Source organism: Hypanus sabinus, chromosome 13, assembly GCF_030144855.1.
Source record: "Hypanus sabinus isolate sHypSab1 chromosome 13, sHypSab1.hap1, whole genome shotgun sequence".
Classification (NCBI taxonomy): Eukaryota; Metazoa; Chordata; class Chondrichthyes; order Myliobatiformes; family Dasyatidae; genus Hypanus; species Hypanus sabinus.
In genome coordinates, this window is record NC_082718.1 from 91,512,196 (window position 1) to 91,800,553 (window position 288,358).

General features: G+C 40.3%; 5 protein-coding genes and 2 long non-coding RNA genes across 9 annotated transcripts; 5 read left to right on the plus strand and 2 right to left on the minus strand.

The window, feature by feature from the left end:
* The first annotated feature begins 762 nt into the window (after window positions 1-762).
* On the plus strand, window positions 763-9,601 carry LOC132403390 (C-signal-like). Its single transcript, XM_059986802.1, has 6 exons — window positions 763-897; window positions 1,914-1,965; window positions 4,086-4,273; window positions 6,512-6,667; window positions 8,214-8,324; window positions 8,924-9,601. Exons 1-6 carry the CDS (start codon window positions 763-765, stop codon window positions 9,035-9,037), a joined length of 756 nt encoding a protein of 251 aa, XP_059842785.1. The 3' UTR covers window positions 9,038-9,601.
* A 4,575-nt stretch (window positions 9,602-14,176) lies between these two features.
* On the plus strand, window positions 14,177-32,051 carry psmd9 (proteasome 26S subunit, non-ATPase 9). Its single transcript, XM_059988204.1, has 6 exons — window positions 14,177-14,307; window positions 19,318-19,420; window positions 20,252-20,445; window positions 21,924-22,025; window positions 29,155-29,243; window positions 30,744-32,051. Exons 1-6 carry the CDS (start codon window positions 14,197-14,199, stop codon window positions 30,769-30,771), a joined length of 627 nt encoding a protein of 208 aa, XP_059844187.1. The 5' UTR covers window positions 14,177-14,196; the 3' UTR covers window positions 30,772-32,051.
* Window positions 32,052-36,132: 4,081 nt separating this feature from the next.
* On the plus strand, window positions 36,133-106,537 carry cfap251 (cilia and flagella associated protein 251). Of its 2 annotated transcripts, XM_059988202.1 has the most exons (22): window positions 36,141-36,445; window positions 41,898-42,437; window positions 44,836-45,087; window positions 46,398-46,538; window positions 48,191-48,300; window positions 53,948-54,056; window positions 63,005-63,085; window positions 70,945-71,022; window positions 75,125-75,169; window positions 76,090-76,298; window positions 79,874-80,068; window positions 82,764-83,014; window positions 84,006-84,157; window positions 86,553-86,714; window positions 88,615-88,799; window positions 89,426-89,540; window positions 90,956-91,119; window positions 95,352-95,442; window positions 98,708-98,851; window positions 99,490-99,718; window positions 102,270-102,371; window positions 105,863-106,537. In XM_059988202.1, the coding sequence occupies exons 2-22, from the start codon at window positions 41,907-41,909 to the stop codon at window positions 106,003-106,005; spliced, it is 3,489 nt and encodes a 1,162-aa protein (XP_059844185.1). In that variant the 5' UTR covers window positions 36,141-36,445; window positions 41,898-41,906; the 3' UTR covers window positions 106,006-106,537. The 2 variants fall into 2 exon arrangements, 1 of the variants encoding a protein (XP_059844185.1); XR_009515432.1 differs by lacking the exon at window positions 99,490-99,718 and having other exon boundaries at window positions 36,133-36,445; window positions 105,863-106,001.
* LOC132404141 (uncharacterized) lies at window positions 84,195-115,660 on the minus strand. Its single transcript, XR_009515433.1, has 4 exons — window positions 115,500-115,660; window positions 114,404-114,514; window positions 98,736-98,832; window positions 84,195-85,115 (listed from the first exon to the last, which is right to left on the minus strand). It is a non-coding gene; the product is annotated as an uncharacterized LOC132404141 (long non-coding RNA).
* Window positions 115,661-115,785: 125 nt separating this feature from the next.
* On the plus strand, window positions 115,786-151,049 carry bcl7a (BAF chromatin remodeling complex subunit BCL7A). Of its 2 annotated transcripts, none has more exons than XM_059988206.1 (6): window positions 115,786-115,946; window positions 125,059-125,140; window positions 126,117-126,213; window positions 133,532-133,699; window positions 143,287-143,411; window positions 145,965-151,049. In XM_059988206.1, the coding sequence occupies exons 1-6, from the start codon at window positions 115,855-115,857 to the stop codon at window positions 146,037-146,039; spliced, it is 639 nt and encodes a 212-aa protein (XP_059844189.1). In that variant the 5' UTR covers window positions 115,786-115,854; the 3' UTR covers window positions 146,040-151,049. The 2 variants fall into 2 exon arrangements, with proteins under 2 accessions (XP_059844189.1, XP_059844190.1); XM_059988207.1 differs by having other exon boundaries at window positions 115,786-115,935.
* Window positions 150,296-155,550, minus strand: LOC132404144 (uncharacterized). Its single transcript, XR_009515434.1, has 2 exons — window positions 155,394-155,550; window positions 150,296-153,480 (listed from the first exon to the last, which is right to left on the minus strand). It is a non-coding gene; the product is annotated as an uncharacterized LOC132404144 (long non-coding RNA).
* Window positions 153,477-241,480, plus strand: mlxip (MLX interacting protein). Its single transcript, XM_059988205.1, has 17 exons — window positions 153,477-154,679; window positions 182,451-182,557; window positions 184,174-184,259; window positions 184,964-185,050; window positions 185,266-185,307; window positions 188,960-189,182; window positions 190,853-190,942; window positions 196,596-196,705; window positions 201,739-202,384; window positions 215,981-216,087; window positions 224,713-224,932; window positions 228,030-228,151; window positions 230,358-230,474; window positions 235,863-235,990; window positions 237,888-238,011; window positions 239,003-239,132; window positions 239,916-241,480. The coding sequence occupies exons 1-17, from the start codon at window positions 154,375-154,377 to the stop codon at window positions 240,035-240,037; spliced, it is 2,766 nt and encodes a 921-aa protein (XP_059844188.1). The 5' UTR covers window positions 153,477-154,374; the 3' UTR covers window positions 240,038-241,480.
* The last annotated feature ends 46,878 nt before the right edge of the window (window positions 241,481-288,358 follow it).

The window sequence follows — 288,358 nt, forward strand, 5'->3', positions numbered from 1 at the left end:
ACAATCCGAGTTTGTCCCGTCTCTCCGTATAGCTGTTATGTTTGACGACATATTCCGGTGATGGTAAACCTGGTCCTAACATTTCATCCAACTTGCCATTCACAAAGCCACAAAAGATTTACTCGTGTAGTGTTGTTGTAAGAGTTGTTTTCTTTTGTAAATTTATGGCACTTTTTATAATAATGTGCTGCAAATACTTCTTTTTTGTTTAAACTCGTATGTTACCAATGTTTATACAAATCTCAGGCTGCTTTTGTTGTATCAGGGTAGTTTTGCACCTACAGCTATCTTGATTCCTGCAGGTGTGGCTTTTTGAAAGAATCAAGCTATTGGAGTTACCCATGGTGATGTTTGCTGATCAGCCAATTTGATAAATGTACATATATCTGCAAAAATTATCTTTTAGCTGCTCAAGTTAACTTACCAGAGCTAAATTTTGAACTGATTTATTACTCCCTTTTATTTATCAGTGTTTTAACTAACATCATAAAATACCGAAGTACTGTATATATACTAGAAAAAAATTCTAAGAGTTATTGTCAATCATGTTTTGGTGTTTGTACATTTATAAACAATACTCTATTAGCATATCAGAGCTCTGAGATCGAGGGGTGTAGACTTTATGTAGGCATACAAGTGGCCATCACCTGACCCATTCTTTACACTAGTTAATCTTCAAGTCGCGGGCCCGCCCAGAGTTTATATCAGTCGATACCCAGGCATTGTGACGGGAGAGCCGGGGCTGGAGTGACGGCAGCAGGGATGCAGAGAGCGGTGCTGGTGACAGGAGCGAATCGCGGGCTGGGCCTGGAATTGATCCGCCAGCTGAGCCAGGTTGAGCGGCCGCCACGTTACCTGTTCGCCGCCTGCAGAGTCCCAGAGGGAGCCCGGGGGACGGTGAGTGGCTTCAGCCCTGAAAGGGGGCTTATTGCTTGAGGCAATGGTCAAGAGGGCTTTTACCAAACGGTTAATAGCCTCGTGATGGGGTGGGATCTTTCTGCAGAGGCGACCCACTCGGTACGAGGCTGAGTCGAATAATTTCTCCCTTAGCCATGCCTGTGCTTTGTTTCTATTTAAACAAAGTCCAGCTCCCGTTGCAACTCTCAACCCCCAGCCCTGGTAAGAATGGATCACTGGAGCGACAAAGAGCAGGTGGTTAATATTTACAGGGACATCGACAGGTTACACGGATATGTTGTGGTCCGATTGAAAAAGCCGAATAGGCACGGGGCGACGGGCTGAATGGCCTACGCGTGTTTCTGTGTATCAGGTAAAATGACCATTATTTGGCCATTGAGTCCATTTGTTTTCATTTTTTTTAAATCTCGCTCTTCTTTGGATTTTGTGGTCATCGTTTGCTGCACTTTTAGAGCATGAGGTAGGGTAAATCATTAATTTAAAATATTCTTCCACCTTTGAAAAGATTCTCTTTGCTTTTCTGTTGATGTATGTAAAAATAAAGACATATGTCAAAATTGTGCAGCTTTTTTTCTCTGCCACTTGTTGAAATCTCATCAGTAATTTTCCTGTTTTATATTACCTGTGCCCAGAAGGATCCCAGTGTCATAAAGTCACTAGAACATTGTGCATTGTGAATGGGCTGAAGTCAGATGTTTTGTATTCCTGCTTTTGAAACCACAAATAATGTATTTAGTACAATTTTCTTCTATTTGTCCAACATGCACAATTTGGCTGTTCTTTCATAGTACTTATTCTGCTAAAATCATCAAAACATTTGAAAATGTGCTCTAGTAATTTATTGTTAATGCCTCTCGGGACTTTTGCCATATTTTTCTGCAACAAAAATTGTCCAAAGAACCGGCTGTAGAGATTTTCACTGATCAGATGCTGTTGGATAATATTGCCGTTTATTTTTCCGAATGGTATTTAATTAATGTCTCTGTGCTCTGTAGGATCTTAAGAACTTGGCAAAACGTTTCTCAAACATAAAAATAGTTAATATGGGTAAGTGATTATCAATACCATAGTGACTTTTGTTAAGACTGTGAATTTTCCTGCATGCTCTGAGTTGATTTCTGTATCAAAAGTGAAGTTGAGTGTGGTTATCCCCTTTGGTTCAAGAGCCTGATGGTTGAGGGGTAGTAACTGTCTGTCCCTGAACATGGTAGGTCAGCCATGAGGCTCCTGTACCACCTTCCTGATGGCAACAGAGGGAAGAGAGCACGACCTGGGTATTGGGGGTCCCTGATGATAGACGCTGATGAAACACTGTTGCAGAATAGTCATGTAGATGTGCTCAATGAGGGAGGGATTTACTCGTGATGGACTGGGCCGTATCCACTACTTTTTGTAGGCGTTTCTGTTGAAGGGCATTGGTGTTTTCAATGTGATGCAGCCACTCAATATACTCTCCACTACAAATCTATAGAAGTTCGTCAGAGGTTTAGATGTCAAGCTGAATCTTCACAAACTCATAAGGAAGTAGAGGCACTGCTGTGCTTTCTTTATAATTCCGCTTGCGTGCTGAGCCCAGGACAGGTCCTCCAAAATATAACACTGAGGAAGTTAAAGTTGCTGACCCCTTCGACCTCTGATGAAGACTGGCTCATGAATCTCTGTTTCCTCCTGCTGAAGTCAATAATTCACTCCCAGGTTTGGCTGACATTGAGTAAGAGGTTGTTGTTGTGGCACCAGTCAGTCAGATTTTCAATTTCTCTCCTATATGCTGATTCATCAGCACCTTTGACTCAGCCGACAGCTGTGGTTTCACCAGCAAACTTGTATATGGCTTTGGAGCTGTGCTTAGCTACATGCTTCTAAGTGTAGAGCAGAGCAGAGGACTAAACACACGGTCTTGCAGTGCACCTGTGGGATTGTGGGAGGAAACCAAAGCGTCTGGAGGAAACTCATGAGGTTACGGGGACAACACAAAACTTTACAGGCAACAGTGGGAATTGAATCTGGGTTGGGTCGGTGGTACTGTAAATCATTGAGCTAATCATGATGGTGCTGTGCCACCATCTTGTACGTGTACAACCTCTTAAATCTGATTCTACGCTGTTTGATGGATCTGCTTCGCTCATCTTCAGACTTGCCCCCTCTTACTGCAGAGTTACTCCTTTTAGTACAGTATTCGGTATTTCTACCCTGGGGTAAAGAGACTCTGACCATCTATACTATTTATTCCTCTCTTAATTTCATATACTTCTGTCGGGTCTTCCACCCATCAGTCCTGAGCATTCCAGAGAAAACAATCCAAGTTTGTCCCGTCTCTCCGTATAGCTGTTATGTTTGACGACATATTCCGGTGATGGTAAACCTGGTCCTAACATTTCATCCAACTTGCCATTCACAAAGCCACAAAAGATTTACTCGTGTAGTAAGTATAGTTAAGAGTTGTTTTCTTTTGTAAATTTATGGCACTTTTTATAATAATGTGCTGCAAATACTTTTTTTGTTTAAACTCGAATGTTACCAATGTTTAAACAAATCTCAGGCTGCTTTTGTTGTATCAGGGTAGTTTTACACTTACAGCTATCTTGATTCCTGCAGGTGTGGCTTTTTGAAAGATTCAAGCTACTGCAGTTACCCATGGTGATGTTTGCTGATCAGCCAATTTGATAAATGTACATATATCTGCAAAAATTATCTTTTAGCTGCTCAAGTTAACTTACCAGAACTAAATTTTGAACTGATTTATTTCTTCCTTTTATTTATCAGTGTTTTAACTAACATCATAAAATACTGAAGTATATTGTCAATCATGTTTTGGTATTTGTACATTTATAAACGATACTCTATTAGCAAATCAGAGCTCTGAGAATGAGGGGTGTAGCCTTTATGTAGGCGTACAAGTGGCTAAGGTACCTGTGGCTGGAACGATCCAGCAATCCAGAAAATTGATTGAGAAAAAAGGTAGTTTAAGATTTAAAGAATGTGCTTAACGTTTGTACTCAAACTTTAGATACACTGCACTGCGTTTTACAATCTATTTGTTAAATATCATCAGTGTTAGATATAATGTACATCTCTGTGCTGTAATATGACACGAGCAGCTTTTAAGTTAGAAAAAGGCAGTACAAATGAATAAACCAGATTTAATTTCTTTATGTATATTTTTAAAGATCTGGATGACTTTGACAGCATTCAAACGAGTGCTGAAGAGATACAAAAGGTATTGAAAAACGATGGCCTGAATCTGTTAATAAACAATGCTGGGATCAATATTGATGGAGGTCTGTATGACATTACCCCAGAAATAATGATGAAGACTCACACGATCAATGTCATTGGCCCAATGATGGTTACCAAGGTAACTTGCAATTTAGGTTTGGTTTTGAGGTATTTATTGTACCATTGGTTCTGTTCAATTTCTTTGGCTGGTCGGAGAGTACCGAGAAGAGGGTGGGGTCTAAATCCTCCTCGTACTATCTTTCAGAATGGATGCAAGAGATGCTGTGTACAAACACTGTACTTTGTACCCTAGTTTTTGAGATTGCTTTTCTCCCAAGAAATCTTGCTTAAATGCTGCATTGATAGGCCTACAACAGGGGTTCCCAACTTTTTTTTTAATGCAGTGAAGTTTTATCATTAACTAAGGGGTCCATGGACTCCAGGTTGGGACCGCTGGCCTACACTTCATCAATGACTTGTTTGGCCAGTTTGTTAACTGTCTCTCATCAAGTTGTCAACTTGTGAACATGACTAAGTAGATCATTATGAAGGAGCAGAAAACATCATTCATTGGGCAACTGAGAGAAGGAAAATAATAATATTGACTTTAAAATAGGACTTGAAACTATTAAAATCTTTTCAGGTCACCTGAAGCAGTTAATGGATAACTGGAAAAGTAGTCACTAGCCAGTTCATGGACAGCAAGATGTAACAAATGATCACATGATTTATTTCTGGCAGTGTAGAAAGAGAGAAAGTAATGGTTAAATTATTGGTTCTTATATCCACCTAAGAGAACAGACAGTTGAACAGCTCTGTGTTTAAATCCCATCTAAAATTCAGTAAAATTGCAAAGATGTACAGGTTAGGGTTACTAAATTGTGGGCATGCTATGTATGCTGCCCTCAGCACCTTCCTGAAGCAAGCAACACAGTTCACTGTGTGTCTTGATATACATTTGACAAACAAAGCTAATCTTTAGTATCACAGCTAGCGCAACAGTGTTCAGAACCACTGTGGTATGCCTGCTGACGGCTTTTGTGCTCAGTTCTCGGAAGCTGGACTTGAGCCTGCAACCTCCTGACCTGAGTTGAGATTATTACCAGGTAGGCAGCAGCTGATGCAAAGATATCAGCAGATTTTGAAAATTCTGTTTGACAAGTTATAGTCGCTAATGAGAAGAATTTAAGACTGGCGTATTTGGACAACAATTTTTTTCATAAGCACTGCTTCCTCAGAGTTTATTTTATGATAGACTGCTTGAAGCTAAAATATAATTTCAGATCACTTTTATCACCTGGGAATTTGGAGAAAGAAATTAACTCTGAATGAATTAATGTGTTTCATTGCATAACGGTTGCTGATGCTTTGTAATAGTTCAACTAAGCTAAAAACGTTTTGTTGATGATTATCGCTTGTACTCAGTGTGAGAGGCTTCTCAACCTTGTCCAAAAATCAACCAGTATTGATGGATTCCAGTTGCTCTGATGCCATTTCTCCATGACAGCAGTGTCCTGGTGAAAACTTCCACCACGCTTGTCACTGATAGCGCTAAGATTTGCAGGGAAGAATCTAAATGGGAATGCAGAAAATTAATCTTCCGTGACATGTTGCACTTCATGGTTTTGTATGCTTGAAGCATGTTGTCAACCAGCTACACGTAGTTTGCTGCTCTGCATTGATGCTCAGTTGAAAAATTTCAACAACATCCTTGAATACCTTCCATGCAATTTTCTCTGGTCCCACTAGAAGTTCTTTGAGTGCTTGTCATTGATGCTCTGTTTGATTTGTGGACCATCAAAAATGGCCTTTCTTAATCTTGGCATCAGATATTCTGAGAAATTCATCTCAAACATTGAAATCTTTTGAGGAAATTTATAGCCTTTCTAAAGCTTGTCCTGCCTAAACATGCCCAGGGGTACCTGGACAAGCTTACATTGTGGACAGTGTTTTAATTGACTTGAATTATGAGTTCAAATAAAAAATAGAAGTGATTTCAAAATAATGGTTCACGATAAGGAAATTCCATGGAAGTTGCATGATCATCAGCCCAAAATCCATAAGATACACCCAAAAGTATTCAGCAAGCAAAATTTTTGTTGCCCAGTGTAATCTGTTATCTTAGTTGTCATTATCATTTGACATTCCTCTCCATATATTTGTACTTCAAAGATTATTTTAAAAATCTTTAGAAAGGTAATGAAGTGCTCAATAAGCTATAATAGATGTTAGTTGTTTATTTTTCTTGTTTTAATCAATTTTGTTAATTTCAATGACATTGTCTCATTTTCCCAAAAAGAAGAACGTGCCAAATGTTAGTCCTGTTTATAATGCTCGTTTGTGCTGCTTTTCTCAGTACATCTTCCTTATGTTACAGGCTTTTCTGCCGGCTTTAATGAAAGCAGCTCAGCTGAGTGATGAACCTGGCTTCAGCAGTAAGAAAGCAGCGGTTATCAACATGTCCTCTATCTTGGGCTCCATGGAGACTTTCAGCATGGAGTTTTGGAAAGCATGTGCCTACAGGATCAGCAAGGTCCTTGTCCTTAACTGCACGCACAAAGGGGAACAATGATGTAACAAATCCAACTGCATTCGATAACTCGTGTTTGTTGATGTTTCTTTATCCTCCAGGTTCTTTACAGAACTTTTACTTTGCCATTTGGAGGCGGTGGATGTGTGGGCTGGTTGTACTTACCAAAATGAAGCCATAGTTAGCATTAGTTACTTCCTGCCATGACATCAGTGAACCCTATCTCAGATAAAATATTGGGGCGGCGATGATATCGTGGTGGCTAGCACAATGCTTTACGGTACCAGTGACCCAGGTTCAGTTCCCGTCGCTGTTTGCAAGACATTTTGTACGTTCTCACTGTGACCATGTGGCTTCCTTGCATATTCCAAAGACCTACCAGTTGGTAGGTTCATTGGCCATCGTAAAGTGGTTAGGCTAGTGCATAGTAGATACAGAGTAAATCTTTTAACTTCCTCAATTTCATTCTTTAGCTCACCCCTCAGAAGAACACTGCTGTTTTTTTATATCAACATGATCTATTTCTAATTTTCTGCCCCGGCATCCCACAGCATCTTGTGTGAATTTATCATTTGTAGAGATTTTCATAATGTCAGCTGGGTGCCAATCCTTGGAAGTGGTTTCACCCCTAGGTCTAAGCTGCAATGAAAAGTTAGTACTTCTGTCTAGAGCCATTCTGCTAAAGTGCCTTAATGACACAACTGGCTATAGACAAATTGCAACAAGAATGGCACAATGCAGAATGGTCTAGTCATTAATAAAATGTGACTCAATGCATTCAGACTAAAGCTGAACAATGCATGATTAATTGGAACTGTGTGTGGATAGAAAAGACTGCAAAATCACAAATAATGCTGAGATTTCTGAATAAGAACATAAAGTGCACGAAAGATGATGAATGTCTACAAGTGGCCGGAGCTCAAATCCTATGAGCAGATTGGCCATTCTGTTATGACCTTTTTTTATTCCTTTCCACACCTTGTGGCACATAGGCTGGAAACATTTAGAACTTTTGTCTGTTTTTTTGAGGCCGAGTTGCCAACTCGACACCCAACCCAGCATGGATGGAAAGCGTGCAGGGAGCCAGCCGGATTCGAACCCAGGACCACTCGCCTCCAAGTCGGGTGTGGATGCCACAACACCACCAACTGGCTATTCCATTATGGAAAGTGCAATAAAGCTTCAGGATGTGTACACCACAAGTCACCGGGATGATCACAGTAGATAAATTAGAGTGACATTCACAATTTTCAAGAATGCATAACACTATATAAACCCTTGCCTGGAATGTCTTTTAAAACCCACTTTAGAAGTGAAAAGTCAGAATACCTAATGGTTGTGACAGGAGTTTGGGCTGAAACCATTGCGGTTTTTAATCGGAAGGGCAAATGAGAGTCTGAGGAAGAGTTAGTATTCTGGGAAAGAACAGTGAGGAGGTGGGATTGACACTTGTATGAGTTGGCCATCCGATGCCGTAAAGAAAACTTGTGAACTGCAATTTTTGCCAGATAATAATGCAGTCACTTAGCTATATTGGTCTTTTAAACAGGCTGGACTGAATATGGTCACCAAGTGCTTAACTAATGAGCTGACACCCCACAGAATCCTTTGTGCTTCAGTGCACCCCGGCTGGGTCAGAACAGACATGGGTACTGAAAAGGTAAGAAAAAAGACATAGTGAATAGTCTAGAATTGCATCAGCCATCAATATGTCTAAGTTTTTTAAATAAGAGATTTCAATTCTATCTCAGTAGTTAATTTGTTATTAGTCTTGATTAATACCCACCCATTTTATTGTTTGCTTATACTATTTACCTCAATTTCCTCTGTAATCATTGTAATATTTGCCAAGCTTGAGTTTTAATGCAAGTTGTTACATCATAAAATGAACTTTTTGTTTCTGGATTATGCAGCATTTTGTCCTTTTTAACCCCCCCCCCCCCCCACTTCACCATCAGTGTGTTATATTGCCATATTCAAAGTAGTTCATTGCAGTTCATCGCTTTAATTAGGCTTTTGCCTTTGGCAAACATCACGTTTGTTGTTGTATTGTCTCCTGCTGTCCAGGCTGCTTCACTGAGGCCACTGTTACGAGGGGTCTGCAAGTTCATTCCAATGCAGATTTTTCCCCAAGGTCTGGCAACTAGTTTGGATATTGATTCAGAGCTGCCCTTGCCAGACAAAATACCTTCATGTCTGGGGATCTTGGACTTCGTACTTTATTTCTATCTAATCTTTTATTTTGTTTGCTTTCACCAGGCACCACTAACCAAAGAAGAAAGTATACAAGGATTACTTAGGATATTTTCAAATCTGTCAGACAAAGACAATGGATCATTTATAGACTGGAGAGGTGAACGTGTACCTTGGTGAAGACTAACTTGCACGAATTAACATGAAATAGAAGTGGAATTTATTACCACTGATTTTTGAATTCATAAGTTTAATATAGCATATTGGAAGTAATGAACAGTATACTAGATGTACTTAACACTTTAATAAATATAAATTCTTAATAAAGATATCACAATTTAACTGAATTATGTGTATTGAACTTCTTGCACTTCATTTGAATATACACCCAGTGGCCACATTATTAGGTAGCTCCTGGACCTAATAAAGTGGCCACTGAGTATACGATCATGGTCTTCTGCTGCTACAGCCCATCCACTTCAAGGTTTGATGTGTTGTGCCTTCAGAGATGCTCTTCTGCACATCACTTGTATCGTGTCATTATTATTTACTGTTGCCTTCCTGTCAGCTTAAGCCAGTCTGGCCATCTTCCCCTGACCTCTCTGTTCCAGCTCCTACCATCCGGGAAATGGTACCGCTGCATTAAAGTCAGGAACAACAGGTTCTGGGACAGCTTCTTCCACCAGGCCATTAGACTGATTAATTCATGCTGATACAATTGTATTTCTATGCTGTATTGTTATACATACATTTATTACAAATTACTATAAATTGCACATACAGATGGAAATGTAAAGATTTTTACTCGTGTATATGAAGGATATTAGAAATAAAGTCAAATTCATCGACAAGGCGTTTTTGCCCATGGAAATGCCTCTCATTGGATGTTTTTTGTAATTTATTTTTTTATTGAAGTTCATCATCAAACAAACATTTCCATAAGATGTATTTCAGACGTTGTACATATATATCATATAATCATATATATCACAAATCTCCACAAAGTATTTATCTGAGGTATACACATAGAAAAGAGCGGAAAGAAAAAAAAATTAAAAGGAAAGAACTATGTACAAGTAGGGAGTGATCTTTTTTTTACAACAGATTCATTGATTTGTGAGAATAAAATCAGGCCTATGAGGCATTATGTAGTTAAACCATTTTTACCAGTATGAATCAAATTGTTCCAAATTAGATAAAATTCTGTTATGTTTGTTTGGATTTAATAGCCCATTGACATTAAAAGAAATGAATTTTACCTTGTCCTTAGCCATCTGTATTTATCTGTCAATGTACCATTGAAATTAGAATAAAACTTAATAGATCTACTCCCTGAACAAATAAAATGTGCAAATAACATCAAAAATGGCAATGAACGTGTGATTCCATGGTTGAAGTCTCTGGTAGATGACCCTGCATTGAGCTAGAGGAAATGTCTAGCTGTGGGGGGTAACCCCTCCTACTTGTGAGTTGAGGGCCCCCAATGCAGTATTCATAAAAGTCAGTGAAGAAATCCATTACACAGAAAAGATTTCCCTGTGTATTCCTCCTATATATATACATACACACACATACACATATATTTTTATCTATCTATCTATCTATATATATACATAGATACATACATACACACACACACATTACATACACATATATATTCTCATTTTGGTGGGAAAAAGGAGTAAGTGAGTGAATAAAGAATAACAACTAAGTAATATAAAATCCACATTATAATAAGTATTTCTCAAGATAGGTATATCACCGTGTACTTTTGCTTCTGTTTAGCTTCTCAACATTTTTAAAGTTAGCCAAACCTTATGGCTCTTCTGAAGGGGGTGAGGACTGTCTTTGGGAATCTCCCGGTCTCTTCCTGATATATTTCTCTCGGCCTCCTCCCGTCTCCTGCCTTCTGAATTCTCGCACTATTTCCCAAGCGGAGCAGGATAATTCCTCATTCAGGCTTTCCCTCATTTTGGTGACGCTAACGGGCAACCCTCTTGCCTTCATTTCTGTAGTCGCCTCTTCCACCGTCTGGTACAACCACGTCCCGTTGTCATAAATCACTCGAAGTTTAGCAGGGTACGGAGTTTGAAATCTAATCTTGTTTTGCTTTAGTACTCGCTTTACTTCAGAGTATTCTTTACATTTCTGCAGGACTGCGGGGGTGGGGGTTAATCTTGGTTGAGATGTATCAATTTATTGTCGTAAAACACTCTCTTTTTACCCCAGGCCCTTTGTAGAATCTGCGCCTTGGTGCTGTACTGCAGGAATTTAATTATTATTGAGTGTGGCTTTCTATCCAGGGTAGGTTTCAGAACGAACGCACGGTGAGCTCTCTCGACTTCCAGCCCCATAACCGAGGGAAGATCCAGTGCGTCCCGCAATAACTTTTCAATAAATTCCGTCATAGACGAGGCCTCCGCTCCTTCGGGAACGTTGTAGATTCTGATATTTTTCTGCCGTGATCTTCCCTCCAGGTCAAGCAGTTTTCCTTCTTGGTGATGTATTATTTTTATTGTCTTGCTCAGTATCCGTTCCACGTTTTGAACGCGATCTTCCACCTTCTCAATGTGAGTCTCTGCCACCACTATTTTTTGATTAACGCTGGCGAGCTCTGCCTCAATATCACGGAGCTGCTGCTTTATATCTTTCTGGACCTCCATTATTTCTTTCAGGATTTCGAAGCTATTCACCACTTTGCCTGAATTAGGCCCAGCAGCCACCTCGCTCGCACGCAGTCGGGTCGTAGAGACGCTCGCTGCACTCCTCTCGGATGCAGGCTCCGCAGTGTCACTTTTTTAATTTCCATTTCTTCTCCCCATTCTTGCCCCCCTTTTCAGTTCAAGTATTTTTCGAAAAATATTATATTTGATGGGTTATTAGGGCTTAATACGTGTTTTTCTGGAGGAGCTTGTGACTTAAGCTGCCATTCTCGATGATGACATCACCGGACTCTCGCCTCTGCTTCCACATTGGATGTTCTTTGTTTTTCTCAGTATTCTCTGTATAGTTGAGAGACTGTGTGTGAAAATCCCAGGAGGTCTGCGGCTTCTGAGATACTCAAACCACCCCATCTGGCACCAATAATCACTCCACAGTCAAACTCACTTAGAGCACATTTCTTCCGCTTTCTGATGTTTGGTCTGGGAAAAAAACAACTGAACCTCTTGACCATGTCTGCATGCTTTTAAACACTGAGTTGCTGCCACGCGATTGGCTGATCAAATATATACATTAATGAGCAGGTGTACTGGTGTACCTAATAAAGTGGCAGCTGAGTGTAATCTTCAGCGGCATTGGCAATGTAGTGAAATCAGATTTTTTTGGTATCGTTAATTTGTTTATTATTGTCATGTGTGCCCAGATAGAGCAAAAGCTTGTCTTGTATACAGTTCATACGAATGAAATGATCATCGGGAATTGGGGGAGATTGCAAGTTGCAAGCAGAGGTCAATAATAAACTAACATTCAGAGGGCAGTTACGAACTCAGTGAGAAGAACGTGGGTAAAGCAGATGCAATATATAGACGAAAGGTGCAGGAGTAGGCCATTTGGCCCTTCAAGCCAGCACCACCATTCAATGTGATCATGGCTGATCATACACAATCAGTACCCCGTTCCTGCCCTCTCCACATATCATTTGACTCCACTATCTTTAAGAGCTCCATCTAACTCCTTCTTGAAAGCATCCAGAGAATTGGCCTCCACTGCCTTCTGAGGCAGAGCATTCCACAGATCCACAACTCTTTGGGTGAAAAAGTTTTTCCTCAACTCCGTTCTAAATGGCCTACCCCTTATTCTTAAGCTGTGGCCTCTGGTTCTGGACTCCCCCAACATCGGGAACATGTTTCCTGCCTCTAGCGTGTCCAATCCCTTAATAATCTTATACGTTTCAATCAATAACCTGATATGTTTCAGTCATTATATATAGGGACACTTGTCTGGGGGAGTCAGCAAGAGATGAGAACAAATTTGATAGTCAGTCTCTTTAGTAGCATGAATCAATAAACTTAACGTAAAAGGATTTCTCCAGCAGGTAGCCCATTATCCAGTTGGGAAACTGTCCAGAGGCTGCTCTATGCAAGATATCAATCTGTGGGGGAATTCTGCAGGGTTTATAATCCAAATATTCAAGAACTCTCATGCCTGAACGTTATTTAGTGTATAAACTAGCTAGCCTCCTTCCCCCTCCCGCAACCTTTTTATTCTGGCCTCTTTTCAGTCCTGAAGAAGTGTCTTGGCCCGAAACGTCGACTGTTCATTTATTTCTATAGATGCTGCCTGACCCGCTGGGTTCCTCCAGCATTTTGTGTGAGTTACTTGGATTTCCAGCGTCTGCAGTTTTTCTCGTGTTTTGTCTTCCACCAGATTGGTAGTTGCGCCAGGTTCCAGTGTTTGCAGCCTCTTGTGTTTCACTTGATCACACACTCTTGTTGCAATTCCAATGCAGTACCGACGAAGGGTCTCGGCCTGACACGTCAACAGCACTTCTCCCTATAGATGCTGCCTGGCCTGCGGTGTTCCACCAGCATTTTGTGTGTGTTGTTGTTCCGATGCAGTACTGTTGCTTTCTGGGTGAACTGTTTCATTGGCTCTGTTAAAAGGATCTAAAGATTCAAAGGCACTATTTTGAAGAGTAGGTAACTGACTCCTTATGCTCCTGTTTGAGGGAATTTACAGTTTGATTAGCTGTTATGATTCCAGCATTACAATAGTTAATAAATATTTAACTATAGAATGTTCTGGAAAACCCAAGGTTAAAGAGGTATTGTAAGAAACAAAAGTCTTTTGTAAACATTTTATGAATTAATAATACAGTGGTCACATTATATTTTGAAGTTATCTGTTTAGTCAGTTGTTATAATGTAAAAAAATACTCTCCACAGCCTTATTTGGGAACCAGTGGATCTTTTAAACTGGAGATAACAACGTGCAAAAATGCAAGATACAAAAATAATTTGACAACCCTTAAGCTTACGTGAAAATTGACCAGGAAATATGGTTAATGTTGAAATGTTGAGACGCTGTTCCGAGAGTTTTGCTTCAGTTTAAGATGCACGGGTGAGTAGAACATTGAAATTAGGTGAAAAAGGATTTACAATCCTGTGGCGTTGGAATCTTGTCTAGTTGAGTGAAGGCTATCAATAGGAACAGAGCCGGGTTCGATAAAAATGAAGCTAGCGAATAACGTCAAGGTTATTTAACTGGAGCCGGTCAGTGACCCCGTCCTGATCGGGTCTGGCGCTCGCATTTTGAATTACGCGGTTGTGTTTTGAGGCGTTGTAACGAGGAACAGTTTGACAGCTGCTGAGAGCCGTACCCGACCAGCGGCGGGGAAGATGTCGGACGAGCTGATGCAGAGCGTTACAATCGAAGAAGTGCTTCAGCTGGTGAAAAAGAAAGATGCTATCGAGGCGCAGATCAAAGCTTACTATGACATCCTGGAGGGGGTGAGTGATTTAAGGGATGTCTTGGACCGGCCGTTGATGTCGGAGGTTTTAGTCTCCATCGGGCTCTAAATCTGTTGTTAAACACTAACTCTGACTACAATTCCTTGGTTCGTTCAAACATTATAACGTTATTTACTCTCTTTCTGGAGCGTAATCCAGCTCCCCGCAGTGGTTTTGTGAGGGCACTGAATGACTTTGCATCCTGTAGTGAAGGTGACACATTCCACTTTTACTGAGAAGGAAATAAAGGCAATTGTATTTTTCACCTTTAAATTTCTGCCTTTCTCATTTACAGGATACTGTCATCTCAATTCCTGACACAGTAAGTTTGCAGATAATACAAAAATTGCTGGCATTATGGATTGTGTAGACGATTGCCAAAAGATAAGGCAGGTTGTAGATCAGTTGCAGAGATATGAATTCATTTACTATGCTTGTGGTCTTCTGCTGTAGCACATCGACTTCAAGGTTTGACATGTTGTGCATTCTGAGATGGTCATCCGCACACCACTATTGTAAAGTGTGGTTATTTGAGTTACTGTTGCTTACATCAGATTGAACCAGTCTGGCCATTCCCCGACCTCTCTCATTAACAAGGTGTTTTTGCTAACAGGATTGCACCTCACTAGATGTTCTTCTCTCATTATCCTCTGGAAACTTGAGAGACTGTTGCTTGTGAAAATCCCAGGAGATCAAGCAGTTTCTGAGATACCACCCCCCAACATTCATTCCTTGGTCAAATTCTCTTAGATCACATTTCATCCCCATCCTGATGTTTGATCTGAACAAGAACCAAACCCTTTGACCGTGTCTGTATGTTTTCGTACATTTGAGTCACTAACACCCTGATTGGCTGATTAGATATTTGCATTAATGAGCAGGTGTACCTAATAAAGTGGCCACTAAGTGTGGGTGGAGAAATAGCAGACATGTGAGGTGTTGAGCTTTGAGAGATCATATGTAAAGATGCAGTACACTGTTAATGCTAAGACTCCTTAACAGTATTGATGTACAGAAGGATCTTGGGATCCAAGCCCATAGCTCCCAGAAAGCAGCTACACAGGTTGATAGGGTGGTAAAGAAGGCATTTGGTGTGTGCTTGCCTTTATTAGCTGTGGAATTGAGTTCAAGGGTTAGGAAGTCACGTTGAAGCATATTAAACCCTGTTTAGGCCCCATGTGGAGTATTGCATTCAATTCTGGTTGCCCCATTGAAGGAAGGATGTGGAAGCTTTGGGGGGTGCAGGAGAGTTTATTGGGATGCTGTCTGGATAAGAGGGCAAGTATGATGAGGAGTAGTTGGACAAAATTTAGTTGTTTTCTCCAAAGTGGTGGAAGTTGAAGAGAGAGGAAGGGCACAGACATAATGTCTTTATTTGTCAAAATGTCTGAAACTAGAGATCATGCTTTTAAGTTGAGAGGGAGTAAATGCAAAGGAGATGAATGGGTCTTTTTTTTATACAGAATGATGGATATCTGAAATGTGCTGCCCGAGAGAGGTGGAGGGTGGCAAATGTGATAGAGGTGTTTAAGAGGCTTTTTGATTAGTAAATAAATATGCAGAGAATGGAGGGATATGGATGTGCAGGCAGAGGCACTAATTTGGTTGTGTTTTCATGACTAGTTTAAATAGTTCAGCATGCAACATCATGGCATGTCGTATGTTCCATGTTCATTCTTTCGTTACATGCTGCGTCATATGACGCGGGTGATCATGGTCTTTCCATGGCCATGACTGTTCTTGGCAAATTTTTCTACAGAAGTGGTTTGCCATTGGCTTCTTCTGAGCAGTGTCTTTACAAGACAGGTGACCTCAGCCCTTATCAATACTCTTCAGAGATTGTCTGTCTGGCATCAGTGGTCGCATAACCAGGACTTGGGATATGCACCAGCGCTCACACCACTGTCCACCACCTGCTCATTTGGGTTCACTTAACCCTGATTGGGGGCTAAGCAGGTGCTGCACCTTGCCCAAGGGTGACTTGTGGGCTAGTGGAGGGAAGGAGTGCCTCACACCTTCTTTGGTAGAGACGTATCTCCACACTGCCACCCATCAGTGCTGTTCAGAAGCAAATAAGTATAATCTGGCAGTCCAGTTATCAACGGAATTACAGGATTTGCCTAAAGTTTAAAAAAAATGAACAGAGGGAATGTGGGCTTTATTTTTTTCTTGCAAGGAGCTCATCGAATTGGAAAACAGCAATGTAGTGCAACTAATTGAATATCTTGAGAATTTTCAGGAGAATCAGGTTTATTATCATTGGCATATGCCTTGTGAAGTTTATTAACAGCAGCAGTTCAATGCAATACATGATTATAGAAGAAGAAAACAATAAAATCAATCAAGCAATCAATTACAGGATATGTATATTGGAGATTAAAACTCGTGCAAAAACAGAAATAATACATATTGAAAAAGTGAGGTAGTGTTCACAGGTTCAATGTCCATTTAGAAATCGAATGGCAGAGGGGAAGAAACTGTTCCTGAATCGCTGAGTGTGTGCCTTCAGGCTTCTGAACCTCCTTCCTGATCGTAACAATGAGAAAAGGGTATGTCCTGGGTGCTGGGGGTCCTTAATAATGGACGTTGCCTTTCTGAGACATTGCTCCTTGAAGATGTCAAGATGGAGCGGACTAAATTTACGACCCTCTGCTGCTTCTTTCAATCCCATACCAGGCAGTGATGCAGCCTGTCAGAATGTTCTCCACAGTACATTTATAGAAGTTTTTGAGTGTTTTTCTTGACATACCAAATCTCTTCAAACTCCTAATGAAGTACAGTCACTGTCTTGCCTTCCTTATAGCTGCATCAATATGTTGGGACCAGGTTAGGTCTTGAGAGATCTTGACACCCAGGAGCTTGAAGCTGCTCACTCTCTCCACTTCTGATCCCTCTATGAGGATTGGTATGTGTTCCTTCGTCTTACCCTTCCTGAAGTCCCCAATCAGCTCTTTCGTCTTACTGACGTTGAGTGGAAGGTTGTTGCTGCAACACCACTCCACTATTTGGTACATCTTGCTCCTGTATGCCCTGTTGTCTCCATCTGAGATTCTACCAACAATAGTTATATGATCAGCAAATTTGTAGATGGTACTTGAGCTATGCCTAGCCGCACAGTCATGGGTATATAGAGAGTAGAGCAGTGGGCTAAACACTCACCCCTGAGGTGCACCAGTGTTGATTATCACCAATCTGCACAGTTTGTGATCTTCCGGTTAGGAGGTTGATCCAATTGCAGAGGGAGGTACAGAGGCCCAGGTTCTGTAACTTCTCAATCAGGATTGTGGGAATGATAGTGTTAAGTGCTGAGCTATAGTCGATGAACTGCATCCTGACGTGGGTGTTTGTGTTGTCCAGGTGCTCTAAGGCCATGTGAAGAGCCATTGAGATTGCGTCTGCCATTGACCTATTGTGGCAATAGGCAAATTGCAGTGGGTCCAGGTCCTTGCTGAGGCAGGAGTTCAACCTAGTCATGACCAACCTCTCAAAGCATTTCATCACTGCAGATGTGAGTGCTACTGGGTGATAGTCATTAAGGCAGCTCAGGCACTGATATAACTGTTGTCTTTTTGAAGCAGGTGGGAACTTCCGCCTCTTAGCAATGAGAGGTTGAAAACGTCCTTGAATACTCCTGCCAATTGCCAACCAGGTATTCCATTGGGACCACCTGCCTTATGAGGGTTCACCCTCTTTAAAGACAGCCTACCATTGGCCTGCGAGACAGAGATCATGGTCACTGGGTGCAGCAGGGATCTTCACAGCTGTAGTTATATTCTCCCTTTCAAAGCAGCCATCTGGTAGTGAAGCGTGGCTGCCATTCATGCTATTGGGTTTCGCTTTGTAGGAAGTAGTGTCTTGCAGACCCTGCGAGAGTTGTTGTACATCCGATGTTGCCTCCTACCTCGTTCAAAATTGTCTCTTTGCCCTTGAAACAGCCTCCGCAAGTCATACAAGAGGTGCTAGAATCATTTACTTTCATCGATGCTGCACAAATACTGAAAATGTGATTGCCTTTGAAATGAGAATGATTAAAATATTAAATATCAATAGCATCTTCTCGTCGAATTGTTTAGGGTTTTGAGAAATTAAATTCATTATGTCTCATGTATTGAAGCACATTCTCTTTGATGACTGTCAGTAAGCTTTGCAGCCCATTGCTGTTCGATTCATCAATGATTTAGAGGTCATTTTAGTTCAGCCACAGACAGGGAGATTATAGCACATTTTTGTTTGGCATTTACATTGATCTGCTGTATCAATGTGGTCATACAGGGACAAAGAGAATATGTCCAATTTTGTGCCTATAAATTATATGGATTCCTGATCCCTGCACAAGGATTATAGATGTGGGGTTTTGATATATGCTTTGATGGTGCATTTATGTATCTTCTCTTGCTCAAAGTACTTGATTATTCTGAAAAAGGACTTAGTGCTTTCCCAGTGTTTACGACGATAAAACCCTTCTTGGGTTTCCAGACTGGTACAGATTTTGGTTTTAAAACTGATACCTATACCTGGCTGGAAGCCCAAGAAGAGTTTATTCGAATTGATTTGATTAATCTGTCTGGTGCTTTAATATGTTCAATAATGATGAAAAATAATATGTAGACATAGTAAATTGCTTTACCAGTGGTAGCATTGCAGTTAGTGCATTGCTTTACAGCACTAACATGGGGTTCCTCCCACATTCTAAAGACGTGTGGTTAGGGTTATTAAGTTGTGGGTATGCTATGTTGGAAACAGGGCGATGCTTGCAGCTGCCCAGCACACTCCTCATTGATTTGATTTGAAGCAAATGATGCATTTCACTCTGTGTTTTGATGTGCAGGTGACATATAAAGCTGTTCTCTCTAATCTCTCTTTAGATCTTGTTGCACAAGTTAGATTTGCATGATAAAGATTAATACAGATTTATCCTTTATGGATTTTTGTTCCATTTTCATAAGTGATTCTGAAAGATATTCAATGTCTTATTTGCATTCTAACTAATTGTACTTGTTGCTGTTTTAGCAAAGCCATGCTGGAATGGATGAACCACTAGTTGATGTTGAGGGATACCCACGATCAGATATTGATGTTTACCAAGTTCGAACAGCTCGACATAATATCATTTGTAAGCATTGTTGACAGTTTTAAAATGCTTAAGTGTACTAAAGGAAAAGATATTTCTTCTAGCTTCTAATACATTGAACTGTCAATATACTTTTGCTGGTTGTATGAACATTCTGGATGCATAATTATTAGATAAATGAGTTTACTATATAAACAGTTCTTTCGGTTAGTCCTGACGAAGGGTCTTGGTCTGAAACGTCGACAGCGCTTCTCCCTATAGATACTGCCTGGCCTGCTGTGTTCCACCAGCATTTTGTGTGTGTTGTTGTCTGAATATTAATTCTATGGTTAGGCTAATAGATTCTTTTAACATAAATAGGCGTGATTGTAATCAAGACTTTTGTTCTTGGTGGGGCTTGCAGGATGTTCATTTAGTCAAGATCTTCAGTCCTTCCTCACAAGTGAAACACTTCCTCCAAATGGCACCATCCTGGTGAATCTCCTTTGCAGCTTTATGAAATCTATGCTTCATCTTGGATTAAAATTAAATGACTGATCCTCGTCAAAAGATTTCAGTTTGATTGTGGTTGTGGAAAAGCAATTGTTAATGACCATATTTGAAGATGAGGTTTAGAAGGTGGCAAAGGGGGTACATTTAAAAATGTTCACATTATGCCTTTTTTTTTTGTCTATTGAAGATTAGAGAAAATTAGGCTTAGGTTTCCATCTTCTGCAGGAGGCTTTTATTTTGCCTTGTGTTGATGAGAAGCCTGAAAGTTATGTTGAAGATGCCTTCACACCTTTTACAATAGGTTGGGTATGGCAGTTATTGTTCTGAACAGTGCTCCTCTGGTTTTGTAAAAATGTGATGCGGTTTTTTTTCTTTAAAAAGGTCTACAAAATGATCATAAGGCTTTGATGAAACAGATTGAAGAAGGGCTGCATCAGTTGCATGCACGTGACAGGGAACAACGCAGGCTCGATGAGGCAGAGGCTCATCAAGAAAGACTGCAACAGGAAAGTCGAGTATTACCTGCTTTTGCCAAAGTAGACACTGTTAGTCCAGGATCACCAGCCAGTATGTCAGTAAGTATGTAGAAGTAATCAAGCTTATTTTTCGATGTTTGATTAAATCCCTTGTGTTATTTTCTATGCTGCATTTCTCAGTGCAGATAGTTGCTTGCATGGGGGGAGAGAGATACTGTAGTATCTGGCTCTTGCCAGTGCACTGAGAGCCATTATTTCGGAGAAGATTGCACCCAGAATTACCATAAAGTAAATGGCTTGGTCCAGGGTGCACAAGTGTCTGATCTCGACAAATTAGAACTTCCCTGCCAATGACCTTGGTCTACACTGTTTAATGCATGGAAATTATTACTCAAGACTAGCTGTTGGAAAGCAGTATGTCAGGATAATGGCAGTGGAGTGCTTGAGGTTGGATATTAAAGTTACACCTGTATTTCACCAACTTGTATATGGAAGTTGACCCCTTTTCTTTGGATAATTTAGGTAAGGGAGAATATGTGGATGAGAAATAACAGGAGCCAGAGCAAGTTAATTAGGTAGTTCCAGAAGTCAAGTTGGAAGGAGGATGAGGAGCCCTTGTTGAACATCCTCTGGCTATGGGCCATAAAAGGTGAATCATGGAACTTTAGTAATCTAGTGTATAAATAGCACAGGTATGGTATGACGAATGCCTCCTTTCACATTACAAATGTCCTGAAGAAGGGTCTCTGTCTGAAACATCAACTGTTTACTCATTTCCATAGATGCTGCTTGACCTACTGAGTTCTTCCACCATTTTGTGTGCATTGCCTAATTTTATTCTATCTTCCAGTACTAGGTCCATTGTCCTGTTGAGCACAGTTTCTCAAGTATGAACCTAAATCCATTTTAAATGTGAATAAGGTTTTCTGCTGCCACCACTCTTTCAGGCAGTGAGTTCCAGACCCCAGCCTTCTGGTGAAATCTTTTTCCTCATCTTCCCCCACTCCTTATACCAATAATTTTCTAATGAAGTCTCCTCTTTATGTAAAAAGTAAAAAGAAAGGTCCTATTTCGATCCCTCTTATTTAGCTTAATTAGGTCTCACTTAGGTCTCCTATATTCTAACCAATGCAAGGCAATTCCGTTGATCTGAACAGTCATGGAGAGATTAAAATAACCTGGAGAATGGTCATGGAGAATGTTAAATGGAATACTGCATCACAGAGATAGTCGTGGGTTTGTCAGTGTAAATGTGTTTTGAGAGATTTAGATAGTAGTAGTAATAAATATGAGAAAGGGGTGACTAGAGATGGAGAGAAAAAAATCATAGTATGTAATAGTATGGTTTTCCAGCACTTTATATGACTGGAACAGAACATAAGGTTTGGTCTTAAAGCACAAATGTGATTGAGAATGAGATGAGGTCCTTGTAGTCGAGCGCCATTACTTTGTCAATCATTTTTTTAAAAATTGTTTTTGGAAAACTTCTGCACTAGCCATCCAATGGCTATATATTACAAATACATTGGCATTTGTAATGGGAGGCATTTTATTCATACATAATATGTCTCTTCTAGGGTTTGCAGGTTGGTGACGAAATTGTGGAATTCGGTTCTGTAAATACACAGAATTTCCAAAACTTGCAGAATATTGCCAAAGTCGTCCAGCATAGTGAAGGGGTGAGTGGCTGCATCCTTTGATGACAAACACTGATTTGATTGTAATTTTTGAATATATTCTGCAAATATATTTCAAGCGGTCTCTCCTTGTGTGCTTCTTTGAAGGTTATTTGTTTTTCATGTGTTATATTGAGCCTGAATCATTATCTGGATGGGAAGGATGAGAAGGAATCACAAACACCTGACATAGTTCTCTTATATTTTGCCCAAACTTCTCTGCAACTAGCTTACAGAAAGTGTTTTAATTGCATCTTTTAATCTCTAGTCTAATGAAAAACCTTCAGAATCATCTCCTGCCTTTCCTGTTGCATTCTGATAACACTCCCCTCCTATATAGCTAGACAAGATTATAGAGTATAATGTAAAGTGGGAGTTTATTTTTGCATGTAAGATCATGAAGTTATCTGTTACAATACAGTGGTTGAATGTAGGATGGAGGTGTAAAGAGGTTGTATGTCTATGGTATAGGTGAGCCTGTTGAGGTCAGGGAATTGAAAAAATGGTCAGTGTGGTGGAGGGCATCAGAGATATCACGGATGTAAATGGGAAGGGACAGGATCAGAGAAGAAAAGATAGACTAAGGGTAGGAAGAAATAAGTTTGGGGCAATAACATTCTGCCAGGCGTCTTTCTGGACTTTGGGCAGGAGATAGAAGTGCATTTTCTCTGCTGGGACACCATAAGGCTGAAATCTGTGGAGAGACCTGAGGATTCAAATGTTGCTTCCTCAGGCTGAAGACTAGAGTCATCAGTGTATTCTCAGGGCATGAATCAAGATCACTATTCATTTTCTAAACTCCAAGCAGAGTAGGTCAGTCTTACTCAATCTCTTCTCATAGGACAACACAGTCATCCCAAAAATCAATCTAATTAATTGACAGTACATCCCATCTAAGATAAGTATAACTTCCCTAGCTATTCAGTCCACTCTAGCATTTTCTGATTTTAATTCAGATTTCTAGCATTAGTAACATCTGCTTTTCTAATTAATTTATTTTCAGATATGGGAACTTGAATTATAAAATCAGTAAAACATTACATAAATGCAAATATCTATAAGGAGTTTATACTTGCTCCCCGTGCCTGCGTGGGTGCTCCAGTTTCCTCCCACTCTCTAAAGGTGTACCAGTTGGTAGCTTAATTGATCATTGTAAATAGTCCTGTGATTAGGTTAATGTTAAATTGGGGTTTTCTGGCTGGTATGGCTCAAGTGCCAAAAGGGCCTGTTCTGCGCTGTCCCATTAGATAAATAAATGAGTCTAAAAGTTTAAGACTAAAAAAGACAAATTATTTCAGGTTATATTGATAACATTTTTAAAATTGAATTCAATCTATAGGTTAAAAAATGAAACATTCACCTAGTAAATTTTGTCACGTACCTCGTGACTGGGTTAAAGAACCAGCAGAAATAGAAAATACATTGGAGTCTGGTATTACTATGAAATAATAGTGTTTATTAGTAACTAAGCAATACAATACAGTAATATAAATGCAAATATATTGAACAGGTTAGCAATGATATATATATATATGTGTGTATGTGTGTGGAAATAGGAACAAAACTAGGCTCTTTCAAATCTGGGGTAAATGGGTACAGTCTTACGATGTGATGAAGAGAGTTCTGTTCAGTTCGAGGTAGTTAGTTGAGTAACGTTGGAGAGAGAGAGAAAGAGGTGAGAGGTGATGGTGTCGATCTTCCTGTTGTCTTCCGAAGTCCTGTTGTGGTCACCGACTATGACCATAACACGTACGACCATTCTTCAGTGGTGGAATTATCACCCAGGCAAGGATGGACACAGAAATAATTCCCCACCGGTCGCACCTTTTCACATTCTGAGCCACTGATCGATTTTCCCCAATCAATCCTCCAAAACCCCACCTTCATGTGGGTGCAACAGAATTCGTTCAGTGTCCGAACCTGTGTGTCTCGTGGTGTGTCTCTCTGTGTAACAGCGGATCTGGCTTTTATCTCCACATGCTGGACACCAGCTGTCTCATCAACCTGCTCCCCCCTGCTCTCTGTGCAGGAACTTTAACAAGCAGGCGAGTGACATCAGGGAAAAGGTAAACAAGCTGGCAGAGAAACCATAACATCAATCTTTCAAGCATTTTCTGTCTCTCTCACTGCACTGGACGCCTCCCTCTCTCTCTCTCTCTCTTAATAGCAGCACAGTTCATAGGGTCTATTCTGGACCCTGTTTCAAACTAGGTTTTCCCATGACACCCCCTCCCTTTTAAGAAATTTTTATGAAGGAAAAATTTTAAAATAGCTGTATATTACAGAGTTTGAAACAATACATAAGTAATCATCAGATAACAGAGTAAAACGGGTACAATTTTGAACTTAACATCTAGATAAACAATCGGCTATAATGTTGTCAGTACCTTTGACATGTCTAATCTCTAGGTCATATTCCTGCAATATCAGACTCCAATTCAACAACCTTCTGTTCTTATTTTTCATATTTGTCAGAAATACCAACGGATTATGATCTGTGTAAACTATCAGTGGCTTCTGGGCAAGACAAATATAAACTTTGAAATGTTGTAATGCCAGAATAAGTGAGAGTAACTCTTTTTCCACAGTGGAATAATTTTTCTGGTGTACATTAAACTTCTTTGAGAAATAAGCCACTGGATGTTCAATGTCATCCACATCCTTTTACAGCAATACTGTCCCAGCAGCTTCGTCACTAGCGTCTGTTGCTGTAGAGAATGGTTTTGAAAAATAAGGTGCTTTGAGCACAGGATGATAACACAATATAGTTTTCAGTCATTCAAATGCCTCCTGGCAAAGGTCAATCCATAAAAATCTCTCACTCTTCCCCAGGAGTTTTGTAAGGGGGAGAGCGCTATCTGCAAAGTTTTTACAGAACATCCGGTAATACCCCACCATTCCTAAAAACCTTCTCAAAGCTTTCTTGTTAGTCGGAACAGGAACCTCAGCAATAGCCTGTACCTTGGCTTGTACAGGAGCCAGTTGCCCCGACCTACCACATACCCCAGATACGTGACAGTGGCATGGCCGAATTCACTTTTAGCGAGGTTCACTGTTAGATTGGCCTCAGGCAGCTGTTTGAACTTTTTTCACAGCCAAAATATGCTCTTCCCATGCGTCACTCCGGACCACTAAATCATCGATATAAGCCCCTGTGTTTTCTAACTCTCTAATTACTGAGTCAATCATTCTTTGAAATGTCCCTGGAGCATTTTTCATTCTGAAAGGTAAAACATTATATTCATACAGCCCTGAAGGTGTGACAAACACTGAGATTTCTCTAGCCCTTTCAGTCAAAGGAACACACCAATATCCTTTCAGCAAGTCAGTTTTTGTGAGGTATTTAGCTTTTCCCACTTTATCAATACAATCACCTACTCTCGGGATCTGTCTTAGTTACTGCATTAACTTTCCTGTAATCAGTACAGAATCTCATACCCCTATCCGATGTAGGGACAATCACGCACGGTGAAGCCCAGTCTGAAGTGGTTGGCCTAATCATGCCAGCTGCTAGCATGTATTCAATTTCTTTTTCCACCAACTTAACTTTTCTCTAAATTCATTCCATAGGGATCTTGTTTAATGGGCTGGGCTGAATTTACAATGATGTCATGCACCGCAGCCATGCACGGTCTTAGAATGTCAGGGAATAAACCTTTATACTTGTTAATTAAACTCTTCAGTTGTTTTTGCTGCTTTGACTGCAAATGTTGAATCTTCCCACCAAGATTTTTCAAAACATCGGACTTTCTGAGTCTTGTGAAAGCTACAGGGAGTTCATTAAAATGATCTGGTATTTCAGTACCAGACACTACAATCTCCTCCGTTGTCATAACAGTACTCACTGGTGCAGGGTCAGGGTCATGATAACACTTGATCATATTTACGTTCTGATCTGACCATTGCTCTCTGAGTAAGGTCAAAAGTGACACAATATGCTTAGCTCTCAACTCTTTAACTATCCCCTGGAATGTTTTCCAAGTAAAGTTACTACCCTGGACAGATTGGATTTCTTTAGGTAGACCTGCCAGTGCGGAAAATTTGATAAGTGCTTTTACCACAGTCTTGGCCTTGATGTTCCAGAGGGGCACCATTCCATGGAACCTAGACACAGCACACACGATAATTAACAGATACTTGTACCCAGCTGCAGTCTTTGGCAATGGGCCCACTCAATCCACTATGACCCTGGAAAATGGGTCACCAAAAACAGGTATCGGCCTAAATGGTGCTGCTGGGATCTCCTGATTAGGTTTTCCTGCACCCTGACAGGTGTGGCAAGTCCTGCAGAAGTTTACAACATCCTTCCTTAAATTAGGCCAGTAGAATTCCTTCATAATTCTATTTACTGTCTTTCTCACTTCAAATTGCCCACCTAAAGACATACTATGAGCCACGTTTAAAATCTCAGCCCTGTAAACTTTCAGGACCACCTCTTGATGTTCAATAGCCCAATCCTTACTTGCAGGCACAGTAGGTGGCCTCCACTTTCTCAGTAACACCCCATCCTTAAGGTAATACCCTACTGACTCTCTCTGAACCTCCTCTTCCGTGAGAGCTGTCTCCTTTAATGCAGCAATTTCAGAATCTGGACTTTGTTCTGCTATTAATTCATCCCTGGACAAGGACAAACCTATCTCATCCTCCTCCCTCTCCTCAGCCTTACTCCCCAAATCCTGATGTAACATTAAAGGTAGAAAAGTCTCTGACAAATTCCCATAAATTAAATCCCTGTCTTTTCTAACTGCGTCAGTATCTGTGTGTGTCAGTATCTAACAAGCTTGCTTGTTAGCTGTACTGCTGAATAAACTTCACCCTGGATAGGTGCCAATCTATCACTTAAGCTTACCAAACTCAGCACCATCACTAAGCTTACGAAGACCATGTTTACATTCTGAAAGTTTCTGAACAACCCATCGATTCTGTTTTTCTGACTCATACTTCGATTCATCTCCATAGTAACCCAGTCAGGTGGTCTCTCAAAACCAAAACTTAACTTTTCTCCTCACGTCAGTATTGTGAAAAACAGCTCTACGACCTTGCAGCTGCTTACTTCCAGATGCGAAAATAAAATTCAACAGAGTTTCACATATTTTCTTAACAGGCCATTGTCCTGCAAGCAGGGTCAAAGGTTGCAAAACCAGTCCAAACTTCTCAAGTTCTTTATTTAAAAATCCAGTAACAGCACCTTTCTCACTATTGTCCATAAAATTCACATCACCAACTTTTAGGACACTGTCTAACACGAATGACTGAGAATCCTCAATTTCCACTGGCACCAAGGTTAACCCTTCATTCATTGAACCAAGTCCATCTGACACAAAAAAACTGCATTCTTTTTCAACCGAGTCTGACAACTCAAACCTTAGCTGAGTTTCAACAACCTGGAAATCCACAGATGCTTCAAAAACCTGAACACAGGCAAATGGGACAGCTGCCTCTTCTAGGCTTTCAATACCAGTCCCAGTTTCAAATTCTGGGTTCCCCTGATCCTCCCAGCTACTCTCTGGGCAACTCCTATCCGGAGTAAACTCAACCTTCTGGGTTAAAACAACCTTGTCTGCCAACCCAGCAGACTCCCGCAAGGTAGTGACATCCTTTTCATCTCAGAATGCCCTTACATCATTGGGAACACACTTAAATTCTTTAATTATAACCAGCTCTTTCAAGCTATAAAAATCACCAGGGTCCAACACTGGACCTCCAGCTGCCACATCTCCCTCTCAAATTGTCTCTGACTTTCTTCTTCCTCTCTCTGTTTCCTTGCTTCTTCTCTCTGTCTTTCTGCCTCCTCAGCCTCCAGCTGTTTTACTAGTAACTCAAACTCATGCTGTTGCGCTCTTTGCTTCTCCTCAGCCTCGATCCTTAATCTTTCCATCTGAAACTGTGTCTCAAACCTGCTAGGTTTACTTTCAGGAAACAACTCCAACTCCTGTACTTTAAACACTCCCTCAGATACATAAAACTCGGCTATGACCCTCTGCATCTGTGACATCCTCATTGTCGACTTCACCTTCGAATGTTTCAACCTTTTTGCAATATTCAACAGCTCTAAATTTTTGGCGTCCTCTAATGCCTCAGAGGTTGGCTCCTCCAAAAATTTATCAACCTCCATTTCTGCTGTTTTTCCACACAACCAAATCAAATAAGGGAATTTCCTCAATCAATTCAAACAAGCCCCCACACAATTTTGTTCAAATCCCTGACGCAGGCCCCAATTTTGTCACATACCTCATGACTGAGTTAAAGAACCAGCAGAAATAGAAAATACATTGGAGTCTGGTATTACTATGAACTAATAGTGTTTATTAGTAACTAAGCAATATAGTAATATAAATGCAAATATATTGAACAGGTTAGCAATGATATATATATATGTGTGTGTGTGTGTGGAAATAGGAACAAAACTAGACTGTTTCAAACCTAGGGGTAAATGGGTACAGTCTTACGATGTGATGAAGAAAGTTCTGTTCAGTTCGAGGTAGTTAGCTGAGTAACGTTGGAGAGAGAGAGAAAGAGGTGAGAGGTGATGCCGTCGATCTTCCCATTGTCTTCCGAAGTCCTGTTGTGGTCACCGACTATGACCATAACACGTACGACCATTCTTCAGTGGTGGAATTATCACCCAGACAAGGATGGACACACAAATAATTCCCCACCAGTTACACCTTTTCACATTCTGAGCCACTGATCGATTTCCCCCAATCAATCCTCCAAAACCCCACCTTCATGTGGGTGCAACAGAATTCATTCAATGTCCGAACCTGTGTGTCTCGTGGTGTGTCTCTCTGTATAACAGCGGACCTGGCTTTTATCTCCACATGCTGGACACCAGTTGTCCATCAACCTGCTCCGCCCTGCTCTCTGTGCAGGAACTTTAACAAGTGACCTTGGGGAAAAGGTAAACAAGCTGGCAGAGAAACCATAACATCAGTCTTTCGAGCAGTTTCTCATTGCGCTGGTCGCCTCCCTCTCTCTCTATCTTAATAGCAGCACAGTTCATATGATCTATTCTGGACCCCGTTTCAAACTAGGTTTCCCCATGGCAATTTGGAGTCTGATTTGTTCTTGCAATAATGGGTAATTTAAATTCATGTATTTCTTTGGTTTACTATAGTAATTTTTTTTACAGAAACCCATAAGCATTACAGTTACTCGAAACGGACAGAATGTTCATCTCAGCCTCACGCCTCAGCGATGGAGTGGAAGGGGATTGTTGGGGTATGTTTTTTTATTACATTAAGATAACTGATTGAAAATTGATAATGATTAAATGAATAAGTACTTATGTCTTTCATGCATGCAGGTTTTTGGTCTTAATGGCAGGACTGAAAGAGTGATGATTCTCATTGGGATACCTGATTCTTACTGCTTAGGAGCAAAGACACCAATAGTCAGTTCAATGTGTTTTCGTATATTATCAAAAAGTAATGAATACACTAAAATTCTCCAACAATCTTGGTTCTCACATAAAATGATTCCTAATCGCTAATTTGGATTTTTAATTCTTTACTTATGTGTAGTTTACTGAGAAATGACATGAAACCGAATTTAAGAGTATTTCAATTGCCTTTTGTCTTTGTTCCTTTTTAAAATTAATTTTAAAAGAAGCATATTTTATAAGGAACTCTTTGCTGATGATATTTACCATGTGATCACAGATGGGAAAGGATTGAGAGGATTTGTCCCTATCATTCCTTCCACTTTTTTTAGTGATTAATATTGGGGTTAGCAATGGCAAGAATTAATTCTTAAATATGGCTCCTTAAATCTTATGATGTGTGGGTTTCCCAGAGCTGAGAAACTTAGCAATGGAAAAAAATAGCTGAAACATTTAGCTGCACTGTTTAAGGCTCTTGAGACCTAAAAGACAGCTGTGATTCGAATCAAAGATGCATTCTAGAGACTAGAGCACTGCAGTAGCCTGTCAAGAGTATTTTCATTCAAACACTAATACCAGCTGATTGTTTTGTAATCCCAAAGCATTGTTTCAAAGAGGATCTGAGGATTTACTGCCATACTCTAGATCAGAGGTTCCCAACCTTTTTTATGCCTTTGACTCCTATTACCATTAGGAGCCCCTGTACTAGAAATGTATATATTGCTCAACCGACACTTTTAAAAATATTTATTTGTTTCTCTGTTGCTATTTGTAAGGGTTTTCAATGTACAAATCTGTTGCTGAAGTTCATTCATTATAACATGGATCACACTTCAAACCTGTTTCAGTCGCTGTAACATACTTTGGTATGTTCCAGGAATGTGTAAATTTGTATTTCTCTCTTGCAGACCAAGAGGATTGGGAGTATATTCCACAATCTCTCCATGAAGTGCCTGCCTTCCCTTTGCCCTTTACAATCTCTGTCTCTCCCTAGTGGTGGCTTTATTTGCTGCAATCTTTTGCCAACATCTACTGGCCAAAATCAGTGGGTTCCTTCCCCATTTGCTAGGGTCTATCCTCTGGGTTCTTAAGTGTGGCTTTCTGCAAAATTTGTACAGTTGGTCAAAAGCTACATTGGGTTTTTGGCTTTGTGCAATATATTTAAAACTGGCTACTTTATCTTCAGCCCATCAGTACAGCACAGTTGCAATTCTGATAGCAGAGGGTAAATTTTCAAATATTTTAATTTGTATGTAAAAATGTAGGCTAAGACAAGTCTATCACAGAAGTGTATTTAAAATTTGAGCAAAAAAATTCACAATCAATTTCTCCTTTTCCAGATGCAATATTGTTCCTTTGCAGAAGTGAATATCATTGATTCCCATTGAAAACTTATTCAACTGCAAATTGTACGCTGTTATGAAAACAGGAGCAAAGTTGGGTCTTGAAATATTAGAATAGTTACTTCTGTTATGGGTTTTGAAATAAATCCAAATTGAATTTGAATAAGAATTTTTTTTGAAACTGCTATATCTTTAACTTGTATAAGGATTTTTTTCATATATTTTTATTTTTTGGATTTAATTATAAATTCTTTCATCATTTTTGTTATAATTTCATTCTTTAGCTAAACTGGTATTGAGGATGTGATTTATTATAATTAAACACTTGGCATGAAGTGATTGAAAAGTTAAGTTTGACTTCTGCTTGTTATTACTTTTCTTCCACTCCAATATGAAGAAAAGACAATATCTAATTCCAGTCAAGGATGATAGTTAAGCTCACATAATGGGATGTTGAGTTCAAATATTTTAGTAATTTTTGGATGTTGATGATGATCTATTCTTGTTTTGATTAATTAAATTAAAATTTAATGCATGCACTTATTACATGTTGAAAATGAAATTGTAATTTTTAAAAAAAGAAATTGGTAATATTTAGTTTTTGGACTTTGATATGTGTTAAGCATCACAAAAGTTTGATGTGACTATGCTTTGTTATTCTGTTTAAATGTATGGGATCTTTACACTTTAAAGTCCTGAATATTCAAGTGAATATAAGTAGTGTTGAGGAATCAAATGCTAAACAATTTAAAAATAAAAATAAATATTTATGTTAATTTGTTAGCATTAATGTCTACCTTAACTATTTATTTGAAATATGGGGTTCTTTGGTCAGCCAAAAGGTGCTGCTAAATCATTATTTATCCAGTTATATACTGCTCTCTTTCCTTTCAATAAGAATAATATAGTTTTTAGTTTTTGCATATGTTTATAGATCTAATCTTGTTCCCCAAACTCTAGTTAATCTAACACATTGTGGATCATGTAATATCACTGTGCAATTTTCTAGATCTTATGCAGAATAATTTTTCAATTTTTTTGAGAAAGCTTAAGTTTGTTTGAGCATCTAGTGTTTATTCACAAGATGAAACTATTCAGATCAAGGGCAATATAAATAAGGAAAAAATAGACCCAAGCAATTCTGCAGATGCTGGAAATCTTGAGAACCACACATTGAGTGCTGGAGTAACACAGCAAGCCAGGCAATATGTTTGGAGGGGAATAAACAGTCAATGTTTTGGGCAAAGACTCTTCATCAGTACTGAAAAGGAAGGTGGCAGAAACTAGAATGAGAAGATGGGGGAAGGGGAGGGGTACAAGCTGGCAGGATAGATGAGATCAGGTGAGGGGAAAGTGGGTGGTTGTGGGAGGGGGAATGAAGTTAGAAGCTGGGAGGCAGAAGAGGTAAAGGTCTGAAGAAGAAGGAACCTGATAGGAGAGGACAATGAGGAGAACTAAAGGGAGGTGAGGGTAACCAAAATGGGGAATAGGAGAAGAGAGAAATGGGAGGGTGATTACCAGAAGTTAGAGAAATCAATTACCAGAAATTACCAGAAGTTAGAGAAATCAATGTTCATGCCATCAGGATGGAGGTTATCCAGATGGAAACTGAGGTGTTGGCCTCATCATGTCAATAGAGGAGACCATGGCCAGATGCATCAGAATGGGAATGAAAGGGCAAAGTGGAGGTGCTTGATGAAGTGGTCCCCCAATCTGTGTCTGCTCTCATTGCTGTAGAGGAGTGTGTACTGGAGGCACCAGATACAAAAGATGACCCTGACATCCTCACAGATGAAGTGTCACCTCACCTGGAAGGACTGTTTAGGGCCCTGAATTGTGGTGTGAGAAGAGCTGTAGGAGCAGTGTAGCAATCTTATTTACAGGGATAATTTCAGCATTAGATTTTATACAATCCTTGCATTCATTGTAGATAGTAAATTAGAAATAAGCATAGTTAATTTCAAACCTGGATCCCAAACATTCATTTGGACCTACTGTTACCAATTCCTTTATCTGTTTCATTAATCATATGTTTCCTAAAACCTCCCTTCACAACTTTCCTTAAGGTGCTGTTCTCAACCAGAAATTTGATTTACAGTAGTACCAGACAGCACAATCTTTTAAAAAAAATATGCTGTTTGTTTAGTGATGAGATCATGATAAACTAGTTACTAGATTTTAGAATTTAGTTATGATTGCCAGTTCAGAGGTGTGTTTTTTCTTTTGAAAGAGGAAGAGCAAGTTGTTTACAATCCAACACATGCAAATGCTGGTGCGTTTAACTGAAGATTTCAGTTTAATTTAAATGTCTCCATTCAGTATTGATATTGATTAGAACTGTCACATGACTGATAACATAGAAGGAGCCTGTGTGTCAACTCCTGTCTGTGGTAGCAGTTTGAAAAAGTAATCCTGTGTAATCCCACAGCCAAGCCTTTTTCCAGTATGGATGGATGGATGGTGAATGGTGATATTCTTGTTTCTCATCCAGCTGTTTGCCATTTATTTTAAAAATGAATTTCATTTTGCATCTCCTTTCAGAGGGAAATGGTTATTACTTTTTGGTTATTAAAACTGTATTTAATTTTGATTAAATGCATCCTGATGAAGGGCCTTAGCCTAAAATGCTGACTGTTTATTCATTACCATTGTTGCTCTCTGACCTGCTGAGTTCCTCCAACACTTTGTATGTGTTACTTTAGATTTCCAGCATCTGCAGCATCTCTTGTGATTTTAATTTTGATTGTGTTGGATTTCTAAAAATGCAGCACTCCTTAGTTCAACTTTATAATTTCAATCTAGATTAATATTAAATCCCAGGGAGTTACATTTTCTGATTGAAGCAAGGTTATGCCAACTTGTGGTGCAATGACTTATTCAAATATCTTATGGGTTATTATGAAATTTGTTGCTGTGTTAGAAATCCCCAAATTGGAAATGGTACCAGATTTTCATCCGTTTGAATTTGTGTACATTAAGTGTTTGAAGATAATATTCTGAAGTCCCTTGGAGATGCTCAGCTGCAAGATATATAAATTTATCAATTTTGACTGAAATAAGTTAAAACTTAAATGTTAATTTTAACCAGACTTGGTTACCTCTGGTAATGGTTGTTTACAGTGTTTTACTAGCCATCATTTAATCCTAAATTTCCACATTGCCATTGTTAATGCAAAATTTAATCAGAATGAAAGTACTAAAACTTACAAAAAAAGTATAGATGACCTTGTAGTTTGGCAGATGATTTATTGAAGGACATTTGACGTACATACTGTATATCTAATTACTGGATTAATTTATGTACAAATTGGTTATTTGTATATGGTGTCTCGTGGGTAAATCGTTAACTGTTGGTCAGTTACATACTGTTTCAAAGTTGCCCTTTTTTTTCAGAGGCATCCTTTGCACATCATGCAAATATAATCAAATTATTTGCTTTAATTTGCAAACGGACAATCCATTTTCATAAAAGTAGCTAGAAGGTGAAGCCATATAAATATATGTTGTATTTAAACATTAAAAAAAATATATCATCTATCCAGGAACTTGCACTGAAACATTCTTGCATCTGGTATTAAAACAGATAACCCCCTTTTAGCCCCCATTGTTAATAATTGATGGAGTACAGCTGTATAAATTGAGTCCTGTGTGACTTATTTAGTGTTTCCAGGATTTTATCTGCATATTGTTCAGTTCACTGCAGTCCTCATGGCAAAGAATTCCCTGAACCCAACAACAGAAGACTTGAGGAATACACTGCATTTACCAACACTCCCAGACTTACCCCGCCAACCTCAAGTAGGTGGATGCCCACTCAGTGGGTCGGGGAGTGACGCAGTTAAGTCAAGCCAACATTTGATCAGAATCAGGTTTATTATCACTGGCATGTGATGTGAAATTTGTTATTCCAATTAATATTAGCATGACATTAGTTATTGTTAATATACAATCCTTAGGCAAACAGTTCATTGTGGTTTAACCCATTTCATCTGCCTACTACACATTGGCATGAGATTTTAAACACTAGTCCTTATCCATAAAGCCTTTGCAGTGTTTGCATCCAAGTTCAGCGTGTCCCAGATCAGAAGACATCTTTCATTAAGTGCTCCAGCAGTCATTGATCCCTAGATTTTTCTCAATGGCAATAAGTGTATATGGCACAGAGTTCTGTGTTAAACAGTTGCATGGACAGATTTTCCAGATCTTCTTGCAAAGTCATTCTAGAAGAGGTGGACAAAGGTTTTCTTAATTGTCTTAAGGTTTTCTTGTAATATGGCTGTTAAATGAAAGTTGGCCATTTTCAACATTAGGAAAGCAAAGTCTTGGTACTTGCTTAAAAGGTTTGCTGATGACGCGTTCTGTCAAATGAATCGAATGTCCATTTTATGATTGTGTGTGACTGGTGAAGTTTAAAGCGATGATTCACTCCTGCCCCGCTGTCATTATATAGCGGTGGTAGTAGTGAAAAAGCCACGTGGGGTTGAATGTAATGCGCCCTGTTAATGCATGTTATATTACTGCGGTTCAGTGATGACGGAAATTAATTAAGGTAGCAGGAAAGTTGCCCATTTGGGATATTCCACGAAGAAAACCACTTGTTTCCTCACGTCTCCAGTTATGAAGAAGAGTCATTCTCTACGCACGCCGAGTTTTTCCACCACTTTTGTGTATTTATTTTAGATTTCTGCCGTTTGTTTAAAACGAATCAATCACTTTAATTGCTAACTGTTGTTTATCCGGTTTCTTTTACTGTATCTCAAAATCAGATTTAACATCACCGGCATATGTCATGAAATTTGTTAACTTTGCGGCAGCAGTACGAAGCAATATATTACACATATAAAAACTGAGTTACTGTAAAAAAAATATATAATGTATATTAAATAGTTGTTAAAATAAGTAGTACATACCAAGAACAGAAATAAAAAAAAGTAGTGAGATGGCGTTCATGGGTTCAATGTCCATTCAGAAATCTGATAACAGAGGGGAAGAAGCTGTTCCTGAATCACTGAGTGTGTGCCTTCAGGCTCTGTACCTCCTCCCTGATGGGTAACAGTGAGAATAGGGCATGTCCCGGGTGATGAAGGTCCTTATTGATGGACACCGCCTTCCTGAGGCACCGCTCCTTGACGATGTGTTGGGTACTATGAAGGCCAGTACCCATGATGGAGCTAACTTTCCAACTTTCTGTAGCTCCTTACGATCCTGTGCAGTAGTTTCCACCCCCCCCCCCCCATACCAGACGGTGATGCAGCCTGTCAGAATGCTCTCCACAGTACATCTGTAGAGGTTTTTTTTAGTGTTTTAGGTGACAAATTGAATCTCCTCATACTCCTAGTGAAATATAGCCACTGTCTTGCCTTCTTTATAGCTGCATCGTGACGTTGCGACCGGGTTAAGTGCGCAGAGATCCTGACACCAGGGAACTTGAAATGGCTCACCTTGCCGAATTTGTAAGGATATCTGACTTTAACCATCACTGGAACAATGCAGACCAACTGTGTGTTTAGTCCAATCAGCTACATTGATATTATGAAGCTGCTCTTCGACTGGCCTCTGGCAACCAGTTCGTTGTTACCTGTATCCTAGCAACAGCGGCGAGCCTTGAAACTGACTGAGATTAGAAACAGCTTGCTCCTCCGCTGCCAAAATTAAAAAAAAAAGCCTTATTTTTTGGGGGTGAACCACAGAAGTTTTGGGTAAGTAACGTTTATTCTAACGCGGGAAACGGTTGGCAGTATTATTGAAAACAGTTCTTCTGATATCGAGATGTGAAGCAAAAACGTGGCGAGCTGAAGGATGGAGGGGAGACCATCAGAGTACCCAGGGACAGAGCTGGCTGGGGGCTGGAGACTTCCTCCCCCGGCTCTACTCGCTGTGCCACCATGAATACGACCAGGCGGGAAATGATAAGGTGTCCTCGACCTGTTGTGTTTCTCTTTTCACAGATGCAGTCTGGCATGCTTCCCCCCACACCCCCTACCGTTTCTATTTCGGATCCCCAGGGTTCGGCAGATTCTTTTAAAAAAATATTTTTATGTGCTGTATTTATTGCTGTATTTTTATGTGCTGTATTTTCTTTTAAAAAAATATTTTTATGTGCTGTATTTATTGCTGTATTTTTATGTGCTGTATTTATTGCTGTATTTTTATGTGCTGTATTTATTGCAATTCGAACAACTCAGGAAAATCCACGTCACCCAGGATAAAGCTGGCCTCTCGGCTTGCAGCTTAACTCTCACTAACTTAAAGTTCACCCCCTTGAGACTGACGACAGTTTGTTGCGGCTGCATTAAACTACCAAAGGTTGTTTACCACTTCTACCAGCTGAGGGGTATATGGGAACTCCTCCAAAGTTTGCCACCAATCCCATGATATTGGACATCCTTTACTTTTCCTTTGCCACTGGGACAAATTCTCGAAACTGGGTGGCGTTAATCGTTTCTGCGTGTAGACAATTAGTACGGGGGGGGGGGTACTCTCATTACCACAAAACGACCACGTTCTGTACGTGATTTTTAAAATAATCGTCAGCATTGTAATCTCAAAATGATCAAAAAAATTGGTTACCTTTTTCATGGCTATTCCGTTTGAGAAACATTTTTTCTCAACCTATATATAGTAAATTCCCAAATGGATTTTAATTAGGAATTACAAATGCGGAAAATAATCAGCTTTAAATGTGAATGCCCAGTAAAGCTTTGGTCTACATTGTTTAGCGATTTGACGATAGTCTGATGAAGGCCAAGAGATAGCGTACTGTGTATTTCCCTTCTTGGTTAATGGATTCCCTTGAACATGGTACCCTTTACCTTCAGTTTAATCAAGGCTGCTCAATGTTACACTTGGTCAAGAGCAGTAACTCTCCCCTCATCTCCAGAATTCATCTTGGTTCGTGTTCGTTCATGTTCAGTTCTGGTCACCTCACTGCAGGAAGGATGTGGAGATTATAGAAAGGGTGCAGAGGAGATTCACAAGGATGTTTCCTGGATTGGAGAGCACGCTTTCACGTTTGTAGCCCGGCGGCGGCGGTTGGTGCAGTGTGGACAGGACAAGACAATAGGTGGAGCGACGGAGGATGAGAGGTGACCATAAGATGATGAGAGGCATTGATCGTATGGAAAGTCAGAGGCTTTTTCTCAAGGCTGAAATGGTTGCCACAAGAGGGCACAGGTTTAAGGTGCTTGGAAGTAGGTGCAGAGGAGATTCCGGGGTAAGTTTTTTTACTCAGAGTGGTGAGTGCATGGAATGGGCTGCCGGCAACGGTTGTGGAGGCGGGTACGATAGGGTCTTCTAAGAGACTCCTGGATAGGTACATTGAGCTTAGAAAAATAGAGGGCTATGGGTACCCCGAGGTAATTTCTAAAGTAAGTACATGTTCGGCACAGCATTGTGGGCCGAAGAGCCTGTATTGTGCTGTAGGTTTTCTATGTTCTACGGAGGTCTTGCGAAATGCAAACAGTATTAGTGAGCAGATTATTGGCGATTTTGAGTGTTACTTCATAGTACTTTTGATAACACTTTTCATCACTTTGCTGATGATTGACAACCAACAGTTTGAGTCGTAATTTGTTTTTTTAACAGAGTAATTCTCCACATTGTTCGGTAGATGTCAGTGTTGTAACTGTCAGTATTGGAACAAATTGGGAGCGCCTGGTCTGCTTTGTGCCGTTGGTACAACAGCTAGGGTGCCGATGACGCAATAATCTTTGCTGTATTCTGTGTCCTCGGTCACTTCTTGGTATCTCTTGGCATATCTAGTTAGTTGAAGAATGGATTTAGTGGTGGTTTGGATCTCAGGAAGTAATCATTTTGGAATATCTGGTTGGCGCTGGTGAACATGGTTGTAAATGTTTCAGCCTTGTCTTTAGCATTCACGTGCTGGGCTTCACTATTGCTGTAGACCTAGATTTTCAGGGGCCTTCTTCCATCTTCTTCCGCCTGCCACCGATTCTAATTGCTAGATTAATTGGGATCTGATGTCAGAATTACTTCTTACAGTTCCTGCAAATCATTAACACCTCACATTGAATCAGGGACGATCCTTTCGCTTAATTATTCATAGCCTAATAAATAGGAGTTGTGGTAGACCATTCAGCCCCTTGTTCCTGCTGCACCATTCAATAAGATCCATTGTTCATCTTTTATATCTGTGCCACATCTCTGGATCTCCTTAATATCTAAATACCTGTATCTTGATTTCTGTTTTAATTGTGCTGAGTTACTGAGCCCCTATGATCTATTAGGGGCTCTAAAGATTGGCTATCATTTGTATCTAGAAATTTCTTCTCTGTCCTGAATGGCTGACTACTTACCTTGGGATTTCCATCTGAACATAGCAAGCAGGAGAAACATCAGCTCCATATCTACCCTCTCAAACCCTGTAAGTGTTTCCTTAGGTCACCTCCCATTCTTCAAAACCCAAGACAGGATCTGCATTATTTCTCCCCATTTGACAAACCCATCATCCCTGGAATCAATCTTGTAAATTGGGAGAGTGGAGTTCATATACTTTTAACTTAATGGGATACAGTACACATAACTTGTGAACAATATATTATTTAAATCTTAGTTATTGTGTGTTTACTGTCACAACTCGTGCAGTTTTCTAATCAGCCATAGCCATCTCACACATCATGCCATTACTTTCTTCTTCATTAAAATGGTTTGTTAGGAATTAAAATGGTTGGCCTCTGGGAAATTCTGCTTTAGGCGGCTGGAGCGGAGGTGCTTGACAAATCGGTCCCCCAACTTACATGGGAATTACCAGCGTAGAGGAGACTGGTTTGGGAGCACTGTATGCCATGAACAACCCCAACAGATTCACAGGTGAAGTGTTGCCTCACTTTGGTTTTGTTGCTGTTTGGGGCCCTGAATGAAGGTGATGGAGGAGGCACTTTGTCGAGCATCTCTACCCCATCGACCAAAAGCAGAATTTCCCAATGGCCAAACATTTTAATTTCAGTTCTTATTCCTGTCCCAACATTTTGGACCATGGCCTCTTTTTGTGGCACGATAAGGCTACTTTCAGTGTGGAGGAGAACACCTTATATTCCGTCAAGTTATCCTCCAACCTGATGGCATTAACATCAATTTCTCTTTTTTTTTCCCCTTCCATAGAACACTACAGCACAGAAACAGGCCTTTTGGCCCTTCTTGGCTGTGCTGAACCATTTTTCTGCCTAGTCCCACTGACCTGCACCTGGACCATATCCCTCCATACCCCTCTCATCCATGTACCTGTCCAAGTTTTTCTTAAATGTTAAAAGTGAGCCTGCATTCACTTTTGTTGAGTTTTGTTCAGTCTTGTTGAGGACTTTTCCTCCTCCACCTAAAGAGCTTTATTTTTATGTCTGATCCCAAAGAATTTCAATTCCATGCTCACTTGAAATCACACATCTACTCTTCGCTAAAGGAGTCAACAGCCAGCAAACAAGATTTGGTTTCTGATGCACCATCAATAACTCTCGGAGATGGGAGGCGAACAATAGGCTTTTATTAGCAGCAAGAGACCACGACACAACATCCTGGAGACTGAGGGGGGGAAGCAGTGCCTCCAGTCGCCATTATACAGGGGTCTGTGGGAGGAGCCATAGGAGCAGTCAGCAGAGGGGTGTGTCCAGACAGGTATACATAGTTTACCACAGTTTCTATATTCAAATAACATATTATTAGATGTATAGGATTTTCCTAGCAAGTTGAGCTACAACTGTCTCCCTATTTTAGACCAGAAATCCAAGCTAATGCTTTCTGATAGGTATAAATTGATACCATGCCAAGTAGTGCAGCTACCCTTTAAATAATGAGACCATAAGAATTAGGCCATTTGACCCTGCTCCGCCATTTCAATATGGCTGATACATTTTCACTCTCAGCCCCGATCTCGTGGATTCTCACCATATCTCTTCATGCCCTGACTAATCAAAAATCTATCAATCTCTGCCTTAAATATACCCTTCCTCCTTCCCTTTTCTTCTATTCCTCACTCTGGCCTGTTACCTCTTCTCCTCACCTGTCTATCACTACCCCTGGTGCCCCTTCATCTTCCCTTTCTCCTGTGGTCCACTCTCATCTCCTAGCAGATTCCTAGTTCTCCAGCCCTTTTACTTTTCCCAACCACTTGGCTTCATCTATCACTTTCTAGCTAGTCCAGCTTCCTGTCCCCCACCTTTTTATTCTGGTGTTTTCCCCTTCCTTTCCAGTCCTAAAGACCTGTCTTGACCTGAAACATTGATTGTTTATTAATTTCCATAGATGCTGTCTGACCTGCCAAGTTCCTCCAGTGTTTTGTGTGTGCTACTCTGCTAAATATATCTACCACTTCTTGTTTATAACTTCTAATTTTATAATTCCTTCCTTCAAGCATGGTGAGCTTGACTGTTACGTCCTTGTAATATTATTCAATGAGGCCTGGAGATGTAGGGAAGGAATTCAATGTACTGGGAACATAGTGGTCCAAGGATCAAATCAACCAATGAAACACAGGAGGAATTGTACCCACTTAATTTAATTGGTTACTCCATAGTGCTTTAAAAAAACAGTCCTTGTTTCACTCCTAGTTCTGGAAAATCACCAATATACATTTAAATGAAAGTCAAATAAATGCAAATTGTGTGTGTTATCATACGTTTTATTAACTTTCTCCCAATTAATTAAGATTTGTTCATAATTATTTAGCTTAATCATGGAAGTTACAGAGTAAAGCCAATCAGTTGTTTCATTCTTATTCACAGTTAATGTAAGAAATGTGATTCTGTTGGTGTGAAACTCTTCCAAAATGCTGAATGTTCCGCCTTTATAATGTCATAATGAAAACATATTTGCCTCTTATCATTCTCATTTCACACTACCTTTTCATTTTCTTGCATTCCATTATTTCCTAATTGTGTTCAAGCTTTGTAACTTCTAGTTAGTAATCCCTGTTGTCCTCCCTTTGTTTTGAAATGTTCTCAATAGAAATATTTTCCTTCCCCATCCTTGCTTTACCCCATTCTCTTGATAGCTAGACAAGTGGCTTGGCCTTGTAACCATGTATACAAACCATCCGCCATTTTCCCTGTCATTTCTTTCTGCCTTGTATCTCAAGTCAGCTGCAGATGACGAAAGAGATCTGCTATATGGGGAACTATAATTTATGACATTTTCTTTTAGTGATTAAATATGGATGAAAGTGAGCAAGATCCAGCCACAAATGCATCAGAAGAAGTAAACATAATCTCTGAAGAAACCCAAGAACTAATGAAGAATGTTGAAGGACATTTGGACCAGGAAGAACCGATGAAGCCAGAGAGTTTAACTCAACTTTCCTCTGAAACTGCCAATGCTCTGGAGAGTGAAAGTAATTCAACTCCTGAAGGGACAGGGCAGCTCGGTAGTGATGACGTGAATGGAAATGAAAACACTGTAAAAGCAAATGACAGTACTGATCAGCAGAATGAAATGGTCTCTGAAGATGTAGCTGATGAACAACACTCACCTTCTCCAAAACCAGGCACTGAAACATATTCAGCTGAATATCAGGAAAATGCACAAGGCATTGAACTTGGAGAGCAGATAAAGAATGATGATCAATCTGATGTTAACCCAGAAAACCAAGGTCCAGCTCCAACCCCAGTAGCTGATCAACCTCAAGCTTTTCCTGACAATCTTCCAGAGACAGAGGGAGGTACAATTCACGTGAACACAGAGCAGGTAGATGCAGGGATTGTAATCTCATGTTTACTGCAGGGTTGGCTTGTTGGGAGCTCAGAGGAAAGGAAAATGTATGGGTGAGGAGAGAAAATGGTTGAAGAGGATCATGAATGGGCAAGGGAGATCAGCAAAAAAGATAGAAAGGGAATTAAAGATTACAAAGAGGATCACTTGCTGGGTGAAAGAGGATTGAATAAGGGGTAAGAAGATTGACAGAAGATTAAAAAGCTCAAAGGTTCATTTTGTTATCAAAGTACGTTTGCAGAATACATCCCTGAGATTAATCTTCTCCAGATAGCCAGGAAACAAAGAAAAACCATGGAAGTCATTGAAAGAAATCAAACCTCCCCCACCCCTGCACAAAAAAAGAAAAAGAAGCAAAAACTCACAGACCCCAAACCCCCAACCTCCTCCCTTGCACAAAAAACTAACACCTCACCCACATGAAAAATGGCAGCTAGAACATCAAACCCCAAATCCCCAACCACTTTCCTCGCACAAAAAACTAATGTATCACCAACTGGAAAATGGCAACGAGACATCAAACCCCAACCACCACTCCCAACATGCCAATTGGCAACTAGATCAAAAACACAGAAAACTGAAGGAGATCCATATAAACTACAGTCCACACAAATAATCACAGAAATCTCAGAATTCTAATAACATCCTCCATCAGTGTCGAGGAGATGGCTAAAAGTACTTGGGAGAAGAGTATTGCAGGAGGATGGTATCATGAAAGAGCACCATGGTGGATAGTACAGTGGGGAAGGTGATCAGGATGGTATGAGAGGGATCAGAATGAGGTTCATAAAGGAGCCAAGATAACTAGAAAAGGGAATTGCAGAGGAATGAAAGTGAATGGGAGAAAAACATCATGAGGGAATTTTGATGGGGGCATCCTCGAGTGGAGCATTGTGGAAACTCCCTAATGAATGCCAATGTTGGGTGGAGTGCTGGGGGAGTTCAGGCATAGAGAACATAAATCATAACAACTCTTTTAAAATTTGCATTCAAGTGGTGGATAAATATGATGCAGATTGAGATTTTCATCATTGCACAAGTCCTGTTCATACAGTGAGAATGATTTTATTATGTCCTTAGTTGATGCATTATGTTCACTGAGAGTCTTAGAACACTACAGCACAGAAACCAGCCCTTCAGCCCATCTACTCTGTGCCAAACCTTTAATCTGCCTAGTCCCGTTGATAAATTGTTAAATAACCATATAACCATATAACAATCACAGCACGGAAGCAGGCCATCTCGGCCCTCCTAATCCATGCCGAACTCTTAATCTCACCTAGTCCCACCTACCCACACTCAGCCCACAACCCTCCACTCCTTTCCTGTCCATATACCTATCCAATTTTACCTTAAATGACACAACTGAACTGGCCTCTACTACTACTACAGGAAGCTCATTTCACACAGCTATCACTCTCTGAGTAAAGAAATACCCCCTCGTGTTTCCCTTAAACTTCTGCCCCCTAACTCTCAAATCATGTCCTCTCATTTGAATCTCCCCTACTCTCAATGGAAACAGCCTATTCACGTCAACTCTATCTATTCCTCTCAAAATTTTAAATACCTCGATCAAATCCCCCCTCAACCTTCTACGCTCCAATGAATAGAGACCTAACTTGTTCAACCTTTCTCTGTAATTTAAGTGCTGAAACCCAGGTAACATCCTAGTAAATCGTCTCTGCACTCTCTCTAATTTATTGAGATCCTATAATTCGGTGACCAGAACTGTACACAATATTCCAAATTTGGCCTTACCAATGCCTTGTACAATTTTAACATTACATCCCAACTTCTGTACTCAATGCTCTGATTTATAAAGGCCAGCGTTCCAAAAGCCTTCTTCACCACCGTATCTACACGAGACTCCACCTTCAGGGAACTATGCACTGTTATTCCTAGATCTCTCTGTTCCACTGCATTCCTCAATGCCCTATCATTTACCCTGTATGTTCTATTTTGATTATTCCTGCCAAAATGTAGAACCTCACACTTCTCAGCATTGAACTCCATCTGCCAAAGTTCAACCCATTCTTCTAACCAGCATAAATCTCCCTGCAAGCTTTGAAAACCCACCTCATTATCCACAACACCTCCTACCTTAGTATCATCGGCATATTTACTAATCCAATTTACCACCCCATCATCCAGATCATTGCAAACTAGTCAAAAATAATTTCAGATATGATTTTGATGACAATTATTTTTAATATTGTGGTAAATCAAATTGAAGATAATGTGTCCATTATGAACCAATGTTTCTCAATGGTTTATAACACCAGTTACTCTGCAGAAAAAATGGATGGTTGGGACAGATTGAAATTATCTGTACACATTTGGAATTCAGATCAATAATTTTAATTTTATTTTGCAGTTAACAAAGGATGATTTAGGATTGTTTAGTCTTACAACAGAGGGACAAAGGCGGATTGTTCCAGCTTCTCCAAGACCAGCTTCTGATATATTTTGCCAAGATGAAGCAATACACAAGGATATATGCTGCCATGCAGTGGCAGTTGGAGCAGATAGTACTATGGCAATATGTCCACCAGAGTCCTCTTTGGTTGATACTGCAGTTTGTGACTCTGTGTTTGAAGAACACTCCTACATTAAACAAAATTCTTTGGTAAGCACTGCCTTTGAAATTGATCTGATCATTTAAAAAAAAATTATTTCTTCCATCCTTCACTGATTTAATTCTTTTCCCTCTTTTAAACTCTCCCTCCCATGCTATGCCATATCTCCTTCAAGAAAGCAAACAAATCTTAATAATACTTTATTGATGCAGCTTTTTAAGATGTCATTGGGGGATGTAGTATTTGAGGTAATTGTAGATGAATGCCCTCATGACCATAACTGGATAAGATAACAAACTTGTTGAACAAGCAAGTCATGTTAGAAAAGTTGATATTCCAATACACTGCACCAGCCACAACCACCTTCTAACATTTTTACCTTGTTTCTTTAGTGTGATTAATTATTAATTACATCTTAAAAATAATTCAGCCTCATTTTTCTTTTGGTAAATCTGTTCTTGATAAGTACTTCACAGAGAAAAAATCAATTGAAAAATGTTTACATGCAGTTCACGCAAACACAGGCAACATTTATTTACTTGCAGTTAATGTGTGTCCATATTATAGTGACACCGAGAACAATATCTGTTGAATTATCACACCCAACACATTATATTAGATATCATTGTGTGCAAAGGAGATTGGCAGGTTTGCGTTACCAAGGAGCCATCTCACAAAGATCCTTTATATAGGTTCTACCTCTGAGTGACCGCACAGAACATTCTCCTGAAATTGACGTGTGCTACTCCGCAACACTCAGACCTGGATGATTCCATCCACAGGGATGTAGTAGATTTTAATACAGAAGCTTTTCCCGTGGTTGATGGTCTAACATAGTACAACCACAAATCTGGAATGGTTGGGAGCTGTGCAGTGCTGGGTTAGTGATTTTGCAGATTCATAGGTGGTTAGGTTAGGAGTAAATAAATAAACACCTCTAACCCATTTGATGATCACCTCACCCTAGCCTTAAAGTGCCCTGTAAATAGTCCAAGTTGGATAATAAAGAAAAAAAGAAACGACAAGTGGAAAACAAGTGACTTTTATTGAAGTACAGGACAGGCATCTGTATTTACTTACATTAGGCTGCTTATTGCCACTTTCAAAGTGAAGAGTTGGATTGTACAACCGAGCAGAATTACATGTCTGAAAGTGGGGGGAGTCATCAGGATTGTCTTGTGTTATGAACACAAGATGATTGAACCTCCATGACCTGCCACTGGCGATGAAGTTGCTGGCGATGCATTTGGAGTATGAACCTATACACTATACCTTCAAAATTATATTATATTGCAGAATAGTTTAATATCTGGAAGGAATGGCAACTGAAAGACAGAACAAATTTATTTTCTTTTAACAGAATTTAATATGGTCATTTGGAATTAATTCCAATACTCCAGTGCATGCTCTGCATATTGACAACAGGAGGCTAATACTTTATGCTTCTTCACATACTGCAGTTATGAATAACTTTTCGATTACCAGGCAACATCTCTTGCAGGCAAGTAACTTTAGATATAATTTTGTGTCTTTAGTCCATAGAATCATAGGATAACACAGCATGGATATTGACCCTTCAACCCAACTCATCCATGTCAAGCTAGTCCCATTTGCCATACCCTTCTTATCCTTTCCTCTCCATGTACCTGTCCTTGTGTCTTGTAAATGTTATTGTACCTGCCTCAGCCATTTCCTCTGGCAACTTGTTTGATATACAACCCCACCCTCTACAAGAAGAAGTTGCCCCTCAGGTTCCTTTTAAATCTTGCTTCTCTCATCTTAAATCTATGCTCTCTGTTTTTGATTCCTCTTCACTGGGAAAAAGACTGTTTATACCCCTCATGATTTTACAGTCGTCTATTAAGCACCCCCCCCCCCCAACCCCCAGTCTCCTACGTGTCAACGAATAAAGTCCCGGCTGCCCAGTATTTTCTTATAACCAGGCCTTCAAATCCTGGCAACATTCCCACAAATGTTTTTGCACTCTCCAGCTTAATGATGTCTGTCTTAAGGCAGGATAATCAAAATTGTTCATAATACACCAGGTGTGATTTCACCAGGGTTTTGTACAAGTTCAACATAATGTCCCAACTCCCATACTCAGTACCTTGTCTGACGAAGGCTAGCATGCCAGACACTTACCTTACCACCCTATCTACGTGTGATGGCACTTTCGGGGGAACTATGTACTTATCCCTCTGTTCTACAACGCTCCCTGGGGCACTACTAATCCCTGTGAAAGATGTACTTTGGTTTCATCTCTCACTTATTTGAGTCATGTGACATTTACCATTCTTCAAACTACTAACCTAGCTGATCAAGATACCCGTGTTTTATTGATAACCTTATTCATTGTCTATGATACCGTCTATTTTAGCGCCATCTCCATACTTGTTAACCATTTAATAATACAAATGATCATCGACTCAAACTTACCCTGAGAAAGTGTTTCACACAATGACTGAACTTTCTAGGTGTAGCTCCCCATCTCCTGCATTCTCAACCAAATTGTTTATATAAATGATAGACAATAATAGGACCAGCGCCGACCCCTGTGGAACACCACAAGTTACAGACTTCCAGATGAAAAAAATATCCACTGTCACCCTCTGGATTACACTATGATCAGGGTAATTATGGAACAATTTTGCTAGCTCTCACTGGAACCTTTGCGATCCAACCTTAAGTTCTTAAAACAAAAGTTTGTGATATCTCTGCTATTTTTGCTCACATTTTTTCAACAGACAAGATGTAAATTTAATGAAGGAAATGACTTAACTATCTTAAAGTGCTGCTAACAATTTCATTAAGAGCTCTTTCTAAAGGCATTTCATTTGCTTCTCCTCAAGTTGCCCCATATTTTCAATCAACATATTGCAAAAGTCCATACACAATTTACTTAATGTGGATACCCTTTCTATTTAATGTATTTAGATTTTTTTTGTATTCTTGAGTGATCCTACTACCTTCTATTTCAAAATCTTTTAAAATGCATAGTTAAGCAAGGGACTTTCCATTGAATATTCGAGTAACTTCAACTACAGGTTTGCTAATAATAAGTAGTAATGAGTTGGTTAGTAAGTCTAAAATGCTTTGTTCTGTGTATCAGCTCCAGTTTTTGTCTCATTGTACTACTTGTAATTTGTTCCCCAGGGTCATTCTAAACCCATTATGTGCATAGCTGTGTGTGGCAACAGGAGATGGGTAGCGACAGCAGACAAAAGCCCAGAGAGTTTAGTCATTGTATGGGATACTTTCTCAGGGTAAGTTTGAGTATTATTAAATGAACTCTGTCTCCATTCTACTGTACATCTAACTTGCTGCTCTAAATTGTTTTATTTACATATTTCAAATAACTTGGATTTTCATCCTTTCCTATTTTACTTGGCTTCCACATTGTTTCTGTAGAATAGTAGAAGTCCTTGCCAGACTGTTAGATAACTGGGCTGTTAGATAATGTAAGAGAGTCCTTTTGGTAGTGCTATTTTCATCCTATCCACTATGGGGATTCTCACGGTCTTCATTTTGCTGCTATTGCCTGTTTAAAAAGAATGTACTCCATCACCTTGTAGTATGACTCACTGAGGGTTTGGACGCTAAAAGGCTTCTATTTAGGAGAAAGCAAAAAATAATGCTGATCTTGAAAATATATTAAGACCATAAAATATAGGAGCAGAATGAGGCCAATTGGCCCATTGAATCTATTCTGCCATTTCATCATGACTGATCCATTTTCTCTCTTGGTCCCAATCTCCTGCCTTCTCTCCATATCCCTTCATGCTCTGACTAATCACATTTGGAACAATCCTTCTGGTAATAAAAGTTGTACGAATTAGAAATGTGAACTGACTTTATTAGACCAAACAATTTCGAAGTCAAATTGCTATTTTGTAGTCTTAGCAGCATTTACAAAATGTATTGTCCATTAGACGAGAACGTTACATTGTTGTTGATTACTTGCTTGGTTTCTACATTAATTACTTGTTTACCTTTTCCAAAGCTTCAGTGCAGTCTTCAAACTAGGTTAATGTATAGTGTACGTGTGTGTGTGTGCCCTTAACTCCTGGTGGATTCGTTGGGGTGCCATCATGACAAGCTTTTTGCACAGATCTTTTTGGTGTGCTCATCATATGGCGTGTCTTGGGCATCTGAAACCTGGCGGAGTCCATCCCTTTCCAGTTAATGTATAGTAGTTTCATCCAAAGAATATAGGGCAATAATAAAGATAGTCTTTTCCTGAGATCCTCCTATCATAAAAGCCAGGCTTCAGCCAATTCTATTCACTTCACGTTATATTGATGAATTGGTAAATTGATCTATTATTGTCACATGAACCAAGGTAAAGGGGTGGCACGATGGCGTAGTGGTTAGGACAACACTTTTATAGTACCAGCGACCCAGGTTCCATTCCTGTTGCTGCCTGTAAAGGAGCTTGTATGTTGTCCCCATGACTGCATGGGTTTCCTCTGGGTGCTCTAGTTTCCTCCCACAGTCCAAAGACCTACTGGTTGGTAGGTTAATTGGTCATTGTAAATTGTCCCATGTTTAGACTTGGATTAAACAGGAGGATCACTGGATGGCGCAGCTTAAAGGGCTGGAAGGGCCTACTCCACGCTGTATGTCAATAAATAAATAAATAGATAAAGTGAAAAACTTCGTTTTGCATGCCATTCACACATTATGACATCATTTCTTTATAACAAATTATTTCATTATAACAGTGCATTGAGAAAGCAATAACAGGATGCAGGATTAGGTGTTACATTTACATGCAGCCTCCTTGAGGATGTTCTCTGAAGGGGAGGATTGTGCCCAGGACAGAACTTGCTGACTCTGCAACCTGCTGCAGCCCCTTGCAATCCTGTGCATTGGAGGCTTCATGCCAGCTGGTGATGCCACCAAGTCAGAATGCTCTCCATTGCAAATTTACAAGGCTCTTTGGTGACACACCAAATCACCTCACACTCCCAATGAAGTTGAGATGCTGGAGTTTGAGATTGTTTGAGATTGCATCCATGTGATAGATGTTGACACCCAGAAACTTAAAGCTCCTCTCTCTTTCTACTGCTGACTCCTCAATGAGGAAGAGTGTGTGTTCTCCCTTCCCAAAGTCCACAATCAATTCCTGGGTCCTGCTGACAATGAGCCCAAGGTTACTGTTGCGACATCACTCAAACAGCCAATATATCTCACTCCCGTATGCCTCCTCATCGCCATCTGAGTGATGGCATCTGCAAAGTTGTAAATAACATTTAAGCTGTGCCTAGCCATGCAGTCATGAGTGTAGAGAGTAGAGCAGTGGGCTAAGCAAGCATCCTTGAAGTGCACCTGTGTTGGTTGTCAGTGAGGAGGAGATATTATCACTGATCCGTACTGACTGTGTCAAAGTTGGCATTGCAGTCGGGGGGGAGGGGGAGGGAGAGACACACTCAGGCTTAGAAACTTGGTCACTGATGAGGAGATGGTAGTATTAAACTCTGAGCAGCAATTAATAACAACGGCCCTGATTAAGCTCCCATATCTTATGGCCTAAAACATACATTAGACCATTAAGCCCATTGAGACTGCTCTGTCATTCAATCATGGCTGATTTATTTTCCCTCTCGACACCATTCTCCTGCCTTCTCGCTGTAACCTTTGACGCCCTGACTAACCAAAAACCTATCAACTTCCACTTTAAATATACATACTGACTTGGCCTCCACAGCCATCTGTGGCAATGAATTCCACAGATCCAGCAGCCTCTGGTTAAAGACTTTACTTCTCATGCCTAAACCACACAGTTATTTGCCAAACCACATTGTACCTTTTTACCTAACACAGGAGTTCTCTGGGGCAGGGGCATTTCTACAGAAAATAGCGCCTATGGCAAGCACTGAAATTGTGACCCTGTCCAAACATCTAATACCCATCTTTTAGATAACTTTACCATAATATCAGCTCAAAAATACATTGCAATTTGCCTATCACCACAATAGGTCAATGGCAGACGCAATCTCAATGGCTCTCCACATGGCTTTAGTCCACATGGACAACACAAACACCTATGTCAGGATGCTGTTCATCGACTATAGCTCAGCATTAAATACCATCATTCCCACAATCCTAATTGAGAAGTTGCAGAACCTGGGCCTCTGTACCTCCCTCTGCAATTGGATCCTTGACTTCCTAACTGGAAGAACACAATCTATGTGGTTTGGTGATAACATCACCTCCTTGCTGACGATCAACACTGGTGCACCTCAGGGGTGTGTGCTTAGCCCACTGCTCTTCTCTCTCTATACCTATGACTGTGTGGCTAGGCATAGCTCAAATACCATCTATAAATTTGTTGATGATAAAACCATTGTTGGTAGAATCTCAGGTGGTGAGGAGAGGGCGTACAGGAGTGAGATATGCCAACTAGTGGAGTGGTGCTGCAGCAACAACCTGACACTCAATTTCAGTAAGACAAAAAAGCTGATTGTGGACTTCAGGAAGGCTAAGATGAAGGAACACATACCGATCCTCATAGAGGGATCAGAAGTGGAGAGAATGAGCAGTTTCAAGTTCCTAGGTGTCAAGATCTCTGAGGATCTAACCTGGTTCCAACATATCGATGCAGTTATAATGAAGACAAGACAGTGGCTATACTTTATTAGAAGTTTGAAGAGATTTGGTACGTCAACAAATACACTCAAAAAATCTTCTATAGTAGATGTACAGTGGAGAGCATTCTGAGCGGCTACATCACTGTCTGGTATGGGGGGACTACTGCACAGGACCAAAAGAAGCTGCAGAGGGTTGTAAATTTAGTCAGCTCCATCTTGGGTACTAGCCTACAAAGTACCCAGGACATCTTCAAGAAGCGATGTCTCAGAAAAGCAGTGTCCATTATTAAGGACCTCCAGAACCCAGGGCTTGTCCTTTTCTCACTGTTACCATCAAGTAGGAGATACAGAAGCCTGAAGGCACACACTCAGCGATTCAGGAACAGCTTCTTCCCCTCAGTCATCTGATTCCTAAATGGACATTGAACCCTTGGACACTACCTCACTTTTTAAAACATGTAGTATTTCTGTTTGTATACTATTTGTATCATATTTCTGTTTTTTGCATGACTTTTAATCTATTCAATATATGTATACTGTATGCTGAATAAGATTTATTTATTTAATACTATTATTATTATTTTTTCTGTATTATGTATTGCATTGAACTGCTGTTACTAAGTTACGTCACATGCCGGTGATAGTAAACCAGATTCTGATTCTGATTCTGATCTCCCTCCAGTTGTAATGTGCAAATTAAACAGCAGGAAAACTACTTGCTCCTGGACTGTATCATCCTTTGGAGCATTTCACACAACAGGAAGCTAAATGGAATGCCTTTCAAGCAGCAGACATTTTAAAACAAAAACATGCTCCCTGCCCATAGCGTGCAAACTTACAGTGTTCCAGCTTGGAAATCCTGTCTCAACAGTTTTCAACAACATATCACACCCAGTACCAGTACTACCACTCTGGTATTTTTCTTTCTTTCTTTATCCAACTCTGTTTTTGTGGATAGTCTTTTACATTATACCAGTAAAATTCTGATAATCCAACACACCTGTGACTTTGGAGGTAGAAAATCTGCAGGTTTTTTTGGACAGTTGTATGTTATTTTTATTAGTATCCAAACAATATTTTAAATGTTGTACTGTAATAAATTTTGCAGTCAGCCTTTAAAGAGTGCATAGGAATCTGCCCCCTGTAAACTTAAAGGAAGTGTGGGAAGAGGGCTGTTCTGCTGTTGTCTTGGTGCTGCAAAGCAGAGCAGAGTGCCAGTAAGACTGTGAGCGCAGCAGAGCTGTTGTGGTGGGAGTGGTATTGCAGTGGTTCCAGGTCCCTGTTCAAGCAGGAGGTAATTCTAGCTATAAGCAATCTCTCAAAGCACTGTATTACAGCAGGTGTGAGTGCTATTGGATGATAGTCATTGAGGCAGCTAACCATGTTTTTTGGGCGCTGGTATAATTACTGTCCTTTTAAAGCAGGTGGGAAGCTCAGACCACAGCGGCAGTGATAGGGAGAAGATCTCCTTTCACACTACTGCTGGTTGATTGGCACAGGTTTTCAGTTTCCAGCCTGGTACACTGTTGGGGCCTGATACCTTGTGAGAGTTGGCCCTCAAAGGATCATCTGCCATTGGCCTCCAAAAGGATGTCCTTTTACAACCAAGATGCAGAGAAATTACTTTAGTCAGAGGGTGGTAAATCTGTGGAATTTGTTGCCATGAGCGGCTGTGGAGGCCAAGTCATTGGGTGCATTTAAGGCAGAGATAGATAGATTCTTAATTAGCCAGGGCATCAAAGGGTATTGGGAGAAAGCAGGGGAGTGGAGATGATTGGATGAAGTGGATCACTCATGATTGAAGGGCGGAGCAGTCTCGATGGGCTGAATGGCCTACTTCTGCTCCTATATCTTATGGTCTAATGGTCTTATGATTGATGGTGTGCTTAGTTATCTCTGTTATCTTAGCCAATATTTATCCTTCAGGCAACCTCATGAAAACTATAAAATCCTTACTATAGTTCTGTTTGGGTGAGTTTGCTGTACACAGATCGGCAGTCGTACTTCCTACATTATAACAACAACTAAAATTCAGTAGAACTTAATTTGGTTTTTAACATGGTGGGTCTGGGGGGCATGACAAGTGCTTTGTCGGTTCAAATTTCTTTTCTCAGTAAGAGAATCTGAAAAACAGCTTTCGTGTGAGAATTAGGGAAAGTGGATATGACTGGCATCAATATCTATTGCTTCTAAAGTATATATTTTTGCATCTTCAAAAAGATGGACTTTTCCTTTCAAGTAACTTGCGGTAACTCAATTTTCAACGTTAACTGTTCTTTTGTAGTTTATAACCACTAAATATTTACTTCTTGGCTTGCAGTATACCTGTACAAACACTCTTTGACTGTCACCCAGAGGGTGGAATTGAAGCTTTAGCTATGTCTGACGATGCCAAGTACCTTGCAACAGTTGGGACAGGCTCAGTTCAGGTGCATAACTAATAATTATTTTTCAATTTGTTTTATCTCCTTTGAATATTTTTTAAAATATAATAATTTTAACATAATATATAAGGGAATATTTTAACCTGGTAAGTACAGATTTTTTTTGGTGAAGAACTCATCTTTAATTACTTTGTTAATGTTCCCCAATATTGTCATAGTTTTCAAGGCGTCAAGTAAGCTATAAAATTACGCCAAATAATAACTGAAATCATGTACTCCAGTAGAATCTCATACTTTAAGCAGGGAAAACACAATGTCATGAGCCACTGAGAGAAATGATAGTTCAGCTAATGTTTGTTATCTTGCAATCTCTGCCAGAAAGTACAAGCACTGAGTGTTTGGATGAATACTGCTTGCACCTGGATTATTGCTGAGCTTGACTAGTCAGTTAATCCTTGATGATTAGCCACATTTAACAAGATTTGTCTGTATAGATATGTGGTTGCTGATACGTAGACCTGGAGCCCAAAGCTACTCAAAACCTTCAGGAAAACAATGTAGAGTGGACAATTAAAGATTCCAAGTACGTTTATTATCAAAGTACGTACACAGAATACAATTCTGAGATTCATCCTCCCCCAGTTAGCCATGAAACAAAGAAACACAACAGAACCTGTTCAAGAAAACATCAAGCACCCAACGCGTGGAAAAAAAAGAACAAGTAGTGCGAATGGCAAAAAGCGAGTGAACAGTGCATAGAATATCAAACATCAAACCAGGAGTGTTCAGTTTAGTTCAGTTCAGTGCCACGCTGCTAGCCCGCTGCAGGCTGAAGGGCCTTTCTTCGCTGAAACGCCCCCAGTCCACATTGATCAAATCGCTCAAAAGCTGGAAAAAAAAGAGTAACCAGGTTCCAGAAACACATGCAGTAAGAACCTCAAAGCCCCCAAAACAAGTCCACAGCCTCTCCGATCAATCGTTGCAATGTGAATCCCAAGATTCCTGCACTTTCCTCCACTAGAAGCTAGCGAGAGGGAGAGTAAGACTGGTCAAATGCAGGCAGACGGTGCCAAACCCTCGCCGGTCCCCAGCTCTTGTCCTTATCGACTTCACCCTTTCTTGACTCCTCAGTCAGAGAGAAGCCATGGAATTGATCAAGCAATTCCTGGCTTCCAGACCTCACCGAACTCTCCCGGAGATAGCAAAGAGCAAGATTGCTCTATTGGCCCTAAAACATATCATCAAAATGCAAATCACAGGTTCTAATCGCTTAGTTGTAGAATCATATTTGAAAGAAGTAGTTGTTTTGTGAACTGTCTGCAGGGCATCACCATTGGTCATGTTTTTTGCTGGTGCAATCTTGTTCTGAATTAAAAGACAAAGAATAGAATAAGTGGGCTCTTATTCTGCCTCATCTCTGTTCAACATTAGAGAGATAGATAGATACTTTTTTGATCCCAAAGGAAATGACAGTGTCACAGTAGCCTTACAATTGCACAGATATACAAATGTTAGAAGAGAAGTACGAAAGAATAAAAAATAAAGTTACTTCAAAGTATAACAGGGCAAGGGGGGTCATCACTTCCCCAACTATAGGTTGACACATTATAGATCCTAATGGCTGAGGGTAGGAATGACCTCATATAGCGCTCTTTGGAACAGCGCAGTTGCCTTAGTCTATTACTAAAAGTGCTCCTCTGTTCAGCCAGGGCGGCATGCAGAGGGTGAGAAACATTGTCCAGAATTGCCAGGATTTACTGTAGAGTCCTTTGTTCTACCCCAGCCTCCAATGTGACCAGTTCGACTCCTATGACAGAGCCAGCCTTTCTAATCAGTTTATTAAGCCTGTTGGCATCACCCGTACTGATGCCATTGCCCCAGCACACCACTGCAAAGAAGTTTGTACTGGCGACAACAGACTGGTAGAACATGTAAGGAAAGGCCTGCATACTCCAAAGAACCTCAGTCTCCCTCCTCAGCAAGTAGAAACATCTCTGGCCCTTCTTGTACACAGCCTCTGTGTTGGTGCTCCACTCAAGTCTGTCACCCAGGTACACCCCCAGGTGCTTGTATTAGCCAGAAGATAGGTACTCTCACAGCATTTTTGATACTTAGGCAAATTTTTAAATAGCATCTGGATGAGCACCTATGCGCTATTGACCACGTGCTGGTAATCGTGATTTGTATAGATTGATACTTTAGCATGGACATGCAGCGCCGAAAAGCCTTTGATGTGCTGTGTGATTCTATGACTATATTCAGTATCTCCCAGGAATTGCTTGGTCTACAGGTGACTACAGTATGTAGGAGGGTTTCAGTGGCAGATAAACCAAGATGAGGATGGAAATGGTTGATGCTACACATGTGAAAAGAAGGAGAGTTTGTGCTGAGGTTTTGAGGATGAGGTAATTTGTCAGGGTTCATGTCAGTCTCAGTTTGATGCAGAGTCAGGTTAGAAGGATGAAATTGCAGATGAGGATCTGCAGTTTGTAGCAATTGATTTAATCTTTCCCATATTAAGCTGCAGGAAACTGCAACTGATCCAAGACTAAATCCTGGCAAACTCACAAATGATATAGGTAGTGGCAGAGGTGAATATAATATTGGGAGGCAGTGGTGGTTTTCATGGTTCTGTGTGGCTCCATGACTTTGTGCAATGTTGCCAAAGGGCAGCTTGTGTATAATTAAGGGGACAGGAAAGAAAAGTCATTTTGAGTTGAAAAGCTAAAGTCAAAAGGATGAGTAAAGAACTCATTGCTGGGGATGCACTCACAATGATTTTATTTAATGAGTAGAATCGAACGCAAATTATCCACCAAACTGGATAACATGGTTAAGCATATATTGAGTTAAGAGAAGGTGAGAAAGTATAAAGCACTCTTTGTAGAACCTTATGCACTGTTAGCATTATGCACCATAGACACAATCGCAACCAGGGGCGTATCTATGGAAAATAGCACCTATGGCAAGCACTGAGATTGTGCCCCTGTCCAAACACCTGACATACATCTTTTAGATAACTTTACCATAATATCAGCTCAAAAATACAAGTCAAGCTTGTTAATCTTTTAATTAACAAATTATGGCACTACATGAAAATTATAACTGCACCTTCCTTGCTTTCACTGATGCAAATTGGTCTATGACGTGATCAAAGTCAGTTTTTTCAGTTTCTTCTTTTTCTACACTTAGCAGAGCAAGATCACAGAGTCTGCCTTGACCCATGGACGCTCTCAAATACAAAAGTATTAGTTTTAACTCGCTGAATGATCTCTCACAGCTGGCAATAGAAACTGCGATGGTTAGCATTATCTGAATAACAATGCGAAGATTAGGGAAGACGCTCTCATCTCTATACTGAACACTAAATTCAAGAAGCTCTTCAGGTCTTGATATTTTCATGTTGACCTGCCTTGATATCAACGTTCTGCAATCCAAAATTTCTTCATACAGCTGCTGTCCATCAACATCAGAGCTGTACAATTCGCCCAAATTTTTGCGCTTCTTCTTTAGGTCGTTACTGTCAGCGCCGTAACACAGTCCCTTAACATTGAGAAGGAACCCAAACTTAGCGTCAGTGTTGTACAAACGAGCGAACCTTTTGTCTTGTTCTCTGTGAAGATGGTCGAGTGTTCCCTTCATGACTCTTTCCATTTCCTCCTTAGCTGTTAACCCAGCGTCTCTTGAGTTCTCATCAGCCATTCGTTTCTTTCGTCTCTGACATCTTTCAACTTCAATAATCCATTCTTGACAGGGACTGACTCCTTCTTCGAGTGACTCTCTGACCAACACTTCTCTTTCATCATAAAAATGATCTCAGAGGGCTTTCAAATCCAGGGCAGCATCGTGGAAGTTCATCCTAGGATCCTGCAGCCTCTTTTGAATATGGTCAATGTGAATGAGTATTTTGTTCCAAAATTGTAGCAAAATCAGAAAATCGTAACTCAACATGTGGTTGTACAGCTGCCTTGCGTCACCTCTTGTTTCACTGGTCTCGTTTTCATTGTCTATCATGTCCTGGAGAACATGAAGTATCTCCTCAAGTTACTTGTTGACGGGCTTCACTGCTTCTGTCTTTGCACTCCACCTGGTTTCGGACTCCGACTTAACAACCACAGGCATGGCATTTTTGAGTTTTTCCCAGCGCTGTGTTGAACGAGAGAAAAACACATAGAGAGCTTCGATAGATCCAAAAAATGTGACCATCATTGTATCCTGCTTGGCTGCATGTACACCCACCAAGTTGAGTGAGTGATTGTCACAATTCACAAACACTGCCAGGTTGTTTTTTTCACTTATTCTTTGATGAACATCATTTCTGTGTCCAGCCATCATAGCAGCATTGTCTTAGCAGTGTGACTGACAATCTTGTAGCTCCATTTCGTCCTTCTCTAGCTGTTTCAAGATGTCTTCAACCAAGCTCTCAGCATCCTTCTAGATTATCTGGATAAAACCAAGGAAGGACTCTCTAACATGGACTGTTTTCCTCTCAAAATCGACTTCCACATACCTCACTACTTCTGACATCTGCTCACGGTGTGCCTGATCAGGAGTCGAGTCGAACATGAAATCATTTTTACTTGGCTTTATGAAAGCTCCTCAGTAAACTCTGGCAAATAGTGGATGCCTTCACCTGGATGAATTCGTTCTGGACACCCGGTGAAAGATAAGATGTGGATCCAGGATGACTTTCCAAATGAGTGAGGTGTTCTTTTATGACAGGGTCAAAAATAGCCAGTAGTTTCAGTAAGCCAAGGAAATTTCCCACATTGGAGTCATCGTCTAGCTCAGGGGTCAGCAACCTTTACCACTGAAAGAGCCACTTGGACCCGTTTCCCACAGAAAAGAAAACACTGGGAGCCGCAAAACCCGTTTGACATTTAAAATGAAATAACACTGCATACAACGTTTTTTTTGCCTTTATGCTATGTATAAACAAACTATAATGTGTTGCATTTATGAAATTGATGAACTCCTGCAGAGAAAACGAAATTACATTTCTGCATGCAACAAAAACATTTTGAACTCTGAAAAAAAGACGTTGGGTTGAAGGTTACTTTTAAGTAAAATACTCAACGTCTATTTGAGTCCTTCTTGTATTTATGAAAAACGCCAAACTTAAATTTGCCGCCAGCAGCAAACCAAAAATAACATCAGCCAGCTGTCAGCCTGAAAAATAAAAGGACTATTTCACTGAACAATGAAAAAATATGAATATACATAACATAATAGGCAATTAAAATATTTATCATACTTGGTTAATGGGATTTCTGCTCCTGGACCTCAGCGCACAGCGTCTGCACATCAGGGCTGTATGACGTCACCTTCATCTTTACACAGGATCGCAAGCTGTCATCTGTGAAGTGTGCGCGATGTTTGTTTTTAATAAAGTTCATGTTGGAGAACACCTGCTCACATACATATGTGGATCGAAAGATCGACAGGACTCCAAGCGCATACTTTTTCATGTTTACATAAATGTCGGGCATAGCATTCCATGTTTCGAACACAAGTTTGTCCGGTTTTGGAAGGTTTTCAATATCACTCCATTTGTGATTCTGAGCAAGAACGGCCTTCTGACGGGCAACATCTTCAAGGTCTGCTGTCAAGCGTCTAAACTTGGATACCCATATGTCTTTGTCGGCTATGTCGGCCAGTTCCATCTCAAGATCAGGTTGACTCACACCTGCCAATGCAGTCGTATTCAGTAGGGAAGGATCGATGCTTAAGGGAGTGACCGGGAAGGATAATGTGTTTTTTTCCTCTCTGAACTCACAGAAGCGTTTCCCAAACGATGTTTGCATTGCGATGATTGCAGAATGTAAATACTCCGAAATTATCATGTCGTGACCTTGTTTGAACTCTCTCAAATTGGGGAAGTGAGACAAAGTGCCTTTCTGTAAATCTCTGGCAAGCACTGTCAACTTGCGCTCGAATGCCAAAACATCCTCCAACATGTGCAGGGCTGTGCGTCCTTTCCCCTGAAGAGCTGTGTTCAGCGTGTTCAGGTGCGCTGTCATGTCTACCATGAAGTGTAGCTTTTCCAGCCACTCTGGCTGTTCCAGCTCAGGAAAGGTGAGCCCTTTGCTGCCTAGGAAAGTTTTCACTTCTTCCAGACACGCGACAAAGCGTTTCAGCACCTCCCCTTTGGACAGCCACCGGACTTTGTTGTGCAGCAGGAGATCAGAATATGCGCTTTCCATCTCGTCCAGTAACAAACGGAATTGACGGTGATTTAAACTTTTTGCCATTATTTTATTGACAATCTGAATGACAACATCCATTACTTCTGTGCATTCCGGAGGAAATGTTTGAGCGCACAGTGCCTCTTGGTGCAAGATGCAGTGAAAAGTCAGCAGCTTTTTGTCCAGCGACTTCTGCAGTAAAGCCACAAATCCCTTGTGCGTTCCCATCATATTCGGAGCCCCATCAGTAGCTACTGACACCAGATGGGTGGTCTTTATTCCTTTGGCTCTTAAACAATTCAAGACAGCCTCACAGATGTCCTCCCCCCGTGTTTGGTCTTTTAGAGGTATCAACTCAATCAGTTCTTCCTGTGGCCCGGCAGAGTTTACATACCGGCAGAACAACGCTATTTGTTCAATATCACCTTTGTCTTTAGACTCGTCACAGGCAATCGAGTAGGCCACAGCTGAATTGATGTCTTTAATTTGCTGTCTTGTGATGTCTTCTGCCATTTTTATGGTTCTGTCTTTGACAGTCTTTGCAGAGAGGGGCATATCCCTGATTTTCTGCACAATTTCACTCTTGTTTTTAAAGTCCGTGAATAGATGTTCTGAAATCTTAATGAAAGATTCTTTTATATATTCACCATCTGTAAACTGCTTCCCGTGCCTGACGATTTCCTGAGCGGCATTATAACTGGCGTATGTCGTTGATTTTCCAGACGTCATCCATTTCTGGAAATGATTTTTGCTCAGATCAACCTTCCGCATCAGTTCCGAAACGGCTTTTTTTCTCTCATCTCCATCCGGATATTTTTGAGCAAAGGCTGCGTGTTTACTCTGGAAATGCCTTGCGACATTTGACTTTTTGTTGTTTGCTAGTTTCTCATTGCATATTAAGCATACCGGTAAACCAGTCTCGTCAACAGTGAAAGCAAATGAATCTGTCCACGTATCATTAAACGTTCTGTTTTCTTCAGTCACTTTTCTTTTTTTAGAATTCTCCATAGTTGGCTTACCTTGGATCGAAAAATTAAAGAAATCGCGCACTGGCGGGTGTCAGGTATTGGCAGTGGTGACGTATATTAATAGCGATAAAAACACGTTGTAGCGGTGTGCTCACGCAGTCAGTAAACTGCAGTCGAATAACTTTATTCGAACTAAACAGCCTTGCTTTTAAGCCTCCCTCAACCCAGCCCCCATGGACGCAGATGCTGCAAAAGACGCGTACTCACAAACCCCCGTAGGCTATCTCCCTTAGCCGGAATGCTGGCTAATTGTGAGCCGTTTCGGATGTGCCAGGAAATGTGTCGCCACACTTAGATTGTACAAGATCACCATAATCTTCAAATTTAGAATTACATTTCAAAAGCTAACAAACTAACATAAAATACATTTTAATTAAATACTGACCAATTATTTCCCAAAGCCACAGGGAGCCGCAGCACAGAGGTGAAAGAGCCACAAATGGCTCGGGAGCCGCAGGTTGCCGACCCCCGGTCTAGCTGAAGTGACTCCCTGTGTCCATGCAAAGCCAGGGTTCTGAGTCGCAAGGAATTTTATGCAGTGAAGGATTCTTGTCAAGATATCACGCCACTTCTGCTTTTCCTTCTCAATCTGTGACTGAAATACCGCGTCAATAACTCCTCTGTTTCCAGCTAAATTTCTTTCCATTTCTTTCCACTGTGTGAAGCATTCCCGATGATTCTTGGCATTTTCAAGAACACTAATCCTTTCAGGTGCTTTCCACTGGTTGAATCCACTTTCCTGCTCCAATGAGGATTGATGGTCTGACTGGGATTAGAGAAGACAACAGATACAAAATGCAGACTTTTTAGAAGGGGAATAGACCAGCCATGAGCAAGTCACTTCCTCACCATGACCATTTCCCAATTTCCTCGAACCAAGTTTTGTTTATTGGGCGGTTATTTGTTGGTAGGAAAAGCCCCTCACTGTTCTGGAAATACTTCGAATCCAGCTTTATTATTTCTGTTCTCAATGCATCAGGCAGAATTGCTTTTCCAGTATCCTTGTTGCACTTCAGAAGTCCAATGTCATGCTGTTCAATCACTTCTGGTATGACAGTTTGAGGCTCTTTGACACCATCCAGTTCACTAGGTTCAGTGTCGTCAGGTTCAATCTCGTCAGGTAAAATATCGTCAATATACTCAATATCACTACCACCACCATCGTCTTCTCCTCCTGTGACATCCACATTCTCTGTGGCAGCCTCACTCTTAATCTCATCATACTTGGATTTATCTGACTTGACTTCCTCCTTGGCTTGTGACACATTTGTACTTGATCCACCTTCACATTCTAACAAACTTGTAGCAGGTGCAGGCAACTCCATGGAACGTGTGGAACTACTTGATCTGGGCTTTTCAAAGAAGGGCATGAAGAACTTATTCGACTTCTTGGCTTCCTCCACCTCCAACTTTCATCTCTTCTGTCCTTCAGCCCTACTTTCCTTCATGAAGAAATGTTTCATACATCTGAAGAAAATACTTTTTTCACTATCCGAGGATGGCTTGTCTGACTTTAATAGAAACTTCAAGTGGCGCCCAGGGCACGTGCCATACCTGCCATACCTTAGATACGCCACTGATTGCAAGTAATCATTTGCACACACAGTAGATTTATAATTTGTGACTTTGGTTTGCGATGTTTTAATGCTTGGAGAGGGGTCTGAACAGGGAAATAGAAATTATAAATTCAGAGCTGTGAAATTCGTTAGAAATATTTGCATCTTCTTCAGTGCTTCTTTCATTGTGATTAAAGCCATGTGACTTATGCTTTTCTTTTAAGCGAGTATCTATATGGGATTGGAGTTCAGAAAGTAAAGAACCACTTTGTTCTGTGGACCTGAGTCCTGCCTTTGGCCCTCAGGTATGCTTTACGTTATACATTACAATGTTTTTGCATCAGTTCATACAGTCACAGAGTTCTTCAGCATAAAAACAGGTCATGATGACCACGATGTCCATAATAGTGTTCTACACCAATCCTTTTTCTCCCCATAAGATCCATATCCTTTAACACCTTGCCTAACCTCTTAAATCTGATTCACCACCTTCTCTTGTAAAAAGTTCCAGACAAAGGCCATCCTTTGTGTAACAACAAAGTTCCATAAAATCCCCTTTAAAACTCCTTCCTCTGACATTAAACCTACACCAGAAACCTTCTACCATTAGAAAAATTATTTGAATATCCACCTTATCTAAGCCTCTAATAATTTTGCAAACCGCTGTCAGGTTATTCTCTCCCCCCCACCCCCCAACCTTAGCCTTCTGCACTCCAAGCAAAATAAGCTCACCCTATCCAACCAATCATCATAACTAAAGTCCACCAGTCCAGACAACATCCCGGTTAATCTCTTATGCACTGTCTCAAGCTCAATCTTATCCATCCTATGGTGTGTCAAACCTGAACTGCACATAATACTCCTAGTATGACCTAACTAGTGTTTTGTAAAATTGCAACATAATATCTCAACTTTTAAACTTTGTGCCCAAACTATGAAGGCAAGAATGCCTTATGCCGCCTTCAACACCCTGTCTTCTTATGTTGCTGATTTCAGGAAACAATCAACTCGAAGGTCAAGGTCCCTTATAAGTTAGAGTCATAGAACACTTCAGCACAAAAGCAGGCCACTCGGCCCATCTAGCCAGTGCTGAACCACTAATCTGCCTAATCCCTTCATCCTGCACCCAGATCATAGTTCTCCATCCCCCTCTCATCCAAATTTCTCTTAAAGGCTGAAATCAAACCCACATCTGTCACTTCCATTGGCAGCTCATTCAATACTCTCATGACCCTCGTAGTGAAGAATGTTTTAATTAAACATTTCACCTTTCAACCTTAACCCATGACCTTTGGTTGTAGTCTCACCCAACCTCAGTGGGAAAAAAATGGGCTTTCATTTACCCTATCTATACCCCTCATAATTTTGTATACCTCTGACAAATCTCAAGTCAAGTCAAGTCAACTTTTATTGTCATTTCAACCATAACTGCTGGTACAGTACATAGTAAAAATGAGGCAACGCTTTTCAGAACCGTGTTGTTACATGACACAGTACAAAAAACTAGTCTGAACTACGTAATTAAAAAAAACAGAGAGAAAGCTACACTAGACTACAGACCTACACTGGACTGCACAAAATGCACAAAAACAGTGCAGGCATTACAATAAATAATAAACAGGACAATAGGGCAATGTGTCAGTCCAGGCTTCGGGTATTGAGGAGTCTGATAGCTTGGGGGAAGAAACTGTTACATAGTCTGGTCGTGAGAGCCCAAATGCTTCAGAGCCTTTTCCCAGACGGCAGGAGGGAGAAGAGATTGTATGAGGGGTGCATGGGGTCCTTCATGATGCTGTTTCCTTTGCGGATGCAGTGTGTAGTGTAAATGTCCGTGATGGCGGGAAGAGAGACCCCGATGATCTTCTCAGCTGACCTCACTATCCGCAGCAGGGTCCTTCAATCCGAGGTGGTGCAATTTCCAAACCAGGCAGTGATGCAGCTGCTCAGGATGCTCTCAATACAACCCCCGTAGAATGTGATGAGGGTGGGGGGGGGGGTGGGAGATGGACTTTCCTCAGTCTTCCCTCAATCTTCTATATTCTAGGGAATAAAGTCCTAAACTATTCAACCTTTCCCTATAACTCAGGTCCTCAAGTCCCATCAATAACTTTGTAATTTTTCTCTGTACCATTTCAATCTTATTTACATCCTTCCTGTAGGTGCACAATACTCCAAATTAGGCCTCACCAATGTCTTATACAATTTCAATATAACATCCCAACTCCTGTACCCAGTACATTTATTTATGAAAGCCAATGTGCCAAAAGCTTTCTTTATGACTTTATATAGCTGTGATGCTACTTTCAAGGAATTATGGATCTGTATTCCCAGATCCCTCTGTCCTACTGCACTCCTCAGTGCCCTGAGGCCCCATGTGCCACCTAGGCACTAAGGTGTCAAATGACGACAATGATTCCCAGATCCCTCTGTTCTACTTCACTCCTCAGTGCCCTACCACTCATTGTCTTAGACCTCCCCTAGAACTGAAGTGCAACACCTCACACTTGTCTGCATTAAATTCCATCTGCCGGTTTTCAGCTCATTTTTCCAGCTGGTCCAGATTTCACTGCAATCCCTGAGAGTCCTTTTTGCTGTCCACTACACTCCCAAACTTGGTGTCATCCACAAATTTGCTGATCCAGTTTCCCACATTATCATGCAGATTGTTGATTATAGATGCCATACAACAAATGACCCAGCACCAATCTCTGCATCACACCACTAGTCATGGGCCTCCAGTCAGAGAGGCAACTATCTACTACCACTCTCTGGCTTCTTCTGCAAAGCCAATATCTAAAATAATTTACCACCTCATCTTGAATGCCCAGCAACTGGACCTTCTTGACTAACCGCCCATGGTGTATCTTGTGAAAAGCTTTGCTAAAGTCCATGTAGACAACATCTTCTGCCTTGCCTTCTTCAACTTTTCTGGTAACTCTCTTGAGAAACTCTGTCAGATTGGTTGGACATGACTTACCATGCATAAAACGATGTTAACTATCCTTAACATCCAAATAATTATATATCTGGTTCTTTAGAATACCTTCCAGTAATTCTCCCATTACTGATGTCAGACTCACCAGCTTATAATTTCCTGGTTTACTCTTAGAGCATGTCCAAGTGGTGAAGGCGTTGGTCTAGTGATCTGAAGGTCACTATTTCGAGCCTCAGCTAAGGTAACATGTTGTGTCCTTGAGCAAGGCGCTTAACCACACATTGCTCTGCAATGGCACTGGTGCCAAGCTCTATCAGTCCTTGCCCTTCCCTTGGACAGCATTGGCGGTGTGGAGAGGGGAGACTTGCAGCATGGGCAACTGCTGGTCTCCCATACAACCCTGCCCAGGCCTGCGCCCTGGAAACTTTCCAAGGCGCAAATCCATAGTCTTGTGAGACTAACGGGTGCCTATTATTATTCTTAGAACCCTTCTTAAACAGCAGAACAACATTAGCTATCCTCCTACACTCCAGCACCTCACCTGTGGCTAAGGATGTTTTAAGTACCACTGTTTGGGTCCCTGCAGTTTCTGCACTAATCTCCCACTGTGTCGGAGGGAACACCTTGTCAGGCCCTGGGGATTTATCCACCGTAATTTGCCTCAAGATGGCAAACACCTCCTGCTCTTGTAATCTGTATTGGGTCTATGACCTCACAGCTGCATTTCCTCACATCTATTGGCCCTGTGTCCATTACACATGCAAAAAATCCACTTAAGATGTCCCCCACCCTTTTCAGCTCCACATGTACATTACCACTCTGATCTTCCAGAGGACCAATTTTGTCCATTGATAATCTTTTTGTTCTTAATATATCTGTAAAGGTCCTTAGAATTCTCTTTCATCTTGTCTGTTAGAGCAATCTCATGTCTTCCTTTAACCCTCCTGATTTTCTTAAATGTACTCTTGCATTTCTTATACTCCTCAAGCATTCTTGCCTGCTATGTGCCTTCTTCCTTTTTCTTAACCAGGGCCTCAATAGTTCTCAACAATTAAGGTTCCCTAAACCTGTTATCCTTGCCTTTTATCCCGATGGGGATATATAAACTCTGTACTCTCAAAATTTCTCTTTTGAAGGCTCCCACTTACCAAGTAGATCTTTGCCAGAGAACAATCCACACTTACCAGATTCTTTCTGATACCATCAAAATTGGCCTTACTTCAATTTAGAATCTCAACCCGAGGACCAGACCTATCCATTTCCGTAATTGCCTTGGAACTTTTGGCATTATGATCACTAGATGCAAAATGTTCCCCAACGCAAAGCTTTGTCATCTGCCCTGTCTAATTCCCTAATAGGATGTCATGTTTTGTAACTCCAAAACATAAAACTAATGAAAGCAAAAAGACAGGAACCTAGGAAAACTTCTCTTAATTTCATTTTTACTTTAAGCAAGGCACGCACGTATCACATGATGGCATAATGAGGTATGCTATTTACACATGGTCCTTTTACATACAACCACAAAGCATTATGTAAACAACAGAGTGCTCAATAAAATAAAATAAATGTAATATTACTCAAATATTACTGAAATATTAAATACACAACAAGGGGGTCTAGTATTGTACTCTATCTTGTTGGGACTTCTATGTATTGATTAAGGAAACTTTCCTGAACATATTTGACAAATTCTTACCCATTCAGCCCTCTTATGGTATGGGAGTCCCACCCAGTCAATATATAGAAAGTTAAAATCACCTATTATCGCAACCTTATGTTTCTTGCAACTGTCTGCAATCTCTCCACAAATTTGCTACTCTAAATGCTGTTGGGTGGTCTATAATATAATCTCCTTAACAGGGTCGTAACTTTCTTATTCTTCAGGTCTACCTACAAAGCTTCACTAGATGAGCTCTACCATGACATTTACCCTGATTTGAAATGCCAACCCTCCCCCTTTAATCCCTCCCACATCTAAAACAACAGGACACTGAGCTGCCAGGCCTGCCCCTCCTGCAACCAAGTCTCACTAATGACCACAATGTCATAATTTCACATGTTGATCCATGCCCTCAGCTTGTCCACCTTTCCTACAATACTCCTTGCATTAAAATATATGAAGAACAGAATGTTAGTCCCACCTTTTGATTTCTGACCTTCTATGTAGGCTTAACATCTTTCTCCACAACCATGCCACTCTCTGTTCTGGTGCTGTGGTTCCCATACCCCATAACTCTAGTTTAACATCCCCCCCCCCGCCCATGTAGCACTAGCAAACCTTCCCACTGTGATATTAGTCCCCCTCCAGTTCAGGTGCAGATCATCCCTTATGTACAGGTCCCATCTTCTCTGGAAGAGAGCCCAATGATCCAATAATCTGAAGCCCTCCTTCCTGCACCAACTCCTTAGCCATGTGTTAAACTGTATGATCTTCTTATTTCTGGCCTCACAGGTAGCAATCCTGAGATCACAAACCTGGAGGTCCTGTCCTTTAACTTAATACCTAATTCTTACAACTCGCTTTTGAAACCAACATGGACCATGGATTCTGGCTGCTCACTCCCCCACTTAAGAATGCTGTGGACTCAATCCAAATGTCCCTAACCCTGGCACCTGGGGGGCAACAAGCCATCCAGGAATCTTGTTCTCATCCACAGGATCTCCTTGCTGTTCCCCTAACCAACAAATACTCTATCACCACAGTTTGCCTCTTCTGTCCTCTTCCCTTCTGAGCCACAGTGCCAGACTCAGTGCCAGAGATCAGCTCACTGTGGCTTCCCCCTGGAAGGATGTTCCCCTCCCCCCACCACCCCAGCAGTATCCAGAATGGAATACTTATTATTGAGGGGAACACCACTGGCTGCCTATTCCTTTTCCTATTCCCTTTCCTGACAGTCACCCAGGTACCTACCTCCTGCAACTTGGGGGTGACTACCTCCCTGTAGCTCCTATCTATCACCTGTTTGTTCTCCTGTATGAGCTGAAGGTCATTGAGCTGCAGGCTCCATTTCCTTAACACAATCCCTAAGGAGCTGCAGCCCAGTGCATTTCGTGCAGATGTAGTTATCAGGGAGACTGGAGGTCTCCCAAAGTTCCCACAACTTGCACAAGGAACATACTGTACCACTCTGGACCCATTCTCAGTGCACTAGTTATGTATTAACAAAATAAAACTTACTGGAAACCTCCTTAGCTCCTGTGTCTATGCTTGTCCAAGCCTATTAAGCCAAAGCCAGATCACTCTAAAACTGGCCCACTCCAACAATGGCTGCTTCAACAATGGTCGAACAACACATACAAAATGCTGGTGGAACACAGCTGGCCAGGCAGCATCGATAGGGAGAAGCGCTGTTGATGTTTCGGGCCGAGACCCTTCGTCAGGACTAACTGAAAGGAAAGATAGTAAGAGATTTGAAAGTAGTGGGGGTAGGGGGAAATGTGAAATGATAGGAGAAGACCGGAGGGGGTGGGATGAAGCTGAGAGCTGGAAAGGTGATTGGTGAAAGTGATACAGAGCTGGAGAAGGGAAAGGATCATGGGACGGGAGGCCTCAGGAGAAAGAAAGGGGGAGGGGGGAAGCACCAGAGGGAAACAGAGTTGGAGAAGGGAAAGGATCATGGGACGGGACCCCCTTTCTTTTTTGTGTGTGTTGTTGTTTGAATTTCCAGCATCAGCAGATTTCCTCGTGTTCGCTCCAACAATGGTCGCTCCACTTACACTTCCTTTTTTCTATTGGTTCAAACAATGACTAACTCTGGACAGGACTTGCAGTTTCAAATGTCTCCTGCCCTGCTATTCATCAATAGGCCTTTGTCACTTGCCCTATCATTTACTGGAAGAGTCCTACCTCTACTTGACTTCCCAAAGTGCATCACTTTTTGGTGGTTGGGATTAAATCCCAACTGCTCAACTTTCCATCTGACCTGAGTCTTGCTGCAGTGTTTGACAACCTTCTCTCCATCTGCAACATCACCAATGACCATGTCATCCACAAGCTAATAATATAAACCAGATCACTGTCTGTACAATACAGAATGCATGATGTTCTCAAGCCACAATTTTTGGCCAGTTTCTACCAGCCCACTACTACCATTACATAAGAAATCAGATATCTTCCAAAAAGTTTTACTTTTAGGTGTGATATCTATTCTAAATGATTAGAAATATTTACATTTCTATTGTATCTTTCATGGCTTCAGGACAACCTAAAGCACTTGACATCCAATTAAGTACTGAGAAAGTTTTGTTATTTTGGTCATGTAATATATAACAGCCAAATTGTGCAAAAGCTCTCTCATAAACATTTATAGTAAATAATACGTATTTTGTTTTTGTGGTATTTTTTGAAGGAAATTGTTGTCATAGGACTCTAGGGAAAACCTTTTTTCCATTGATGATTATCACATATATCTTTGTCCTATATTTACATTTCTGTATCTTAGCTATACTTTTGATTATTCTAAGGTTTATTTCCCTTGAATTAAAAATCATTCCAATGCTACGTTTAAAATATACTTCATTTATCATGAGTAAGAGGCCAGTTGGTCATAGGTTATTTATATTTTTTATTCCTATGTTAATTTTCTTTATGTTGTCTATTTTCACATCTAAAATCACTGAAAGGGATTGTTTTTGAAACTGCAAAATCTTGCTTGATCGTGCAACCATGTTTATCTTTTGTAATTGTTCCTTGGAAAGCAATTATATAACAGCACAATCTAAACATGCCTCTAAGAGGACCACACCTTGTTGTGGGGTTCAGAGGCTTGTGTGCCTCAGTGACCCTGAGTCAGGCCTCGTGCTTTGGCTCTTGGTAGGGTCACCCATGCCGAGCAGGTCAAAGGGTAGAGGCCAGACTAAGAGCGGCCCACCGGCCCTCCTCGTTCGGAGGTTCAGCTCGGGGCTGACAACCCTGACTGGCCAATAAAAAATTGTTACAGAAACAGCAATGATGATTCCTTCTATGTGGCCAAGGGCAGACAGAAGTGGAGGACCTTAACTGCTGCCCTACACATCAGCACCGTAATGGGCAATTATGTAACAATAATCTAAACATGACAAAAACTAATTTACATTTGAAGTTGTTCAGTTATAGGGAACGAATCCACATTGGAATTGGATTTAGGGTTTTAAATTCATTTTAGTTTAAATCACATGGACTTGACTTGTACAAAACTAAAAATTAGCACAATGGCATTTTTAAAGTTACTGTTTTGTTCTTTCTAGACGTTTATAATATTTAATCCTGAAGATAGTACTGAGTTGCTCAGCAATAATAAAACTGAAGTTGTATTCTATCGTTGGGTGAGTATTATAGAATATTAGTGGTGCATGATCTGTCTAGTTTCTTCAAGTATTTTTATTTTGTTTGATGTACAGCAGGCCACACTCAGGTTGGAGGAGTCTGGGTAGCCTCTAGCCCAGGGGTGGGCAAACTTTTTGACTTGAGGGCCACAAAGAGTTCTAAAATTTGACAGGGGGGCCGGACCAGGAGCAGATGGATGGAGTGTTTTGGTAATACACCTCATAAGAGAAAATAAAATATCATGGGATATGTAGAAAACATGTGCTTTAATTTCAATTGAAAATGAACAAATGCATTACAATAAAATATCTGTCTTTGAAGTCCCATGGTATTTAGCTATTTATTGAAATGACTTTTAAAACACTGAAAATTAAATGAATAAAATACAGCTTTTTTTAATAGTAACAGTTTTTATTTTAAAGCACTGAAAATTCTGTTATCCTTCAAGATATTATCATCATCACTCTCCTCCTGACCGTCTTTATTTCAAAAATGGTAGGAGATGCAGGTCTACTTGTCCTGCTCCTTCTTATTCAATTGTCCCCTGTGCCAAAACTCAACAACGACCCGCACAATGACAGAACAGTGAGAGCGCGCCAGTATGCGGAGCTCTGTGCTCGCAAATCCCCGCAGGCTATCTCCCTCAGCCGGAACGCTGGCTAATTGTGAGCCGGTTCGGATGTGCCAGGAAATGGGTCGCCACAAGGTCACAAAGTAAAGCGCAAATGTGGAGTAATACACTGCAGCTCAACAAAGGTCAATGTATATAAAGTGCGTCATCTATTGGGAAAACGCCAGAATTGCGGGGAAAAAACGTTAACAAGGTTTATTAATATAACTTCATCAAGTTCTGCGGGCCGGATTAAAAAGCTTAACAGGCCGCATATGGCCCGCGGGCCGTAGTTTGCCCATGCCTGCTCTAGCCTGACAGCATGATCATTAACTTCTTGAACTTCTGGTATTTGCAACCCCCCCCCCTCACCATTCTCCATTCCCGTTTCCCTCTCTCACCTTATCTCCTTACTGCCCAACACCTCCCTCTGGTGCTCCTCCCCCTTCCCTTTCTAATATGGTCTTCTACCCTCTCCTATCAGATTCCCCATTCTCCAGCCCTTTATCTCTTTCACCAATCAAATTCCCAGCTCTTTGCTTCACCTCCACCCACTCCCCTCACCTACTACCTGGTACTTCTACCTCCCCTCTCTCCACCTCCCTACTCTGACTCCTCATCTTGATGAAAGATCTTGGCCAGAATCGTCGACTGTTCACTCTTTTCCATAGATGCTGCCTGGCCTGTTGAGTGTGTGTTTCATGGTTAATCTGCCGGCTACTTTATACGGTAAAACACAGTATAATAATTTAAATTATTCTAAAGTTTATTTCTTTATTAAAAGTTTTACCTTAGACATCTCTCTATTTGTATTTGTAGGTTGACTTTATTTTATATATTCAAATTCATAGAATCCTACCAATGTACAACAGAGAAATTGACCTTTATGGTCCATTTCATTCATGCTGACCGAGATGCTTATCTATGCTAATCCCATTTGCTGGCATTGGGCCCTTGTCTCTCTTCTCCTTTCCTGTCTAGGTACAAGTCCTCTCCAGTTTACAGTTGTTAGACATATATACATCCCATACATGTGAACATTTGGGAGACTAGTGGTATGCTTTTGGAGCTGCAGCAGGGCTGTGGGCATAGTCTGCTGTGTGGGAACTCAGTGTTGCAGCCTCGATTCTGGCTTGTGGACTGTTCACAGGAATGGAAGCCCCGCTGTAACTTGGGAAAGATCTACCAGTCCAAATGCCTCTCAAGCACTGTGACGGTATCTGCTTGCTCTGCTTCCTTTGGCAGCTTGTTCCACATTTTCACCACTCTCTGTTGAAAAACAGACCCCTCAGTTCTATTTTAAAATTGATCTCTTCTCACATTAATCCTGAGCCTCCTAGCTTTAGGCTCCCCTGTCCTGAGAGAAAACTTGTGATGGTTTATCTCTGCCCCTCTTAATTTTGTAAACCTCAGTAAGATTTCCAGTCCAGTGAGAATAAACCCAGTCTTTTCAATCTCTGCTTACAATTGCAGCCCCAGGGAACATCCTGGGGAATCTCTTTCTGCATTCTATCTATTGCTACCACTCCATTCCTTTATTAATACCACAAATGATCTTATTTGTAATTGCTTACACGTAATCAGATGCATGGTGCAAATGTGCCTTTAATATCGCTGCATTTTTGAGATCAAGCTTTTCCCATGGGCCAAAGCTCTAAATTGGAAGATCCAGATTACTCTAGCCACTCAATTTTTCTTGAGGCCAAAAGAGACATCTGTAACCTTTTATAAATTCTATCTCCAGTTCGCATACTAACGTCCTGGGCGGTGCGGTAGCATGGTTAGCATGCTTTACGATTGTAAACTGTACTGGGTTCAATTCCCGGTAAGCAGTTTGCATCTTCTCCCCATGACCATGTGGCTTTCAGACAGACAGACAAACATACTTTATTGATCCCGAGGGAAATTGGGTTTCGTTACAGTCACACCAACCAAGAATAGTGTATAAATATAGCAATATAAAACCATAAATAATTAAATAATAATAAGTTAATCATGCCAAGTGGAAATAAGTCCAGGACCAGCCTATTGGCTCAGGGTGTCTGACACTCCGAGGGAGGAGTTGTAAAGTTTGATGGCCACAGGCAGGAATGACTTCCTATGACGCTCAGTGTTGCATCTCGGTGGAATGAGTCTCTGGCTGAATGTACTCATTGTGGTGAAGGGCTGGAAGGGCCTATTCTACACTGTATACAAAAAATCCTGATGTTTATTACTGTTGAAAGTAAGAGATAAATGGAACATAACTTAGTCTCCATTTAAAGGCATCCATTCTGTCCATAGCATATGCTCTATGTTAATGTTTAAAATAGTGTTAATGTGCCTAACCAGTACATTATGGAGTGGATGGGAGTCATTGTCCAAAATGGCATGCAACTTGGACAGCATCCTCTTTTCAGACACCACCGTCAGAGTCCAGTTCCACCCCCACAACATCACTGGCCTTACGAATGAGTTTGATGATTCTGTTGGTGTCTGCTATCCTCAGCCTGCTGCCCCAGCACACAACAGCAAACGTGATAGCACTGGCCACTACAGACTTGTAGAACATCCTCAGCATCGTCCGGCAGATGTTAAAGGACCTCAGTCTCCTCAGGAAATAGAGATGGCTCTGACCCTTCTTGTAGACAGCCTCAGTGTTCTTTGACCAGTCCAGTTTATTGTCAATTCGTATCCCCGGGTATTTGTAATCCTCCACCATGTCTACACTGACCCCTTGGATGGAACCAGGGGTCACCGGTGCCGTAGCTCTCCTCAGGTCCACCACCAGCTCCTTAGTTTTTTTCACATTAAGTTGCAGATGATTCTGCTCACACCATGTGACAAAGTTTCCCACTGTAGCCCTGTGCTCAGCCTCATCTCCCTCGCTGATGCATCCAACTATGGCAGAGTGATCAGAAAACTTCTGAAGATGGCAAGACTCTGTGCAGTAGTTGAAGTCCGAGTTTCCTCCGGGTGCTCTGGTTTCCTCCCACAGTCCAAAGACCTACTGGTTGGTAGGTTAATTGGTCATTGGAAATTGTCCTGTGATTAGGCTAGGGTTAAATTGGGGGATTGTTGGGTGGGGTGGTAAAGGGCTGGAAGGGCCTATTCTACACTGTATACAAAAAAACCTGGTTTATTACTGTTGAAAGTAAGAGATAAATGGAACATAACTTAGTCTCCATTTAAAGGCATCCATTCTGTCCATAGCATATGCTCTATGTTAATGTTTAAAATAGTATCTGTATTTTGTACAAACAACCCCCCTCTTGGGAAGATAAAAACTGTAAGGAGAAAGATATACTCGTAGCCCTGATTGAAAGACTCTCTTACTAAACTCTATAATAAACAGCAATCAAAGACTGATCATTGGCACCAAGAGAATTGCATAAGGAAACCGATTTAGTTGTCACATTTTTTGCTGGTTATTTATACATATTTGAAAGTGTAACTTGCATTTTTAAAATATCAACATTTTATTAATCTATGTCTGCGTTGAATGACTTTAGAAAAAGAACCAGCTGGAATTTGCATCCCCAGTTCTTACAGATGAAGTAAGTATTGATAATATTTAAAATATCAATATTTTATTAATCTATGTCTGCATTGAATGACTTTAGAAAAAGAACCAGCTGGAATTTGCATCCCCAGTTCTTACAGATGAAGTAAGTATTGATAATATTTTGGAACAAACTGTACATAAGCAAGATATGTCAAAAATGAACCCAGGCTAGAATTACTAAAAAGAATACTCCCTGTACTTTCAGTATTTTTAGTTTCTGTTCTCTTTCAAAAATGTTCTGAATTTTAAAATGAACATACTTCAAATGAAACAAGAGTTTAAGAGATTTTGGTTGGTGCAGGAATGTGATAATGAGCTAAAATATCTATCATTTTATTGGATGGCAGAGTAGGCACGAGAGGCTGAAGGTCTCCTTAAGCTTCTATTTCCAATGTTCTATTCTAACTGCTCAGAACTGAGCAAAATCTTTCAATGATGTGTCAGTTAACTCACTTACGGCCCACATTGTAAGTTGGTGCAGAGGTGCTGAATGTCAGTAAATGACCGTGATTTGGTGGGAACAGGGATAGGTTTGCATCTTGCTTTGATCGGTTTCTGATCTGAGAAAATTAGAAGACAAAGAGTCTGACCTTTCCTTGAAATGGAAATGAGAGTCAAAAGAGACAGCCAACAAGTGGTCTCTAATGCGCCCTGAGAAGCTGCTGAAGCTGCTTTGTGCAAGGCATTCAGCCAAAAGATAAGGGTTTTGTGTATATAAAACAAACATAATGTAAGCTACATGAATTACTATTAATCAGTGATACTGACATTTTGCACAGTAATGTACCAATGACTTGCTGAGAATAAATGATGCCTGTTCAGTTCCCACGATTAGAGGAAGGATAGCATTTTCCTGTTTGTATTCATTTGTTAACTTTCCAAACTTTACCACTGTGACCTTTTTATTCACAGACATTTGACAAGGTTGTGGGACTCTACAGTCAGTCAGTTTTCCATCTTGTCCCTTCACAAGTACTCACTGCTACTTCAGCAGGGAATTTAGTTATCTGGGCCACTGTGGGTGCAACTCAATTTGATACTGTGAAATCATACAAAAAGAGACCTTTTAAACTGATGAATCTACAGAACGATAGTATTACAGTGGTCACTGTAACTGACAGGTAAGGAAGAAAGGGGTGAATTTCTTAGAGAATGCAGAAGTGCACTTAACTTTTATTGTGTTACGTACCCCGTAACTGGGTCACTTACCAGCAAAGATAGAGAGGTCTGTTGAAGTCTGATGGTACTATTTTTAACAGTATTTATTGATAAAAATACACAAAAATAATATCAATGCAAACATACAGATAATATACGTCGTCAATTCTAAATCTAAAAGCGCAGATATAATAATAATCAATAAGAAATAGCTCTATCGTTGTCTAGGGGATAATGTATTGTTCGATGGAAGTATAAAAGTCACTTTAGTCCATTCAAGCTGCAGCTTCTGGTTGCAGAGAGAGACAGAGGTTTAGAACTTGCCCGTTTTCCATTTTATGATGTCAATCCTTCGAAATGGCGTCGGTGGTGATCTCTTCCTTAGCTAAGCCGCCTTCTGTGGTAGGGCCTCAATCCTGGGGCAACGGGAAAGGACACACGTGGGCCCTCCACCAGCTGTCGCTATTAAACGCTGTCACGGGACTTCTAGCGTTTCTACTGGTGTGTGTCCAGGGGCCGTTCCCCAGACCCTCTTTTATTCCCACTCAGATGTCAATCAGGGTGGAATGATGCCATCCCCCAACCAGCCCACGTTGCCTGAGGGCTTCCACGAAGCACAGTACTCAATACACAATTCCGTCTCCAAGAGACAATAGCCTTTTCCGTGGCTTTGTATCGCTGAGGGCCAGGACATTCCAAACGTCTCTCTCTCATTTCCTGGGTCTACTGACCTGAATTAGTAACGATCTTGCGATTCTCAAAAAGGAGGGGGCCACTCTGCACCCCTCGGCCCCTCAGAGTTGGGTACAGGCGTAACATTTGTAATCACACAAAATTGCATTCATAAATAGTAAAATAGTTTGTTTGCTTACTGTTCTCACACGCAAATTTTGAGAAAACACATATTTTGGGGCTGAACAATCCAAATATTTTTATAGTGTTATTAGTGGTGGAGAGCAGCCAATACTTCCCTTTTTTTACTATTTTGGATTGTAATAATGAACTTTATTCCTTGTAGGAGCCCTAATGTATTATGGAATCTCTGATCCGAATTTTTAAAAATCAACAATATGTTTAGAATTTTGCTTCAGTAAACCAGAGAATGATGTACCTGTATATTTTTTTCAGGGTTTATGTCAAAGACAAAATATAATTATTGTATATGTATTCCTGGAATGTCAATTTTTCTGGACACGTTTGAAAATAAAGTGAACTGCAGTAACGATGATTCCACATTCTGTTATGAGACTGTTCGGAAATTCCAATGGATCAAAGTTCAAAGTAAAAATTATTTTCAGAGTACATACCTGACACTAAATACAACCCTGAGATTCCTTTTCTGCGGGCATACTTAGCAAGTCTATAGAAAGTGTAAACAGACTGTGTGAATGCAGATTATAAATTAAAATAAATAATGAGCATGAAATAACAAGATAACAGAGTCCTTAAATGAGTGTAGTTATTTCCTTTTGTTCAAGAGCCTGATGGTTTAGGGTTAGTAACTGTTCTTGAAGCTGGTGGTGCGAGTTCTGAGGCACTTGTACATTCTACCTAATGACAGCAGTGAGAAAAGAGCACGGCCTGGGTGGTGAGGATCTTTGATGATGGATGCTGCTTTTCTACAGCAACGTTTCATGTAGATGTGCTGAATGGTTGGCCCCATGATCTACTGAGCCGAATCCACTACCTTTTGTAGCATTTTCTGCTCAAAGGCATTGGTATTCTCATACTTAGCCTCACAGGTGTAAAGCGAATAGTGCAGGGGGCTATGTGCACATACCTGCGGTTCTCCTGTGCTGATGGAGATTGTGGAAGAGATGTTCTTGCCAATCTAAACTTTTACCAATTCTACCAATTACTGATCCATTGGGATTCCCAAACAATCTCATAACAGATTGTGGAATTATTGTTACTGCAATCCACTTTATTTTCAAACATGCCTAAAAAATTGTACCAGAGCTGAAGTTCACAAGCCCCCTAAAATATACTGGAACTCTATATCCCGCGATCTCTTTAACACATTGGAATCCCATTTTCCTTCTCCACCCCCCCACCCCGCCCTTGGCCTTCATCAGAGCTCTGTTTGAAACTTGATCAGTTTTATTCCCTTCCCTCCCTTTAAACTTTCTTCACTGGAATAACAAAAAGAAAAAAATTAAAAGTGTGTTAGGTTATTAATTTCGAATATCATCTATATGTCTGGGTAAGTGTTTACAGCTGCACATTAAAGACTATAATTATGTCAATTTACAAGATTATTGCAAAATATTTTCTAAGAAAATATGATTAAGATTCAGACTAATGAATAACAGAGACATTCTCCAGATGAGAAACTGAGATGTCATCATGAAGCATAACTCAATGTGCTAGAAACATAAAACCATTCACTGGTATCTGACACTGTTTTGTCGTGTACAATGTCTGAAACTCTGAACTTCCCATGTTGTTCTAGATTAGTTCTTTACTGGCAAAGTTTACATCAGCTGTTCAAAAGTACCACAAGTAGTAGCATACATTTCATCATACTTACCACTGTGACAATTATTGGATAACTTAACCAGTTTCCAAATTTCATGTTATTTTTAGATTTCTGGTTTACCAAAGGAAGTTGCAAAATTATCCTAAGTATCATAACATTTTTGTCGATGTAGTTCTATAAGAGGAATTTGAAGAACAATTCAGCTCTGCCAATTACACCTTAGAGGAATTGACACCAAATTTATTCATTGCTGGTAACCTGTGCACAAGGTTTCAGGGAATTAAAAATGACAGGGTAAAATGGGCCAATGTTCTTGACCTAGGATTATGTCAGAAATTTTAATTTCAGCATATTTTTATGACATCAAAGTACTGCGAACACCAGTTTCCTGTGGTATGAGGAATTTCAGGACAAGTAAGGCAGTTAACCTTGTTTTTAACCTCTGACTCAGGCTCTGTCACTGCTGCAAGTGAAATATATGAGAATAAATTTTGCCCAATGAGAGAGCAATTCATGAACATTAATTCTAGCCACCATCTTCAATTGAATTAGAGGACTCTTCTTTTGGAAGGAGGCTGTGGAAGGAATGATATCTCTCCCTCCCTTGTTAGTGAGAGAGTTAGTGAGGGTGCCTGAGGGATGTCAAACTGTTGGGAGGATGATGGGCTCTCTTTGGGCCTTTGCTGTTGCTTGCATGGTGGTTGGTGGGTGGGTGGGGGGAGAGCTGATGCTGTTTGCTGCCATTTATGCGTGAGAGGGTGGCAGGAGAGCTTTGGGGTTTTTCTTCTGTTATGAGGATGTCTGTGGAGAGTAAGAGTTTCAGATTGTATATTGAATACATTCTCTGATATTAAATGGAACTGCTGTGCATACAGATTGAATGCACAATGACTTAGCGGCTCTTTTGCCTGAAGGTTGAAATGACATGGTGCAATTGTTCATGGTTTTACATTTGTTATTGGGTTGTTTTTAACTATTACTTAAGGCAAATCTAAGCTAGTGATGATACTATATAAATTGTTTATGGACAGTAATTGTATCTTTTAATGCTTATTACAGGTACATAGTGACCTGTGATGTCAAAGGTTGCATCAGATTTTATGATGAACATCTTTGCTTACTTAATTGGTATAGCAACTTTAACCTGGGACCCATCCATTCAATTTCCTTCTCCAGTCAACCAGCTCCCAAAATCAGTGAGAAAACATCTTACCCATCAGAGTCTACCATCAATGCTCAACAATTTGTTGTCAGGTTGGTAATGGTAATATTTTATTTAGTTGCTATCTGCTTTAACAATATGACTTAGAATTCCCTGTGTAATAATTACTTAATTATAGGATCCATTGCAAATTTCTAATGCATGGTAATATTTTGCATAAAACATATTAGTTTGTTTGGATGGCAGGGTGGAGATAAATCTCCACTGTAGGAGGCGCCTCTTCCCTCTGCTAGCATGCAGGTCGCCCTTGGGCAAGGTGTAGCACCTGCTTAGCCCCCCCCACTCCACCCCCGATCAGAATCACATGAAGCCATGAGAGCTGGTGGTAGATGGTTGTATGAGCAGCTGCTGCATATCTCAAATCCTGGTTATGTGACCACAGATGCCAGGCAGACAATCTCTGAAGGGTATTGATAACGACTGTGGTCACCCATCTGGTCAAGACACTGCCCAGAAGAAGGTAATGGCAAACCACTTCAGTAGAAAAACTTGCCAAGAGCAATCGTGGTCGTGGAAAGTCCATGACTGCCCACGTCATATGACTAGGCACATAACGAATGAACAAATAGTTACTAGGTTAATAAAGGTGAAGTCCAGCCTATAATGTAAATTGGTTTATTCTCAATCATCACATGTACTGAGCTACGGTGAAAAACACTATCCATACAGATCACCTCATTACAATAGTGTATTGAATTAGTACAAGGAAAAGCAATAACAGAATAAAGTGTTACACTTATGGAGTAAATGCAGTACAAGCCATTAATAAGATGCAAGCCCAAAATGAGTTGGATTATGAAGTCAATGGTCCATCTTGTTGTACAAAAAGAAATCATTCAATAGATATCAATTGGATCGAAGCTGGCCTTGAGTCTGGTGGTATGTGCTTTCAGGGTTTTGTACATTCTGCCTGATGAGGAGATGAGAACATATCTAGGAGAGGAGTGTTTGATACGTTGGCTGAGGTGGCAAGAAGTGCAGACAGAGTCCAAAGAAGGGAGGCTAGTTTATGTGATGTGCTGAGCTGTGTTCATAACTCTCTGCTGTTTCTTGCAGCCTCAGGAAGAGCAGTTGCTGTACCAAGCTGTGATGCATGTTACAGAGATACAAGGATTTTTTTTTATTTTTTAAGGTTTCAGGACTGTTTTTTTTTCCCTTTTTCTGCCTCTTTGTCCTCTGCCTTCTATCCTGTCCTGAAGGTGATGCTTTCCTTTTTCACATGGTCCATCTGTAGTTTCTTGGCACTAGTGTCCACCAAAATCATACCCTAGTGACTATTCTTATTCTCATCTAAAACAAGAGGTTCCCTTGCCATCACTGGCAAACGCGTGGTGGCATCTAATAAAGAGTTTGTAAAATTATAAGATACGTTGCTTGAACTAGCTGATGAAAGATGTGGAATGTGTCATGAACTCTCCAACCTTCAAACTAAACCCTTTGTGGTCATTAGCAAAATTACTTGTAAAAAAAAAAATCACGGCTTTTCAGTGGCCTCTCAATAATACAAGATGAATTGGAAAGTCAACTAAAGTAATGCAGATGGGTAAGCCAATTGAAAATGGAATATTTACAAGGCTTCTTATTGATACAGTGTGGAAATAAAGTAAAAGCAACAGTTTTAAACGTATCTTCTCAATCCTTTGCTTGTTCCCTTGGCTTCAGCTATGCATCAAAGTTAGTATTTAGGACTCCAGGAGGCAGAGTTTCTTTGACTGATCTATACCCTGTTGTATCTGTAGACAACCTTCCTCGCCATCTGCAATTATACCAATTTTATGCCATCTGCAGACTTGCTAATCATCTCTCTGCATGCACATCCAAGTCATTAATAAGCTGCACTGAGGCCTGTGATACACTAGCTGTCACAGACTACCAATCAGATCTACCACATTCTGTCATTATTTTCTAGGTACTGTATATTTTCATACAGGCAATGCAATTTTATAACAAAAGAAAAATTGCTATGAATAAATGAATAATCACAAGAACTATTATTGAAAACTAATACATTCACTTTGAAATTTAAAAATCCAACCATTCCAAGATAAGAGAAGATACTTTTTTTACTTGTAATTATCTAGCTTCTCCAAACATTTTGCATTTTGCCAGAGCCGAACATACTACAGGGTTCCTTGACTTACAAAAGGGTTGTGTTAAAACTGTTTCCCAAAGCAAAAATGTGTAAATCAAAACTTCCAGGCAAAAGACATGATTGGAATTTTGGTGCAGTTTATTTTTATGCACAGGGAGACACACTATTTATCTTGGTGAAAAATAGTTTTTCTAACTTGAGGGCATACACCCTAAATATAATTATGGTGCAATTTTGTAAATTGAATGTTTGTAAATTGAGCAATCCCTTTATTATAGTAATAGCATAAAAGACTGGTTTAGAAGGTTCATTATCTCTTCCTTGCACTCAGTGCCCCTATTTATAAAGCCCGGGAACATGACTGCTTTTTTAAAAAAAATCCATTTTTCAATCCATCTTATCCCTTTCAACTTCTGGGTTTTGCATGGACAGCTTCTATTGCTATTTCCTAGAGTTCCAAATTTATCATGTAAACTGAGAGATGATCATTGCTGCAAGAGGTTTAAAGAAGTTTCCAAACTTTTGATCTCCACAAGTTTACTGTTTACATGTTTGCCGTTTGCATTTAAACAGCAGAATTTCATCTGATTGCGAAAGTATTAAAGTATGTTTTTATGTCTCTTTATTCTGTGAAGAAACTTTGTCATAGCTACAATTGATGGTACAGTGGCTCATGTAACTGGAGATGGGTGCAAGCTTGACATGTTACTGCAGGAGCACTGTGCAGCAGTAAAAGCCATAGCATGTCATCCCTCTCAGCCTCTCATCTGTATAGGAAGCTATTGTGGACTTCTGAAGGTCTGGGACTATGAGAAGAAGAAACCTATTTGCAGCAGGCTGTTTGGAACTGGGAACCATATTCAGTGCGCAACATATAATAAGACGGGTATGAACATTCATTTTAAAATATAGATATTTTAATTTTTATGATTTCAAACTTCCACAGTTAGCATCAAACTCTTTGATGTCACCTAGAGGCATAAAAGCAATGCAGTTGCATAGTTTAAATTGGCATCACGGTTGGCACAGACGTTGTGGACTGAAGGAATTGTTCCTTAGTGCTTTACTAGTCCACATTCTGAACACTTAAATGAGAAGGTTTTCTCTAAAGCAGGGTCTCCCGATCTTTATTATACCATTGGATCCCTAGGACCCCAGGCTGGGAACTCCTGCTCTACAGAGAGCTTTAGGATCAGTGTTCTGTCAGAGAACCTGCTCTCTCTCAGAGCATTCTGCTGCCATTCAGGATGATGCTAACAGAAGCTTGGCCCTTAGAACTTGCACCAGATAATCCTGGGCCTGAGATGACTGTGAGCGGCAATAGTGAGTGTTAGACTGATTCTGGTAAGGTCCAGCTTCTGTCAGTTGTACCTTGTCAAATAGTTTTACACTTTACAGAGTTGGACAGAGTAGATGTGGAAAGGCTGTTTCCCTTGGTGGGTGAGTCCAGGTCAAGAGGTCACAGTCTTAGAATTAGAGGGTACCCATTTAAAACAGAGATGAGGAGAAATTTTTTTAGCCAGAGGGTCATGAATTTATGGAATTCGTTGCCACATACAGCTGTGGAGGCTCAGTCATTGAGGGTTTTTAAGGAGGAGATTGACAGGTATCTAATTAGGGTATCAAGGGATATGGGAAAAAAGCCGGAAATTGGAACTAGACAGGAGAATAGTTTAGCTCATGGTGGAGTGGTGGAGCGGACTCGATGGGCCAAATGGCCTGCTTCTGCTTCTTTGTCTTGTGATCTTGTGATCTTTACCCTATTTCCTTTCCACACCCTTAAAAATAAATGAATCTTTAAATGAGAATGAAAATCAGTTTTTTATTTTCATTCCAGACTTTTTTCATTTGCTAAATATTCTTCCTTGTTTCCAAAGGTTCACTACTAGGAGTTGGACTTACTGATGGATGCCTTTACATTCTCGATGCACTTACTCTGATTGATGAGCTTTCAGAACCTTTCCACTATGCCAAAGATGCTATTTCTGACATCGCCTTCTCGCACAACTCAAATTACCTAGCAACAATTGTGAGTTGGAAAATCCATTGAAGTAGTGGATGCTACCTCTAAATTTTATTAATCATGTTAGATATAAGATAGGCTTTCTACAATTAAATAAATATTTTAGACTATTTAGTTTTATTTTTCTCTTTCAAATAGCTTGATAAAGAAACAGGTAATATTTCTGAGCTCGCTCCCCAGGAAGTGATTTATTCCAATATCTTTTGTGCCGCTGATATAAAGAAGGGTGTGATTGGTATTGAAGTCCACGACCATCTCAAAGGCTCAAAGGTCCAGTTTAGTGTCAGAGAAATGTATATAGTGTACATCCTGAAATGCTTTTTCTTTGCAACCATCCACAAAAACAGAGAAGTGCCCCAAAGAATGAACGACAGATGTTAAAACCCCGAAGTCCCCCCCAGCTCCCCTCCCTCCTGTGCTTAAGTGGCACCAAGCAACACTCCTCCCTTACCCCACTGGTAAAAAAAACAATGGTACTGCTGCCAAATGCTCAGGTGTGAGCAAAGTAACAGCAAAGAGACAGACTTGCAGTTACCCCAAAGACTTTGCGTTTCACCCGATATACAACATACCACAGGCTCTCTCTCTCTCTCCCTTCCTTATAAGGAGAAGGAGGTGTCTCTGTTTTCCCGGTGAGTGGGAGACATAACAAATAACTCGCTGGTTTACAATGTTAAAAGTCCATTTACTTCACTTTTTTCAAGCTCTGTGCCAGAAGAGCTCAAAGATCTCGGGTCTTTGGGCACACAACAAGCAGATATCGTGACACACGGGTCTCCTGCCGTGACACTGAGCCTCCATCCACCCGTCTCCAGAGCCCTGAGATCCTAGGCTTCCAAACCCAAGCCAGACTCTCGGGCCGAGCCCTTGGTGTGCTGAACAACAACGGTCGGTTATGAAACCCTGAGAGCGGGTCCCATTCCTTCAAAGTGTGTAGCTCCAGGTCAGGGTCTTCAAAATAACCCTGAAAGGGAAAAATAAAGAAATTGAAGATGGCAATAGAGCTGTTTCTGAAGATACAAGCAAAGGAGTTGTGGTTTAGTGCCATCATTACTCCACTCCACCTCTTTTGTCTTGGTGGCATTGAGGAAATGTGTTGTTTTGTGGCAGCACTACAGTGTAATACATAAAAATTATATAAATTACAATAAGAAATATATATAAAATTAAATTAAAAGTAGTGGAAAAAGAGAGCAAAAATGTTGAAGTAGTGCCCATGGTTAGTTCATTGTATGATGCCGGAGGGGAGGAAGCAGTTTGTAAAGCTCGGAGTATGTGCCTTCAGTCTCTTGTTCCTTTTCTGTGATGGTAGTAGTAAGAAGAGAGCATGTTCTGGGTGCTGGGTGTCCTTAATGATGGAGCCACCTTTCTGAGGCATTGTCTTTTGAAGATGTCCTCATTGCTCAGGAGGTGGGTGCCCGTGATGGAGGTGGCTGAGCTTGCAATCCTCTGCAGCTTTACTGATCTTGTGCACGGGCCCCTCCATACCAGAGAGTGATGCAACCACTTAGAATGCTCTGCACAGTACATCTACAGAAATTTGTTAGCGTTTTTGGTGACGTATCAAATCTTCTCAAACTCCTAATGAAATATAACTGCTGATGTGCTCTCTTCAGTTATGATAGATCTTCAGAGATGAGGACAACCAGGAACTTGAAACTGCTCACTTTTTCTACTGTTCCTCCCTCAATGGGACTGGTGTGTGTTCCCTCGGCCTATCCTCCTAAAGTCCACAATCAGTACCTGGGCCTCAACTGACTTTGAGTGCAAGGCTGCTGTTGCAACGCCACTTAACCAGCCAACTTATCTCACTCCTGTACGTCTTCTCATCACCATCTGAGATTCTGCCACAATAGTTGTGTGATCAGCAAATATTTAGATAATGTGTAGAGAGAGTAAAGCAGCAGGCTAAGAATTCATTGTTGAGAAGTAATGTTGATTGTCAGTGACGAGGAGATGCCGTTTCTAATGGGGAAGTCAAGGATGCATTTGCACAATCTGGCATTATAAAGGCAAATTGCGTCACCTTTCTTGTAACTAAAATATTGGAGAAGAGCAAATCTACTATTTGAAGATTTTCAGTGAGACACCACAAGTTGTGCTTAACAGGGGAACAGCAAATTTGAAGTTGTTGCATAGACTAGTTGATGAAAGTAAGATAACTAGTTGGGAGAAGTTATAGTTTAACATGGTTAACCTTTTAAGTAAAGGGCATTGTTGAGATGACTATTGGCAGCTTTACCTGATAACAGTATTAATGTTTAATTTCCAATCTCCGATACTGCTATATTCAAAGATTTCAAGATAAATTGACTAATAATTTATTTTGTCCAATGACCAATTAATTCCCGATAAATAAAAAATCTTGGATAACTCAACAGCTCTTGTGTTTTTGTTGCAGGATAGTAAAACCACAGTGACAGTGTTTCATTTCGTCAAGAATTCATGGATGTATCTAGGAAGGCAAAATGCACACTTTAAACCAATCAAATCTCTCATGTTTGGGATATATTTGGATAGTAACCAATCCAGACTATTATCTCTTGGAGAGGACAGAGTACTGGTAGGTGAATAGTTAATGCTTGAACTTGGATAGAATCTTTTATGAGTTTAAATAAAAGCACACACTTTTAGATATAATCCAGAATGTTAAAGGAAATGCTAATGAGTGCAATAAAACTGTAAATATCACTTGGCTGGGAATAATTGTCTCTTGATGGCTAGCAAGTTAGAAACCAAGTAAGAAATATACAGTCCTGCTGCAAGGGTCATAAATCTGGTAGTCTGGATCCCTATTTAATGAAATTAGCTTGTTTAGGCTATTTAAGCAAAATATAAAAATAAGCAGAGAAAAGATCTTTGTAAATGTTTCATCTTTTTAAAAATGTTGTTGATGGTGATATATGTCCACTATCAATTCAGTTAGTATAGTGGTCGCCAACCTGTCGATTGCGATCGACTGGTCGATCTTTGAGACTTTGCCAGTAGATCCCAAAAAAAAGAAAAATAAATGCACAAATACTGTTGAGAGATTGTTTCAGGGTTGCGGGGTTTTAGTTCCGTTCTTTCTGCCCAGTGCGTATGCGTGTAGCTCCTTTGCACTACACAGTATAATTCAGTGGTCCCCAACCACTGGGCCGCGAGGAAATGATAGGAGTCAGCTGCACCTTTCCTCAGTCCCTGTCACGGCCGCTGTTGAACTTGAATGTACGCGAGATCATTGGTCGCCAAAATGCAGTGACACCCTTACGCCAGGGATCACTGGTTGGCCTCAGGTAGCTGGCTGGCAGGAAGTGCAGTTGCTACTGGCCTGGAGTGCGGACAGATGGGCACCGCCTCTAAACCTGTTCACCACACCGAATGTTTGTGGGGAACCTGGTGCTAAAATATTCGCAGATGACCTAATTCGGGCTCAGCATTTCGTAAGTAGCAGAGCAGCTAACGTGCTGCAATCTACTGAAACAAACTTCTTTTGGCCGCTAGATCCTATCGGGGGGGGGGGGGGTGGGCGCATGTCCTGTTGCATTCCTCACTCGGTTGGTTGGTCTGTCGCTCACTCCGGACCGCGGCCCCGGCACGGGGACCTCTGGCCCTGACCTTGTCCTCTCATCCCGCCCATGACCAGCCGCACCTGGCCAAGGCGGCTGGCGGAAGGCTGCAGTTCGTGCCCGGAGGCTGTCTAATGAGGCAATGAAGCCCTCAAAACTGCTTCGGTACCTTGAATCCAAGCACCCCACACTGAAAGACAAACCCGTTGAGTTTTGGAAATGGAAAAAAATGTGAGCAAGCGGGACAGAAGCTAAGTGCTGAGAGCCGCGAAAACTAAATTGCGGAATAGACTGGACATAAGGAACCCGCTTCGAGTATCGCTGTATTCCCGTTGTGTTTAACACCCCCCCCCCCAACCCCCGTTGGCCGGTCCGCAAGAATATTGTCAATATTAAACCGGTCCGCATTGCGAAAAAGAGTGGGTACCCCTGGTGTTTATACATTATTTCTACTTCCGGGTTGTAAGGTTTTCCTTCTGGCCGTTTCTGCCCTGGTGCGCATGCGTGTAACTAATCGATCTGGGGTCGATCTCACCTTTCACTAAGGCCGAGGGAGGGGATCTTGGGCTTAAAAAGGTTGGTGACCAGTAATTTAGTAGATAATGCACATCTGGATTCTTCTCAGAATTAATGTAATCCTGAGCACTGCCCAAAGATTTCATAATTAATAGCATGGATCTAACAATTTCTTATGCAACTATTCAGTTTCCAAAACTTTTAATTATCCTTAGTCATGTTTTCTACTCTGTTCTTGATAGTTCACTTTGTACTTGTTGTTACCATTCTATGTCATTCATTTTTTGTTTTATGTTTACTGTTAGTTTTGTTTCTGCCATAATTTTTAAGATAAAAACACAGTGATACAAATAGTAGCTGTAGACCTCATACAATAAATTCTGTATTTTGACTCCTCAGGTAGAGTATGATCTGGCTAATAGTACTGAGGATGATCTGCGGATCTTGTGTAGTGACAGAATAGAACAGAGTGCTATACCTACATGCATGGCCTGGTATCCGCCCATTGATAAAGAGAGCTTCATTATCACCGCCAACAACCAATATAAACTAAAACTCTACAATTCCACTACCAAAATGTGCAGGTTTGTTAAACCCATTTATTCAGATGTGGCAGAATGAATCCTTTACTTAAACATGGATCCTTCCAAGGTTACTGTCCTAACAACTGGATTTTGCTGATGGTTCACTTCCAAATAACCAACAAAAGAAAGATAACGTTTTGATTCAAAAGCTTTTGGAATTCTCAACTGCAGCAGTCGTTCAAGGCTGAGGTCATTTTTTTGAATTGAGAAACAAGGAATGTAAGAGTTGGGTGGAAAATGGATTTGAGGCACTGGAAAGCTGATTATTATTTTGAATGACAAAGGAAACTCAAGGAGCATTTAGCTTACTGCTACTACTTCCTCTGTTCTTAATGTTATTTTATTTTACACTTTTTGTTTTGACATGTTAATTTCACCTAAAAAGAATCAATGCCCATTCATATATAATTTCAATTAGGCTTCATTTCCTTTGTTCTTGCACTTTACGAAGAAGCCAAATTTTATCTTCCTTTGTGAGTTATCTGTTAATCAATATAAATTCCCACTTATTTGCTATGAGGTTAAATAAAACCGGATGACATTTTTTTACACTTAAACACACAATACACATTGGCATCTTGCAGTTCATTTATCGTAATACGTTTAAGTTGTTTCTTTCTCCACAGGAAGACAGTACTGAGTCCAATCTATGGATCTCCTTTGAGGAAGATGGAAATCCTCCCTTTCTCAAGCAGCAGCGAACCCAACGTTGGTTACTTAGCCTACATCACAGATGACAAGGTATACATTTACCCACTATAATAACTGCCTCCTGTGATGCAATTCTCAGTTTTCACTTCAAGAGATAATATTTATAATATTATTTTTAGGTAACCGCAAGGTTTTGAAAATAATTCTTCATGAACATTATAGTTCAATGCCTAATTACGTTCATTTGAAGTGCAGTCGTTAGATCACATTCCAGATTTTTTTTGTTGTTAATTGTGCTGAGTGAACTTCAGTGCAGCAAAACTATTAATCACTAGACAGGGGAGCTGCTAACAACAATAACAGAAGCCTCTCTGACCTTTGACCACTTCTCCTTACCTGCCTATCACTTCCCCGGTGCCTCTCCTCCTTCTCTTTATCCCATGTTCCGCTCTCCTATTGGATTCCTACTTCTTCAGTCCTTTAACTTTTCCACCTATCACCTGCCAGCTTCTTACTTCATCTGCCCCCACCCCCCACCCACCTGCCACCGACCTGGCTTCACCTATCATCTCCTCCCCCACCCCCAGCTTTTTATTGTGACATCTTCCTGCTCCCGTTTGAGTCCTGATGAAGGGCCATGGAGCAAGATGTCGACTGTTTTTTCACTTACAGAGATACTGCCTGGCCTGCTGAGTTCCTCCAGTATTTTGTGTGTGTTGCAACAACAATTCCCCTCCTTGTTATCATACTAGGTGACTTCTCCCAAGCAAATCTGCTTTAAAAACTTGTAGGGAAATAAACCTACTAATGAAAAGCTGTTGTAAGCAAAATAATTGAAATTATTTATAATTTAGCTTATGTATTTAATTAAAATATTAATGAATCCATTCCTTTAGACTTGGATGTATTGGCATTGTTTGACAATGACAGGTATGGCTAATTTAATAATTTTACTATTAAAAAAAGCTACCAGATATTTCTATTTAGCTTTTCTAGTGAAAATCACTTGATAAAAGACTGAAGCATCATCCATTTACTCTAGTCTCAGTGTTTTCAGAGCTTTGATTTTGATTCATAAGTGATATTGTCAAAGCCAGGATTTATTGCCGCCTTTAAGATGATAGCAATCACTGGAGAACACCATGGGAAACTTGGGGAATAAATGTTTTCATTTGGAGAACGATTGAGGGGTTTATTTTGAGAACCTAAGCTCTTGGAGGAGATGACATACCAGTGTATTGATCTGCTGATTGGTAATATAAAGATATACATTCCAAAGCCATAAGGGTTAGGGTTGGTAAGTTGTAGGCATGCTATATTGGGCACTGGAAGTATGGCAACCTGTGGGCTGCCCAGTGTAATCTCCATGAATATATTTGACGGAAATGATGCATCTCAGTGTATATACTGATGTACAGTATATATGACAAATAAGCTAATATTTTATCTTTTAAAAATATACATATGAGATCTGAAGTTGTATTTTCTTGCCTTGTGTTATCTAGGTGGGTTTACAAACCCTACCACTGGACGGAAATCCCCACAAATCCTGTGCTCTCATTTGTCACGGAAATATGGTGTCCAATGTTGCTTGCTCCTATGATGGTTGTTATATTTTCACAGCAGGAGGAGATGATTGTACTGTACATATGTGGAAAGTTGACCTGGCGTAAGTACATTAGTACACTGGTCCTAAGGAAAATTGTTCTTGACTATAGCGTCGCAGTTTCATCGCGGTTTGTGCGATGCCATTTCAGCTCGGGGAGTTCCAGAGTTCAGAGTTTCAATTCTGGTGCTATCTGTAAGGATTTTGTTCATCTTTCCCATGAATCCCACCTGCATTTTCTCCAGGTGCTCCAGTTTCCTCCCACAGTCCAAAGACCTACTGTTAGACTATAAGACATAATAAGAATTCAGCCATTTCAACCAAGTCTGCTCTACCATTCCATCATGGCTTACTTATTATCTCTCTCGATCCTGTTCTCCTGCCTTCTCCCCATAACCTTTGACATCCTGTCTCATCAAGAACCTATCAACCTCCGCTTTTAATATACTCAGAAACTTGGCCTCCACAGCCATCTGTGGCAATGAATTCCACAGATTAACTATCCTCTAGCCACAGAAATTCCTTCTTATCTCTGTTCTAAGCGGACATCCCTCTATTCTGAGACTGTACCCTCTGGTCCTTGATTCACTTACTGTAGGAAACATCCTCTCAATCTAGGCTTTTCAATATTCTATAGGTTTCAATGCAATTTTCCCTCATTCTTCTAAACTCCAATGAGTACAGGCCCAGAGCCATCAAACGCTCCTCATATGATGACATTTCCATTCCCAGAATCATTCTTGTGAATCTCCTCTAATGCCAGCAAATCTTTTCTTGGGTAAGGGGACCAAAACAGCTCGCAATAAATCAAAGTGCAGTATGACCAATGCCTTATAAAGGCTCAGCATGACATCCTTGCTCTTATATATAATCCTCTCAAAATGAATGCTAACAGTGCATATGCCTTCCTTACCACCAACTCAACCTGCAAGTTAACCTTTAGGGAATTCTGCACATGGGCTCCCAAGTGCCTTTGCATCTCTGATTTCTGAAATTTTGCTCCATTTAGAAAACAGTCTACATGTTTATTCCTGGTACCGAAGTGCATGACCATTCACTTCCATGCACTATCTGTCCATCTGTCACTTCTTTGCCCATTCTCCTGATCTGTCTACATCCTTCTGCAGTCTCTCTGCTTCCTTAACTCCACCAGCCCCTCCACCTATCTTCGTATCTTCTCCAAGTTTGGCCACAAAGCTATTAATTCCATCATACAAGACCTTGACATATAATGTGAAAAGCAGTGGTCTCAACATCAATACCTGCGGAACACCACTTGTCACCAGCAACCAACCAGAAGAGACCCCTTTATTCCCTCCTGCCAGTCAGCCAATCTTCTATCCATGCTAGTATCTTTCCTGTAATACCATGGACTCTTATCTTCTTAAGCAGCTTCATGTATGGCACCTTATCAAAGGCCTTCTGCAAATCTCGGTAAATAATATCCGCAGACTCTCTTCTGTCTATCCTGCCTGTTATTTCCTCAAAGAATTCCAACAGGTTTGTCAAACAAGATTTCCCCTTAAGGAAACCATGCTAACTTTGGTCTATTTTATCATGTGTCTCTTAGTACCCCAAAACCTTATCCTTAATAATATACACCAACATCTTTTCAACCACTGAAGTCAGGTTAACAGGCCTATAATTTCCTTTCTTCTGCCCCCCTCCCTTCTTAAAGAATGGAGTGACATTTGCAATTTTCCAATCCTCCTGAACCATTCCTGAATCTAGTGATTCTTGAAAGATCACTACTAATGGATCCACAATCTCTTCAGCTACATATTTCAGAACCCTAGAGTGTGGTCTATCTGGTCCAGGTGACATATCCACCTTTAGACCTTTCAGCTTCTCAAGAGCCTTCTCATTAGTAATAGTGACTACACTCACTTCTACCCTCTGACACTGTTTCACACAGTTAGTGTCTTCTACAGCGAAGAATGATGCAAGATGCTTATTAAGTTCATCTGCCATTTATTTGTCCCCCATTGATATTCTCCAACCTCATTTTCCAGTGGACTGATATCCACCCTCGCCTCTCTTTTACACTTTATATCTGAAAAGACTTTTGGCATCCTCTTTAACTTTGTTGGCTAGTTTTCCTTCCTATTTCATCTTTTCACTCCTTGTGACTTTTTTTAGTTGCCTTATGTTGGTTTTTAAAAGCTTCCCAATCCTCTAACTTCCCACCAATTTTTGCTATATTGTATGCCCTTTCTTTAGCTTTTATACTGGCTTTGACTTCCCTTGTCAGCCATGGCTGCCTCATTGTCCCTTTAGATTACTTCTTCATCTTTGGGATGTATCTATTCTATGCCCTCTAAATAGCCTCCAGAAACTCCAGGCAATGTTGTTCTGCTGTCATCCCTGATAGTATCCACTTCCAATCAATTTTAGCCAATTCCTCTCTCATGCTTCTGGAATTCCCTTTACTCCACTGTAATACTGATACATCTGACTTTATCTTCTCCTTCTCCAATTGCAGGGTGAATTTTATCATATTATGATCATGGTTTCTTTACCTTAAACTCTCTAATTTGCTTGCATCATATACTGTCTTCAGTTACGTGATGAGGTAACCGTAGACTTTGGCCAGGAACAGGTGTTGTCAGGTGGTGCCCAACCTTCATAATGTTTCGACCCTTAACCACAACACTCTCCAGTTGGTGGGGAAGCAGTGGTGGCCAAGTCACTGCCCACCTGTTCCTGACTTCCAGCTCAACTCCTCTCACCTGCTCCAAATCCAGCAGGAGACTCTTTCTGCTCCCTCCCCCAATCTGGTTCAGCACCCTGTCCAGAATTCTCCTTCTCCTTGTTGGGCTCAACCACAAGCAGATCTAAAAGGTGATCTCATAGATATAGATATGGATAGATATACTTGCAAATGGAGAATCCTTTTTTGAGATCAAGAAGTTGTGTTGGTTACTGTGGTTCTCTCAGCCCTTGTTTCTGACCCAGTCTGACAGCTGTGCCCTGCAGGGTTTGGCCAGCTGCATTAGTTATGGTCTCTTAGAACCATCCTTAGAAATAGATCTTGAAGTTTCCCAACCAAGAGCATAAACTGTACTCCTTTATTGATCTCTTGAAAAAATAATCTGTACAGACCATGAGGTGGTAATGAACAGGTTCCCTTGCTTGTCTCTACGCTAAAGTCTTGAGGTTTGGCAAGGTTAGGCTCAATGCCAAGGATTCCCAGGGACACATTCTGACCATGTAGTGTTGTGGCAATATCATTCATGTCCAGGGATGGAAGAATTTGGATGTTGGCTACAGTGTGAGCTGACAATGTATGTCAAACCATTTGACTGCGTTGTGGGACAGCTCCTTGTACTTGTGAGGAGATGTTTATCTATGAGTGTACCTTCATGGAAGTCATAGGAAATTTCTGGCGTAGGGTGCCATTTGGCCTGTTTTGCATGTGCTAGTTGAAAATGAGCTACTTGTCTAATACCACCTTTAAACACTAGGTTCATAGCCCTAAACAACATAGCTCCGCAGATACTCCACAGGAACTACTTTTTCAAATGTAATATGGGTTTCTGCCTCAACCCTTTCAGGTTGTGAGTTTGAACTGTGAATTTTTATTTGCCTTCTCTCTTTTAATCTTTCTACCAATTACTTTCTGTCTGTACTCCTGGTATTTGGCTCCCCTACTGAGACGAATAATGCTTCCTCTTTATTCCATCTTGGTCACTCATAGTTTTATTCTCAATTAATTTTCCCCTCCACCTCCCTTGTTCCATCAAATTTCCCAGGTTATTCAATCTTTCCACATTGTTGCTTTATTTTGCATTTTGGCACAAATCCTTGTTATTCTCCTCTGCATCCTCTTCATTGCAATCACATTTTCCCCGAGTTATGCTCAGTGTTCATTGTGTGGCCTAACTAGCATTGTACTGTACAGTATTCTTTGTCTGGGCTGATAAGGGAAAGAATCCCTTAAGCTTATTGTCCCTATTTAGGATCTGTGGCTGTACAGTTTAAGGTCTTTTTATTCCTTTATTTCACTCATAGTTTCCACTCCTGTTTGCTAGTCAATATCCCATGTTAGATTGTATGTGAACAGTGGTCTAGGTCCAACAGTACCATCCGCCCCGACCTCCTTTTGCTCAACTCTCTCCGTGACAGATGTGATACATGTCTCAATAATTCATGAGAAATTTACTTTCCCTTTAAGGAAATAAAAGATCTTAGAAATATTTTAAGTCAGCAGTTACCTTTATTATAACTACATGCCTTCTGTCTAATCAGAAGAATAAAGGTAGAATCAACTAAGAATACCTCCTGTTTACTTAAAGGGCTCATGAAGCAGTTACTGCACTTGGAGGTGAGGATTTGATACCATTTTATAGCTTATTGGAAGGCGGAAGAGATGGAGAATTGTTCAGGGTAATTACTTTTTTGGATTTTCCTTGTTTTTTTTTGTCAGTTGAATTTTTAAATAACAATGAAAGTGACAGGAAGAATTATATAATCTACCCATCACTTTTATTGTTACATCAAATAAGAATTATGCAGTTTGTTGTAATAACTCAATGCTGTATTCTGAAAAGTAATTTGCATTATTCATCTTCTGCATAAATGTTCATGTTTAAATGTATGCACACAAAGATGCTGGAAATCCAGAGTTACACACACAAAACTTACCAGTAAAAAATTCAACTCATGAGTCCTGCTGAAGCAGTGACTCTTTATTCCTTTCCATAGATGCTGCCTGACCTGCATTTCCAATTTTGTGCATTTTGTGTGTGCTACTCCGTAACTGTGGAAATTATTGTTTTATCCTTTTTTAATTATATCGTTCTAAAAACCTAGTCCTTCTTTAACAAGATCTGTCAATGTAGTTCTGTACTGCTGTGTTTTTTAGATATATAATTCATTAAATGTGTTTGGAACTTAATGGCTATTTCCAAAGATCTGTCTTCATAACTGCTGATCATTTCTGCCTCTTTCATCGCATGCTTACAAGTGAACATGAAAACTGGTCACTTCACTAATACCATCCATTTGGAATTAATCCAGTGGCTTATTGCTTACAGAACATTGCACTGATTGAAATAGAAATGATACCAAGTTAGAAACCGTGTCAAAGTTAGTGTATTTCACCACTCATTGCCCCTCTGTAGAACCCCTTTCCAGACCAAAAAAAAGAACATTTTAACTGGGTTCAGGGAAGTACATCTTGTATTCAAACACTTATTGCAGTATCCCTAAGTCATGTGAAAATGCAGTTGGGAATATTTTTGTGAATTCAGCTTCACTAGTTTCTGTATTGATTGTATTTTTCATTTATTAGGAATTTTTTAAGAATAGCCATAGAACAGTGGAGCATAAAGCTGTGTACTCACTTCTGTAAGATTTTTTTTCTACCTCGACCTATGTCGTACCAATTTTCTTGAGAGGCCAGGGAGATGAACTGGTCACTTAGCCCAGGGAAGGCAGAGAGTGGTTGTAGATGCCGGTCTCTCCGACTGGGAACCTATGGCTAGTGGAATGCCTCAAGGATTGGTGTTGTTCATTTTTATCATCTATATCAGGGGTTCCCGAACTGGGGTCCACAGACCCCCTCAGTTAGTGGTGGGGATCCATGGCACAAAAAAAAGGTTGGGAACCCCTGAATATGAATTATTTAGATAATAATATGGTAAACTAGATCAGCAAGCTTGCAGACGACACCAAGATTGGGGATGTAGCGGACAGTAAGAAAGTCTATCAGAGCTTGTAACATGAGCTGGGCCAACTGGGAAAGTGGACTGAACAGTGGTGAATAAAATTTAATGAAGATAAGTGTGAAGTGCTGCACTTTGGCTGGATAACCAGGGTAAGACTTACATAGTGAATGGCAGGGCACTGACGTGTGGCTATGTGGTAAAACAGGAGGGATCTGTGAATGCAGAATCATAATTCCTTGAAAGTGGCATTACATGTAGAGAACATTGTAAAGAGATATCTTGGCACATTGGCCTTCATATATCACGGCAGTGAGGACAGGAACTGTTGAAGTTGCATAAGACGTTGCTGAGTCCGAATTTGAGACTACTGTGCACAGCTCTGGTTATCTAATCAAGTCAAGTCACTTTTATTGTCATTTCGACCATAACTGCTGGTACAGTGCATAGTAAAAATGAGACAACGTTTTTTCAGGATCATGGTGTTACATGACACAGTACAAAAACTAGACTGAACTACGCAAAAAACAACGCAGCAAAAAAAACTACACTAGACTACAGACCTACCCAGGACTGCATAAAGTGCATGAAACAGTGCAAGCATTACAATAAATAATAAACAGGACAGTAGGGCAGTAAGGTGTCAGTCCAGGCTCTGGGTATTGAGGAGTCTGATAGCTTGGGGGAAGAAACTGTTACATAGTCTGATTGTGAGAGCTCGAATGCTTATCTACCTACAGGGAAGGTTATCTACCTACAGGGAAGATATCAATGAGCTTGAAAGTGTGCAGAGAAAATTTACAAGGACATTGCTGGGACTTAAGGGCCGGAGTTTAAGAGATCGGTTGGAAAGCTACTCGCTGAAACGCAGGAGAATGAGGAGAGATCTTATAGTGTTATGCAAAGTTATGAGGGGTGTACATGGAGTGAATGCATGCAGGCTTTTTCCCCTCAGGTTGGGTGAGACAAGAACTTGAGATCTCGCAACTAGATAGTGGCAGAAGAGCAGACTGGATACAGTGCTTAGGGAATAGGGTTACTGATAGCAACGAATGATGATCGTTTTGCTCTACCTGATACAGAAAATTCTTGCTCATCCTCCACTCGATATCTAGCAGTGTAAACACTTGAGAGGTCTTGGAGGTAGAGATGAGCTTCAGCTGCATAGATATGCAAAACTAATGCTGGGTTTTTGAATGATATTGCCGCTGATACCCTGTGCTCTTACACTGTAGATCGGCCTACTGTAATATTGCACTTGCAGAATATGTTGGTTTTAGAACTGTAAATGCAGAAAATGATTATAGAAACCTTTGATCTAAGTAGCAGAATCGCTAAATATAAAAGAAAATACTTTTAAAGCCCAGTTTAAATGTTGGCACAGGAACAAATTTCTGCACCCAGCTCCGCAGCGCTGTAGGTTCAATGAACAATGACCACCTCCCAGTTGAGAATCTGAAGACTGTAACATCTACAGCATGCATCGTAACAATAATAAGGGATGTAAGCAGGTTTGGAACATTGAGAACGGGAAAGAAAACGTCCGAACAACAACACACACAAAATGCTGGTGGAACACAGCAGGTCAGGCAGCATCTATAAATGTCAACAGCGCTTCTCCCTATAGATGCTGCCTGGCCTGCTGGTTTCCACCAGCATTTTGTGTGTGTTGTTGTTTGAATCTCCAGCACCTGCAGATTTCCTCGTGTTGCTCTAAGAAAATGTCTGGTTGGGATGTTGGAAATACAGTTTCTGATGCCAATTGGTTTTGCACTTTTGTCTTCATCATAATGATCGTTTTTGCTAGTTTATCAAAATACACAAGCCACGTAAAATTTTATTCAGCAGTGTGTGATAAAATGCAATTCTACAGTCTTTCAGGTCAACAGGTATAAAACAACTGTCTACATTTAGAGGATTTGGTGTTAATAATATTTCCTTTAATTCTGATCAATTAATATTTTGTGTTTTAATGTTCTATAAAGGAAATGGAGAACTATTTTTATTACTCACAATTGCGTTATCAGCATCTCTCCACAATGGAGACCAGGGTGGTCTCAACTCATATTCCACTGCAGGAAGTTCCATTTGTGATGAGGGCACTGGGATTCTATCCAACGGAGAAAGAGGTACATTATATATGGTCACATGCATAAATATTGCATACAGTTCTAACATGTTCATGTTAAGCTCCTTGACACTGAAGGTTAAATCAAAGACTAGGCTGTCTTTTGTGGCAGCATGTGAATAGGATTAAAGCTGTGAAACTCTTGTGCAAAGAAGTGACGAAAAACAAAATCTGGGTTGGTTCCGCCCTGACGAAGGTTCTCGGCCCAAAACATTGACTGTTTATTCTTTTCCTATGGATGCACCTTGGCCTGCTGAGCTCCCCCAGCATTTGGTATGTGTTGCTTTGGTTCAACAAAGACCACTGATGTTTATGCCAGGGAAAAATAGAGAGTTAGAATGAAGTTAGAAGGGATTCAGCAGGAATGCATGTGATGCTTATAGCTTGTGAATAGAAGTTGAGAGTAAAAGAAAAGGTAGACCAGTTTATGGAAAAAGCAGAGCAGAACTAAGAGAGACAAGAACAGCTGATAAAAGACCTCAACACTCCCAAAGCTGGCATTGTTAAAAATGACCCCTTACTTGGGATATTTCATTCATGAAGGATCCTGACTCCCAGTTATGTTTGGACCAGATCCTGTATCTTTTCAGCAGAGAAACTCCAGCACGTTAATAATAACTTTTATTTTTTTATGTGCAGATAGAGGACATGCTGAATGAGGTGAAGTTCAGTAAATACGTGGATACAGGAAAATATGTTACAGATATTGATTTAGGTGAATTTATTAAACTATATCTAAACCATCGACCAGCTTTTGGTATATCAGCTTCTGAGCTACAGCATACATTGGATGTTCTTGGTTATAAAAATGAGAATGGAGAAAAATCAATTGCCTTAGGAGAATTACTACAGCTTTTGCAAACTAGAGGTGAGCCAAGCCAGAAATACATATTAAAATGTTCTTGAAATTCAAATTAAAATATGTAAATATGGACGTGTACAGAAATAAATCTGTAGAGTACAAGGTAGCATGTAAATCCATATGGTAATGTCATTACTCTCACTTCCCTTCTTACTTGCTTCCAACCTCTTCGAGGCTTAAAGAAAGATTCATTTAGTTGCTTGATAGGAGCCTATAGCTCATCTGAGTAGCCATTTGTTCACATGCATATTTTAAAGGTATGTGTTGGGGGGATATTCACAGAATATACAACTATGCAAAACTTTATAGAGCTGGCTGTTGGTGTACTAGCATCCACACCAGACTTGTGGGTGAGTGGTCCCAGGTTTGAATCCAGCCGGCTCCTTGCACGCTTTCCATCCGTGCTGGGTGGAGCATCGAGCTGGCAACTTAGCTTCATAAAAAAACAGACAGAAATGCTAAAGAAACGGCAAGGTTGCCACCCAATGCGCCACACAGCAAGGAAAGGAACAACGACAACTTCATAGTGGAGTATAATCATGTCCTTACAAAACATCCACCCAATTTTATGGGTAGGAAATTTGCATTGATGCAGATATCAAGCACTGCATCAAACCCAGCTTTAAATTGAGTAATCCTGAAAGTGTGAGGGAATCCATATAGATTCCAAATGTTTTCTCACCAGTAAATTAACAATGATTTGTGTGGATGATTAATGCTAATCCAATAGGTCATGCCGTTTATGAGCATAATGTTTCTTACTGAGGATACAGCAAATTACTTCTTTCTCCATAATGATGGACGGGAAAGAGTTTGCTGGCTTTGTGCAGAACTGACGGAAATGAGAATGGGTGTCTTCACATAAAAAGAGCAAAAATAACTTGCAAAAAAAAGACTAAAATTTTGGCAAAACATAATTATTGTTAGTCTTTGTTTAGGTGTGTAATGTAAGCAATTGTCTCTTACGTTACGAGTTTTATAGATTCAGCTCATTTGTAAATGCTTGACACTAAGAAAATGAGTAGAAATGATCTAATTCTTTAAAAGTCAACAATAATTATAATAGTCAAGGACCCCGCAAATGAATGGAATCCTAATTCCTCAAATTAACAGTTTAATTTGTTCAAAGAGCAGAGGTGGAAATTTTCTTGCTTTGACTTGCTCTGCTTCTGGCAAAAAAATAATATATCCAACCCGAGAATAAAATTTGATTGGATAAAGGAAGGAACTTATTTCTGGCACCAGAGTATGTGGGCAAGATACTAGTCAAATACTTTGCATTGGTTTTCACCAAGGAGAAGTGTGTGGAGTATAGTGAGGTCAGTGTGGGCTCTGCTAATAATCTGGGACTCATCGAGATCAACAAGAAGCTGGTGTTTGTTAGGTTTCTTGAAGAACATTTTGGTTTATAAATCTTCAGGCCGACTCTGAGTTATTCCAGATGAAACAGAGCAGATTGTTGGGCCTTGACAAGATCTTTCCAGTCACAGCCAGCATCCCAGAGGACTGGAGAGGAACCAGTGTTGTTCCTTTCTTTCCAGGAAATTATAGGCTAGTGAGCCTCACATCAATCAGATGACGCAGTTGGAAAGGGTTCAAAATTTGTTTTGCTATAGAAGACAGAGGGAACGGTGGACAGGTATAGTCCTGGCTGGAGGTTCGTGACAAGTGGTGTTCCACTGGGTCTGCTGTTTATGATATAAATAAACGACTTGGACAGGAATATAGATGGGCTGATTAGTAAGTTTGCAAGTGACACAGAAATTGTAGACAGTGAAGAAGGCTGTCAAAGATTATTTTGCAGATGTGGGTGGAGAAACGGCAGATGGAGTTTAATCATGAGGCATTGCACTTTGAGAGGTCAAACATGAGGGGAAAGTTTACATATAAACGGCCGGACCCTTAGGAACATTGATGTATGGAGCTGTCTTGAGATCCAGCTCCATAGGTCCCTGAAAGTAGAAAGGCAGGTAGGTAGGGTAGTAGAGGAGGCCAATGGTCTTCAAGGCATTGAGCAGAAGAGTCAGGGAGCCATAATGTAGTTGTCTAAAGTATGCAGTTCCTGTTGCCCCAGTATAGGAAGGAGAACAGGTTCACCCCACATACTGTCTGGATTGGAGTATTAACTATGAGGAGAGTTTGGATTAACTTGGATTGTTTTCTCTGGAGTTTCAGAGTCCAAGGGAAGACTTAAGTAAAGTTTATAAGTTTATGAGAGGCATAAATAGGGTAGACAGTCAGAATCTTTTTCTCAGGCCAGAAATGTCAAATACTAGGAGATTGCTTTAAGATAAAAGGGGTAATGTTTGAAGGGGATGGTTTTTTTTACACAGGGTGTGTGGGTTTCTTGAAATTTCTGCCAGGGATGAAGATGGAAGAAGACACATTCAAGGCACTCCAACTGGAGTGGAGAGATCTGGATCATGCGCCAGCAGATGGCTTAGTTTAGTATGGCATTAAGATCAGCACAGGCATGGTGGGCTGAAGGGCCTGATTCTGTCTTGTACTGTTTTAGGTTCTATAGTGAGTCTGGGTGTTTTTTTCCCTTGCTTTCTAGGTGAATGCATGTCTGAGTATGAAATTGCAGAAACTCTCTCCATACTATTAGGTTTGAATCCAGAGGGAGGAAGTTCTGAATTCGAAGACTTTGATGCCAGAGGTACCAATTGTTTACATTTTTTTACATTTCTTTTCCCTAAATTCCCCAAATTGAAGTTCAAAGTTCAAAGGTTCATATGCAAGTTTACTGTCAAAGTACATATATGACTCCAAACACCACCCTGAGGTTCATTTTCTTGCTGACATTCACAGTAAATACAAAAAATCACAATGGAATCAATGAAGAACCACACATGACGGCGATGACAAGCAACCAGTGTGCAAAAGTCAACAGGCTGTGCAAATACAAAAAGCAGGAAACAAAAGCAATAATAAATAGATAAGCAATAAATATCAAGTTGTAGAGTCTTTAAAAGTGAGTTCATTAATCAGTTCAGTGCAGGGGTGAGTGAGATTATTCCCTCTGGTTCAAGATCCTGATGGCTGAGAGATAATAATTGTTCCTGAACCTGGTGATACAGGACATGGGGCTCCTGTACCTCTTTCCTGATAGCAGCAATGAGAAGAGAGCATGACCTGGATGGTGGGGGTCTGTGGGGGTCTTTGATGATCTGATTTTGAGCCACAACACTTTTTGTAAATGTGCTTAACTTTTGTCATTTTCCTTGTAAATTAGAAGCTGCTGCAAAACAACCGATTTACCAATTTTGTATATTCTAAGACAATAATGATAAATCCATTTCTGATTCTAGTTGAGAGAAGTCAGTTCCAATGTGCTGTGGATTTTTAATTCAATAAAATTTTAAATAGTAATGCACTGAATGTTATCAGACAAGGAACTTAAAACGGAAAATAAATTGTTTGAAGAACTCAGTGAATGAGGGAGCCTCCATTTCAGGTTGAGACCCTGCATCAGGTCTGATTGAAAACGTCAGCCATCCCCTTTCTTCATAGACACTACTTGACCACTGAGATTCTGCTGCAGTTAATTTTTGTTTCATATTCCACAATCTGCAGGCTTTTGTATCTCTCAAGAACTTAAGATGTTTCAATTCCTAATCCAGATACCATGAATCCTGATTCTATGACCTTTCAAAGACTCTTTACAATTCATGTTCTTAATAGTATTTTTTTTTGCACAGTTTGTCTTCTTTTGCATGGTTGTTTGTCAACCTTCGTCTGTTTATGTGCAGCTTTTTGTAAAATTATTTTAATTAACTTTAATTAGTTTTTACAATGCAACAAAACAAAAAAACAAATAAAAGAGGTTTATACAGTGCAAAACAAACATATCAAAGTACAATTCATAACAATTAAGCAAAGCACCCATAGTAGAATCATGCAAAGTTAGTTACCACCCCACCCTCCCACTACCCAATTCCAAGCCAACCTTACGATATATAAAAGAGTTAATCAGAACTATATCACCACAGGGCTGTATTTATAAAAAGAAGGTATATATATATATAGCCTACTACCTAAACTATAATATGTTTACACATAAAAAAACCATAAATCTTAACCATAAGAAGCTGGAAGTAAGGGATTTAAATGCAAACGAAACAAAGGGAGGGATGCACCCTTAATCTAAACGGGAATTATGAAAATATTCAAGAAAAGGTCCCCACATCTTTTAGAACTTTATATCTGAATTAAGAAGTGAATAATGAATCTTTTCAAGGTCTAAGCAGGACGTAATATCTCTGAGCCATTGAGCATGAGTGGGTGGGGCAGCATCTCTCCACCTAAGAAGTACTGCACGTCTGTCCAAAAGAGAGGCGAAAGACAATGTACGATGCTTATTTGAAGTTAAATGCATGTTGGCTTCTCCTGAAGCATCTTGTACCGAAAAGAGCAATCAAGGGGTTGCTTTTAGTAAAATTCTATTGTATTTCTTTTCCCCCTGTAAATGCCCACACAAAAATGAATGTCAAACTAGTACACTGCCTTGAAAACATATTCAGACCCCACCTCTTTGTTCACATAAATGAGTATTACAACCAGGGATTTTGATCAATTTAACCGAGAATTTGTATTTGTGAATCACATGCTCCTTTTCTCACAGCAGAGTCCCCCAAAAAATTAAAAACACAAAAAGCATTAAAAACTAAAAAAATTCAAAAACTGAAATGTCAGTGGTTCAAAAGTATTCATCGCCCTTTGCTCAGCAGCTATTACAGTCAGTAGTTTTTTTTAGATAAGTCTCTATTTGCTTTGCAGAATGTGATGGAGCCTCTTTGTCCATTCCTCGTAAAGTTATTCAAGCTATGCCAGATTAGTTGGGCAGTAGTGGCGGACAGCTGTCTTGCCAGAGGTGTTCGATCAGGTTAAGGTCAGGAGTCGGACATCAATTTTCTTCATTTGAAGCCACCCTCTGGTTGCTCCGGCAGTGTTCTTTGGGTCATCGCCCTGTTGAAAGATAAACTTCCTCCTCAGTTTAAGTTTTCAGATAGAGGCAAGCAGGTTTTTATCTAGGATCTCTCTGTATTTAGCAGCATTCATCTTCCCATCAGTCCTGATCAGACTTCCAGTGCCTGTTGCTGGAAAGAATCCCCATAGCATGATGGCGCCTCCACCATACTTGACAGTAGGGATGGTGTTACCTGGCTGACTTGCAATGTTAGCTTTGTGCCACATGTACCATTAATGTTGAGGCCAAAAAGTTCCACTTTAGTCTCATCTGACCACAAGACCTTCTTCCGTATCCTTACAGTATCTTCTGTGATGCTTTGCAAAGTCTTTACGGGCAAGGATATGCTTTTTTTAGACAGGGCTTCTTCTTTGCCACTCTTACCTAAATATTCTTTCTGTGCAAGGCCTTAGAGATTGTGGAGCCATGAACTTCATCTCCAGTTGCAGCCAATGGCTTCTGCAGCTCCCTCAGAGTGACTGTTGGCGTCACAGCATCCTCTGTTACAAGTGTTATTCTTCTCCAATGACTAAGGTTAGAGGAGTGGCCTGACCTAGGCAGTGCGGCTGTAGTTTCATAAGTTTTCCACTTTATCATGATGAACTACATTGAGTTCCAAGGTATGTTCAGTGCCTTTGAGGTGGACTTGTACCCTTCCCCAGATTTGACCTTCTCTATTATCATTTCCTGACTTGTCTTGAATGTTCTTTTGTCTTCATTTTGGTTTGGTCAGTTGAAAATCTACCATACAGTTGGACCTTGTAGAGAGAGGAGCTATTTACAGTATTCTTATGAATTCATTGAAAATTGGTGATCCTCTATTTTTCTACATCAACAAATTGAGAGGGTGAGTTGGTAGGGTAATATATTGCTGCTGAGGAAAGTTAGTTCAGTAATTACAAAGGGAATGAATATACTTTCAGCCTTACAATTTTGGTTCTTAAATTTTAGTAAATCTTTGACAGGTTTTTGAATTTTTCTTTTGATTTGACGTGATGCATAATGTTTGTAGATTAGTTCAAAATCCCACTTCAATATAATTTAAATTTAGAAAATGAGACAGTAGAATGTGAAAGTAGTTGTGGGGGCTGAATATCTTTCAAGGCTCTGTAAATAGATTTTTAAGGAGCTTTATCGAATTAGTTAAATTCATTTTTCTTCTATTTGTTTGGATTTGACAGATACATCAAAATTACTTGAACAGCAACTTCCCCAAGAGATCACAAGTGAGCTTTTTATATATGATATGCTAGGGTTTCCCCACAATTCATCTCCATCCCCTTGTGATGACATGATAACCACACCAGAGCCTCCATTAATGTAAATACAGAATGAAATATGGAAAGAAAAATACAGTTAACATTTTCCTCTGTCAGAAGCATTCCCAATATTTTGTTTTTACTTCAGATTTTTAACATCTGCAGTTTTCTAATGTTCCCCAAGTGATATTTATTGTCTTTATGTTTAAAATAATTTTGTATTTCTTCTTTCATTTTAACTTTCAAGTATTTTAAAAAATGTTAATTAACTCCAGAGCTTGTTTGGGTATTTGTTAATCTACTGCTTCAGTCTATGCAAATATATCAGATAGTTTTATAGACATATATACTTCTTGGGCCTTGTAATTTTTTTGCATGTCAAGATTTTAGAAGTGAGATTATCTAAAAACTCTGAATATGAAGTGGTGAAGAAGACCCAAATGAATGACTGTCAAAGTACATAGGTTACCAATCTCATTGGTGTCTCCTTAAATAAATAATATAATACTTTGTAACTGCCTTATTTCTGAAAAATGTTGTTTTTCTTGTTTTATATAAAGGCGGTTTGGCTTGAGAAAAAGAGAATAAATCTTTGAATACTTATCTTATGAAAACTTGCATTCTAATTAATTATTTGTTCACTTAAAACTTGGAAATTGCACAAAACTATTTTCAACACTGTTATAATTATAAATGCTTGAGGCTGAATTCCATCATCCACTACATCAGCTGAAAACTAGGGTCATGATTTAGAATGATCATTCATGTGAAAGGTTAACTGCTTCTCTCTCCACAGGTACTGCCCGACTTCCTGAGCACCTCCATCATTTCATGCTTTTACTTTACCTTTCTAGTATCGAAGACGTTCTGCTTTTATACTTCAGTGGAGCCAATGCTCTTTCATTATAACTTGTCTTGAAACAGCAGTCAGCAGGACATAAGTACGTAGAACACATTACACCTGACTTCTATGCACAAACAGCATCTGAAAGCCAGTTCAGACACGACTTCAAGCAGTAGCATCCATTAACGTTGGAAATAGTGCCCAGACGCTTCCAAGTTATAGTCACTTTAATGTGACAAATGTTTTCCTATCGATGTGTGAGATCTCCATTTCCAAATGTAATGGTATAATTTGGGTCCTTTGGCTGTCGCTCATTACTTTTGCTTTTCATTCACAGTGCCTTATATCTTTGTTTGGGCTTTAAAGGGCCATCAATGATAAAGAGACGTCCAACAAGTCTCCTCAATATGCAATTCAGCTTCCCTATACAATCACTCACCTAGCACTGGTCCTCACTCACCTGAGCATTTTCATTTGATTGTGTACTGTCTGTATGGTATTTACACACTCTCCTTGTGACCATGTGGGTTTCTTCCAGGCACTCTGCTCTCCTCCCACAATCCAAAGGCATGTGAATTAATTGTCTGATGTAAATTGCTTCCAGTTTGCTGGGGGTGGGGGGCAGAGTTAACGGGGAGAGTAAAATGGGATTGGAATTAGTGTAAATTGCTGTAAGGTGGCTGGCAATGACCCGATGCCCCAAAGCATCCTTTCCCATTACTCTATAACTATACAGAATCGGAATCTCTAATTTAAGGGGCATATGGGCACATTGCAGACAGCTTCCTTATAGCCAGTCCTGTGCCATTAATCCCTGCCTCAGAGTCAGCTGTGCAGAGTCAGGAATAACATGACATGGAATGAAATTACCTTCCACAAGTGCAATTAATGCCAGAACAGTAGCGTGTGTACACACTTAGAGTCCTACGGACAAGGTCACAATCTTCGGGGAGAAGGGAAGGAGGTAGGTGTCATACAAATGAAGAATAGCCTGGAGCTACATTCACAAGGCATGTAATATAGTATCAAGCTCTCTGACTGAGGCATAGTAGACGCCTTTGACGTGATGATTCAGTAGATTCAAGATCATTTAATATAATTTCTAGTCCATAATGGAGACAAATAATTATTACTCTGGATCCAGTGTAATACACAAAACACAATAAGATAAAGAACACAATTATAAAAAAACAATAAATATATAAGATAACTTATTTACATTGATTATATGTATCTAAAGTGACACCTCTACAGGAGTACCTCTACCTGGTTCCTTAAGATTGTTATAGCTGGAGGTGGTAATAGGGACAAGCTCCCACTACCTATTAAATGCTCGCAATGGTGTGCATCTCAAATGGCCTCTGACAGCCAAATCCCACTCCTGGCCTTCACATATGGCTTAGCTGCTAAGCCCAGTGGAATCATTTCTACTAACAGAAGGAGCAAAAGAGGACTACTGGTGTCCATAGGCGTAGAGCAGAATTAGGCCATTAAGCCCATCGAGTCTGCTCCACCATTTCATCATGGCTGATCCCGGATCCCACTCAATCATATACACCTGACTTATCCTTTGAGGCCCTGACCAATCAAGAAACTATCAAATTCTTCTTTAAATATACTCATGGAATTGGTCTCCACTGCAATCTGAGGCAGAGCATTCCACAGATTCACTTCTCTCTGACTAAAAAAATTCCTCCTTACCTCTGTTCTAAAAGGTTGCCCTCAATTTTGAGGCTGTGCCCTCTAGTTCTGGATACCCCGACCATCCTTTTCATATCCAGCTTATCTAGTTCTTTCAACATTCGGTAGGTTTCAATGAGAATCCCCTGCATTCTTCTAAATTCCAGTGAGTACAGGACCAAAGCTACCAAACGCTCCTCATATGTTAACCCGTTCATTCCCAGAATCATCCTTGTGAACCTCCTCTGGACTCTCTCCAATGACAACACATCTTTTCTGAGATATGGGGCCCAAAAATGTTGACAGTACTCCAAGTGCAGCCTGACTAGTGTCTATTATCTCCGTGCTTTTATATTGGGGCAGATGGGACTCATCAGCCATGGTTGGCAGCTCATCTAGGAGAAGGAAAACTCTGATCTCAAACCTCTGCTGCCTTGCAGCTATACTCACTCATAGGGAAGGATTCATGAGTAAACCCCGAGGAAAAGTCTGGAGCTGGAGTCCCTCAAGCAGTGTTATGTTGAATTCATCACTGACTGGCAACTCCTGCAATACCACTGGTACCAACTGTATCGGTCTTTGTTGTTCCTTTGGATTCATCAGCTGCATGGCCAATGGCTTGCCCTCCATATCATACTACCTTGCCTTGCATATTACCCAGGCAGCTAGGATGCAACATCCATGATCGCCCCCGACAAATGGAAGAGCCTCAAGGTACAGGAGTGTCCATACATAAGGTGAGTCCGACAGGAAGTGGTAAAGTAGTAGTGGTGGGTTAGTGGATGGAGGTGTTGATCAGCCTCACTGCTTGGGGAAAGTACCTGTTCTTGTGTCTGGTGGTCCTGCCATGGATGCTACATAGCCTCCTCCTTGACAGGAGTGGGACAAACAGTCGACGAGCAGATTGGCAGGATCCTTCATCATATTGCTGTCTTTTTTTCTCCGGCACCTTTCTGCATATACAGTGACTTGAAAAAGTATTCAACCCCCACGGCTATTTTCACATTTTACTCTCTCATTTTCTAAATTTAAAATACATTGAAGCAGGATTTTTTGAGCTAATCTACAGACTATTGTGCATCACTGTCAAATCAAAAGAAGAATTCTGAGACCTGTTAACAATTTACTAAAAATTAAAAAACAAATTTGTGAGGCCGATAAAGTATTCATCCCCTTTGTAATTACTATGCTAACTTTCCTCATGTGAGTTACAGTTTATTACCTTATCAACTCACTCAATTTGTTGATATAGAAAACTGGATGATCATCTATTTTCAACTAATTCAATAGAATAAATACCACTTCTCTCTGTAAGGACCAACAGTATGGTAGATCTTTAACAGAACAAACCAAATGAGGTCAAAAGAGCATTCGGGAGAAGTCAGGGAAATGATAATAGAGAAGCACAAATCTGGGGAAGGGTAGAAAATCCTCTCAAAGGCATTGGACTTACCTCGGAAGTCAGTGCAGCCTGTTGTGAAAAAGTGGAAAAAATATGAAACCACAGCCACACTGCCAAGGTCAGACCATCCCTCTAAATTTTGTCACCTGAGAAGAGTGGCACTTGCTAAGAGAGGCTACGGAGATGCCAACAGAAGTCAGTGGCTGCAATTGGGGATGAAATTCGTGGCTCCACAACCTCTAATGCCTTGCACAAAAAGCAGTATTGATTGAAAAGTGGCAAGGAGGAACTGAACCCCTGGCTTTGCAAAGCATCACTTAGAAGGTACTGCAAAGATGCGGAAGAAGGTCTTGTGGTCGGATGAGACTAAAGTGGAACATTTTGGCCTCATTAAGAATTAAAAATACACGTGGACTAAGATGTTAACTGTCCTGTGCTATCTCCAGTGGGATCATCAGTTGATCTGCCACCTGTCTTCAGGAGTTTCGGCCCGCTTATGATCAAGACTCCCTCGAGGTGGTGGGCCAGCAGTACTAAAGCGCCACCTCCCACTGGTGAGCTTAACAACTTGGCATCTGCCTCTTTCAGAGTTATTGGTCGCTTCCATCCAACAGATAGTCTACTCTTCAGGTATCTATGCAGCTACTGAAGGGTTTGCAAAAGATGGATATACTGTCCGACTATCTGCCCCTCTGAATGTACTTAATCCACACCCATGATGATCCTGTCTCTGCTGCCTCAGCTACAGCCCTGCTGGTTGACTTGACCTCTTTTCTGGTGAAGCCAAGGTCACGCAGCCCCTTATGGAAAGTGAACATAATAAAGCCACGGCACCCTACTTCGAATGGATAGCATGAGACCTTTCACCTCTGTCTCTGCACTCTGATCTTAATTCTGCATACTTGGTTAATTTGTGCTTATGGGCTTCATCGATGTGGTCTTCCCAGGGGACCGTGAGTTCACTAATAACCACTTCTGTACTGGTGTCAGACCTGACGATTATATCTGGACACAATGTGATGAAAACTATTTGCTCCGGGAAACTGCCTTTCCGATCCAGGTCGGCCTTGACACACCAACCATTGGCTGAAGGAAGTTTGCTTGATCGTGGGCCTGCGCTGTACACCCTTGACTTAGAGCCTTTTTTCACAAATGATATGCGATGTTCTGTGCAGCATGGGGCATGAGATAAGTTGTGCTGCAGTACCCTCTGCTCAACCGCTTCCGTTACAACTTTGAGAACATTGTTGTATCTCCAAGTGTACATGCCGCTGGAAAGATTGACTCTGCACGCACTCAAAATATGCTGAAGTGTTCCCTTCTCACCACAAGCAGCACACCTGTCTGTCTTATCTTCATACCAGCTGCTGAGGGTGGCAGGTGTTGGGAGCAGGTCGTACGCTGCTCTGCATAGAATAGAAATGCGGAGCGGTTCCATCTGCCACAGAACATTCCAAGATAGATGTCGTTGTTCAACACTTTCCCACCAGGTCCAAGCCCCTTGTTTGGTCAGGCCAGCTGCTTTAGCTAACTTCTTCTCCACTTCTCCCTCTCATATTTCTTGTGTTAGAAGCTCACGATGCTCCTTACCTGTAGAAGGTGACCACCACTTGTGGGTTGTTCATCCAAGTCCTGGGCGGCCTCGCTGGGTAGCCCCAACCGTCTCCTTGTGCTTCAATCTAGACTCTGCCTCATGAACTGCTACACAGGCTGACCACTTTCTGCCTGATCTCAAATCCAGCTGGGTTTTATTGATGACAGTGTCTTTTGATCTTTTGTATCCATCTTTTGCAAACCCTTCAGTAGCTGCATAGATACCTGAAGAGTAGACTATCTGATGGATGGAAGCGACCAACAACTCTGATAGAGGCAGATGCCAAGTTGTTAAGCTCACCAGTGGGAGGTGGTGCTTTAGCACTGCTGGCCCACCACCTCGAGGGGGTCTTGATCATAAGCGGGCCGAAACTCCTGAAGGCAGGTGGCAGATCAACTGATGATCCCACTAAGCGGTAAGTTTGCAGTAAATCTAAAACTGCATATCAGCAGGTTACACCATCCCTACTATGAAGCATGGGGGAGGTAGCAACATACTATGGGGATGTTCTTCAGCAGCAAGTTTGATGGGAAGATAAAAACTACTAAATACAGAGAGATCCTGGATAAAAACCCAGCTAGCCTCTGCCAGAAAGCTTAAACATCAGCTGGACAACTGCCCAGAACACACCTCTAGAGCAACTATGGTGTGGCTTGAAATGAAGAAAATTGATGTATTTTAGTGGCTCAGTCAGAGCTCTGGCCTTAAGCTGATTGAACATCTCTGGCAAAATGTCAAGATTGTTGTCCACTGTTGCTCTCAAACTAACCTGGCACAGTATGAGCACTTTAACAAGGAAGAATGGGCAAATCTTGCCCCATCATGCTGTGCGAAGCTAATAGAGACTTATCCAAAAAGACTACAGGTTGTAATAGCTGTGTGAGGTGGTTCAATTAAGTACTGAGCAAAGGGGAATGAATACCTTTGAACTGCTGGCATTTCAGTTTTTGAATTTGTAGTTTATTATGCTTTAAAATTTGCACAGTGGTGTACTCAGACTGAGGAGTAGGGGTTTGGTCACCCAGAATAGTGTTGAATGCTGAAATGAAGTCCAGAAACAGCACTCTAATCCCCTGTCTGTGTTTTCTAGCTGTGTCAGGGCCAGGTGCATGGCAGATGCTGTGACATCTGTCGTTGAGCGGTTCTGTTGGTAAGCATAATGGTGAGTGTCTAGTGTGGCAGGACTGAAGTTTTGATGTGTGCCATTACCAACCGTTCAAAGTACCTCATGACGATTGGCATCAGTGCCATCAGACGAAAGATCTTTAGTTCAGAAGGTGTATGGTTCTTTGGTACCGGGATGATGGTGACTGATTTGAAGCATGCGGAGACGGCAACCTGGATGAGTGAAGTGTTGATGATGCCCGTGGTTAGTGTGCAACACCCTGAGTACTTGGGGAAGTGAAAGTGCCAAGATGCTTTCAGTTACTTCCGCGCAATCAGAGATTAGTCTACCGTACACAGCAGGATGCAATTAAATTCCTTAGTCAGGAAGCTCAGACTGTAAGCATGTATATGGCAACAATAAATATAACAAAAAGTACTGTAATGAGCACAGTGGCTAAAGGTTATAGTGCAGTCTGAGGTAGTGCAGAAACAAGTGCCAAAGTGGCAGGAATGGAATTAACGATGGAGATGGAATTAAGAACCTGAGAATGTGACGGCACCATTGGGAAGAGGATGTGAAAGAGGTAGAGATACAAGAGAGGACAGCTGTTGGAAACTAGAAGAATAAACAACCTGCTGGAAGAACTCGGCAGGTCAAGCAACATCTGTGGGAGGAAAAGAGCTTTCATTGTTTCAGGGCCCAAGTGATTTCTCAGCTTATTTCTTACTCACCAAGGGAGTCTCTCTCTCTCTCTCTCTCAAACCCTCTCTCCCTCCCCCTCTCTTTCTCCCCTCCCTCTCTCCCCCTCCCTGTGCCCCCTCCCCTCCCCCTCCCTCTGCCCCCTCCCCTCCTCTTCCCCTCCCCTTCTCTTCCCCTCCCCATTCTCTCTCCTCTCCCCATCCCCCCTCCCTCCCCCTCTCCCTCTCCTCTCCTCCCCCCCTCTCTCTCTCCCTCCCACCCTCCTGCTCACTTCTTGCATTCGAGTGATCTCTCTCTCCCTCTACTGTTGGAGGATGGTGCAGGAGCAAGGTTTAATTTGACACCGTTTGTAGATTTGAACTCAAATTCATGTTTCTGGTGTGTTCAAGTTAAAACACAAAATCAAAAGGCATATTTCATTTGAGCTCAGTGCTTGTTATCGGCAGGCTGCCCTGATTGAGATATTGCCCAAAAGCTGTGACCAGGTGTTTTATATTCTGTGTGTTTCGCTTGTTTTTTTTTTGTCACCGTTTGGGTGTTTTTTTGCATTGGGGGGTTGATATTTTTCTTTGAACGGGTTGGTTCAATGGTGCTTTGTTTCATGTCTATACAGTATCCAGGGAAGACATTTTTCAAGGTTGTGTGCTTCATACGTATTTAGATAATAAATATACTTTGAATCTACAAATCTTTGGAGGAGGTGCCACATATGGAGGTTGCCTCTCGTGTGGTAAGTCATTTTTAATGATTAGGATATGTTGTGAGTGAGGTATAAAAGTTACTGGCAATTATTTTTGAGTCAGGTAATGTTGAAATGTACTTTAAATATTGAAATTCTTATTTACTATCTACACCATATATTGAAATTTTCATTTTGGTTATTGGAATCATTGATGTGAGTTCTTGTGCTCCATCTGGTAACTGTTACATGTTGCAATACAGCTATATGCTGCAGATTTTTATATTGAACAAGATGTATATGTTAATGTTGGATGAGCAAAATAATTTGTAATAATTGCCTGTCACACCATTAGGTTACCATTTTGTAGTAGTGTAATTCTTTATGTACATTATAGACAAAGGCTTTAATGTTGTCATTGTTAGGGAAGTATAAGCATTAGCTTTGTTTCACTTACCACAGATATTGCAAGATCTGCTCAGTAGTTCCAGCATTTTCTTAACATTTCAGGTCGTAAAGAAGTGAAGGAAGACAGGAGACTTGCCAGAAATGAATAATTCGGGACTCACTGTAATACAAAGGAATATTAAAAAAAACTTGAAGTTGGAAATCTGAAATAAAAACAGAAAATGCTGATAAAATGCAGATCAAATAATGCCTATGGAGTAAATGTTTTGGCTGAAGCAACTGGAAACATGGCTTGATGGAAGAGGAGAAGATGGACAGGAAATGGCTAGGATAAAGTAAACTCCAAAAGGGTGAAGCTACAGCGGTCATGTGATAAAATGTTGATGAGGCCATCTGCCAACATATTGATCAGAGAAGTCAAAAGAGCGGAAACAACAAACATAAATGCTGTGAAATACAGATCAGGGAAAGGTGCAGCAGATGAGGCAATATTACACGAAAGACCAGAATAACCCACATCAGAACCAGCCCTTCCGGTAATAAATAAGAGAAAGTGAGATACCCAAAATTCTCGAATTTGCTGTTGAATCTGAAAGTCTGCAATGTGCCCAGCCAGAACACATCACTACAGCCTCACCCTTCTGCAGATATTCTCTTTGCCACTGTAAACTAACTTGCTTGCTTGCTTTTCCAGTTCAAAAGAAAGGTCTTCGACCTGAGGAAGAGAAACCGTTTCTCTTTTCACAGATGCTGCCTAAACTACTGTGTGATTTTAGCACTTTCTGTTTTATCTCATTGTCATGCAGTGATGATCTGGTCAATGAAGTGCGGGTAGCTAGTATATTGTCTCATGGGATGCAGAGACAAGGTGCGGGCTATGTCAAATAAATAACAAAGGCTTCCTTATATTGTCTGTTTGCCGCTTGATGCTCGTCGATTTTCTGGTTGTGCAGGAAGAACTAGTTATCCTCTGAAAATTAAATGCCCTCCAATTGACCCTGCAAGCTCTAAAAGCGTTTGTGCTGATTGTGAGAGCTCAAGGCTGTTAATTAGTTTCTATTAACATATTTTAAAATCTTAACTTTATTCGGATTTATATTTAATTAATTTCTCAACGCACGTTACTCCTTAGCAAATTCAATTACTTCGATTGATCTGCGCTTAGCATACGTGAGCCACGCCGTGGATTAATTGTTTAAATCTGCAGGCGTAGGAAACATCTTTTTAAGGATGACGAGTCCGCGCTCAGAACAGTGTGCAACTATCAACCGCACAAAGTAAAAGTTTCAAAATAAAGTTTCTTCTCCCCCCCCCCCCCCCACCTCCCTGAGCAAGACGGGGCTTCGGAAACCCGATATCGCGATAGGTGCTGCCTTTGTTCACGCGGGTCTCCTTCCTCGAGCGCTGACAAAGAGGGCAGTGCGCAGGCGCGTTGCGCTCTGGAGCGGGGAGAGGTTCGTTCGCTCGCTGCTTTGTGCCGGCGCCTCTTTGCAATTCAGCATGTCTGGCAGGTCGGTGCGGGCCGAGACGAGGAGTAGGGCGAAGGATGACATCAAACGGGTCATGGCAGCTATCGAAAAAGTACGGAAATGGTAAGGGGGAAACAACAAAAAAAATGGATTTAAAAGGCTGGCGTGTCCCTTGATGTCTCCGTGTCGGCGGAGAAGGATGGGGGGGGGGGGGGAGGGAGATGTGAGAATGGCCGGGGTTGGGAGCGCAGTCCGGTTTTAAAGGGGCAATCTTCCAGCCCGCGTCCCGGCTTCGCGGCTCTCGGCGCGCCCGCAACCGGACGGCGGCTCTGCCGAGTTGGAATTAATGGGCGAAAAGGACTTTAAAGCGCCCACGGCTGTGGCGAGCGGCTGAACCCAGAATCCATTTCGCTGCAGTCACATGAAGCCGCTCTCGCTGCTTTGTGTGTGTGTGCGAGTCGGTGCCGGCTGCGGGCGGACAGCCGCCTTTGTATGGCTGGCCGGCCCCGAGTCGCCGCTTTAATCGACCGACGGCGCTCTAGAGTCCTCTTATTGCTCTATTATTATTATTGTTGCTGTCAGGGTTTTCAAATTTAGCGCTTTGGAGCGCACTTCAGTGGCGGGCGAGGGCAGGAAAGTAGGAGGAAGTGTGGGGGATGGCGATTGCAGCCAGATTGCAATCTTCCGAATGCAAAACCAAATATATTTTGCAATTTTAGGAATGACTAGAAAATCATATACTTATTTAATATCTTGGGTTCCATGATCTGAAGATTACAAATAATTGTATTAACTGGGAAATATATTTTAATGGATTGAAAAATCACGAATAAAAATGTTTTTTCTTGTATAACTTTGTCCTGTGTATTCTTTTCTTTTAACTTTGAGCAAAATTAGACATGACACAGACGTGATAAATTTAATATTTAAAACCCCTTACGGACTCTGAATGCAGATAATTCGTTGTAGTATTTCAGTAACTTGTAAATAATAAACATAAATTCACGTGTTCCACTCACATTGCTAGTCTTAGTGTCCTGAAGTGACCTCTTACACAGATTTAATCCACTTCATTGTTCAGTTTGTCCGTCTCCCTTAATTTTGATAGGCATTTAATACTTTTTTTTACTTAGTTAATTCCAGAAATGTTTGACAGTTTTAAGAGACAGATGCTTGTGCAATAAAGATTTCATTTGTTTATTCCTTTCAAAAAGCTAAAATATATATTAAGTATTATAAGTATTTCTGATACAGCTACTGTGGAATTGCAGCAGCCAATTTGCCTTTAACAGACTCCACACCGACGGCAACATTATAGTACATTTTAAAGATAATTAGTTTCATAAATATTAGGCCGAATTCTTGGGATAACTTCCATCTTTAAAATAGTTCTATGGAAACTGTCTACCCAGGGCTAGATTTCCTTCCCTGTTATGATTGAGACATCTAAAGTGTAGCAACTGAGCTAAGGTTGACACAGCATAGAGTTCTATCTTAAATATTCCCATAATCTAATTTGATATGACATTTTAAAAAGCCTTAAATTATCTTTCAAAATACCCCTCGATTTTATTCAAGGTATTGTTTAATAATTGTTTAAAAGTAAACTCCGTGTTGTCGGTGTATTCGTGTAAGAAATACGTAATGCAGAGTATGATACTACCCAGCATATTTCCATCATGCTTTTTTTTAGTACAGTATTGGATACTGAATGGCCTTTGCCAATGGTTAGTAGTTGATCTTTTTATCCTTTCCCTGGGTGGACCAAGCAGCTAATCCCTGTCTGAGATTAGACAGTACACAGACTAAATGTGATGTTTCAGGTCTGTGGTTCAGTGGCATTTTTGGTCAATGGATTGATCCATTGTAGTATTTTCCTATTTAACTTGAAAAACTGTGCAACTTGAAATAGATTTTTAATACCAACTAGGATTGCAGCTAACTTCAGTGCAAAATTGCAGTGAAAAGAACAATGTGCCTTCAGCCGGTAACATTTTTGTTTAGTGTCAAAAGCAAACACCATGTTGATTAAACTCTTTAGGAGGTGCAATGGTGTGTGGGTCCATCTCTCGATTTGTTTGTAGTGTTCATTTTCTTGAAGTTAGTGATTTATGAGTCTATAGCATTTGAGTTCCAAAAAGCTCATGTTAGATACCTTTTTGTAAGGGAGTTTCTTGATTCTTTGATTCCAGTGAAGGCTAATATTGTAATTTAGTCTTTCAGTGCAGTATGTTTCCGTTTAAGATTTTTTACTTTTACAAATGTTATTAACTTAGTGATTATGTTCTGCTGACAATTTTCTGTCAGAGGCAATGCAGTGTCATCTTGGTTTTGCATTTCCTTTACAGCTAAAGAGCACCTATGTTGCAAACAATTATTGTAATTTGGTTGTACTTGAGTTGGAATACAATGCAAATTAATTTGCATGCTTTTTGTAAATCAATAAACCTGCAGTTTCTGGGTTAACATATTCTTTCCTTTCACTTCACTTCATTGCTGCACCTTCACCTATGATGGTAGTGGAGATAAATCTACAGAATTTTCAGAAGTCAAAAGATTTTTCACATTTAAAAAAAATCATGCAAACAAGCTTGGCTTTTTAAACGTTCCTGCATTAATTTAACTACTATTAACATAATATGAATTCTATATTAGTCCTAAAGTGAGCTCCATTAAGTCATTATATGGACTGAATGCTTTTAGGAACATTATGCCTTGTTCTCAAGTTTATTCAACCCCCTTTCTGACTGACTTCAGTAAGCTGACCACCCAAAATTAATGTCATCATAAAAGTTTAATTTCTGTTGTTTCATGCCACTGCAGTGTGGTTTTCATTGTTTTTCTTTCTTTCATTCCTGGGACCTCAAACCTAGAAACTGCTTATGATTATTCTTATAAATATTTTTGGATTTTAGAACCTAGTGATGTCCTTTTTCCTTTACGTTGTATGGTTTAAAGTCCACTTTGGCCCTTCTATACTATGCTAGCTTATCAGCAGTATACAATTTAAAATGGCTTGAGTATCAGCTGTAGTCTTGAGCAAATAGAATTATTTACAATTTTGAAGTAATATCTTATATACAAGAAATGTGAATAGTGGTATCCCATATAAACTCTTGTATCAGCTCTGCTATTAAGTAAGATCACAGCTAATCTAATCTTGGCCTCGACTCCACTTTTCTGCCAATTATCCATAACCTTTTTCTTCCTCAGTAGCCCAAAAATACGTCTCTGAGCCTTGAATCTAGTCAGTGATTTAGCCTCCATAGCTTTATGTGCTAGAGAATTCTAAATAATTGCAACCCTTCTGAGAGAATATATTCCTCCTTGGTCTTGAATGACTGATTCTACTTACTCTGAAACTATGCCCCTTGGCGCTATGATTAACTCACAAAGGAAAATATGATGGAGGAATGTTAATATTCTTAGATAAACATTAGGCAGACTAGGCTCTGTTCTGTTTTCCTCCCTGGAACATCTGCAACCTAACCAGACAGTTCCTCTCATCTTAGTATTGTATTTGACACTGAGATATGGCTGCATTTCTACACAGTTACTAAGACTATCTCTTGTTATTTCCCTGTCTTCCTCCATTTGTATGTGGTGAAACCTTCATGTCTTTTTGGCTTCTACTTTTAGATGATTTCAAGGTATATCTAGGCTATGTTCCTTCTGCCATCTGAGATCTGTCATTCAGAACTGTTGCATGTGTGTATGTGCAAAGCCTTTTAAGGGAAACTGGCATGAGCTTGTCTTTGAGTTCCTCCATAAGTTTACCACCTCCTCATTGTTTCAATCAGTCTATGCACCTTTTAATTTTCAGTCTGAGCTCGCTTTTCCATTTAATTGCTTTTCATTTGGCTGTTGTTAGTTCCTTCTAGAGTATCAAAGTGCACTTAGGGTACACTTCCTAGTCTATTGCATCAAATTTGTGAAATAAGTGATGAATTCCTTGAAGCTCTTAACTTTTCAAGTTTACTAATCTTGCCTAACATGGTTTCATTTTCTGTAGTCACACTGCATTTGTGATTGATTATAGTGAAAGTTTAAGAACAGTATTAAATTCATTTCAGTTACTATTTCTAAACTATTTCTCTTGAGCTCAAACTGGCATTTTTTAAGGATTGGGGAAAAAACATCTAAATGTTGAACTGATGATCCTTAATTACAAGGCTAACTGGATACATAATTTGATTTTTTTTCAGCTAAGAAGTGGTTAATGTTCTTTGATGTGTTGTGACCTTTTGTCCAAGCAGAGATGCATTAAGAATTGTTTGGTTGTTGCTGGCTGGCATTTTGGTGCCAGAAGGCAGCAGTACTGAATCTGAAATCAGGGTAAGTTGCCAGATATGAGTAGCACAGAGTAGGAAAATGGCAAAATTAAGCAAGTAGATGTAACATTTTCAAAATGTAAGTTTGTGTATTCTGGATGGTATTTGCATTCTCTTTGGCCCAAAAAGTACCAATGTTTCCCAGATTTCCCTGCGTTGTTGTCATTATATACACCTTCATAGGCTACATCAAGATGCTGGTTCAGACAGCATCTCTGGAGGGAAATGGACAGTCGACATTTTGGCTTGAAACTATTTGTGGCTTCCCTGTTTGAAAAGTGCTTAGCTTAATTGATGTGAGGTCACTTGGAGTGAATTTGGGCTTTTTACAAATTAGTAAAAAGCAAATGGACAGGGATCTGCATCTCCCAAGGCTTTGTTAAATTGGTGCCAATTAATAGTAGAAGGGACTATAAGCTTTAATAATAATTTAAGCAACGCACACAAAATACTGGAGTAACTCAACAGGCCAGGCAGCCTCTATGGAAAAATGTAAACGATCAATGTTTCCAGCCGAGACCCTTCATCAGGACTGTTCTAGTGAAGGGTCTCGGCTTGAAATATCAACTGTTAACTCTTCTCCATTAGATGCTACCTGGCCTGCTGAGTTCTCCAGCATAGTATATGTATTGCTTTAATTTACAGCACCTGCAGATTTTCTCTTGTTAATAATTTAATGCCTAACACTTGGCAGTAAGCTGCCTGTTGCATGCACGGGTTCAAATCTGTTTTTGAAGTATTGCTATATGTAGTATAGCATAATAGTATCCTTAAAGTTGTACTTGGAATGAATGTGCTGGTTATTAGGAACATTTGGCAATAGTCCTTTTTGTGTTCGAGGGTCTGTCATGGTGCTGATACATTTAATGCCTTAAAGGCAAAATTATTTGTACATTTAAATCGTATTCAGTGGTTGAGTTTGAATTAATTAATTTTATGTTACCATTGGATTTTGTCTGGTGTATTTATCTGGGTTTTGCTTTTAAATGACATGCATAAACATATTGTTGCAAAAGCTTTAATTTCTGCAGCTTTATTTAGGACTGACACAGATTTTCAAGGCAAAGGGACAAAGTACATTGACTAAAGTAATATGGGACAAGGGAACAGACATAAAGCGCCCATGTACTATGGGATGTTTGAAAATGAAATTGCCATGACAAGTGATAATAAAGCTAAATGTGTGTGACAGATTTTTAGTCAGAATTTGAGGACAATGGAAGGTTATTCAAGGTTTTGAATATATTAAGAAAATTCTGGAATGGCAAATTTATCTGTATGGAAAGGTTGAGCAGAGTGCTTTGTTCTTGCATAGAAGAATGAGAGTAATCTTATTGATGCACAATTTTTTTTAGTGGCTTGATTAGATTAACAGAAGGATAAGTCCTGATGAAGGGTCTCAGCGCAAAACGTCGACTGTCTATTTCCTTCCTTAGATGCTGCCTGACCTGCTGAGTTCCTCCAGCATTTTATGTTGTTCAAGATTCCCAGCATCTGCAGAATCTCTTGTCTGATTCCTTTGGTTGATGTCTAAACCAGGATTGTCCTAAAAAAAATATAGGGGACAGATTTGAGAAGACCCCCAAAGGTTAGTGGATCTTTGGAACTCTATCCAAGGGGGCTGAGAGGCTTGGTCATTGATCTTATTGAATAATCGTGCAGGCGAAACGGTCTGAATGCTCTATTTTTTTTGTGTTATTATATGGAGTTGAGAAAAATGTACTGGTCTTTAAGTAAAACAATGATCCAAAGATAAAAATAAATGATATGTAGTTAGATGTTAAAAATAAAATGCGGAGAATATTTAGCAGATTAGGTGTCCTGTATCATTAAAGAGCAACTGTTAATGTTTACAGTTATTGTCTCTTCCTCAGAACTGAGAAAATGCCATAATTCTCTCACAAGGAGAGATCATGAGAACTAAAAGAATGGAAACACTGTCCACAAGATGTCATTGCTCTTTGCACAGTCTGAGATGCAAGTTAATCATAACTAGTATGCCTTGAATTTAAAGAAAAATGAAGGATGACAGTTGGAGAAAGAAAATGCTGGAACTGAGATGCAAGGCATAGCTGTTGCAGAAGATCTTCTGCCAAAGAGAATGCTTGTAATATTTGGTGGATCGGCTGACATCTTTGTAGAGTCAAACTTAGCATTTATAGGTGAATCACCTTGAATTAGAACCGGCCATTGTTGCCAAGCAGTTCTGTTCGCTTTTTGTCCTCATTGCTAGTTGAGCAGTATTTCCAATTGCAGCTGCTATAGTAAAAAGAAAGTAGCAAGATAGTCACTTCTAAATTGACTTCTAAATGTAAAAGTTTTTATTTTAGAAGAGATTTAAACCAGTTTTACCTTGGACAGTCTGGAATGCTTTGAAACTGTTCAGACATTTGAAATTATAGTCACTGTTTTTTCTTTCTATCTTTTTCAATCTTTTTATTAAATTTCATATATATATAAGAAAAAACATAGCATGATAATGAATAGATTATAAATTCAATAGACTTGAAATTACATTAGTAATAGGATAATAGTATCCTATTAAACATCAATCAACAAAAGGTACATTAATCAATCAAGTCTATATAAATATATATGAAAAAAAACAAAAATAATCATCAAAAGAGAAAAAAAATTGAAAATATATATTGAAAAAAAATACTAAACTAAACTAACATGGGCAATAACAACAGTTTATAAGTATGTGATAGTGTCAAGAAAAAAACTCCGGAACTTCATACCGGAACAAGAATAAGTAGAGAAAGGATCTGAAGAAGGCCAAATTAATTCATATGAAAATGTCGAATGAACGGTCCCCAGGTTTCTTCAAATTTAATTGATGAGTCAAAAATAGTGCTTCTAATTTTTTCCAAACTCAGATAAGAAATAGTTTGAGAAAACCACTGAGATGTGGTAGGAGGATTTACTTCTTTCCAGTTTTGTAATATAGACCTTCTGGCAATTAATGTTACAAAAGCAATCATTCGTCTGATTGAAGGGGAAAACTGATTACCATCTTCATTTGGCATACCGAAAATTGCAGTAATAAAATGAGGTTGTAAATCGATATTCCATACTGAGGAAATTACATCAAAAATGTCCTTCCAATAGTTATGTAAAGTGGGACAAGACCAAAACATGTGGGTCAATGAAGCCACTTCTAAGTGACATCTGTCACATTGAGGATTGATATGAGAGTAGAATCGAGCAAGCTTATCTTTAGGCATATAAGCTCTATGTACAATTTTAAATTGTATTAAAGCATGTTGAGCACATATAGAAGAGGAATTAACCATTTGCAAAATTTTTTCCCATTTATCTGTTGATATATTATATCGAAGTTCTTTTTCCCATTCTTGTTTAATTCTATCTGATATTTCTGGTTGTATCTTCATAATCATGTTATAAATAAAAGCTACTAATCCCTTCTGGCAGGGATTAAAGGTGAAAATCAAATCTGAAAAATCCAATGGAGTTGAATTGGGAAAAGATGGAAGAATTTTGTGTAAGAAATTTCTAATTTGTAAGTATCTAAAAAAATTAGATTTAGGTAATTTAAATTTGTTAGAAAGTTGATCAAAAGACATCAAAGTACCTTCAAAAAAAAGATCACGAAAACATTTTATACCTTTCCTTTTCCATATGCTAAAAGCTTGATCTGTCAATGAAGGTTTGAAAAAAAAATTAAATAAAATAGGGCTGTCAAGAACAAAGTTTTTCAGATTAAAAAATTTACGAAATTGAAACCAAATTCGTAGTGTATGTTTGACAACAGGATTAGATATCTGTTTATTAAATTTAACTAAATCAACAGGAAGAAAAGAACCAAGAACGGAGAATATAGAATATCCCTTTACCTCACTACATTCCAAATTTACCCACTGTGGACACAATGGTGAGTCCAAATCTAGTTTCCAATATGTTAGGTTACGAATATTATTTGCCCAATAATAAAATCTAAAGTTAGGTAAAGCTAGACCACCATCTTTTTTAGATTTTTGTAATTGCCTTTTGCTTAACCTGGGGTTTTTATTTTGCACACAAATGAGGAAATTTTTGAATCAATGTTGTCAAAAAAAGATTTAGGAATAAAAATTGGTAAGGCTTGAAATAAATATAAAAATTTCGGTAAAATCATCATTTTAATAGCATTAATCCGACCAACTAATGATAAAAATGAGGGAGACCATCTTGTAGTAAGTTGTTGAATTTGATGAAGCATAGGTAAAAAATTCAGTCCAAATAAATCTTTATATTTCTTGGTGATTTTTATACCTAAATAGATAAAGTTATCAGTAACAACTTTAAATGGCATCCTGTCATTCAATAAGGTTTGCGCGTTTAAGGGGAATAATTCACTCTTATCTAAGTTTAATTTATAACCAGAAAAACTACCAAATTGAGCCAACAAGGATAAAATAGCGGGAATAGACCTATTAGGATCAGAAATATATAACAGCAAGTCATCAGCATAAAGTGATAATTTGTATAACTTCTCATTACGGATGATACCAAAAATATTAGGAGAAGTCACTGTTTTTTAATAGGTAACTTTCAAACCAGACGATGACTGTTCATCAAATGTCAATGAGATGGCCAACGTGTCATTTGGATTGGTTTTATCTGTTTTTAATGGGTTGGATAAGGACCACATTGCTGATGTGCCTTAATTTGAAGTCTAATATAAAATTTTCTGGATTCTTTCATTGTTTTTGATTCTGTTAATCTTCCTTGAAGTTTAAAGCATCTGTTGCATTAGGACTTCTGTATATATTATCAAAACTATTTTCATTTTTAAAGGCAACTTAGATTGAATAGCTGCAGCTCTTATAATTCTGTAAAATCAGTACGAAAATGGAAATGTTTCCTATTTGTATTTTCAATCTGTTACTTTCCTGAAACAGGGAGAAGAAGTGGGTGACTGTTGGGGACACATCGCTACGGATCTACAAATGGGTACCCGTAACAGAACCCAAAGTTGACGATGTAAGTTGACATCTAAGACAAAGGCATTGGAGAATAGAGAAGCATTTAATTTAAAATAGTTGTTAATAAATTGAATTGCCATGACAGCTTTTTATGTCTATTCACAATGGTGCTGCTTTGTGTAACAGTAGTTGAAAATGTAATTCTGATATAAGAATGTTCATATATATGATGAGGAAGAATCTAGAAAATTTGGGAAAATGCATTTTGTCATTAAGATTTATGGAACTCCTGGGTAACAATGTTAGCATGTTATAATAATTTTCAGTATTCCCACCCATGTGCTAAAACAAAATTAAGAATTTTGTGAATGGGGGAAGGTTAAGTTTTGTAATGAAATCTGAAATGTTCAGAACATATTTTGAGCAAAATGTATGAATCTTATACAAGACTGACATTAGACATGTGTTTGTTCCTGCCAAATCCCACTTAGAAATTTGGATACTTGTACTGTGGGGTTCTTGAGGAAAGAATAATCTGTGAGATGTTCAGAAAAGAAGCGAGGGTATATTCAAAATTATTGTCTATAGTTTAATGAATTTGATGTATCGATTAACTAGTTGGTAAAGTCTCATGAGTGGAAGTTGACAGGAAGGAAAGCCATCAAAGTGAAATTGGGATGGAGAGTTTGAGAGTCCAGCCATCGAATGTGTATGTGATAAAGATGATAAATTGTAAATTGTAGCTCAGGTTGCAAATGAATATGGGAGATTTGCAGCTTGTCACCTTTAGATTGAAAAACAGCATTGCATTAAATAATAATGGTTGAGTAATGGGAACACTTCCTGGCTAATGAATGTTCTTATCTTCACCTTTTTCAGCACTAAGCGCCATTCATATTTGTGTTTCATAATGTTGATACAAAATCGCTCAAAATTAGAGGAGATTTGTCAGTAGCCAGTGCATTATAATCAAAGTTTAATTTAGAAATGGTATAAAATGAGATACAAAATTCAAAATATTTACTTTGGTCCAGAAAAACAAAAATAAAAAGAAGGGGAAAGATGACAAATGTGGGTCTGAAGTGACGACTCCAGAAAATAGCTCCTCACCAGGCATGATGGATATTCAAGGTATGTATATTTATTATTTTGGTAAACTTAAAATGCTAAAGATGATGACTTGAGAAACAGAAGTATCCATTTGTCCTTTGTATTATTCTGCCATCCAATAAACTTTTGGCTAATCTTTCTTTAGAGCATTTCTGCAGCAGCACCATCTCCCTTGATTCTTTTAATATTCTTTAATTACTTTTTGTACATGAATGATAACTTGCAGTGATTAGTATGAATGGACACCTGGAACTCTCAGAACATCAACATCGTTCATATTTTCATCATTTTGTAATGTCTTGCATTTCCATTTTTATGAATGCCACATTTTCCATATTGTTTCCATCTCCCATGTGCTTTACTATTTACCTGGCCAATGTGCATCAGCCTGAAACTTTTTGCATCCTTGCAGCCCGTTGAGTTGTTATTGCTCAGAGGCACCCCATAGAAATCATTAATATAAACTGTAAACTGCATTGATTCTACAATGTCTCCTAAACTGAAAACTTAATGTTAACTCCTGCTTGAAGAGTCTCAGCCTGAAATGTCGACTGTTTTCTTTTCCATAGATGCTGCTTGGCCTGCTGAGTTCCTTCATTTTTTGTGTGATGCTTGGATTTCCAGCATCTGCAGACTTTCTCTTGTTTGTTTACCCCTAATTTGTTTGTTGGCTGGCCTGAATCTGCATCAGTGTATTATCCAAATTTTAGTGACCTAATAATTCTTTATAACTTACTGAAGGACTTCTGAAAATTCAAAAACATCCATTGGTTTTCTTTTAATCCATTTTGCTGGTTGTCATGTCAAAACAGCAGTATTGTCAAATATGATTTCTCTCTTCCCCCCCACCCCCATTCATGTTGACTCTGCCAAACATACTTATTTTCTAAATATCCTGATATCATTTCTTTAACAATATATTTCAAGTTTTCTGTCTTCTAATCTTGCTTGTTTCCTCTGCCCCCTCATATAATGGGGAAATATTTATTGCCTTGTTATCTGAGAGAGCTGATCTGAAATTTAATGGAATTTTGAATGATGATATGGGCAGCTGCTGCCTCAAAAAAGTGGAATTCAGCTCATCAGATCCAAGGATATATTGACTTTCATTAAAACACCGCATGCATTTCTTTAAACTATTGTTAATTTCTCTGAAGGCCTTATTCTGGATTGTAGTCCTTCCTTCTAATATTCAGCAGGTATTTTTTATGAAGGAAGACAATTTTTTTATCTTCCTGCCATTTGCTTTGTTTTGACTTAAATCTCTGGTTTCATAAAGAAAAAAATATCACTTCCAAACTCTAGGTATCATGCTCCTCAAGGTCGTTTAACCTTTTTTTATTGCTCAAAGTAAGTCGCTGATACAGACATAGAAAATCGCTGGAAACGTAGTGCTGTCCCTTGTTGATTCTTTAACAAACTGTAATAAAATGTCTCTTGTACTCAATTTGTCCTCTTTATTATTACTCACAACTTAGTTTGCCCAGTCTACTTAAAGATCCCTCATATATATTGTTTTGTACTTGTGACTCTAAGCCCTACATTACTGTTTGGAACCTAAATATTTCCCAGGTTTTTCTGCCCATTGCTGTTTCACTTCATTGGATTATCCATTTTTTATTATTAGGCTTCGCCTCATCATTTTGATTTTACTAACTTCTCTTGAATTATTCTGGGATATCCAACTATTTTATTGTAGCCACATCTTTGTTTCCATATCCATGCACTTCTGTTTCTGTTTATGCCATTTAATTCCTCTTTTTATCAATATTATATGCTTTTAGATAATGAGCCTCATTTAGTTGCCTCTTTTTTTGCTACTCTGGTTGTGATTAGAGGTAAACTCTTGTGTTTGTATTCTGTCTCTTCCTACATAATACAGATACAATTACCCATTTCCCCACTTTACACTACAATCCTTTAACTTTTTTCTATATTTCCTCTCATAAGAGCCTGGTTCCTTCCCCACCAGTTAACTAGATCCCTAGTTATTTGACTCATTAAGGCACTAGTTCTGGGTACATTCAAGTTAAGTCCAATTTGGAGGAAAAGTCCCACTTTATCCAGTTGTCTTAGAACACTATGATTTATATAGTTTTCCTACTGATTTTCATCATGGTATGTTTTATTTAGCTAGCATAGCCATTTTATTAAAGTGTGCCATCAAACTGGTGATCTCATAGAATTTTTATTATTTCTGAAAATGATCAGATTCTTGATGTTTCAGGGAAATTATTTGAAACAGCAAGGAGCTATTTCTGAACATTTGCCTGTAATTTAAATGCTTAACAAATTATTCTGATTTTTGCACTGAAGAAAATTGACCCTTCTGCCAATCTAATGCTTTCTCCTATTAGGATAATATTGCTAATCATAAAGAAAAGTCTTCTGCAACCATCCAGTAAATCTTGACCTATAGGAATTATCTGTGAGAGTACTTATTAAATGTATGAAGCAGACATCATAGAATGGGTAATAGCACAGGAAACTCCCATTCTGTTTATCATGTCTCTGTATAAGAAAGTACTTGTAGAAAATAAAAGTCCATGGTGTTAAGGAGTAATATATTGGGGGTAGATAGAAAATTCCCTGGTTAACAGAAAACTGGTGTTTTTCAGTTTGTAAATGAATTGGATAAAGGATTGAAAGGCATACTTGCTGAATATATGAAGTGGACATAATGATGTAAGAGATTTCGATTGAGTGGGCAAAGATCTGGCAAATGAAGTATAATGTAGGAAGTAGTGAAATTGTGCATTTTGGCAGAAGTAATAGAAGCATTTATGGAGACATCTGCCTCTCCTAGTGCATGATTTGCAGGTGCAGAGGCTGAAATGCAGTTGCAGAAAGTAATTAGGAAAGCTAATGATATAATTTATTTCGAGGGAAATGGAATGTGGAAACAGGACGGTTATTCTTAGAAAAAACATGGGAGTAATTGCATGTGTCATAGTGAGTACATTATTGATCTTAAGCTATTCAGAGATTTACAGAAGTAATAATGCTGGAACGTTGATGTTAAGAAAGATGTGTTGGAAATTTTGAAATGCATTAAGATAGAAAAGGTCCTGGGACCAAACAGAATATATCTTGGGTTACTATGGGAAGTGAGGAAAGAGATTGCTCTTCCTTTGGCTAAAATGTTTGTGTCCTCACTGGCCACAGGAATAGTACCTGGAGGATGGCAAATGGCATTGCTTTGTTCAAGAAAGGTAATAGGGATAACCCTGGGAATTTATAGACCAATGAGTCTTATATCACTGGTGGGCAAACTGTTGGTGAGGATTCTTGGAGACAGGATTTAGGAGCATTTGAAGAAGCGTAGTCTGATTAGAGATAGTCAAGCATGGCTTTGTGAGGGACAGGTCATGCCTCCCTTGAGTTAACTAAGGAAGTGGCAGAACAAATTGAAGCCACAGCAGTGGATGGGGTGTATATGATTTTTAGTAAAGCATTTGACAAGGTTCTCCATCAACATCAGACTACTTGGCTGCTTTAGGTTGCCATGGTAGCCTAGTGGTTAGTGCAACATTATTACATCTCGGGGTGTTCTGGAGTATGTACTGTGGTTGAGGGATAATAACTGTTCCTGGTGGTGCAAGTCCTGAGGCTTCTGTATCTCCTTCCTGATGGCAGCAGTGAGAAGAGAGCTTGACCTGGGTGGTGGGGGTCCCTGATAATGGATGCTGCTTTCCTGTGACAACGCTCCATGTAGAAGTGCTCAAAGGTAGGGGTGGGGGGCGCGGGGAGAGAGCCATATCCACTACATTTTGTAGGATTTTCCATTCAAGGGGATTGGTGTATCCATACCAGGCTGTGATGCAGCCAGTCAATATACTCCACCACATGTCTATAGAAGTTTGTCAGAGTTTTAAATGTCATGCTGAATCTCCGCAAACTCATAAGGAAAGTGTAGTTCAGTGTAATTTTTGTACTCGTTCATGTAGCACCATGGTCCTGAAAAACATTGTCTCATTTTTACTGTGTACTGTACCAGCAGTTATGGTCGAAATGATTTAACTTGAAAGGGAGGCACTGTTGTGCTTTTTTTCGGAATTGCACTTGTGTGCTGGACCCAGGATAGGTCCTCTGAAATGATAACACTGCAGAATTTAAAGTTGCTGACCCGCTCCACCTTTAATCCCCTGATGAAGACTGGCTCATGGACCTCTGGTTTCTTCCTCATGAAGTCAGTAATCATCTCCTTGATTTTATTGACATTGAGGAGAAGGTTGTTGTGGCACCACTCAGCCACATTTTCAATCTCCCTCATATGTGCTGATTCATCACCATCTGTAAGAAGTTGTAATTTCTCCCCATGCACTATGTGGGTTTCCTCCAGTTGCTCTGGTTTCCACCCACAGTACAAAGATGTACTTATTAGTAGGTTAATTCACCATTGTAAATTGTCCTATATGATTAGGATAGTGTTAAATGTATGGGTTCAACAAGGTGCAGCTTATTAGGCCGGAAGGGCCTGTTCTATTCTGTATTTCTAAATAAATTAAAATTAACACTCATCCTTTCCAGTGCCACTACCCATATTAGATTTTTCACAGTTCAAAGTAAATTTATCACCATATGTAGCCCCAAGATTCATTTTCTTGCGGACAGCCATTGCGCGAAAGACAACAAATTGTGCAGATACAGAGAAAAAGATGTAATAAGAATGAGCAATAATATCGAGAGCATAAGATGAAGAGTCCTTGAAAGTGGATCCATAGAATGTGGGAACAGTTCAGTGATGGGCGAGTGAAGTTATCCCCTCTGATTCAAGAGCTTGATGGTAGAGGGGTAATAACTGTTGCTGAACCTGCTGGTGAGTTCTGAGCTTCCTGTACCAACTTCCTGATGGTAGCAGTGAGAAAGCATTCCATCCACCAACTCGTCTACCTCTAATTTAACAGGTAGTTACCTGCATTCTCCTCCTAGTTGAGCACTTACTGATGCCAAATAGTCTTGAGTATTCTAACTTAGTTCTTGTATTCATGAGTATGTTTAACCAGGAGTTTGCATTCTGTAAATATACTGGTCTGATTTGAAGTTTCTGGTCAAAGAAAAATCAAAGAAAAAAACAGCGGATGCTGGAAATCCAAAAGAAAACATTAGGATGTTGACTGATCTGAAACAGTAACTGTTTCTCTTTCCACAGAGGCTGCCTGACCAAATGAGTGTTTCCAGTATTTTTTTTATAGTCTGCTAGTTTAGCAGAAAAAATAACTGCTGTTATCATATCCCTTAAAAGAGATTGCTGTAGGAAATTATTAAACAAGATCCATATTGGATGTTACAAATTTAGATTATGTATCACACGTCTCTCATCTTTCTTTCAATTTAATTAATTTGAGTGTTGTATTTTTGTGGGGTTATCCTCTCTGCCAAAATTTCTCTCAACTTTGACTTTTAACATTAAATAAAATACATTGTTTGAATTCCCATTGAGGTGATCAAATAGGTGTTTTGTTATCTCACTGTTGTATTTAGCTTGGATCTGCAGGTTGTTTAACCAATAACTACACTATTCCTGCCTGTAGGAAGGAACACTGCTGCATAGAATTCTGCTCAGTAGTACATGAAAAATTTGTATTTGACTGCTCATGATATCCAACAAGGCATTGCTGACTTCTGCAGATTTTCCAGCTGTGGGCTTATTTTAGTTTTACTGTGTACCAGATGTGCTTTATTATAATGCCTTGTTTTACTCTTAGCCATACCCAATTGCAAAGACTTTCGTAGTATGGAGACGAAGGTGCTTATCTGTGCTAATGTTAAGTTAATCATGGAAATACGTGGATAGGTGTGGGGAAAGGTCAATTTTAAGAGTGTATCAATATCTAGTAACCTGAAAATACCAGATTATAGAGCATTAATATATGGAAAATAAATTGTTTTTCTGCAGTAACTATTTGCATCTTTACAAAGCCTTCCATGAATTATCTATGTCTATGTTTTATAAATAAATTTGTAATGTGAAGCACTGTCACTTGTACTTCATGCAGACAAAGAAACTATGTATGAGCATACCAAGTACTCATCTCAATGTGCATGTATATTTTGTAATCAAAACTTACACATTTGTTCCAGTGCATGACCTTTGATTACACATCTGAAAAATGTGAAGCTGTTGTCCTTTGATAAATGATCAGAATTTCATATTATTTGAATGTGCCTGTTCAGACCGTTGGTGTTTCAGCAAAGTGATAAAGACTTAATCTTTTACAAACACCATATTAGCCCAGCCTTTCTTTCCCTGCATTCTTTTTTAGACTCTATTAAATAGTTTTGGAGCATGCGATTTGCAATAAGTGGATTCTGTTTATTCAGGCCATCAGTTAATGGGGGTTTACTGCTTATATTGGCCAACTCTTAGAACAAAATCTAATTGAGAAAATTGGCAGGATTCCCTTTTTTTATTTGGGACATTATGCAGCTTAATTGGGACAGGGGACTGTGGCTGAATAATTTCTAACTAGTGGCTGATGTGTGTATTTGTGTGGCAGTCAGATTCTGCACCATGCTTGTAGTGAAGTTTTTAAATGGTTTTAGTTGCATGTGCTTGTGTTCAAAAAGCTATAAATTTTGTCATGATATTTGGTGAGGAATTGCAGTAAGACAATTTAGAACAGTCTTGCTCACTGTGGTTTCAAGCATTCAGATTTGGAGATGCCAGAAATGGCCAGGGGTGACAATGAAACAATTTCCCTACTTCAAGTTAGAAACTATGAAGAATCTGAAGGTATTGGCAATTATCTTCAAAGTTACAATGAAAGTGAAGGTTAGGAGGATATAACCTTCATTAGCACCAAAAGGCAGTATATTATATATATTCTAAGTATCTTCTGATTTTGTTCTTTTACAGCCAATCAAAAGTGTACACTGAATTCTGCTGTGAATAATTTTACAAACTAATACTTAGTTTTATAGTAGTTATTGGTGTTCTAATTTGTTCTGTATTTAAATCATTATTTGTTACTCAATTAAACAGCAGTATGTGGTTTTTTATTATACCTTTTTAACTATTTCCATGAAACTTTGGCTAATTGGGCGCAAATGTACTGGTCCCAATTAACCAGAATCCACTGTATATAGATCCACAAGCTAGCAAAATAAATGTAACAATAGTTGTAGCACTAAAAGATAATTGAATTTATTTTTGGTATTCATCAACAAACTTCTGTATAAATCTAAGTAATTTTTCTGAATCTAGAAACAAATGTAAACTTTTAAACCCACAACTGCACTTTGCCTGCAACTGATTTCCTTCTCTTCTCCCTCTTTCAATTTTCAGTAATTTGCCAGTTATGTAAAATAGTTGATTTGATTTTTTTTTAATAATTAGATGAGAACAGTAATCAGAGTTCCATAGCAGATGCCTCTCCAATGAAGCAAGAGAATAGCAGCAACCCAAGTCCTGCACCAGAGCAGATCTTAGTAACTCAAGCAGATGGCTCTGACACCCGGACGGAGGAAATTCATCCCCCAGTCAAAGAACAACCCAGCTCTGATGGTAAGCCTGCAGTAAGATTGGTGGATGGGTCTAGACCTCCAGTAACAATCACATACATTTGAAATATTTCATCTACGGTGGAATAAGTGCTCATAATTGTTGACTGAACCCAATGATGCCTGGGTGGAAAATCAAAATATGTTAATAATATAAACTTCTGTGTATGACATCTTGCTCAGTCTTGTTTATAAGGTAATGGATTGCATTGTTTTTTATAAATTTATCTTAGAGTGGAAGGTTTACAAAATTACATTCTACTAAAAAGTTATAGATTTGGGAAGTGATGATAAATTTAAGTTGGGTTGGGATTTTTGGGGGAAAAAAAAGTAAATGGTCTAATGTAAATGTAGTTAAATAACTGTTGATAAGATGAATTTGCAACAGAGTTTTACAATGCAGCTTGTCAAGACTGGAGGCTAGTAAAGAGTTACACATTTTGGGTCCTTGTAAAATATTTACTTCAGAACCACTTAGTTGCATGATTCTAGTATTGTTCTATTTAAGCAATATGGAGGAGCATTTGGTAAATCATCCATCCAAAATATTTAACTAGATCATTGTTACTACATTGTTGTTTGACATCTATAACATGTATAGCACCCTTCAACCTTGGTATGGATTTTATATATGAATTAGACAACAGTAATCAGGCATTTTTATACTGATTTATCCTTCAAATTTTTTCCCTTTTGAAATGACTGACAATTGCTGTTTACTTGCATGTGAATTGGCAACTCCTTAGTTCTCCACTCTCTTTGTGTTGTGAAGTGGCTACGTTGTGGAAATGTGGGTAATGATTAAGCTCTGGACATTGCCACCAGGCTCACCTGTTAGTCATATACATTTTCACCCACTGGATTCACAAGCAGGAACACTCATTTGCATTCTGGTTTTCTAACATGCTGAATCTAATTGCAGCAATGTTGCTGCTCAGTGAAAATGTTAATTTAAAACTAATGGGCATTGAACCTGGAATTTTGGCTTATTGGAACATTAAAAGTTTTTGAGAATATTCTTTTGACTTAAATTGAGTACCAAAACTAGATGTGGGACAATTACTTCCCAAGAGAAATTACCAGTTAGTGAATTTGGGAACTGCTTGGGAAACTCATATCCAGTAATGTGTACTTGGACAATTAATTATTTACACAGCAGGTGTTGGGACACATGCTTGTGTGTCTATTGTTTTGCTGATATGTGGTGTTCCACTGGAAGATAAACAGTTGTAAAACAAGTTTATTAAACTGTAGTCTGGATGGTCAAATTGAAACAGTGTTTAACTAGAAGCAAGTAATAATGCATATGTAAAAGTTAAGATCAAAGGAGTGAGTAAAGAAAACCTTTCCTCTGTTTACCTTTAGAAGTCTTTGTTATTACTGCTGCTGGAGATCTTTTTATGTCCCTTTTGTACAGTTCATTTCCTGTCTTGTCAGTGGAGTGATCTCTAGAAGGCGATCAGGATGGATTTTGAATTGATAATACACAAAAGGAACCCAGGTGACCTGTTCTCTGGGGAGGTCAGCAGTCTACTCTCTAATTGGCAGTAATGAAGTTTGCAAAGTGACCTCTCTGGGAAAAGTCCAAACCTCAATCTCACTTTCACGTGGCCTTGCAGGTGATCATTCTTCTTTTCAACTATTCAGCCTTGCATTAAACTATTATGCTGCTCTCCTGACTTTTATTTCTTTTAACCCCATTACTGAGGCTCAAACTAAAACTAACCTGCCTCTAGTATTAATTGCCACATAATTTGGTGTATAATTTGGTCCCTCTTAGTACTGTACCTCTAATAGGCAGAGTGCAAGGGAATAAAAAGGGTATTTATTCTGCTGGTTAGACTTGTAATGCTATCACAACCTTATGAGTGACATAAAATGTACTTGAATTGACTTAACTCAGCAGTTTCTAACTAGTCTGTGTAGACGTTTTGTAATTTCCACGGTTACTCTGTTAACTTTGCTTTTTCAGAGTTTGTACAGTGGGATGAAAAGATATTGTCTTCCAAATTAATTTCTTTTATTTGAAACACTCAGATGACTATTTAATGCAAATCGGTGGAAATGTTTAGACCCAGAACTGCCATTTACTGCTGTAGGGTGTTACTTCAAAAAAAAGTAAAGTCCTGTCTGCTCATGGGTCATGTCTAGCTTGCCTTCGTAGGCTCTTGGTTATAGTTTTTGCCCTGAGGTAGATCACTTGAGTGGAGGTTGGGGAGGGGGTGGGAAGCAGAATTTGCACACCTTTCAGTGGATGGCATTCTCATTTTATTTAAATTTTGATTTGAATTCTTTAAGCCATGACCAACAGAAATTTGTGTATTAATTTAAACTAGATAGGTGAACATAACTTTCTCCTGTAATTGTTTTAATTTGAAATCTCCTTTTCTATGCCTTCCTGCCTCCAAGCTGTCCTTCATCTGGGAGGACGGGACCGTCTGGGTAGCAGACTTCTTCAGAGGCACCATGGAAGCTCCTCCATGTCTACCAATAAGAGGTGTGCTTTGTGGGATGGGATAGGTTTCTGTGTATGTATGTGTACATGTATGTGTACTTGTGTGTTTCTTTACCACAAAGGCTATCTAACTGCAAAGCTGAGAATCGGAAAAACTCAACTTTAGCAGTATTGGTATGTTATTTTAAACTAATTTCCTTTGTTTAACCCACATGAAAGTGGCAAGACACCTTTTGGGATTAGCTTTGAAAGTCTTATTTTTAAAAATAGCCCTTAATTTCTGGGATTATGGAAGGAATCACTCTAATTTTAATTTTGGTACCTTTCCAAAAGTTCAGCAGTATGGTTTTTGTTTGGTATGGCTCTAGCTACTTCAATATTTTACCATGCTGTCAATTAAAAATGAAGGCAGCAATTGGAGTTTTTTGATTTGCCATACTTGAGAATGTTGATTAGAGTTGAATGATTTACTTTTCATCAATCTTCTCTCCTTTCTGCCTCTTAAGGAAGCATTCCTGTGCTGTTGTACAGTCAGTAATTCAAATGTTCATTACTCAAATGTGAACTTAGTCTGTGTGAGCAAATAATAGAGTAGTGTTATAGGTTTGCCTTTCCTTAGACATGGAAGCCATGACGAGCTTTCCTCACACTTGGGGTTGCTATTGAAAAATGTACAGTTGCAAGAAAAAGTTGTGAACATGTTGCCATAACCTGGTTTTCTACACTGATTCCTCAAAATGTGCTCTGATCTTCATCTGAGTCACAATAAGACAAACACAATCCGCCTAAACTAATAACGCAACCAATTGTACTTTTCATGACTTTATTGAACACATTTTTAATCATTCACAGTCCAGGCTGGAAAAAGTATGTGATCCCTTGTATTTAATTGGTAATATTTCCTTTAGCAGCATAACCTTCACCAAAAGCATCAGGCTTGCACAATGGCGAGGAGGAATTTTAGACCATTCCTCCATATAAAACTGCTTCAGTTCATTGATATTTCTGGGATACCTTGCATGAACAGCCCTCTTCAGATCATGTCACAGCATCGCAATTGGGATTAAGGTCTGGACTCTGACTTGGCCATTCCAAAACACATTTTCTTCTTTTTAAACTATTCCATTGTTCATTTACTCTTGTGTTTTGGATCTTTGTCTTGTTGCATTATCCAACTGTTACACTTCAGGTGACACTGCTGCTCTGACATTCTCCTGTAAAACGCCTTGATACAATTTTGAATTGATTGTCGATTATAAGCTGTCCGGGCCCTGAGGCAGCAAGACAGCCCCAAACCATGATGTACCTTCCACCATGCTTCACAGTTGGGATGACATTTTGGTGTTGGTGTGCAGTGCCCTTTTCCTTCCAAACATAGCAATGTGCATTTCTGCCAAAAAGTTCAACTTTTGTCTCATCTGTCCACAGGACATTGTCCCAGAAGCAATGTGGAACATCCAGGTGGTCTTTTGCAAATATACAATGTGTCACAATGATTTTTTTTGGAGAGCAGCAGTTTCCTTCACGGTGTACTTGTGTTGGCACGTGGCCAAGTGGTGAAGGCATTTGTCTAGTGATCTGAAGGTGGCTAGTTCAAGCCTTGGCTGAGGCTGCATGTGTGTCCTTGAGCAAGGCACTTAACCACACATTGCTCTGCGATGACACCAGTGCCAACATTGGACAATATCAGTTGCGTGGAGAGGGGAGACTTGCAGTTTGGGCAACTGCCAGTCTTCCATTTAAAAAAAAACCTTGCCCAGGCTTGTGCCCTGGAAACTTTCCAAGACACAACTCCATGGTCTATCGAGACTAATGGAGGCCTACCTACTTCCATGAACACCATTCTTATTTGGTGTTTTTGTTAGAGTGGACACATGAACAGAGATTTTCAGCAAGTTCTGGAGATTTTTGATCTTTTTCCTGTTACCCTTGTGTTCCTTTTCACCTTCAGTATTGCACATTATTCACTTGGTGTGATCTTTGCAGTACGCCCACTCCTAGGGAGAACAACAACAGTACTGAATTTCCTCAGTTTGTAGACAATTTCTCTTACTGTGGACTGTTGAATGCTCAGGTCTTTAGAAATGCATTTGTGGCCTTTTTCAGCTTCATGCATCTCTACAATTCTTTTAAGGTCCCTTTAAAGTAGTTTTGATCGATGCATGAGGCACGTAAACAGATCTTTCTTGAGAAGGGCAGGTTCTGTCACTAACCTGACTGTGTCTGCATTTTCTATTAGGTAGGGCACGTCTACAACCCATATCTCCAATCTCATCTCATTGATTGGAATACCTGACTCCGAATGGCTTTTGTAGAATGCATGACCCCAGAGGTTCACATACATATTTGAGCCCAGACTGATTGTTTAAATTGTGTACTCGGTATTGATAAGTAATACAATTGTTTGTGCGTTATTAGTTCAGGCAGATTGTGTTTCTTTATTATTGTGAGTTAGATTAAAATCAGACCACATTTTATGAGTAATTAATGCTGAAAACCTGCAAAGGGTTCACAAACCTTTTTTGGCAACTGCAATTCTGGAGCAGTAAATGCGAGTGAAGCAGGGATTAAATTGGTTTATTCTGACCTCCATAATTCATTAACTTTTAGGGAGAGTTCAACTGGTTTCTTTAATAGCTGTTTAAAAGCACAGTATAAACCCTGCCCTGAAGAGCTTAAAATCAAATTTTCCTAAAATCGTTTGAAACCTACATGCCAACAATTCCTATTTTGTGCTTCAATAATGTTGTTCATTTTGTTTTGCAATTAGTTTAGAGTTGGTAATTGCATTCTTTACAGGATGTCAAAAACAATTAAGTTTAATTTTTCATAAAAAGGTAATATTTTCCACTTTGTTTTGTAATCTGCACTCGATATTGTACAAGTTAATTTCTTACTCTTGGCAGATTTGTTATATTAATCCATCCTGTTTTGTGGATTGGAAAGTGTAGAAAGATCTCTTTAAAAACTGTTCCCGGAAGCCAAATTCCACTGCAAAACTTTAATAAAAATGAAATTTTCATTACATTGGCAAATGTAGGAATTAGTTTGTGTTGCTGTTTAAGGGTGAATCTTCAAATATATTAAAGTGATCTGTTACGATCTTGTCCATTCAATATCCTTTTGGTGCTATTTTCGTAAAGCTATACATCAAATGAGTCTTGCAACAGGCACTTGTTAGTATTGCAGTAGGATTTTCTAAATTCTAATTGGTTCCAGTCTTTTGTAGCAATATTGATTTCATTTTCAGAGTTTTATAATACTGAAATTACAATAATATATCCAATTTGCTAATTCTTTTATATGCAGTAGTTGGATATTTTTGATGGATGAATTTCATATTTATGATTTTAGCATGTTTTGAACATCAGTTGTACTATATAAACTATCCATAGTTATAATTTAAAGAATCTTTTTCTTCACTGAAGCATTTGTTCTTGAATGGTTAATTTTTGATGTATTTTGAATAGTGTCTTGGTCAGTGTTTGGATTAATTAATAAGCTAATTGGAAATAGTTTCATTCTGTAACATGATCTTTTGATCTTTATCAGTTTAAGGTGGTAGTATTGCATTTAGTTTTGTAATCACATTCTGGATTTCCTTAAGGTTGCCTTTATATGCAAGATAACTTTGATATTAGTTATTGTACAACAAAAGATGATAACTCGTGCATTGGTTTTGTTGGTGCTATACCAGTGGTTTCAATCTTGTAATAAATTGACGTATGAGAAACAATTGGTTCAGTAAAATGTCTAATACTCCATTTTCAGTGCAGCCTCATTTTAAATTCACCAAAATGTGCAATACTCTACAAGATGGGCCCAACTGATTTAATTCTAATGTTTAAAATATATTTTAATTAAAGCTTGATTCTTCTATAACTTAAGAATTTATGAACCTGTGGTTTAGTCAGATTGATAAAAATATTTTGTGTCTCTAAAAGTTTGGTTTCAGCTAATATTGGTAAGCATTTTTTTAAAGTTACTGACTAGTCTCAACTTGCATTGTCCCAGAATTTCCTGGAGTTAAGTCTGTAATTTAAAAATGTTAAATGAAATTATAAATGTAGTCAAACACTAATTTTCTATTTTCATTGCTTAACCAGCCAGTCAAAACAATTCTGTAAGGCAAAACGTTAAATACTTGTGCACTTCATTTTGCAGATTTCAGATTTGGAAAGGATGGAAAAGATGAAAGGAAAATGATGTAATTATAGGAAATGTAATTCTGTACCTAATTGGTATAAGTACCTTGTTTACTTTTTATATAAAGGTGTATATATACTGGGTTCCAGTTAGAACATCGGTGCCACTTGATTGGGATAGAATTCAGTCAGCCATGTGCACTTGTGTGGCCATTAGAGTAAACAGTTGCGTCAGTTGTGTGTGTGCTTGTGTTAATGTTGTCTATTTGGGCTGGTGGATGCTGAATCAAAATGCAGTGATTTTTGATAATTTTATTATACTTATTTTGACTTTAAAATATTTTTGATAACCCTTACCAAGATGGCATGAAAAGATTTGATACTAGCCTAAAAAAGTTACCCTACTGTACCAAATAAAAAGCCATCTGCCTAATACCACTTATCGTCAGCTGGCAGAGATAACTGGAGAGCTGAAATCTACAATTGCACGCTTGACACATCAAGATAAACTGTGAGAAGGATGGGCATTACATGAGAGACAACAGGGAACATCCCAAAAATGAAAATGTGAAGGTAAGGATCCAGATGTGGAAGAAGCCCTCAATCAATAGTTTTCCGTTGTAATTGGACGAGATGTGCGTGTCAGTGAACCAGTGTTTAAAAACAAGTCAGAGGAGCTGGCTAAGAAATTTGGTCATGACTGGTTGATTTTCTCAATGGCAATGTAGGCACCACATTAAATTCAAGAAACTACACTGTAAGAAAGGTAGTGCTGATGCTGTAAGTGCAGAAACATGGAAATCTACAGAACTTCCCAACTTGATTCAAAACTTTTGTGTAGAAGGTGTATACAATGCCAGTGAAACGGGCTTTTTATTATGGTGCAATGCTGGATGGTTCCCTTTGTCACTATCAGGTTCAAAGAAAGCAGAGGATATGGCATAATTGTGTTGTGCAATATGTCAGGATCTGATTAAAAAGAAATCAAACATCGATGCTTTAAGGAGCTAAGAATGGTTAGTTTTACCAAAAGCACATATCAAAGTTGTATAATTTATATATTTTTAGATAATAAACACACATGGAGTACGATGCTAATAAGAATGTATGGATGATTTCTGAAAATTTTAAGAAATAATGAGGGGATATGGAGCTACAGTGGAAATCGAGCAAAGTTCTTCCGTTTGTTTTCAATTGTGCAACATGCCCTATTGTAGAATGTTTGAGAAACATCCGCTGCAATTTCTGCCTGTCAGTACAATACAACATCCTTGGTGCAGCCAATGGATATGGGTATCGTAAAAAAAAAATTAAAAGACCTTTTACAGGAAGTTGGTCAACCACATTCTCGAAGCAATTGAAGAAAATCTGTTGACGTCTCCTCCAACAGCTAAGCAAGTGAGTTCAAGGGTTAACCTTTTACAGTTTGTCATTGATAGTTGGCATGAAATAAGCAACAAGACAGTTCAGAACTGCGGTTTCAAGCATTCAGGCTTGAAGTTACCAGAAACGGCCAGGAGTGAAAATGAAGCTATTTCACTACATCAACAAGTTAGGAACTACTAAGAATTTGAAGGTGTTGACTATCATCTTGAATGTTAAAATGAAAATGAAGATTTGGAAAATGTAATTGTTTAAAATTATATGAATGCAATCCATTATCCGCACTGTGCCTGTACTGATTTTGTTCATTTTCAGTCAACCAAAGGAACACAGCAGTGTACTCCAGCTGAATTCCTCCTTTAAACTAATACAGCTTTATAGTATTGTAGTAATATTGGTAGTGTTCTAATTTGTTTGGTATTTCATTTAAGTACATAGTTACTCAAACAGTAGTTTGTCTTTTTTAATACCCTTTTAACCTATTTCCATGAAATTTCAGCTAATTGATGTATCTCATTTAACTGGAATCCACTATTTCATTTTCACTCATATTCCCAACCTTCCCCCAAGGATAATGTTGCATTCCTTTATTAAAGTTAAGTGTGGACTGCATTGAAAATATTGTTGGATTCCATTACTGCATTTATAAATGCTGACCTTTTCAAAATTTTTCGAAGTAGTTTCAGATTTATCGTGTTGTCAAATTTGACAGAGCTCTTGTTCTGGATTGCTTACAATTATCTCAACTTTGAATACTATCATGCTGAATTGGATAAAGAGTCAAGATAACAAAAGGAAGAATAGAAAATATATTAAATTTAATTGTTTTTTGGAAGAGATCAAGAATGCACTAAATTTTCAAAAGTTCAGTACATAAAATCATGAACTTTGTATTTTACCCTTGCAAAAAAATCAGCAGCAATAATTTTCCATGCTGTAGGTTTAGCTTACTAAGAGATTTCACTAGAATGTGAAGATGTTAATCGTTATTTAAACTCTGTCTCTACTTTTAGGTCATCTTTATTTCATTTAACAGCAGAGAAGACAAGCAAACATGCTGGGTACCTATTTATCTGCACTTTGTAAATCCTTCCTAGGATGTGCGTGTGTGACTTATTCCACTGGTTAAGAGCATCTGAAATCATGAATGTAATCATGTTACTGCCAAACTATGGCATGCAATGACTGGAAGGGTTATTGAGGAGGGTAACACGTTCTCTCTAGTCTTTGGTTCTATTTGCAGATTGATAGCATTATAACTTATTTCAAGAAATTTATTTTTGAAACTTTCCAAATTGTATCTAACTCCAAACTGTATCCATTGAGACCAATTTATGCATTTGCTGGTAACATTTTGAAGTACCAAATTTCCAGAAAAGATGTATAACTAGTTTTTTTTTTGTAGAGGGAATGATTCAGCTGTGTTCTCTTGTGCCAGGTTTCTAGCAAGCTTGAGAGTTTTATTAAATTGTTGGTTATTTACCACTTTTTACAGAATTAAGTATTTCATTAAGAAATCTGTTTCTCCGTACATACTAGTAATAGTGTTATCTAGGTAAAAAGAAAATGGATCAAATAATTTCATTATTCTTTTTTTTAATATTGTAGACACATCACCACCAGCAGAGCCAAATTCCCAAACTCCTCCAGAATCATCCCTAACTGAAGTAGAGAAATCAGATGAGCAACCATCAGGAGTGAAAGAGAGCATGGAGACAACCAAAGATACTCAGGTGCATATTATAATATAATAAATGCACAAAATCTAAATAATTAATCATTAGTATTCCACAGTGAAGAGCTAAAATATCTTAATATACTAATTTCAGTCAGATTTTTTTTGACTACTCAACAGACTTTTTAAGTGCACTTGAATTTGCGATCCTTATTGAGAAAAATAACTAATAAAAATCATTTGAGTGGTTAATGGATTTGCAAATGTTTTCTCTCTCAATTGGGCTCCAAGGGCCAACTAATCATATGAAATGTTGAAAAATGGCCATTGAAGACTTGATGCACCATCAATAATTCTCGGAGACGTGAGGCGAGATATAGGCTTTTATTGGCTGGAAGAAAGAACAAGCAGCAAGTGACCACCACACTACATCCTGGAGACTGAGGCCGGGGCTGTGTCTCCAATCGCCTTTATACCGGGGTCCGTGGGAGGAGCCACGGTCTGTAGGAGGAGCCACAGGAGCAGTCAGCAGGGGGGGCGTGTCCAGGCAGGTATATGTAGTTCACCACAAGACTGTTCTGGTTCAGTTACTTATGATGGTAAAGTAGGCCAAATTGAGTACAACAGAGGATTTAGAGGATTCATGGAGAATATGGACCATACAAATGTGTAGGAAAGGATAGGACAGATTAAATCTAATTGGGAAATTAATGTTGGAGTGCTTCTATTTTAAATAACAATTGGCATGTGCAGCAAAGATTCATTAGACTGAGATTAGATTAAGTATACTGGGAGGGTGTTTGTGTTTCAGGTTCATTGTCACTTGCACAGGGTATAAATACCATGAAAATTGGCTTTTTATAGCTGAATAAATAGTACATTATAAACATGATCAATGTAAATGAATATAAATTATACAAACTGTCAACAAAATTGACATAACAATACTTAAACAAACTTAGAAAAAGAAATGTAGTCTTGAGTTAGTTCTGTTCAAGAGCATGGTGGCAGTGGGGAAGATGCCTTTGTTGAATCTTAACGTGTGGATCTTTCAGCCTTTTCATCTCCCACCTGAAGACTGCACGTAGAAGAGGGCATGGCCCAGATGGTGGGTGTCACTGATGATGGATTCTACCTCCCTGAGATATTGTCTCTTGTAAATGCCCTTTATAGTGGGGAGACCTGTACCATGATGGAACTGACTGACTCCGCTACTCTGTGTAAGCTTTTGCGTTTCTGTGCATTGGAGTTCCGACAACAGGCCTTGGTGCAACCAGAGTTCTGTTAATTGGGCACAGTATTACAGCACAGAAACAGCCCCCCCCCCCCCCACCCCAGCCCAACTTGACTCTGCTGACTGGCTCAATGAGTTAGCCTCATCTACCCCCATTTTGCCCATAACTGTGTACTTATCTAGACAGCTTTTAAATGTTGCTTATGTTTCCACCTTAACTACCACTTCTGGCAACTCATTCAAAATTCACAACACCCTTTGTGTGAGGAAGCTGTTTCTGATGTTCCTTATAAACCTGTCGCCTCTGATCTTAAACCTTCTTCCTCCTGTGAAGAGGACTATGTGCTTTACCCACCCTGTGCTCCTCATGATGTTGTATACCACTATCAGGTCATCTCTCAATTTCCTATGTTCCAGGGAATGAAGTACATGCATCTTCTTGTAACTTAGGTCCCCAAGTCCAAGCAGCTTTGTGGATGGTGCCAGAGCTATGCTTAGCTACATAGTTGTAGAGAGACTCGAACAAGCAGTGCAGCTCTGAAGTGCTCTGTGTTGGTGAGGGGAGGAAATTTTCCAATGATGACCTCTAGTTTCAGAGAGAAGTCGAGGCCCAGGCCTTTGAGCTAGACAGTGTTTTGGGGAATGATGGTGTTGAATGCCAACCTATAGTCAGTGATGTATGTGTTCCATTTGTCCAGGTGGTTCAGAGCAGAGTTGAGAGCTAATGAGTTGATGTAGATGCTATGTATTATTCTGTGCTTTAGAGATGGAGAAGCAGTCTACCAAAACTACAAAATTATCGGATTTGACAGGCTAGATACAGGAATGGTTTCCCCTTTCTGGACAGTCTAGGATCAACTGCCACAGATTCAAAATAAGGACAGACTGAAAGAGGTTAGAAATTTCTTCATTCCAAGGGAGGTGAGCTTTTAGAGTTCTCTATCCTTGAGAGCTGTGGAAGCTGAGAGATGTAGGAATTTAGTATGGAGAATTATTGATTTCTAGGCATTAAGAGAATAAAGGAATAGTGTTCAAAATGGTACTTTAGTATAAGTCAGCTGTGATGATTTGTGTTTAAAATGTTGGAAGACCGAATTTTTCATGTTGCTTATATGGCACTTGTGATGATGAAAGCTTAAGAATCGTTTATTTTGAATTCAAAGCAGAATATTTACAATGTACCTGGTGCTGTGTGCTAATGATTTTGTGCAATCAATTTTTATGCCTCACTTGAAGTAAAGTTAGTCCTTTCTGTGTTGATTTTGTGATCTTGATTGAACTTGGTGCAACTTTTTAATTAAAATTCCACTGTGAGTCTTGGTAACAAAAACCGAGGTCAAATTATAATTTAATTTTTGCTTGTAATTTTCCTTACAGGAATCTGAAGATGGGGAGCCTCTTTCAAAAAAGATCAGAACAGAGACCTCTCAGCAGAGTGCTGAGGAGAGTTAGGCTGTTCAGAAAACTGTGGGGTTATCTTCCACATAAAGGTACATCAATGGGCCTCATTTCAGACCAACCTTCTAGAAACTTTCACATATTACTAAACATGGAGGAACCACTGACCACGAAGGAATGTTGAGTCGTAATCCAAGTAAAAATTTGAGAGAAGACTGGACAGATATGAAGCTGACTAATTTTTCTTGTGAAATAACATTCTAGTGATTTATATATTTAAATTACTTTTGCTGTTAAAGTTGGGTGGGGTGGGTGGAAGAAGTGGACTCAGGAGGGTTGACGCACTGGTAGTTTATAAAACTTGTCAAGATCACATGTTTTTGCTGCTGTATTTTCATTCTTATTTATGTTGTGAAATATTTAATGATGGTACAGGTCAGAATTAGTGTACGTATGAAATCCATTATTCATGCCGTTTAATTCCATTTTGTGCCTCAAGAAGTAACCACTATCTTGTAGAAAATGCCCTATGTTTGCATAATGCCTTGAAAGTAGTAAGATTCTATTTGTGATCATGTTAATCAATATAACACAGTCTAAATTGTTTGGTCCATCTCACTTTTAGCTTTGTAATTTAAATGTAGTGCAGGTATCTATCTAAAAATGAGAACTATTTCCTTGAATACATCCATATATAACAGTTGTATTTATTTATCAAGGGATGAACATAAGACTTTCTAGGTGAGCAGTTTAAAGGTATTTTAAAGTAAAAATATCGACAGTAGTAAGTATTTGAATTGATAGGTAAATCAAAAATTTGAACATTATGAGATTTTCAAATAGTGACTTTTATGGAAAATCCACAATTATGGGCAAGTGGTTTGAGCCATGTATCTGATGGCAACTTTGTCCATGATTTGGAATACCTAATGAAAACCTGTACTGTTGTGCACATTCCTTTTGATATTCTGCAGCAAATTTTTGTTCTATAGTGTACATGCAGACCTATCAATTGGATGACCTTTATTGATAATGCATACTGTGAAGAGGCCAGTCAAAGTGAAAGAAAATACTGAACCTTGAATCTTATCTTTCAAGAAATTGACTTATCCAGTTTGTCATTTATCATGTGCTAGCTAATGATAGCTAAATTCCCACTTTAGATACTGTAACTTTATTTCAGCTTCAGTACAGAAGATGCATTGGAAATTATAAACTTTGTCAATGGTAGATGTTCTAAATTTCAGGAAAAAAAAACAAATTTTGCAAGTGGGCATTTTCTTAAATGACATCACCCTGTACAGTGAAGTACATGTGAAATTCCATGGATTAAATCCTTGTAACCTCAATGTAAAGCTAACATTGCAAAATATGGACTTGTGTGAACTATGGAATCCATAAAGCATGATGTCCATAATTAATTTTTAAACATTATTTCATTATAAAATATTGCCACCAGGTGCACTTAATTCTAGTCCTGAAATATTGGTATTCATCCATACCTCAATCATTCCTCTTTAAATGGTAACATATATTTTAAAATGATTACAGTTCCCTGTAAAAAGAATTGTGTATAAGTTTTGGACTAAATAACTAATGAAAATAGTAAAGATGTTACAGCTTTATTTTATTGGAGTCTCTTGATCACTTTGTTTCATTTGAGACCCATTGTTTCAAACACTAACAATTTTTTTAGTGTTGCTCCTCAGATGTTTTGTTCATGATAGACTGGTTGAAGCTGTACACAACTATAATTTCAGACTACTTATAAGATGTAGGAATTTGGAGAAACAAAAAAAATATTTTTTGTTGAATATAATATGTTTAATTGCATAATAATGCTGATGCTTCACAGTAGCTTAACTAAGTTAAAAATGTCAACAATTTTCATCTGTACTCGGTGTCTGAGGCTCCTCAGTTAGGTGTCCAAAAATCAGCCAGCATTGATGGATTCCAGTTGCCCTCATACCATTTCTCCATGACTGCAATGTTCTGGTGAAATTTTTCACCAAGCTTGTCACTGATAGTGCAAAGATTTGCAGGGAAGAAGTCAAAATGGGAATGCAGGAAGTGAATCTTCAGTGACATGTTGTATTTCATGGTTTTGTATGCTTGAAGCATGTTGTCAACCAGCTGCACAGAGTTTGGTGCTCTGTAGTTGCCAAGAAACTGTTCAACGTAATCCTTGAATGCCTTCCATGTGATTTTTTTTTTCTCCAGTCCCACTATAAGTTCTTTGAATTGCCTGTCATTGATGACCTGTTTAATTTGTAGACCAACAAAAATGCCTGCCTTAATGTTGGCTGACTTGAATTATGAATTGAAATACCAAATATAGGTATTTTTAAAATGGTGTGATAGGAAAATTTCATGGTGATTTTCATGATCAGCAGCCCAAAATCCATAATACACCCAGAAGTATTCAGGAAACAAAATCTTTGTTATCCAGTGTCATGGAACTTGCAATTAAATTTGGAATCCAGGCTGTATTCAAGGAAGTAAATTTAGAGTATTTTCCTGCACGGATCACAGTTGCACTATGCATATGTTACAAGTGCTTATGTTTATAAAATAAGAATGCATACAATTCTGGAAATTGTTTTGCTCAAGATTATCACACTTTATTACTGTTATGCCTAATATTCTCTATCTTAGGTGAAGAACTATATGATCACCATGTATAAGAATTTAAGCTCCAATGATTCACCATTGCCATGTATAAATAATCAGATTTCAATAATTCATATCATTTTATTTCTCCAAAATGTTTTAAATTTTATAATTTGTCACCATTTTGCCCAACATTAAATTGATACTAAATCAGATTTTTTTTTATAGTGTTCAGTTATACTTGAACTGCAGTGGTTTCCCACATGATATTTAGCTTGTTTTATTTGGACTTTAGTTTCAATATATAATTTGGGAGATTACTTGTAAATCACACAGTATAGAATTTGGGTACTAACGAGTACATAATTTAATATGCACGCCAGTACCAAAGGCTTTTGGCTCATCCTTCAAGGAAATTATCCTTTAAATTTAAAGCTCTCGAGAAATTTAAGTCATGCTGGAACAAAAATGCTGCTCTTCACACACAGTTAAAATCTATTATGTTCCTAGATTCTTAACCCGTTGGGATGGGAGGTTAATTTTGATGAGGACTGATCTGCCTCATTTACTTTTTGAGTACGAATTATTTTTCTCAATTATTTGGCCCTCACCAAATCATAATAAGTAAATTTGATCTTCAATTGATAATACAATTGGATTCTATTTTTTTGTGTGGGAATTGTTTTTAAATTCATTGCTTGGCTATTTTGGTGTTGCAAGAAATGTAGAAAGGGAATCAACATTGTATGTGGTGATAATATTTGTTATGGAGTAGAACATTCTGTAATGTACTATCTTTGGAGTGATCATTAACTTTCTGCTTTCATTGTCAAAATCAAAAATAATACTGTCAAAATGCATCCAGTGGATTTTTTTTGGAGATCAGCAGTTTTTATAAGAGTCCCAACTGATTTGCAATTCAATTTTCATGAACAGTTGGGTACATTTCACTTTGAAAGGATTTTTTTGTGATGGAAACTTGTCTGTAATTGAAGTGCCTCCTAAAGCAAATGAAACTTGTTTGCATGAATAAGTCAAACAGTGGCTAAGTAGAAAGGGGTAAGGTTTTTAAAAAGTTTCATTCAATTGAACCGCAAATAAATTAACAAGTGACTGGCAGTTCCTTAAAATTGAGTACCACGTGCTTCTTAACTATATGAAAATTCCTGTATGGGGATCGCAAGGATTTTTTTGAGCCATTAGTTTGTTACCTGGTTCAGCATGTTTTTCCCCAACGGTTTCAGCTACCTGTTCCATAAGGGAAGGTCTGTTCATTAAGAAAATCCATGCATAAGTCTCAAAAGTAATTCTATATTGATACAAAACTAATATACCTTTTTAACTAGTCCATTGAATTGGGGTTCAGTTCCAGTTTTTCTGGGAACCTTGTTATAAACTAATAGGGACTGACAAAACTCAAGCTAGGTTCAACAGTGTTAATATTTTACTTGCATTTTGATTTGGTTACATAGACCAAAATATTCTAACAGTGGATTTACTAAATATGTGGTGTATGACACCCCAAATGGAAAAACCAAGTGATTTTTCTGTAGATATTTGTCAGTTTCATGTTGCCGCAGTGAAAGCTAGTTGTATACCTCGTGTCATGAAGGGGCTTAACAGTATAATTTTTAAAACAATTAGCAACACTAATGAATTTTGTAGATGTGGTATGAGTTTTTTTTATATAAAATTGGGTGTAATCTTGCCTTTCCATAATTAAATTTGGCTTTTGCTAATAGAATTTCTGTACAATGTAATTTTGGTACTGTCTGTTTTTCCATTTGAAACTTGTAAACTTGTATGTTCAAGAAAGCTTCTGGCAAAAGGTATATGAAATGATATCCATTCTGTTGTGAAGGCACTATCATAGCTATAGAAAGAAAATCTTGTAATTTTAAAAGCTGGATGGTGCCAGTTTTCCTTTTATACTGAGTAAATAATGGAGCTTCTGTTACACCTTTAAAACTTTTCCTCCATGTAAGGAAGGCTTTTCCTATTACAATTTTGATCTATTAATTCTTTAAACAGATATATTGTTGGACTGCGACATTGCTATGACCAGAATGAGAGCTTAACTTTATAAACTAGAAAAACATCGACTTTTGAATTTGTGTCCTTGCAATCTTTTAAGAAATTGAAGCACCACATTCCAAATTCTTTTTTGTAGAAGTGCTGGCGCTTATTTATTAATAAATTGACAGCAGCTTGTACTGCTGCACTATTAACTGCAGAAAACTATGCGATCCTGTCCAGATATCAACGTAAATTTATCTAATTGTCCATATTTTAACCTATTATATTTAGAGATCACAGCTATCATGAAAAACTTAAGTTTCCAATTGAAATGCAATGTGTTGTACAGCAGTGTTTTCTTTTTTATTTATTCCCTTAAGTATGGTTTGTACCATGTACAATGACTGTTTTCATGAATAAAAAGTTGTATAATATGGAGGCTGTGTTTTACTTAATCTCAGTGTTTTTATTTCTTGTACGTTGATTAAAAGGTTGTAAATGTAGAAGGGCTTTTTATAAAACAATTGTCTCACTCAGTGTATTGGATTACTAGTTACTTAGCTTTAATGTGTCACCGAACAACTTGGTAATGACAAATAAAAAATATAGCAAAATTCATTATAAACCACCGTTTTCCTCTAACCTTGCACTATCTTGAGTGTGCTTTTTAGACTTGTATAAAAGATGTATTTCAGATGCCTCTGTCTCTTCCCATTTTTCCTAACACCAACCCTCCTGAGCCATTGTGGGGGGAATTACATATGCAATAACTTGCCACAAGTGAAAAATGAATAAATGAAAAATCCAACTGGTACAGATTAATAAGCACTTGTGCTGGGGAAATGTGGAGTAGTTAAAAGTGAATTGGTTTATAAACTCCGAACCACTACATTTTTGAGTTAAAACTTTTGAGGCCAATGTACCCATGCCGATTCTCTAGAAAAGCAATTCGTTTTGCCAATGAACCGCAGTTGAGGTGCCAGAGGACTAGTGGATAGCTAACGTTCTGCTGTTTAAGAAAGCCTTTTAATAAATTGGGGAAATTATAGGCCAATGTGCCTGAGCTCAGTTGTGGGTGAGTTATTGGAAGGCATTTTAAAGGACTGGTGATTTAAGAATTTGGTTAGACATGGACTGATTAGGGATAGTCAGTATGGCTCTGTTAATGGTAGTTCATGTCTAATCTTAGTTGCTTTTGAAGAGGTTACCCGGAAAGCTGATGAAGGAAAGGCAGTGGCTGTTGTCTGCATTGACTTTAACAATATCCTGTATGGGAGGTTCAATTGCTTGGCATTCAGGATGTTAAATTGGATTTGATATGGGCTTGGAGAAGCTAGAGTGGTTGTAAATGCTTACCCCTCTGACTGCAGGCCTGTTATTAGAGGTGTGCTTCAGGGATTAGTGCAGGGCCTGTTGTTTGTCATCTACCAACAATCTGGATCAGATGACATCAAGATTGGATGCATAGTAGACAGCGAGGAAGACAAAGCTTTCAGTAATATCTGGACCAGCTGGGAAAATAGGCTGTTAAACAGCAGAGATGGAATTTGATGCATACAAGTATGAGGATTTGCATTTTGGGAGGACAAACTGGCATAACATTTACCCAGTTGACAGTAGGATACTGAGCAGCCTAGTAGAAACAGGTTTTATTCCTTGAAAGTAACATCACAGGTAAATAGGGGTCATAAGAGTTTTTGGCACACTGGCCTTCAAAAATTGAAGTACTGAGTACATGAATTAAGATGTTATGCTTAAGATGCTGATGAAGCTTAATTTGGAGCATTGTATGCATTCTGGTCACCTACCTACAGGAAAGAATAATAAGATTGAAAGAGTACAGAGAAGATTTACAATGATGTTGCCAGGACATGAGAACCTCAGTTATAGGAAAGGATGTTCATTGGAGCAAAGGAGAATGAAGGGAGATTTGATAGAGGTATACAAAATTGAGGGGTGTTGATCTTGTATATGCAAGCAGGCTATTTCCACTGAGGTTGAGTGAGACTAAAACTAATGATTAATGGTTAAGGGAAAGGTGAAACACGAGGGTGAGTGTTTTCACTCAGCTGCCAGCAGATGTGGAGTTGATTTCAACATTTAAGAGGTTTGAATAAGTACAGAGGAGTGAGGGGTATGGAGGGCTATGGTCCAGATGCAGGTCAATGGGACTAAGCAGAATGATAGTGTGACATGGACTAAATGAGTTGAAGGGCCTGTTTCTATGCTGTAGAAATGCTATGACTACTTGCAGTTTTTCCAAGAGGTTGTAGGTGGTCAAGACCAAATAGAAGGGAAAATGAGTAAAAAAATAATAAAACTGAAGGAACTCGAGGATTCAAGACTTCTTTGCTTCAACTGACCGACTTGCTCCAAAATTGATCATTTCTGTAGTCTTGCTTTTGTTTGATAATGCCTTTTAGTGGATATTTTCCATTGAGATTTGGTTTGTGATGGGCTTCAGTTTCTAAAGTATGTGTTTATCCTCAAATGTATTGATATTAAGTATTTAACATTTTTTGGTTATTTCTCAATATGAACTGGGCATTAACAGGGCTCTACTTAGGCCTCTGGAACTTTGCATTAAATTCTAGGCGGGCATCTTTTGTGAAAAATGCTGACTTTTTTTTAAAAAAAAGGACCCCTGAGTGGAATGATGACAAGGACAAAAAATACATATTATTTCAGTTTAACATCTGATAACTTTATCAAACTAAGCTAGTATTCTTGTGATTGTAGAAAATAGATTTTTTTTGACTGTACAAGTGACTAATCTGAATAATTGCTTGTCATTTGTCACATGCCGTTAAGGCCGAGGAGTCTGCATTCCCTCCTCTCCCCAATCTCTTTACCGATTACTGAATTAGATCTGAAATAATGAGGAAAGTAACAGACAATGAGTTGGACCCCTGCTATAAGCGACGAACGATAACTAGAATGCACCTATTAACCCGAAATAGTATCTAAATATGAACTACCATTTGACTAATGGGGTGAGTGATTTCGTACCAATCACGCCAAGCAATTTTGCCATCATGTACAATTAAGTGAATTATGAAATACTCTCCATGTACTTGGAGGAATACAACTTTTTTAAAAAAGTGATCCCTCTTTTTTCTTCCTCCCATCCCTCCCCTCTCGCGGTCTTTCTCCGCTACGCGAAATCATTCCGCATAATGTCTTACTTTCTCCTCACTATTGTTTCAGAGTGTTTGGGATAAACTCGGCATTATAATCATTCTTAATGAATGTGCTATCCATTTATCATTAAGAACGGTACCCGGCATCACCATCTGCACTTCTTATCAAAGTGCCACTCCTACCCGCTGTTCGTTGGTTCTAAAACGTGGAACAACCGAGCCAGCATTGCAGGAGGGTGTAATCCTTGCTAGTATTAAATAATTGTTTTTTAAAAAAAGTCCCCAAATGATGCATGGCTTTACAGCTTCAATGTTTAAAAAATTGGATTGATATTTTGGTCTCTGGCCAACAATATTTCCCAGATAATACATCATTACGGCAATCTCCGCTGTTTATGCACTCTTCTCGAGTGGGCGTTGTCAGCCAGCTAGCCAATTCCGAGCGGCCGTTTGCCAGTTGCCAGGCACCTTTAAGAGATCCTGGATTCTGATTGGCTCGGGGTCGTCCTGCCATGATGTCATCGCGAGCTGCCGAATGAAGGGAACGGGGAATGTGGTTGCAGAGAGAAACTCGCCACTTATTCGCCTCACTTTACAGCAGCGGGCTCCATTAGACCGCCGGGATGGCCAAGGACGAGTTCCTCCTGCGCTCCGCCAGGGCGCCGGTGATCATAAAGCAGGAGCCGGACGACGACTCGGACGCCGACGAGCCGAACCTGAAGAAGTCGGACGAGCTTCAGATCATCCACAGTGGGCACTTCATGGTGTCGTCCCCGCACCGAGAGCACCCTCCCAAGAAAGGGTACGATTTCGACACCGTCAATAAGCAGACATGTCAGACCTACTGCTTCGGACCGTACAGCACGTCGCATCTGTCCATCGACGCCTCGCTCACCAAGTTGTTCGAGTGCATGACTCTGGCGTACAGGTGAGGATCGGCAGGCCCGTGAGTCCGGAGCCTTTGTGTGTGCGCGCTGCTTTCGGATCGGTGGGAGGGGGGAAGGGACCGCCTGAAACTCGATGCCCGCCTTTGTTTTCCTTTCATCGCCCACGGAACGGCCGTCACCAACTATTTTTAGACGCCTTAAAGCAATCGGTTCCTATCCTCGGGCCTGATAAGGCCAGGTTGAAAACAGACCCGCAGGGCAATTTCTTTGTGCCTTTCTCCGAGCGAATCGCGTGTTTCGACTTGACTTTACGTGGGGAAGCCCTCTTTCTAAAAAGTGCAAGGAAGGATCATGCTTTAAACGGAGCTAACAGGCCGGTTTTTCTCTTGGTGGTGGCGGGCCACTTTTAAAGTAATCGGGCGTTAGGGTCTCGTCGGTAGATTCACCTTTCCAGCGTTTGAGAAGACGTTCATAGGAAGTGCAAATCCTACACTGGTAATGTTTTGTCACTTAGAATCGCAACGTTACGAATCTGCCACTGCAGCAGATTTTAAAATCGAGGCAGGTTACATTCGGCCCGTTCCTCCAATACTGACCCTTTAAAAGGGTGAATCACAATGCTTGTCTGCTGCCTTTTTTTTTACTTAAGCGTAACCAGTTACCCGTTGGAATCTAATTAAACAATTTATTTTATAATAAGTTTGATTAACCCAGGAAATTCTGCTGATGCTGGAAATCTCGAGCAACACACTCACAATTGATGAAGGAAACGAGTCTTAAATGTCGACTGTTTATCCCTCTCCATGGATGCTGTTTGTCTTGCTGAGTTCCTCCAGCACTTCTGATGATCATAAATCCTGGGTAGCCGGTTTCTTGAAAAAACAAAAGGCAGCCAATCTGACATTAAAAACAGAAAACACTGGAAACAAGTAAAGTTTATGCAGAGGACTTTTGTAGAGAAAGAACAGTAATTGCACTTTTAGGTCGACGACCTTTCGTCAGAGCTGCTAATATGTACAAAAAAAACCTGGCATGTTTTAAATTGTAGATTTAATTGTAGGGTTCAGGGTGAGGAAAAGGATAGATTGGAGACCAAGAGAAAATAGATGGCACATTAGTGACAGCTGAAAGAGGGTGAAAATAAAATAAATATAAGTCATCACATAATATTTACAGCACATGGGAGGGACCATTTGGCCTACAATGTCTTTCTGACAGTGAAAACATGACTAATTGGTCTTACATTTCTTACACTCTAGTTCTATTTGTGATGAGAATTTCTGCCTCCAGCATGTTTTAGCATTTTGTTTATTTTTACGACCTGTGTCATGGTTTTACAAACTGTGAAAAATGGTTTTCCTTACTTTAATCCTTACCAACAGGCTATTTTAAATCTGTATATCCCCGGTCATTGCGAGGAGTAGGTCTTTCCTATTCACTAAACAAATGAGTGCATAAAGAAAGCAATTAGAGCTTATACTATTTGTTTACTTTAATCTTAAATTTTCCAATTCTGTGAACATGGAATTTTAGAAAAAAGGCTGGCTACAATCCAGACTCTTAGGAGTTCGTGTTGGAGAGGAAGTCACTAAACAAACTTTTATCCATTATAGACAATCAGACACATCTTCTCAATGGCCTACTGAATAAACAGCAGAACACCCTTTTGAACAGGGTCATTCAGCTCTACTGTCACAAGGATTGTTACAGAAAATCTTTCCTACCAAATTCAATAAGTATATACAACAGATTATCTCTGTACGACAAGAACGCACATCATAGTACAATAGTCTCTGTTTTATTATTTCATACACTTATTATTGCACATGGGGAAGTTATTGTGTATTTTATTCTGAACTTTATTAATATGTTTTATTTATTATTGCTAAGTGTGTTTTTAAGTGCAGTAACTGAATAATTTCCCACTGGGGATCAATTAAGTGCTTATTATTAATAATAAAGGCATAGACTATTTTCTAAATGTGGAGCAAATTCAAAAAATTAGAGGTGCAAAGGATCTTGGGAGTCCTAGTGCAGAATTCTCGAAAGTTGAATCTATGGTAAGGAAGGCACATGCAATGCTAGCAATAGAAAAGCAAAGATGCATAGCTGAGACTTAATAAGCCATTGCTCAGACCGCAGCTGAAGTATTGTGAGCAGTTTTGGGCCTGTATGTAATAAGGTATTGGAGTGGGTCCAGAGGACGTTTCTGAGAATGATCTTGGGAATGATGGGGTTAACAGATGAGGAATGTCTGATGACTCTGGGCCTGTATTTGCTGGAGTTTAAAAGATTGAGGGGGGAATCTTATTGAAACCTATTGAATGTTGAAAGACCTAGATAGAATGGACGTGGAGAGGATGTTTCCAATAGGGAGAGAGCCTAGGACCAGGGGCACACTCTCAGGACAGCATGTCCCTTTAGAAAAGGGATGAAGGGGAACTTCGTTAGTCAGGGGGTGGTGATTCTGTGGATTTTGTTGCCAAGGACATCTGTGGAGGCAAGCCACTGCGTATATTTAAAGTGGAGGTTGATAGGTTCTTGCTCCTATGCCTTATAGCTTGCGCCTCCCTCCTCCTCCTTGTCCTGTTGTTTCAAGTAGCTCCAGGTAGATTTAGATTAACTTTTAAATATAAAAGTTATGTAAAAATTTAAATATAGTTATATATTTAAATATAAAAGTATTATTATTTAACTTGAGTGAATCAGCTGTGGGCATAGTAGATCTCAAATTGTTTTACAGCTAATGACGTAGCATTAAACTGTTATAATATTTAGAGAAATAAATTTTCTATTTCAGACTGGATGGCCAGAGTTATGTCAGTCACTTTCCCTTTTTTGGTTTGCGAATCATTGGCATCACTCGTATAACTTTTCCGCGAACTGCATTCTAGAGTTTGAATGTCTGCCTTTATGTGCTTTATCTCTGTACTTTTAAAAGTTTGAGCTGGAATGTTTGGCCTCTGTTTTGCAGCACTATATTCTGTTCAGTTGAAGCTGAGAGTGAGTTACGTACTTGGCTTAGGAAAGAAGATTCAGTTTCCTGTTACTGCCAGGATGAGTTGGTTAAATTACACTTAGTGGGGGAGAAATCTCTTGTCGGCATTCTAATACCTACAGAATAGGTAGATTAGTGTGTGACTCCTAGGGTATTTACTAAGAGTAGTCCATAAGATTTGTCCTCCAGTTATTCCTTAAGGAAAAAAAAACAGAAGTGCAGAGACTGGAAATTTTTAAGTTATATTTGGGTGTAAATAGTTATGAAACTTCTGTATTGTTATAAAACTGTAAATTGTGGTGGGCAGCGTACACTACCTATGCTCAGGGAAAGGCAAGTTGCCGACCAGAATTACTTCAGGTAATGATTGGCCTGAAAATTATTTTATTTTAATCATATACGGTTAGACATTACTTATAGTCATGCAAATCAAGAACAAAGATTAATAATGCAATTTTTTGGATTGAACAGTCCAAAAGTTTGTTCAACTTTTTACCGAACATGATCAAATCCACAATGGATTCCTTATTTAAAATGATGGTAATTTTGGTTTAAAATGTATTTACTGTATAACTTAAATTTGTATCACCTGAATCTGGAGATTCATTAATAGTCTAGGCCTTTGAATCTTTGGTGTTTTGATTCAAGTTTCTTAGTTGATTTTAATGTGTTCACTTCACAAATTAGATTTGATGTTTTGATAATGAAATGTACTTGTTTACATTGTAAAAGTACAAAATTACTATTGTTATTACAATATTCTAGCTTTCCTTAGATTAGGGTCTAATATAGGGGTTCTCAACATTTTTAATGCAATGGACCAATACCATTAAGCAAGGGTTCTATGGACTCCAGTTTGGGAATCCCTGGTCTAATGCCATGTATTACCCTCTACTCTTGTTGAACTCTTCAGCCATTAGTCTCATGGAAAATGTGCAACTGACAGGACACTTGGAACACAATGCTACCAAAGCCTAATCATTAGTAACAGTTTACTTATTGCCCATCCCACAGAAGAACTTGCTGTTGTCTACCTGTGCCTGCTGCCTGCTGCAACTGTTATTTTGTCACTGTTCCTGCTCAGGATACAGGCCTGTATCACTCTGTAAAGCCCCCACTTTGACCTAACTGACCTTTGGGTTTCTGACAATAAGACGATCACTGACTGCTTGAACAAATAAAAGTTTACAGTACAAAACTCATACAGGGTTTGTGGTGTCAGTTGTGGCAAAGCTGTATAAGATATGTAAGAGAAGCAGTTTATCCTTTGCTCAAAGAAGCAGCTCGGAATACTGGGAAATATAACAGAAGAGCAAGGAAGCAAAATATGGGAATGTTTGAGTTTGGAGAGAATGCAACCATCTAAGTTGTAAAACGAGGTTACTGACATTACTTCTACCAACTAGGACATCTTTAGGGAGTGGTGTCTCAGAAAGGCAGTGTCCATTATTAAAGACCTCCAGCACCCAGGGCACGCCCTTTTCTCACTGTTACCATCAGGTAGGAGGTACAGAAGCCTGAAGGCACACACTCAGCGATTCAGGAACAGCTTCTTCCCTTCTGCCATCCGATTCCTAAGTGGACTTTGAAGCTTTGGACACTAACTCACTTCTTTTAATATACAGTATTTCTGTTTTAGCACATTTTTAAATAATCTATTCAATGTATGTCATTGATCTACTTGTAATGATGTTTTATTTCATTTATATTTTTCTCTCTCTGCTAGATTATGTATTGCATTGAACTGCTGCTGCTAAGTTAACAAATTTCAGTTCACGTGCCTGATTCTGGTTCTGATAGAGGAAAGCATTTGGTTACCTGGCCTCGCAGTCATATGGATATTTCTGCGGTGCCTCAGGAAGAGATAGCTAGTGGTCTGGTAGCTTAGGACTCTGTTTTGTGCTGCATGGCTGCAGGATGAGTTTGGTATCAGTGGTGAATTGATCATTTTCAGAGCCCTTTTTAAAAAAAAGCTGAACATTTCAATAATAGGGTGATGAAAAAATTTATTCAGAATTAATATGTTTTCTCATGGGATGTGAGGCGATTAAAACAACTTCCTGTTACATAACACAGCTCAACAAATCATTACAATGTTGGAGTAAGATTAATTGAAGGAACAGAATTAGGCCACTTGGCCCATCGAGTCTGTCTGCCATTCCATCATGGCTGATTTATCATCCCTCTCGATCCCATTCTCCTGTTTTATTTCCGTAACCTTTATTGTCCTGCTTAATCAAGAACTTGGCAACCTCTGCCTTAAGTACACACAGTGCCTTGGCCTGCAGAGCTGCCTATGCCTTTTCCCTGGTCAGCTCATCCACAAGCTGCTCTAAAAAGCCATTCCGTAGGTCTTCCCTCTTGGGATCCAGCACCAGCCAGATTTTCCCAGTCTACCTGCATATTGAAATCCCCTTGATTATCGCAACATTGCTCTTTTTCCGTGCCTTTTCTTTCTCCAGTTATAATTTGTAGCCCACATCCTGGCTACTGTTCTGAGAGCTGTATATAACTCTCACCAGGGTCTTTATACTCTTTTAGTTTCTTATCTCTACCCACAAGGATGCTACATCTTCTGATCCTATGCCACTCCTTTCTAAAGATCTGATTTTATTGTTTTACCAACAGTTGCCCCCCCCTGTCTGCCTACCTGCCTGAGTCCTTTCAATACAATGCGTATCCCTAGACACTAACTCCCAACAGTGATCTTCTTTTAGCCACAACTTGGAGATGCCCACAACATATCTGCCAATCTCGAGCTGCGCTATTGCCACAATTAGAGTATAACAGTATAAATTGATATCTGATAATATAAGTTGTATATTGTGGCGACCCACTTTCTGCGCAGGGGAACCGGCTCACAAATAGCCAGCACGCGGGAGGAGACTTTGATAATGCACCTCTGATGTCATTTCCGCCCGGAGAGGGCGGGCGCTAGGGATTTAAATGCCAGTGCTGCGAAGTTTGAATAAAATAATCTTGAAACGACTTAGCGACTGCATGTCGTTATTTCAGCGCTGTGTGTTGCACATTGCTACATTGGTGACCCTGACGGTCTAAATGGGATTTGGACCAAAGATGACTGACTCTTCATCTGTTCACGCAGTTTCGCTAAAACTGCCGACTTTCTGGACGTTGCGACCACGCGTGTGGTTTAGCCAAGCAGAAGCCCAGTTCCAGATTCGGCAGATATCCTCTGATATCAGGAGGTGGCCGCCCAGGTTGCGGATTTCATACATTCGCCCCCAGAAGAAGGCAAATTTGAAGCATTCAAAGCGCTGCTCATTGGGACCTTTGGCCTTTCACGGCATGAGCGAGGTTCCCGCCTGCTTCACCTGGATGGTTTGGGAGACAGACTGCCGCCAGCATTGATGAACGAGATGCTGTCCCTGGCTGGCAGACACAAGCCCTGCCTCATGTTTGAGCAAGCGTTCCTAGAGCAACTGCCCGAGGACATACATCTGTTGCTGGCCGACACAGATTTCAGCGATCCCCGGAAGGTGGCGGCCCGGGCAGACGTGCTGTGGAAAGCCAAGAGGGAGAGCGTGGCGTCCGTCCGTCAGATTACCAGACCAGGCCCGGCAGGGGGGCACACACAACACAGAGGCAGGAGTGAGGAACAGTACCACCAGTGGTGGGGCACAAAAGCCTGCTGTTGTCTCCCACCCTGCAAGGGCCAGGGCCAGCTGCTGCTAATGACTATGGCGGCTGGCAACCAGGACAGCCTCTTGTACGTCTGGGACAAACAGTCGGGACGCCGCTTCTTGGTCGACACCGGAGCGGAGATCAGCGTCTTGCCCCTGACGGGGTACAACACCCGCAATAGGAAGCCAGGACCCACCCTGAGGGCCGCAAACGGCAGCATGATTCAGACCTATGGCACCCACACAGTGTAGCTGCAGTTCGGTGCCAGCCGGTTCACGTGGGACTTCACACTGGCCGCCACGGCCCAACCACTCCCGGGGGCGGACTTCTTGCAAGCTCACAGCCTGCTGGTCAACTTGCAAGGGAAAAGACTGGTACATGCCGAGACTTTTCAGACATTCTCCCTGGATGAAGCCAAGTTGCCGGCCTCACACCTGGACTCCAACATGCTGTTGGACAACGAATTCACCAGAATCCTGGCGGGCTTTCCATCGATTCTGGCACCGCAGTTCACGGCAGCCATGCCAAGACACGGGGTACAGCACCGCATTCCGACCCAGGAACCACCCCTCCATGCCCGCACACGAAGGCTCCCCCTGGAAAAGCTCCGCCTGGCGAAGGAGGAGTTCAAGAGGATGGAGGAATTGGGGATCGTACGGAGGTCTGACAGCCCATGGGCCTCCCCCCCCCGCACGTGGTGCCCAAAGCAGCCGGGGATTGGAGACCATGCGGCGACTACCGCAGACCGAACGAGGCTACAACTCCAGACCACTACCCCGTGCTGCACAAACCTGCACGGGGCAAGAATCTTTTTCAAAGTAGACCTCGTCCGGCGATACCATCAAATCCTGGTGCACCCTGAAGACATCCCCAAAACAGCACTCATCACTCCGTTCGGCCTGTTCAAGTTCCTGCGAATGCCGTTCGGCCTGAAGAATGCCGCACAGATGTTCCAGCGACTAATGGACGCGGTGGGACGCGACCTGGACTTTGCGTTCATCTATTTGGACGACATCCTTATAGCCAGCAGTTGTTGTCAGGAGCATCTGTCCCACCTCCACCAGCTCTACTCCCACCTGAGTGATTTTGGCCTCACGATCAACCCGGCCAAATGCCAGTTCGGTCTCAATACCATCAACTTCCTGGGCCACAGGATTACCAAAGACAGGGCAACACCTCTGCCCACCAAGGTAGACGCGATCCGCCACTTTGCCTGGCCCAAAGGTCAAAGGCCTGCAGGAGTTCGTTGGTATGGTGAACTTCTACCACCGTTTCCTCCCCTCAGCAGCCTGTATCATGCGCCCTTTGTACACCCTGATGTCGGGTAACGGCAAGGGCATTACTTGGCATTACTTGGGACGAGGAGGCCGCGGCCGCTTTCGTTAAAGCCAAGGAAGCCTTGGCAGATGCTGCGATGCTGGTGCACCCCAGAACGGACGTTCCGACCGCCCTCACGGTGGACGCATCTAACACAGCAGTCGGTGGGGTGCTGGAGCAGCTCATCGAGGGGCGCTGGCAACCCCTGGTGTTCTTCAGCAAGCACCTACGACCACCCGAACTCAAGTACAGTGCTTTTGACTGGGAGCTGTTGGCACTGTATCTGGCAATCCGGCATTTCAGGTACTTCTTGGAAGACAGGCCGTTCACCGCGTTCACGGACCACAAACCGTTGACCTTCGCGTTCACAAAGGTGTCCAATCCCTGGTCGGCTCACCAGCAGTGACATCTGTCCTACATCTCCGAGTACACGACGGACATCCAGCATGTCTCGGGAAAGGACAACGTCGTTGCAGACGCACTCTCCAGACCAGCTGTCCAGGCCCTGTCCCTAGGGGTGGACTATGCAGCACTGGCAGAGGCGCAGCAGGCAGACGACGAGCTGCCCAGCTACAGGACCGCAGTCTCGGGTTTGCAGCTGCAGGACTTTCTCGTAGGCCCAGGTGAGAGAACCCTCCTGTGCGACGTGGCTACCGGCCAACCTCGCCCCATCGTCCCAGCAGCCTGGAGGTGGCGAGTTTGGCACACCCATCTATCAGGACAACCATCCGGCTGGTCTCCAGCAAGTTCGCGTGGCACGGACTTCACAAGCAGTTCAGTGAATGGGCCAGAACGTATATGCAGTGCCAAACAGCCAAGGTGCAGTGGCACACTAAAGCCCCGCCGCAGCAGTTCGAACCCACCCACCGGAGGTTCAGCCACATTCATGTGGATATCATGGGCCCCTTACCAGTGTCCCGAGGAGCACGGTACCTCCTAAACTAGTCTTGAAACGACTTACCGACTGTGTGTCGTTATTTCAGCGCTGTGTGTAGCACATCGCTCCAATATCTTAATAGCTAAATCAGTTAAGAGGAGGGTTTAACTATGATCTGTTACATATTTGTAAAATCTAGGTTTAAGTGTGTCAGTAAATTAAAATGCATCTAAAGAAGGAAATGATATGATATGCCACCAGTTTACAGAAAAGTTACCAATAGAGACATTTGTCATAGGAACAACTGATCTTTGTGCTTCCTTGTCCTGCTTCTCTATTTATTGGTTATGCAGGACAGCCTTGATTGTTCTTGGTTTTATCAATGAGTCAGTATTTATAACCGTTGTAAACTGTGTCCTTTGAGAATGAGATTGAACCAAGATTAGATTGAGTTATTCATGTCATGCATAAAAAAGATAAAACTATAAAGGTTGCATGCACGGTGTCTTTTACAATGTGTATTGTCAATATAAAAAGAAGCTGGACCTGGAGTTCAATGTACACATCTGGTTTCAAATATACAGGTGTGTAAACTGCCTGAAACTCTGCTGATGTTTAGGGCAGCATTGAAGGTCCTCCATCTCAAGCGGTGCTCAGGGCTTCATTCATCATGCAGCTTCCTCTCGGTTTTCATTACTGTCAATCATGCAAGTCCTGGCTATATTCTCAGGAATACCATTGTACTCAGATGTAGAAGGATTCTTCATTGCTGTTTCCATAATAGTTTTGTTTCACCAGTCCGTGTTGTTACCCCTGAGCTGAGCCCCCGAGCCTAGGGGACAAGCGGACAACTCTTAACCTGGCCTCTACCCTTTGACCTGATTGGCATGGGTGACCCTACCTAGAGCCAAAGCATAAAGCCCTGACTCCAGCCAACATAGCTCTCCAGGTCATTGAGACACACAAGCCTTCAGACCACAGCAAGGTTGTGGTCTCCTCGGAGGTTCAAGCATTCAGGATGGTGGATTAATTTTCAGCAACAATTGGAGTATTTTTGCAAAATGAGATAATTAGAATAAATGGAAAGCCCAAAATGAGGTCCTGCTTTAGTTAAAGAGGTTTTGTGTTCACAAATAAAATGGAGTTAATTTGGTGAATGGTTGCATTCTGCATTCTGTCTCTTATTCTTTTACTGCCGAATACTTCAAAGTTCAAACTAAATTGACTATGAAAGTACACATGTCTCCATATACAACCTTAAGGTTAATTTTCTTGCAGGAAATCGCAGTAAATAGAAACACGATGGAAGCAATGAAAGGCTGCACCCAACAGGGTGGACAACAACCATTGTGCAAAAAAAAATCAAAAATTGTGCAAATACAAAAAGAAAAAAAAACAACAAAAAATCAGTCAATAAATATCGAGAATAGTCCCTGAAAGTGAGTCCATAGGTTGTAGGAACAGATCAATTAAGGGGCAAGTAAAATTGAATGAAGTTATCCCTTCTGGTTTGAGAGCCTGATGGTTGAGGGGTAATAGCTGTTCCTGAATTTTGTGGTGTGGGTCCTGAGTCTCCTGTACCTTCTTCCTGATGACAGTAGAGAGAGGAGAGCATGGCCTGGATGGTGTGGCTCCTTGATGGTGTTTCCATATTAGGCTGTGATGCAACCAGTCACATTTATAGAAGATTGTCAAAGTTTTAGATGACATCCTGAATCTTTGCAAGAAAGTTGTGCTTTTTTTTTCATAATGGCACTTATGTGCTAGACCCAGGACAGGTCCTCTGAAATGATAACTGAGGAATTTAAAGTTGCTAACCTTCTGCCCCTCTGATCCCCTGGTGAGGACTGACTCATGGACTTCCTGTTTTCTGCTCCTGAAGTCAATAATCATCTCCCTGGTCCTGCTGACATTGAGTGGGAGGTTGATGTTGTGGTGCCACTCGGCCACATTTTCAGTCTCCCTCCTACATGCTGATTTGTCATCACATTTGATTCACTTGTAGAGTATAATTCCATGAGTGTAGATTGCACTAACCTGTTGGTTGGGATTAGTTAAGTGGGGCATTGCGGAATATGGTGGATCCTGTCTTTTGTTTTAACTTAAAAATGCAGATTACTGTCTAGCTATCAGCAACAGAAACATGATCTGAAATTTCTTATTCCGGGATGCTTATGACTTATTTTGGAACCCCATTCGTCACCTTAACTTAGGAAGTTTGGATTATTAAACTGAAGGCTGTCTGGAATCTTTACTGTTGTGTAGTGTAGCTTTGATCAGCTGAGGAGTTACTTTAAGAATCGCGCCTCTAATTTCTTAAGTCAGGCAATATATTTATCTGACGTTGATGGCTTCATTTCCATTTCTTTGGTGTCTACCCTTATTTTAAGTGTAATTTTGGTGCTTTCAGCTCGGTTCTTTATAAATGAGTTTATCTGGATTTTGCGTGCCTGCATTTTGTCTTGGGTTGGGTTGTTTTTTTAATTCAGATGTTTGCCTGAAGGAATTCTTAAGTGTTGGGAGTAGTTTTTGTAACCACAATATTGATTGCTATTTGATTGGCAATGCTTTCTTTTTGTGTCATGTTCCATGGTATGTTTTTGCCAGAAGTGTTCCTTTGACAGGTTATGAGTTTTGCATTTTGGTTTGGGTGGGGGGAAAGTTTCAGGACATTTTATAAAAGAAAAACTTTCAGTTTTCACTGTTCAGATGTTTTTTTATGAATTCTTAGAAAACAAATTAATGTCTTGCTTGGTTAAGTAAATTGGAGAACTGGAGTAAAGAGAAAAAAGTAAAGATCTGCTCTGACACTGAAGGAGTCAGTGAACTTGCTTGCAGGCTAAGGGACTGAAAGGATAGTTCAACAGAAAGGGAAAGTTCAATGAAAAATGCTTAAATAAATTTAAAATTAATTTTTTTAGGGCTAATAGAAGTGGCAATCTAATGTCATTGATCCAGACTTAATAGGAGAAAATATGCAGATGCTTGAAATCCAAAGAGAGAGAGACAGACAGAGACAGACACGCAAACACACACAATGCTGGAGGAACTCAGAAGGCCAGGCAGCACAGCATCTATAGAAAACAGCAAACAGTTGATGTTTTGGGCTGAGACCTTTCATCAGGACTGGAAAAAAAAGATGGGATGTCAGGCCAAGAAGGTGGGGGGGGGGTGGCGGTGGGGAGCAGGGGAGCAAGAGGTACAAGGTAAAACTGGGAAAGGGGTTGGGGTGAAGTAGAGAGCTGGGAAGTTGTTTGGAGAAAGAGAGACAGGGCTGGAGGAGGGGGAATCTGATAGGAGAGGATAGAAGGCCATGGAAGAAAGGGAAGGGGGAGGAGCACCAGAGGGAGGTGATGGGCAGGTAAGGAGATAACGTGAGAGAGGGAAATGGGAATGGTGAAGGGGGGGGGGGGTCCAATTACTGGAAGTTCGAGAAACAAACATTACCTTATTTTTATCATTCCTTTCCACCCCCACTCAGAGTTTGACCTCAAGCAAAGCCCAGGGAGAATATTTTCACCTGGGGCCTTAGATATTACTCGTTTTACACAGTGAGCCAACAACCGAAATAAACACAGCATTCACGTACACCCTCAAGCACTAGAATTTCTAATCATTTTTTTAAAGAAACTCTCTAATTCCTACAACAAAGTTGCCATCAGAGTGAATTACATCGATTGGAAACGGTACTTTATGTAGATAGGCTAGTTACAATTCTCCCAGTAGAAATTTAGAACTTGTTCCATTACCAGCTAGTGATGTCAATAGATTGTAAATGTATTGCTACATGTTTGTTTCTTGGCAACATTTAAGAATATTTGCACAGACTCTTATCATCAGCATTTAAAATAGCTTTATGACTAAATCCATTTTGAAGTAGAATCCATTTTATAGAGGCAAACTTGACAACGAGTTTACATTAGTGAAGCTTCCTGAACAACATTGAGATAAATGTACAATTTTTGTTTTGTTGACTAAATGTTACTTAGGGCTGGTTAACTCCATTATTTGTCCATTAACTTCAAGGGATTTTCCATGGCTGTTTATGCTCTTATGTAGCATCTTTCGCAACCTCTGGGTGCCCCGAAGTGTTTTTATAGTAGTCCAAGTTGTTGTGAAATATAATCGTGGTTGAAATGTTGGCATTTATTTCTGATGAAGAGGCGGAGCTGAATCAGTGTTCCCTGGCTAGAATATTCACTCTGTTTATCGAGATTATTCTTTATTAGGGAGTGTTTTGGCTTAGAGTACATCCAAGTGTTAGAGAAGATTTCTAGTGCAGATGATTTAGAATTTATTCGGAATTTTATTGTGATGTTTTACAAAAAAGATTGATTTGCATGTGCCAGATTTGTACCTTGATATTAGTGGAATATATTGAGGACAAACAGTTATGAAAAAGCAAAAGAGTTTTGAATATAAACCATGTTTGCCTGTAGTGTAACAGCTGTTTGTGTTAGCTATTTTGGAATGAAAGATGGTGTTCTCTGTCGGCCCGTGTCAGGTAGTGCATGGTTAGCTACTGAAATTTGTCACGTTTAAATATCAACTGGCCTTCTTTAGATCATGTTCATTTGCTATGGGTGATTGTTATGAAAGAAAAAAGTACATTGCTGTGCTGACATTTTGGTTTAGAACATATGAAGATTGTGGCTAAGGACCAAATGTTGATTAGAGTTGGAATGTTATTGGCGAGGTTGGTACAACATTGAGGCTGCATGAGCACACAGTAAAAAATACTTAAAAAGTGAAGTTTTTAATGCCATGCCAAAAGCCAGCATTAGAAATGATAGATGAGCCTGACTTTGTAGCATTAAAGATGTTGGTGATAAGAGTGCTAGACAATGAGATTTTATACTTCAGTGTGCATTCACTAAAATCAGGCCTATTAATCATTATCTAAATAAATTGCCGCACTATTGACAGCCAGCTGACCTGCTAACAGTCTTCAAACAAACCTTGCCATTTTAAAAATGTATCATAACACCTACTTATTTAATCAAATCTTTGGGATCTCCAAATGTGTCTTTGTGTTAAATTTTATTCGACACTCCTGTGAAGTGTCTTTGGGAAGTTTAGCAGTAAAATCAATAGGTGCTGTCGTTGTGGTAGTGAAATGCCATTGTTGTGCATTTGTACTTGATGCTTTTTGGCTCTCCTTTTAAAATCCTTTTGTTTATTATTTCCATTCACTGGCCTGCTCCCTTCTATTTCCCTTTCTTTATATATTTTATCTTAATCTTCATCGTCGCCTCCATTTTAACTTCCTTTTTTGGGCCCTTAGCTCCCAGTAGAGCATAGGCCATTGACCTCCCATCTCCATCATCCTCTGAAGTTGATGGTATGGTTGGAGTTCTTCAGTGTTTCTGTAATCCACTGTACAGGGGATTGACCAGAGTCCTCTTGGCTGGCCTTGCTTGCCAGCACCTCCCACGACAGGGGCATAGGGTCGAACTTCGAGAGGCTTTTGTTTTTTGAATGTGGTGGCTGGATTTTCATGTAGAGTGGCTGCTGCATTTCTTGTTTGCCTGTGAACTTCTCCAGATACAGGAGTTGATTTTTCTGCCTTAAGTAGTGGCCAGGCTCTGAATGGTGACGTGTTCTTGGGTAATGTGCTCAGGCCAGAGCAATCTTGGCCCTTGAAACTGCACTGCAGACCTGTAGAGAGCAAATCTCTGTTCCCAGCTCTGATGAATGTCAAAAAACTGTATTTCTTCAAATGTCTCATTAAAACATTTTAAATTAGCCAATTTATACCCCAAAACACTAAAAATAAACATGAACTCAAGCACAGTTAAATGACAGAAAATGTAACTAACTTTGTTCTTCTTTCTCTTCCAAAGCAAACACACAGTTTCCACTTGAATACAGAGCCTTGTAAATCCTGTGTGAAGCTCCCCAGGGATCCTTGGACAAATTCTCCTATGCTGGTCTTGGGAAATGTCATTAAACTTGTGTTCCTATTGGCTCGTTAGTTCATGATTTTAACTTCTGCACAAGAGTCCTTGAAACTTGCAAGCATACGTGTAGCAAAATGATATGATCTTGGAAGTATTCTTTTGCTAAACTTTCTTCCCTGCAGTTTATGATTTATACAGAAGTTAGAATTCTACAGCACAGTACAGGCCCTTGGGTGCATGATGTTCTGACTTTTTAACCTACACCAAGCCTAATCCTTCCCTCCTGCATAGCCGTCCATTTTCCATCCATGTACCTATCTAAAAGTCTCTTGAATGTCTAATGTATCTGCCTGCACCATCACCCTGGCAGTGTTTCTATGTACTTGCTACTCTGAGTATAAAATAAAAACTCCCTCTACCTCTGACATCTCCTATACTTTCCTCCAATCTCCTTAAAATTATACCCTCTTAGCCATTTCCTCTCTGTGTAAAAGGCACTCTATTTATGCCACACTGTCTATAAATCTCTACCAAGTCACCTCTGAGCCTCTTCACTCCAAAGAGAAAAACCATAGCTAGATCAACCTTTCCTCATAAAGTATGCTCTCTAAGCCAGGCAACATCGTGGTAAATGTCTTCGGCACTCCTTTTAAGGCTTCCACATCCTTCCTATATTGAGGTGACCAGAACTGAACACAATACTTTAAACTGCAGTCTAACCAGAGTTTTATAGAGCTGCAGTATTACCTCAGGGCTCTTGAGCTCAATCCCCTGACTAATGACGACCAATACACCATATTCCTTCTCAGCTGCCCTGTCAGCTAGCACGGCACCTTTGAAATTTATGGATGTGGACTCCCAAGTTCCCTCTGTTCCTCCATACTGCTAAGAGACCTGCCATTAACCCTGCAGTCTGCCTTTAGGTTTGACCTACCAGAGTGAATCACTTCTCACTTCTTCATATAGAACTCCATCTGCCACTTCTGATCACAGCTCTACATCCCAACAATGTCCGATTGTAACCTATGACAATCTTCTACACTATCTACAACTCTGCTAACTTTCCTGTCGTCTACAAAACATGCTAACCCACCCTTCCATTTCCTCATAAAGTTGTTTATGAAAATGACAGAGCAGGGATTCCAAAACAAATCCCTGCTGAGCATACTAGTCACTGACCTCCAGGCAGAATACATTCCATCTACTACCATCCTCTTCATTGGCCAAGCCAATTACAAATCCATGTAGCCAAGATACCAAGCCTCCTGATTTTCTGAATGAGCCTACCTTGGGGAACCTTGAATCCATATACTGTATGTAGCTATAAAATCCATGTACACTACACCACTCTTATCTTCATAAGTTTGTTTTGTCACTTCCTCGAAAAAGTCCATCAGGCCCATGAGGCACGACCTCCCCCTTACAAAGCTAGGCTGACTATCCATAATCAGACTATATTTTTCCAATTGTTCGTAAATCCCATTTCTAACCTCTTCCAATAGTTTGCCCACCACTGAGCTAAGACTTACTGGTCTATAATTTCCAGAATTAACCTTATTAATTTTCTTGAACAAAGGAATAACATTTGCCATCCTCCAATCTTCTGGTACACCTGCTGTGGCCAGTGAGGACACAAAGGTCATTACCAATGGCATAGCAGTCTTTTTCCACAATTCCCGTAGTAACCTATGGTACATTCCGCCCAACACTTTTTCATAAGTACCTGTACATTATGTTACTTAATCTCGATATGTTCCAGAATATTAGCGTGTGTGTGTGTGTGTGTATCACACGTCTCATGTTTGTCAGATTTCTTATCACTTGTAAATCCTGAAGCGATATATTCAGTAAGGACCTTCCCTTCTTCCTCTGACTCCAGGCATGTTTTCTGATGGGTCCTACCTTCACTCTAGTCATGCTTGCCAAGGCCGTCTCACGTCCCCTTCTAGCTCTCCTAAGTCCCTTCTTTAGCTCCTTCCTGGTTACCTTATAACTCTCGAGCTGTGTCTGACCTTAGCTACCTAAATTTTAAGTATGCTTTCTTCTTCCTCTTGATCAGATGTTCCACTTCTCTTGTCAACTATTGTTCCTTCACCCTGCCGTCATTTTTCTGCCTGAATGGGACAAACCTATTCAGAAACCCCTGCCTGTGCTCCCTAAACAACCTCCATATTTCTGTTTTAGAAATTTGTTCCCAATCTCAGGGTTGTATTTTGTGATGTATATATGTACTTATTATCAAAGTGCAAACTTTGCTTGGAACTTTTTGAACTTTGAACTCTATGAGCTTCTAAATTATTGCATGTGTGCACTTCCCTTTTTAGCCTAACAGTCCTTTACCCTGGATTGCTTAAGACAGCGCTTTCGACCATCTCTGGCCATAACTCATTCCGTTTTCAGTTCTCCATTTGTCACAGAGCTTCTGAAGCTGATGATTGCTCACTTCCTGTCTTGCTCTCCTTACCGAGTGGTTGAATTGCGATCAGTGCATGTGTGTCTTGTTCTTGAAAGGTATCTGGGCCATTGCTAGAAGAACAAATGTTTTGCTGCAGAGATTGCTTTTAAATGCTGAATGTTCAAAGCCATTTTATAGTTGATTTATATGAACTAACTTCATTAAACTGTATGTAATTTTATATTGAGGGAGTATGAATAGGATTTGGATTGATTTAATTTGAAAAACAAAGTTTCAGTCTGTCTTGCAGATATGATGAGAATACAATTTTGTAGTGTAGCCATATGATTTGAGACTCTAGTGTAACAAAGAGGCATTTCTCTGTAATGCTTTTTTTGTCTCCACGTTACATCATTGGAGGACTTTTCATCCCTGGTTTTATGCGGACTTCACATAAAGTGATAAGCAGAACTGTCTCTGTCATGCACTGTATGCTCTCAAATTGCATGACTGGGACTCAAAATTATAATTTCATCATATGTACTTTATTTCTTTCCATTTAAAAGCAATCCATCCCAGAAGGTTTCCTGTGAGCCATTACTTAAGGTGAAAACTCTGATGAAAGGTGTGTGGCAAGTACTTTAAAATGGTATGTTGTACCCAATGAGGGCAGATATTTGTGTTTTTCAAAAGCAGTAGTGTAAACGTAGAAAATAGGTGCAGGAGTAGGTCATTCAGCCCTTTGAGCCTGTACTGCCATTCAGTATGATCATGGCTGATCATCCAACTCAGAACCCTGTACCTGCTTTCTCTCCATACCCCCTGATCCCTTTAGCCACAAGGACCAAATCTAACTCCCTCTTAAATATAGCCAATGAACTGGCCTCAACTGTTTCCTGTGGCAGAGAACTGCACAGATTCACCACTCTCTGTGTGAAGAAGTTTCTCCTCATCTCGGTCCTAAAAGGCTTCCCCTTTATCCTTAAACTGTGACCCCTTGTTCTGGACTTCCCCAACATCGGGAACAATCTTCCTGCATCTAGCCTGTCCAATCCCTTTAGAATTTTAGAATTTAACTCTTTGTTTTACAAGTAGTTCAAGTCAACAGTTAACTTTTTTTTTCCTGAAAAAATAAATATGCTGTTGGTAAAGAACTGTTTTATTGGGAACTACATTTTGTTTAACAAACAGTGCTTAAAATGAATATTTTGTTTCTTCAGTCTATATTTTAGTTAGTTTCCTAGATACTGCTGCAAAAGAGTGTATTTCTCTAAAGATTTCAAAAATGTCAAAATCACCTTCCTGAATGTTTTATAAAGCCTTATCTGATACGTGCATTGTGGGTGCAAATGAAAATTATTAACCTCTAATTTTGAGCCTTGCCAGATTTGAATTTACTTTAAATACTTCAATGAGCTAATGTGTTGACAACATGCAGAACCATTGTTTGAGTGAATATAAATTTATTTTATTAAACACACGAACTGATAGTTGCTATTAAAAAGATCTCTTCTGAAATTGGCCTTTGCTGTGCTATTAGACTTGGAATTAATTAATTAATTGACTAAATAACTAAACTTTTATTCAATGTTTTATATGCACTGCATGTATTGTGCAAGGAGGAGTGAATGAATTGTCCAAAAAGACAGTTATGATGTGGGTACAATAGGTCCAGTATTCATTACAATTATTTATTAATGTTTACTTTTCCTGTTCCTTTCCACTAATCTTTTCAGTGTGGCTATTCTGTCAGCACTTAGTGCTCTTATTCATGCCCTAGATATTAACATATTTTCCTCATTTGGTCAGCTGCAGTGTTATGTAGCAGAAGTCAAGGCCAAGTACAGTTTATCTTCCTGTAAGATGGGGGGACGCAGCGGTATCTTGGGGGCCAACCAGAGGTGTTTTTTTCCCCTTTGTCAAATGTGTTTCTTTGTTAAACCATACTGCAGCTTTAAGGCCAGGGCCAACAGGCTCCAGGACAGCTTCCACCAGGCCATCAGACTGATTAATTCACGCTGACACAATTGTATTTCTAAGCTATACTGACTATTGTATTGTACATACTATTTATTACAAATTGCTATAAATATTCAGATGGAGACGTAACATAAAGATTTTTACGGCTTACGTATGCGAAGTATGTAAGAAATAAAGTCAGTTTAATTCAATTTTTTATGATTGCAAGACTGTTCTGGACTCCAAGAACTTTGGTTACAGTAGGTCTATTGCATCAGCAAGCTGATCATTGATCGGAAGAGCCGGACTGGGTTCAGAGGAAATGGGTGCAAACCGTGTTGCTGCCTGCTATTCAAAGGCATCAGAGCTGGTGTACAGAGACAGCCTGCAGTGCAGCCATGGGTGATCGTCTTGGACATTTCTCTTGCAATTGCAAGACCCTGTTGGACGTTGATAAGGTCTGTGTCCCTTGTTTGGTGGTGGTGTGGGAGCTGCGTGGCCTCGGTGGTACTGAGATCTTGGCCACAGGCTTGCCCACTGCTGCATCCCAGGTGAGGAGACGTCAGAGGTGGTGTAGCATGGCATCCGTGCTCGGTTAGGGGCTGACCACTGCCTCCCAGTGTTCGATAGGGTGAATAACAGACAGGATTGCGATGAACTGTATCCATTTTGCAGGACATGTCACTCACGTTCTTGGACTATATTGATTTTTTTTTCATGACTTTTTGCTTGTTATTTTCATGTGCTGTGTATGTTTTGCACTTTAGCACCAGCGGAACGCTGTTTGTTTGGTTGTATCCACGTATGGTTGATTTGATTTTGGTCAATATCATGTTTATTGTCACATGCACAATGTCACGTATGCACAAGTGCAGTGGAAAACATAGGCAAGTGGCTTCATATAAGCAACATTCACATGAAGAACGTAAGCTAATGAAATAATTTTTACAAAACACAATTACAACAAAAAATCCATTTGATTGCAGCTGAACTGCAGTGTTAGTTCATCCAAATGGTTGAATTCTTGAACCAGGTGGTGTTGGGACTTTAGGTTCTGTACCTCCTGCCTGGTGGGAGCTATTGAAAGATAGGGCAGCCCGGGTAGCGGGGATGTTTGGTGATGCATATAATGGATGTTGCCTTTTTGAGGCAGCGCCTTCTGTACATACTACCAGTGATGTGGAGGGATGTGCCTATGGTGTATTGAGCAGAGACCACTAGTCTCTGCAACATTTGAATTGCCATACTAGACCATGATGCAACCAGTCAGTTAATGTACGTCTGTAGAAATTTTTGTTAGAGTGTTCAGTGACATGCCAAACCTCCTTAAACTCCTAAGAAAGCAAAGACGCTGGCATCTATGTGCTGGGCCCAAAACAGATCATCTGATACGTTAACACCTGGGGATTAAGCTGCTGCCAGAACCCCAACGTAGGCTGTTTGTTACACGTTTGCACTTCTTCCCCTTCCTGAAGTCAACAGTTTACTGGCGCTGAGTGAGAGATTCTTTTTGTGGCGCCACTAAGCCAGGTGACCTGTCTTGAGTAAGTTAACTCATCTCCAGCTGTGATTCATCAGCTGTGATTCATCCAACAACAGTAGTGTTGTCAGCAATTTTGAAGATGGCATTGGAGCTGCACATAGCTATACAGCCACATAGTATAAAGGAGATATGCCAGGAGATATGGGTGTCCTTTAACCCCTATTTTAAAGGTGCATCTTTTGTTTTCAACTTTATAAGTATCTTCCTTGGCACAGTTGAAATCTTTCATGCACTTGAATCAGAAAGCAATGGGTTTAAGTACCATTCCAGAGATATGATCATGGGAGCTAGGCCAGCACTTGAGCAATACTAGGGAGTAGTTCTGCTTGGAATTGAATTGAATTGACCTTTATTACTTACATCCTTCATATACATGAGTAAAAATCTTTATGTTACATCTCCGTCTAAGTGTGCAATGTGCAATTTATAGTAATTTATAATAAATATGTGCAACAGGACAGTCAGTATAACATAGAAATATAGTTGTGTCAGCATGAATTAATTAGTCTGATGGCCTGGTGGAAGGAGTTAGCCAGTGGTCCTGGCTTTTATACTGCGGTACTGTTTTCCTGGATGGTAGCAGCTGGAACAGTTTGTGGTTAGGGTGACTCAGGCCCCCAATGATCCTTCAGGCCCTTTTTACACACCTGTCTTTGTAAATGTCCTGAATAGTGGGTAGTTCACATCTGCAGATGCGCTGGGCTGTCCGCACCACTCTCTGCAGAGTCCTGCAATTGAAGGAAGTACAGTTCCCATACCAGGCAGTGATGCAGCCAGTCACATCCTCTCATTTGTGCCCCTGTAGAAAGTTCTTAGGATTTTGGGGCCCATACCAAACTTCTTCAACCATCTGAGGTGAAAGAGGCAGTGTACAGATGTGTGAGGTCCTTGGTGATATTTAAGCTGTTCACCCTCTCAACCCCAGATCCATTGATGTCAATAGGGGTTAGCCTGTCTACTTTCCTCCTGTAGTTCTCAACCAGCTCCTTTATATTTGTAATATAGAGGGAGAGGTTGTTTTCTTGAGTATTTGTTACTTGGGCTGTACTTGTTGCCATTTTGAAGAATGAGAAGGGATCTCACTGAACCTGTAGAATATTGCAAGGCCTAGATAGCATGAATGTGGAGTGTGAAGAGGCTGTTTCCTATAGTGGGGAGATCTACGACCAGAGAGCACAATCTTAGAATAGAGGGACATCCACTTAGAACAGAGATGGGGAAGAATTGCTTTAGCAGAGGGTAGTGAGTCTATGGAATTTATTGCCACAAGTGACCTTCGAAGCCAAGTCATTGTGTATATTTAAAGCAGAGGTTGATAGGTTCTTGATTAATCAGAGCATCAAAGGTTATGGAGAGAGGCTAAGAGAAAGATTGGGAGGGATAATAAATCAGCCATGATGGAATGGTGGAACAGTCTTGATGGGCTGAAAGGCCCAATCCTGCTAGTATGTCTTGTGGTATTATGGCCTTTTTTAAATCACTGATTTTTATTGCAACACCAACAAATTACATTCAATACAATCAGCTGCTGATTACATTTTGACTGTTTAACCCAGCCACCCCCCAACCGTCATCCCCACCCCGCTCCCCTCCACCAGCCAACTGAATAGCAGTGCATACACAGACAAAGCATTCCTATTTTAACAGAAGATCTTTTAAGCTAGATATCAGATTTGTCCACATTAAGATTGTGGTTGTTGTGGATCATTTACTCTTGCTGATGATAGTTCCAGGTAAGAAATGTCCAAAAAGCTCCGAAGCCCATGAGTACTTGAAATATCATGAGGAGGTTTCCAACACTGGACTACAATCTTCTTAGCTGCAGTCAGGCCTGCCAGCCAGACTGTGCGTGTTTTTTCCATAAGGGGAAGGTGGGAGTCATCATTTAGAAGATGTACAATGGGGTCCCGTTAGTTCTGTAAGAGTACTGATAACCTTCCCCCACAAACCAAAAACCCCTGGACATTCCTGTACAACATGTATAAAAGAGCCAACAGTTCCGTGGGGGCAAAATGAGCAATATGGGTCAGGAGCCAGTCCCATTTGATGTCTAATTCTCGGTGTTAGATATGCTCTATGACAAAATTTCAAGTGTATATACTGAAAATTTGGGTTTTTCGAAGCACCGGCAGTATTATCCCAAATCGCATCCCAGTCTAAGACTTGTCCCAATTCAGGTATGTCCCTATCCCAGGCTTTCATTCCTGATGTGGGCATATATTTCTGGGAGTTTCATTTATCATAGATATATGACACTATCTGAATTATGGCCTTTTTAATTGTTGATGTAAATTGAGCCTCAGTAAATCTTCAGCAATTATATTTATCAACTCTGTTAAAATAAAACAGCAGCTGGAAAATGTTTCATTTTCTTTTGTTAATGATCTTTGGCCTTGTAGCTATCATACCAGCTGGAGTTGAAGCATCTGGTGTGTTTATGAAAAACATGGCTACAGCATTGGTTTTCTTAGTCTTTTTTAAACTTGATTTTGCATACCAGTTGGAGGCAGTGTAATTTACCAAAGTGAATACCGTTTCAAGTTGGTATATTTAAAAACGGCTCCTCATTGTTGTGTCAGCAGTGACTCTGTTAGTAACAAGCTCCTCTGAGTCTCAAGATTGTGGGTTTGAGTCACAGTTTTGACACTTGAGTGCAAATATCTACCCTGAATATATAGAATTAAGTAATTAAAAATATCCCTTGCAAATTAAAATCTATAAGGATGAGGCAGTAAAACAAGTCTCAGGGAATTTGAATAGTATTCCAGAACTAAACAGAACCAGAGGACAAATGAACTTAAATAGGACCTTACCTGGCACTGTTTGAATATGTTGCAAATTATATCTGAGTGATGACAGTGTTTATGGGAGTATCTAAATGTTCAGAACATTGCATTCCGTTGTAAACTATTACTATCTTAGCCCTTTTTCCTGATTTAATTTTGTCCTTTTTCTTTTTGGGTTAGTAGGCCCTTTATGTGGCAAACTACTCAATCAAAAAGAACAGTCTGCCACATAAACATAAACTGTCTATAAATTGAGCCTAACTGTGAGGTTTAGAATTTCCTGTTTCTTCCCACAGGGAAATCAAAATAACTGATACTGGTAGAAATATTGTCGAACTTTTAGTTTGTACTGAAACTCTGTATATTTTGAGCTGAAGAAATGACCAAGCAATATTAAAAGCCATTAACGAGCCATTTGTTAATAAGAATAAATTTCATTGCTCCTAGCTATGTTTTGTATTCATTAAAACTGTTTCCTTTCAAATGAGATTTCTTATGCCTCTTTTAATGTGTTTTGAGGGCACGCACTTGGAGATAAGTTGCAGTGTTTATGGCTGAATTCTATCCTCTGAAATGTACAGGGAAGAATTCCAGTCTCACTTTCTAATTTAAACCTTTTAATCTTACTGATCTTGAAGGGCTGATGGTAAAATATAAAGTGACCCTGGACAATTGACAGAACCAGAAAAATGGCTGTGTTCCTAGTAGAATCAACTGTGTAATGCAGCTTGTGAAGTTGAAAATAAACTCACATTAATCCAGCTGCTGAAATGTCAGAAGGAGCTGAGGAATTAAGTTATCTTTTTTAATTCTAGAAATGTGAAAGATTTGATTTTTGCTTACTGTTTTTACCAGTCCTATTCATCGAGAACTTCAAATTTACTATGTCATACAGTGTAGAAGTAGGCTCTTCAGCCCATCATGCCCATGCTAACAAGTACCCAGTCTGGTCTGAAGACAATTACTTATTTTCCTTTCTATTGGATTCCATTATCATAATTGCATCATGAATATAATTTGCTATGGATTTTTGTAAACAACTATGCAGATTCTTCTGTGCAAAAGTAGCTGGCCTGCAAACAGTCGCAAAAGCTACCCATGAATGTCTGGAGTGTAATTTGATGTTACACTTGGAAAATCCTTTTCAATTGTGCAAAAATTAGGGATCAAAAGAGATACATTTGTAAGCAATGCCACTTTTAGTTTGGCACTTTATATAATCTTTAAGTGTTGAAGCAGAAATAAATTCCAAGTTCAAATTACGCTTTAGTTTATAAAATATCCCATTCAGATCGATGTTAATTGACTTTCTAAGCTTCAGTTGTGAGGATATTTACAAAGTCAGCTCAATAAATTCTTATCTAGAAGCACAATCGTTGCTTTAACCTGCCTCAACATTTAATTTTGTAAGTTGTTGGGGATGAGGCAAAAATTTATGCTTGATATCAGCAGTTTCTAGAGTACATCTACTTAATAGTTAATGTTATTATATCTGGTCTGTTTAACACGAAAGCCCTTGTATGTATGAGTCAGACTTTTAGGAAAAAAAAGTATCATCGGTTCAGTTCTTCCACACTGCTTTTAAGTTATTTCCCACATCAGTCAACCAGAGTAATTCTGCTTATCTACCGTTTTCACTGAAAGACTTGTATTCACTTTGAAAAGAACTTGCACTCTCCTATGCAATGACTCAAGATGGGAACTCCAAATCCTGCATGTGTGAACAACTTTCCCACTTTACCTTTAATAACCTTGGTCATCACTCTGATGACCTGGAGTAGTACTTCCAGTTGATGGTAATCTGTTTGCTCTCTCCAGTATTACTGATGTCCCCACTATTGTCGCACAGCTTTCTAGCAGATAAATAGTAAGCATTAACCAGGGAAGTAATATGTGTAATGAATAAAAAATGTACTTGTAGACTTGATATCTTACCACTTTACATACAGTTAACATATGCATGCAGGCATTGTGATTGACTAGCCCTTAATCATCTTCTTCCGTCTTCATTGTCCAATGTCGATGGTATGGGTGGAGTTCATCAATATTTCTATAATCTGTTGTATCCACTGTACAGGGGATTGGCTCACGAGAGCCCTGTTGGCTGGCCTTGCCTGTTTGTTCACAATGGGGATGTAGGGTTGGACTTTGAGAGGCTAACCCTTTAGTTTGTATTGATTAAAAAAGCAGTTATCCATTTCTAGAGTCCCAGACAGCAACACGTGGCTAGTGTCTGACGAACTGGATGGAGCATTGTGGCTGATTTACGCAATACTTAAGTTGCATTTACAACTCCTAGAATGGCATTGTTCTGGTTCAACTATCTTAAGTGGTGTTAATTACTCTGTTATATTTATTGCCTGATCACTTGAGTCACTTTAATGTTCTGATAGATATTGTCCTGCATGTTCAATTATACAAATAGCAGCTGCTTCTATATGTTGTTTGTTATGGTTCCCTTTCTGTTTTGTTACTGTTATCTGTTATTTGCTGGTATCTAATTTACTCTCTCTCAAGTAATTTCTCTATAATTCCTTAATTTAATCCAATCAGTAGTGGATTTTTATCTGCTAGTAATCTGATCACTTCATCACTAAGCCTCCAAGTCAAGCTATCCCTGAGCCTCCATTACGTTGTGAGGGATGATCTGGTACTGAAAGGTACGGAATACCAATAATATTTACAGATCTGCCCTCTGTCAAATTATGCAGAATTTCCCTGTGTCAATCCGCTCAGGAGACTTGATCTCCTGCCCCCTTTCTAAACCGAATATCTTTTTGGATGTACTGTTTTGCTCTGCTGCTTTTTACATCAGCAATAGTCGTTCTGTGCATCTTGACTGCATCCTCTGGCTGACTGAGTGAAAATGACAGATCACTAAATCTATGAAAGTTGGATTCTGGGTCTCAGGAGGATATGTGCTTTGTATTGAATTGACTGCTGTCAGCATTGTTTGATTATGATTGACGTTATTCTCAAATATAAAATTATATTCAGGACAATACACGAAAAAGGGTCCACACACCACGATGATTGCTGAGAGTTTTTTTGTGTTGAAGTCGTTTTCCAATAAAGCTGCAGCAGGTGAAAGCTGTTTGCATATTAAAGCAATTCTGGAGTCAAAATCAGGTTTAATATTACTGACGTACATTGTGAAATTTGTTGTTTTGTGGCAGCAGTAACGAGCATGATTAGAAATTACATTGTAAAAAAAACAGACAAATAATGAAATAATGGACGTTCTGAAATCTGATGGCAGAGGGGAAGAAGCTATTCCTAAAACGCAGAATGTGGGTCTTCATGCATACCTTCCCCTGACCATTAGAATTTAAAGAAGAATAGGGCAGACTTACAGAGTCCTTGGGCTGGGTTCATTAAGCATGTGAAATAGAGGGCTGTTCAGATGAAATTGCAGATTCCATACTACTTCCAAATTTACCGCATACTTGCCCATACAATTTGAAAACTGGGGACAATTGTAATGGGGAGAAAAATAGGGAAGAATTATAATCATTGCTCATAATGTTTATGTAAAGGTGTTTGGATATGCAGAGGTGGTGTTGTCAGTTGAGGTATACACCCATTCTAGATTCCTGGAAACACATGTCTGCACCCCATATCACTGAAGAGAACTATACAGGTTGTAACACCTGAAATTGTATTTGATTGCCTGCTTTTTTTTTGCGCTTAAAAAGTATAAAAACTTGATGCACTTTGATTTCAGTGAGATTCTTCGGCGTATCACAATAGCGTAGTGGTTAGCACAACACTTTACAGTCCCAGTGGCCTGGGTTCAATTCCCACTGCTGCCAGTAAAGGAGTTTTCTACCTTCTCTCCGTGACTGTTGGTCTTTGCTATTTGTGATTGGGCTAGGGTTGGTGCAGGAATTGCTGGGCTATGCGACTCAAAGGGCTAGAGGGGCCTAATCCATGCTCTGTTTCAGTAAAATAAAATAAAATTCTTCTTGCAGGTTGTCCCAGATTCCAGAAACTCTCTTCAGTTTCTATGTGTGCTGAGTTTACATCTACATCTCCAGACTATGTTTAGCTCACACCCTGATTTCCTAAATTAAAAATAGTGTTTGATCTTGATTCATTATTATATAATGGTAGAAGTAAAGAGTGAGCATTGCTTTGCATCATCTTGACTTCAGTCAGGCTCTCCTCCTTTTCTTGCTTGCTTTCTTTGCTTAGCCAGGGAGTTTATTTTTAGATAGGCTCCTTTGATTTCTGATGCTTGGTGAAATCTGAAGTATCTACTCATTAGTGCTTCTGTTGGTATTTATTTAACTGATGTTGTACAGAAAAATGTTTTTGTTACTGGATTCCTAAATCTTAGAACTACTTAATGTATGGAAGCAGTAAAAGTATAATCAATACTTTTTTTTCCAGTGGAAAATTAGTTTCACCTAAATGGAAAAATTTTAAAGGACTGAAACTTTTATGGAGAGACAAGATTCGACTGAACAATGCAATTTGGAGAGCATGGTATATGCAATGTAAGTAAAGTTTTTTTCTTTATTAGAAATATAGTTATTGATAGGCTACACTTGCATGTTGGTTAATCTCCTCATCTGATGATGTAGCTTTGTAAAGGTCTTCCTATTTTACTTGTTGAATAAAATCTCCTGGCAGTTCAGATTATGACTAGAAATTGAAGGTTAAAATTATCTTTATTACCTACCAAATTGATAGCTATTAAATATTATTCTTTTGCAAATGATAGTTATTAAATATTCTTTTGAAAATAACAACACACACAAAATGCTGGTAGAACACAGCACTAGGCAGCATCTATAGGGAGAAGCGCTATAGTCGACATTTTGGGCCGAGGCCCTTCGTCATCCCTGTAGATGCTGCCTAGCCTGCTGTGTTCTACCAGCATTTTGTGTGTGTTGTTGTTTGAATTTCCAGCATCTGCAGATTTCCTCATGTTTGTTCTTTTGAAAATGTTAGTTATTAAATATTATTCTTTTGAAAATGTTAGTTGTAACTAAAGATAGATTAATTTAACATTCCAAGAACTGGAATATTCTAAACCTTGTAGGCTTAATTTTTTAAAAAGTTATTGAAATGGTTTGTACTCCCCTAATATGTCTGCTGTTTTGGTGATCCTTAACTACAAATCAAAAATGTAGCTAGCAGTTATTAATAAGTATAGTATTTTTGTAAAATAATCAGTAGTACATATGGTATCCCAAGCATTTCATGTCAGTTAATGACAAAGTTTGTTGTCACTCATTGCTTATAAGCTCTCAAGGACAATACAGGTCATTAACTTTTCGATATCTAATCTCCTGCTCCAGTTCCCAGCACAGTTGGATGAATTATAAATGTGTTTAGTCAAGAAGACAGGAGATTATTTCCTCCCGTGCTTCTGCAAATGACGTGTGGAATGGCTGAAACTGACTGTTACTCATTTTCCTCATACAACATTACATCTCCCTCTAACTGTCGTGGCTTATATTAAATGTTCCTGAATTGGACTCTTGCCTTATCATCCACCAGAGCACTTTGTTTTGAATCCTGACATTCCATAGCCTCTTGCTCCTTAACCAAACCAACCATATTCCTGTGACTTAAAGTGAAAGAATATTTCAAAACTCCATGAGGTCACAATATTACTGATTTTAAAACCAGTATTCACAGATTCTTGGAGAATATGGAAAATTGTATAGTGATGCAAATAGAAAATCACCAGTATAGTAAATACTTCAGCTACAAATACTAGCTTTGCCGCTTGAAGTTCCAATAGATTGCCAATAGTCTAATGTCCTGATGTTCCATATTTGTAGTATAATTTATGTAATATATTTGTCTCTATTTGCATGGTTTATTTTCTCAGTTTTACCTTTCCTATTGAAAGAATTGATTTTTTTACACTATTTGTGACCTAATTGTCATTGATGCTGTGACAATGTAAATAGCAGTATGTCTGCTGTGGCGTTATAGTGTTCTTGCTGAAACCCATATGCCCGTTTCCAGCTGAAATTATTCAAGAGAACATTGGCCACTTTCTCTTTCTGTTGACTTTGACTGTGGTGGGTGTGAGAAAGGCTTCTTCTTTTGTGTGCTGGCAGTACTGTAAAATGTTCATCATCTTATTTTCTCTTAGATGTAGAAAAGCGAGAAAACCCAGTCTGTCATTTTGTTACCCCATTAGATGGCACTCTTGAGTTTGAAGAACCGCGAAAACCTGAAGTAAGTGATTGTATAACTCCCATATAACTTGGCTGAGACAAATTATTTTTAGTTTTATAGGAAGGGGTTTTGTTACTGCTTGTTTGCGCTGCTGGCGTTTTGGGCAGCAATGAAGGTCCTCCATCTCTGGCGGTGTTCAGGGTTTCCTTCATCGTGTCAGTACCTTCCTCTTGGTTATTACTACTGTCAGTCATGCAAGTCCCGGGTGGAGACTCAGGAATACCGTTGCACTCAGATGTAGAAGGATTCTTAATAATTGTTTCTGTGAGCTGAACCCTTGAATTTGGAGGCCCGGTGACCACTCTTAGTCTGGCTCCTCCCTTTGACCTGTTTGGCATGGGTGACCCTACCAAGAGTCAAAGCATAAAGCCCTGACTCCAGCCAACATAGCCCTCCAGGTCATTGAGGCACACAGCCTCTTAAACCCAACGACAAGGTTGTGGTCCTCCTAGAGGCTAGGAAGAGTCAGATACTCGGTATTCTGATATCCAGTTTGTTTTATTTTGTGCTTCCTTGTACACTCCTTCATAACTGTTTTCACATTATGTACTTCACCTTGGATTCCACTCACCCCTGTGATTAAGGGGAGCTATTTTATGTTGCCAAGTTTTCATTTTCTGATAACATCATCATACTGGTTTTGATTAAATGTTAATAGATACTCTACGAGGTTTTGTGATTTGAAATGAACTTTCTTTTCTTAGGCAGCTACTGAAGGAAAATTTTGGAAAAGGAGAATTGAGATAGTAATAAGGGAATATCACAAATGGCGCACGTACTTCAAGAAAAGGGTATGCAATTTCAATTCTAATTTTCACATGTTGTATATTTCTGCCTTTCTTAAGTTACCCTGTGCCCTGAAAGTGTGTTGAATTCTTAGGAAACATTTAAAATAGCAGAACTGCTGTTACCTGCTCAGAATGATGAGGTTTTCAGCTTTCTGCAGTCCATGTTTTGCTGTGCCATTTACTTCTTTAACGTGTCTTGCATTGTTCCCCTCTCCTAGTTGCAAAAGCACAAAGATGAGGACCTTTCAAGTCTGATTAAAGTAAGTTTTTAAAGGAAAAACGAACATAGTCATCAAGTTCAACCCTTAAAATATTTCACCTGATTATATTTACAGTGTCAACACTGATTGGGTAGGTGGTGGACATTTCTCAAATGGGGCGATTGTAACAAATGATTATGTCTTTTTGAGGCTGCCTGTAGGATAAACATGCATTATGTATCTTAATATTTAGTGCTATAATATGCCACTGGATCTTGAAATCAGAATAGTTAAACCATGGAAGGAGGACATTTAGCACGTAGTCTATATGAGATCTTTGACCGCTCAGCTGGACCTCTCCCCCTTCTTTGTAACCCTGCCTGTTCTTACTTCCTACCAAATGCTCCCTAATGAGTTGATGCATTTGAATCCACATCCAAGATTTTCCTGGCTGTGCTTGCTTTTAGTCAGTGCTCCCCAACCCAACGGGCCGCAAAGCATGTGCTACTGGGCCACGAGGAAACGATATGATTTGGCGGTATGAGTCAGCTGCACCATTCCTCATTCCCTGTCATGCCCACTGTTGAACTTGAACGCACGTGAGGTCATCAGTCGCCTAAACGCAGTGATACCCTAGCACCAGGGATCACTGGTTGGCCTCAGGTAACCGGCCACTATGTGTGGCTGGCGAGAAGTGCCGTTGCTACTGGCCTGGAGCGCGGACAGGTGGGCGCCTTCTCTAAGTGTGTTCAGCACACTGAATGTTCGTGGGGAACCTGGTGCTAAAATATTCGCAGAGGACCTAATTCGGGCTCAGGGTTTCGTAAGTAGCAGAGCAGCTACCTCGCTGCGATCTACTGAAAGTCATCCCTCGAGCCAAACTTTTGTCGGCCGATAGATCCTACCTACCTACCTACGGGGGGGGGGGGGGGGCGGGGACGCACCCTGTCGCACTCCTCGCTTGGTTGGTCGCTCCCTCCAGACTGCGACCGCCGCAGCCCCGGCACGGGGACCTACGGCCCTTCCTTTGTCCTCTCGCCCCACCCATGACAGGCAGGCGGAGACTGGAGTTTGGGCTCAGAGGCTGTCTAATGAGGCAATGAAGCCCTTACAACTGCTTTGGCACCATGAGTCCAAGCACCCTGCACTTAAAGACAAACCTGTTGAGTTTTTTGAGTGGAAAAAATGTGAGCAAGTGGGACAGAAGCGAGACACACGAAAACTAAATTGTGGAATAGACTGGACATAAGGAACCCCTTCAAGTATCGCTGTCTCCCATCACCCCTCGATGGGACTGTCTTGTTGCAGGGAAACAAGGCCAGGGCTCCTACTGATTCAGCGATATTGGTGTGTTGCAATGATTTTATATGCTCATATGAGGAAAATATGCACTGTGTGTTTAATACCCAAATGTTACTTAAAATATTATGATGCTATTGACTTATAAGTGACTTATCACTATATTCATGGGAGGAAAATATGCGCTGTATGTTTAATATTAAATTTGTTAGATAAACCCTTTTAGAAATGAATTTGAGTGTATTAGCCACTTGTAAGTGACTTATAGTTGACTTATCACCTATATTCCAGTCGTGATTAACACCCCCCCCCCCCCCAACTCCGTCAGCCAGAATATTGTCAATATTAAACTGGTCCAAGATGCAAAAAAGGTTGGTGACCCCTGCTTTTAGTCACTTCTGCCAATCTGTGGTCGCTGTGCCAATATGGAAGATTTCCCTCTATCTGTATCCTTCATGATCAAGGCCAATGACCTTTCATGAAAATAATCATATTTCTCATTTTGCCTTTCCAAAGCTTGCTCTCCCAAAATGCCTCTGGGTTTGCTGTTAAAGAGTTAAACGATGAAAGGTTTGTTGCCATTTTTAACAACACTGCCATCTGCTGGATTTTAAATTGATTTTTAATTTAAAGAAACTGTAGCGGTGTGCTACATGCAGCGCTAAAATAATGACACGGAGTTGGTAAACTGCAATTAAAGATGATTTTATTCGAACTTCACAGCCTTGCTTTAAAGCCTCCCTCATCCCGCCCTCCCCGGGCACGGATGCTGTAAGGGACACGTACACACAAACCCCCGCAGGCTTTTTCCCTTTGTTGCGGACCTGGCCTTTGTGCCGGCGCGCTGGCTATTTGTGAGCCGGTTCGAGTGCACTAGGAAGTGGGTCACCACAAAATCCCATTTAGTTACTACTTTGGTTTCTTACAGAACATCATTGATGAATTCTACTACAGGTTTCCCCCGCAATCTGAAGGTAGAGCGTTCCTATGAAACAGTTTGTAATCCAAAATGTCGTAAAGCGAAGAAGTAATTACCATTAATTTATATGGGAAAAATTTTTGAGTGTTCCCAGACCCAAAAAAACCTACCAAATCAAAGCAAATAACACATAAAACCTAAAATAACACTAACGTATAGTAAAAGCAGGAATGATATGATAAATTTACACCCTATATAAAGTAGAAATATTGTAGGTACCGTGTAGTTTCACTTATCAAACTCGGGAAGGCAACGAGCCAAAATCGATTTGGAGGAAAAAAATCGGCACATACACACACGTGCACACATACACGCATATGCACGTACATGCATGTGCAAACAACTGCCCGCACAAGGCTTCACAGTCGTTATAGTCTTTCTTGGAGTAAACACATGTATAAAGCGGGTGTCTTTTTCTCGTAAAAGCTAAAATCCTCTTTGGTTAGCTTTTGTAACAGCGAGTTGTCGTAAAGCAAACATTCAAAAAGCGGGGGCCACCTGTAAATGTAACTGTGAGGATTTTAATGGCACTTTAATCAGAGAAACCATTGGCTCATGCCTATTTTGCAGTGTTAATCCACCCATTGTGTCTCATTGACATGGTGTTTCTTAAGTAGTGGTGGGAATCAGCCTACCATCTTTTCTAAGACTGAACTAATTTATTTTGTGTTGCTTCACTGAATAGCAATGGCACATTGTTGGCCCAGGAAACTCCTGATTTGGATATATTTTAACAGTTATCTGGAATACATTCTGACATCTCATTTCTTTACCTGGAATCCTCCTTTCCCCTCCTCTCAGCGCTATGCTGCCATTATTATCGGATTCCTAGGAAACTGCTTCCAGTCTAATTTAAATGAAGTCCTACCCTAAATGAACATCTTAATCTTTCAACAGTACTGATATTCCATTGATCAACATACCTGCTTTCCACTCCACTGTGTCTGCTTCATATTTAATTTTATAATCTGTCTGTGTGTGACTTTTGTCATCTTTTTAACATTATTACTTGTTGTTTTTAATTGAAACTTTAACTCTAATTCCTTTACTGTAACCTCATTATGGTTCTCTCTATAGTTCTGGTTCCTACATGAAACCACAAAAATCTCCCTATATGTAAAGAGAAGCATGTGTGTACGTGCCGATTTTTTTTTTCCTCTCCAAATCGATTTTGGCTCACTGCCTTCCCGAGTTTGATAAGTGAAACTACACCGTACCTACAATATCTCTGCTTTATATAGGGTGTAAATTTGTCATATCATTCCTGCTTTTACTATATCTAAGGAGAAGGCAAACACTGAATCACATTTAATAGGGTAGTATTTATCCCATTGCCTATAGATTACCCTACAATTTTTAAAAATCAAACCTGTTTGCTTATATTTCAGTAATGTTAATAAATCATGTTTTCCTATCCCATTTACTGATGTGCAGCTTTCTGGATTTGATGATGGATGCCCAGAAACCTGCTGTATTTCATTTCAAGACGATGACTTGGCATTATGGCGTGCAAAAAGAAAAGGAAGCGACACACCAGTCCCCATGGAGGAGGACAAGCTCTTGGACATGGACATGTTAATGTCTGAATTCTCTGACACACTTTTTTCAACATTGTCTTCGCATCACGCAGTGGCGTGGCCCAACCCAAGAGAGATTGGTTAGTGGCATTCCCTGAAACGTCTAGTTTTAAACTTTTCCTGAAGAATTTATTAAAATTGACGCATCTACTTAACCACCATTGATGTCAAGGCACTTGGATTATTGTGTGTATTTCTGAGCATCCAGTTCAGGAAGCCTGTCATCAAGCTGAAAAGTTTCACTAGGCTGTGACTGGATTGGAGGGTTGAGTGATAAGCAGATGGACTTTTTCCTTGGATGTAGGAGACGGATCATGAGGGGCATAGAGGAGTTAGATAGTCACAGTAAATTTCCCGAGGTAAGGGTGTCTAAGGCTACGTGCACTCTACGCCGGATAAATCCATAACCAAAGCTTTTTCTCTTCGTTTTTACCCTCCGTCCAAACTAAAACAGTGTTTTCGTCCCCCAAAATGCAGAATTTCAGAAATGTTCTCCAGAGTGTGTAATTTTGAAAACGCCGGGTTGGCCAGAGCAGTGTGAACGGAGTAACCAGGGAACTCTAAAAACGCTGTCATGACATGTTGGAGCAGATAGTGACGGCAGTGTGTTATTTTATTGTTTTCTCGAACACAGTCTAACAATTTCAGAACAGACAGCAATGAGACTGAATCCAGAAGAGTTAGAAATGTACTCATCAAATACTTTGACCCATAACTTACTGAATAAATAAGTATCACACGAGGAAATCTGCAGATGCTGGAAATTCAAGCAACACACACAAAATGCTGATGGAACACAGCAGGCCAGGCAGCATCTATAGGGAGAAGCACTGTTGACGTTTCGGGCCGAGACCCTTCGTCAGGACTTCGTGAGATGTCATCTCATAAGATGTTACAACTTTGAATTTTGAAGGAATCTTACATTATCTGAAATAAATAAATTATCATTCTTGGGATCTTCTCTACAAGATTATAAAAATGTTAAAATGCTGGGAAAGCAAGCTTTTCATGTTAAGGTATTCAGCTGGAAAATGATGAAACCCAAAGTTGAGTGCAGAAATTGAACAGTACTTGCACATTAGTCAACTCGCGACAGTCTACTAAACATTTCTCATGAGGAACCAGTGCTGAGAAACTTGCCAACGCATGAAGTCCAAATCATCATGTGTTATAAAATGCACCTTAGGTAAAGAAAAGCTTGAGGAAGGGAATCTGGTTGGCCAGAGCCAAGAATTATATGGTTACAAGTCTCTACTTTAAGTGTGGAGCAGGAAAGGGGTTGGTTGCTGGGAGCACTGGTGAGGTGGGTTGAAGTGGATGATGATTGGTGGGTGGGATTGGCAAAGGAAAAAGAAAGAACAAGGTAGGTTAAGGATGCTTACCTGATTTGGGAACTAGCACTTAACTAGAAACTGATCAGTCAAGTCCCAGTGTTAAGCAATGATGAAGCGAGTGTGCTAGGCACTGTGGTGATCTTCAAACGGTGTGAGCCATTTGGTCATCAGTGAAGATTATAGATCTGAGCCTTGATATTATTGGATGCCTCACTTTTTGAGTGTCCAAGTTCTTCATATGGTACATGTCAACCATATAGAAAATTTGGGGGGGGGGGGGAAGTATCAGAGACTTTACAATCCATGCAGTCATACTTGAGAGAAATTGTCACTCAAAAATGTGCTAAAACGAAGTTCAAATTCTGGGGACTATGATTGAACTGTTGTATTTTGAAACACTCCCTTTGCTTCAACAGCACACGCAGGAAATGCAGATATGATTCAACCTGGATTGATCCCTCTTCAGCCCAATTTAGATTTTATGGACACGTTTGAACCTTTCCAAGGTAAGATTACTACAAGTACTTTAATATTTTTTTAAATGGCAACTTATGTGCAATATTAAGAAAGTGAGAATTTGTTACACAAAAATAACTTGTTTGTTCAAATTGATCATGATTAAAACATCACAGGAATGCAGTTTCTTGTTATTTTTTATGTTTTGATTCTCATATTCACACTCTTGCATAATAATTTCCATATAAATAGCATCTATAATGTAGTAACTTTTTTTCAAGGTACTAATTAGGAATGTTATCAAACAGTTAAATAACTTGCTGGACTTTTAGATACAGTTGCAAGAAAATGTTTGTGAACACTTTGCAATTACTGGGTTTTCTGTATTAATAATATGTGGTCTGATGTTCACCTAAGTCACAATAATAGTCAAACTCAATCTATCTAAGCTAATAAGACACAAACAATTGTACTTCTCATCAATACTGAATACACCATTTAAAGAATTACAGTCTAAGTTAAAAAAGTATGTGAACCTCTGGGGTAATACCTTCTACAAAAGCTATTTGGAATCGGGTGTTCCAATCAATGAGATGAGATTGGAAGTGTGGGTTGGAGAGGTACTCTGCCCTATATATAAAAAAAAGACACACAAAGTCAGGTTACTGACAGAGCCTGCTCTTCTTAAGAAAGATCTGTTTATGTGTACCATGCCACAACTTTCAGGGGACCCTAGAAGAATAACTGTAGAGCTGCATGAAGCTGGAAAGGCTGCAAAAGCATTTCTAAAGAACTGAGTGTTCATCAGTCCATAGTAAGAGAAATTGTCTACAAATGGAGGAAGTTCAGTGCTGTCGCTATTCTCCTTAGGAGTGGGCGTCCCGCAAAGATCACATGAAGAGCAGAACGTGCAGGGCTGAAGGAGGTGAAAAAGAACCCAAGGGTAACAGCAAAAGACTTGCTGAAGTCTCTGTTCATGTGCCCACTATATTTAAAAAAAAGCACTGAACAAGAGTTATGTTTGTGAAAGAACACCCTGGAGGAAACCAATGCTCTCCCAAAAAAAACATTGCTTTACATCTCAACTTTGCAAAAGGCCACCTGGATGTTCCACAACACTTCTGGGACAATGTTCTGTGGACAGATGAGACAAAAGTTGAACCTTTTGGCAGAAATGCAAATTGCTATGTTCGGAGGGAAAAGGGCACTGCACACCGACACCAAAACTTCATCCCAATTGTGAAGCATGGCGGAAGGAGCATCATGGTTTGGGGCTGCTTTGCTGCCTCGGGGCTTGAACAACTTGCAATCATTCAGAGAACAGTGAATTCAAAATTGTATCAGGACATTTTACAGGGGAATGTCAGGGTAGAGGTTCATCACCTGAAACTTAATAGAAGTTGGATGATGCTACAAGACAGTAATCTGAAACACAAGAGTAAATCAATAACAGAAGGCTTTAAAAAGAAGAAAATGTGTTTTGGAGTGGCCAAGTCAGAGTCCAGACCTTAATACAATTAAGATGCTATGACACGACTTGAAGAGGGCTGTTCATGCAAGGTATCCCAGAAATATTGATGAACCAAAACGGTTTTGTGTAGAGGAATGGTCTGAAATTGTCCTCACCATTGTGCAAGTCTGACCAGCAGCTACAGGAAACGTTTGGTAGAGGATATTGCTGCAAAAGGAGGTCCTACCAGTTGTTAAAAACAAGGGTTCACATGCTTTTTCCATCTTGGACTGTGCATGATTAAAAATTGTGTTCAATAAAGAAATGAAAAGTACAATTGTTGTTACTAGTTTAGGCAGATAATGTTTATTATTGTGACTTAGATGAAGATCGGACCACATTTTATGAGTAATTAATGCTGAAAGCCAGGTAATTGAAAAGGGTACACCAATTTTTTCTTGCAACTGTATATTAATTTTGTGCAAAACTGTGCATTGATATCCTTACTTGTCTTTCTGTTCCAGAATTTAAAGGTGCGACCATACAGTTGTACCAAGCCAGTGTTTCTTCCATTTTTTTAGATTTGTGTTAGCTTTCAATACAGTATTTCATGTGAAAATGTGGCTCTGTAAGATGCCCTTTTCTCTTTCCTTTTTTTCTTCCCTTCTCAATGCAGATATTTGCCTAGAAATTAGTTTGCATAACAATGTTTAAAAACAGTGCCACGTAGTTTAAAAAATGGACTTAATTAAATGGAGCATTAATGTACTTATTTCTAGGCACTTAAGGCCCGGCACAAAATACAATCCCAGTCTCTCTGGAGATATTTTCATCATTGCTAGAAACATATTTTAGATAAAAAGTTTTCCAAAAGACGTCAACAATAGTGTAGTTCCAGAAATCATGATTTTCAAGTTCTTCAGGAGAAACTAGTTGTTATTTATTCCTTAACAAGTACTGATTCCATACACAAACTAATCTTTGTGTGAAAGACTTGCCCCTTAGATCCCATTTATGCCTCCTCCCTCTCACAAATCTGTGAATCTAGCTTTAGACACCCCTACCACGGGAAGTACATACCCTATCTGTGCTTCTTATAATTTTATATACCACTCCATTATCACTTTGCTCTAGGAAAAGCAGATCTAGCCAATCCAATCTCTCCTGATAACCCGTGTCTCCAGTACAGGCAACATTCTGTTGCATCTTATCCCTGTAAGTGGAATTGCTGCATCTGCCCATACACCTCCTCGCTCACCTCCATTCAAGGTCTCAAACAGTCCTTCCAAGTGTGGCAATGCTTTACCTGCGATTCTTTTTTGTGGCCTCCTCTGTATTGGTGAGACCCAAAGTAGATTGGGGGACCACTGTCAATCCACAAAAAGTATGATTCCTGGTGGCCAATCATTTTAATTCCAATCCCCATTCCCATTTTGACATGTCGGTCCTTGGCCTGCTCTACTGCCACAATGAGGCCACTCTCAGATTGGAGGAGCAACACTTCATATTCCATCTGGGTAGCCTCCAACCTGATGCCATGAATATCCATTTCTCTTAACTTGTAATTTTTCCTTTCCGCTTCCCTCTTCCATTCTCCACTCTAGTTCCCTTCTAACTTCTCTTCTCCTCACCTGCCTATCACCCCCTCCTTCACTTCCTCCCTTCATTCACTCTCCTTTCCCATGAGATTCCTCTTATTTCTCCACTTGTCATCTCCCAGCTTCTCACTTCATTCTGCCTCCCCCACCCACCTGGCTTCACCTATCACCTTCTAGCTTGTAGCCTTTCCTTTCCCCCCCCCATGTTCTTATTCTGCCTCCTTCCCCCTTCTTTTCCAATCCCGATGAAATGTCGACTGTTTTCATTTCCATAGGTGCTGCTTGACCTGCTGAGTTCCTCCAGCATTTTGCATGTGTTATTATGTTAAATTTTCCTACACCCTCTTTAGCTTAACCATGACCAAAGGTGCACACAGTACTCCAAATGCAGCCTAACCCATGCCAAGAGTACAACATGATTTGGATCAACTGAGAAAGTGACAAGCAGACAAGTGCAAAGTGACACATTTTGATGCATCAGGACAGGACATATGCAGTGAGTGGCAACACTCTAGGGAATGTTGTTGAACAATGCTCAGTATAACTGCAACGTGACTTGCTCAAGTTGTAGCTGATACATTGGTCTATCTGTGTTTCCGTTGTCAGGGGACAAAGTACTTACCCTAGTGTCTCTCCGTTCAGTTCCACTTGCCACCCTCCCAATTGATCTATATCCCAGTTCAACCGTACATACATGAATGCAGCCAAATGAAACTCCTTGACCAAGATGCAAAATAGTCATACACAGCACAAGGCACATAATACATATAAGATAGCAGTAAGATACAGTCACAAAAAATATATCTTGTATCTTTGACAACTTTCTTTTCTGTCCACTCATTTTTCACATCATCTGCAATCTTACTAATCATGTCACCTTCATTCTCATTCAAATCATCATTAAACTGCGATCATAGAAAAAACAGACCTAGCCAATCTAATCCCTCCTGATAACTCAAGCCTTCCAATCCAGACCATATCACCATGAGTATTTTCTGCACCCTCTCCAATGTGAAAAATCACCCTCCACTGCCTCTTTCTGTCTTCTAGAACCCAACCTGTGTTGTAGCAAATTTGCTAACTCACCCTGGATTCCATTTGTTCTAACCTTCCAGGCCAGCCTTGCATGCGCATGTCACCCTGCCTTAGTTCAGTCATCTTAGCTACCTGTTCAAAAAACATCTCGATCAAATTCATGAGATGCATTTAGTGGTAGGAAAACTATTGGAAGGGATTCTGAAAACAGGATTTATTTGCATTAGGAAAGGCAAGGACTGATTAAGAACAGTATAGATGTGTGCATGGGAAATTGCATCTCACAAATGTGATTGAGATATTTTTTGAACAGGCAGCTAAGATGCCTATAGCTGACATGTGCCTTCTTATTTCCTGTCTGGACTTTTAATTTTGCTTGTCAGCCAAGGTTTGCTTGCCTTGCCCCTCACTCTAACAGGAATATGCTGGCCACAAACTCTTCCTGTCTCACTTTTGAAAGCCTTCAACTGCAGAGATTCCTTTACTTGTCAACAGTCTCTTCCAATCAACTGCGAGTTCCTGTCTGATACCCTTGAAATGAGCCTTTCGATACCTAGAGGTTTTGACTGGAGGACCAATCCTATCCTTTTATATAACTATATTGAATCTTAAAATTCTGATCACTGGCCCCAAAACGCTCCCTCATAGATACATCAATCACTTGCCCAGCCTCATTCCGCAAGAGGAGATTGAGTGTAGCACCTTTTCTATTAAGGTCATCTACATACTGCTTCAAAGACTTTGCTGCACGCTTTCGACACATTCTGCCCTATTAAATCCCTTAGCACGAAGGCAGTCCCAGCCAATATTAGGAAGGTTAAGATCACCTATTACTATTGCTGACAGTTGGAGGATTCTAAAGTGTAATCCCTTACAAGTGATCACCCCCTTTAAGTTGTACCCATAGGACTTTACTGGATGTTCCCCCCGTGATATCCTTTCCAACTACTCCCACTATAGTCTCCATTACAATCAACTTCTTAAAAGTGGATCACTGCAACCAGTCAGATTTACTACTTACTACTGTACAGGAGGTCCACTAAGCTTCAGAATGAACAAGAACATGACTTAATCTACTTTTGCTTCAGCTCAGGGAAACTGGCAGAGCAGGCACATGTTTACCACCATTGCAGCCTTCCCTGAATGCAGGCATTGGTAGACTGAATTAATATAGCATTACTCCTGATAATACAGCCCTGGAGAGTCTATTTGGGATATCTTTCTTGCAAAACTACTTACATTGAGCTCATGTGCACTGATGTTGCATATACATAATTAGGGGCTGACACCTGTGCAATGCTGTAGTAAAAACAGCACATTGTTACACTTAAAATACATTTTTAAATGTGCAGTAGAATATTTTTGCTCTTTGTGGGTGCAAGATATTGAAATCTTAGAGTCAGAAAAATCTAATGAGAAAGTTTCTAGGCCATTGCCTCCAGTTTATGCATAACATTTCAGAGTTGCAGTTTTTTACCTGGCCTGGTTGAAACATTTTACAACTATTATGTATAGACACATAGCTCCTAAATTGTATGGAAAAAGTTTCAAAGCTAGTCTTTTCAAGTTTCTGTCATTGTAGGAAATGATCAATATTAAAAATGTACTGTTTAATTTTAGATTTGTTTCCAACAACCCGATTTCCGTCTTTGGCTGGCAGCCTCTTCTCATCTCCTGTTCCTCCAGCCCCTTCTGTTGCTCCCCTAGGTGGCAGTAGCTCACCATCACAGGTATGATTTTAGTTTAGTCCCTGCAGAAGCTTTATATAAAATTTATTTTGCTTTTTCATGGTCCTCTTTTGCATACACCTTCAGATGACCAGAACAGCTACAATAGCAATAGTAATATAACAGTGTGTAAATCAGTAGTGCGATTAAGCTGCATTTCATTATGTTTTATGCTATTCAAATGCAAAATGGGATTGTATTATAGATGATAAATTTCCAACTTGTAATGTTGCCCAGACTGATGAAAGTTGCAGCTTGGTGTACTACCTCTTCATACTCAAGTGGGTCAACGGTTTTCACAACCAGGCTGCATTCGTTAACTAAAATATGCAAAGTTTACATCCTCTTGTGACTGATGAAATTACAATAAGACAATGTCACAGGATGTCCATTGCACCGTAATCGTTTGGAATAGCTGAGGGTATGGCAGGAAATACTAAAACTTATCATGTAGGTATCATACAGGTAAATCTTACCATTCTGGATGAAATTTGCTAGCAAAGTAGTACATAGTTTGGGTTGAGCAGATATAACATTGAGGCTTCTCTGGGTGCTTGTTTATAGCAGTACCAATAGCTTGCAGTGTTGGCATATTAGGTAACATGTTCAAGAGTCTCATCAGTTACAGGTGAGCTGTAATATATGTTGCATTAGGACCGCACTCTCTTTTATTCATAAAGCTGCAATTCATTACCAAATGAGCAATCTCTTAATCAACATTTTTGTATCAAAGCAAACTTTCTGAGAATTCTGTTTGCTTTTGGGTGTTAGGTTTAGAAGGTACATTACAAAGTTACAGAAAGGCAGCAGCAAGATGTCAAGAGAAATGACATTGTGAAGTTGAGAATCATATTAACAATTTTAAGGAAATTTATGGATGTCTCTGGGTCATTAACCTCTAGACTAGTCATTAACTTTTTGGGGAAGGTTTTGCTGCTTTATGCCATTATTAGCGTGCATCCCAGTCCATCACAGGTAAAGCCCTCCCAACCATTGAGCACATCTACAAGGGGCTCTGTCACAGGAAAGCAGAATCCATCATCAAGGAGCCTCGCCCTCCAGGCCATGCTCTCTTCTCGCTGCTGCCATCAGCAAGGAGGTGCAGGAGCCTCAAGACCCACACCACCAGGTTCAGGAACCTTTAGTGCCACTTGATCATCAGGCTGCTGCTGAGCCAGAGTGGGTAACTTTACTCACCCCAACACTAAACTGATTCAACAACCTGTGGACTCACTTCAAGGACTCATGTTCTCAATATTTATTACTTATCTATTATTAATTTTTTGTATTTGCATAATTTGTCTTTTGCATGTTGGTTGTTTGTCTTTGTGTGCAGTTTCATTGATTCTATTGTGTTTTTTTGTATTTAATATGAATGCCTGCAATAAAATTAATCTCAGGATTGTATAGTACAATGTAAAATTATTCAGCCCCCAGCCCTTTGTTCACATAAAAGAGTATTGCAACCAGGGATTATGATCAATTTAACTGACAATTTTTATTTGTGAATCACATGCTCCTTTTTATTTAGAGTAGAGCCCCCAAAACAAGGAAAATTGTAAAGCATAGAAAACTAAAAATTCAAAAACTGTAATGTCAGTCGTTCCAAAGTATTCATCTCCCCCCGCCCCCCACCCTCAAGCTCAGTACTTATTTGAATCTCCTCTTTCAGCTATTACATCCAGTTGTCTTCCTGCTGAAGGGTCTTGGGCCGAAACGTCAATGGTATTCTTTCCATAGATGCTGCCTGGCCTGCTGAGTTCCTCCAGCATTTTGTGTGTTTTGCTTGGATTTCCAGCATTTGCAGAATTTCTCTTGTTTTTTGGCAACCAGTAGGCTTTCTGGATAAGCCTCTATTACCTTTACACCCAATGGCGCAAGATTTGCCTATTCCTCCTTACAAAATTGCTCAAGCTGTGCCAGGTTAGTTGGGGAGCAGTGGTAGACAGCAGTCTTGATGTTTTGCCAGAGATGTTCCATTGGATTAAGGTTAGGACTTTGGGCCACTGACGGACGTCAATTTTGAAGCCTATCCACGTTTTGCTCCGGCAGTGTGTTTTTGATCATTGTCCTGCTGAAAGACAAACTTCCTCCCTGGTTTAAGCTTTCTGACAGAGGCTAGCAGGTTTTTGCCCAGGATCTCCCTATGTTTAAGCAGCATTAATCTTCTCCCCCCCCCCCCCCAATCAATCTTGTCCAGATTTCTAGTACTTGCTGTTGAATAGCATCTCCATAGCGTCATGCTACCTCCACCATACTTTATGGTAGGGATGGGAATATCTGGCTGGTGCACAATATTAGATTTACACCACACATATCGCTTAATATAAAAAAGCATATCCTTGACCATAAATACTTTGCAAATGGTCACTCATAAGATAATGTAAAGATGTGGAAGAAGTTCTTGTGGTCAAATGAGACTTAAAATCGGACTTTTTGGCCTCAACACTAAGTGGAAGTTTGTTTATCATGTTGTACAAAGTTGATAGAGACTTATCCAAAATGATTACTGGCTGTAATATCTGTGAGAAGTGAGTCAACTTAGTACAGAGCAAAGGGGGTGAATACTTTAGAACTGTTGACATTTCAGTTTTAACACTTTTAGTTTTTTATGCTTTACAATTTCCCCTAATTTTCAGTCTCTACTGTGGAAAAAGGAGCATGTGGTTCACAAATAAAAATTCTCAGTTAAATTGATCAAAATCCCCGGTTGTAACGCTCATTCATGTGAACAGAGTTCGGGGTTGAATACTTCTTCAGGGCACGATATGGTGTCTTGTATGTACTTTGATAATAAATTTACTTTGAACTTTGAATTATTTTAACATCAAATTGACAGCAGTCCAACATCTAAAATTCCTCTGGTGGTTTGATAGTTTGCAGTTGGCTTAGTTAGCCAGACTTGCAGGGAATACTGGACAATTGTACCTAAGAGGTTTAACAAGGATACATCGTATAGTCCTCTGTTGTGAGGCCAGCCACATTATCAGGATAAAGGTGGTCCTTATGATTGCCATGTGACAGCCAACCCTCATTACTAGCAAGAGAATGTCAACTTCGTACATGATAATACAGCACTTCCCTCCAATATCACTCATACTGCACAAAGGAGTAAGGCCTTCTCTGGGATGTCCCTAACTGGGTAAGATTGTAGTATGCCCTCTCCTGGTTGGACAGGGAATGACTGACAAATGCAGACTTATCTGCGTTCTGGAGTTAGCCCTGCCCTTTAGCATTCTATGAGGTCAGGATACACAGATAAAGGAAAGTACTGTGCATCAGCAAGAGAAACTTAGTACCAGTAAAGTATTATCTTGTATTCCAGCTTCTATTTCACTCTGTAATAACCTGTTACAAAGGGTCATGTTCAGTGATTGATCAACTCCACAATCACCTCCATGACAGTGAAGGGCCAGGACCTACTTAGCAGAGTAATGCTGGGGGCGGGAGTGGAATTAAGAAATGAGATCTTCAAAAGGTGATTTCTCAAAAATACATCATCATCATTAAGGACCTTCATCACCCAGGACATGCCCTCTTCTCAATACTACCGTCAGGGAAGTGCCACAGAAGCCTGCGGACACTTAATCAATGTTTTAGGAACAGTTTCTTCCCCTCTGCCACCAGATTTCTGAACAAATTGCATTACTTATGATAATAACCCTGGTTCTGAGAATGAGATGTAAAACCGTCATCACTATAGTAGAATATAATCCTCAAGAGAGACGCCAAAAGCAAACTTCAAAATCAAAGCTGGTAGGAGAGCATGGGGGATTGGGGAGTGAGTGTTAACACAGATGTCCTCCTCCCCCAACATTCGCAGAGTCATTTGAATGACCAGCACACTGGAAGCAGAGAAGGGTGGCTGTGTAATGTATTGTACGCAGGTTGGTTAAATCATAAAAATAGTTGAGGTGAGGAAATGTTAGAGTTCATTGTGAAAGCCCAAGGATCGTCGATAGAGAGTCCAGTAAACATCATGAGACAGCCCAGAGTTGATCAAGCAGCCACTGTTGCCTAGTTATTAACTGAATTGGGTATGTTATTTAATCAAATTAAATACTGTGATTGATGTGTAACAAGCCATTTTGGGCTGAAATAAGTACATGAAAATGTATGAATTAATTTTTCCATTGGAGACATTGCCTGGATGTACAGTGGCTTTCTCCATAATGATATAAAATAATAAACCTTTGATGATCAGAACCAAGCTGGGTGTCAAGTGATTCTCTGATACATTAATTTCACCTTCTATAGCTATAACCTGAATTGGTGTCATATGTGCATTTTGGCAATGTAAAGCTTCTAATCAGATTTGAGCATTACCTGCTTCTTTACATTCAAGTGTAAGGGCATTCACAATGGAGCTGGAAAGCTAATATTAAATCAGCAAAGTTTTGAACTCGATTGTTGCATTTTAGTACTTAGTGTAGTTGTAATATTCTCTTTCAATTCAAAATGATGTTGCGTTTGCATGAAATATTTAAATAATATTGAAAGGTGGATTTAGAAGAGACCCTGTCATTCAGAATGAAATATGCAGTTTAAAATTAACCATTGAATATATAGTTATATATGTAATTTATTGATCTCAAAAAGGCATTATAATACCAGAGAACATTTCAACCAACCATAGGAGATGGGCTGAGCTGAAAGTGGAACCTTAGGTTATTGAATTCTATTTTCACCACTGCCGGCTACTTGTAAGCTTTTCAGGCAAACTTCTCTGCTTAAACTATTGATCTGCTTTTATAGCTGTACTTAACCCTGTACGTAATGAATTGTATTTGAAATGGAAAAGCTCTTAATTTGTGTTTTTGAGTAGAGGAACTGAACCAAGTGATGTCTTCATTCAAAGTACTACTCTAAACAGTCTTCTCAATTTGTTGGATTGTTATACTCATACTTCTAGGACCTCAGTTCTTTATTTAATTTGGAGACAGACAGTTGGATTGTGTTATTGGAGAAATTGTGCTCAATTGAACAAAACTATGTATCCAAACTATTTGTAACCTATTGTTAATTGCTTTTTTAAGGATATCATCCTGTCGACTAGCAATCTATCTGATACAATCTCATCCGTTAATATTGAGGAAGACTTAATTCCATCTCCGGTTCCTTCAGTGATGAACCATATTGATACCCGCAATGACAGTAGTAGTTCAAAATTTGCAGCTTTTGTTGACAGTGAAGAGTTTCAACCTCCAACGGTAATTAGCAACCAGGAGACGTTTTTACCACTTTTTTCATCCGATGTGCCGTCATCTCAGACTCCCCAAATGCAACAGCAAAAAACGTCCAAGTTTGAAGTGCCTCCCAGCATGTCTCTGAATGCCCAGACATTCTTAAGTCCAGGGAATCAGAAGTTTACAATATCTGCTTCGCCACCACCAGCCATTACTCATACTGCCTCTTCTACGTTTACGCAAATACCTGCTGCTACGACGTTCACCCAAAACCAGAATCTTCATCTTGCCACTAAGCAGCAAGGAGTGCCTTGTAATGTTGCTATGCAGCCACCAAAAACTCATACAACTTTTGCTGTACCAAAAGCTGGCCCTCCTGCTGGGCTTGGGAGTAGGACTAAACAGCTGCAGAAATTTGTGCCTGCAAAGTCAGAACTGGTTCCAATAGCGCCTGCTGCTTCACCAAATGCCTTCCTAACACAGTTGTTGGCACCAGGTAAGGTCATTTTGATCTCGCATTTGATGTTTTCTGTGTAACTGTACAGTTTGTTCTTTACGCGGAATAGAGTTTATATTGGATTGAATATTGAATATTGGATTTTATTAGATCTTGTGCCCAAATGAAGTTTAGTTTATTTTTATTTTAGTAGTCGAAGAACTAAACAGATTTTATGTTACTTGGTGTAACATAATTGATTGTGTGATGCCAGGCAGACAATCTCTGAAGAATATTGATAATGGCTGGGGTCACCTATCTTGTAAAGGGACACTGCAATGGCACACCACTTCTGTAGAAGAATTTGCCAAGAACAATCATGGTCATGGAAAGACCACAGTCACCCACGTCATACGACATGGCACATAATGAATGACAAGATGTTAAGAGAAATTAAACTCTTACATTGTTCCTTAAATGAAAGAACACAGTCTTAGTAATTTGGTTAATATGCTATTTGAAATTTAGCTCAGAGTCTTTAATGATGCTGAAATTCTTTACTTCTGGCCAAAGGATCAAGTTTATTTCTAAGAGTCAGGTTTTTAAAATTGCTACCAATAACCAAAATTTCAGGGTTTTTATTTCCTTATTTATTTGAAAGAAATTTGAACTCATCCATTCTTTAATGCTAGTAAGACACCAGACCAGAGGGTTTAGCGCCTCAGGGTCCTCTGACATAATAGACAAATAAGGTTGTATGTTGTCTGCATAGCTGTGGTTATTCACCTTGTCTTTTGAAATAATCTGACCTAATGGGAACACGTAGAACAGGGGTCCCCAACCTGGGGTCCATGGACCCCTCGTTTAATGGTAGGGATAAAAAAGGTTGGGAGCCCCTGACATAGAGTGAGAACAACAACAGGCCAAGAATGGGTGCAGCATAGAAGGAAACTCTTTAACTTATCATTATCTCTTCCATTTCCTTGAAAGGATTATTCCCATGCTCTGTTCCTAGTGCAATTTTTGCTTTTTCATGTGCATATTCCATTCCTTTTTGAAAGTTAGTTACTAATTTTTTTTTTGCAAATCATTGAGACCACACAGTCTAGCTCGTATTGTGTGGTACTGACACTCCCTTTGATTTTTGACTTGTGACTTTAAATCTCTATCCTAAGTTACCAACGAACATAACTGCCTTTGTGTAAGCTGCCAAATCTTCAAAAAATGGTGAACATCTTTACATTTCCCATCAAGCTTCCCTTGGTTAAAGTGGACATCAACAATAAGAGCAGGAGTAGGCCACCTGGCTTTTCAAACTTGCTGTGCCATTCAATATGCTGATGGCTGATCTATGCTGGCCTAAATCTTCTGTGCTAGTTCTCTATAATCATTAATTCCTAGATCTTTCAAATATTTATCTTATCTGCATCTTAAATATTATTCCAGTGATTTGGCAAAAGGTTCCAGAGTTTCACTACCTTTGGAGAAAGCAGATTCCTTAGCACCTCAGATGTAAGCAAACAGTCCTTTGCATGACTCTACCACTCTTAAATCTCTACTGTAATGGCCCCTCCACCATCTGGCTCTTGAACCAAAGGGGATAACTTCACTCAATTTCACTTGCCTCATCTTTGAAATATTCCCACAGCCTATGGGCTCACTTTCAAGGACTCTTCATGTTCTTGATATTTATTGCTTATTTACTTATTATTATTTCCTGTTTTTGTATTTGCAATTTGTTGTCTTTTGCACACCCACGTTGGTGTAGTCTTTCATTGAGTCTATCATGGTTATTCCATTATGGATCTATTGAGTATGCCCGGAAGAAAATGAAGAAAATGAATCACTTTGCTAGCATTCTAGTGAAACTCCTGTGCTTCTTTTATAAGCTCTTGAGATCTATTCTAGTATGGTATTCAGATTTGGCTGAGATATAACCATTGGTCCATAAAAATTGAGCAGAACTTGATTGTTTGAATAATATTCTCGATTTTTGTGAACCTGTTGAACCAGTAATAATTCATTGTTAGATTTGCTCTCCAAATTTGAAAGTTTTGCAGCATTGAATAGTTTTAGCGAATTTTAATCAGTTGCTACCTGTGCTTAAATATTATGATTTAAGACAATAAATTGGCATTTTTCTGTTGATTATTAAGTATAATTTATTAAGTGATTGCAAGGTATTAAAGTTGATACGAACAGTGTGGCTCAACTTAATTTATTCATATATTCTGTCCCTAACATCCATTTAACCACAGTATCCACAATTGTATAAAGCATTCTGGTCTTGGTCTGTGGTACTACATTTGGGAGTGTGTACTGTCAATGGAGAAATATCTCCTCACCGCAGTCTTAAATTTGAAACGATCATGTTTGAAATTGTTGTCCCTTGTCCTGCAGGTTGCAGTTAATTTCAAATTATTTTCTTTTAAATTTAATCTTTCCACACAGTTTATAGCTTTATGAGTGCTTCTGCAATACCTTCTTTGGACTAAATATTCTCCAACCTTATCTAAATTAGGCCATTGGTCTTGGACATCAACAATACTGTCTCCAACAATGACTATTACGATAACCACGCTTTGGGTTGCCTGACCTGAACTAAACGCTGCTTGATGTTGTGTACCGCAGACTTAGATTCTTTGTTCACGTTTTTTGGCTAAGATTGGGATTTTTGAACCACATCCATGACAATAAAAACACTTTCTTGGGATATCTGTCACCTGTACTTCTCTACAATTTTTTTCTTACTGCTTTAATATTAATTTTTTTCAACTGTTATTCCACCCACTTTATTATTTTAACCAGTTTATTTTTATTTGTGGTAGAGCCGCACCGCCCAGCAAACCCCCAATTTAACCCCCCCCCCCCAATCATGGGAGAATTTACAATGACCAATAAACTTGCTAACTGGTATGACTCTGGACTGTGGGAGTAAACCAGAGCACCCACAGGAAACCCATGTGGTCATGGGGAAATCGTGCAAACTGGTTACGGTGGTGGGAATTAGACCTGGGTTGTTGCTACTGTAAAGCATTGTGCTAACCACGATGCTACAGTGACACCCAAATCATGACACATTTTCTGACTGACTGTCCTGATTGCAGTGCCCTTGCTATTCTCTATGTATGTGAGAACTTTACATTGTATTTCCAGAACGAGTCATCATGAAAATAACACAATGATGATGCCAGTCATTGACATTCATTATTTCTCTCCCTTCAGCCCCCTTCATTCCTCCTCTAAGGACATTTACAAGTGATCTCATAGCTGTCAGTTATCTGTAGGTTATCTAGGCACAAGACAGTTTATAATTTATAATAGTAATTTTAAAATATTGGTTTTGGTTCCCCCTTCATTTCTATTAAAAAAATGGTCCCAGAAGCATTTGATGTCTCATTATATAGAATATGTTGTAGTTACAGACTTGATGGGCTGAATGGACAAATTCTATTCCTGTCTCTCATGGTTTTATATGAATTGCATATGCTCTTGGAGTAAAGTTTTGGTCACCCTGTTTTAGGAGAGACATTGCCAATATGGAGAGAGTTCTGAAGAGATTATGAAGATAGTACCTTGACAATAGGACCTGAGTTGTAGGGAGAGGTTCTTTATTTATTCTGTCTCCCTAACCCCTCTCTCCCTCCCTCTCTCCCCCTATTACTTTGATGTTTGCTCAATTTTGTGCTTGTAAATGGAGATAATTACACTCACTTGCCCCATCATTGAAATGTTCCTATAACCAGTGATCTCACTTTAAGGACTCTTTATTTCATTATCACATATTCTTGGAATTTATTTCTATTTATTTATATTTGCAGTTTGTTGTCTTCTGCACTCTCGTTGATCTTTCATAAATCCTGTTATAGTTACTATCCTATAGATTTGCTGAGTATGCCCACAAGAAGACAAATTTCAGGGTTGTATCTGGTGCCATGTATGTACTTTGATAAGAAATTTTCTTTGAACTTTGGCAACACTGGATCTTTAATCAGGAGAATGAAAGGTGACCTCAGATATATGGATAAGGCAGGCAGTCATAATCTTTTCCCCAGGGCTGGGAGTCCAAAGCTAGAAGGCACAGACACAAGGTAAGAGGGGAGAGATTTAAATGAGACCTGAGAGGTGCCAGAGGAGGTGGTCGAGGTGGGTACAGTTGTAACATTTAAAAGGCACATTGGTAGGTTTATGGAAGATAAGGACTTGGAGGGTTATGGGCCAATTGAGAGTAGCTTGTGCGAACATATAACAAGCTGTGGTTCAGTTTGGCTGAAGGCCCTGTCTCAGTGCTGTATTACTCAATGAGCATACCACATGGCTGTTCATTTTCAGGTCAATGCTAGATAAATGACTTTGATTACTCTAGAATAGAAAGTCAGCCTATGCTCAATGGCCACTTTACCAGGTACCTCCTATACCTAGTAAAGTGGCCACTAAGTGTATGTTCATGGTCTTCTGCTGCTGTAGCCCATTTGCTTCAAGGTCTGAGGTGTTGTGTGTTCGGAGATGCCCATCTATGCATCACTGTTATAACAAATGGTTATTTCAGTTACTGTTGTCTTTCTGTCAGCTTGAACCAGCCTGGCCATTCTCCTCTAACCACTCAAATTAACAAGGTGTTTTCACCCACAGAACTGCTGCTCACTGGATGTTTTGTGTTTTCACTCCATTTTCTGTATGAAAATCCCAGGAGATCAGTAATTTCTGAGATACTCAAACCACCCTGTCTGGCACCAACAGTCATTGCACTGTCAGATTCATTTCAGACACATTCCTTCTCCATTCTGATGTTTGGTCTGAACAGCAACTAAAACTCCTGACCATGTCTGCTTGTTTTTATGCATTGAGCTGCTGCCATATGATTGGCTGATTAGATATTTGCATTACTGAGCAGGCATACCTAATAGAATGGCCACTGAGTGTATATTTTAGCCAAGAGTTTAACTGACCAATTGATTTTTGGTATACGTTTATTTGGTGTTGACCCTTGAACACAGTTTTTTAAAGATGTCAAAATTTTCACCAGGAAACTTGCTCAGCTGTTTTATATGAGACATTAATTTTCTCAAGACTGGTAATTTGCCTTCTGCTTCTGTACAGTTGCTGGAGCTTGGAAATATAGGTTAGGAAATGCAGTTAGGACAGATTGGAAGGGAGAGCTGGATGGCAATATCTTTAAATTAATTTGAAACAAACTATTGATTTGCATCAAATGGACCAAATCTAAAGCTAAAATAGATATGTGTGTACAGTTGCAAGAAAAAGTTTGTGAACCCTTTGCAACTAATTACAAATGGTTTATCCCAGTACATATGAATAAGGGAAGCCTTGCCCCCTTTACACTTAATGCAACAGGGACCAATATCAGGATAGAACCGTGATAATTTAGTTTTAGACATATGAGCCCTTTGTACAACCTTGAACTGTAAAAGGCAATGCGAGCACATAGAGAAGTTGAATTAACTGACTTGAGAATTGAATCCCAAACCTCGTCAGACAAAGAAAAATTTAAATCATGCTCCCAGGCAGTTTTAATTTTGTCAAAGGGGGCTCGCCTCAACATCGCTAACATATCTCGAATAGTAGAAATTAAACCTTTACCCAATGGATTCATACGAAAAAACAAATCCACAACATTTTTTAATTGGGTGCCTCAGCAAAGTTTGGTATTAAAGGGTTGATAAAATGTCTACTTTGGAGATATCTAAAGAAATGAGTGTTAGATAGGCTAAACTTTACAGTTGTTCAAAAGTTGCTTATCTATGAAAAGATCTTTAAAGCACCTAATGCCCTTTCTGTGCTGGTCTAGAAATGTTAAATCCTGCATAAAAGGCTGAAAAAGATGAATATGTAGAATAGGACTAGAGAGAGAGAAACCGTTTCTGAACTGAGCCCGTATTCTCAGTGTGTCTGATAACTGGGTTAACAATTGATTTAGGCAGATGGCAAGGAAGTTCAGATCCCAGAAGTGTGGAGATGGAGAGATTCTTGTTACAGTTCAACTCCATTGCCCCCCATATTGGGCAGTCCGACTGATTATAAAAGTAAGACCAAAAGATAAGACAACGTATGTTGGCTGCCCAGTAGTATAAACGAAAGTTGGGCAAGGCCATACCACCTACCCTTTTAGGTTTAGACATGCTCAATGGCTCAGAGTCATCATGTCCTGCTTAGACCTTGAAAAGATTCATTATTCACTTCTTAATTCGGACATAAAATTCCAAAAGGTTTTATTTATAAATACAGCTCTGTGGTGATGAAAGTTCTGATTAGCTTTTTTATATATCGTAAGGTTGGCTTGGAGTTGGGTAGTGGGAGGGTGGGCTGGTAACTAACTTTATACGATTTTACTATGGGTGCTTTTTCTTGCTATGAACTGTACATTTGACATGTTTGTTTTGCACTGTATAAACCTCTTTACTGTTTTGTTGCATTGTAGATGCATTAAATTTTAAAAAATTTGAAATTACTAATGGTTTGTATTACAATGGTTTTCTGCATTAATAACTCGTAAAGTGTGGTCTGGTCCCAATAATAGACCAGCATAATCTGCATAAAGTATAGGCAAACAATTGTACTTTTCTTGTCTATATTGAGCACATTGTTTAGTCATTCATTTTCCAGGCTGGAAAAAGTATGTGTACCCTTGTAGTTAAGGACTAGTAGAACCTTTAATCAAATGTTTCCTACAACTGCTGATCAGACTTGCATAACAGCGAGAAACAATCTTAGACCATTTCTCCATACAAAACTGTTTCAGTTCATCAATATTTCTAGGATACCTTGCATGAACAGCCCTCTTAAGGTCATATAACAGCATCTCAATTGGATTAAGGTCTGGACCTAGCAGTGTCTCCTCTGTGGTGTACTTCCACGAACACCAGGCTTGTTCAGTGTTTTTCTTACAGTGGACATATGTACAGAGACTTCTGCAAAGTTCAAGAGATTTCTGCAGCTCTTTTGCTGTTACCCTTGGGTTCTGTTTCACCTGCTTCAGCACTGCACGTTGTGCTCTTGGTGTGACCTTCGCAGGATGCCTACTCCTAGGGAGAGTAGCAGCAGTACTGAATTTCCTCCATTTGTAGACAATTCCTCTTACTCTGGACTGCTGAACACTCAGGTCTTTAGAAACACTTTTGTAGCTGTTTCCAGTGTTACATACCCCGTAACTGGGTCACTTACCAGCAAAGATAGAGAGGTCCGTTGAAGTCTGATGGTACTATTTTAACAGTATTTATTGATAAAAATACACAAAATAATATCAATGCAAACATACAGATAATATACGTCGTCAATACTAAATCTAAAAGCGCGGGTATAATAATAATCAATAAGAAATAGCTCTATCGTTGTCTAGGGGATAATGTATTGTCCGATGGAAATATAAAAGTCACTGTTAGTTCGTTCAAGCTGCAGCGTTTTGGTTTGAGAGAAAGACGGGTTAAAACTTGCCCAGTCCTTTTATGATGTCAATCCTTCGAGAGTCGTTGGGAGTTGGATTCCCCATTGTTAGCTAAAAGCCGTTCTTCCATGGTAAAGGGCACCGGTTCCGGGGCAAATGGAACCGAACGCACGTGGCCTCCCCACCGGCTTCCACTATTACGGGATCGCTAGCGTTTCTTCTGGTGTGTCTGAGGGGCTGTTCCCACAGACCCTCTTTTATCCTGACTCACAGGGTCTTAGATGTCAATCAGGTTGGGATGATGCAATCCCTCCCTCAACCAGCCCACTTTGCCTGAGGGCTTCCACTTAGCACAGTATTGTAATACACAAGTCCGTCTCCAAGAGACAATGGCCGTTTCCCGTAGCTTTTATATCGCCGGGGGGTGGGGGGGGGGGGGTCAAGACATTCCGCACGTGTCTCTCTCATTTCCTGGGTCTCCTGACCCAAATCAATAGAGATCCTGCGATTCTCAAAAGGGAGGGGGCTGCAGGCATAACACCCCCTTTCTTCAACGCGTTTTCACCAGCGGTGAAAACGAAGTAGTACAGAGTCTTACAGGATTGTAGAATCTAACCCAAAACAAAAGCTTTCCCTTTCACTACAGAGTAATACAGTTATACATTCAATTCAGCATCTAAACAGTTAACGATTACAGTGTCACTTCCTTTAATATCTTAACATCTTGTACCTTACTAAAGTCTTGTAGCATCAGACTTCAATTTAATAACCACCTATTTTTATTTCTTTCCTTCAGCAAACAAAAACTAAGGAGTTGTGATCTGAGCTTACGTGTATACTATAAAAGTTCATGCAAATACTAATCTTTCTGTTGCTTTCAAACTTAACAGGCAGGCTTCCATGGGGTTCTCTTTATTATTCACATGCTTTGTCAAAATCCCGTAAAACCGGCCTTTGCTATTTAAAAATGGCGTCCCCATTAACCCTTGCCTCTTTTCCGGTTAATCCCCACGTGGGGAGCTTGGTTACCCTGGCGAAATAGGCTTTCGCCTGCTTCTTTCATAGGATTTATTTTATCAACACTGTGTCCCAGACTTAGACCATCTTCTGAATTTCCACCCAATTCTTTAATTTTACACAAGTTGCTAGCTTTCCCTTCAGGCTATTAGTTTTCAGTTCGAACTCTTTGTTCAAGCAGCATTTCAAATTCTGCCTTTTCACACCACACTCGGGAATAACAATAGCATGGGGGGCCCCCGTCATCTTACAACTCAACCTGTAGATGATCCGCCGGCTTTAAATTTCCTTCATTCAATTTGGGAACTACATATTTCCCGTTTCCTTCAATAATAATATTCATCTCCCCACTTTTGATCTCTGTATTAACTTTTAACACACTTTCGAGCACAAACACCTGGGAACTCTCACTTCCCACTATTACCAAGGTTAACCCTTCCTTCACTGAACCAAGTCTATCTGACCCACAAGGACGGCCGTCCCTTTCAACTGAATCAAATACCTCAGACTTTTTCTGAGCTCCGTTACTAGGTTCAGTACCACGTTCATCCACATCTTGGACACACTCAAACGGGACATTTGCCTCTTTCAGGCTTTCAATACCCGTGCCCGGTCCAAATTCTAAATTCCCCTGATCCTCCCAGCTACTCTCTGGGCAACTCCCTTCCGGAGTAAACTCAACCCAGCAGACTTTTTTGAGGTAAAGGCACCCTTTTCATCTAGGGCTGCCCTCATCTCATTATCAGGAACACCTTTAGAATTTTCAACTTCTTCAAACAGTTCTGCCAAACCAGAGAGATCATCCATGTCCAACCCTGGACCTTTTAACAGCTCTTACCTGTTTCTCATCTTTATCTTCTGCCTCTAGAACTTTTCTCCTCGCTAAGGGTAGGTCTACCTCCGCTCCCTTACCCTTTTTCACTTTACTACTCTTCGTTTTACCACCCTCTAAACCCTCTTGGTACAGGGTCGGTGAAAGCGTCTTGACCAAATCGAAACTGGCTGGATTTAAACTGCTCCCTTTCTCAGCTGCCTTTCTCGACATGCTGCGAGTGATCGCGCATGCGGGAGAGATCTTGGAACCTAAGGGCGGGGCCACAACACTCACTGGCCGGCTTGTCAGCGTCATGGCTGACCAAACCTTCCCACTGGCTAAATCGTTACCAAGAAGGACGTCCGTGTCAGTTCTCGGGAATTCTGATCGCACCTCTATTTCAACTGGTCCAGAGACTAGCTCATAATTCATAATGACCCTATGTAAGGGCACCATTTCTGTCCCTTTGCTTATTCCTTTCACAGCTACCATTCCCGTCTTGCGACCAAAATCTAGTACCTTACTGCTGATCAACGATAGCTCAGCACCCCGTATCTCTCCAGATCCGTACTGGAACTGGTGTGTCTCCCTCCCTCACAGACACGGTTCCGTTTGACATACAAGTCTCAGACCCTTCTCGTACTCTGTCTACCCGGGGCTCTCTTGTCGATTTACTGATTACCACGGCTCATCTGATAGGGACTGCTGCTTTCCCTTTTCCTGTCTCTTTCCTCGGAGCAAAGCACCTAGATGCAATATGCCCCCCCTTTCCACAATTAAAACAGGTCAAGCCCGGAAATCTCTGGCCGTCTGGCCTTACCCCTTCAACCTTACCACTAGCTCCCAGCGGGACCTCTGCCTCAGCCGGCGGGCTTTCTCAATCATTCCCACGGTCTCTCTGGGAACTTTTATTCGAGGAAAACCTTGTCTTGTGGGTTAGGGCATATTCATCTGCGAACCTAGCAAATTCTGAGATGGACTTATTCGGCTTCTCATTCAAATACATCCGGATATCCTCCGAAACACAACCTTTAAATTCCTCAATCAGAATTAAATCCGAGACACCAATAATCCTCCTCCACTATCTCTGCTGTGCACCAACGGTCCAAGAGCACACCCTTCTCATAGGCAAACTCGGTATATGTCTGATTCCACCCTTTCTTTAAAGTTCTGAACTTTTGTCTATATGCTCCAGGTACTAGCTCATAACACCGGAGAATGGCCATCTTTACTTTGTCATAACTCTCCTCCTCTTCCTCCTCCATGGACAACGCCGTATATGCCTGCTGTGCCTTCCCTTTTAACACACTTTGTAACAGCGCCACCCACTGATCTCTGGGCCACTTCTGATTCACTGCCACCTTTTCAAAAAGCAAGAAATAACTATCAACATCCGTCTCCTCAAACGGAGGTACTAACCTCAACTCTTGACTAACATTAAACCGCTCCTCTCGGTCTGACCCTTGATCTCTTCGCCCTTGCCTTAACTTCTCCATCTCCAAGTCATGTTTCCTTTGTTTCTCTGCCTCCCCATACTCTCTCTCCTTCTTGGCTCTCTCTCTCTCTTTCTCTTTCTCAGCTGCTTCCAGGTGTTTTAACTGAATTTCGTGCTCTCTTTGTTTCTCAGCTCTTTCCTGCTCCCGTTTCACCTCTAACTCCTTTAGCTGGAGCGCATGCTCCCTCTCTCTCTTGGCTCTTTAATGCTCCCGTTTCACCTCTAACTCCTTTAGCTGGAGCGCATGCTCTCTCTCTGGGCTCTTTCATTCTCCTTCTCAGCTGCTTCCAGCTGCATTACTTTAATTGCACGTTCCAACCTCAATTTCTCCAACTCTAACTGAGCCGTCCCACTAGCTGGTACCTTTTCAGGAATATTTTCCAATACCTCATCGGTAAACACATTCTTCCCAATATAATACTGAGTTATTGCCCTTTGCACCTCCTGCTTTTTCATTGACAACCTCACCTCTGCGAGGTTTAACCCCTTCGCCAAATTTATCAAGTCTGATTTGTTGGCCGCCCCTAGCGCCTCCAGAGTCGGGTTTTCTATAAATTCACCCACGTCCATCTTTGCTGGTTTCCCGTCTGGCTACCCGCATAACCAGATCCAAGTTTTGGACCTACAAGCCTGATTCATTGGCCCTCCAATTTGGTATCAAATCCCAAGACGAGAATCCCAAGTTGTTACGTATCCCATAACTGGGTCACTTACCAGCAAAGATAGAGAGGTCCAATGAAGTCTGATGGTACTATTTTAACAGTATTTATTGATAAAAATACACAAAATAATGTCAATGCAAACATACAGATAATATACATCGTCAATACTAAATCTAAAAACACGGGTATAATAATAATCAATAAGAAATAGCTCTATCGTTGTCTAGGGGATAATGTATTGTCCGATGGAAATATAAAAGTCACTGTTAGTTCGTTCAAGCTGTAGCGTTTTGGTTTGAGAGAAAAACGGGTTAAAACTTGCCCAGTCCTTTTATGAAGTCAATCCTCCGAGAGTCGTTGGGAGTTGGATTCCCCATTGTTAGCTAAAAGCCGTTCTTCCGTGGTAAAGGGCACTGGTTCCGGGGCAAATGGAACCGAACGCACGTGGCCTCCCCACCAGCTTCCACTATTACGGGATCGCTAGCGTTTCTTCTGGTGTGTCTGAGGGGCTGTTCCCACAGACCCTCTTTTATCCTGACTCACAGGGTCTCAGATGTCAATCAGGTTGGGGTGATGCAATCCCTCCCTCAACCAGCCCACTTTGCCTGAGGGCTTCCACATAGCACAGTATTGTAATACACAAGTCCGTCTCCAAGAGACAATGGCCGTTTCCCGTAGCTTTTATATCGCCGGGGGGGTGGGGGGGTCAAGACATTCCACACGTCTCTCTTTCATTTCCTGGGTCTCCTGACCCAAATCAATAGCGACTCTGCAATTCTCAAAAGGGAGGGGGCTGCAGGCGTAACACCAGCTTCATACATCTCTACAATTCTTCTAAGTTCCTCTGAGAGATGTTTTGATCGAGGCATGCTGCACATAAACAGATCTTTCTTAAGAAGAGCAGACTCTGTCAGTAACCTGGCTTTGTGTGCCTTTTTTTATAGGGCAGGTCACCTCTGCAACCCACACCTGCAATCTCATCTCATTGATTGGAACACCCGACTCCAAATAGCTTTTGTAGGAGACATTATCCCAGAGGTTCCCATACTTTTTAGAACCTAGACTGTGATTATTTAAATGGTGTACTCAGAATTGATGAGAAGACCTACTGTAGTTTCTGTGTGTTAGTAGTTTAGGCAGATTGTGTGACTGAAATGAAGATTAGACTACATTTTATGAGTAATTAATGCAGAAAACCAGGTAACTGCAAAGGGTTCTCAAACTTTTTCTTGCAACGGCAAGTGAATAAGAAAGTATGTCTTTTACTATTCCTCAGAAACGTAAATCTTTTACTTTGAGAATGACTTGTTCTTGTGCAAGCTCACTCTGCATAATGTCTTTATATTCTTGCAACCTATCAATAAGATTATTTTGATTTGCCAACATTTTGAAACTGTTCATCAACTTTCCATAAAGTACTAAGTTGGTATTAATCTGAAAAGCTCTTAGAAGTCAATGATGAAATGCACGGGAAATCAGTTTGACATCTGATCATGTTGACCGCATCCACCTCTGCTGCACTATTGCCAGCTGCCAAAGCTCCTTTAATGGCTGTCTCAAAATAATGATCTTTATTGATTAGAAGGACATTGGAAGCAGGCAGGAAGATATGTTATCATATGTACCATGTACCGCCTGAATTAGAATTTGGTGTCTTTCCTCTCAGTTCTAAGTCAAGCCTTGTTAGTTCAGAAACTACAGGTTTCATCTAAATTCTACGTAACAGTTACAATGGTTTATTTTCCAATGTTTTTTCTTAAAGGTTTATTGGTAGTAGTCACTTCAGTAGTTATAGATCTGAAGGAACATTTTGCAGTAACTGGATATGGAAATATTATTTCTATTTTATAAAAGTTCAGTGAAATCCAGAAAAAGCAACAATCAAAAACATTTCTGAGAAAATAGTTCTCTTTCTGAGTATTCATAACAAAACATTGAACTATATTGTGTGTGTATATGCATGTGTGTGTGTGTGTGTGTGTGTGTATATATAATATATGTAACATTTCATGTACAATTTTCGGTCCCAACTACATTTTGATCTTTTACATTTTCTTTCATGTTTATTAAATGACTTAGGCCTATAGCAGTGTTTTAGCATTTGACAGAAAAGCAAAGAGGAGAAACTTGTTTGAAAAGACTTGCCTGAATTTACAAGCAATCGTGTTAATTTTCAGAAAGTAGTAGGGCCGAAAGTGTTGAACAGATTATTTTCCCACATTGTATAAATTAGGTTTAATGCTATATATTTTTTTTTCTTTTGCAGGCTCCAGTGCAGTTCTTGTAACCCCAACTCATATAAAAGCTGAAGGTGTACTGACGTGTAGAGTTACCCAACCCAGTGTTGTTATCACACCAGCTGCCATTGCCACCGTAAGTTGCCTATGGGATTTTATTTCTTCTGAATTGGATGGCTTAAAACAAGTTTAAGATGGTCCTATTTTAATTCTATAAATAATATTAAAAAACTAATCGAAAATAATTTACTTAGATAAATAATGGAACAAATTGCTCAGCAGAGAGAATTAATTTTGTCAACTCAGTCTGATGTACAGTAAAGCTCCCTCAGCAGTCAAAGCAGTCAATCTCAGATCTGTGCAACTATGTCAAGTCACACGTCTGTGTTTTTGTTAGATCTTTCCTTGAGATTATTATCTGTGGTGCAATGGGTGAATTAATTTTTCAAAATATTTTGACCTTGCCTCTGGTTTCTTTGCTGATTAATCTTAAACCTGTATGCTGATGGTTGTTTAGTTTTACAGTTGGAAATAAGTTGTTATTTTGGCACATTCAGAGAAAGAGACTGCAATGGTAGTGGACAGTGTATCTGTTCCTTGCCTCTATTTATCCCATTGTAGCCATTCAATGGAGTACTTTCACTTGATCCCCACAACTCTCTTCTGCCAGACAGTCTACTTCTCTTGTCTCTCACCAAAGTCCTACTTTTCTTGTGCATTTCACTCAATCTCTTCTAAGCATTTGGTGATGTCTTCCCATCTTTTTTAAATGTAGAATTGAATGCAAAACACCTGGGTGCTAAGCAACACTTTGTGATTTTTGACAACACTTTAAGAACATGCTGTTGCTTATAAAATGTTTGCTCCTTTTTAACACACGAACATACACATCTCTTTAGCCTTGGAACTGGATTTTGGCTATTGTTGGTGAGCTAAGTACGTCCTGCTTTTTGCCCTAACAACAATTCAGGGATAAATAATTTACATTTCTTGCTTTAAAAGATTGCTATGTTGAACATTTCATTTAGGACAATGAAATGCAACCTCCTCCATAACCGGTCCTTTATCTCTCAGTTAAAATGCACTCCCACACTCAGAACGTGGAGTCAGTAAACACAAAATCAGTTTTCCAGTAGCTGCTCTTAAAATCACCTATAGACTCACTTCCTTCTCTTTAAAATTTGAATTTAACACCACTGTTAGGGCCTATTGCAACAGGAAATGGATGGTCTGATTTCCCATTTGGCAGGTTTTCACTGGAGATGAAAGCAAATAGTTCAAAACATGGGTAATATATTTTCATGTGCAGTTTGAATTGAAATAATAGATGCAAATGGTATTTTGTAGCCTAGCTTGTAGGGATCTGTTCCTAACTTTCCTTGAAAGTTGTGCTGGTTGGTTTATATTGCTGTTTAATCCTCAAGAGCCATTTAGCCTATTATGTAATGATTAAAGATTCAGATGATGGAATTGATGGCTTTGTGGCCAAGTGTGTGGATGATATGAAGATACGTGGAGGGGCAGGTAGTTTTGAGGCCACAGAAGGACTCGACAGATTTGGAGAACGGACAAAGAAGTGGAAGATGGAATATATAATGTATGGTTGTATGATAAAAGAAATAAAAGCAAACACTATTTTCTAAAAGGAGAGAATATTCAAAAATCTTGCAGAGTAGGCTTGATGGCCCAAATAGCCTGTTTCTGCTTCTATCTCTTACGGCCTTACATGCTTCTTAGGGAAAATGAAAAATTAAATATTCACAATTCATCCAGGAATTGGCAACCTACAGGTTCTCTCCCTCCTTCGCAAGGGGGAGAGAGGTATTGTAGCGGTGTGCTACACGCAGTGCTAAAATTACGACACGGAGTCGGTAACTGCAGTCGAAGGAAAAAACTTTATTCGAAATCTTCAGCCTCACTTTTAAGCCTCCCTCAACCTGCCCCCATGGCGCAGAGGCTCCAAAGCTCTGTGCTCGCAAACCCCCGTAGGCTATCTAATTGTGAGTCGGTTCGGATGTGCCAGGAAATGGGTCGCCACATAACCCCCCTCCCCCCCCAGAACCGGCGATACACCCCCCAATGTCCACAGTCTGGGCCAGAACCTGCTTGGGAGGTCGGCCTCTGCGCCGAGGTGCCGGAAACTCGGCCGGTTGCGCCAGGTCCACATGGGCCGGTTTGAGGCGGTCCACCGTGAAAACCTCCTCTTTCCCCCCAACGTCCAGCACGAACGTGGACCCGTTGTTCCGGAGCACCATAAACGGCCCCTCGTATGGCCGCTGCAGCGGTGGCCGATGCCCGCCCCTTCGTACAAACACAAACTTACAGTTCTGTAGGTCTTTGGGTACGTAGGTCGGGTGCCGCCCGTGCTGTGAAGTGGGTATGGGGGCCAGGTTACCGAGCTTCTCACGTAGTCTGCCCAGGACTGCTGCGGGATCTTCCTCTTGCCCTCTTGGGGCTGGTAGGAACTCCCCGGGGACGACCAGGGGCGCGCCGTATACCAACTCGGCCGACGAGGCATGCAGGTTGTCCTTGGGCGCTGTGCGGATGCCGAGTAGGACCCAGGGAAGCTCGTCCGCCCAGTTGGCTCCTCGCAGGCGGGCCATGAGGGCCGACTTCAGGTGACGGTGGAAACGCTCCACTAGCCCGTTCGACTGTGGGTGGTAGGCAGTGGTGTGGTGCAGCTGAGTCCCCAAAAGGCTGGCCATAGCTGACCACAGGCTGGAGGTGAACTGGGCGCCTCTGTCGGAGGTAATGTGGGCTGGTACATCAAAGCGAGATATCCAGGTGGCGATCAGGGCTCGGGCGCAAGATTCGGAGGTGGTGTCGGTGAGCGGGACCGCCTCTGGCCATCTTGTGAACTGGTCCACGATAGTCAGGAGGTGCCGCGCTCCGCGCGACACTGGCAGGGGGCCCACGATATCCACATGAATGTGGTCAAAACGCCGGTGGGCAGGATGGAACTGCTGCGGTGGGGCTTTGGTGTGCCGCTGCACCTTGGCCGTCTGGCAGTACAAGCACGTTTTGGCCCATTCACTGACCTGTTTGCGGAGTCCGTGCCAAACGAACCTGCTGGAAACCATCCGGACAGTTGTCCGGATGGAGGGATGCGCCAAGTTATGAATGGAGTCGAAAACGCGGCGCTGCCAGGCTGTCGTGATGACGGGGCAGGGCTGGCCGGTGGCGACGTCACAGAGTAGGGTCCTCTCACCCGGGCCTACGGGGAGGTCCTGGAGCTGCAAACCGGAGACTGCGGTTCTGTAACTCGGAATCTCCTCATCTGCCTGCTGCGCCTCTGCCAGTGCCTCAAAGTCTACCCCTTGGGAAAGGGCATGAACGGTAGGGCGAGAGAGCGCATCCGCCACGACATTGTCCTTACCCGAGACGTGCCGGACATCCGGCGGGACGACCAGGGGTTGGACGCTTTCGTAAACGCAAAGGTAAGCGGTTTGTGGTCCGTGAACGCGGTGAAGGGCCGACCTTCTAGGAAGTACCTGAAATGCTGGATTGCCAGGTAGAGCGCCAACAATTCCCGGTCGAAAGCACTGTATTTCAGCTCGGGTGGTCGTAGGTGTTTGCTGAAAAACGCCAGGGGTTGCCAGCGACCTGCGATGAGTTGCTCCAGCACCCCACCGACTGCCGTGTTTGATGCGTCCACTGTGAGGGCGGTAGGGGCGACCATTCTGGGATGTACTAGCATTGCGGCGTCCGCCAAAGCTTCCTTCGTTTGAACGAAAGCGGCGGCGGACTCCTCGTCCCAGGTAATGTCCTTGCTCGGACCCGACATCAGGGCGAACAGGGGGCGCATGATCCGGGCAGCTGAAGGGAGGAAGCGGCGGTAGAAATTGACCATACCTACGAATTCCTGAAGGCCTTTGATCGTGGTGATCTGGCGAACGTGGAATTGGGCTTCGGCTTGCTGGAACCATAGGTTCGGGCGCTGTGTCCAGAAACCCGGCAGTTTCAACGAAACCGCATGAACAGAGGCGGCGTCGGTCATTTCTGGTCCAAAAATCATTTGGACCGTCGGGGTCACCAATTGTAGCGGTGTGCTACACGCAGCGCTAAAATTACGACACGGAGTCGGTAACCGCAGTCGAAGGAAAAAACTTTATTCGAAAACTTCAGCCTCACTTTTAAGCCTCCCTCAACCTGCCCCCCCATGGCGCAGAGGCTCCAAAGCTCTGTGCTCGCAAACCCCCGTAGGCTATCTAATTGTGAGTCGGTTCGGATGTGCCAGGAAATGGGTCGCCACAGTATCACCATTTTCACAGCGAGCAGGAGACATAACAACACGCTAGTTTACAATGCTAAAAAATCTGTTTCATTGCTTTTTACAAGCTCTGCCTGAAGATTGCAAAGATGCAAGCAAAGGAGTTACCACTTAGCACCATCTTAACTCCAGTTATCTTGAATGGTCTTTTATCTTCATTTTGGTTTGGTCTGTTCAAAATCTGCCATACTGTTGGAACTTGCAGAGAGAGGGGGATTTATTCTTATTGAAAACAGGTGATCCTCCAATTTTCTACAACAAATTGGGTGAGCTGGTAAGGTAATATATTGCACCTGAGGAAAGTTAGCAATGTAATTAGAAAGAGGATGAATAGTGTTTCAGCCTTACAATTTTGGTTTATAATTTTTCTTTCTTTTTCAATATTTTTATTAATATCAACATATTAAGATAACAAAAATTGATACATAATTTGGGATTACAAAATTAAAAGTTAACATAGAAAGATATATAAACAATAGGTACAAAAAATTAAGTCTCCCAAAATCATGCATGATACATATATAATGTGTACAAGACAAGAAAACCAGGTATAACAATATGAAAAAAAAAATTATACCCCAAACAAAACTAAAAAGAAACTACTCTAACAAGCTCACCACTAACTTAAAAAAAAGAGAAAGAAAAGAAACATGGGATGTTTATAATATCTGAGAGAAGAAAAAAAATCATAAGTGTCATCAACTCCGATCCTCTCTACATGTATATAATCAGAAGCAGAAAGAAATAGGTTTGGAAAAAGGTCAAATTACATCATATGAAAATATTGAATAAATGGCCTCCAAGTCTTTTCAAATTTAATAAAAGGATCATATATGACACTTCTAATTTTTTCCAAATTTAAACATAACATAGTTTGAGAAAGCAAATGAAATGTGGTAGGGGGATTAATCTCATTCCAATTCAACAAAATAGATCTTCTAGCCATTAATGTAAGAAATGTAATCATCCGACAAGCTGAAGAAGATAAATGAATGGACTCTATAATCGGTAAACCAAAAGTTGCGGTGATAGGGTGGGGTTGTAACTCAATACTCAATACCGTAGAAATAATATCAAAGATATCTTACCAATATTTTTTCAAAGATGGACATGACCAAAACATATAAGTTAGTGAGGCTAACTCAGAATGACATCTGTCACATATAGGATTTATATGGGCATAAAAACGAGCTTATTTATCCTTGGACATATGAGCCCTGTGCACAACTTTAAACAGTATCAGCGAATGTTTGGAACATATAGAGGATGAATTAGCTAATTGAAGAATTGTTTCCCATTTCTCAATAGGAATAATAAACTTAAGTTCTCTTTCCCAATCATTCTTAATTTTATAAGAAACCTCTGAACATATTTTCATAATTATATTGTAAACATTTGCTATTGCACCTTTCTGAAAAGGATTTAATTCTAAAATTTTCTCCAAAATACCCATAGAATCCAGATTTGGAAGGGTAGGAAGTAGTGTTTAGGAAGTTCCTAATCTGCAAATATCTTTTTTAAAAAAAAAGGGATCTAGGCAAATTATGTTTATTAGATAATTGTTCAAAAGACATGAAACAATTATCCAAAAATATATCGGAAGATCATCGTATACCTTTAGATTTCCAAGCTAAATGGGCTTGGTCCATAATAGAGGGATGAAAAAAGAAATTAGATATAATAGGAATTGAAAACAAATTGATTTAACCCAAAGAATTTCCGAAAATGAAACCATATGCGTAGAGTGTATTTAACTATCGGATTGTCAATTTGTTTATGCAATTTAGAAAGAGCAAAGGGAAGAGAAGTCCCTAAAATAGAACCCAGTGAAAACCCTTGTGCAGGCAACACGAGTGAATCTGCAGATGCTGGAAATAAATAAAAACACAAAATGCTGGCAGAACTCAGCATCTTGTACCCTTGTACAGATTTGGTTTCCAAATTTACCCAATGAGGACTAAGCGCTAAATCCAAATACCATAACCAACATTTCAAATATCAGATATTAATTGCCCAATAATAAAATCTCAAATTCAGCAATGCCAATCCACCTTCCTTTTTAGTCTTATGTAAATATCTTTTACCTAACCTAGGATTTTTATTCTGCCATATACATGAAGACATTTTTGAATCAACATTATCAAAAAAGGATATGGTTTGTAATTTTTAGGAAATTGTTGACAGGTTTTGAAATCTTGTTATTTCACATGATGTTTTGTGGATGGCTCGAAAAAGCCCTACTTTGATATCATTTAAATATAGAAAATAAGACAATAAAATATGAAAATAGTTGTGGGGACCGAATAGTTTTTCAATGCTCTGCAGCTGCAAAGCACTAGTCCTAGAGGCACCTCACTAGTTGTCATACTCTAGAACTGCTGGTTGTAGTTCCCTCTTTTCTCACTGTCTCAATTTTAAATGGTAGGGTTACATTTGCCACTCTCCAAATTACAGGAGCTGTCCCATAGTCTTTAGAATTTCGGAAGATGACAACCAAAGAATAAGCTACTTTCTCTATTACTGGCTTTCAATCCCGTTAATTTCTTCACTGTGATTTTATTTAAACTCCTATTAATCTCTTTTAATTTCTCCTTTTCAATACAGTTTCGATTCCCTAAAATACTGGGAAATTAGTGGTGCCATCTTCCATGAAAGTTCTTACTAGGAAATATTTAAAATCTGTATTGAGAGTTACTGGTGTCTATATATATTTTTTTTAAAAGCTTGTGGTACTCCCCAAGGTATTTTAAAAAAATGTAATAGTTTTTTCCATTCTGCTCCAATCTGTACCAGAGAAAGGTAATTTTTCTGTTTCCTCAAATATGGTTAATTTGAAAAGAACCTGGTTTTATCACAATTTAACCACATAGGTGAAATTATTGCAGCTGCGGATGTATGTCAATCAAATGCTTTTGTGAAACATGTGGTTTCACATCTTTGAAAAGGGAAGATTTAGAATAATTTGGAGGGTAGATTTCCCAAAACATGATGAGGAGGTTAAAACTGTCATGTGTTCCCTGAAATCCAAATCTAAAATACCCTAAAGACTGACCCTTTGGTAATGTTTAGTAGGTGGGGGAATTTGCAACTTTCAGTTTCTACTGAAACCAAAAATAGACTTGAGAGAAAAAAAACTGCAGGTGCAGATTTAACACTTAGCTTAGAGGAAACATTTAGTCTTTTAGATATATTCCTAGCATTTGAGGACATTGACCCCCCTCGAGAATTGTCGCAAAAGACATAGAGGTTACAGTACCACATCTGTAGTAAGTTGGATAGCAGAAGAGTTTAAAGCAGGGGTTCCAAGACTTTTTTAATGCCATGGACCAATATCATTAGGCAAAGAGTTTGTGGACTGCAGGTTGGAACCCCTGGTTTAAAGGCTAAATAGTCCAGTAATGTTTCTTAGTGCTCTGATGCTTAATCTTGTCTTCTCAGCTGGGGTTCCATTCTGCACATGTCTCTGAACGAAAAATCTCATTCAAATTATCCAAAATAAATTATAATAAAAGTGAGATAACTATCCTGCTAGCATGAGTTGCTAGCTTGCATACCACAATGCTCTGATGGACATTACCTATTCGTAGAATAATAGCACTAAATTTCAATATATTGTGTTTATTTTAATGTGTATTTGAATGCCAGTCCCTATTGCCTCTATTTTTATTTACATCCCACATGCCATCTTGAATATTTTACTCTTTTTATGTAATCTTAATCAATTGAATTATACTGTTCAATTTATTACAGTCCTTCTCTTTAAGCAAAGAACAGACATTGCAGCTAAAGAAAATCTCAATAAACAAATGGCCCTGGTAAGTTTTAAGTGAGTGCAAGTTATAGAGCCAAGTAAGTTTTGATGGAGCACAAAGACCAGATAAGTTTAAAGAGAGCATGGGAACTAGAGCCCTGATCAGTGGACGCCCACAAATCAGGAGCCAAGTGTGTAGGAGTACAAGAAGTCAGCATTTGATAAACTAGATGCCAAATGGTCAGAATTTTCATGTAGGAAGATAACAGATTGGCCGGTGGTGTAGTGGCATCAGCTCCAGACTTTGAGGTGAGTAGTCCTGGGTTTGACTCTGACTGGCTCCTTGCACACTTTCCACCTATGCTGGATGGAACATCGAGCTAGCAACTCAGCCTCGTAAAAACCAGGCAACTGCTGAAAGAAACAGCAAGGTTACTGCACAAGGCATGGAGAGAATTAACATAGATAGCAGATTACTGAAGTTTTACGTACATCTATTTTGTGCATCAAAAATGTAGTATTAATGGAAAATAATCATTGATTCCAGGTGCATTATTAATAAGGTAGTGTTGCATAGTTATATGAATATTTATAAACAACCAATACAACAGGATTTTAATTGTTACGATGTCAGAAATCTGTAGAAAATATTGCTTTAACTTGGTCTATTTCAACATCTATTTTTAAGGCAATATTATTGAGTTTTATATATCAGCATCTTTTAATGCCTTGTCTTATAGGCCTCGGGTGTAACGGATTTCCATCACAGTATTTTAGTTGGCCCTGCACAACAGCCAGGAATGATGAACACATCCCGACAGACTCCACAGCATGGGAAGTCAGCCATGCCTCATCTGTTTGCTGCAAGTGTGGTCCCGAGTACAGTTCGATTGCAGCCCAAAACAGAACAAATTACAGCTCCGTCCTCCAACAGGCAGGCACCTTCCCCCACACCTACAAGTAAGCAATTACCTGATTTTGGTTTTGAATGTTGCATTTTTGCAGTGATGTAGTTTAAAGGGAAAGTAAGGGAAGCAGAGGGAATTTAAGAAATTCAATATTTGTCAATGCATTGAACATAGTTACACGTTTATTTGTGTACAGTTTTACATTTTCTGCAAAGTACATATATGTCACCATATACAACCCTGAGATTTATTTCTAATGGGCATACTCAACAAATCTACAACAGAATTAATGAAAGACCATCCAACTAGGCCATTCAGCCAGAGTGCAGAAGACAACAAACTCAGCAAATTCCAAAAGAAAAACAATAATATAAATAAAAAAGCAATAAGTATCAAGAACATGACATGAAGAGTTCTTGAAAGTGAGTCCAAAGTGGGAACGTATCAATAATGTTACAAGTGAAGTTCAGTGAAGTTATTCCCTTTGTACAAGAGTTCAGAAGTAGTAACTGTTCCTGATTCTCCTAATTCTCTGCACACATTTCTTTACATTCCTATATTCACATGCTTTCTTTACTAAAACATGATCATGAACACCCTTATGATGCATTGACCACATTAATTATCCAGAGTAATCATCCCCTCAAAGGTGATCAATAAGCTTCAAGACCTTAACCTCCTTGTGCAATTGGGTCCTTGATTTCCTCACTCGCAGACCCCAGTCAGTTTGAATTGGCAGCAATATCTCCTCCACAATTTCCTTTCAGCACAGATGTTCCACGAGGCTGTGTGCTTAGCTCCCTACACCTTTCACTAAGCCCAGCTCCGGTGCCATATTTAAGTTTGCTGATGACACTGCTGTTGTTGGCTGAACCAAAGGTGGTAGCAAGTCAGCATATAGGAGGGAAATTGAAAATCTGGCTGCGTGTGCCTCAACAACCTCTCACTCAATGTAATCAAGACCAAAGAGCCGATTATTGATTCCAAGAAGAGGAAACCACAGGTCCATGAACCAGTTCTCTTTGGGGATCAGAGGTGGAGAGGGTCAGCAACTTCAACTTCCTTGGTGTTATCATTTCAGAGAATCTGTCCTGGGCCCTGCAAATAAGTGCAATTACGAAGAAAGCACAGCAATATTTCTGCTTCCATGGAGTTTTGCAAAGATTTGGCATGACAGTTAAAATTTTGACTAACTTCTATAGATGTGTGGTAGTGGAGAGTGTATTGACTGGTTGCATCACAGCATGGTATGGAAACACCAATGCCCGTAAATGGAAAATTCTGCAAAAAGTAGTGGATGTGGCCTAATCCATCACATGTTAAGCCCCCCTCCCCCATTATATGGAGTACTATTGCAGGAAAGCTGCATCTGTCACCACTGAAACTATGTACTCTTCTAACTGCTGCCATCAGGAAGAAGGTACAGGAGCCTTAGGACCCATAGCACTAGGTGCCTCATTTCCACAGATGCTGCCCAACCTGCTGAGTTCCTCCAGCTTGTACGTGTTGCACCAGGTTCAGGAACAGTTATTACCCCTCAACCATCAGGCTCTTGAACCAGTGTGGATAACTTCACTCACTTCACTTATCTTCACTTGCCCTATCACTGAACTGGTCCTCCAATCCAGGGACTAACTTTCTAGGATTCTTCATCTCATGTTCTCGATGTTTATGATTATTATTAGTATTACTTTGTTTTTCTTTTGCATTTACACAGTTTGTCCTCTTTTTACACACTGTTTGCCTATCTTGCGTGTGGTCTTTCATTGATTTTGTTGTGTTTCCTGCATTTTCTTGTTCATTATATTTGGCCATTCTGATTGGACTGAATCATGTTGCCACTGCCTAGAGTTCTGAGCTCAGTGCAGACAGCTATTTAAAAGTATTAAAATTTAGTCTATCTTTTAATAGTAATTTGCAAACACAAAATAGTTAATTAAAAATTTAAGTTTATACCATGCTTTGCTTCCTTAAGTCTATGTCCTACAAAGCCCATTAAAATGAATACTTAAGAAAAATCAATGCCAGTTCCGACTTGCTACAGAATGTGAGTGGTTGCTGCCCAGCACAATGCTGCTGAATCCAGTGAGACTGGAGCCCATTGCTGTAGATTCTCATTGAATCAGGCAATGAAGTTTGCAGACCAGTTTGACCCTCCAAATCTATCACTTAGGCTTGGATGCCCAGTTTCACTGATATGCTGCATATGTCTGGAGATGGTCTCAGTTTGAAAAGCTTCACCATAGTGGGTCCATTTTTGAATCAACAGACACAGCATAATTTAGATATTATGGTGCAGCTTCAGTAAGTTACCATTACCCTGAATTATCTATCCCCAGCTTTGGCATCAATTAAATCTGTGTGTCAGGTATCTATTATGTTAATGTACAGGCAGTTCCCGGGTTACGAATGAGTTCTGTTCCTGAGTCCGTCTTTAAGTTGGATTTGTACGTAAGTTGGAACAGGTAAATCTGGTATTATTTAGCGTCAGTCAAACGTTTGTCTTAATATATACGGAAAGCCGTACATTTAAAACACCTTAAAAATATGTATTTCAATAATTAAACCACTGCATTGCTTAGTAATAATTGTAGCTTTCATCCGGGCAGGGTCTTTCACATGCTCCATTATTCTCACTTTATTCTTTAAAATTGTTTCGATCGTCCACCGACTGTAGCCTTGTGCTTTTTCCAGTGACCGATGGCGTTTCAACTCTTTCCAATCGCTTTATTATTTCCACTTTATTTTCAATGGTGATCATTTTCCGTCAACAGAACAGAAACACTGCAGATTCAGCTGCAGTGATCTCCCCCGGGTCTTAAAGTCCACTGCACTGAGACACGTTAAATGGGACAAGTGGGGGTGGTGCTGACTGGAAAGGGGGGGGTGTCAGGGTGAATCTTGCTAAGAAAAATTTAAGCCAAATACAAAGTTACACACTCAACACAGTGTCAAAGGCAACGACTTAAAATGGCAGACGGTGTTCTCCTTTCTCAGTTTGTAAGTACAAGTTGTTTGTAAGTTGGACATTTGTAACTCGGGGACTGTCTCTATTAATAAAAATTGTACTGTTGTTAGATGTTACCATTATTTTTGTTGTGACAGTGTATTAGAACAATATTCACATTCAAATTTAATTTTTTAATCAGATCGGGAGCGCCAGAATTCAGGTCAAGGGTCACCAGCATCATCAGAGAGAATTCCCAGCCCACAGTCTCCCATAAACAATTCTGCAATATCTAAACCAGAGCAGCCAGTTGTAGTGTTTAAGGTAAAAAAAAAATTCCAAATATTTTTTGAGTAGTTTTTTTTTAATTTCAAGTCTGTGCTTTAAGTCTTCCTTCCTCAATTTACATGTACTCGGCCTGATTTTGGGACACTGGCTCGAGGTCAGTCTGAAAGCCTCCAGATGCTGCTGTGTCTAGTTTACTGGATGTGAATCAGAAACTGTTAATTTGTCCATGTCTACGTTCAGGCTTCCTGTCTTCTTGCCACTGCAGGACTATTTTAGGAACATTTGTGTTCAGCAAGTAATCAGCAGGCAGTAATTAAAACTAACTATGAAGTTTAAGCTGGTTTATAAGAATGTCTTTATATTGGTGCACTATAAAGAAAATAAGGTAATTTTCTGATCTTTATTTGGATTTTCTTGCTCCTTTCCGCTCAGACCAGAGACATTGGGAATTAGAGAATAATGTATCTAAAATGAATGTGCTTTTGGCTTCTACTTTGTAGATTCCAATGGGTGGTTGCAGCAGAAAAGTATGTAAATCAGGAAGCATTCCTAAATGAAAGTAGCTAACACACAAAATACTGAAGGTATTGCTTGGTGCATGTCACTGACCCTAAATATCTTAACTGTATCTTGAAAGGAACTGAATCCTGAAATGAAGGAATTCTTTAGTATTTAATTTGCCACAGACTTGAACCCAAGAACGAAGTTCTTCTTCATCATTATCAGGCAGACTGCCATGAATTAGTTACTATCTTAGCTGGTTAACTGGACTGACGGCCCAATCTTTTGATAACCTAACGGTGCCTTGTTATGTAGCATCACTCCTGTGTTACTTGTTATGTTTCTGGAAAGTATTCAACTCCATGGCAAAGCAGTCATTAAGTGTGCTACTCCTTCTGCATTCCTGTAGTCTTCGAGAAGCTTTTCAATAATTTTCCAACTAATTACATTCTGTTTATCTCTTTCTTGAAATACTGATCTAGTTGGCATTCCACTAGTGATCTTTGTCTAATTGCTTTGGTGTTTGGGTGGAGAGTTGCATTGAGAAACTCACTGGCTTGGTTTTAATATAAGTGCAAAAACTAAACAATTAACACCATAATTTGTGAGAGACTTAAATATCTGGAGTAAAATGAACCAATGAGGAAAAATATAGGTCATGGCCAAGATCCCCTTATTGTTTCCTTGTATATCCTGCTTTTTGGAAAACTTTAGATGCCCATGATAAGTTTGCACTTTACATCAGCTTTACCAGATGATTGAATGTCAGGAAGTGGATATACTGTACTGTGCAAAAGGGCTATATATAGCGAGGGTTCTAAGACTTCTGCAAAGTACTACAGTAATTTTATGTATTGCACTGTACGGCTGCCGCAAACAAAACCCCCAAATTTTGTGACGTGAGTGATCATAAACCTGATTCTGATATGGGTCTCTGTTGTGGACTGAGAATGGGAAGGGGCAGGGAGAGGGGAATCATGTTTGGGGAAAGGGGAAGGGGAGGTTAGGGAGTGGGAAGTACCAAGAAGACAATCTAATGATCAATAATAAGGGTTTCGGCCCGAAACGTCAATGGTTTATTCTTTTCCCGTAGATGCTGCCTGACCTACTGAGTTTTGTGTGTTTTGCTTGGATTTCCAGCGCCTGTAGATTTTCTTGTGTTCGTAATCAATAAACCAGTTGTTTGGAATCAAATAACTTTGCCTGGTGTCTCAGTGCACTGCTCTGCAACCTGTCCAAAAAACCCCTGCCCCCCCAAGGGAGCCCCACCCTTTCCTTTCTGAAAATCCTTCACTCTCTCCAGATTTACAAACTCGCTGACCTCTCCACGTTGACCATTAGCTGAGGGGTGTGTGGACCCCAGGTTGGGAACCCCTGCTCTATACCTCGACTGCCCTGCCTGCCATCATAATTTTATGATCTCTGTAAGGTCACCCCTTAGCTTCCTACTTTGTAGTGAAAATAAATAACTTTATAACTACAGTTCTCCATCCCAGGCAACGTCCTAGAATCTCTTCTGCACTCTTTCCCGTCATTTCCACATCCTCCTCATATATGCTGATCAGATATGTACATATACACATTTTGGGTTTGGGAGGTGCTGTAAAGAACCCTTGTCAAATTGCAAGTATGCTTTGAAGAAATCTAGTTTTTCCCTTTGTTTTCACCTATATTGTTTTAGTCTCATGAGCATTAGTTAATATAGTTGTAATAAAATAATATTGCTTTATTTTTACATTAGAGTCGAAGAATGACCCATATTTCTGCAGAACAGAAAAGACGATTTAACATCAAAATGGGTTTTGATACTCTTCATAACCTTGTGACCACTTTAAAATGTCAGTCCAACATAAAGCCGGTAAGCTGGTTGACTATTTCATCTCTTTCTTCAACTGTTTATCAGGGGATAGACAAAAGCAAACAGCCAGCAGTGCTCAGCAAATCAGAGAACTTCTGAGAGTTGTTAAACTGTTAGTATTCAGGTCACTGATCTCTTCTGGCTCAGTGGATGAGAAATATTAAAAGGCAGTTTGCGTCTATTAAAAACTTTATTACTGATTATGTCTGGATCTATTTTTATGGCACAGGAGCAGCAAAATGTAGCAGGTTGATCCCCTTTTGGGGTAACGGCAGTTTGTATTGAATTGAGTTGAATTTCGATTTATTGTCATTTAGAAACCACAACTGCAATGCAGTTTAAAAAATGAAACAACGTTCCTCCAGAAAGATATCACAAAAGCACACGACAAAACAGACTACAGCAGAAAATCCAAATAACGTTTGGCAATCCCCAAATCCAGAGTCTGGAGAGGCTGCTGCGTATTAATATCGCGCTACCATCTTAGCGCGTTCCCCAGAAAGGAGCTCCAAAACCTCCAGATGAAACAAGACACACCAAGTCAGGAGACCAACTCTACCACCCAACAAAGCCAAAACTAAAGCTACAAGACCTACACAAAACCACATAGTTACAACAGTGCAAACAATACCATAATTGTTAAAAAAAAAACAGACCATGGGCACAGTAAAAATAGTCCAAAGATGTTAAAAGACTATAAGTTTGAAAGAAACCACCACACAGTTTCCACAAGTGCTCAGGGTCCTGATAGACTCATCATCCCACGTAGGCAGCAGAAGGGAATACCCGTGCTATGGACTTCCATGGCACCGCCCAACTCAGCCTCGCAGGCACAGCACACAATGAAAGCGCCCTGACTGCAGCGGACTCCGAGTCTGTCCAATCTCCGAGCCTCAGGCACAGCCTCTCTGAGCACCATCCTCTGCCGAGCGCACTACGACGCCCCCGTCACCGGCCACTGGCAACGCCACCCCGAGGACTGGGGGCCTGTTCTTCCCAGCAGAGACCCAGACCTCAAAACAGCAACAGCAACGAAGAAGGCCTTCCTGGAGATTTCCAGATGTTCCTCTGTGCTCCCACGTCTTGTTTTTCATCAGATTAGGATTGTGCATGGCTCCTCGTTTGACAAATAACAGATATCATCTCTGGAGAGGCCGCTGCAAACTGCACCGTGCCACCATCTCTGTACCTTGCAGGCTGGAATGAGAAACAAATGGCTCAACAATTGAATCCACATGTAGGAATCACAAGCACTGAACACTGCTTTCTGTCTTTGTTAATAATTCCAATTCTTTTGCTAGGAATCCAAAATGGGGGACTCAAACTAAACAGTATGGTGAAGACACAGATCCTACTTACTGCTTTACTCTCCCTGGTCTCGTCGAATTGGTTAACATCTCTTTTCTTTTAGTTTACCTGGGTTTATTAAAGGTGGAGGTTCTTTACGTTTCTTTTAACAAATGCATTTTGAGAAACTGCTTGGATTTATAGGTCTTTTGTAAATCAGGAAGCGTCCTTTCTAAGCATATAGTTTGAGAGTTGGATTTAGATCTGAGCAATTGTAAGAACTATACTGGCCAAATTTGGCTCAGAGACAACACATACCCAGTTATGAAAATGTAACTGGATAATTATTAAGAAATGTATGATTGAGGTAAAATCTGTGATGAATAATCAAAATGGCAGATTTTGTGCAGCTCAGATTTTGTTAATTGGGTCTATGATTTCAAACAACGTGAATCACAGAATGCATTATGTTTTTAATCTTTTTTTTCTATATGCACGATGGTCCTATGCAAGAAAGTAGAATGCACATAGATAACATCAATTACAACTATTGGTTGTCTGGCAGAATTGAATTATAGCAATGTAACACTCACAGCAGACTACACTTGCATTATTTATAGGGATTATCAGTTACCTGGAGGTAAGATCTGGATTTAATATCACTTTCGTTTGATAATTGTAATGGAGCCTCCAGCACGTCACAATTAGGGAGAGAGAGTTGAAGGCAAGAAGCACTTACCAGAGGAATTGACAGAAATTTCCAATTTAGAGTGTCTGACCAACTTCCACTCAACTCCCACCACCATATCCCATCTCTGGTTAACATTGCCTGCAAAGGTCTTCTCCAGTTAAGAGCCTCTGGGGGTGAAGTGAATTGAATTGACTTTATTACTTACATCCTTCACAGACAGGAGGAGTAAAAATCTTTACATTACGTCTCTGTCTAAATGTGTAATGTGCAATTTATAGTAATTTATAATAAATAGCATGTACAACAGGACAGTCAATATAGCATAGAAATTCAGTTGTATCAGTGTGAATTAGTCAGTCTGATGGCCTGGTGGAAGGAGCTGTCCCCGGTGCCTTTTGGTCCTGGCTTTAATGTTGTAATGCCATTTCCAGATGGTAGCAGCTGGAACAGTTTGTGGTTGGGGTGACTTAGGTCCCCAGTGATCCTTTGGGACTTTTCTGTATCTGTCTCTGTAAATGTCCTGAATAGTGGGTAGTTCACATCTACAGATGCGCTGGGCTGTCCGCACCACTCTCTGCAGAGTCCTGTGATTGAGGGAAGTACAGTTCCCATACCAGGCATTGTCAGCAAAATATGGGCTTCTCGTGTGTTGTTTTACAATTCTTTATGAATCTGGATCCCTTTATGAACAGCCGTAAGTATGAATGGTGGACTGTCATTCACGGTCAACTAGAAGGAAATCTCACATGGCAAACTTTGTGGAGCTGACTCCCTAAGTTGGACTTGGACTCGGGAAGTGCTTTCCCCTTTATCCTGTATTTTTTTCTGCTTTTCTATTTGTTCCTCATCCTGGAGAGCACATTGCTACGGGGTAACAAGGAACTTACTGCAGAGTGCCATGGTAATTTACCTGCAGTACTCCTGCATAGCTGCCTGCATGCTACCTAATATGGCCAGCGTGGTGGTATGGATTAGCAAGGGGCATTGCCTTGTGTTAGGTGGAAAGACAGGCCCTCTCAGTCCAGGTTGATCGCTGCTTCATTGAAGAATCCTGCTCCAATAGTGTACTTGGATATTTATTTGGAAGTTATCATCAGGCCCTGCTACTCCTAAAAAATTCCAACTGATTAAGTGGAAGTCTCTCTATTTCCCGCCAGTGCTATTGCCTATTATCGTTTGCTTTTGTGCCATCATACAACTCCCCACCAACCCCCACGATACCTTCTTAAATGTCTTGGGAGTCAGCATTGTTCAGGAGTTACATTCTCGTTTGGAAATGTACTGTGCCATTTTCCCTTTGTCTATTCACTGTTTTAGATCGGCTTGCAATTTTCGTTTTTGGTGATCATGATCTGTGCATGACAAGTGGGATATAAAGGGGCTTCAGTACCACCTTCTGTTCCAAATATTGTTATCAAGTTTTGACTTTACAACTGAGCCAGCTCCTTTAAACTCTGAAGAAAAATTACTAACCTAAATTTTTATACTGGCATTGTTCATGTGCTACCACTCCTCTACCACTGATAATCTCGATATGCCCCTTCCATAGAATGCACAAAAGTCAGGACCAAACCAAATCTGCATGGCTAGTAGTGATTAGCATAACGCTATTTAGCACCAGTAACGCCTGCCACTATCTGTAAGGAGTTTGCATATTATGACAGAGTGGGTTTTCCCCAGGTGCTCCAGTCCCCTCCCACATCCGAAAGACTTACCAGTTGGTAGGTTAATTGGTCACATGGGTGTGATTGGGCAGCACAGGCTCGATGGGCAGAAGGGCTTGTTACCATGCTGTGTCGCTAAATACATAGAAATAAACAGCTAATATCACTTTGAGTATTAAGATGATGCACTTGTTGACTAATCGCCTCTGCAGTCCTGTTGTCTTGACTTGGTATTTCAATTCAATACTGTCATGCAGAGAGAGAGAAAACACCTGATTTATGTCACTTGCCTGTGACGAGGATCAACTGCCTTCGATTCCACTAGAGGATCTATTGTAGTCATACTGGTGTACCTTCAAACCCCTGTTGTAACCATCTTTAGCGACTGACAGATTGGGGTGTTCCCTATCAGATACAGGGGTGTCCCCTGTCAGTGATTAGTCAGTGTTACTTCAGCACAGAAACTTGTGCTTCTGTCCAATTCATTCATGCTGGCCAAAGTGTCTTCCTGAGCTAGTCCCATTCACTGATATCTCTTTAAAACTTTACTATCCACTAACTTGCCCAAATATCTTTTAAGAGTTGTAATTGTAACCGCTTCCATTACCTTCTCTGGCAGTTTGTCCCATAGTACTCACCAGCTTCCATGTGGAAAAACTTGGCTCCTCAGGTCTCCTCTAACCTTAAACCAATGTCCTCTACTTACAGACTCCCCTACCATGGGATGAAAACAGTGACCATTATCTTATCTGTGCCCCTCATGGCGCCATGACCTCTCTGAAGATGATCCTCAACTTCCTTTGCTCCAGGGAAAACAGTCTTAGCCTAGCCAGTCTCTCCTTGTGATTCAGGCCCTCCACTCCCTGCAACATCCTCGTGAATATTTTCTGGATCCTTCTCGAGTGTAATCGCTTCCTTCCTACAGTGTGGGAGTTTGATGGATTGCTGCAGACACTGGTCAGATCTGCAAATATTAATTCTGATCTGGGTCCCACATTCCTGTCTTTAGGGATGAGTGCCAGGCTCTGTGTAAAGAGCTAGGTAATAGTTACTTGGCAACACCTACTGAACTTTGGCAAGTCAGACAAATTGCCAGGTGTGTCAATGTTCATTCTCACTAGCCTGAAGTGGATTATTGAAGCCTGGGGCAGTACTGGCTTGTGACTTCACCTTCAACAAAATTGGCACACTAGCTACAATTACAGCTTTCCACACTTGCCTGGCTGCACTTACAGCTGGTTTGTCTACCATTGTCAGCAACACATAGGGATCTCAGAAGGTGTATGATAGAGCAATGTACAATAATGCAAAGTCTTCCTTCCTTGAATCTGCCAGTATGCTTCTTGTTCAGCCCAAGTTGTTTGTCATTTTTCTGGCTTAGTTGGATTTCGTACTTTCTTTAATAATCAGTGTTGGTTAGATTCAGCTGGTAGATGTTTTGCACTTGGGAGCGAACGGTGTGCTCGCAAGTGGTGTGTACACAAAAGGCATACTCTGTATTTGGATGGGCGTGCCTTTCTTAGCATTTGATTGTGAAGAGTTTCCAGCTCTAGTGATTCAAATAAAGGTAGCAAAGATATATTTTTTAATGCAAGCTTTTCTTATTTCCTGCATTCTGCTAAACTGGATAGGAGAACACAGAAAGTAAAAAGAATGGGTTTAAAAAGAGGAAACTCAGAAATTTCCCAGAATTTATATTAATTCATCTTGTATTTTCACTGAAAACATTTGTATTCTTTCTTGTAGATTAGCAATGCGGTCACACTGCAGAAGACAGTGGAATACATTGCAAAGCTGCAGCAGGAGAGGGCGCAGTTGCAAGATGAAGCAAAACGTCTCAGGGAGGAGATTGAAGAGCTTAATATTGCAATCAGGTAGGTAAACGGTGGTGGTTGTTCATTAAAAAAAATCTATTGGTCTAGTACAGCACTCGAGCATGGTTTTAATGACTACTTTCTTGATTACTACTCCATGGAATATAATTACAATATGACATATTGTAGTAGATATCTCACTAACTACTTGCTTTCAAACATCAGGTCAAATGGAGTTTAAACAGAATAAAGTATTCCTGTAATGCCCCCAACCCTATCTATTATTTTAGTCTGGTTCTTTTTCTCTCTCTTTTTTTTCCCCCCTCACTACAATCTCCCCCCAGCCCTACCTTTCTTTCTCTTTTATTTCCCATAATTCTCCACCTTCCCCCAGCCCATTTCCCTCCAGCCTATCATTTCTTAGCTCTCTACTTTATCCCTCCCACCACTTCTTATTCCCCCCCCCCCCGACCATCCCATGTTACTTCACTCCTGATGAAGGGTTTTGGCCTGAAACGTTGTCACTACCTCCCTGCATAGATGCTGTCTGGCCTGCTGAGTTCTGCCAGCATTTTGTGTTTTTATTTATTTCTAGCATCTGCAGTTTCTCTCGTATTCCTGTAATTCCTTTTGTTTGGATTTATTGCTCTGCTCATTTTAATACATCTGTCTAGCTCTGCTGTCATCAGCCAAAACTATTCACTTTTTCATGTCAACTTGAGAACCAAAAAATATTTGCGTCCAACTCTACTTCCAACTCCATTTTATTGAAAACCACCCTTCCCTGTTTATTACAAGGGCAAGGCTTTCATTTATCACCACCCAGTTGACCACACTGGAGCTGTCCCCAGCCCACAGGTCCAAACTTCCATTCCATTTTCATTCCTAGTCCTGAATCCTCTGTTTGGTTAGGACTAATCCTGACCTAGTTCCCACAAAACTGTTCAAGGCCTACTTCCTTTACTACCCCGTGTTGGCTGATACTGTAGCCAAATCTGTCCATTATTATTGTCTCTCCTTGAAATCTTCTGTTATCTCCCTTTCTCTTAAAACAAATCCATTCTATAAATTGCCACTTCAGCTTCAATGTTCCTTTCCTCTCCAAAGACTTTGTGCATGAGCTTCCCTTTGTGTTATAACTTTTCTGATTCTTTTCTAATTGTGTTTTCGTAAGGTTTAGGGTAAAGTGTACAAGATCTGAGGAATTTTTTTCATGCAGAGGATGGTTGGGGTAAGGAATGCACTATGTGATTGGATGTCAATACTTAAGTGCAGACGAGCACTTGAATCGCCAAAGCATAGAAGGCTGTGGGCGAAGGTCTGCTATTTAGGAAGAGTTATAGATAGGTATTCGAGGTCATGTGGACACGTGAGCTGAAAGGCCTGTTTCTGGTGGTAAATGCAAAACAGCAGCTCTGTCTAGCAAACTCCTACTCATTCTCTCTTTATGTGAAGAAACTTAATTGTAAGTGGTGGTAAACTTTAACTCTTGTCCAGAGGTTTGGAAGAAACAGTTACACCTGTTGCATTTAGCTTGCATAATCTAACTTCACTGATACTTTGTGTGTTGATGCCTGTCTGTTCTCTGTCCTGTCATCTTATAACATGTTGGGTTCTTTGGTATTTCTCCAAAGTAAAAATCAAGTTCAGCTGAGGTATTCAGATATACTCCATAGAGCTGATATAATGATAAGGGGGTGGAAACCACATTGAATGATTCATGTATTGAGATTAAGGCTTCCTCTTCATCTCTATCTATGGCTTGGCTGATACTATTCAACTGTACAGATTAAAGATGCATCGTAGGCCTTTCCTGGTTTATGTTGCTTATTTATTTGCTTCATAAACATTCCAAAGAGGGTACCCAGCAGTTTTGACAGTATATGTGTTACAATAGAAATTGGTTAAGGTCGTAATCTTAACCCAATAATTGATAGTAATCTGTAATGTTTTTCAGTATCTGTCAACAGCAGCTTCCTGCTACTGGTGTTCCAGTAACACAGCAACGGTCTGATCACATGCGGGAAATGTTCGATGAGTATGTCAAATCAAGAACACATCAGAACTGGAAGTTCTGGATTGTATCCTTTTTAATGCTGCCAGTTAACAGATTTTTTGTTTCATGGGGTTTCATGGGGTAGAGTTTCCAGTGAGCTGTCAATCAAGCCTTAGGCTGCAGTGTCACCTGTTGGCAGCCACCCGGGGGAGGTGGCGGAGTTGGGCACTCCACCAGAGTGCTGGAGATGGTGTGGTGCAGCCTCCACGCAGGAGTCACTGCTGCCCCCCAGTGTTCATTTGACAGAAGACAAGCTATATTGTGCTTAACAGCAGACTGCTACAACAGTCGTGGACATGGGGGCTTGTAGTATATTTTTGTTTTGTATGACTGTACTTTACTACTATCTCATACAGTGTATGTGCTTGCTGTCTTATATGTGCTTGTACTGTGTGTGACTGTTGATGCTGTTATTTGTACTTTGGCCCCAGAGTGACGCTGTTTTGTTTAGCTGCATTTATGTATGGTTGAATGATAGCTAAACTTGAACTTGATCCAAAATTAGGCAAATCATGATAAAAGAATGAAAATTTTTGAGCATAAGTTTCATCCAAGACAAATGAATTACTATAACTTTTTACAATGGTTTTGCTGGACTTGGAACCAGACATGTAAATAACTTTGCGTCTTTGTCTTTCTGCGTTTCTAGCCGTTAAACAGCTCTTCAAAAGAAGCATTCCTTTTGGGTTCACAACCCTACAGGACACCTTAAAAGTGTTTGAACATTGAAGGGTGTACCTTTCCTCCTTCCAGCTTTCAGCCTCGTGTACATGACTCCCAGTTATAGACAACCTGATGTCATTTCTGATGTGCTCGTTGGCCCACTACCTTATCTTACTCTGTCTCCGCCACCCTGATGTCAGCAGTCAGCTAAGTGCTACAGATTTGCTTGTAGTACTGTATATGGCTGATTGCAAGAACGTTCCAGCTAGTGCAGTTGTATTATAGAAGTAAAGAATTCATTGAATGAAGTTATGAGTTTTTTATTGTTTAGTGACCCTTAACTCACAATTCAGTTCAGCATAATTATTAAGCCTTTGTTTGACTCTTTCAATACCATGGTTACAAGTACAAGTGTAGATGATTTATGCAAGTCGACGCTTTCCTGGGTGGATCAGCATTGCTCTCTACCGGTTCTTCGACCAAGTAAGTCAGCTGCCAGAGTTGAAGAGCTGATTTAAGCTGTGCCGTGATTTTTTTCCTGGTCTGAGAATGGAAGAACTGATTTATAAAGAGTAAGAGCAGCACTAGTATGGCAGACAGCAACGATCTCCGATTAGAGAGCATGAGCCATTTGCCCTTGATGTTCAACAGCATTATTCTTGCTAAATATCCCTCCATGATTATCCTGGGGAGGGAGTAGGTGAAGGGAGGCACCATTCACCAGGTATATAATTTGACTAGTTGTAGAAACCATTAATGTGGCCATAGAAACACATTAATAAGCTAAGCGGAATACACGCAGAATGCTAGTCAGAGATGTGATGGAGCAGTCTGGACTTCAGCAGCAAAGAGATGTGACCATAAACTGGACATAATTTGATTAAATATTTTGGCCTTTAAGATTTATAGAAAATGCAGGGAAATTGAGTAAGGATTATTGCAGTAATACTTATGTAACTGGATTTGTCCTTTGAAAAGATACAGTCAAAACTACAGCAGATTTTTTTTTGTTGATCAAATTGATATACTTGCTCTGTATATGCAGATAGATGTGGATTTGTTGTTTTATTTAAACATTGTCATAAGAATGTGAAAGATCTTTTATCTTTGCTTGTTTCTGCCTACATTGTTCGTGTCTGGGAAGCTTGTCGTTATTTCATTCCTTGCAAAGAAAGTCTTGAATTGACGTTTTGTTAGGCAGTTGAGTGATTGTTACAGGTTTGATAAATCATAAATCTAACGGCAGTTTCCTTTTATTTGATTTAGTGGTTCTGAACACACTTCGTCATCTTAGTACCACCACATCCATTTTGACTGATCCATCACTGATACCTGAACAAGCAATTCAAGCTGTCAGTCAAGTCAGTAAGAGCAGTGGGGAATCATAGCACCTGCTCCTGGTGGCATCCCTGTGAAATGTGGAAGTCTCATGGTTGAAGATGGTCCTTCTGGAACGAGCAGAATGACATGATGTTTTTCATATCCCTCTTCCTCTCTGTGACTTTTGCACTTTAAAGATTTTTAAAGCTGTGATCTGGAAATTTGGGCAACTTAAAGTTAACTACTGGGTCTTAAACACTTGTTCTTCATTAAGCTTTCTGATTTAACAATAATAATTAACCGCTAAAGATAAATTCCATAATCAGTGAACCCAATATTACCTATAAGTGTTGATATCTGCATGCTAGAATTCCTGTTTGATACATTACAGTTTCTTTTATCACAAGCAATATTTAGTCTTTTTTTCCTGCACTTAACAGAAAGTATTGGTGTAATGCAGCAGCCTGTGTCACTTATAGTTCATGGGTAAGGAAGAAGAGAGGAGAAATGTTGAGTACTTTGTGAATAATGTATGCCTGCTACTTCTAGCATTATTGATAGTGAAATTTAAGGATAGGCTTAATTATTATTCTCTCCTTACTTCGTTTGTTTCTAAAATTTTGATTATGAATACTTATTTCAATTTTTAACTTCAAATCTTCCCTTCCTTGCAGTTGATTTTACTTTCCCTTTTATTAAAATGAGCATAGGAATGCATTCTCCTAAAGAAAAACCAGAAGGTTTGTCTGTTGATAATTCAGCATCCCTCTTCTGTCCATTGGTCTCATGATCAAGAAAAAAGTAACACTCAGGTACATATAAACTGCAAATACTATAAATAACAATAAAATGTTGTTTGTAGTAAATTAAAGCTTCAAGTTATAAAATCAGTCAATGTAGGTCTTTGTAAATTGCTCTTCAAATAATTAATGTGTAATTTATTTAAGGGAAATCACCTCAAGGGTGATATTTTTTGCATACTTCCAACAATTTGTTTTGAAACTCCAATGCCTCAGTCCTATCCTTTTGATTTGTTCTTAGCAAGCTTTCTATAAAACATGAAGATTGTACTTTAAAAACCAAAGACAATACTTAGTTGGTGTAAAAGCGGATGTTTTTGCATTCTACCAGTGGACTGGCATGAATAACATTGAATAGGTAATGTGTCATAATGGTCGGTGCATGGATTCTCTTGTGAAAGGATAAGCAAGCACATTTGTTAGAACAGTTACGTTGTTGCCTAAAGAAAAAAGATCTCTGCAGAAAATTAAATTGTTTTGTAATGATGTGACGGACAACTTTAATTCTGTTGTGATTATATGGGGCTACAGAAAATCAAGTGATATTCAATGTAGATTCTGTAAACAATTTGTGCAAAATCTGAAACTTGATTGGTGTACATAATTGTTTTAGGGTTCCAGACCTACCGACAGATTGTTCTATTTAGAACCATGATGTATTAAAGCTTCATTTATATTTTATAAAATAAAATAGAAACCATTTGACCTTTTCATATCCTAGTTTTTCTAAGCTTCTGCACATTCTTTCAAATTGTATCGTCTAGTTTGCATTGCCTCCAAAAAATTTTCCTGCTAAAATGAGCCATGTCATACATTGCTGTGTGAAATTGTATCTGCTCTATATTTCATCAGTATGATCAGGTCCTCCTGAAATCTGTAGTTCTAAATTTTTATCATTGTCATCTGCAAACTCTGTAAATGGAAGAGTACATCAATTGCCTACACTTGTGCACATAACCACAATGATATTTTACAGTAATCCTTCAAATGCCCAGGCACTCATTTCTGTCCAATAGTTTAGCCAAACCAAGTTGAAGTTTTATTCATAAGTGACATTTTTTGGTAAGTGACTCAAAACTATCCTAAAAAACAAGGTGCTTTGTTGGTTCATGATGAAAATTCTACCTGGTTTCATAGTTATTGAAAATAACAATTTAAAGATCATGCTTTAACGCTTTATTCTTGATTTTACTAAACTTGTTTTCAATACTACCTATTTTTAGAATTCTAATGGCAGAAAAGGAAGCCGTTTAGATATTCAGGTTTGTCATAGCTCCTGAAAGAGCAATTCTGTTAGCCTCTTTTCCTGTTCCATTTATACAGCCCAACAACTTGCTCTCTTTCAGTTCCTTGTTGATGGCACTAATTCCATTTCTATATCTTTATGGAGAGTGAATTGAATTAACCCTATCTAAACCAGTCAATTTCTGGTATACCTTTTGAAATTCCTCTTTTTTTACTTGAAGGAAAATAACTGAGAATCTTTTCATTTAACCTTATGGTGTAAATCTGCCTTTTCCCAAGGGCTATTTTAGTAAATGTTTCTGCACCCCTTTAGACAATCAAAATTTGTGCAGTATGTCAGTTCTAATCAAAATTATTACATCTCACTTTTCTGTCCTGTTTTTCTGTGAATCCCAGAGCCCATATGTTTTTCTAATCACTCTCAACACACCTTCTCTTTTTAAAGATCTATGCATGTGCACACACAGTTTGTTTTATGTCTGAACATCCTTTAGAATTACAAGATTTTTGGAGCAGAATTAGGCCCTTTGGCTCATCAAGTCTGCTCCACCATTTCATCTGGGCTGATCCAATTTTCATCGCATCCCCAATCTCCTGTCTTCTCCCCATATCACTTCATGCTCTGACCAAGAATCTATCAACCTCTGCTTTAAATACATACAGGCTTAGCCTCCATTGCTGCCTGTGGCAAAGAATTCCATAGATTCACCACACTCCGGCTAAAGAAGTTCCTTCACATCTCTGTTCTAAAAGGACACCCCTCTATTCTGAGGCTGTGTCCTCTGGTCTTAGGCACTCCCACCACAGGAAACATCCTCTCCACATCCACTTTATCAAGGCATTTCACCATTCGAAAGGTTTCAATGAAGTCACCCCTCATTCTTCTGAATTCCAGCGAAAATAGCCCAGAGCCATCTAACGCTCTTCATATGACAAGCCTGGAATCATTTTCGTGAACCTCCTTTGAACCCTCTGCAGTTTCTGCGCTTCCTTTCTAAGATGAGGGGCCTAAAACTGCTCACAATACTCAAAGTGAGGCCTCACTGGTGCTTTATAAAGTCTCAATGTTGCATCCTTGCTTTTATATTCCAGTCCTCTTGAAATGAATGTAAACATCGCATTTCACTTCACCACAAACTCAACCTGCAAATTAACCTTTAGGGAATCCTGTACTGGGACTTCCAAGTCCCTTTGCCCCTCATTTTTTTTTGTATTTTCTCTCCATATAGGGGTAAGTTTTTTACGCAGAGAGTGGTGAGTGTGTGGAATGGGCTGCCGGCGGTGGAGGTGAAAACGATAGGGTCTTTTAAGAGACTCCTGGAATGGCCGCATGGAGTTTAGAAAAATAGAGGGCTATGGGTAAGCCTAGGTAGTTCTAAGGTAGGGACATGTTCGGCACAGCTTTGTGGGCTGAAGGGCCTGTATTGTGCTGTAGGTTTTCTGTGTTTCTAATAGTCAAAGCTTTAATTTCTAACGCCAAAGTGCATGACCATACACTTCCCGTCACTGTACTCCATCTGCCATTTCTTTGCCCATTCTCCTAATCTGTTTAAGTCCTTCTGTAGCCTCTGTAATTCCTCAAAGCTACCTGCCCCTCCACCTGTCTTCATATTGTCTGCACCTTTGCAAAAAAGCCTTCAATTCCATCATCCATATCATTGATGTAACGTAGAAAGAATCAATCCCAACACTGACCCCATGGAACTACCACAAATCACTAAAAAAGGCTCCTTTTATTCCCACTCTTTGCCTCCTGCCAATCAGCCACTGCTTTATCCATGCTAGAATCTTTCCCGTAATACCGTGGAGTCATAGCTTGTTAATCAGCCTCATGTGGCACCTTGTGAAAGGTCTTGTAAGTTCAAGTACACAACATCAACTGATTCTCCTTTGTCTATCCTGTTTGTTATTTCTTCTAAGAATTCCAACAGATTTGTCAGCCAAGATTTTTCCTCGAGAAAACCATGCCTATTTTATCATGTGCCTCCAAGTTCCCTGAAACCTCATCCTTAATAATTGACTCCAATATCTTCCCAGCCACTCAGGCCAGACTAACAAGCCTATAATTTCCTTTCTTCTGCCTCTCTTCCTTCTTGAAGAGTGAAATGACAGTTAAATTGCCCTTGTATTTCATCTTTTCCCTTCTTGTAGCTCTTTTAGTTGGATTTTAAAAGCTTCCCAATCACCCAAATTCCCACTCACTTTTGCTACCTTATATGCCCTTTCCTTGGCTTTTATGCAGTCCTTAACTTCCTTTGTTATGGTTACCACTGCCATTTGAAAACTTCTTCCTCTGTGGGACATATCTGTCCTGTGCCTTGTGAACTATTCCCAGAAACTTCAGCCATCATTCCCGCCAGTATCCTCCTCCAATCCACCTGGGCAAGCTCCTCTCTTGTGCCTCTGTAATTCTTTTTAGTCCATTGTGATACTGATACGTGTGAGTTATGCTTCTCCCTCTCAAACTGCAGTATGAATTCAATCATATTACGATCACTGCCTCCTTTACATTAAGCTCTCTAATAAGTTCTGGGTTATGACACAACACCTAATCTAAGACAGCCTTCCCAAAGTAGATTCAAGCACAACCTGTTCCAAATAAGCCTTCTCGAAGGCATTCAACAAATTCCCTCTCTTGCGATCGGAAACCCACCTGATTTTCCTCTAGTGGGGGCATCCAGAACTAGAGGGCACAGCCTCAAAGTTGAGGGGCGACCCTTTAGAACTGAGGTAAGGGGAATTGTTTTTTAGCCAGAAAGTAGTGAATCTGTGGAATGCTCTGCCACAGACTGTGGTGGGGGCCAAGTCCGTGAGAATATTTAAGGTGAAAGATGATATTTTTTCTTATCGGTCAGGGCATCCATCAAAGGATATGGTGAGAAGGCAGGTGTATGAGGTTGAATGGGATCTGGGATCAGCCATGATGGAATGGCGGAGCAGACTCGATGGGGTGAATGGCCTAATTTTTCTCCTATGTCTTGTGGTCTTATGGTCATATTCCACCTTTACCTTATATTAGTTTTTTAAAAGCTTCCCAGTCCTTTAACTTCCTACAAATTTTTGCTCTATTGTATGCCCTCTCTTTAGCTTTTATGTTGGTTTTGACTTCCCTTGTTAGTCACAGTTGTGTCATACTTTCCTCCTTGCACTCTGTCACAATTCCAAGCCCCTCCCCTGGAAATATTGAAATGATAACCTACAGACCCATGTCCAAATCATTAATGTATTTCAGTGGCCCCAATACAGACACTTTGAGGAGAATATCACCATTTACTATCGTCCAGACTGAAAAATAATTATATACCACTACTATCTTTTAAAACCAATTTCCTTTCCTTGTTGCTTGTGATGCTTAACTTCATAGACATCAACCTTTATTAAATTGTTTTTGAAAATCCATGTAATTATATATTTTTCCTTGGTAGAGACAGAGACTAAGTATGTTTTTAGTATTCCAGCTTTGCTGCCTGTCTCAAAAGTTCAAAGTACATTTATTATCAAAGTATGTACAAGTCATGCAACCTTGGGATTGTCTGCTGACAAGCAGCTGCAAAGCAAGGAACCTGGAAGAGCCCATTTTTAAAAAGACCTACACCCAACGTGCAGCAAAAGAGTAAAAGGAACAAATCGAGCAAGCAATAGCATTCTGAACCAAATTGAGTCCATAGACCCAGAACCGGAGCTTGTCGTAACATTTTACTTCCTCTCTCAACTTTGTGTATTTGGCCGGGTTCTCCATGGGCTTATCAACATCTTTTCTGTTGCCATCGTCAACACGATCACTTACCTTTTCTCCTAGTGGGAGCAAATGGCACTTTCTTTCAGTTTATTCAGCCTAATGAAGTTGCAATTTCTCCCTGACTAACCTAAATCTCGTGGTCTATCAAACATTGCCCCTCAGTATTCTCCTAATTGTTTATCTGACCAACCACAATCCCTGGAACCAGATCCAACAGTGTTATCAATCTTTTGGGTCAGGAACAGACTAAATCAAATCCATGCTATACTATTGCACTGAATTACACAATTTAGTGAATCTATGGCGTAGGAAGAAGGTATTTAGACCGCATCAGTGTTTGGGTATCTGGAAAGTTCCCTTCATTTTCCTTGGCAACAAGATTTTCAGGTAATCCATTAATTCCATTCTCCTGCATTGTAAGCTTGCCTCCACATGCAGTGCATCTATGCTATGTGGTTTAATTACTCCTTGTGGTAGGGAGTTCAACATCACTGGGTAAAGGAACTTCTCTTGAGTTTCTTTATGAGGGGTGATTGATAAGATCATGGCCTGAGGTAGAAGGGTAGATTTATTTTTCAACATAGTCCCCTCACACATTTACACACTTAGTCCAGCGGTCGCGGAGCATACGGATCCCTTCTTTGTAGAAGTCGGCATCTTGGACCTCCAGAAGTGATCCACAGCATGGGGTGATTCATAAGTTTGTGGCCTAAGGTAGAAGGAGATGAGTTATACAGCTCTCGTTACATGCACATGCAGTTCAACTCTTTGAGTGATTATGCAGAAAGTTTGAAGTTTTTAACTCATCAGTTAAAAACTCACCAGGGGTGATTGATAACTCATCTCCTTTTACCTTAGGGGATAGTTTTCAACAGTTCAAAATAAGTTAGCACAAGTCACTGTATGAAAACGGGTCCTTTGACCCACCAAGTCTACGTTGACTATTAGGTACCTATTTGAACTGATCCCGTCCAATTCTCCCTGCATTCCCTTCGACTCTATCCCCCTCCCCCAAAGTTCATGTAGAAAATTTACAGTGCTCAATTGACATTCCAACCAATACATCCTTGGGATGTGCGAGAAAACTGGTGCCTGAGGAAACCCATGCATTCACAACAAGAATGTGCATGCCCACACTGACAGCGTTGAAGATCAGCAGTGAATCCAGGTCACTGGAACAGTGAGACAACAGCTGTACAGTTTGTGCCACCTTACAGTTATGTTCCCTAAGAACGAGCTCCACAGGTTTTCATAGTGGATTTATTAGTATGTGATTCTGCTTTTGGTGATCGGTCTCTTCACACCTGTCGTCCATTTGGATTTCTGTTGTGCAATTGGTAGCCTTGATTTTATTCCTTTGAAAGCCATAATCTTCAGCCTTTAGGAGACTGACTTCCACATTAACATTCAATTGATTTATATTTGTTTTAAACAAAGTATTTTTAACTGTATTACCTTCAGTTGTAAATATACTTTTTCCCCCGGATGTAATAGGGGCATCAATAGTTCCATTGTCATTTTCCTTATTTCTGCCCCAGAGAAAAGGTGGGAAAGCAAATTATTGCTTTCTGGATGACAAATAGTTTTCTTCTTCAGTTTTCCCAGGAAGTGCAAGATGTTTCTAGTCACAAAAAAAGGAAAGTGGTGGGAGGGAGAGGATTTATTCTGCATAGAGGAAACAGATGTTGGGAATTAAAACTAGTGTTCTGTAGTCAAAACAGATTGTCGTGCTTTGGTGATGAAGAGTGGAAAAAATACATGGTGTAAAATCCAATTGCAGAATCTGTTCTATTTTAAATTTAAACCTTGAGTCCATCTGTGCTTTATTTTTAAATTTTTACATCTGAAATACTGTATATGTACTGTGTTTCATCATTTACAATTGAGCAAGACAGTTGAACGTGACTAAGTTATGCAATAATTGACACCCTCAAGTTCTGCAGAATGACCTTGCTAGTGGGAGTGTAAAATGAATCCTTCAAGCTGCTCTCAATTGCAATTTGCTTTGCAATATGATTGTAATTAACTTCTACTGAATGTATATTCCTTATCATATTTTAAGGAGCTTTAAAATATTTGTATCACAGTAATTCAGAGTGTGAACAATGTCTGTAAAAGATAATTTTCTGAGCTTAGTCATAGAAATGAAAATCATTCAATGGTTAGTATTTTTTTTGCAAAATTAATGACTATACTACCTATATTGCTGCTCTGCAAAGTTGAATTTCTGAAGATAGATTGTGCGGCTGATTTATTTTTGTTGTATTATGTCAGAAATCTAATTAAATATTGGCATAATTTTAATTTACAGTTGAGTTTGCATGTTGGTCACAAATTTTTTAAATGTTGCCTGTTGCCATTATTTTGTTTGTACTTTATTTGTGAAAATTTGAAGCACTTGAAATGTGATACTGATTTTATATTAAGTGTGTGCACAATCTGTGAAAATTATTATTTGTTTTCTTTACAGGTCAGGATCATTTAAAAAAAATTGGGTTCTTTGATGATATTTGAAATCAACTTGATTAATGAAGCTATTTGGTTAAAATATATTTATTTAAACATTTCATAATGTTGAATAATAATTTTATTGCTGTAAAATAGCTGCAATAATACTCATCACCATCATCATTATGTGCTGTGTTGTATAACGTGTGTGATCATGGTCCCATGACCATGATTGTTCTTGGAAAATTCTACAGAAGGGGTTTGCCATTGCCACCTCCTGGGCAGCATCTTTACAAGACGGGTGACCCCAGAGTTGTCAGTACTCCAGAGATGATCTGCCTGGCGTCTATGGTCACATGACCACCAGCTACTCCCATGGCATCATGTGACCCTGATCCGGGGGGGGGGGGGGGGGGGCGGCAAGCAGGAGCTGCACCTTGTCCAAGGGCGACCTGCAGGCTAGTGGAGGGAAGGAGAGCTTTACACCTCCTTTGGTAGAGACATACCTCCACCCTTTTTCCCTAATAATACTACAAAGATAAAATGACATACAGCTCATCAGAAAGTTGAGCTTGAAACAGACTGGAGATAATTTGAAGCCAATATTTCAAGGCATTTTGAGAATTAGTGGAGTATGTCCTGATGGTTAAATGGCCATGTTGTCTGCTCAATACTGAAGTATCGTACAAAGTTTATGGTTTGGTTCAACTAACTAAATTAATTTTATCTGGTTAGCAAAAAATAAGCTCCGGGTTGTGAGGTGATACTACAATAGCAGAAGCTTAGGGCACAAATGTCAGGTATTTTTATATATTTGCCACTTAACATCCCTTGGGCAAAATGCACAAGATATGATTTCAATACTTAAGTGAAATTTGGATAAGTACATGGATGGCAGGGTTAAGGACTGGGTGCAATTCGATGAGTCTAGGCAGAATGATACTTCAGCATGGAAGAGGTAGATCAAAGGATCTGTTTCTGTTCTATGACTGATATAAGACCATAAAACATATAGGACCAGAATTAGGCCATCTGGCCCATCGAGTTTGCTCCACCATTCTATCAATGCTGATTTCATATTAATTTCCAGCCTTCTCTCCTTAATCTTTGATGCTCTGACAAACACAGAACCTACCAAACACAGATTTAAATATACTCAATGACTTGGCCTCCACATTGTCCATGGCATTGAGTTCCACAGATTCAATCTCTGAGTAAAGAAGTTCTTCCTCATCTCTGTTCTAGTGGATGCCCCTCTATTCTGAGGTTCTAAACTCCCCTGCTATAGGAAACATCCTCTCCTCATTCACTCTATCTAGGTCTTTCAATATTCCATAGATTTCAATGTGATCCTCCCTCATTCTTCTGAACTCCAGTGAGTACAGGTTCACAGCCATCAAACACTCCTCAGACATTAACCCTTTCATTCCGGTGAACCTCGTCTGGACCATCTCCAACGCTAACACATCTTTTCTTAGATCAAGGGTACAAAACTGCTTCCAGTACTCCGTGTGGTCAAGTCAACTCAGGTTTATTGTCATTTAACTACATGGAAGTGAGACGTTTCTCGGAACCAGCGTGTAAAGCACAATTGTACACATGGCACATGATAACTTATGAAGGTAAGGATAACAACTATGGATGAATCACACATAAATATCAAACTAAAGTGCATTAATAATAAATACTGTAAGGTACAGATCAGATTAACCAGTGACACTTTGAATACGATGCGGCAGGGAGCTCAGAAGCCTAATGGCCCTGGGGAAGAAACTGTTCCTCATCCTGACTGGACTTGTCTTTATGCATCGGAGTCTCCTGCCTGATGGTAGACAGTCAAAGGGGATGCTGGATGGATGGGTGGGATGCTTAATAATACTAAGGGCCCTGCGTACGCAGTGCTCCTGGTAAATGACCGCGATGGATGGTAGGGAGACCCCTATGGTCCTCTCAGCTGTTCTCACAGTCCTTTCTAGGGACTTCTGGTCCGATGCTCGGCTGCTCCCATACCAGATGGAGATGTAACTTGTCGGGATGCTCTCAATGCAGTTAAGGGGAGGGGGGGGGGGACTTTGCTTGCCTCAAATCTTCTTAAGAAGTGAGGCGCTGATGCGCTTCTTGTTCAGGGAGGTGATATTAAGGGACCGGGTAAAGTCATCCGTGATTTGAACTCCCAGGAACTTGGAGCATTTAACTCTCTCTACGGAGGAGCCATGGGGGAAGAGAGATGATTCATTTGCACCTTTCTGAAGTCCACATCGACTCCGTGTTCAGGCTCAGGTTGTCGTTCTCACGCCGACCCACCAGTCGTTCCATTTCCTCTCTTTTCTCCGTCTCGTCATCGTTCTTGATAAGGCCAACCACTGCTGAATCACCCGCAAGCTTGATGACACTGTTTAAGCTGAATCCTGAGATACGGTCATGCGTCAGTAAGCGGCTGAGCACAGAGCCGGTGCTCAGCACAATGGGACATGAGATGTTGCTGCCCACACGGGCTGACTGTGGCTTTACTGTTAAGAACTCCAGTATCCAATTGCAGAGGGAGGTGTGGAGACACAGCCAGGATAGTTTCCCCACCAGTTTCTGCGGTACGAGGGTGTTACACGCCGAACTGAAGTCTATAAACAGCAGTCTGGCATATGAGACCCTATTTTCCAAGTGGGACAGGACAGAGTGGAGGGCAGAAACTGTTGCATCGTCAGCGGATCGATTTGAGCGATAAGCGAACTGGAAAAGATCCACTTTGGGAGTAAGAACAGGAAGGCAGATTATTATCTGAACGATGTAGAGTTGGGTAAGGGAGAAATACAAAGAGATCTAGGAGTCCTTGTTCATCAGTCACTGAAGGTGAATGAGCAAGTGCAGCAGGCAGTGAAGAAGGCTAATGGAATGTTGGCCTTTTTTACAAAGGGAATTGAGTACAAGAGCAAGGAAATCCTCTTGCATTTGGACAGAGCCCTGGTGAGACCACACCTGGAGTATTGTGTACAGTTTTGGTCTCCAGGGTTAAGGAAGGACATCCTGGCTGTAGAGCAAGTGCAGCGTAGATTCACGAGTTTAATTCCTGGGATGTCCGGACTGTTTTACGCAGAAAGGTTAGAGAGACTGGGCTTGTACACGCTGGAATTAAGGAGATTGAGAGGGGATCTGATTAAAACATATAAGATTATTAAGGGATTGGACAAGATAGAGGCAGGAAATATGTTCCAGATGCTAGGAGAGTCCAGTACTAGGGGGCATGGTTTGAGAATAAGGGGTAGGTCATTTAGGACAGAGTTAAGGAAAAACTTCTTCTCCCAGAGAGTTGTGGGGGTCTGGAATGCACTGCCTCAGAAGGCAGTGGAGGCCAATTTTCTGGATGCTTTCAAGAAGGAGCTAGATAGGTATCTTATGGATAGGGGAATCAAGGGATATGGGGACAAGGCAGGAACAGGGCATTGATAGTAGATGATCAGCCATGATCTCAGAATGGCGGTGCAGGCTCGAAGGGCCGAATGGTCTACTTCTGCATCTGTTGTCTATTGTCTATTGATATAGCTGGGAGAAAAGCTACAAGCCTCAGCATCACAACCTTACTCTTAAATTCTTGAAATGAATGCTAATATTGCATTTTCCATCCTCACCACTGATGCAACCTACAAGTTAACCTGTAAGGAATCCTGCACAAGCACTCTTTGCACGGTCTGATTTCTGAATTTTCTCCCCATTTAGAAAATAGTCTGTGTCTTTATTTCTGCTGTCAAAGTTCCTCACCATACATTTCCCTACACTGTATTCCATCCGCCACTATTTTGCCAATTTTCCCAACCTGTTGGTCCTTCTGCAGAATCCCTGCTTCCTAAACATTACCTACCCCTCCACCTATTCTTGTATCACCTGCAAACTTAGCCACAAAGCCGTCAATTCCATCATCCAGATCATCGTATAAGGCCTTTGCAGCCTTCCTGATGGTGAATGGAGGTGTATAGGGACTGGACATCCATAGTTAAAGTGAGACAGCCAAGTCCATGGAATTTGAAGTCGTTGAAAAAAAGATGAGGAGTGAAGTTTTTATTTTCTCCAGTCCTGATGAGGGACCAAGAGTCCTTTGGTCTCTTCCTGAAACATCAACTGTACTCTTTTCTATAGAGCCTGCTGATTTCCTCCAGCATTTTGTGTGTGCAGCTTGGATTTCCAACTTCTGTAGATTTTCCTCTGTTTGTCTTCTCAGTCTAACCCCCCACCCCCGCCCCGGTCCAGTCCCTTCCTACTTACATCTGTGACACTTCACGTACTCTTGATCTTTACAATGATTTCAAGTCCCTGGCCTTGGTTGTCTCATTTTCACTATCAATATCCAGTCCCTATACACCTCCATATCCCTTCAAAGCCCTCCACTTCTTTCTGGACACCAGAACCAACCAGTTCCCCTCCACCACCACTCTCCTCCGTCCAGCAGAACTGGTCCTCACTCACAATAATTTCTCCTTTGGCTTCTCCCACTGCCTTCAAATGAAAGGTCCCATAGGCATTGCCAGGGTCTCAGCTGTGCCCAGCCTTTTGTCGGCTGCATGGAACAGTCTATATCGCAAGCCTCCCCAACTTTACCTATGTAACACTGATGACTGCATCTGTGCTGAACTCATTGACTTCATCAATTTCGCCTCCAACTTCCACCCTGCCCTCAAATTTACCTGCTCCATTTCCGACACCTCCCTCGCCTTTCTCAATCTTTCAGTCTCTGTCTCTGGGGCTAGACATCCACTGATTCTCACAGCTACCTGGACTTTATCTCTTCTCACCCTGTTACTTGTAAAAACGCCATCCACCTCTCTCAATTTCTCACCCTCTGTCGCATCTGCTCTCAGAATGAGGCTTTTTATTCCAGAAACAATGAGATGGCCTCTGTCTTCAAAGGAAGGAGCTTTCCTTCCTTCACCATCAATGCTGCCCTCACTTGCATCTCATACACTTTGTGCACATCTGCCCTCTCTCCACCCACCCACCACCTCATCAGGGATAGACTTCCTCTTGTTCCCACCTACCACCACATCAGCCTCCGCATCCGGCACATAATTCTCTGAAATTTCGACCATCTCCAACTGAGTTCCACCTCCAAGCACATTTTTCCCTCTCCCTCGCTTTCCACAGGGTTCACTCCCTACGTCTGGGCTGATAGCCTCAGCCTTCTGCTCCATCCTGTTCCACCTAAAAAGTGCCAGGATGTTGTTAATCAACTTCAGCTTGGCATTTAACACAATCATTCCTCTGTCCCCTTTGGGGCTCCACACATTCCTCTGAAACTGGATCTTAGACTTCTTGGTGGAAACACCCCAATCAGTCAAAGTTGGCAGCAATATCTCAAGCTCTACCACAGTGAGTGTTGGTGTCCTCCAGGGTTGCATGCCCAGCCTGCTGTTGTTCATGCTGCTGACTCATGACTGCACTTCCAGATCCATCTCAAACCGCATCATCAAGTTCACTGATGACATTACAGTGGTTGGCTTCATCAAAAGCAAAGATGAGTCAGAATACAGAGAGGAAGCGGAGAGGCTTGTCATCTGGTGTGAGAACAGCACCCTGAATCTCACTGTGGACAAGAGAAAAGAGATGATTGTGGACTTCAGGACGGTGCAGGTTGACAGCTCTCCATTGCATGTCAATGGTTCTGCCATGAAGAGAGTGAAGACCACAAGGATTTTTGGTGTGCACATGACGGACAATCTAAGCTGAACCTACAGCACGTCCTCATCAGTCAAGAAGGCACATAAGCTTTTACGCTTTCCGAGGTAATTGAGGCGTTCAAGTCTCCCCGCCCCTATTTTATCACAAACAAGGGAAAACCTGCAGATGCTGGAAATCCAAGCAACACACACAAACTGCTGGAGGAACTCAGCAGGCCAGGCAGCATCTGTGGAAAAAAAAGTATAGTTGATGTTCCAGGCCGAGACCCTTTGGCGCAACTGAAGAAAAAAATCTACTCCTCAGTTTTTTAAATTCAGTCTCGGCCTGAAACGTCCACTGTACTTTTTTCCATAGATGATGCCTGGCCTGCTAAGTTCCTCCAGCATTGTGTGTGTGTCCCCCCCCCCTCCATTCTAACAGCTTTCTATGGGAACATCATCAACAGTGTCCTGCCTGGCTGCAGCATTGTGTAGTATGGAAGCGGCTAGGCATCATACTGCAGGACCCTACCAAGGATAGTAGAAACTGCCTCGTGGATCGCAGGGATCATCCTCTTCCCATTTGTAGCATTTACCAGGAGTGTTGTAGACAAAGGGCCCAAAGCATTGTTGAGGATCTCTACCACCTATCCCACAATCTCTGTGACCCACTACCACCATGAAGAAGGTACTAGGACTGCCAGACTGTGTAGCAGTTTCTTCTCTCAAACTGTGAGACTAGTGAATACCCTGCCACCCCTGAGGTCTCGTCACTGGGACAGCAAGCGGTTTACCGTTTACCTGAGCTGTGCATTTTGAATTATATTTTATTAACTTATTTATGGTAATATTTTGTTTTATGCGCAGTGTGTTTTGTGAGTGCACTATGGTCAGGAGGAACTTTGTTTCGTTTGGTTGTATATCTGTACAGTCAGATGACAATAAACTTGAACTTCAAGCAGAGAACTTGAAATTGTAGAATTTGACATTGCATCTAGAGGCTATTTGAACCCAGAAAGAAGAAGAGGTTGCATTAGACCCCAATATGACATTGCAGGAGGCTGCGAGAAGGTGCGTTACAGTGAGAACGGGATGGAGAATTAAGCTAACAAGCAACCAGAAGTCAAGCTTGATCCCTGCAGACTGAATGCTGTGTGTTCCACAAAGCAGTCACCCAGTCAGGTCTGATCTATCCAATGCAGTGCCTTCGAAGTTTGAGCAACTCCAGTTTATTTTTGATTCCCAGTTAAATAGTTTGTTCATTAGAGTTTTGAGCACTGCCCGGAATGATTTTGTAAGAGCTTTGTAGAGTTCGTTCTGCTTGTCGGTGCTGAGGATATTTCCCACTAAGTTAATATTCCACAGTAAATAATCGAACAAATGATAAAATTAAAAGTCTGTAACAAGTGATTAACTAATTCCTGCTGTATTATGAGTTATTTAGAATTGAAAGTTGAGCTGGCATCATTTGCCAGTAAATGTAAAACAAAATGAGTAATTAGGTAGATTGTCTGTAGTGTTATTGCATCTAGTTCCAAATTAATGTTTCTTAGTTATTTTAAAATAGCATAGTAATCTGATATTTATGTAACATAGACTTATGATGTTAGACCTTTGTAGTAATTATTGTAGTACTGTAATTTAAAAAAAACAGTAGTATATTACATTTCCCTCAGGTGATCTTAGGCTTAATTTTATGCATAAATATTTGTTCATAAAATTATGAATTTGGCTACAGTGGAGAATTAGGAAATGGCTGAGAAATTAAATAATTTTTACATCATTCTTTACAGAAGAAGACTAAGGAAACCAAAACCAGAAAATTTGGTCCTTAGTGAATGAGGAACTGAAAGAAATTAGCATTCACCATCAATGTTTACATCAATGGGATTGAGAGGTGATTGGTTTTCCCCAGAAGTGGCTTATAGAGGTAAAGAATGCGTTGATTATCAAGCGCCAAAAATTCCCTCGCTTCTCCATGAAGATTCCCATAGAATGGAACTTAACAAATTTAAGGGGTGGGGGGGAAGAGAACACCGGTAATCAGCCCTGTATCAGAAGGAATAAAGCTGGAGTCTATTATTAAGCAAGAAATAACAGGACTGGGCATGGATTTGTACTGAGAAAATCAATCTTTTGACATCTGCTCCAGTTTTTGAGGTTGTGACTGGTGGAATAGTCAGCCAGGAACCGGTCAATGTGGAGTCATTGGACTTTTAGAATGCTTTCAACAAAATGTCGCTCGAGTGATTATTGTAGAATAGATTAGATCATGTGGCTTAGTGTGTTGAAAATGGAATAGATAAAGGATTAGTTAATTGACAGAAAACACTGAGAATAAAGAGGTCAGTTTTCGCTAGGGATGCTGAGACTGGTGGGTGCTACAGGAAAGGGAGTTGAGGGCCACAGCCAGTCACTATCTTGGACGTGAAGATCAGATGTAAAATGTCTTTGTTAGCTGACAATAGAGCACTGTGAGTTGTTAGTGAATTCAGAGTCTTCAGGTAGGACATAGGCATGCTGAGTGAATGGGCAAGGAAATGACTGGTGGAATATTGTGCAGAAGAGGGTTCACTTTTGTAGAAGAATAGAATAGGGGAGCATTGTTTTGACTGCTGTCAATGTGGAGTCTGCCTGTTCTTCCTGTGTTTCTTTGTGCTTTAGTTTTCGACCACTTCGCAAAGGCTTGGCTGCTCTAGGTTGTCCCTAGTTTAGGTGGTTGGTAGAATTGGTTGGAATATGGGGAGAATCAGGTACAGGGAAAATTAGTGGGAGAATGGGATAGAATTGCTCCACAAGTCTGCATGGATTCAATGGGCTGAATGGCCATGTACTATTGCCATAAGAAAGTGCGAAATATGAAAGATTATTGGTTTTCAAGGAGACCTGGCATCTTTGCAAATAGGTAATTGAAATGTAAAGTGCAGATGCAGCCAACAATTCAGTGTATTGACTTGCAAGAAAATTTGTGTTACAGAGAAAAGAAGTGTTCCTGCAATTACAGGACACAGGGACTACACATGTTCATTCTGTCTAAAGAGAGGAGTGTTCCTGCATTGACAGACATTTTCCTGAACTAACAGGAGAGTTCCTGTTCTTACACAGAGACTACACGTGATTGTTCTGTCGAAGGAAGGGTATAATACAACCGAGGGAGTGCAAACCCGCTCACCAGAATTGGAAAAGCTGGTGTTGTCTAATGAAAAGAGTCTAGGGGGTTACTGCTCTTCAGTAAACTGAGAGGTTACCTTATTCCTAGGGGTTAATACAGGGCGGTGTTTCCCCAACTGTTGTGGTCCCAATCTGCCTTTCAGAACAGATCAGAATTTGTTTTCACCCAAAAATCCCCTGGAGTGTGGTGTGAAAATCACCCTTAATCTGATCATGCTCTTGAATAGGCCAATCAGAATTATTTTTCCCAGTCTCTGAAGATATATCTTCTTCAACATCTTCCAAAGGGTGAATGAGCAAAGTGAGATTGATGTATCTATGGACTTTAGAAGACATTAGGTAAAGCCCCAAATATTAGAGCTGCCAGCAGAACCTGAAACCTCTGGGACAGAGGGGTTGTTGTAGAGTGTTGCCCACAGTAGATCTGATTAAGGTTTTTTTTCCAGTTGTAAGATGCACAGTGAACTTTACCAAACTTAAGTTATGGGTTGCTGACATGGACTTGAAGGTGTGAGTTACTATTTCAGGCCATGAGGATTGAGTTCAAGAGCCACGAAATAATATTGGCAGCTCCGCAAAACTCTGGTTAGACCAGACTTGGATTAATGTTTCCGGTTCTGGTTGCTTCATTATGGGAATAATGTGGAAGAGGAGGTTTACCAGGTAGCTGCCTGGATTAAAGAGCATGTTTTGTGAGGACACATTGAGTGAGTGAGGACTTTTCTCTTTGAAGCAAGGGAGGATGAGAGGTGACTTGATAAAGGTGTATAAGATGGTATGAGGCATAAATTGAGTGTGCAGCCGACAACTTTTTCCCAGGGTGGAAATGGCTAATACAAAGAGGGCATAAGTTTGAAGGTAATTGGAGGAAAACATAAGTGGGGGGGGGGGGAATGCCAGAGGTAAGATTTTTACACAGAGTGCTGGTTGCATGGAATGTGCTGCCAGGGGTTCTGCCAGAGGCAGATGCATCCCAGGCATTTAAGAGACTCTTAGATAGCGACATGAATGAAAGTATGGAAGGCTATGTGGGGGTAGATTAGTTAGTTGCAGTAAGTTGCACCTGTGTGTGGATGAGTGGTGGAATTGGGAGGCGGGGAGAAGAGAACGTGGAGAGAATTCAAAAGATAGGGTTAGTGTAGGGTTAGCATAAAGTGGGTGGCTGCTGATCGGTGAGGACTAAATGGGCAGAAGGGCCTGTTTGTGCCGTATCTTTCCATTGTCTCTGCATTTACAAAGTGATCCTTCCTTGTCTTTGAGGCCTCCTTTCTCAGCTCCTCCAGCACTCTTCGTTTCACAATTCTGAGGGGCTCTTTACATCCAGTTCCAAACGCTGCAGACACTGGAGATTTGAAATGAAGACACTATGTTACAAATACTCAGCAGGTCAGACAGCACCTGTGGAAAGAGAAGCAGACATAGCACATCAGATAATTGGTCTGCTGAGAGTTTGCAGCTGTATGACATGGTGTGATTCATTGTAACGGGCAATGTACGTAGATCTTTGAAGTGGTGTATGTTGGCTTTAAGGAGGAACCTCATGGTGATTCTTATGAAAAGTCTACAATTACATGGTCTGAAAATGCAGGTCTTCTTAGAAGCTTTCTCCCTTCTTCTGAGATACAGGTTAATGTTCTGTCGCTGTCCCATCTGTGGGCAAACCCCTCTATTTCTGCTCAGCAGGCAGTTTGCAGAGATCTTTGTAGTAAGAGTAGAACCTCCTTCAATGAAGATACCAGTCAATGGAAACATTCAGAGCTGAAGATGCTAACTTCATATTGAGCTGAAGATACTAACTTCATTTCTCTCTCCAGAGATGCTGTTGGACTTGGAGAATACTCACAGTAATTTAATTTAATTTTATTTATTTAGGAAGTACAATAACAGTCCCTCCTGCTCCAGTGAGCCCGTGTCACCCTTTTTGTTTAAGAACCAATAAAAGCTCTATCAGGCATGAAATCACACCTATTATTAGAACAGCCATGAAAAAGCCTTTCTGAACAGAGTTGAAAATAACTTAATATTCCGCTTGATTCAAAATGTGCATTCTTAAACACAATTGGTGTCGAGTTTCTTCTGGGGTTAACAGGCAGAAAACTAATATCACCTGTTGACTGTGACATGTGTTGGACCTTGTGGTTTTTCCTAGAAGTGAACTCAATGCTGTTTCTATTGCAGCTTGTTCACCACATCTTATGTTGCCTCTTATCTCCACATCAGAGAATGATCTAGAAGCATTTAAGAAAAAACTAGAGGCTGTCACCATCACATTCCAGTGGGTAAAGAATGTGTTTGTCTCCTTTCTTAGCAGATGGTGGAATGTCACAGGCCAAAAATATATTCATATGTTTTCATGTGCCAACTTAAGGTCTGGAAAAAAACTTGGCTTGATTGTTCGTGAAGGCTGTGGCTGGCTGAGATATTTTTCCCTAACTGTACAGTTAGGTATTGGCACCTTTATTCACACCTTTGTAACTGTGGATGAGGTCACCGGACAGACACAGTTGGTAGATATAAAAGTCATAATAGTCTTTACTTGGGGCACACACACAAGCTTTTGGAGGCATGAGAGAGTCAGAGGCAGAGTCAGAGACTCCCCAACTCAGTATTACATTTTTATGTGTTAAAGAACAAAGATAATGGGTAAATTTCTATAGTTACAATGCCTTCATAATGCTTCTTTCCAGTTACATGTAATTTTTCAAAAGTCTAGATCTTCCCACCACTGTGGTTTCTGAGCCGTATTCATGAATGGGGCGTTGATTGCATTCATGCATTTGCAGACATCTCAGGTCAATTGGATGTTTCCTGTTCTGAGCTGCATTTAAATTTTAATTTGCAATCCATATTTGGATCTGAAGGTTGATTGCTGTAAGTTAATATTTGCTATATTGCATCTCCAAAATATGCCCTAACAAACAACACACCAAGCAAAAACTTTCTCTGTGTCAGGCAGAGCCAACAGCTCTGATCTGCTGTCAAGCTTGAACTTGATTGTCTCAGGCCAGTCCCTGTTCAGGATTCAGAATGCAAGTACAGTGCCTGAAACTTGGGGCATTAGCTCTTCAGAACACAATCCGACTGTACCATGTAACCTCTTCCATGAGAGTGGCTTGGACTTTGGTGAGCAGGCTATGCCACTGCGGATGCATAGTTTCCGGGGGGAGAGCATGACCATGTGCTGATGGAACGTGTAGGCCACATGGTGCTCTGGATCTGACAGTCTCAGACTCCAATATTCTTCCATTGGTGGCCTATTTCCTTGCTGCACCTCCCAATCACTGCCTTTCTCCCACTGACCAAACTATCTATTTGCTCCATAATTTCCTTCTTCCTCGCCATGTCATCTGTAATCTATTCTATCATGTATACTACATTCAAATCTAAATTATTCATGTATATAATGCAGAACAAATGACTGAAAACAGAGCCCTGTGGAATTCTTGTTAGTAACAATCTTCCATCGTGCACTTTTAATGGAATCCTTGGTAAAATGAAGAAATTGGCAGCGTGACGACAGCGCACGCGGCCAGGAATGAATATCTGTTATCTGTAAGTAGGGGCCGTGCACAATCCTGATTTGATGGGGACGGATGTGAGAAGCACGGAGGAACATCTGGTAAACTTCTGACATGCCTGTTTCGCTGCCGCTGCTACTGTGTGATCAAAAAATCTCTAGGAGGAAGGCCCCGAATCCTCGGCTTTGCCTGTTGCTTGGCGGCCAGGGCCATGGTCGAAGCACTCGGTAGAGATGGTACTCGGTGTTCGGTGTCAGAGGCTCGAAGTTTTTTGGACGGACTCAGAGTTGGCTGTGGTCGGGTGCTTCCAGAGGCTGCATTGGGAAGATTTGTGGCGCTGGAGGTTCATGGCAAGAAGAGTTTTTCTTCCTTCTACCATCTACATGAGATGATGGGCTATCGAGGATTTTGAGACTTTTTTTTACCGTGTCCATGGTCTGCTCTTATCAAATTACGGCATTGATTTGCACTGTTGTAACTACATGTTATAACCATGTGGTTTTTGTAAGTTAGTCTTGGTCTGTCTCGTGTTTTTGTGACATCATACTGGAGGAACATTGTATCATTTCTTAATGCATGCATTACTAAATGACAATAAACGGGGACTCACAATCTAAAAGAAATAATAATTCCCTTCCGGCCACAGATGCTGCTCGACCTGCTGAGTTCCTACAGCAGATTGTTCATTGCACCAGATTTCAACATCTGTATTCTCCTGTGTCACATCAAGCGCTCTGAGTTTCTTATCCCTGGGCAAATTCTGGATCCAATTTGGCATTCTCCTTAGATTCCAAGGGTTATCTCCTTAGATTCTAGTTTGCTTGACCCTTGAGACCTTGTCCAAAGCCTTTCTGAAATCCATGCACATGACATCAAATGCATTGTGTATTTAATATTACAATAATAATTTAGTAATGTTATATATACGTTGATTAAGCATTCTTGTTTGTTTAAATAATTAATTACGGGTGATATGTAAAAATACATTGCTTGCATATGTCATCACGCTACCATATGATACGTGCATGCCTCGCTAAAAGTAAACTACACTTATTTTTCAGACTTCCGTGTTTTCCTTTAAATTAATTTAAAGTTTTGAAATTACAAAACATAACAAAATGTACTGTCCAGATTATGTCCTCAAAAAGTTTAATCAAGTTAGTTGAACCATTTTCTATGAATAAATTTATACTGACAGTCCCTGCTTACCTCAAATAATCATTTGTGCTTATTTTCATTAGATAAAATATCCACATTATCTCCCTTTATTGTGTAGTTAGCTAATGCATTCACCAAAAGCTTTACCTGCATCCCATTTAATGGGAATATTGGCAATTCCTTCCCCCCACTCAATGGATGTTGGTCAACCAGTTAAGTTCCTACAGCAGATTGGTTGTTGCTTCAAATTTCAACATCTGCAGTCTTTTGCACCACCACCATTCTGAATAGGACAGATAGGATAATGGAGGGCCTCAGCCTGAAGTGTTTGATTGTTTGTTCATTTCCGTAGATGCTGCCTGACCTACTGAGTTCTCCAGCACTTTGTGTGTGTTGCTCAGGATTTCCAGCATCTGCAGAATCTCTTGTGTTTAGATTTGTTGTCTGAGAGTATTTATTCTTTATTTTGTTGTTCTCTTGCGATACAGTAATAAGACATCTTTAGGTTTCTTCTGAGATTACTCATGAGCATTTTTTCATATCATCTCTTAATCCCCATTTAATTTCACTTGTACACTTTTGGGATTTGTATTAAATTCTCAATGTCTGATGTACACTTTTGTTTAGAATCTTCTGTACACCTTGTTGATTAGGAGACTCTAGATTTGGCAGTCCCGCCTTTTTTTTTGCTGGAATGTATTTACTTCCATTGGATCTTTGTGAATCTTTGGTGTGTTGCAAGATTCCACATGGAGTGTAATAAAGGTGTTCATAATTGAGGAGATCTACATAGAACATTACAGAACAGTACATGCTCTTTGGCCCACAATGTTATGCCAACCTTCTAACCTACTCTAAGATCTATCTCTAATACATAACCCTCCATGTTTCTATCATCCATATGCCCAATGGTACAAGTAAGATCAGTAAAATACAAAGTAAATTTATTATCTAAGTACATATATGTCACCATATACAACACTGAGATTCATTTTCTTGTGAATAAATCTATAGAATAATAACCATAACAGAATCAATGAAAGACCGCCCACCTTGGGTGTTCAACCAGTGTGCAAAAGACAATAAACTGTGCAAATGCAAAAAGAAAGAAATAATAATAATTGTGACTGTGAACAAAGTCGCTCGGAGACACTGAGAAAGGTGGACATAGAAGTCTTTATTCAGTAATGAGTACCAGGCCTCATACTGGAGACACTCTTGGAAGAAGAGAGCTGTCTGACCCAATATTACATGACATTTTTATATGCTAAAGAGCAAAGGTAACAGCAGGACAAATCTATAGTTACAATGTATCTACAGTGCTGCCTTTGAATTACATGTAATTCTCAAATACCTCCATCTTCACACCTACACTCCAGACACCCAGGATGAACGTTAATTCCCATAGACTCTGGGTTGCATTCATGCATATGCAGACATCTCAGGTCAATGGAGTGTGTCTTTGTTTGCAATCAACCCCTAAATGCAGCTCCAGGAAAACCATTGTTCAGAACTGCATTTTAAATTCAGTCCACAGACCACATTCAGATCTGAAGACTGGCTGCCATTGAAATTAGTATTTGCTCCAGAATATAGATAGATAGATAGATAGATACTTTATTCATCCCCAAGGGGAAATTCAACATTTTTCCAGTGTCCCATACACTTATTGTAGCAAAACTAATTACATACAGTATTTAACTCAGTATAAATATGATATGCATCTAAAATCACCCTCCCAAAAAGCATTAATAAATAGCTTTTAAAAAGTTCTTAAATAGTTTACTAAAGTGCATTGAGTGGTAACTTAAGCTCAGTCCTAACCCCGGCACTTTAACATGTCTTGCCCCTGATGGCTGAATTGTAGAGCTGAATGGCGTTGGGGAGTAATGATCTCTTCATCCTGTCTGAGGAGCATTGCATTGACAGCAACCTGCCGCTGAAGCTGCTTCTCTGTCTCTGGATGGTGCTGTGCAGAGGATGTTCAGGGTTTTCCATGATTGACCGTAGTCTACTCAGCGTCCTCCGCTCTGCCACCGATGTCATACTCTCCAGTTCTGTGCCCACAACAGAGCCCGCCTTCCTTACCAGCTTATTAAGATGTGAGGCGTCCCTCTTCTTAATGCTGCCTCCCCAGCACGCCACCACAAAGAAGAGGGCACTCTCCACAACTGATGCAATATGCCCTAACAGTCTCTCCTCTTGACCTTCTTGGGCAAACATAACATAATTTTGATCCAGGAAAGTCCAGACCTTAAGGGGAAATCTAATCAAAAAGGACAGCAAAAATGCCCTGCACTTCAGATCCCCTTCACAATGACCACTTGTATTCCCATTTGCATCTACATCTCCGCTACAATCCCTAATGGCTAGCTATAAGACGCTAAGTAGAGATTGTTCCAGAAATCAGACGAACGATCTTTAAAATGCAACTTTATCATTCACATGCCTATTGCCTCCTTCCCTGCAGTTTAATCACACTCTTTATCTTCAGCCCATTCTCTGATAGCTAAGACTCATCAGTGGCTCTCAGTGGTTAGTCTCTGGTCAGTTGGGGGGAGTTGTATCAGTCTGTTCACACTCCACGCCTAGACAAAAGACTGTCAGAATGATCAGACAAACTAGTCTCCCGGACCCTCTCATCAATGTACAGGAGGGGTTGGGGTGGTCTTTATTTAAATGAATGCTGAGACCTCACCCCAGTGGTACCCCCTTCTGGACTGTCCAATTGATCACTGACCCGACCACTGAAAGGGCCTAGCTCATTTATATTCACTCCCTGGTCCGACTGGGCTGACTGCTTTCAGATGCTGTGTGTAATTTCTTTTCTTTCTCAATCTGCCACGCCATCGAAGTTGTCGTACCTGATATCTCTGCCCAAACTCAGACCCCTTCCCATCTAATTTCCCCGATATTTTTCAGTTCTGAGCTACACAGCTAATCATCTACCCTCAGCGACCAGCCTTCATTTTGGAGCGCAGTTACCGTCACACTATAATGTGCTGTTCACTGCTGTCACGCTGTCGCGGTGTCCTCTGCCTTTGTGTTTGCTGTGGGGTCTGCGTCTGTCAGGCATGGCCGGAACCCACGGAGCCGGCTGGCGCTGAGCACATTCCCTGCAATGACACTGTTACGGGGTACACTTGACCTCTTGCTCTGTCTGTGAGGGCAACAAGAAGGTGGGTCACTTGGTTCAATCCGAGTCCAGTGCTTCCATTGGCTGCCTCACCTGGACTGCGCACCAGCATAGGCATCATTTGCCAGGAGCACCATCCGTGGTTCTGTCCACCTGGGAGTGGAACCTGTCTTTTCAGCCAGCTCCCTCACCATGACTTGGTCGCCTGTGTGGGGAGGACTTCCTTCCCTGCCTCTGGCTCTCCCTCTGATCTGCAATACATTGCTCAATCCCTCATTGTGTTACCCTGGTTACTGTGGGTCCTCATATCTCCATGCAATCTTACTAAATTGGCACCAGTAGTTTCTTCCTGTACACTTGCAATTGCTGTTGCTTCTTGTGCTTCCTCTACCCTGCTCGCACTGATGTCTGGCCACTCGTTCCCTTTCTGCTCCTTACTATCCCCTTTCAAGGAGCGACATCTCTCTTCACTACTGGCTTTCCCTGTAGTCGCCCATGTACCATCCTGCACCCGGTGGGCCGTACTGTCCCACATATTCCTTGGGCACTTCGCTTTTACCGACACGTGCCTATCTTTGGGGTGCATCTGGCAAATTCCAATCACTTCCTTCTGCTTGTGCTAGAATTCCGCATTTGCACAGGTGACCTTAAGTGAGGACTACGCTGATAAAATGCTCTGCTCCACCCTGGTGGTGAAGGGCTTCGGGACGGTTGTAATCAAGGGCAAAGGCTGGCTCAGGTTGTCATGATTCTCGAGCTGATGTTGCCAGACCTCAATAGGCATCATCCTGACAGATATATTTGGGTTTAATCTCTACCTGAAATATCTCCACACTAATTGCTGCATTATACAAAATACAAATGATGGATAAAAACTAAACCGTACATACTTAAAACCGCAGAGTATGTACGCTGCAGTCTGCCACTTAGATGTGTCTGAACTCATAATGTCTTTTGTATTCCTTTGCATTTAAAACTGTTACACTAAGGTTACAGACTTATTCTTAAAACAGACAACCACACTCACAAATGCATCTGCTATTATTTAGTTTCCTGAACAAGTATACATGCACCCCTTGGCATCCAAATAGTCATAATCACCCTTTGTAACTGGTGGCCCTGTCTCACCAAATTAATACAAAAATGTCTCATCTCTTACATAAACACACAAGCACATACATGGATTACACTACTTTTATATCTACCAGTTCAGCTCCCTGCTATGTTCGTGATCCTCTGAGGAGGTCAAAATGTGAATACTAATCTTAAAAAAAATACTTACTCACTTAGACTGCTGAGACTGCTGATCACACGTTGGGATACGAGCGTACCCCGGACGAGCCCCCAAATATTGTGACTGTGAACAAAGTCACCAGGAGACACTTTAGCTGGTGGATATAGAAGTTTTCATTCAGCAAAATGAGCAAAAGGCATCATGATCGAGATAGTCTTGGAGAAAGAAGCCTGCCTGGCCCAATATCGCATGACATTTTTATATACTGAAGTTCAGAGCTAACAGCAGAACAATTCACCAGTAACAATGCATCTACAATGCTTCCTTTGAATTACATGTAATTTTCAAACACTTCCATCTTCACACACACACACACTTCAGACACCCAGAATGCATGCTAATTCCCACTGACTCTGGGCTGCATTCACACATACATAGGCATCTGCAGTCAAGTGGAGTGTTTCTTTGTTTGCAATCAAACCTAAAATGCCGCTTCAGGAAAACTATAGCTCAGAGCTGCATTTTAAATTCAATCTACAATCCGTGCTCAGATCTGAAGACTGGCTGCTGTTGAAATTAGTATTTGCTATTTACCATAACTCCAGAATGTGCCCTAACAGTGGTAAATAAATAAGCAATAAATATCAAGAACACAAGGTGAAGAGTCCTTGAAAATGAGTCCATAGGTTGTGGGAACATTTCAATAATGGGGCAAGTGAAGTTATCCCCTTTGGTTCAAGATCCTGATGGTTGAGGGGTAATAACCATTCATGGCCCTGGTATTGTAAGTCCCAAGGCTCCTGTACTTGCTTTCTGATGGCAGCAACGAGAAGAGAGCATGCTCTGGGTGGTGGGGTTCCCTGATGATGGATGCTGTTTTCGAGTAGATGTGCTCAATGGTGGGGAAGGCTTGAAGATAAGTAAGAAGTGCCACAGACAAATAGCAAGGTAGTTTTCATGTGGAGGGGAAGAAGCTGTTTCTAAAATGTTGAATGTGGGCCTTCTGACTCACTTCCTTCTCCCTGGCGGCAGTAATGTGAAAAGGGCAAGTCCTGGATAGTGAGGGTTGCATTACCAGGCTTGGCGTACTCCAAGGAACATCTGTAGAAATTTGCAAGTATCTTTGGTGACATACCAAATCACCTCAAACTCCCAATGAAGTATAGCCACTGGAATGCCTTTTTCATGATTACATCAATGTTTTGTGCCCAGGATAGATCCCCAGAGATGTTGACACCTGGAAACTTGAATCTGCTCACCCTTTTCACTGCCTTCCCCTCAATGAGCACTGGTGTGTGTTCAACTGACTTGCTCAATTGGAAGTCCACAATCAATGAGATTCTGCCAACAATTGTAGTGTCACTGGCAAAGTTATAGAAGGTGTGCCTAGCCACACGGTCATGGGTGTAGACAGTGTAGAGGAGCAGGCTAAGCTCATATCCTTGAGTTGGGCCTGTTTTGATTATCAGTGAGGAGGAGATGTTATTACTGATCTGCACTGACTGTGATCTCCTGATAAGGAAGCTGAGGGCCAAGTTGCAGAGGGAGGTATAGAGGCCCAGGTTTGTTGATTAGTGCTGAGGAGATAGTGGAGTTGAATGCTGAGCTGTAATCAATAAATATGTTTTACTGATGTGGGTAGACTTTGCGATGTTCGCCACTTAAGTAGGGTGGTTGGTTGCAAGTTCAAGAGCAACTTTTGAAAAGTAATTGGATATATCCCAATGGGGGAAGTGTAACAAGCTGTTAGGGAAAAAATAAGGAGGTGAAAATAATTGTAAGTCACTTTCAAAAGGCTGGCCATCACAATAATCAGAATTTTGATGACATTGACATTGGCTGCTACTCTTTCTACAGATGTTGGCGACCCACCGAGATGTTCCAGCAATTTCTTTCTTATTTCGGATTTCAAGCCTCGCCAGTTTTCTTCGATTTCCAGTTGTCAAAAGTGACTTCCTTATGCGTCATATAGGCGGCTACCCGATTTTCCATGTCCCTGGGGTAACTCCAGTGTGTAGCTCCTTCCAAGTCAATGGGAGTGAGATTATTCAAATTCATTGCTGGGGGAAGACCCAGGTTCTGGAATTCCATGCTGCATCATTTAACCTTAACACAATCACACATTCTTTCCACTGCCACATATTCCTCTGGTTATAATTATAGTCTTCAAAGAAGCAGATGTAGATAACACAAATTCTACTACATTTTCTGCTGAATGATGATAAGCACCAATGATAGAGAAAAAATTGCATCCTGTATCCACTTCTCTTGTAGCCACATCATGTCACCAGAAGCTATTCTGTGCTATCACTCAGAGTGGTAAGAATGTGATATAATAATTCCTGCAAGACCCAGGAAGAACGAGACTAAGATTAGTTGGATTTAATTTTTATGAAATTGAATTAGGGAATATAAGTGATCTTATATAAGTGAATATAAGTGATAAGTGATCTTGAAGTAAAGGAGCCATTAGGAAGTAGTGATCATAACATGATAAGTTTTTATCTGCAATTTGAGAGGGATAAGGGCAGATCAGAGGTGTCAGTTTTGCAATTAAATAAAGGAGACTACGGTGCCATGAGGGAAGAGCTGGCCAAAGTTAAATGGGCGGATGCCCTGGCAGGAAAGACAGTGGATCAGCAGTGGCAGATATTCTTGGGGATAATACAAAAGATGCAAAAGCAGTTCATTCCAATGAGAAGGAAGGATTCATAGAGGGGAAGGGGCCACAGTGGTTGACAAAGGAAGTCAGAGATTGTATAGCATTAAAGAAAAAGAAGTATGATAGGGCTAAGATGAGTGGGAATACAGATGATTGGGAAAGTTTTAAGGAACAGCAGATCTTAACTAAAAAAGCAATACGGAGAGAAAAAATCAGGTATGAGCTCAGTCTAGCCAGGAATATAAAAGGGGATAGCAAAAGCTTTTTTAGCTATGTGAAGAGAAAGAAGATAGTTAAGAACAATGTTGGCCCCTTGAAGAATGAATTGGGAGAAATTGTTATGGGAAACAGGGAAATGGCCACAGAATTTAATGCGTACTTTAGATCTGTCTTCACCAGGGAGGACACAAGCAATCTCCCAGATGTATGGATGGGCCAGGGTCATAAGATATCAGAGGAATTGAGACAGATTGACATTAGGAAAGAAACTGTGATGAGTAGACTGGTAGGACTGAAGGCTAATAAATCCCTGGGTCCGGATGGTCTGCATCCGAGGATTCTAAAGGAGGTGGCTCAGGAAATTGCGGATGCATTGGTGATCATTTTCCAATGTTCCTTAGATTCAGGATCAGTTCCTGAAGATTGGAGAGTGGCTAATGTTATCCCACTTTTCAAGAAGGGAGGGAAGGAGAAAACGGAGAACTATCGCCCTGTTAGCCTAAAGTCAGTCGTGGTGAAAATGCTTGAGTCCATTATTAAGGATGAAATAGTGGCACATCTTGATGGCAGTAATAGGATTAGGCCGAGCCAGCATGGATTTACCAAGGGCAAATCATGCTTGACTAATCTGTTGGAGTTTTTTGAGGGTGTAACAAGGATGTTAGACGAGGGTAAGCCAGTGGATGTTGTGTACCTAGATTTTCAGAAAGCATTCGATAAGGTGCCACATAGGAGTAAAATCAGAGCTCATGGCATTGGGGGCAGGGTTTCAACATGGATAGAAAACTGGTTGGCAGATAGAAAGCAAAGGGTAGCAGTGAATGGGTGTTTCTCGGACTGGCTGGAGGTGACTAGTGGAGTACCACAGGGCTCTGTATTGGGACCACAGCTCTTTACGATTTATGTCAGTGATTTAGATGAGGGCATTGAAAACTATATCAGCAAGTTTGCTGACGATACTAAACTGGGTGGCAGTGTGACATGCGAAGAGGACGTTAGGAGAATACAGGGAGACTTGGATAGGCTGGGTGAGTGGGCAGATACTTGGCAGATGTCATTCAATGTGAATAAAAGTGAAGTTATCCACTTTGGAAGCAGGAACAAGAGGGCAGAGTATTGTCTGAATGGTGTAGAGTTAGGTAAGGGAGAAATGCAAAGAGACCTAGGAGTCCTAGTTCATCAGTCAATGAAGGTGAATGAGCAAGTGCAACAGGCAGTGAAGAAGGCAAATGGAATGTTGGCCTTTGTTACAAGGGGAATTGAGTACAAGAGCAAGGATGTCCTTTTGCATTTGTACAGGGCCCTGGTGAGACCACACCTGGAATATTGTGTACAGTTTTGGTCTCCAGGTTTAAGGAAGGACATTCTGGCAATTGAGGAAGTGCAGTGTAGATTCACTAGGTTGATTCCTGGGTTGGCAGGGCTGTCTTACGCAGAGAGATTGGAGAGATTGGGCTTGTACACACTGGAATTGAGGAGATTGAGAGGGGATCTGATTGAAACGTTGAAGATAATTAAAGGATTTGATAGGATTGAGGCAGGAAATATGTTCCAGATAATGGGAGAGTCCAGTACCAGAGGGCATGGATTGAGAATAAGAGGTCAGTTATTTAAAACAAAGTTGAGGAAGAGCTTCTTCTCCCAGAGAGTTGTGAAGGTGTGGATTGCACTGCCTCGGAAGATGGTGGAGGCCAATTCTCTGGATGCTTTCAAGAAGGAGCTGGATAGATATCTGATGGATAGGGGAATCAAGGGATATGGGGACAAGGCAGGGACTGGGTATTGACAGTGAATGATCAGCCATGATCTCAAAATGGCGGTGCAGACTCGAGGGGCAGAATGGTCTACTTCTGCACCTATTGTCTATTGTCTATAATATTCACTTGTTTTCTGAGGATCAGAGTTTACAACTCTGGTCTAAGTCTGTAACAAATTCTAAGTCTGTAACAGAACTTTGTTTGATAGTGATTAGATTAGCTTAGCTTTACTTGTCATTTGAAAATCGAAATGCCACAGCTGAGCATATCTACATATAGTGTTGCCGCAGGAAAGAAGCAGCTATCGTCAGGGACCCCTGAACACTGCCGCCAACAGGAAAAGGTTCAAGAGCCTCAGGGCCCACACCACTAGGTTCAGGAACAATTATTACCCCTCAACCATCAGGCTTCTGAACCAAAGTGGATAATTACTCTCAACTTCAGATATCTCATCATTGAAATGTTCCCACAGGCTATGAACTCACTTTCAAGTATTCTTCATCGCATATTCTCTATATTTATTGCTTATTTATTTCTTCTTATTATTTATTTACTCCTTTTGTATTTGTACACCTTGTGTCTGCTTGAATGGCCAAGTTGGTGTGGTCTTTCATTGATTCTATTATGGTTATTATTCTATCACAAGAGTGCATCAAGCTGGTCTGAGGCACTGCCAAACAAGATTAAAGCCCCTCAGTTTGGTGGGTCTGACTGCACTTTGTTACATCATTCCTAAAACCAGAGTCTCCAATTTGCTCAGAGAATGATATTCTGGCATCAACATAGCGTGCCTGCAATGTTCAGCAAGACTACATAAGCAACAACATCAAACCAAAACAACAATTGAGTATGCCAGCAAGAAAATGGATTTCAGGGTTGTATATGGTGACATATAAAGTACTTTGATAATAAATTCACTTTGAACTGCAAACTTTGAAATGGAGTGAAATGTGGCATTTGCATGTAATCGAATCAGTGGGTATAGTATTGGACAACCCTGCAACTGTCACCATGCTTCCGGCATCAGCATAGCGTGCCCACGACTCTCCGATCCTAACCACACGTCATTTTTGGAATGTGGGAGGAAACCTGAGTGCCCGGAGGAAACCCACGCAGTGACAGGGAGAGCGTTCAAACTCCTCACAGACCACAGCGGGAATTGAAGCCCGATCAAAAGCTGGCAACTGTGCTAACTGCAAAGCTACCAGGCTGCCCCATTCGTCACAGGTTCCAACAATAACTTCCCGTATTCCCTTTGTAAAAAATAAATAAATAAATCACAATGTTCCAAACCTGTTTTAAACATTGCACTTCTAAAACGATGAGCTCTTGGTCTATAAAGAGGGAAATCTTAAATCTCTCAGTCTGCCTTGTCATGACCCCTGTACATTATTTGTCTGTCCGCAACAGTTACAGTAACATTATATTCTGCAATCTGCTTTGTTTTACTTCTGTAACATCTCGATGGGATGATCTCTCCGAATGGCAAAGCTTTTCGCTGCATCCCAGTACATGAGACACCAATTAACCAATCTCCAACAATGGGCCCAAAACTTCCATTTACTTGTCACAAAAGCCTCTGGGGCGCTCGTATCCAATATCTCTCCACCAATTTTGTGTCTCTCACCGGAGGTTTTAAAGCTGGTTAAAAAAAGTTTTAAAAATAGGTATTTTACAACAAATCATTTGAATGTAACCATAGGTCTTAATTGGGACCTTACTGTCCTCTAAAAAGTGTTGCTTTAAAGTCCCAACTTTAGAGATAAATCCTGGTTTTGAATCCCTTCTTATACAAGACTCTAAGTTACTTCGGTGTTTTCAGGGAAAGGGTAATAATTTTATCGCAATTGTTCCATAGAATGTTGTTTTTCTTTATTTTTTTCAACATATTATTAAAGTAACCACAGGCAGAGCTCTTCTACAAACATGCCTCCACAACCTCAAACCCTCATAGATGATAGCTTCCTATGTGGCCGATAATAAATGTTCTACTTCGTTTTACTTTTACTTCTTTTTACTAGATGATGCACCCTACCACTATCTGGCATTTTCCTTTTGAGCTCCCAATGATGTACAGTATCTGTTCCCAGGACAAAGGCATGGAATTTGTTGCAAGCTCGGGAACCAAACTAAAAGGTTGCATTATTACATTTCAACTACTGATGTTATCAAAAACTACCACTTGACTTCAAAAGAGGTAAGATAACTAGTTCAGTTAAGATTGTAGATTTCAAATAGATGGGTGAGAAAAATAATAGACTATGCTTACTGTGGTGACAAATTTACCTTCTTTCTTAGAAAAGCCTTCCGTGGTTTAATCGAAATGGTTACAATTTCCTTGAACATGGACCTTTGTTGCTCTTGGTTATTGCCTTCCTCCTGCTGAAGCTTTTACATTGACTGTCTTTTCAAAACTTTCTTGGACAAGCCAAGCAGATGCTACGATGTAAATTCCTTGACTTTGGACTTTAGTTACAGTCGATGTGCGGAATGAATGCTACAGCCAGTCATAAAGATATTAAGTCTTTCTTGTTTAGGATAATTAAACAAAAAGTTTGCTGGGATTCTTTAAGAAAGTGTCATAAAACTGGAACATGACCACAGAGACTGCAGTTCCCACATTGGCCTCATTTTTTACCTCAGAACCCACAAGTCTAAAGTGAGATTCCATCAAGCTGGTCTGACGTACTAGCAAACAAAACTAAAGCCCCTCAGTTTGGTGGGTGTGACTGCACTTTGTTACATCCTTCCTAAAACCAGAGTCTCCAATTTGCTCAGAGAGTGATATTCTGGTGTCAACATAGCATGCCTGCAACGTTCAGCAAGACTACATAAGCAACAACATCAAACCAAAACAACAACAGCAAAACTAACCTCTTTGACAGACAGACAGACATACTTTATCGATCCCGAGGGAAATTGGGTTTCGTTACAGCCGCACCAACCAAGAATAGTGTAGAAATATAGCAATATAAAACCATAAATAATTAAATAACAATAAGTTAATTATGCCAAGTGGAAATTATGCCAAGTGGAAATTATGCCAGGACCAGCCTATTGGCTCAGGGTGTCTGACACTCCGAGGGAGGAGTTGTGAAGTTTAATGGCCACAGGCAGGAATGACTTCCTATGACGCTCAGTGTTACATCTCGGTTACATCAATGACTCATCTTGGTGGAATGAGTCTGTGGCTGAATGTACTCCTATGCCTAACCAGTACATTATGGAGTGGGTGGGAGTCATTGTCCAAGATGGCATGCAACTTGGACAGCATCCTCTTTTCAGACACCACCGTCAGAGAGTCCAGTTCCACCCCCACAACATCACTGGCCTTATGAAATAGTTTGTTGATTCTGTTGGTGTCTGCTACCCTCAGCCTGCTGCCCCTGCACACAACAGCAAACATGATAGCACTGGCCACCACAGACTCGTAGAACATCCTCAGCATCGTCCGGCAGATGCTAAAGGACCTCAGTCTCCTCAGGAAATAGAGATGGCTCTGACCCTTCTTGTAGACAGCCTCAGTGTTCTTTGACCAGTCCAGTTTTTCCCATCCACCCACACACACAGACAGGTCTTTAGACCCATAACAGATTGCCTCTCAGTCTTCAAACTCCAGTCCCTGGCCTGGACTCTCAGACATTAGACCACACTGACTCACAGGCTTGACCTTAGGTGCTTGACCTCAGTGGTCTTCGACCTTTGGGCTTTGACCTCTGGCTCTGCGCTCCGGACTTACAAACACTTCCTAATGGACAGCTACTCAGCCATGAAGCTGCCTCCTAACTTACAAAGTACTGCTTCCTGAGCCCTGCAGCTCTCCATTGATGAGTATCTGCCCGTGAGAGTTGAGAGAACCCACACACATCAAATCTTAATGACGTCCTGTCCCATCTGGTTGACTATCTGGGTGACATAGTTGGTGGTTACCAACACATCCTCCTCAAAAGCACTAATGATTTCCAACCATGCCTTCTGCTGACCAATCACCCAAATGGTTGTGGCTTTCTCCCAGGACACTGATATTATCTATGGCCTTAATAATCCCATAAAACTTCCAGAAGTCATTACTGCTGTTACCAGCCATTCTCCTTGAACAGCTGGCTGGTGGGGAGTAAGACAATCTTTGACAGCTTTGAGCCCTGAAGTGCACAGTGCGAGTCCTGCCAGAAAAGCCCTTTAAGTTCAAGCTGGCAGCTCACACACATTGCATACATTTACCTCCATAGAGGTACGTTTCAGGATTCAATCTGTCAAAGAGGGACTACCTTCTACAATGGTCTTGGACGCCTCATAGGATTCAAGCACTTCTTGTGCATCAGTGCTGTGCAGACTGAACTGATCTCCACTGGCCAGAAATGTCTCCACACCTGAACTTCCCCTCGCTGCTCAATTGAACAGTTGTTGGCGCATGTGGTTTCTCCATCAGGATTACTTGCACGTGGTGCTCTGTACTTTATTTACAAGCAGAACAGCTTTGTCGAAGTTCAAAATTAAATTCATGATCAGAGTATGCACGTATGTGTCAGCACATACAACACAGAGATTCTTTTTCCTGCCGGCATACTCAGCAAATCTATCGATCAGGAACCATAAACAGGATCAATGAACGACAAACTGTGCGAGTGCAAATATAAATAAACAGCAATAAATAACGAAAGCACGCAATAACAAGATGAGGAGTCCTTAAAGTGAGACCATCAGATGTGGGAACATCAGAAATAGAATGAGTGTAGATATCCTTTTGATTATGTTCCTTGTGCCAAAAAAAATATTTTTAACTGTGAATAAAATAGTCAATTTGCCTAGAGTTGCTAATCTTATCAATTTGTTTCAAAATTCCCTTCTGTGTGGATGAAACTAAATATAGCAAGCACACTATTATTAGACAACCATTTGCCCACATTTGCACGACTTATAACATGCACTTTCACCTCCTGTGAGAGATAACTATCTTGGTAGCTTCTGCCACTTCTACTGAAAAAAATGAGTTGGTTGACATTACGCTGCTACTCAGACATGGAAGTCCCAGACACGGATGTCCTGGAGCGGGCTAGCACCCACAGCGTCTACACCCTCCTACAGAAAGCCCAAGCCAGATGGGCTGGCCATGTTGTCAGGATGTCTGACAGTCGACTACCAAAACAGCTACTGTATGGAGAGCTGAGCCAGGGCAAACGCTCAGTTGGAGGGCAGAAGAAACATTTCAAAGACTGCCTCAATGTGTCCCTCAGAGACCTCAACATCAATCCCAGTAGCTGGGAATCGCTTGCTCTGGACTGCCCAACCTGGTGGAGCAGGACCACTAAAGGAGCATATGCAGCAGAAATCAGACGCACCGCAGAGGCTCAGAGGAAACGCGCCAGGCGCAAGGCTCGAGCTACCTCCACTTCCACTGCAGCACCTACCCTCATGTGCCCCACATATGGGCGAGCTTCTAGGGCCCAGATTGGCCTCACCAGTCACCTCTGGACCCACAGTCACAAACCCAACACCTGATGGAAGTCGTGGTCGTCTTCGACTCCGAAGGACGAACAACAACACTAATTAAATAGAGACAAAGAAGTATTTACTAACTAATTTGTTGGGTGTTGGTCTTTTTTTAAATCAATTTTTTTATTAGGTTCTTTCGGCTTTCATGTTTTGTGGCTGCCTGTAAGCAGACTAATCTCAAGGTTGTATAATTTATGCATTCTTTGATAATAAATGTACTTTGAACGAACTGGGTAATTCTGGTCGAAGGAGCTTCATGGTGCTCTGGACCAATCAGCAGATGCAAAACCCAAAATAATATGTCACCTCCTGTTTGAAAAATCAAAGTTCAAAATAAATTTGTTAACAAAGTACGTAAAGGGTTGGGTGTCGAAGTGAGTGGAATTATCCAAATTGGTTCAGAGCCTGATGGTTGAAGGGTGATAACTATCCCTGAACCTGGTGGTGTGGGACCAACGACTCCTGTACCTCCTTCTCGATGGCAGCAGTGGGAAGTGAGCATGGCCTGGAACCCGAGCTCCTTGATAATGGGCACTGCTTTCCAATGCTCTGTATTCTTAGCATTTGAACTGCTACAGTAACTGGCTCTGCATCCATTTTTTCCCCAAATTGGAGCTAAAAAATAGGAAACTGGAGTTTGTTCAAACAATTGTTTGTTAATTTGGTCTTTGTAATATGAGATATTACTAAACGTGATTAAAAGATGCTGGGTCATAGAACCACAGAACATTACAGCACAGAAACAGGCCTTTTGGCCCTTCTTGGCTGTGCTGAACCATTTTTCTGCCTAGTCCCACTGACCTGCACTTGGGCCATATCCCTCCAAACCCCTCTCATCCATATACCTGTCCAAGTTTTTCTTAAATGTCAAAAGTGAGCCCGCATTCACCACTTCATCTGGCAGCTCATTCCACACCCCCACCACTCTCTGCATGAAGAAACCCCCCCCCCAATGTTCCCTTTAACCCATGACCTCTGGTTTTTTTCTCCCCTAACCTCAGTGGGTCACATGTGTGTTTAATCATAAAGAAGAAATTATTTACTTTTTCTGTTTAAATCCAAGTGATTTGTTTATAAAGTTTCTATTTAGACCTGATCATATATGAAGAGTCACTTACACCATGGTTGTGACATGGCTGATCTAGAGTTTTTGCTAAGTGGGTGAACACTGGAATTGACCCCAGGCTGTCCCACATGTGACTGATGCCTGCCTGCCCAGGGCTATACCTGTCATGGCAGCAGCTGCCTTCACCAGTACTTTTAGTGCCACATAGATCTGGTTTCCCCTTTTTTGGTGATGTTTCCCTCTCCTTATTCCGCACTCATCATTGCCTCTCCTGAAGCATTTTACAGGTCAAAGACAATAAAATGAGATGGAGGTTTCTTGCAGAGATAGAAAATCCTGTGTAAGTTGCCCCCCCTGTGTTTTGGAGCAGATCAGATGCACTTGCTTATGATCTAAGATCTGCAGCAAGAGATGGTGCAGAGGAGAGACTCAGTTCGTTTTGCTGAGAGCAGTCTGAAATAAGATGCTTTTCCTTCTCTGTTTTTCCATTCCTTTCCCTCTCCCACTCTTTCTTTTTTCCATTCCCCATTCTGGCTCCCCTCTTCCACCTTCTCTTCTCCTCAGCTGCCTCTGTTACCTCTTCTCCTTTCCTTTCTCCCATGGTCCACTCTCCCCTCCAATCAGATTCCTCCTTCTGCAGCCCTTTACTTTTTTTTTGCCTATCACCTCCCAGTCTTTCACTTCATTCCCTCCCACCATCTACATTCCCCCCACGCCTGGCTTCATTTATCACCTCAGCACGTAAGAATATGCTGGAGGAACTCACCTGCCATGCAACGTCTATGGAAAAGAGTACAGTCGACGTTTCGGGCCAAGACCCTTCATCAGGACTGGAGAAAAGAAGAAGAGGGGTTAGAGTAAGAAGATGGAGGGAGGGGAGGAAGAAACACATGCTGATAGGTAAAACCGGGAGGTGTGAAGTAAAGAGCTAGGACATTGATTGGTGGAAGAGATAAAGGGCTGGAGAAGGGGGAATCTGAAAGGAGAGGACAGAAGGCCAGGGAAGAAAGAAATGGGGTGAGAACCAGCTGAGGGAGATGATGGGAAGGTAAGGAGATAAGGTGAGAGAGGGAGATAGGAATGGGGAATGGTGGGGGGGGGGCATTACTGGAAGTTCGAGAAATTGACGTTCATGCTATCAGGTTGGAAGCTACCCAGATGGAATATAAGGTGCTGCTTCTCCAATCTGAGCGAGTCCTCATTGCGACAGTGGAGGAGTCCATGGACTGACATGTCAGAATAGGAGTGGGAAATGGAATTAAAATGGGTGGCCCCTGAGAGATCCCACATATTCTGGCACTTAATGTTCTGCACTTATCTAGTCTGATCATCTTATATCTTTAGAAAATGGTTCTATTTGAATTAATTATTTTAGCTTTACTGATGTAGGAGCGTGTAATTTCAAAACAGCCATGGTGTGTCGATGTATAATTTATTTGGTTGTTTCTAATTTGAAAGTCTATTTTTGTCCAATTAGAGAGCGGGTTTAAAGCTAGACAAAATCTCAGTGGGCAACGAGAGCCGCTCTGAAAAATGCCTCAATTTATTTAGATAACGAGGGTTGTTCATAGATAGTGTGACTGAAGTACACTGATGCTTCATCAGATGTTGTAGGAATTTCACAAACAGTGGGTGCAGTTCATAGATATTAAAAGCTTCTATTGACCACGAGTGAGGGACAGAGTCAAATGCTTTTTGGTAATGAATATAACATGAAAGTTTTCTGCTTTTCCACCAGGCTTGGTTTAAAATTTCAGAATCTATCATCGGTTGTTTTTTTTTTACATTCTTTCGTACCCTTACAGCATCCTTTCTGGTCTTCTGCAAGTATATTGTGGTTATCTAAGTGAGTGGTGATTAGTTGTGAGATGCATGAAGTTACAATGTTATATATAGTTTGTAAACCAGTAACAGGTGGATCTTTGTGATTTCTCCTTTAGGTAAAAGATATCTTTTAACATCCGTCCAAGTTCAGGCACTTTTTCCGGATTTTTCTGAAAATTATTGCTACCCGTGTTATTAGGTATAGGTGAAGACAAGTAAACTTTTATATCAATAATTATGCTGGTACTTTTCCAGCGTGGGTATTTTTTATAACCACTTTTAGCAAAACCATTGTAACTTCATGTGTTTGCATGTCTTCAATTGTGTGAGTGTTTCCTTTCCCCTCCCGAATGCAGCTCACTTCTTCATTGTGCGCTGCCCTGCTTGGCAACAAGTTCATTGTGTTTGCTGTAAATTCTGTGCCACGGTTGGTGACATTTTGGTGCATTGAATTAAGTTTCAATGTCCTGTATAAACCTTTTCTCATTGTTCCTGAACTGATCGTTCTGATTTCTTTTTCTGGCGGTCTCCTTGTATCTATTTAGTGAGTCGGACCAAAGCAAGCAAATCCAGGCATGCTTGTTCCCAGGTTGGGTGGTGCCCTGGTCAATGTCCGTTCTCCATGTTAGGGGCGCCTGAAGCCAAAACCTGACTGAAGGTATAAAATTCAATACCCTTTTGGTTTAGAAATGGAGATGTCTGCGGGATAGAGTGATATGGCCACTGCCCAGGGATCGCCAGGGCATGCCTGGAGCATGACAGAAAGCAAAATGCTGACGGTGCACTGCAGGCACCAGGAAACCTGAAAAAGGTACAGCCAGCCCCCCAACACAACAGACCGCCACTCCTGCAGGTGTTTCTCTCAGGGGAGCAGTCCACTTACTACTGAGACCACAAGCATTTAAGAGAGGAAAGACACTCTTGAAATGGCCATTAGAAGTCAACACAATCGGGGTAACCTCCCTGTTTGCTGGAGAAATTATGGAAATCAAAATGCAAATCATTATCATAGTTTTTAGGACTGCCCTGATATCAAAAACTATTGGAGGGGGGTACACAATGCCCTATAAGACATCTTTAAATGTGAAATACCCTTGGAGAGTATTTGGTACCCTTGGAGTACCCTTCCCATTCCCATACAAGCAATTTTGGCTGATAACAACCTGCAAAGGTACATAAATACTATTGATAACCCATGGGTGAAATTGACTCTTAAAATATGGAAAACTACTATAAAAGAATATAATCTAGAGGGAGATATTGCAATTCTTAAATGGTGTGCACATGACTCTGATTTTACACCAAATAAATTGAATGCTAGATTTAAGGACTGGACAGCTAAAGGAATAACAGTTCTTTGCAACATAATGAAAGGGGGAATACTGTTCAGTTTTGAAATGCTTAAAGAGAAACACTTATTAGAAAAACAAGACTTTTATTGGTATTTACAGATGCGACAATATGATAATAAGATGCTTAACAATGTAACCAAGGCAAATACATGCTTGATAGAGCTCTTTAGAAAAGCATATAATTCAGATAATGGTAGTAGAATCATTTCAAGCATGTATAAGGGGTTGTCAAACCTTAAAGCACATTCGACCTCATACATTAAAACAAAATGGGAGAGGGAAGGAGGGATAATTATATCTGAGGAAGAATGGACAACAATATGGAGATATCAATGGAAGTGCACCAATTCACAGAAATGGAGAAATGGAGGGAGTTTGGATGGAAAAACTTGATAAGATATTTTGTTACACCTTCTCAGAAATCCCATTATGATAGTAACCTCCCTGTTTGCTGGAGAAATTGTGCAAATCAAAATGCAAATCATTATCATAATTTTTGGGACTGCCCTGTTATCAAAAACTATTAGAGGGGGATACACAATGCCCTACAAGACATCTTTAAATGTGATACCCTTAGAGAGAAAGACCATATATTTTGGATATATACCTCAAGAATGGTTGAAAAGAGATAAATATTTAATGAATATACTGTTGGTGGCTGGTAAAAAGACTCTTACTAGGAAGTGGTTATCACAGGAGAGCCCAACTTTAAATACATGGATGGAAATTACAGTGAACATTTACAAAATGGAGAAGATAACAGCATCTGTTAATCATAAGCTGGAACAATTTGATTCATACTGGGAAAAATGGTTTAACTACATAATGCCTCATAGGCCTGATTTTATTCTCACAAATCAATGAATATGTTGTAAAAAAAAAGATCACTCCCTACTTGTACATAGTGCTTTCATTTTGCTTGTTTTTTCTTTCCACTCTTTTCTATAAGTGTATACCCCAGATAAATACTTTGTGGAGATTTTGTGATATATATGATTATTTGATATATATGTACAATGTCTGAAATACATCTTACATGTTTGTTTGATGAACTTCAATAAAAAATAAATTACAAAAAAAAAGAAGTAAACAGAATCACCATGTGTGTATATTACTGAGAAACAGAACCTGAGACTGACACGACAGCATACAGGGGCAAATTTCAGCAACAGTTTACAGCACCTTATCCTTTCATGCAAATAAATGCACAACAAATAGCAGATCATCGTAGAATGATTATTAAAAAAAAACTTAATCCCTATAGACATGTCAAACCGATTAAAACGTGAAGTTGCACAAGAGCTTGAAAGAAGCCAACCTAAAGACCATGACAATGCTATACAAGAAAATCATAAAGATATCAATCCCCCCGAAGCACTGATGAAAATATTTGAACAACACGTATATAGATCCTCCAGAGAATGCTGATGAAGCTGAGCATACAGACAAAATTATCTTAACGTTTAACATCACACTAACACGATAAACAGACACTGACCCAACAGAAGTACCCTATAATTCATAGTAAAACAAAATGCGTCATCAAAATTTTCAAAAGTTGTTAATCCTCTCAACAATATTATATTACCGCACTACTTAGGAAAGCTTGAAACTTTTGAAGAACTACACAAAGTAGCATCCTCTAAGAGGACCACAGCCTTGTTGTGGGTTGGAGACTTGCGTGCCTCAATGACATGGTGAGCTATGTTGGCTGTAGTCTTATGCTTTGGCTCTTGGTAGGGTCACCCATGCCAAACAGGTCAAAGGGTAGAGTCTGGACTAAGAGTGGTCCACCCGTCCTCTGTGATTCAGCTCAGGGCTAACAACTCTGACTAGTAACAACTCAGACTACATCTGAGTGTGAGGGTATTCCTGAGTCTCCATTTGGGACTTGCATAAATGACAGTAGTGAAAACCAAGAGGAAGCCACTGATAAAGTCAGTGGTGAACACCACCAGAGAGGGAGGACATTCATTGCTGCCTGAATCGCCAGTGGTATAATGGACAGTAAGTACACAGTAACAAATGCATAGCACTAACAGCAGTGAGTGCAATGATCCAGAATAGAGACACAGAACTGAGTAATGAAATGAGAACACCAAAATGGCAGAAGAGATTAAGAAACAAACTTGAAACCTTAATAGCCTGATTAATGGAGTATAAACTGGATTACCCGAGTAAGAAAATTAAGAGAAAAGCTAAGGAAATAATAGTTCCATACAAGATACAATCAACCTAACAAAAGCACTGTAGAATTTATACACTAAATCAAAAGTTTATTATTATTTCTTTTATTTTCTATTTGTTTTTGTATTTGTACTGTTTGTTGTCTTCTGCCCACTAGCTCTCCTTGCCTACCCCATTACACCATAAAACATAGGAGCAGAATTAGGACATTCAGGCCATCGAGTGTGCTCTGCTATCCTGTCATGGCAGATCCCGGATCCCACTCAACCCCATACACCTGCCTTCTCACCATATCCTCTGGTGCCCTGGCCAATCAGGGAACTATCAACTTCTTAAATATACCCATGGGCTTGGACTCCACTGCACTCTGTGGCAGAGCATTCCACCGATTTGCTACTCTCTGGCTAAAAATGTTCCTCCTTGCCTCTGTTCTAAAAGGTCGCCACTCAATTTTGAGGCAGTGGCCTCTAGTTCTGGATACCCCCACCATAGGAAATACCCTCTCCATATCCGTGCTATCTTGTGCTTTCAACATTCGGTAGATTTCAGTGAGATCCCCCTGCAGCCTTTCGTTGATTCTATTATGGTTAATGGATTTATTGAGTATGCCTGCAAGAAAGAAAATCTCAGGGTCATATATGTTGAGAGAGATGTTCTTTGATAATAAATCTACTTTGAACTTTGAGGGAATATACTAGAAAAGAAACTTGGCAGGTGTGGAGGGTGGAACATTTGCGACTGTTGCTTATAAGGAGACGTCAATTAAACAAACTAAATTTATTTATCATCAAAGTAAATAAATGTCATCATATACTATCCAGGTCATTTTTTGCAGGCATTCAGTCACTGTCCCCTCTCAGCTGCATGGGTGTGCAGCTCTGCAGGAATGCGCCCGCACACATAACCTTCGTTGCCGTGCAACTGGAACTTCCTTTTTTATAAAGTGCCGGGCAGTTTTCAGGCCAGGTAAAATTTTCCTGCTCAGAGCCAGGGTTAGTTAAAAAACCAGAGGTAACGTTGTTAAAACAAAGAAATACAATAGAATCAATGTAAAGCTACAACACCGTCAAAGACGGGCCAGTGTGCAGGAGAAGACCAACCGTGCAAATTTCAAAAATAATAAACAAATAAATAAATAATATTGAGGACGTGAGCTGCAAAGTCACTCTTACACAATAAGTAGCTACAAATACGCAGCAGTAGGAAGGGGAAGGAAGTGGAGCATGCATTAGAAGTGAAAGTATGACGCAGGAAAGAGCAGACAAAATGTGCCAAGACTGGGCACCAAGTGAAGGACAGAAGCAAGAGGAGAATAAGGTTGAAAGAAGTTCCAGTAATTGAAAGAGATTCAGAGCAAACAGTCACATTGTACACATTAAAAACAAAACTGAGATTTGATTTGGTTTGGGTTAAGACTAAGCTAGTTGTTCCCACCCTGGCATGAATCTTAATGCTGTATTGACACGTGGTAACGCAGGGTCCGCCGCATACCCCCAGTCTAATCCCGCACATATTGCACAACTTTCACTTGCCCTGAATAAAGCTCCCTTCCGCAACTGTCTGAGGCAGGTGCACCAGGCTGCTTGCGGTACTTGCTCAGTCTCAGAATGACACAGCTACAGTTCTGAACTGACTGGAGCATTCTGTCAGCTCTGGGTTTAATCTGTGCGTCAGAGAGGATGGACAGTGAAACTGTTCTCGTGACTTGTTGTCCACTGCGGGCACGTAATTATGTAAGAATTCAATAAATAAATAAATGTGAATGAATGTATTTTAATATTATATCTATAGTTACTATTACAATGCACACACACATATAGATTATGCATGTAGATAATATATACACAGTATATATGCATGCACACAGTTGTTCCTCTCTGCATCTTGTGGTGCATTGCATGGTAACCTCACCATTTCTTTAGCTTCTGCTTTTTATGAGGCCAAGTTGCCAGCTCGATGCTCAACCCAGTGCGGATGGAAAGCGTGCAAGGAGCCGGCTGGATTCGAACCCAGGACCACTCACCTCGAAGTCCGGTGTGGATGCCGCTACACCACCGGCTGGCCTATATACATACAGTAATGTATGTACCGTATAAACATATGTTGCACTGCTACATATGAATTTGCAGCTCATTTAGATGAGATAATCATGAGGCCAGTTTTCTACAGCAGTACGTTTTGTGGTAACTCACAGGAATGATCTGCCAAGAAGTCAGGAAGCTTGCCTGATCTTTTTTCTGTAAAAAAAAATACCATAAAAGGCCTATCTGTCTGTTAGTTAATGGCTGGCGAAAGGCATGTAGGGCAGTTGATTAGTAGTCAAGTTGCAGGGCACTTCCCATCAGCCACTGCTGGAGGAAAAAAAAAATCTTTGGCAAAATCTTTAACTAATGAGGCCAGTGATATTTTTGAAATGAGGCCATAGTTGACCTCATCTTAGGAAATGAAACTGGGCATGTGGTGCAAGCGTTGGTCGGGGGAATACTTTGGAAACAGTGACCTTAATGTTGTAAGTTTCAAGATAGTAATGGAAAGGGATAAGGTGTCACAAAGGCTGATTTCACTGGGGTAAGGGAGGACCAGCCGAGTGCAGGTTGATGGTAGCTTCCTGTGGGTAAAATGACATAGGAGAATTGGGAATTTTTCACAAGAGGTCAGGGCCAGCACATTCCGTTAGAGGTGAAAGACAAAGATGCCAAGATTAGGGAATCTTGGAAGATGAAGGATGGTAAAGGTTTGATCAGGTTCAAGAACTGTATGACAGGTATACAGCAAACAATTAGAATTGAGTGAGTCTCTTAAAGAATACAGGGGGTGTAGAAAAGGAATAGGAGGGCAAAATGGAGCCATGAAGCACCATTGACAGGTAAGATCAAGGAAAATTTCCAAGGCATTCTGTAAGTATATTAGGAACAAGAGGAGGAAGGGCATAGGAAAGAGGGAGTCTCCCAGGAACCGAAGGAGTAATGTGTGCTCGGAGAGAGGCAATGTGCATGAGGTCTCCAGTGAATCCCTCTCATTTGTATTCACCGAGGAGAAAGATGTGGAAGACAATGAGTTGAGGAAAAGGAGCACAGATAGTGTGGTGAACTACATATACCTGTCTGGACATGCCCCGCCCCCTGCTGACTGCTCATGTGGCCCCTCCCACTGACCATGGCTCCTCCCACAGTCCCCGGTATAAAGGCGATTGAGGCCTGAGCCCGGCCCTCAGTCTCCAGGATGTAGCGTGGTGGTCAACTACTGCTTGTTCTTTCTTCCACTCAATAAAAGCCGATATCTCGCCTCACGTCTCCGAGAGTTATTGATGGTAACTGAACCCGCTGTTATGCACAGAATTCTCCTCTCGAGGGTCACCCCGACAGTTTACTCACTTATCAGATAGGCTGGAGGATTCCAGTATTAGGAAGGTGGAAATGACAGCTTCATGGAATGTGTAGATAATTCCACGGGGCAGAGTGACCACTATTCCTGGATGCTATGGGAAGCAAAGGAGAAGATAGCGGGGTCCTTGATGAAGGTTTTTGCACCTTTGTTAGCAGAATGTGAGATGCCAGAAGAGATATTACTTAAGATGGCCAGCAGGGGTAAGCCCAGTGATTACAGACCAGTGAGACTTCCATCAATGGTGGGGAAACTATTGTATAAAAACTCTCTAAAGGATAGGATTTATGCACATTAGGCAAGAGATAGTTATCATGATTTTGTGCAGAGGAAGTTCTATCTCCCTATCTTGATTGATATTGTTGAAGAGATGGCTCTGCAGATTGATGAAGGCAGAGTGACAAATATTTCTTGTATGGAGAAAGTTAATGCACATGGAATCAGTGCTACATTATCTTTTTGTATGTACATATATTGAGGACTTGGGTGTAAATTTAGGGGATATAATGAGTAAGTCTGCCGATAACATGAAAGTTGGTAGCATTGCTGAGAGTGAGAAAGGTTGTCTAAGGCTCATAGTAAGGTATGGATCCAATGAAAAGTTGGGTGGAGCATTGAGGGTAGATTCGGTCCAGACCAGTTGAGGTGATGCATTTTGTGAAGTCAAATAGGTGTAGATCATTCACAGCTAAAGGGAAGGTAGGTGAATAAAGAGACCTTCCAGTTCGGGTCCATAGTTTGCTGAAAGTGGCAATTCAGATAGATAGGGTGGTTAAGGGTGCATGAGAATTGGTGAAGATGCATGAGAAGTTGGTGAAGATGCATGAGATTTGCTGAAGAATGCATGGAAATTGGTGAAGAATGCTTGCCTGTTTTCACATAAAAGTTGGGCCATTATGCTGCAACTTTATAAAACAGTGTTTAGACCACTCTTGGATTTTGTGATTGATAAGTTTGTGGCCTAAGGTAGAAGGAGTCAATCTTCGAAAACCTAGCACATTTATTTTTCAACATAGTCCACACCTACATGTCCACACTTAGTCCAGCAGTCGTGGTGCATATGGATCCTTTCTTTGTAGAAATTAGCGTCTTGGACCTCCAGGAAGTGGGCCACAGCGGGGTGGGGGGGGGGGTGATTGATAAGTTTGTGGCCTAAGGTAGAAAGAGATGAGTTATGCAGCTCTTGTTGCATGCACATCCAGTTCAACTCTTTGTGTGATCATGCAGAAAGTTTGAAGTTAATAGCTTTCATGGTATTTCTGTTTCAGATAATTGAAAATTGCAAGTAAGCACTGTCTGAGAAAATGGACAACATCGGCCTTTGTGCAGTCATCCGCTACCTCGGTCTCAAGGGCTTATCACCCAAGGAGGTCCACGCGGACATGGTGGCAACACTAGGGGAGGGTGAAAAATAAATGCGCTAGGTTTTCCAAAATCGACTCCTTCTACCTTAGGCCACGAACATATCAATCACCCCTCGTTCAGTTCCAGTTGCCACATTGTAGAAGAGATGTGGTTGTGTTGGACTATAGGGGCCGATCACCAAGACATTCACCGGACTGGAGGAGTTGAGTTATGGGAAGAGATTGAATTGGCTGGGCTTGTCTTTTCTGGAGAAAAGGAGGAAGGGGGTGACCTGAGTGAGATGTGAAAAATTGTAAGGGGCACAGATAGGGCAAATAGGAAGAACCTTTATCATTTTAAACAAGAAGGTTTAAATTGGGAAGATTGAATTTTAAAGGGGATCTGAGGGTACTTTTTTATATAGAGAGTGGCTAATATCTGGAAAGCACTGGCACAGAAGGAGGTGGGTTCAGGCACAATTACTCTGCTTAGGAGGCATTTAGACAGACTCTTGAAAAGAAAATGCATAAATGGATAAGGACCTGGCAACTGAGATTATATAAATGTGCAAGCTGCTGGGCTTGGACATGATGGGACATTGCTGTACTGTACAATCCTATGACTCTGTGATTCTATAACCTTTGGAATTGTTTAACACGAATAGAGAGTGAAGTTTTAAACTCAAATAATAATGGTAAGTTAAAATATGATGTAGAAGATGACGTTGGATTAGCAAACAAGGGAAGATTTAAGGAGAAGTATTTTTGGAAAGTTTTGAAATTTTAAAGTAATCCCCCCCCCCTTTCAGCAATTGCTTGTACAAGCACAGGAAAAGTCTAAAATGAAAGGAAGCTGCTTTATCTGTGGTTAATCAAGTTTCATTACATGCAAAGTTTTATTCTAAGGCTTTGCTTTGAACTTAAACTCTTTGACTTCACATGCATCTACCAGAAAGTGGAGCAGTGAAACCACCAGCACGACACATGAGCTTGTAAAGGAGTTAAGAGTGA

Coding starts and splice junctions, on each gene's coding strand:
- LOC132403390 (XM_059986802.1), top strand. CDS start 763: ATGCAGAGAGCGGTGCTGGTGACAGGAGCGAATCGCGGGCTGGGCCTG. Junction 6,668..8,213: donor GTGCCTACAGGATCAGCAAG/GTCCTTGTCCTT, acceptor TCTTTTAAACAG/GCTGGACTGAATATGGTCAC. Junction 8,325..8,923: donor CAGACATGGGTACTGAAAAG/GTAAGAAAAAAG, acceptor TGCTTTCACCAG/GCACCACTAACCAAAGAAGA.
- psmd9 (XM_059988204.1), top strand. CDS start 14,197: ATGTCGGACGAGCTGATGCAGAGCGTTACAATCGAAGAAGTGCTTCAG. Junction 20,446..21,923: donor GATCACCAGCCAGTATGTCA/GTAAGTATGTAG, acceptor TGTCTCTTCTAG/GGTTTGCAGGTTGGTGACGA. Junction 22,026..29,154: donor TCGTCCAGCATAGTGAAGGG/GTGAGTGGCTGC, acceptor TTTTTTTTACAG/AAACCCATAAGCATTACAGT.
- mlxip (XM_059988205.1), top strand. CDS start 154,375: ATGGCCAAGGACGAGTTCCTCCTGCGCTCCGCCAGGGCGCCGGTGATC. Junction 190,943..196,595: donor CACGTTTGAACCTTTCCAAG/GTAAGATTACTA, acceptor GTTTAATTTTAG/ATTTGTTTCCAACAACCCGA. Junction 239,133..239,915: donor TCTACCGGTTCTTCGACCAA/GTAAGTCAGCTG, acceptor TATTTGATTTAG/TGGTTCTGAACACACTTCGT.
- cfap251 (XM_059988202.1), top strand. CDS start 41,907: ATGGATGAAAGTGAGCAAGATCCAGCCACAAATGCATCAGAAGAAGTA. Junction 99,719..102,269: donor ACAGCTTTTGCAAACTAGAG/GTGAGCCAAGCC, acceptor CTTGCTTTCTAG/GTGAATGCATGTCTGAGTAT. Junction 102,372..105,862: donor CGAAGACTTTGATGCCAGAG/GTACCAATTGTT, acceptor TGGATTTGACAG/ATACATCAAAATTACTTGAA.
- bcl7a (XM_059988206.1), top strand. CDS start 115,855: ATGTCTGGCAGGTCGGTGCGGGCCGAGACGAGGAGTAGGGCGAAGGAT. Junction 133,700..143,286: donor AGAACAACCCAGCTCTGATG/GTAAGCCTGCAG, acceptor TTAATATTGTAG/ACACATCACCACCAGCAGAG. Junction 143,412..145,964: donor AGACAACCAAAGATACTCAG/GTGCATATTATA, acceptor TTTTCCTTACAG/GAATCTGAAGATGGGGAGCC.